At 49.5% G+C, this 286,646-nt stretch overlaps 2 protein-coding genes across 11 annotated transcripts; one reads left to right on the plus strand and one right to left on the minus strand.

The window, feature by feature from the left end:
* The first annotated feature begins 2,682 nt into the window (after positions 1 to 2,682).
* Positions 2,683 to 90,626, plus strand: ASXL1 (ASXL transcriptional regulator 1). 8 transcript variants are annotated; one of them, XM_064275949.1, is made up of 12 exons: positions 2,689 to 2,810; positions 8,965 to 9,047; positions 11,519 to 11,627; positions 80,183 to 80,303; positions 80,383 to 80,480; positions 81,099 to 81,192; positions 81,674 to 81,826; positions 83,115 to 83,278; positions 83,387 to 83,483; positions 85,002 to 85,107; positions 85,623 to 86,256; positions 86,724 to 90,626. In XM_064275949.1, exons 1-12 carry the CDS (start codon positions 2,754 to 2,756, stop codon positions 89,604 to 89,606), a joined length of 4,599 nt encoding a protein of 1,532 aa, XP_064132019.1. In that variant the 5' UTR covers positions 2,689 to 2,753; the 3' UTR covers positions 89,607 to 90,626. The 8 variants fall into 8 exon arrangements, with proteins under 8 accessions (XP_064132025.1, XP_064132019.1, XP_064132022.1 ...); XM_064275950.1 differs by lacking the exon at positions 2,689 to 2,810 and adding an exon at positions 3,191 to 3,226; XM_023550140.2 differs by lacking the exon at positions 2,689 to 2,810 and adding an exon at positions 3,234 to 7,832.
* Positions 90,627 to 97,879: 7,253 nt separating this feature from the next.
* On the minus strand, positions 97,880 to 224,808 carry NOL4L (nucleolar protein 4 like). 3 transcript variants are annotated; one of them, XM_064275961.1, is made up of 11 exons: positions 224,473 to 224,808; positions 173,454 to 173,609; positions 167,459 to 167,570; positions 159,307 to 159,416; positions 125,616 to 125,757; positions 109,055 to 109,332; positions 106,621 to 106,806; positions 106,349 to 106,540; positions 105,946 to 106,068; positions 104,478 to 104,679; positions 97,880 to 100,257 (listed from the first exon to the last, which is right to left on the minus strand). In XM_064275961.1, exons 1-11 carry the CDS (start codon positions 224,791 to 224,793, stop codon positions 100,037 to 100,039), a joined length of 2,043 nt encoding a protein of 680 aa, XP_064132031.1. In that variant the 5' UTR covers positions 224,794 to 224,808; the 3' UTR covers positions 97,880 to 100,036. The 3 variants fall into 3 exon arrangements, with proteins under 3 accessions (XP_064132031.1, XP_064132032.1, XP_064132033.1); XM_064275962.1 differs by lacking the exons at positions 173,454 to 173,609; positions 224,473 to 224,808 and adding an exon at positions 172,851 to 172,948; XM_064275963.1 differs by lacking the exons at positions 159,307 to 159,416; positions 167,459 to 167,570; positions 173,454 to 173,609; positions 224,473 to 224,808 and adding an exon at positions 133,874 to 133,986.
* Positions 224,809 to 286,646: the final 61,838 nt, after the last annotated feature.

Here is a 286,646-nt window from a genome sequence, read left to right on the forward strand (position 1 = left end):
AAAGTAATATGAAAAAAAAAAACACACACCAAAAAATGTATGTTTGTTTTTTGGTGCATCTGACAAGAGAATAAACTCATGAGTTTCATTAAGTTAAAAAAATCACAACTAGGTTTAATGACTAAAACCAACTTTCCAACATAACTTGTGTACTACTCTGAATATAGTCTATTTTCACATTTTATAATGACATTGTCACTTCTGTTTGTTTTCTGCAAGGGAAGAGACCCTGAACTATTCACCTCTGGATTCCCCCACGGCTTGGTCCACATGTGAGAGCCAGTCAGTGCTTGCTGAGAGGATTCAAAAGGCATTTCCACATTGCCTGTGGAATTAGCTTTTCCTTTGCTGCTGTAACAAATTACCACAGACTTAGCGGCTTAAAACAACATCTATTTATCTTTCTCACTTTCTGTAGATCAGAAGTCTGGACACTGTAGCTCAGCTCGTTCTCTGCTTAGAGTCTTCTAAGACTGAAATCAAAGTGTCGGCAGGACCGTTCCTTCCTGGAGGATTTCGGGGGTAATTTTTCCAGTCTCATTCAGGTTGTTGTCAGAATTCAGTTCTATGAGGTTGTAGGACTGAGGTCTTTGTTTCCTTGCTGGCTGTTGGCAGGGCTTGTTCCCAATTTCTTGAGGCTGCCTACAGTTCTTGGCTCGTAGCCCCCTTCAAAGGCAGCAACAGTGGGTAGATTTTCTCTCATGCTTCAAATCTTTTTTCTTCTGCCTCATCTCTTCAAAGGATCTCTTCTGCCTTCCTCTTCCATTTTTAAAGGCCCATGTGATTACACTGGACCCACTCAGATAATTCAGGGTAACCTCCCTGTTTCAAGGTCCTTAACTCCATCTGCAAAGTCCTTTTTACCATGGAATGTGACAAATTCACAAGTTCAAAGAATTCACAGATTCGTTGGGGATGGGAGGACATTATTCTGCCTACTGTGAAACCAAGCCCACTGCCAGTCAATTCTGTCTCATAGCAACTCTATAGGACCCATAATAAACATGTAAATTTTAGAGTGAATCTTGTCTAGTGAATCCTGGTGTGCTAACACCAGGAAGCAGAGAGTGTGTTTCCTCACCCAGAGAAATCCTTTCAAATGTGGCCACAGTGAGCCTGCTTTGTTAGAGTTGTCCATTAATCCATTTCAGCACTGACTCTAGGAGTGTCTTCGGGCATTGATTCAACAAATAGGCACAGAAAACATGCTGTATGCGGGGTGTTCTGAACCTCTTAACATTCTGCAATCAAGGCTCAGAGAAGCTATGTACTTTGCCCATTGCCTCTCAGCTGGTAGTAATCACAGCTACCATTTATTAAACGCTTGCTTTATGCAGGAGTGAAAGTCTGTGAACCTAATGTCAAGGTGCCCCCTTCATACCCTCTTCCAGTCGCTAGGTGTTTATGCTAATTCTAACCTCAGTAATGCCCTGAAGTATTAGACTCATGTTGCAAATTTTCTATTGAGGTTCAGAGAGGTTGAGCCACTAGTTTTAGGCCAAAGGCCAAAGAGTGGCTCAGCCAAGATTCCAGAGCAGGTCCTTTTGACTCCAAGGCTCGTTTTAGTCCGGAGAGTTTACAAGGGCTCGAGTGCATTCTAGTCAGTGGGCCCCAAAGTCCAAGTCTTTTACCCGTTATCATATCACCAAGTCCACCACGTGGTAAGGGCGTTCTAGGCTGCGGGTGCAACCAGTGCAAACACAAGGCGCCAGAAAAGCACAGGAGAAAATGGGGAACTGCCTGGGTCTGTCAATCGTGGAATACCCGTGTTACCGGTATGAGTGTCCTGAGTCATTATTATGCGGTGGCGAGTCATTTTGCGGCGGGCCAAAAGGGAAAGCCCTGCCTCTTGTCATCTACAAGAAGTGTAGGTAATACGCGTTTAGGCGGGGAGAGACACAAAGTGGGTGCTGGTGCTGGGTGCCGAGCTACAAGCTCACGATCCCTACTTACCGACCCGACGGCCCGAGACGCCGAAGGGGTTAAGTATGGCTGGGAGATTCCGGCCACCGCCCCTTCCCAGCATCACCTCCCAGAATTCCTCAGGCGCATATTCAGTTCCCGGACCTCGCGATACTCCATCCAGGCCCTTCCCCGAACGGCGGCCCGTCCTCCTCCTTTACCGAGCTCTGCGAGAAACGGAGGGGGAGAGCGGAAAAAGAGGGATCGCGGAGCACGCCGGGAAGTGTGGTCCAAGCGTTTAGCGCAGCCATATTCTTCCGGAGCGGGGGCGGCCAGAGAGGCAACCGGGACTACGATTCCCAGCTGCCCTTTCGGTTTGTTTTTGTTCAAAAAAAAAAACCCCCACACTCCCCCTCCTCACTCTTCACACACACTCACACACACCCACGGCAGACACGCACACACCCGGGCGCCGAAGGGAAAGCTTTCCTGCCCCGCCGCCCGTCCTGTCTCGGTCCCTCAGCGGAGCGGGAAAGCCGAGGCCGGAGCCGTGACCTCTGACCCCGTGGTAATGCGGAGCCGCCGCATTCCTTAGCGATCGCGGGGCCGCCGCCGCCGTGGGCGACTGACGCAGCGCGGGCGCGTGGAGCCGCCGCCGCCCCTCCCCCACCGCCACCCTCGCGCCGGCTCTCGCTCCCGCCGGTCTCCGTGAGCCCGCCCCCTCTCCCCGGCCGCACCCGAGCTCTTTCGTGCCGCCGCCGCTGCCGCCGCCCCGCGCCGCCGCCCCAGCCCGCCCCGCCCGGAGGTCCCGCGTGGAGCCGCCGCCGCCACCGCCGCCGGGGAGGAGGAGAATGAAGGACAAACAGAAGAAGAAGAAGGAGCGCACGTGGGCTGAGGCCGCGCGCCTGGTGAGGCCGGCCTCCGAGGGGAGCTCCGTGGGGGGACGTGGGGGTAGGCTCGCCGCGCACCCCCACGAGGAGGGGGAGGGGCGGAGCCCTGCCCTCCACCGGAGGGGCGGGGCAACGCTTCCTTTGGGAACCGGACAACCCCCCATAAGCGCGGGGTGGGGAGGGGTCCCCCGCCGGACGGGCTGTGGCGCCCTTTTCTGCACGCCCCCTGTAAATTCCTGCGGAGGGGCGAGCCGGCAGGCCTGCTCCACCCCCTAAGGGCGGCGGGGCCCCAGCCTCCCCTCCCCTCCCCTCCCCTCCCCTCCCCTCCCCTCCCCCACGAATTGGCGGCGTCTGGGGGGCTGGGGAAGCTTCGTTTATTCACCCGGGGGAGCTAGGTTTCCAGGAAGCGTCGAATGCCCCTCTCTCGCTGCCTGGTGGGTACTGGGGTGGTGGGCCTGACTCCAGGGGTGGGAAAACCCCAATTTCAAGGACGCGGTGGCACTTTGAGCTTTTCCAATCTGAACCAGGTGTATGGAAGGAAGCAACTGCTGTCTCCCGGCTTGAACAGTGAGCAGTGGTTATCAAACTTTAGTGTCCTGTAGGGACACCTGGGAGGTTGTCAGAAATGCTCATTTTAGGGCCCCGCATCAGACAGACTCTAAGATTCTGAGGTAGAGGTTCAGAATCTTCAGTTTAACCAGGTAGCCAGGTGATTCCAATGCAGGTGGTTCACGGACCACACTTTGAGAAACGCCGACTGCAGTGTTTTCCTTCCTAAGCTAGAACCGGGACAGGCATTTTGGAGAGAACTCACCACACTTTTCAAAGAATGTGTGTTCTTCACTTCTCAGTGTTCTGGTGTATGTATACATGAAGTGTTGGACAAAGACAAAGTGTCTCAGTTTTGAAGATAACTGCTTAGCAAAGGAGAGAGTAATTTGAGCATTTGAAGCTGCCTGCTGAGGGGGTTGTGAATTTTCTCTTTTAAAGCCTCAGAGGACTTGTAAGTGGAATATATCTGCTTTTGGATTTGCACCCACAAAGCTAAGACGCTTTGAGACATGTTCTTGTAAAATCTTGCTGATGACAATAGTAACAGGTTATGCTTCTCCTAGGGATGTCACTTCCTTAGAATTGTGATGGAGCAAGGTTATGATGCAGATAGCATAGTCGTGTATTGACATGCTGTAGTTTATATATAATTGCTATAATTCACTTTTAATGATGAATGGAGCTCAGCCTTCTAATCTTTCATTTTATGGGGAAGTAAGTGAGGTTCTTGCCTCAAAGGTGTTGTGCAAAGGAAGATGAATACGTGTTGGGAGTTGATAAACCCTACGGTACATCTTTTTATTTCTTGGAGCCTGTAAAACTCGAGTTACTGATTTCCAAGAACTACAGATGTTTTGTCCATAGATGTATTTTCACTGGAGTTCCTGATTTGCTCAAGGAACAGACATAGCAGTTGTCAGTATGTGGAAGTTTTGTGTTTCTGTTTAATTTGGTTGGGCATGTGAAATTTGAAGATTTTGAAGTTCCTAAATATTTTTTTCTGATTCAGTCAAAATCAGACGTTTTTGGCTAACTTTCAGGATATCTTGGAGATTTCAGGACTTCTCCAACGTTGCTTCACCTGGAAACAAATTTAGGCCTGAAAGGGAGTAGGGGAAAGCCAAAAGGATGTATCCTCTTTCTCCTCGAGTTCAAGTCTTGGGTGTTCATTGAAACCCTCTTCTGAGTTCTTGTTATGCAGGTGTTTATGACTCTGGGCACCCAAAGGTAATTTGCTTGCCAGACTTTTACTTGTTAGAGCGAGGTGAAAGTACTTTTAAATCTTGTGTTATTTATGTCCTGACAAAATTCTGAAGTCCATTTGTCTCAAAATTCCCTTGGCTCTTACTAGTAGTTGAAAGCCTCTTTAGGTGTTTGAATTTGCCGTGATCTCAACTCCACCATTCAGGTTGCTATCTCTGTTTTATCATTGAATTACCTTCATGCCAGATTTTCATTAAAAATAGGAATTACTTTATGGTGCATTTTACATGGGAAAGAGGACTCATGAGAATGTGGTGTGTAGTTTCGTGTGTCTTTTTATGTGTCTTGAAGTTTTCTTGCCTTTGAATGGGACTTGTTAAATTAAGGGGAGAGTTTTTAGAGTCCTCTCCCCACTTTCTTACTGGAAAGTTTGTGAGTGCTACACCAGACAGCGAAGCCGAAGCCGGACTGGGAGCAAGTTGTAGGGGTAGGGCGGTTGGGCCACCTGAACACTTCTCTTGGGACAGGGGAATTTGGAGTGCTTGTTATGGCAATCAGATGCATTTGCTTGGGGGCAGTTTCAGATTGCTCCTGGCCTTCTTCAGATTGGCGGCTAGGATAATACTGGTAGCCTTAAAAAAAAAAAATTTTTTTTTTCTCACGCCCTCCAGTAAAGAGGCAAATTCTGAAGAATTTCAGTAGAACAGTGTAGTGTACTCCAGGAGATGGATTTTTGCACATGTTAATTATGTTGTTGAGAAGTACTAGATGTTCTTCTTCCAAACATTTTAGAGTTTTTTCTAGATGTAAGAAGTAGACTTTAGGAGGTTGGGTGGGTATAAATCCTCCTGCTGTTAAGTTAGGAGCAACTTGTTTGGGAGAAGATAGCCAAGGGGATTTCCCTTCAAATTGAGTGCCCTTAAATGGATTCTCTCTGGCTTTGAGAAACTCTGCATTGCATGCTCTATCTTTCACTTTGATTCATGACTGACCATTCTTACATCAAACATTTTTTTCCCTTTGAAGTAGGAGAAGCGATACTTTAAAAAGAAATAGTGTGCTTTTTTTTGTACATTAGAAATAAAACACTGCTGAATTGTTCTTATACTAAAAGTTGGGTGCATACAGAGTTTTAATAAAAGTGAGTACTTTGTATCTTTTGATGTAACTTCCTTTTAGAGATTTTGATTCCCTTGCTTTAGATTCTCAGGGCCTTCCTGACTGCTGCTTAAATAACTGGTAGCTAATTTTTCAGTCATGCTTCTTAAAAAACAAAAACAAACAAAAAAACTCCACCCTACAAAAATTCTCTAGCTCAGCTCACACTTAATTAAGTGTCAAAGAAATGATATCTTGTGGCAGCGAACACTAGTAGCTTACAAAACCACTGCCGTCGAGCCGATTCCGACTCATAGCGACCCTATAGGATGGGTTAGAACTGCCCCGAAGAGTTTCCAAGGAGGATTCGAACTGCCGACCTTTTGGTTAGCAGCCGTAGCACTTAACCACTACACCAGCTTAAAAAAAAGTTTTTTTATACAGGTTTTATTGTGGGTTTGGTTAAGTCAACATTGCATATCTTGGTACTTGTTAGATTCTTGGATTACAAAGATGGCTGAGGCATGCTCCTGAGGAGCTTTTGGTTTTCTAGGGGAGGGGAGGATCCATACACATAAATAGTATTTCATTACAGGCATGATAACTGCCATCAGAGATGTATACAATAGGGTAAACAGACATCCTGGCTCCTGCCTGTTGTCCTTTCACTCTCCATTGTCTTGGTTTGAAAGATAAATTATATGTGTTGTGAAACTGTGGGGACACTGAAAAGAGACATTTAACTCTGCCTGGCAGAAACCAGAGAAGGCTTCCTGGAAGAAGGTGTTTTCTGAGCTGACTTATGAAGAGTGAGTAGGAGTTAGCCTCATCACAGAGGACATGAACAGGAGCTGGTGACAAGAAAGATCACTGGGGTGTGTGCGTGTTTTGTATGTATTTGCAGGGCAGAGAGTGTGAGAGTGGGGTAGAACTACAAGTAGTTATTGGAGCATAAAATTTGTAGGGTGTCATTTTGGCAATCAGGCAGAGACCAGATTTTGAGGGTCTTGTGTGCCATGCCACTGAACACCTACTCTGTGCCAGGCACTGTAGGGATGGGCACTTACATTATCTCTAATCTTGTAAAACAGCTCAGAGGAAGTCTTTAATATCCTTCAAAAGTGAGGTAACCAGGGCTCCAGTTGGGTAGGTAACTTGCCCAAGATTTGAAGGCCAGAATTTGAATCCAGAGCTGTCTGGTTCTAAAGCCTGTGCTTTTCCAGTGTACCATACGGACTCTGGGACCTTCCACTCTGCTGTATGTGATCAGGGAGATGTTAAAGGATTTTAAAGCAGCAAAGCGATAGGACAGGTTTGCTTTGTTGGGGTGACCTCAAGCTGTAGCTCTGTCAGAGCAGAGATTTGGTCTTGTTTAATGATGAATCCCTAGAATCCTGCCTGGCACAGAGTAGGTGCTCCATTTATTTGGTGAATGAAGGATGGTAGCAGAGGAAGAATGTGTTTTGAGGAAGGCAGAGCTGGATACAGGCATAATCAGTGAAGAGTCTCTTGTGTTGGGTCAGGTAAGAGACTGAGTGGGATCCTCGGAGACAGGTGAGAGTGAAGGACGATGCTTTGGTTTCTGATTTAGGTGATGACTGGACACACTGCCAACCAAGGTAGGATAGTAGAAAAAGAGCAGATCTGGAGGTTGGCAATTCGAGTCTACCCAGAGTCCCTGTGAGTTGGAATCGATTCAGCGGCAACTAGTTTTAGAGTCCCTGGGTGGTGCAAGAGCTGGTTTTAGAGCCCCTGGGTGGTGGTGCAGGCAGTTAAGCTCTTGCCCACTAACCGAAAGGTTGGTGGTTCGTGTTCGCCCAGAAGCACCTCGGAAGAAAGTTCTGGTGATCTGTTTCCAGAAACTCAGCCACTGAAAACCCTGTGGAGAAGAGTTCTCCTCCGACACACACGGGATTGCTGGGAGTCAGAACCGGCTCGCTGGCAGCTGGCTTACTGACGACCGAGGGGGCGTGTCCAGAACCGGCTCGATGGCAGCTGGCTTACTGACGATCCAGGGGGCGTGTCCAGCACAGAATTAAACGTTTGGCTCTGAAGCTTGGGGAGAAGTCATGGTAGAGGTTTGAGAGTTAATCAGTATTTACGTGGTAGTTGAAACTGTAAGAGAGTATCATGTTACCCAAGGAGGATATGAAAATTGAGAAGAAGGAAGCTCAGAATGGGACCGTGGTAAATAGAGGTTTTATTTTAGCATCTACTTCTGTGATTGCCAGAAGAACAAACAAATCTGTTTTGGAAGAAGTACAGCCAGAATGCTGCTTAGAAGCAAGGATGATAAGACTTGTCTCAAGTACTTCGCACATGTTATCAGGAAGGATCAGTCCCTGGGAGAGGACATCATGCTTGGTAAAGCAGAGGGTCAGCTAAAAAGAGGAAGACCCTCAATGAGATGGATTGACACAGCAGCTGCAACAGTGGGTTCAAACACCACAGTGATTGTGAGGGTGGCGCAGGACCAGGCAGTGTTCCGTTCTGTTGTATGTAGGGTCGCTATGAGTCAGAACCAAGTTGACGGCACCTACCAACAACACTTCTCGAAACATTGACTTCCTTTAGTGCTAAAAGTTTATGTTCTTCTGTAGAACTGCTGCTGACGATACTCTCTGTGAGGTCTCTTGCTTTACATTTTATTTGTGACAGAGCAGTACTTGGTTGGTATGGTCGTTAAAGACTGCAGGATGTTAGTTTGACTTGGAGTAACCTCAGCAGCTGCACAGGTAGAGAAAATGCAAACATATTGACAGCCTGTCTTTTTCCCCCGCTTAGAAAAATAGCGTTTCTAAAACAACATCTTAAAGTGAGAGAGCTGGTATTGGTCGCTAAGAAAGTATAGCCGTGACTTATAGATGATACTAACATAAATGGGATATTGCATTTCTTGTGGTTCTGTTTGTATCAGTCACGTAGAATTATAGCATCACTTTGCCAAATGGCAAAATGTACTGTGGCAGTAAACACCAGAATTTTCACAACATGGTGGCAGAAGCACCATATAAAGATATGGGCACTAGTCAAGCTTCTTTAGGAAAGAGCATCTGGACACTGTGTATGGTATACATGTTATATATATACGTACATAGCATGTTTGCTAAGAAGATGTGTGCTCTTAGAATTGAGAATTAGCTAATTGTTGTCACTTCTATTAATGATACATATGTTTGTTTGGTCTTTAAGTAATTTTAACTGTGGAAAAACAAAATTAGCACTGCTGGTACCTCCGAGCAGGACTATAGCCCATAATACGGATTGATGGATGTAAATGGAAATTGCCCACTGAATCAGGACATTTATATTTCTTCAGGTATTAGAAAACTACTCGGATGCTCCAATGACACCAAAACAGATTCTGCAGGTCATAGAGACAGAAGGACTAAAGGAAATGAGGTTTGTATTGATCTTGTTGCTTAACGTGAGGGTTTCATGGGACACATCTTTTCTGTAGCTATCCAGTGATATAAGGAAGCGTACATGTATATTTGTATGTGTTCATTTGTCTGGTGGTGGTGTTGAACTGTCTCCCAGGTTGTGTCCTCTGAGTGGTGGGTGGGAGTGGGTGAACATCCATCAGTTTTCCTCGGGGGTGTAGTGGCTCTCCCTATCCTCGCTCCCGCTTGAATCTTGAATGTGGAGCTTGTTTTTTGTGTAAGGTGTCAGGACACATTCTCTCTCATAGTTTGTCCCAGTAATAGAGAAGGGCCAGACCCTCAGACCCTGATGTGCTATAGCGTGTACCCCTCTACACTGCACCTCTGAAGTCCTTTCTTTTATGATCAAGGGTGGCCTTATCAGTACAAAATTCACTAGTTTTATTCCTTACTGGTGCTAGCCATTCATGATATGAAAGTACTAAATTTTGAGGTGTACTTGTTTTTTTTCTTACGTAGTCTTCATAGGGAAGCAACAAGTTAGAAATATAATAGGTATAACAGGAGCTGCAAGCGTGGAAATTGGTGATTGTCTTTAATACTACTTTCTCCTCACCCGAGCCTTTTTTTAATTTAATTGAGGAAGAAGGGGAGCATAACACAGGCCCGGAACAAACAGCATGTGTTTTGCTGGTCAGGCTTTAGTGGCTTGAATTGACCTGTTAGGGTCAAAAGGTCTTTACTTTCCAGTTGTCAGTTTAGATGCTCTCGAGTTGACATTTTGTGGGGAGGGAAGGTCAGGATTGTGTAGATCGTGTACATTTCAATAGTAGCCGTGCACTGTTATAATTGTGCTTTATTTTTGTTTTTATGGGCTATTTCCTATCATGCTGCTGTCTGCACTGCTGTTGGACCACTATGCCTATAGAAGGTAAATTAGTCTCTTCGGGACAGATGGAATTGAGAACCCTAACTTGTCCTGCTTCTTCCTTTTACAGAAATTATGAAGCAGTCATGGTAGCTTGTGATGAGTGAGCAGCTCTGTAATTTGTAGACAGAGGTATGGTGTGTAGGAGTCACGTCGTTTGCAGGAGGACTCTGCCAGCATGTAGTTTCCTCTGTAGCAGAGATGTTAGCACACCCACTTGATACTCCAGATTCTGCACAAGGCTTCTTGTAGAGAGAGTGGTTCTTGATGAACTTTTTTTTAGCATCCAGTGTGTTCCAAAACAGAATAAGTAATAGGTTTTTTTTTTTTTTAAATGGCTTTTTTAGAATTAGAATTTATTTTTAACACTGCATAAATTAGGACCTCTAGTTCTGAAAAATACTAAGAGGCTTTACTTAAAATACTTAGATTTTTTTACCATGCTGGGGAGAGGAAAGAAAAGATGCACAGGTGATGCCCCACCACTAACATGCGAGTGTCCAACTCATTTATGTTAATGATGGGCATTTGTCTATTTTTAATAGCTTTTTTAAGATTTAGTAAGTAGCCTCCGTCTCACCGAGTTATCGTTATTTTGCAACCTACAGTTGCGGCAGGGATCATGAAACAACTTAATACGTCATGTTTTTTGTTTTAATGTTTGAACATTAACCAAACCAAACCCGTTGCCGTCAAGTCAGTTCTGACTCATAGTGACCCTATAGGACAGAGTAGAACTGCTCCATAGGGCCTCCAAGGAGTAGCTGGTGGATTCGAACTGCTGACCTTGTAGTTAGCAGCTGTAACACACAGTAGCTGTTAATCACTGCGCCACCAGGGTTCTGTTTGAACATTACTGGGATTTAAATCCACCTGATTGATTTTTCTTTATATGTTCAAATTTAAATGATTGCTCTTGGGTGGATATAGAGTAAAACCCTCCTCTCCTCTCTCAGAAGAGAAAAAGAAAGTGAGATACTGTTCCTTTTGTATACTTATTAGGAAATACTTAACAGAAAAAGTGTGCTTGTTTTGTTGGGTCAGCATCATTGATTCTGTGGTCTTTGTGCTGATAATGTTATGTGGCCATTTCTGAGCATGATACGCAGGTTAAAATGTAAATGCTAGGAAACTCAGTTTGGCTTCTAATTAATATTAACATTTAATTTTTTAAATTTTACTGAAACTTAATGTTAAAATGTTGGGTAATAATGTTTTTTTCAAAACACCTGAGTAAACTTGAAAAATTACTGTTTTTTTTCCCCTAAATTTCTTAGGAATATGGTTCATATTGTGAAAGGTCACTAAAGAAGTGTTAGGTATGGAGTTGGGGGTATCCTGTAACACGTTTATCCCAGAGCTTGTTGGGTGCGATTTCTGTGAATTTCATTCGGTTACTCTTTTACTGCTTTCACAGCAGAATCATTGTCATGGATCTTTTTTGTATTTCTTGTCCCCTTTTATCTTGATATAAGAGTGAGTTGGGAGGGTGTTAGGACTTGGAGCAAGTGACACATGGATTTGTATGACTCACTCTCGTTCATCCTTTTGTGTTTTTACAGTGGGACGTCCCCTCTGGCATGCCTCAATGCCATGCTACATTCCAATTCAAGAGGAGGAGAGGGGCTGTTTTATAAACTGCCTGGCCGAATCAGCCTTTTCACACTCAAAGTAAGCAATATACACTCTGTTTCAGTGCAGCGGTTCTCAGAATTTTTGTGTGCGTTAGGATCACCTGGAATGCTTGTAAAATACAGATTCTTGGAGCCTACCCCAGAGATTCTGAGTCAGTAGATCTGGAATGGGGCTCATGAATTTGCATTTCTATAAGCAGTCAGGTGATACTGATGCTGTTTGTCCTAAATGACACTTTGAGTGGGATGTCTTAGTGCGAACAGGGTATTAGGAATTACTTAGTCAAGTCAGCTATTATCTGTATAGTCTGCTTTTGCTCGTCTGTGTCTTTGTAGATGGAACAAAATTGGAGGATAAGTATGTGTGGGGGTAATTGTAACTGTGCCTTAATTAGGGTTTTGTCTGTAGTAATATTGTGAAGGATAAATTACTGGGCAGCTGAAGTAAGATCTACTCTCTGGAAAATAACTGAAATGTGAATATTTTTGTGGAAATTCAGAAGTTCCTCAGTGTTTACTAAGTGACACTGATTACAAAGGAAAAGAACTTAAATCAGGTAGACTTTATGGTAAAGCTTAAATAGACCGGAGATGAACAGGCTAATTTTTTTCTACCATTTGTGATGTACGTGGCTATCATTTAGACCAGAGGTCAGCAAATTTAGAGGGCTAGATACAACATGCCTTAAACTTCGTACATCCGCATGGTTGTAACTACTCAAGTCTGCCGTTGTAGCAGGAAAGCAGCCGTAGACAGCTCACAAACAAATGGGCATGTTCTAATAAAACTGTTTACAAAAACAATTGGTGGGCCAGATTTGGCCTCCAGGCTGTAGTTTACCCACCTCTGATTTAGACAGAGGATGACCTGTTGACAGTGGGGACACTAAGAATTTGCTGCTAACCCTCATACTCTCCCATAATACATTTATAAATTGCTGTAATTATGCAGGCCTTCCCCTTTTAGTTTTGTTTTATTGATAGACTATTAATTAAAAATTGATTAAATACTTGAATAAATACCAACTGTATAACTGATGGGCATAAACATTGCTGTTTAAATACACGTCAAATGACTCTTCTGTTGAGATGTTTTTGCTGTTTTCTGTATTGTTTTTATTTCTAATATTTTGGACTTTTTTTCCCTTTTGTCCTTGTCTCCTTTTATTGTTAAGAGGCAGCATAGCCAGGAACTGAGCCTTGAGAGAGACAGAACCCTGAGTTCAAAACCTAGCTTTGTAACCTGAGACCAATTTAGCCCTTTTCATGGTAGGGTGTGCATTCCTGGCACAAGTCAGTCCTTAATAAATGGTGGTCTTTATAGTGTTCTTTTAGCTTCTTTATCCTTAATTGCCTATTAATGGCATTTTTCTGTTTCAGTTGCGGTTAACGGGAAAGAAGAATAACTTTTTCTGTGAGTGCTTTGAGGATAAAAAATAGGAGCTGAGTTTTATTTATTTATTTTTTAAATTTGACTCTGGGCAGAATTTTTGGCGTAGTTCATGCTCAATAATTGAACTGAATTATATTTCTTCATTTTAATTTTAATATATTTTTTCTACCTTATTTATGAGCTTTCGTTTTTCTGTTACAAACCTTTGAAAGCACCACTGTATGAATCTGTTGTACGCCTGGTGGCTGCTTCTCCCAATCTGCAGCCCATGTCTGAGATGCGCTGACTGAAGAAGACATGCTTACTGGCGCATCATTTTCTCTGTCTTCCACTTAGTGTTGCTTATCCTTCATGGTGTCTTGCTCATTGGAGATGTACACCAGCAAGCTTCACTTCTCTGATATTCGTTGTGCTCTCTTTGGATTAATCGTTTGCTTGACTGGTTTCTCCAAGTAGACTGTAAGCCCTTTTAGGGTAGAGTCTATGTCTTATTCATTTCAGTATCCACAGTACTGAATACAAGTAGCTGTCGATAAATGTATATTTAATGAATGAACTAGTGAGTAATGACTTCATTGTGGTACTTCGTTATTATCCTTTTGCTTTGACATGTGATAGTAAATTCTCATAATTGTAATGAAACTGTTTGTGGATCTGCCCCTGGCATCTAGCTCAGATCTCAAAGCCAAAATGAAGGGTGCATACTGCTATAGCTTTGGTAGAATTTTAACTTGGTTAATAGTATCTGTGTGTGTGTATCTTGACGTGTTTGACCTGGTAGAAGAGCAATATACGCTTATATGCAAAATGCAGGTTTCTAACAGAAAGTGAAAGTAACCCGTAAAATTCTGCCACCTGTATCCACTCTTAACAATATATCATTACTCCAAACAAACAGAACAAAACCATCACCACTGAGTCAGTTCCAACTATAGCGACCCTATAGGACAGAGTAGAATGGCTCCATAGGGTTTCCAGGGAGCAGCTGGTGGATTTGAACTGCCAACCTTTTGGTTAGCAGCCAAATTCTTAACCACTGCGCCACCAGGGCTCTGTTACTGTAGCTGTTTTATATTAAATAATAATTTGTATTATTAATAATAATAAATTGGATTATACGCCTTATAGCTTTGTTGCTTCCTTTATTAAGTTAATATATCTTGGATCACCTTCTATTATGGTATGTATAGATAGACCTTAATCTTTTTAAAGACTGTTTTGGATTCCAGGTTATGAATGTGTGGTAATTCATTAGCTTCTGGTTAAATTCCTTATTAATACACTGTCTCCCAGAAGTTTTGCAGGTATTTTCTTTATTGATATTCAGGAATGAGTGAAAAAGGATACCAAAAATCTGAACCAGCTGATTATACCTTGTTCACCTGAGAACCTGGGTCTGTCCAACAAACACCTGAGTCCCTGGTGGTGTTGAGTACATTTTTTTTTTTTCTTTTTTTAGCCTTCAGGTTTTTATTTTGAAGAATTTCAAACCTGTACACAAACTGAAAGAATACTGCAGTGAACATCCCACCCATATAACTTTCACTTGCAATTACTGTTTATTACAGATATGTCACATTTGCATTAATCCCTTGTTACATATGTATGCATTTTTTTCAGAACTATTTAGAGGGGATGATAAGTACAGACATGACACTTTACCCCTAAAAATTTTAGAATGTATGTCTTAAGAATAAGGACATTTTCCTACATAACCACGATGTCATTGTCACTTTCAAGAAACTTAGCATTGATGGAGTAGTATAGAATTATATGGTATTCATGTTTTTCTCTGGTTGCTCCAAAAACGTCCTTTATAGCTTATTTTAAAATCCAGCATCCATTCAATGATCATGCATTGTATTTGATTGTCATGTCCCTTTAACCTCCTTTAATGTAGACATGTGCCCTTGCCTTGTTTTGTTTTCATGACATTGACATTTTTGAAGAGTCCAAATGTGTTGTAGGATTAAATACATTTTTAAATAACTCTTAAGAGTGTAGAAATCTTGGTTTCTACACTAGACTCTCCTAAGTTTGCAAGGCCTAGATGTTGTCTGCTATTCTAGGCTGTGGCCAAAAGCCACTCAGCAGTGAGGGATGGCACGTAATGGAATGTTGCTCATAGTGATCTACCTAGGGTTAGTTTGTTCAGGATCTTGTCTGAAAAAAGGGACAAGACACACACTATTTAGCTCACATTTCTCATTTTTTTTTGAAAATGGTAGTGACACCTTTGAAATCTGGGGACATTTTCTTTGCCTAAGCTTTCCCCCTGTGTTAAGGAAGGGCATGTGCCGAACGATTTGGTAGGTTTTCTCCTCCCTGCCTGGAATTCTCTTCTGGCGGATCATCCAGTTCAGAAGTATGTGTATGTATGTGGCTTTGTTGCTTGTTTGAAAACAGGAATTCTTTCAGTTCTGGATACTTTTGTGAGGCTTTATCCATGAGTAGGCTAGAGTCTTTGGCCATGCCACAGCATGCCTTCTCTGATGAAAGTTGTTCTGGGTGATGTCATGATTAAGTCTGATACTATATATGGATGCTTGCATCAGTCCGTAGAGCTAGCCTTCAGGAATGGATTGGATAGAGGGAACCTATTCTCGCTTTTAATTCTTGATTTGAATTACTTTCCCTAAGCTTTTCCTGATATCATTTGTCAGTGTCGATCATTGCCTAGTTAGAGATGGGATTTATACCGTTCTTTGAACTTGGAATTTCCTATCCTCAAGAAACAACTGTGCACTCATTATAGTGTTCTGCCTTCTTAGGACTTTCATGCTCAACTGCTCTATGCTGTTGTTACTGAGTGATTGTGTCACAGGTGAATTTAGACTGGGTTGGTGGATGGTCATTCCAGCACACACTGTCAGGCATAACTGCAGTCATCTGAATGTTGCTGAGTTTTGTTTTTGCACAAGTTGAGATGTTACTCATGGTTATTTATATCTTACTATACCTCATGTGACAACATAGGTCTCAGCCTTCAGAGTCTGTTTTTATTCCATTAACAGGGCCAGTTGACCTTTCTAATATATGGAAATAAGAAAATGTAAAAAAAATCTTCTCAGTAAAAGGAATAGATGACTACACTCTAGTATCTATCCATTAAATCCACAGTTTGCAAATAAGAGAAAGGAAAAAGCAAATGGGGGAAGAAACGGAGATAGTTACTGCATTCTCACGATGTTGCTTAAGTAACTACAGTTAAAATACTCACGCACGACTTCATGTTGTGTGCGGTGGAGTCAGTTCTGACTCACAGGGACCCTGTGGGACAGAACAGAACTGCCCCTGTAGGATTTGGTTTTTTTTAATTTTTGTTGTGCTTTAAGTGAAAGTTCACAGATCAAGTCAATCTCCCATACAAAAATTTATATACACCTTGCTGTATACTCCTAGTTGCTCTCCTCCTAATGAGACAGTACACTCCTTCCCTCCACTCTCTCTCTTCATGTCCATTTGGCCAGCTTCTGACCCCCTCTGCCCTCTCATCTCTCTTTCAGACGGGAGCTGCCCACATAGTCTCATGTGTCTACTTGATCCAGGAAGCTCGCTCTTCAGCAGTATCATTTTCTATCCCATAGTCCAGTCCAATCCCTGTCTGAAGAGTTGGCTTTGGGAATGGTTCTTGTCTTGGGCTAACAGAAGGTCTGGGAACCATGACCTCCAGGGTTCCTCTAGTCTCAGTCAGACCCTTAAGTCTGGCCTTTTTACGAGAATTTGAGATCAGCATCCCACTGCTCTCCTGTTCCGTCAGGGATTCTTTGTTGGTTCCCTGTCAGGGCAGTGATCCGTTGTAGCCCTGCACCATCTAGCTCTTCTGGTCTCAGGCTAGTGTAGTCTCTGGTTTATGTGGCCCTTTCTGTCTCTTGGGCTCATAATTACTTTGTGTCTTTGGTGTTCTTCATTCTCCTTTGCTCCAGGTCGGTTGAGACCAGTTGATGCATTTTAGATGGCTGCTTGCTAGTGTTAAAGACCCCAGATGCTACTCTCCAAAGTGGGATGCAGAATATTTTCTTAATAGATTTTGCTATGCCAATTGACTTACATGTCCCCTGAAACCATGGTCCCCAAACCTCCACCCCTGCTACGATGGCCTTTGAAGCGTTCAGTTTATTCAGGAAACTTCTTTGCTTTTGGTTTAGTCCAGTTGTGTTGACCTCTCCTGTATTGTGTGTTGTCTTTCCCTTCACCTAAAATAGTTCTTGTCTTTTGTCTAATTAGTGAATACCCCTCTCCTTCCCCCCCCCACTCTTGTTACCATCAAGAATATTTTCTTCTCTGTTTAAACTATTTTTGGAGTTCTTATAATAGTGGTCTTATACAATATTTGTCCTTTTGCAGCTGACTAATTTCATTCAGCATAATGCCTTCCAGATCCCTCAGTGTTATGAAATGTTTCATGGATTCATCATTGTTCTTTATTGATGTGTAGTATTCAATTGTAATGAGTATACCAGAATTTATTTATTTATTGATCCATTGATGGGCACCTTGGTTGCTTCCATCTTTTTGATATTATAAACAGTGCTGCAGTGAACATGGGTGTGCATATATCTGTGTAAAGACTCTTATTTCTCTAGGATATATTCCAAGGAGTGGGATTGCTGGATCATATGGTAGTTCTATTTCTAGCTTTTTAAGGAAGTGCCAAATCAATTTTCACAGTGGTTGTACCATTTTGCATTCCTACCAGCTGTATATAAGTGTTCCAGTCTCTCCACAACCTCTCCAACATTTATTGTTTTGTGTTTTTTTGGATTAATGCCAGCCTTCTTGGAGTGAGATGGAGTCTCATTGCAGTTTTGATTTGCATTTCTCTAGTGGCTAATGATTGTGAGCATTTCCTCATGTATCTGTGAGCTACCTGAACGTCTTCTTTAGTGAAGTGCCTGTTCATATACTTTCCCTGTCTTTTAATTGGGTTATTTGTCTTTTTGTAGTTGAGTTTTTGCTGTATCGTGTAGATTTTAGAGATGAGATGCTGATCCGAAATGTCATAGCTAAAAACTTTCTCAGTCTGTAGGTAATCTTTTTACGCTTTGGGGGAGGTCTTTGGATGAGCATAGATGTTTGATTTTTAGGAGCTCCCGATTGTCTAGTTTCTCTTCTTCATTGTTAGTAGTGTTTTGTATACTGTTTATGCCATGTATTAGGGCTCCTAGTATTGTCCCTATTTTTTATTGCGTGACCTTTATTGTTTTAGATTTTATATTTAGGTCTTTGATCCATTTTGAGTGCATGGAGTGAGGTATGGGTCTTGTTTCATTTTTTGCAGATGGATATCCAGTTATGCCAGCACCATTTGTTAAAAAGACTGTCTTTGCCCTGTTTAACTGACTTTGGGCCCTTGTCAAATATCAGCTGCTCATATGTGGATGGATTTATCTCTGGATTCTCAATTCTGTTCCATTGGTCCATGTATCTGTTGTTGTATCAGTACCAGGCTGTTTCGACTACTGTGGTGATATAATAGATTCTAAAAACAGGTAATGTGAGGCCTCCTACTTTGTTCTTCTTTTTCAATAATGCTTTACTTATCTGGGGCCTCTTTCCGTTCCGTATGAAGTTGATGATTTCTTTCTCCATGTCATTAAAAAATGTCGTTTGAAATTTGGATCGGAATTGCATTGTATCTAGAGATTGCTTTTGGTAGAATAGACATTTTTACAATGTTAGGTCTTCCTATCCACGAGCAAGGTATGTTTTTGTACTTACATAGGTCTCTCTTAGTTTCTTGCAGTAGTGTCTTGTAGTGTTCTTTGTATAGGTATTTTACGTCTCTGGTAAGACCTATTCCTAAGTATTTTATTTTCTTGGAGGCTACTGTAAATGGTATTGATTTGGCGATTTCCTCTTCCATGGTGTTTTTGTTGGTGTAGAGGAATCCAACTGATTTTTGTATGTTTATCCTGTATCCTGATACTCTGCTGAACTGTTAGTTTCAATAGTTTTTTTGAGGATTCTTTAGGGTTTTCTGTGTATAAGATCATGTCATCTACAAATAGAGATACTTTTACTTCTTCCTTACCAATCTGGATGCCCTTTATTTCTTTATCTAGCCTAACTGCTCTGGCTAGGACCTCCAGCCCAATGTTGAATAAGAGTGCTGAAAAAGGGCATCGTTGTCTGGCTCCCAATCTCAAGGGGAATGCTTTCAGAGTCTCTCCATTTAGGATGATGCTGGCTGTTGGCCTTGTATAAATGCCCGTTATTATGTTGAGGAATTTTCCTTCCATTCCTGTTTTGCTGAGAGTTTTTATCATGAATGGGTGTTGAACTTCGTCAAATGCCTTTTCTGCATCAATTGATAAGATCCGGGTGGTTTTTGTCTTTTGCTGTGTTTATATGATGGATTACATTAATTGTTTTTCTAATGCTGAACCATCCCTGCATACCTGGTATAAATCCCACTTGGTCATAGTGAATTTTTTTTTGATATGTTGTTGAATTCTTTTGGCTAGAATTTTGTTGAGGATTTTTGCATTTACGTTCATGAGGGATATTGTAGTTTTATTTTGTGGTGTCTTTACCTGGTTTTGGTATCCAGGATATATGCTGGCTTCATAGAATGAGTTTGGGAGTATTCCGTCCTTTTCTGTGCTCTTAAATACCTTTAGTATAGTAATGGTGTTAACTGTAGTAATGGTGTTAACTGTTCTGGGAAAGTTTGGTAGAACTCGGCAGTGAAGCCTTTCGGGCCAGGGCTTTTTTTTGTTGGGAGTTTTCTGATTACCTTTTCAATCTCTTCTTTTGTTATGGATTTATTTAGTTCTACCTTTGTGTTAGTTTAGGTAGGTAGCGTGTTTCTAGGAATTCATTCATTTCTTCCAGGTTTTCAAATTTGTTAGAGTATAAATTTTCATAGTAATCTGATATGATTCTTTTAATTTCAGTTGGGTCTGTTTTCATATCGCCCATCTCAGTTCTTATTGTGTTATTTGCTTCCTCTCCTGTTTTTCTTTTGTCAGTTTGGCCAGTGGGTTATCAATTTTGTTAATTTTTTCAGAGAACCAGCTTTTGGTCTTACGAACTCTTGCAGTTGTTTTTCTGTTTTTTCAGTTGCTTTCTTCTGGTGCTTGAGATTTTCTTTTGTTGCTCTCTTTCCTTCTATTCAAGTTGTAGGGATAATTTTTTTATTTCGGCCCTTTCTTTATGTTGATACAAATTGACTTCAGAGCACTGCTTTAGCTGTATCCCAAAGGTTCTGGTAGGAAGTGTTTTCATTTTCATTGGATTCTATGAATTTCCTCACTCCATCCTTGATGTCTTCTATAACCCAGTCGGTATTGTTCAGTTTCCATGTGCTTGATTTCTTTTCCCTGCTTTTTCTGTTATCAATTTCTACGTTTATGATCTCAGGGTCAGAGAAGATGCTTTGTAATATTTCGATGCTTTGGGTTCTGCTAAGGCTTGCTTTATGATGTGATATGTGGTCTTTTCTGGAGACTGTTTCATGTGCACTGGAAAAGAAAGTATACTTGGCTGCTGTTGAGTGGAGGGTTCTGTATATGTCTGTGAGGTCAAGTTGGTTGATTGTGGCATATAGATTTTCTGTGTCTTTATTGAGCTTCTTTCTGGATGTCCTGTCCTTTCCCAAAAGTGGTGTGTTGAAGTCTCCTACTATAATTATGGAGCTGTCTCACTTTTCAGTGCTGTTAGAGTTTGTTTTATATACCTTGCATCCCTGTCATTGGGTGCATAAATATTTTATATGCTTATATCTTCTTGGTATATTGTCTCTTTACTTATTATATGGTGTCCTTCCTTATCCTTTGTGGTGAATTTAACTTTAAAGTCTGTTTTGTCAGAAATTAATATTGCCACTCCTCTTTTTTGATTGTTGTTTGCTTGATATATTTTTTTCCATCCTTTGAGTTTTAGTTTGTTTTTGTCTCTAAGGTGTTTCTCTCGTAGGCAGCGTATAGATGGATCATGTTTTTTTATCCATTCTGCCAGTCTCTGTCTCTTTATTGGTGCATTTAGTCCATTTACATTCAGCATCATTATGGACTGGTATGATGTAGTTAGTGCTGTGATTTCTATATCTTTTTTTATGTGTTGTTGATCGTTTCTTTTTCCCACTTAATTTTTTGTGCTGAGTAGTTTATCTTTATATATTGTCTTTTCCTCTTATTGTTGATTTTGTTTCTGCTGAGTCCCTGTTTTTTTCTTGTATTTTATTTTGATGAGTAGGATTGTTAGTTTCCTTTGTGGTTACCTTAATATTTACCCCTATTTTTCTAAGTTTAAACCTAACTTTTATTTTCTTTATATCGCCTTGTCTTCTTTTCCCCATGAAAGACCTATGACTACATTGGAAACCCTGGTGGCGTAGTCGTTAAGTGCTACGGCTGCTAACCAAAAGGTCAGCAGTTCGAATCTACCAGGTGCTCCTTGGAAACTCTATGGGGCAGTTCTGCTCTGTCCTGTAGGGTCGCTATGAGTCGGAATCTACTCACAGCAGTGGGTTATGACTACATTCCTTAGTCCCTCTTTATTTTAATGTTACCTTCTTTTCATAATGACGTCACTGTTTCCCTGTTTTGAGCGTTTTTTTAATCTTGATTTATTTTTGTGATTTCCCTGTTTGGGTTGACATCTGATTGCTCTGTCCAGTGTTCTAGTCTTGGGTTGATATTTGATACTGATTTTTTAACCAAAGTACTCCCTTTAGTATTTCTTGTAGTTTTGGTTTGGTTTTTATGAATTCCTTAAACTTCTCTTTTTCTGGAAAAGTCCTAATTTCACCTTCATATTTGAGAGACAGTTTTGCTGGATGTATGATTTTTGGCTGGCAATTTCTTTCCTTTAATGATTTACGTAAGTCATCCCATTGCCTTCTTGCCTGCATGGTTTTACTGAGTAGTCCAAGCTTATTCTTATTGACACTACTTTGTAGGTGATTTTTTTGTTTATCCCTAGCAGCTCTTAAAATTCTCTCTTTACCTTTGATTTTGGCAGGTTTGATTATAATATGTTTTGGTGGCTTTCTTTTGAGATGTACCTTATGTGGAGTTCGATGAGCATCTTGGGTAGATCTTCTCATCTTTCACGATATCGGGGACATTTTCTGCCAGCAGATCTTCAACAGTTCTCTCTGTGTTTTCTGTTATCTCTTCATATTCTGGTACTTCAATCACTTGTTTATTTCTCTTGATAGAATCTCATATGATTCTTAGGGTTTCTTCTTTTTTTTTTTTAATTCTTTTATTTGATTTTTCTTCAAATATATTGGTGCCAAGTGTTTTATCTTCAGCCTCACCAATTGTGCCTTCCACTTTCTCAGTTCTGCTCCTCTCACTTTCTGTTGAGTTGTCTGCTTTTATAATTTTATTGTTAATCTTCTGACTTTCTGATTGTTGTCTCTCTGTGGATTCTTGCAGCTCATTAAATTTTTCATTATGTTCTTGAATACCCTTTTTAATTTCTTCAACTACTTTATCTGTGTGCTCTTTGGCTTGTTCTGCATATTGCGTGATCTCCTTCCTAATCTTGTTCCTGATGTCTTGAAGAGTTCTGTATATTAATCTTTTGTATTCTGCATCTGGCAGTTCCAGGAAGGCACCTTCATCCAGAAGATTCTCTAATTCTTTGTTTTGAGAGCTTGTTGAAGCAATCATGGTCTGCTTCTTTATGTGACTTGATACTGTCTGTTGTCTCTGAGCCATCTATAAGTTACTGTATTAATTTATTTTATGTTTGCTTCTTACATCCTAGGTTCTTGCTTTGTTTTGTTTTCATATGTCCAAATAGGTTGTTTGAGTGAGTTAGCTTGATTATTTTTGCCTTTGAAGCTCTAATGTCCTGTCACCAGATTGCTAGAGCTGTTACCTAGGAGCCCATTCACTTTTCTTGTATGGATTCAGCTCAGGTGTCCATGTACTTAGTCATCAAGTGTGTGGTACTGGCTCTGTCCTAAAGTCTCAGAGAGGCAGGGGTGATTGGTGTAGGTACTGGTATCTGGTTGCAGCAGGGGGGTCACGCTCTGAAGATGGCAGGGAGCTGACAACCATCCTCCAAGCGTCTGTGAGGAAAGCGCGTCCCTGTTTCCTAGAGCGCACAGGTGGATAAGTTCTACAGACGGACCTTGGCCACCCAGTGCTTTTGGTTGTAAGGATTGGGAGGTACCAGTTATCCTTGGACCCCTGTTGCAGGTAGCTGGATGACTTGAGTGGGGCCACTAGCCCTTATGCTTCTGATATGGGTAGGTGAGGACCCTGTTTAATAGGCAAAGTGGTATCAAACATCAAACACCTTACTCTCTACCACACAGTGGAAACAGTTGCAGTCTGCCAACAAGGGCCTGTTCTCCTGAAATAGGCCCACACAGATCCATGCAGAGGGGAAAGGTATTCAAGATCCATGGACTGTTTATGCCTGGACAGGAGGCTTCTGTCCTGAGCTCCCCAGGTCAGTGAAGCTGGCAAATTATCTTTTTCCCCAGTTGTAAATTTATTCCTTCTCCAAGGCCAGAAGAATGGCTCACGGAGCTCAGTAGGGCCTATCTCAGGCCCAGGGAAATGGACAGCCACTGAAGCCGGCTTGGGGACAGGGGGTGAGGTAAGATATTTGCAAGTACTTAGCTTTTGTCGAGAGTAGTGTTCTTCTCTGCTTCCGGAGGTGTGAGTCGGCTGCATGGCTGTCTGTTTCTCCCTGAAGAAACTGCAGCTGACTGCTACTACCAGCCCACCGCAGTTGCTCCTGGGAATGGCGCCTGGCGGATCTCCGCGATTCAGGTCTAGAAACTCCTCTCTGCTTCTGAACCATCTCTCCCTCTCCCTGCTGTTCAGTGTGTTTTTTAACTTTGCCTTTGGTAGTCAGGGATATAGCTTGTCATAAATATAATTGTTTCACTTGTGTTTTCAGGTCTTTGTTGTAAGAGGGATCACTGGCGGCGTCTGGCTACTCCGCCATCTTGGCCCCGCCTTCCCCTGTGTGGTTTTCTAGGCTGTAATCTTTATGGGAGCAGATCATCAGGTCTTTTTCCCATGGAGCCGCTGGTGGGTTAAAACCACCAACCTTTCAGTTAGCAGCTGAGCGCTTAACTGCTGCACCACCAGGGCTCCTTTGCATAACTCCATACTTATAGTAATTTCAGAACTATTTATGTCACCATTAGATAACAAGAAAACGAATGGGAAAGTCTGGGCTTAGATACAATAAAATCGTGTAGTTTTTACCATTGGAGACACAACATCAGAATCCATTTCGATTTTTGGTAGGCGCACAGGAAGCAGATTCTTCTGTTTAAAAAAAGTGGAAATCAGATCATGTCTGTCTCCTGTTTGGCCCTTGCCTACTTCCCTGGAACTTTCCCTTACTCATCAGACTTCAGTCATTGTAAAATTTGGGTAATAGTAGTAGAAGCATCAGAACCTGTCTAATTTCAGGAGGGATAATGCAAATCAACATCAGCCCAAGGCAGTCAGACATACTTCCACTCTCCAACCTTTTTAGCCATTCTCATACCAGCTGTCCCTCCCACAGCACCCTCTACTATCTTCTAGGTTTGATAATCCATTGCAGTGGCCACACAGAACTCACAGACGTATTTACAGTTAAGTGGCTTTTAAAGGAATAGGGTGCAACTTGGGATCAGGATCAACAGGCTGCAACTCGAATGAGGAAGCATGTAGGCAGAGTCTCCCTTGTTCAGTGCAGGACAGCTTTCTCAGCTTCTCACAGTTGTGCAGGTCTCTTTTTCTCTCAGGACAGGCCTTGTCTTGGCCCCCTCAGAACAGGATCCTCTTGGCCTTACCATCTGTTGCTGCTGATTCTGCCATTTGGCCCCTTCTGGGCCTGTTGCTACCAGTTCTGCCTCTGAACCCCTTCTGAGCCCTCACTGTCTTCAGTATAACAGCCCTTGACCGTGTTACAGCTCTTTTAGGAGGTTCCTTGCCTCCTTTCTCTCTCTCTGCTGCTTCTCTGTTATGCTGCTTCCTGTCTGAAAAACCTCTCTGGGGCTGGCTGCTTAAATTACCAATTCTGTGTCAATTTCAAGGCATGGCACTCCCACCAGGCCACAGACACTTCATTTGTGTAGTAGGCTACAACTCACCTCATTTGTATATAGTCTTATTGACCAATCCCTGCAAGGGGTATACTAATCACAGGGCAAGCTGCTGCTGGGACCAGACAAAAGGTATGAACACTGTGTTGACAGCTTACCCAGGAAATGTCAATCACCTTAGACAAAAGAAACAAATCCTCTAAGGGTAGAAAATTAGGGCAAAGGTGACTTCTCTGGATTTAAGGGAAAGATCTCTCAGGCTGTTTTTCCAGAAAACTGCAGCAAAAGGCCACATAAAGGAATTCATTTCATCACAGCTACCTTGACCTTCACTTAGTTTCTCAAACACCTCGAACTTGTGTCTGTCTGAGATGCTTTGTACTTGCTAGCCTGGAAAATGCTGCTCTTTGGTCTTTGCTCGGAAGTAACTTGTCATTCGGTTCCAGGTCCAATAGTGTTTTCTCAGGGGTGCTTTCTTTAACTACCAATCTAATTCCACATTATTTGGCTGTTGTTTATTTTCAGTAGCCCCATCAGCATCTGAAATTACCTTGTTTATTTGGTGTCTTGGTTATTTTTAGCCTCCCCACTCTAGAATGTAAGTGCTGGTAGAACAGGGACTTTTTTTTCAGTGTCCCCTATGTCTGGCACTCAATTAGCCAAATGAAAAATAGAAAATAGCAACATTAAAATCTTAAGCCAGCTAATTGTTTGTCCTTGTATTTCACCTTGCCTTTATATCAGTTTTTGTTATAAAATATGGAAGTTTTGGGTTATTTTTTCTTCTGCTCAGCAAGATGACTATTAAAATATTTTATTGAGTTTTTGGTGGAAGTTTACATAGCAAGTTAGGTTCCCATCTGATGATTTCCACCCGAATTTTTCAGTGACCTTAGTTATGTTTATCACAGCGTATCAACATTCTCTTTAATTGTGTTCTGTTTGTTGCCATTCCAGTAATGTAATTCCCTGCCCCTTTATCTTCTCATCTTTGCTTTTGAGAAATTGTTGACCTTTTGGTCTCATACTGATGGTTTTTAAGTAGGGAACAGATCTTATGGGTAATATCCTTTACTTTGTGTGCCACTCTGCTGTTTCACTGAAAGGTGATCTCAGGAGATAGGCTTGGTTCTAGGTTTAAAGAATGTCTCGGAGGTCTTCTGTTCTCTGCTGTTGCAGTTTGTCTGGCTATCTTTTTTTTTTTAAATAAGAATTTGAGTTCTCCATATTTTTCTCCCATTCTATCCAGAACCAACTATTGTGACCCTAGTCAGAATGGTCAGTGGTGGTAGCTGGGTACCATCTAGTTTTTGTGGTCTCAGGGTGGAGATAATCCTGGAGCCCTGGTGGCTCATTGATTAAAAGCTTTGGTGAGCTATGATTGCTAACCAAAAGGTCAGCAGTTCAAATCCACCAGCTGATCCTTGGATACCCTATACAAAAAAAAAAAAAAAAAAACCCATTGCTCTCAGGGCATTCTGTTCTATCTTGCACAGTCGCTATGAGTTGGAATTGACTTGACAGCATTGGGTTTTTTTTTTTTTTTTTGGTTTATAGATAGTTCTGAAGCCCTGGAGGCACAGTAGTGGTTAAGAGCTTGGCTGCTGACTAAAAGGTCAGCAGTTCGAATCCTTTTGCTGCTCCTTGGAAATCCAGTGGGGCAGTCCTACTCTGTTCTATAGGGTCACAGTGAGTTGGAATCGACTCGACATTGAGTTCGTGTTTTTTTGGTTTATAGACACTTCTTTCCGTTTTCACCTATGTGCGTATCTGTACCTACCTGTGTTCCAGTTTGCCTATGCCCATCTGTATGTGCTCAAATGCATATTATTACTTTGATTGTGCTGTGTTCACTGCACACACCATCGGTTCCACTTTTCCCATCCCCAAAAATAGCTAGTATAAAACGATTTCCCCCTCCCGCTTTCCTGGTAAGCACCAATGAACATTGATTTCTATTTATTGTTGTTTTCTTATAAAAGAAGGATCATACAATATTTCTCCTTATTTGCTTGACTTACGTCACTAAACATTATGCTCTCCAGGTCCATCCATGTTGTTGTATGTTTTACAGACCCGTCATTGTTCTTTATGGTTGCATAGTATTCCACTGCATGTATATACCACAGTTTGCTTATCCATTCATCCGTTGATGAACACTTCACTTGTTTCCATTTATTTGCTGTGATGAATGAAGGAGAAGTGAACATAGGTGTGCATATGTCTGTGTCATTATTTTAAGTCTCTAGGGTATATACCTAGAATTGGGATTGCTGGATCATAGGGTAGTTCTAGTTTTTGAGAAAGCACTGTATTGTTTTCTATAACCCAAAAAACCCAGTGCCGTCGAGTCGATTCCGACTCATAGCGACCCTATAGGACAGAGTAGAACTGTCCCCTAGAGTTTCCAAGGAGCGCCTGGTGGATTTGAACTGCCAACCCTTTGGTTAGCAGCCGTAGCACTTAACCTCTACACCACCAGGGTTTCCATTGTTTTCTACAGTCCCACCAGCAGTGGATAAGGATTCCAATCTCCCCACATCCTTGCCAATGTTTGTTTGTTTTATCATTGCCATTTTAGCTGGGTTAAGATGGTATCTGGAAACCCTGGTGGTGTAGTGGTTAAGAGCTACTACAGCTGCTAACCATGAGATTGACATTTCAGATCCACCAGGCGCTCCTTGGAAACCCTATGGGGCAGTTCTGCCCTGTCTTTTAGGGTCTCTGTGAGTCGGAATACTGAATGGCAACGGGTTAGGTTTTTGTTTTTAAGATGGTATTTCATTATAGTGTTGATTTGCATCTTTCTAATGGTTAATGATCGTGAAGATGTTTTCATATTTGTTGGTGCTTGGATATCCTCTTTGGTGAAGGTTCTGTTCGTGCCCTTTGCCCATTTTGTGATTGAGTTGTATGTCTTTTTGTTGTTGAGTTGTAGTTTTTTTTATAGATTTTAGAGATCAGACCTTTATCAAATAACTCATTCCTGAAGATTTTTTCCCAGTCTGTAGGTTGTCTATTTACTGTTTTAATAAAATCTTTTGATGAGCATATGTTTTTAATTTTTATGAGATCCCCTTTTTCTATTTTGTCTTCTTCTATTCGTGTGTTTGTTATGTTTGTTATCCAATTTTGCAAAAGATTAGGTCCCATAGTTTTTTCCCTATATTGGTTTCCATGAATTTTATGGTTTTAGATTTAACATATAGGTCTTTGATCCATTTTGAGTTAGTTTTTGTATATAATGTGAGGTGTGGGTCCTGTTTTATTTTCCTGGAGGTGGGATATCCAGTTTTGCCAGCACCGTTTATTAGAGAGACTGTTTCTGCCCAACTTAACGGGCTTTGACCCCTGTCGAAAATCAGTTGTCCATAGATGGCTGAGTTTAATTCTGGGTTCTCCATTCTGTTCCCACTGGTATGTCTATTGAACCAATACTAGGCTGTTTTGATTACAGTGGCTGTGTAGTATGTTTTGATATTGGGGAGAGTGAGGCCTCCTGCTTTGTTCTTTTTCTTCAGTATTGCTTTGGCTATTCAGGGTTTCAGCAACATGACTTTTGAGAGCCATTTTTTTTTTTCTTGCCCTCTTCGGGGCAGTTCTACATAAATCTGAAAGAATCTGCTGACACTAGAAATGTCTTTCTTTCCCAGTCTGTGGCCATAATCTGATTCCTCGTAATTGCTGCGGTGAGAATCTGAGCCATTAGAAATGGTTTAAACATTTTAGGTACTTTTTGATACCATATTATTATTCTTTTTAGAGTTTTGAGCTTATTAGGAAAACAAATTTCTCCTTAAATTTAAAATGGTTTTGATATTTTTAGATTATGTCTTTTGTGTCTGTGTAAGCCTTATCAAATACATGATCTTCTTAATACATGTCGTACCTTAAATGATACTTAAATGATGTATCCAAGTTACTTCGAACTGTACCTACCATGACTGTCTTATTTATTTTTTGGTACATCTTATCGTTAGTAACATGTACTATGTGCAGTGTTGTAGTGCATATTTTGCTGATGTCATCATTCTCAGATGTTCATTTGCAGATGGTCAATGTTATGATTTAGTGTTCAAAGCACTGCCGTATAGCAGGCTGTGGCAATAATAATGAAAAAAAAAAAAAAAGGTATTCGGCTTACGTCAACTTACAACGGAGTTGTCGAAATAAAGCCCCGTCATAAGTCCGGGACTGCCTATACTTAGAATCCTAGAATTTTTGTGTGGGAGGGGATCTCAAATCATTCTGTCCATTCTCATTTTACAGATAAAGAAGTGAGCTTCCAACAGATTAAATGATTTATCTGTGATCACACATCTGTGTGACAAGTGTGTGTGGCTGAGTTGGGACTAGAATCCAGGTCTCCACCTTTGCGTTTGCTTTCTTTACATTATGGCAATGTAGAATAAAGTTTTTCTTCAGGTCTTATGACCTTGGGCCATTTCATCTTTGTGAAGCATCTGGTGAATTCCTTGATATTTCTCAAAATGTTGTTTTTACTCTCTTTATTGAGAACTCTGAAGTTGAGAAGCAAAAGTAACTTTTCACATACTCAGATGTGAGCTCTGGTTATGGCTGGTTGCTTTGAATTTCTGGATCCTGCTTTAGTTAATCTCGACGTTTTTAATCACTGACTTTCTCTTCTGTGCCGGAATGACTGATACATGGTGGTTACAAAAGCCCTGGAATAGGAGTTGGGTCTGGATTCCAGCGTTAATATTTCATGTATTACTGAATATCTTTACATTGCTCCTATAACAGAAATACCCCAAGTGGATGGCTTTAACAAAGAGAAGTTTATTCTCTCACAGTATAAAAAAAATAGTAGGCTAGAAATCCAAGTTCAGGGCTTCAGCTCCAGGGGTAAGGCTTTCTCCCTCTGTCAGCTCTGCAGGAAGGTCTTTGTCATCAATCTTCCACTGGTCTAGGAGCTTCTCAGTGGAGGAGCGCTATGTTCCTGGCATTACTTTCTTGGTGGTATGAAGCCCCCCTCCCCCCTCCACCGTTGCTTCTTTCTTTTATATCTCAAGAGATTGACTTAAAACACAACCTTAATCTTACACATTGAGTCCTGCCTTATTAACATAACTGCCTCTAATCCCACCTCATTAACATCATAGAGGTAGGATTTACAACACATAGAAAAATCACATCAGATGACAAAATGGTAGACAGTCACACAACACTGGGAATCGTGGCCTAGCCAAATTGGTACACATTTTGAAGGGACATAATTTAGTCCATAACAGTACCCTTCCTTGTCTCTGACACTGAGGAATTAAAATAGAAGATAGACTGGTTGTTTAAATGCTTTAGGGGTAAAGTCTTTTTATCTCATGAAATGGAACTGCAGAGTATAGGTGACTGTGAAACTGCTCTTCTCGAAGCAGGCGTGAGGGCCAAATTTCTCCATCTTTTGTGGGTCCCACCAGTCCCGTTACATGCCCTCAGTACCTAAGGCATCTTCCCGAAGATGCTTCCAGTGCTCATGTTCTAGCATTCGGATTATTGTGTGTGAAAAGTAAGTCAGACTGGATATTTTTCTTTCTCATTCTTTGTAATTTATTTGGCATTTATTGGAGGTTGTTTTATTGCAGACCCTGTTCTGCTCTGTACCATAGGAAGTCTGCACAGAAGGCCCAGTTAGTAGAGCAGGACCATTTGCTTTGGTTATTGTAGCAGCAGGTTTTTTTTTTTTAATTGTGGTAAAAATATATATAACAAAACATTTGTCAATTCAATTTTTATAGGTATAATGCTGTGACATTGATTAAGTTCATCATGTGCAACTGTTACCACTATCATTTCCCAAATTATTCCACCATCATTAACAGAAACTCAGTGCCCCTAAGCAAGGACTTCCCCTTCCCTCTCCCTCCTGTCCCTGGTAACTACTACTAAGCTTTGATCTCCATACATTTGCCTGTTTCATATAAGTGGGATCATATATCTTTTGCGACTGACTTATTTTACTCAACGTAAGGTTTTCACAGTTTATCCATGTTGTAGCATGTATTAGGACTTCATTTCTTTTTATGGTTGAGTAATATTTCACTGTATGTATGTACCACGTTTTGTTTGTTCGTTTATCTGTTGATGGACATTGAGGTTGTTTCCATCCTTTGGCTATTGTGAATAGTGCTGCAGTGAACATTGGTATAAAGGCTTCTGTTTTTGTTCTTGTTTTTAACTCTTTTGGGTGTATACCCAGGATTTGGATTGCTGGGTCATATGGTAGCTCTATGTTTACTTTTTCGAGGAATCACAAAACTGTTTTCCACAGTGGCTGTATCATTTTGCGTTCCCATCAGCAGTGGATGAGGGTTTTAGTTTTTCCACATCCTGTCAACACCTGTTATTTTCTTTTTTTTTTTTTATCGTAATTATTCTACTGGTGGTGAAATGGTACCTCATTGTGGTTTTGATGTGCATTTCTCCCATGACTAATGACGTTGAGTGTCTTTTCATGTGCTTGTTGGGCATTTGTATATCCTCTTTGGTGAAATGTCTATTCAAGTTCTCTGCCCATTTTTCGATTGGGTTGTTTGTCTTTTTGTTCTTAAGTTGTAGGAGTTCTTTATATGTTCTGGATATTAAATCCTCACGAGATATACGGTTCCCCCAAATTTTCTCCCAGTCTATAAGTTGTCTCTTCATTTTGTTGATAAAATCCTTTGAGCAGCATTTGGTTTTGATAGAAGCTTTGACCCCTCAGTTGGTAAAAGATTTCTTATTTTTCAAGTAATTCTTTTTTAATTTTTATTGTACTTTAAGTGAAAGTTTACAAATCAAGTCAGTCTCTCACACAAAAACCTATATACACCTTGCTACATACTCCCAGTTGCTCTCCCCCTAATGAGACAGCCCTCTCCCTCCCTCCACTCTCTCTTTTCGTGTCCGTCTCGCCAGCTTCAAACCCCCTCTACCCTCTCATCTCCCCTCCAGGGAGGAGATGCCAACATAGTCTCAAGTGTCCACCTGATCCAAGAAGCTCACTCCTCACCAGCATCCCTCTCCAACCCATTGTCCAGTCCAATCCCTGTCTGAAGAGTTGGCTTCGGGAATGGTTCCTGTCCTGGTCCAACAGAAGGTCTGGGGGCCATGACCACCAAGGTCCTTCTAGTCTCAGTCAGACCATTAAGTCTGGTCTTCTTACAAGAATTTGGGGTCTGCATCCCACTGCTCTCCTGCTCCTTCAAGGGTTCTCTGTTGTGGTCCCTGTCAGGGCAGTCATTGGTTGTAGCTGGGCACCATCTAGCTCTCCTGGTCTCAGGCTGATGTAGTCTCCGGTTTATGTGGCCTTTTCTGTCTCTTGGGCTCGTAATTCCCTTGTGTCCTTGGTGTTCTTCATTCTCCTTTGATCCTGGTGGGTTAAGACCAATTGATGCATCTTAGATGGCCGCCTGCTAGTGTTTAAGACCCTAGACACCTCTCTCCAAGATGGGATGCAGAATATTTTCTTTTTAGATTTTATTATGCCAATTGACTTAGGTGTCCCCAGAAACCATGATCCCCAAACCCCTGCCCCTGCTACACTGGCCTTCAAAGCATTCAGTTTATTCAGGAAACTTCTTTGCTTTTAGTTTAGTCCAGTTGTGCTGACCTTGCCTGTATTGTGTGTTGTCTTTCCCATCGCCTAAAGAAGTTCTTATCTAATGTCTAATTAGTGAATACCCCTCTCCCACCCTCCCTCCCTCCCCCCTCTCGTAACCGTCAAAGAATATTTTCTTCTCTGTTTAAACTATTTCTTGAGTTCTTATAATAGTGGTCTTACACAATATTTGTCCTTTCGCAACTAATTTTACTCAGCATAATGCTTTCCAGATTCCTCCATGTTATGAAATGTTTCACAAATTCGTGAATGTTCTTTATCGATGCGTAGTATTCCATTGTGTGAATATACCACAATTTATTTATCTATGCATCCATTAACGGGCACCTTGGTTGCTTCCATCTTTTTTGCTGTTGTAAACAGTGGTGCAGTGAACATGGGTGTGCATATATCTGTTCATGTAAAGGCTCTTATTTCTCTAGGGTATATTCTAAGGAGTGGGATTGCTGGATCGTATGGTAGTTCTATTTCTAGCTTTTTAAGGAAGTGCCAAATCGATTTCCAAAGTAGTTGTACCATTTTACGTTCCCACCAGCAGTGTATAAGTGTTCCAGTCTCTCGACAACCTCTCTAGCATTTATTATTTTGTGTTTTTTGGATTAATGCCAGCCTTGTTGGAGTGAGATGAAGTCTCATTGTAGTTTTGATCTGCATTTCTCTAATGGCTAATGACTGTGAGCATTTCCTCATGTATCTGTTAGCTACCTGAATGTCTTCTTTAGTGAAGTGTCTATTTGTATCTTTTGCCCATTTTTTAATTGGGTTGTCTTTTTGCAGTATCATGTAGATTTTAGAGATCAGGTGCTGATTGGAAATGTCATAGCTAAAAACTTTTTCCCAGTCTGTAGGTAATGTTTCTACTCTTTTGGTGAAGTCTTTGGGTGAGCATAGGTGTTTGATATTTAGGAGCTCCCAGTTTCTTCTGCATTGTTAGTAATGTTTTGTATACTGTTCATGCCATGTATTAGGGCTCCTAACGTCCCTATTTTTTCTTTGATGATCTTTATCGTTTTAGAGTTTTTATTTAGGTCTTTGATCCATTTTGAGCTCTCTTTTATGCATGGAGTGAGGTATGGGTCTTGTTTGATTTTTTTTTTTTTTTGCAGATGGATATCCAGTTATGCCAGCACCATTTGTTAAAAAGACTGTCTTTTCCCCATTTAACTGTTTTGGGGCCTTTGTCAAATATCAGCTGCTCATATGTGGATGGATTTATGTCTGGATTCTCAATTCTGTTCCATTGGTCCATGTATCTGTTGTCGTACCAGTACCAGGCTGTTTTGACTACTGCGGCGGTATAATAGGTTCTAAAATCAGGTAATGTGAGGCCTCCCACTTTGTTCTTCTTTTTGTTCTTCTTTTTCAATAATGCTTTACTTATCCGGGGCCTCTTTCCCTTCCATATGAAGTTGGTGATTTGTTTCTTCATCTCATTAAAGAATGTCATTGGAATTTGGATCGGAATTGCATTAAATGTACAGATTGCTTTTGGTAGAATAGCCACTTTTATAATGTTAAATTTTCCTAACCATGAGCAAGATACGTTTTTGCACTTAATGTAGGTCTCTTTTGGTTTCTTGCAGGAATGCATTGTAGTTTTCTTTGTATAAGTCTTTTATCTCTCTGGTAAGATTTATTCCTAAGTATTTTATCTTAGTAGGGGCTACTGTAAATGGTATTGATTTGGTGATTTCCTCTTCGATGTTCTTTGGGTAATTCTTAAGGGAGGTCTGAATCAGCCATTAAAAGTGGGGGTATCTCTTTATCGGTATTCCCAGCCAACTCAGGGAGAAGAGAGAACTTGATTGTTTTCAGGACCCTGGTAAACCAGACTTGATGAGAACTGCCTTTTTCCCTTCTACCTCCTGAAGTTCAGAGCCCTGGGAGAATGAAAAGGTAAAGATCAGGTAACAGTGATTTGGACGCATTACCATCAGAATGATTTTGTGGTACCTGGGGGTGGTGGCAGGATGGTAATTTCAGGGTTGGTAAAGTGATGTATATTTTTAAAACAAAAAAGTTATAGTTTGTTGAGTGTGATTTCAGAGTGCTAGGATTGTAGGAAAATGAGATTGTACCTGTTCCGGACTTCCTTGGGACTATGTTTAAAAAAGTGGTTAAGGGCTACAGCTGCTAACCAAAGGGTCGGCAGTTCGAATCCTCCAGGCGCTCCTTGGAAACTCTGTGGGGCAGTTCTCCTCTGTCCTATAGGGTCGCTATGTGTCGGAATCGACTCGATGGCACTGGGTTTTTTTTTTTTTTTGTTGGTTTGGTTTGGTTTAAGAAATGCCAGCTAGTTTTTTTGTTTCAGTTTTCTCTTTTGAGAGACAGATGAATCTTCATGTCAGTTTTTTCTTCAGGAAGTATCTATCTGTCCTGACAATTCTACTTTCAAAACTTACACTTTTTTTTTTTTGGTCTATTTTTATTGCCACCACCCTAGTCTAACTTATCCTCTTATGCTGGGTACTGAAATAACTCCTGTCTGCTCTGCTTGCTTTCACTTTTGCCCTCTAATAACCCAGCTCTTTGCCCCTCTGTAATCACACACATTTCTGTTTGTTACCTGTCAGTGGTTTCCCATTACATGTATCAAAAATGCAAACCTTGCTTCACCAACATTGCCCTTCTTTCATTTCTTTGAATTCCTAAGTTCCTTTGCAGTTGTAGGGTCTGCCGTTGGGAACTCTGCTCCCTCTACTTTTGCCTAGCTATGGGTCTCAACTTGAATATCGGTTGTACCCTGCACTTATCCCTTAGAAGCTTATATAATTATTTGGGTGACTGATATGTCTCTCCTCACTAGACTGGGCAGGGAATCTTTATTTTGTTCCTGGCTATATTTGTAGCACCTGTCTTAGTTAGGTACTCAATAATGTTGACTGAATGCAGTGGAAAAACACATAGGAGATTGTTTTAACTTGCTACGGTAGCAGTTTTCTATGTCAAACAGTCGAATTGTTTCAGAATAGTAATTTTTAGTATCAGAATTGAGATATGTGGTATGGAATGTTTAGCAGTGTCTCTTTTCCAGGAGTGTTTGAAAACCCCCAAACTGTAAGTTTTATTTTCTCAAAAGAAAAAAGTAATATCCTGTGTTGCTTTTGAAATCTAAAATGCTGTTGATTCCTGTGTGCGCTCCCCCTCCACCTTTCGTTTTCCTGTCGTCTCTCCTTTAGAGCTTTTAGGGTCATTCCCATGTTTATGTACCTTGGTGTGAGTCTTTTTCTTTTGATCTGGAGACTCACATCTCTCAGATCTGGAAAATGATTACGTTTTTTTCCGGGTGGTAGGTGTACTTTGGTGTGTTTGTTCTGATACAGGCTGTATTTAACTTTACGTTAGAAACATTCATAATACAGATAAAAAAATTTAAATATATATGTGTAGTATACAGCCCATGCCTTTTCTGTTGGTTGTGGCTCAGAGATTTCACACCTCAGGCTTAACTGAAATGTCTGGTGATCCCTGGTTGAGGGCTTATTCTTCAGAGTCTAGTGTGGAAATGCAGTACACTGTGGTTTTGTGGACTGGTGGTGGCTTGCCTTGTGTCTTGCAGGGGTGGCTATCAGTTAGATGTACACTGATAGAGCAGGGTATCTACTTCCACCTAAAGCAGACTTTAAAACAGTCACCATGTTCCCAACCCCACACCTCATCCCTGCCTGCCATAGTACCTGGCTTATCTATGTTCTGACCCTGTCTGGAGTTTAGGGGAATGAAGTACTTGGTTCTTCTCAGTATCTCCCTCTGCAACACTTAAATTTCATGTTCCTTTGCGTTGCTAACTTGTCTCCGTTGCTTCTCCATCTGTTTCTCCATCAATGACAACTTTCAAATTATACCCTGACCCTGGGTTCCTCCCTGAACATCACATCTCACAATTAACATGTACAAAATTTATCTCCTGATCTATTTTCCTCCCAAGTCTGTTCGACTCTCGATCTACCCTATCGCAATTAATGGAAACTCCATCTTTTAAATTGTATAGGTCAGAAACCTCGGAGCCGTCTTTGACTCCTTTCTTTTGCTTTCACAGCACATGTGATCCATCGTAAATCCTATTGGCTCTACCTTCAGAATATGTCCAATCTTACCAGTCACCTGTTACCCACTGCCACCACCCTGGTTTAAGCCACCGTCTTCTTTCTCTTACATTATTTATTCTAGTAGCTTCCTAACTGGTGTCCTTGCTTCCACTCTTGCTACCCTCCTCAACCCAGGAGCCAGAGACACTTTTTTAAAAATGTAAGTCAGATCATGTTACTCCTTTGCTTAAAACCCTCCAGTGATTTTTTTCACTTAGGGTAAAGGCCCAAATCCTTGTAGTGTCTTTACGCGATCTGTCTCCAACCTCAGTCCCCCTTATCTAATTCTCTCCCCCTAGTTTACTCTAATTGCTAAATGAACTAGCCTCCTTGAACATGCTGACCTGATTCCATTTCAGGGTTTTTGTCCTTGTACCAAATGTCAAAGGTTTTCCCCCTAAATACCTGCATGCTTTGCTCCCATACCTCTTTCAAGTCTTTGTTCAAATTGTACCCTGCCCCCTGCATGCCCCTATAGCCCTCCCAGCCTCTCTGTTCCCTGTCTTGTATTTTTATTCCTGGTATTTATCACTGTCTGATAATACTGTGTTATGTGTCTGTTTTGTTGTTGACTAGAACATAAGCTTCATTTATTAGTGGAGGGATTTTTAATTATAGTCACTGTTGTTTCCTTGGCCTCTAGGAAAAAAGTAGGCACTCAATAAATATTTGTGTGAGTAAAGGAGTTATAGTATCTTTTAATCTGGCAATATCGTAACTTATGTTAATAGATTTTTTTTCCCCCAGTGCTCAAGCAGCCTTGCATTCCTGTGATACATGTCATCTTGACATAGTTTTCTTTTTAAGTGTGCATTGCTGGATTTACATTATGAATAATTTATTTTGGATTTTTGCATCTGTATTCATAAGTGACATGACCTGTGATATTCCAGTTTGAAACTTTGTTCAGTTTTGTTGTCAAAACAATCTATGCTGTTTTCCCTCTCCAGATTTTCCGTGGTAGCATAAGATAGATATTGCTTGTTACTTTTTGGTAGAAGAACATGCCTGTAAAACCTACTGTGCATGGCTTGTTTTTATTGTAGGAGTATTTCGTTTTTCCTTTTTTTTAATTGTGAAATACATAATTTATACAAAAGAGAGTTCATCAGAGTTTGTGTTATTTTAGAGAATAACTAAGGCAAAAAAAAAAAAAAAAAAAAAAGACACATCGTACCCACCGGTCAGCTCAAGAGTAGAACAACCTCAACACTTGAAGGACCCTGATCATATCTTTTTCCCTCCCTGCTGAAAATAACCACTATTCATATTCATTACCCCTCACTTGTATTTAAAGGTTTACCGATGTGTGTGTATTGCTGAAGTTTAAAGTCTAAGGTCTAATTTTCTCTGTTTTTAAATATGTATTTATGTGAATGGAATTATACTGAATTTTTTTTCTCTGACTTGGTACTTCTGCTTATCGTTGTTTCTGAGCTTGATCTGTGTTGCCGCATTCAGTTGGAATTCATCATATTTTCTGCTATATGCTATTTTATGCCTTGACTATATGGTGATTTATCTGTCCATTCAACACTTGACGGGCATTTGAGTTGTTTCTAGTTGTTGCAGTAACGAACAATGGTGTATAGAGTCCTCTTGTCCATGTCACCTGTTGCATGTGCCCAGTAGCTTCTCTAGGGTGTGTATGTTGCACCTGATCAACATTACTTGGTAATTGTAGCTGTTCTACAAAGTGATGGTATGAATTTATATTCCTTGAGGCAGAATATAAGAATTCCTGTTTTTCCACAGCCTGAGTATTGTCTAGTTTTACCAATTTTTACTAATCTGGTTGGTGTCAAATAGTATCTCATTTTTTTTTTCCATTTTTAAATTATGATAATTTACATAGAGTAAAATTTACCCTTTTTAGTGTGCTGCTGTACAGTTCTATGAGTTTTTTTTTTTTTTAATGCCCAAATTCATTTGGTTTTTTTTTTGTAGTTTAGATTTGTTGTGACATATTTGGTATTTTAACAGCGCTATTTAAAGGTATGCCATGTGTGACTTGAATGCAGCAAATGTTGGTGTTAATATGCTTCTATCCTTTTTAAAAACTGAAGTATACATTTATATACAGTAAAATTTGTATAGTCCTGTGAGTTTTGACAGATGTATACAGGTGTGGAGTCACCACTATAATTAAGACACAAATCAGTTCTATCACCCCAGAAAATTCCCTCTGTCCTTTTGTAGTCAGTACACCTTCTCACTCCCAGCTCTGGGCAGCCATTGATCTATTTCCTGTCCCTGAAGTTCTTCCTTTCCCAGAATGCCATATAAATGAAATCTCACAGTATGTAATCTTTTGCTTCTGACTTCCTTCGTGTAGCAGTGGTTTGTTTTCATTGCTGAGTAGTAGTAGTCCATTGTATAAATAGACCACTTTAAAAAAAAAATTTTATGTATCTTGCTTTAGGTAAAAGTTTACAAATCAAGTCAGTCTCTCACACAAAGAGCCATACACACCCTGCTGTGCACTATCAGCGGCCCTCCCCTTAAGGAGACAGCGCCTTCCTCCTCTCCACCCTGTATTCCCTGTGTCCATTCAACCAGCTGCTGCCCCCTCTGCCCGCTCATCTCGCCACCAGACAGGAGTCGCCCACATAGTCTCATGTGTCTACTTGAGCCACAAAGTTCACTCCTCACCAACATCGTTGTCTATCTTATAGTCCAGGCCAATCCCTGTCTGTAGAGTTGGTTTCAGGAATGGTTCCAATCTTGGGCTGTCAAAGGGTCCAGGGACCATGACTGTCAGGGTCCCTCTGGTCTCAGTCAGACGATTAAGCCTGGTCTTTTTACAAGAATGTAAGATCTGCATCCCGCTGTTCTCCTGCTCCATCAGGGACTCTCTGTTGTGTTCCCTGTCAGGGCAGTGATCGGCAGTAGCCGGGCACCATCTAGTTCTTCTGGTCTCAGGCTGATGGAGTCCCTGGTTTATGTGGCCCTTTCTGCCTCTTGGGCTCATATTTACCTTGTGTCTTTGGTGTTCTTCATTCTCCCCTGCTCCAGGTAGGTTGAGACCAATTGATGCATCTTAGATGGCTGCTTGCTAGCGTTTAAGACCCCGGATGCTTCTCACCAAAGTGGGATGCAGAATGTCTTCTTAATACGTTTTGTTATGCCAGTTGACCTAGGTGTCCCCTGAAACCATGGCCCCCAGGACCCTGTGCCCACTACTCTGGCTTTTGAAGCATTTGCTTGTAATTAGGAAACTTCTTTGCTTTTGGTTTAGTCCAGTTGTACTGACTATCCCTGTGTTATGTATTGCCCTTCCCTTCATCAAAAAAAAAAAAATTTTGTCTACTATCTAGTTAGTGAATATCCTTCTCCCTCCCTCCCCACCCTCATAATCATCAAAGAATATTTTCTTCTCTGTTTAATCTTCATCTATGGTTCTTGTAATAGTAGTCTCATACAATATTTGTCTTTTTGCAATTGACTAATTTCACTCACCATAATGCCTTCCAGATTCCTCCATGTTATGAAATGTTCTACAGATTCATTGTTGTTCTTAATCATTGCATAGTATTCCATTGTGTGACTATACCATAATTTATCCATTCATCCATTGGTGGCCACCTTGGGTGCTTCCATCATTTTGCTATTGTAAACAGTGCTGCAGTGAACATGGGTATGCATATATCTGTTCATGTGAAGGCTCATTTCTTCAGGGTATACTTCAAGGATGGAATTGCTGGGTTGTATGGTAGTTCTATTTCTAGCTTTTTAAGGAAGCGCCAAATTGATTTCTGAAGTGGCTGTACCATTTTACATTTCCACCAGCAGTGTAAGTGTTCAGTCTCTCCACAACCTCTCCAACATTTATTATTTTGTGTTTTTTGGATTAATGCCAGCCTTGTTGGGGTGAGGTGGAATCTCATCGTAGTTTTGATTTACATTTCTCTAATAGCTAATGATTGTGAGCATTTCCTCATTTTTCTGTTAGCAGCCTGAACGTCTTCTTTAGTGAAGTGACTGTTAATATCCTTTGCCCATTTTTTAATTGGGTTATTTGTTCTTTTTGTAGTTGAGTTTTTGCAGTATCATGTAGATTTTAGAGATCAGACGCTGATCAGAAATGTCATAGCTAAAAACTTTTGCCCACTCTGTAGTAGGTAATCTGTTTACTCTTTTGGTGAAGTCTTTGGATGAGAACAGGTGTTTGATTTTTAGGAGCTCCCAGTTATCTAGTTTCTTTTCTGGTGTTTGTACATTGTTTAGTAATGTTTTCTATACAGTTTGTCATGTATTAGGGCTCCTAGCATTGTCCCTGTTTTTCTTCCATGATCTTTATCATTTTAGATTTTATATTTAGGTCTTTGATCCATTTTGGGTTAGTTTTTGTGCATGGTGTGAGGTATGGGTCTTGTTGCATTTTTTTGAGATGGACATCCAGTTATACCAGTACCATTTGTTAAAGAGACTGCCTTTTCCCCATTTAACAGACTTTGGGTCTTTGTCAAATATCAGCAGTTCATATGTGGATGGATTTATGTCTGGATTCTCAATTCTGTTCCATTTGTCTATGTATCTGTTGTTGTATCAGTACCAGGCTGTTTTGACTACTGTGGTGGTATAATAGGTTCTAAAATCAGGTAAAGTAAGGCCTCCCACTTTGTTCTTCTTTTTTAGTAATGCTTTACTTATCTGGGGTCTCTTTCCCTTTTATACGAAGTTGGTGATTTGTTTCTCCATCTCATTAAAAAATGTCACTGGTATTTTGATCGGGGTTGCTTTGTATCTATAGACCACTTTTGGCAGAATAGACATTTCTACAAAGTTGAGTCTTCCTATCCACGAGCAAGGTATGTTTTTGCACTTATATAGGTCTCTTTTGGTTTCTTGCAGTGTCTTATAATTTTCTTTGTATAGGTCTTTTATGTCTCTGGTTAGATTTATTCCTAAGTATTTTATCATCTTAGGGGCTATTGTAAATGGTATTGATTTGGTGATTTCTTCTTTGACATTCTCTTTGTTGGTGTAGAGGAATCCAACTGATATATGTATTTCTTGTATCCTGATGGGCTCTGCTAAACTCTTGTTAGTTTTAGTAGTTTTCTTGAGGATTCCTTAGGGTTTTCTGTGTATAAGATCATATCATCTGCAAACAGAGAAACCTTTAGTTCTTTGCCAATTTGGATGCCCGTTATTTCTTTATCTAGCCTAATAACTCTAACTAGGACCTGTAGCACAACACTGAATAAGAGTGGTGATACAGCGCATCCTCATGTGGTTCCTGTTCTCAAGTGGACTGCTTTCAGTCTCTCTCCATTTAGGATGACGTTGGCTGTTGGCTTTGTATAATGCCCCTTACAATGTTTAGGAATTTCTCTTCTATTTCTATTTTGCTGAGAGTTTATATCATGAATGGGTGTTGGACTTTGTCAAATGCCTTTTCTGCATCAGTTGATAAGATCATGTGGTTCTTGTCTTTTGTTTTATTTATGTGATGGATTACATTGATTGTTTTTCTATTGTTGAACCATCCCTGCATACCAAGTATGAATCCCACTTGGTCGTGGTGAATTATTTTTTTGATATGTTGTTGAATTCTATTGGCTAGTATTTTGTTGAGGATTTTTGCATTATAGACCACATTTTGTTTAGTTATTCATCAGTTGATGGTCATTTGAATTGTTTCCTCCTTTTGGCTATTTTGAATAATGCTGCTATGAATACTTGTGTACAGCTTTTGTGTGGGCATGCGTTTTTATTTCTCTTCGTTAAATTCCTAGGAGTGGAACTTCTGGGTTGTGTGGTAGTTTATGTTTAACTTTTTAAGAAACTGTCCAGTTGTTTTCCAAAATGTCTGTACCATCTTACATTCAAGTTTTTTGTTTTTTTATTTTTAGTAAACTTTCTCCTCTTTATCCCTGGCGATATCCTTTTTTCTAACATTTACTTTTATGTGGAGCATGTGGTGGTGCAGCTTGTCTGTTAACCAAAAGGTTGGCAGTTCGAATCCACTAGCTGCTCCTCGGAAACCGTATGGGGACAGTGGTATTCTGTCCTGTAGGGTCACTTTGAGTCACAATGGACCTGACGGCAATGGGCTTGGGTTTTGTTTTTTTTTAAATACTTACAGTTGGGTCTTGCTTTTTTATCAACTCTAATAATTTCTGTCTTTTAACTGGGATGCATGGACCATGTACATTTAATGTAATTATTGATTAGGTTAAATCTGCCATCTAGCTTTTTTTTTTTATTTAATGGTGGTGAAAATACACATAACAAAACACACACCATGTCAAGAATTTCTGCATGTGCAATTCAGTGACATTGCTTCCATTCTTCAAGTTGCGCTCCCATTCTCGCTATCCTTTTCCAAATCATTCCTTTGCATTAACATAAACTCAGTGCCCACTAAGCATAACATCCCCTTTCCCCCTCCCTCCCACCTGGTAACCACTGATCTTTGATTTCTGTATATTTGCTTATTTCATATAAGTGACTCATACAGTGCCCCTTCTATCAACATTCTATTGGATAAAACAATAGACTCAGGATTAGCCCAGATTCAGGACAAATAGTAGGGGGCCATTTTTGGAAACTAATTACCACAGTGTACATTGAGGTTTTTGATGGTTACAGCTTTTTGAAGTACTTCTTTTTTTACTAAATAATATCACTCTTTAGCCCTATTAATGCTTTTTTCTTTAAATTATTTTCTTTTTGGTAATATATGGTTGCCATATCCCTTTCAAGCTATTTACTTTCAACCTTTCTCTGTCGTTTTTTTAGCAGCTATAAAAAACTTACAGTTGGAAATTATTATTTTTTTTAAACACTGACCATAACTTTTTTGTGTTAACTCCTTTCCTGGCTTTTATTGGACTTTTTTTTTTTTTAATTCCTTTTTTTCCCATCTGCTGGTTTAGAAGTTATATATTCTCTTTTCTAGTGGTTGCCCTTGTGTTTTTCAACATGAATACTTAGTCTACAACTAATGTCGATCTTTGAACTAATGTTGAACTTTGACCGTTTCCCCTCTTGTCTTTCATGCTGTTTTCTAGTTTTGGATTTCATCTTACTTTTAAATCTCCCAAAGCTAGGTATTAATCTTTTTTTTTTTTTTAAGTTTTTAAGTCCTCTTCCCCTCTTACTATTTTCTCTATAAGCCCTATTTTTGCCCTTTTTAAAAATAGATTCCTTTTAAATAAAAAAAAAAAATTATTTTCTTGGTGAATATACACAGCAAAACATACATCAGTTCAGGTGACATTGATTACTGTAAAAATGGCATGGTGGCATCAGAAGTTCTCTAACTTCACAAGGGGGGAGAATCACTGTCAGTATCAGCCCAAGGCTTATTTCTATGAAGTAGAGGTCAGACCTGCCTCGTCTCTCCATTCGGTTTACCAGTTCTGATACCACGCATTCCCTCAGCGGCATTCTCTACTTCTCTGCTGGGTTTGATAACTCGTTGCAGTGGCCACACAGAACTCACAGACAATACTCAAGATTATGGGGTTTATTAGGAGAGTAACAGGCTACAACTCGGGATCAGGATCAGGAAGCATGTAGGCAAAGCCTCCCTTCTTCACTGCAGGACAGCTCTCTCAGCTCCTCTAGGCTGTGCAGGCCTCCTCTTGGCACCCTCAGGACAGGCTTCCTCTCTGGGCCCTCAGCCCCCACTTGGACCTAGCTTCTGGCCTGCTTGTTCAAGTGTTATAACGCTCTTCAGCTCTGCCAGTAAGTGCCTAGAGGCACCCCCCTGTGCCAGGAAGCAAGTGCTCAGCTCTCTTGCTCTGTAGGTCGGTATGTACACTGTAGACGCTTTGCCCCATCTCCAGGAAGCCAACCATGTTGTCTCGCACCGGTCTTCTGGTTCTGTTGCCACTACTTCTCATAATCTCGCACTGCTTCCAGTGTTAGAACTCTCTGTCTCCTGGATCTAGGAGGTTCTCAGCGCAGGGGCCCTGGTTCCAAAGTACATGCTCTACTCCTGGCTCTTCTTTCTTGGTGGTAGTGAGGTCCCTTCTCTGCCCTGGGATTGGTTCCCTTTTTAAGCCTAGCGAGGTGGCAAAACTGACCAATACCCTCGTTAGGGTTTAATACACCTTATTTGCATAACCCCCCAACACCCAGGGGCTCCATTCACCATATTTGCATTCTTAGCAAGCTGTCCAGTCCACTTGGCAGGCCACAAACACCTTATTTCCATAGTTGCACCCAGTCATTGTGTGGAAGTTATAAGACCGTATTAAGTAATTCAGTCTCTGCAGTTGTATTCTTCGAGTTGTGCAACCATTCTTACCCTCCTTTTCTGAATTGTTCCTTCCCCTTTAACATAAGCTTACTGCTCCCTAAGGTTCCTATCTAATCTTTCAAGTTGGTTTTGTTGATTTGGTCCCATATAGGTCTTAAAAGAGCATAACACTCAAGGCAGACATTTTTTATTAGTTAAATTATTGCTTGGTTTTAAGAAGACTACGGAGATACTTTTGTTTTAAGGTTTAGAGACTATCTCAAGGTAATAGTTACAGGGGTTCATCCAACCTTCATGGCTCCAGGAGGTATAGAGTCTATGAAAATTTGAAATTATGTTCTGTGTTTTCCTCTTCCCCCTTTTGATCAGAATTCGGAATCTTTGATCAAAATGTTCAGTGATGGTAGCCAGGCACCATCCAGTTCTTCTGGTCTCATGGCAAAGGACGCAGTTGTTCATGGAGGCAGTTAGCCACGCATTCCACACCCTCCTCTTATTCCTGACTCTCTTTCTTCCTCTGTTGCTCCAAGCAAATAGAGATCAATTGCTGTGCCGTAGATGGCCGCTTGCAAGCTTTTAAGACCCTAAGCACTGCTCAGCGAACTACAAGTTAGAATGGAAGCACTAAACACATTATTAGGCCAGTTAACTGGGATGTCCCACGAAACCATGACCCTAAACCTGCAAACCATGGAACAACATTCCATGAAGTTTTGGTTGTATATAAGCAGCCTCAGCAATAGACTATAGAGCAGTTTTAGGTTTACAGAAAAATTGTACAGAAAGTACAGAGAGTTTAAATATTCTCCTCCCCCTACACATTGCTTCTCTTATTAATATCTTGCATTCCTGTGGTACACTTGTTACAGTTGATACATCAATATTATATATTATTAATAACTAAAGTCCATGGTTTACATTAGGGTTCAATCTTTGTGTTGTACAGTTGTGAAATGAGTTCTTTTATGTAGCCTTTTGCTTTGATTCTTTTGAAAAACGGCTTGAGAGATTTTTCCGCTAACTCCTGAGGGGTCACCTTTGCCCTAGTTTTCTACCCCAGTGGGTTTGTTGCTTTTGTCCAGGTTGATGGATATTTCCTGGGCAGTCTTTAAACAGCTTGATTTTCTGTCCATCCCTGGGCTGCAGCCTGCCGTATGATTGGTATGCACCTTGTAAGGATTGGTCTATATACTCATGCAAATGAAGCGACTGTGGACTATGCAAGTGAGGTGACTATGTCTTATTATGCAAATAAAGTGTCTGTGGCCTACTGAGAGGGGATTGGTCAGTTTGTAGCCCTGATGGGAGGGGCCATGCCTTGAAATGGACAAGGAATTGTATATATATTTAGCCAGCCCCACAGAGTTTTTTCAGACAGGAGAAGCCAACAAGCAGAAGAAAGAAGCAGAGAGAAAGGAGGTAAGAAACCTCTTAAAAGAGCTGTAACATGGGTCAAGGGCTGTAATGCTGAAGACAGTGACAGTCCCAGAAGGGGCCCTTTGACAGAGTTGGTGGTGACAGATGCCAGGATCAAGATGAACCTGTGCCGAGAGGGCCTAGGGAAGGCCTGCCCTCAGGGGCGGAGAGGAGGCCTGCATGGGCAAAAGGGGCTGAGAGAGCTTTCCTGCACTGAAGAAGGGAGACTTTGCCTATGTGCTTCCTGATCCTGAGTTGTATAGCCTGTTGATCCTTAATAAACCGCTAAACTATAAATGCAGTTTATAAGTTCTGTGGGATGTTACAGCGAATTGCTGAAACCAAATGGGGGATGGAGCGTGGTTGGTGTCCGAGATGGGGTGGTACAGCAGCTTAGAGAATGTGGAACTCTGGGATATATTTGATCTCCACCTCATAGGAATTGGCTTTGTGCTGATTCTTATATTCAAAGTTATTTGTACAACAGTCCTATGGGTTTTGACAAATGCTTTAATGCCGTGTGTCCACCATTACAGTATAAATTGTTTTAAAAGTTAGTATTTGTTGAGATTTACAAATTCGGAAAAGCGGAAGAACCTTAACGAGATAGATTGATACAGTGGCTGCAGCAATGGGCTCAAGCATAACAATGATTTTAAGGATGGTGCGGAACCAGGCAGTGTTTCGTTCTGTGGTTCTGTGGTACATAGGGTCGCTATGAGTCAGAACCAACACAGCGGCACCTGACAACAACAACAAAAAATTTCTTGGTTTACCATTGCTTTTTGCATCCCGTTTCTTCCTTCTGTGTTTAATTTTTGTTTCATATTAATGTTCATTCTTTATCAAATTCTTTTAGTAAGACTCTGTGAATAATAAATGACTTCTGTGTATCTCAAGGCCTCTGTTGTGCCCTTACTCTTAGATGGTATTTTAGCCATGTAATGATTTGTAGTTTAATTTTATTTTCCCTCATCACTTGGTAGATGTCATTCCCTTGTTTTCTGGCATCTTTTGCTACTTTTGAGAAATCTGCTATCTAATTGTTGTTACTTTATAGTTAGTCACACTTTTCTTCTTGTTTGCCCTTAATATTCCGTGTTTATCTGCATTGTTCTGCAGTTTTACTGCAGTGCATCTTTGAGTAAATATGTTTATATTTACCTTGGCAATCTGAAGAATCATGTCTTTTGGTCCACACGTCTTCTAATAGCAACTTTCCTGAATTTCAGCCTCCTCTTCTGACATTTATATTTAACCATGTTAAACCTTCTCATTCTAGCTTCCATACTTCTGTTTCATATCTTTCACCTCTTTATCTTTCTGTTTTACATCTATAAGATTATTTCAGATCAATATACAGTTCAGCAGTTCTTCAGTTTTGACTGAATATTCAGCTTTTTATCACATTTTTATTTGTAGTTTTTTTTTTTTACCTGATTCTTTTTGAAATCTACCTATTCCTTTTTTCATTCTCTCTGTTTTTGTCTTGTGGTTTTTATTTATCTCTGTATATTTTAAACTCCCATGTGTCTTGTCAGTTTGTCGTACTGTGTGGGCTTGTATGTTGCTGTGATGCTGGAAGCTATGCCACTGGTATTCAGATACCAGCAGGGTCACCCATGGAGGACAGGTTTCAGCTGAGCTTCCAGACTAAGACAGACTAAGAAGAAGGACCTGGCAGTCTACTTCTGAAAAGCATTAGTCAGTGAAAACCTTATGAATAGCAGCTGAACATTGTCTGATATAGTGCTGGAAGATGAGCCCCCCAGGTTGGAAGGCACTCAAAAGATGACTGGGGAAGAGCTGCCTCCTCAAAGTAGAGTCGACCTTAATATGACGTGGATGGAGTAAAGCTTTCGGGACGTTCATGTGCTGATGTGGCATGACTCAAAATGAGAAGAAACAGCTGCAGACATCCATTAATAATTGGAACCTGGAATGTATGAAGTATGAATCTAGGACAGTTGGAAATCGTCATAAATGAAATGGAATGCATAAACATCGATATCCTAGGTATTAGTGAGCTGAAATGTACTGGCATTGGCCATTTTGAATCGGACAATCATATAGTCTACTATGCTGGGAATGACAGCTCAAAGAGGAATGGTGTTGCATTCATCGTCAAAAAGAACATTTCAAGATCTATCCTGAAGTATAGTGCTGTCAGTGATAGGATAGTATCCGTACGCCTACAAGGAAAAGACCAGTTAATACGACTATTATTCAAATTTATGCACCAAGCACTAGGGCCAAAGATGAAGAAATAGATTTTTATCAGCTGCTGCAGTCTGAAATTGATTGGACATGCAATCAAGATGCATTGATCATTACTGGTGATTGGAATGCAAAAGTTGGAAACAAAGAAGAAGGATCAGTAGCTGAAAAATATGGCCTTGGTGATAGAAACAACGCTGGAGATCGAATGATAGAATTTTGCAAGACCAACGACTTCTTCATTGCAAATACCTTCTTTCACCAACATAAGCGGCGACTATACACATGGACCTCGCCAGATGGAACACACAGAAATCAAATTGACTACATCTGTGGAAAGAGACGATGGAAAAGCTCAATATCATCAGTCAGAACAAGGCCAGGGGCCGACTGTGGAACAGACCATCAATTGCTCCTATGCAAGTTCAAGCTGAAACTGAAAAAAATCAGAGCAAGTCCGCGAGAGCCAGAATATGACCTTGAGTGTATCCCACCTGAATTTAGAGACCATCTGAAGAATAGATTTGACGCATTGAACACTAGTGACTGCAGACCAGATGAGTTGTGGAATGACATCAAGGACACCCATGAAGAAAGCAAGAGGTCACTGAAAAAACAGGAAAGGAAGAAAAGACCAAGATGGATGTCAGAGGAGACTCTGAAACTTGCTCTTGAGCGTTCAGTAGCTAAAGCAAAAGGAAGAATTGGTGAAGTAAAAGAACTGAACAGAAGATTTCAAAGGGCCTCTCGAGAAGACAAAGTAAAGTATTATAATGACATGTGCAAAGAGCTGGAGATGGAAAACCAAAAGGGAGGGACACGCTCTGTGTTTCTCAAGCTGAAAGAACTGAAGAAAAAATTCAGGCCTCGAGTTGCAATAGTGAAGGATTCCATGGGGAAAATATTAAATGATGTGGGAAGCATCAAAAGAAGATGGAAAGAATACACAGAGTCATTATACCAAAAAGAATTAGTCGATATTCAACAATTTCAAGAGGTGGTATATGATCAGGAACTGATGGTACTGAAGGAAGAAGTCCAAGCTGCTCTGAAGGCATTGGCAAAAAACAAGGCTCCAGGAATTGATGGAATATCAATTGAGATGTTTGAACAAACAGATTCAGCGCTGGAGGTGCTCACTTGTCTATGCCAAGAAATATGGAAGACAGCTTCCTGGCCAACTGATTGGAAGAGACCCATATTTATGCCTATTCCCAAGAAAAGTGATCCAACCGAATGTGGAAATTAAAGAACAATATTATTAATATCACATGCAAGCAAAATTCTGGTGAAGATCATTCAAAAATGGCTGCATCAGTACATCGATAGGGAACTGCCAGAAATTCAGACCTGTTTCAGAAAAGGATGTGGAACCAGGGATATCATTGCTGATGTTAGATGGATCCTGGCTGAAAGCAGAGAGTACCAGAAGGATGTTTACCTGTGTTTTATTGATTATGCAGAGGCATTCGACTGTGTGGATCATAACAAACTACGGATAACACTGCGAAGAATGGGAATTCCCGAACACTTAATTGTGCCCGTGAGGAACCTTTACATAGATCAAGAGGTAGTTGTTTGGAAAGAACAAGGGGATACTGATGGGTTTAAAGTCAGGAAAGGTGTGTGTTGGGGCTGTATACTTAATCTGTATGCTGAACAAATAATCCGAGAAGCTGGACTGTATGAAGAAGAACGGGGCATCAGGATTGGAGGAAGACTCATTAACAACCTGCGTTATGCAGATGACACAAGCTTGTTTGCTGAAAGTGAAGAGGACTTGAAGCACTTACTAATGAAGATCAAAGACCACAGCCTTCAGTATGGATTTACACCTCAACATAAAGAAAACAAAAATCCTCACAACTGGACCAATGAGCAACGTCATGAGAAACAAAGATTGAAGTTGTCATGGATTTCATTTTACGTGGATCCACAATCAACAGCCATGGAAGCAGCAGTCAAGAAATCAAAAGACTCATTGCATTGGGCAGATCTGCAGAGGACCTCTTCAAAGTGTTGAAGAGCATAGATGTCACCCTGCAAACTAAGGTGCGCCTGACCCAAGCCATGGTATTTTCATTCACATCATATGCATGTGAAAGCTGGACAATGAATAAGGAAGACCAAAGAAGAGTTGACGCCTTTGAGTTGTGGTGTTGGCAAAGAATATTGAATATACCATGGACTGCCAAAAGAACGAACAAATCTGTCTTGGAAGAAGTGTGGCCAGAATGCTCCTCGGAAGCAAGGATGGCAAGACTGCGTCTTACATACTTTGAACATGTTGTCAGGAGGGATCAGTCCCTGGAGAAGGACATCATGCTTGGCAGAGTACAGGGTCAGCGGAAAAGAGGAAGACCCTCAACGAGGTGGATTGACTCAGTTGCTGCAACAGTGAGCTCAAGCATAACAATGGTTGTAAGGATGGCACAGGACTGGGCAGTGTTTCGTTCTGTTGTGCATAGGTCGCTATCAGTCATAACCGACTTGACGGCACCTAACAACAACAACATATTTTAAACATAGTTAAAATCTCTTTATTGATCTCTTGTATCTAGAACCTGAGGTCTAAGTTTACCTGTTTATTGTATCTGTTGAAACACCACTGTTTCCCCCACACTTTGGTGGTTTATTTTTTTATATAGTTTGTAATTTTGACTTATATGCCTATCTTTTGTGGAATTTATTTTCTTTGTGAGCTGGTTGTGGAGGTTATCCCTATAGGGAAGTTTTGACATTCTGCTGGACCCTGCAAGTTTCCTTAGTGACATACTTGTTTTTAAGGAGCCCTGGTGGTGCAATTGTTACGCACTTGGCTACTAACCAGAAGGTTGATGTTTTGAACCTACCAGCAGCTCCACAGGAGAAAAGACCTGGTGATCTGCTCCTATAAAGATTACAGCCTAGGAGACCCTATGGGACAGTTCTACATTGTCATGTAGGGTTGCTTTGAGCCTGGAAGGGACTTGATAGCACACAACAACAACAACATACCTGTTTTTAGGTTAATTTCTTGACTTGGGGTTCCTGGACTACTTGAGTGATTTTGTAACAGCCCATACCTGTGATATGGAGTTTGTTTTTTATAGGGGATTTTTTCACCTCTGACTTCTGGCAGATGGCATACTTTTTTCCATGGACTGGAGGTTGGGGTTTATTTTATTTCTTGTGTTGTTCCTTATGGTTTCTGATATTTCATGCACCTGTCTCATTTTCAATTTGTGTCTTAGCCTTTTGCAGTCATTAAAACACTTGTCCCATCCCTAAGACATATCTAATTTTAGTGGTCTTGTGAGTTTTTGGCTTTAGCTCCTGCTCATCATTCTAGTTTTGAGCAGCTTCTTTGTTTCTAGCAAGAAACCCTGGTAGCACAGTGGTCAGGCACTTGGCTGCTAACTGAAAGGTCAGTAGTTCGAACCTACCAACCAATCTGCAGGAGAAAGATGTGGTTATCTGCTTCTATAAAGATTACAACGTGGGAAGCCCTATGGGGTAGTTCTGCTCTGATCCGTGGGGTCACCATGAGTTGGAATTGACTTGATGGCAACGGGTTTGATTTTTGATATTGTTTCTAGCACCAGGGAATTTTCCTTTATTGCTTTTGGGCTTATGTATGTGTATGTGTTACATTTTGCCAGCTTCTGTATGTATAATGGGAGGCAAGTGCTCCTGTGTCAGGCCTGTGTGCCATATTCGCTGGAAGATGTGCTCAGTTGTAGTTACATTCTATAAAACAGGCGTAGTCCACTAAAACATAAAAACTGCTGAGTTATGTCAGAGCTCATGTATTGCAGTGGGGTAGATGTGTATCGCTAAGATTGTTTCACTTTGACCATAGAGCAATGTGTCACTTTGCAAGGATACCCATTGACATCACTAATGGGCCTTTTGAAGCTTAGTTGATCGCAGTGCCTTTGATTGCCTGTGCTCTAGCATGGTTCACTCTCATCAACCGTTCTTATGGGAAAAAAGGCCACCTTTGAGAATTGGTGCAGTGGCACAGTGCTGTTCCCTGAGCAGTTTGTATATCTTGGGATAGAGAAAAGATTCCTTACCTTTTCTCTTAGTGATCTAATCTTCAGCTATCCCAGCTAAGTGGGCAGGTGTCCAAATCTGTGTCTCTGATTCCCAGAACTCCAGATCTACGTGTCCAGCAGGACATTTCCTCTCAAGGATCCCAGTGGTATCTCAGATCCATCCCTTTTCTTTATCCAGCCTCCTCTCATCACCATTCCAAGTCAGCCTTATTCTCATGCACGCTATTTCTGTCTCTGCCATCACTGACCCAAAACCCGAGTTACCTCCTAGCAATCCTGTCTTCCCATCTCCGATGATACCAAGGTGATGCTCATATTCCAGATAGAAATCTCTTCTTTTTGCTCCTGATATTTTTCTCTGTCAGTCTGTCTCCCTCATCTACTAAGTGCAGACCAGGGTCCCACTTTATTATCCTTCTTCCTCATCTCACAGTTTTGGTGACGTTCCACAAAATGTCATATTTGTGACTGTGTGTTGGTGTTTTTTTCCTTTAGTCATAATAGGACATAACTAGAAAAAGAACCAGAGGTGTTTTCGCATTTTTGTTTCGTTTTAAGCTAGTTAGTTGGCTGTTACGGAATTGTGTGTGTGGTGGTCAGGTGGCATGGGGTGGTGGTGGTAACGATTGGTTCTAGAGACTTAAGTTTTAGTCATTAACTAGCAGGATGACTTTGAATAAATTACTTGCAATTCCTGGACCTTGATTTTGTCATCTCTAAAATGAAGGGTTGAAATAGGTGATATTATAAAACCAAACCAAACCCATTGCTGTGGAGTCAGTTCCGATTGCAAGCAATTTGTTCCAGGAACTGGGCTAACAGCTTTTCATGTATTATTGCTAAAAAAACAAAAAAAAAATTTTTATTTGGAAATAATTCCAAATGTGCAGGAAAGTTGCAAGAATAAAATAAACATTACAGAAACCACTTGTTTTCCATTCACCCAGTTTCATCTCTTGCTAACATTTTAACATTTGTTAGGAGTGAATGTTGGATTTTTCAAATGCTTTTTCTGCATTTTCTGAGATGAACCTAAGGTTTTTCTTTTTTAGTGTGAATGTTAAACCAACTTTGTATTCCCTGGGATAAACCTCACTTGGTTGTGGTATATTATCGTTTTTATGTATTACTGGATTTGATATGCTAAAGTTTATTAGTAGTTTTGCTTTCGTGTTTATGAGATGTACTGTTGTGTAGTTCTCTTATAATGTGTTAGTCTGATTTTCATATCAGTAATGCTCGCCTCATAGAATTGCTTTCAGAATGATTCTAAAACACAGCTCTGATGATAACTCTGAAACACAGCACTGCTTTTCAGTGCCTATGGCAATGGGATTCACATTAAAAAAAAAAAAATTCCCTTAGTGACAATAAAATGTTTTCCAGCTCACATCCTTATAGTGTGTGTGTGTTAACCACACACACACACACACACACACACACGGTGGTTAAAGTGCCCGGCTGCTAACTAAAAGCTCAACGGTTCAAGCCCACCAGCTGCTCCGCGGTAGAAGGATGTGGCAGTCTGCTGCTGTAGAGTTCATAGCTTTGGAAACCCTATGGGGCAGTTCTGCCCTGTCTTACAGGGTTGCTAGGAGTTGGAATCTATTCAGCTGCAATGGGTTTGTTTTATGGGTATATATTTATTTATACATTATATAGCATACTTATACATAAGTTAACATGTTTTTTTATAATATGTTCATCGTGAAATATATTCTAAAACAAATTTAAAAGTATTTGAAAATTGCATTGAATTTTAAAAATAACTAGTTACTACTTGGTTGGTTACCATTTGGGAGAAGTTACTAAATGATGGAGGATGTGTTGTGTTTCTGCTGGCCTTACCTACTTGTGCATGCTTTTGGGCTAACTTCTTTTCAGTCGTGATTTGATCGTTGTTGATTTTACCTTGCAGTATGTCTGATGTAGAGCTTATACTAAATGTAAAAGTGCCAGCTCTGCTGTCGACTTAATGTCCCTTATACCTGCATTACAGATTTTCTCCAAGCCGCCTTTTATTTATGATAATGTGGTTAAGCCCAGTTATAAGTAGATAATAAAACCTGTTAATCCACTAAACTAGACATATGAAACATGATGAAAACAAGTGAATTTCAGGATACTGGATATGACATGGAACTGATGTAGGAATTGCAAAAGGGCTATACGGTGTCAATCCATAAACTAAATGAGTGAAGCTTAATGCTTGTTTTATCTTTAGATTAAAAATATGTGTGTGACAAATCAATGGATAAACAAATGTGGAATACATACAATGGAATATTACTTAGCCATGAAGAGAAATGAAGCCCTGATACATGCTACAGCATGGATGAACCTGAAATCATCATGCGGAGTGAAATAAGTCTGTCACAAAAGGATAAATATTGTATGATTTCACTTAGATGAAAGATCTAGAACAGGCAAATGTAAACAGATGTAAGGTTATTAGTGGTTACCATAGAAAGGTGAGAGGGAGGAGGAAAAGGGGACTCACTGTGCAGGAGACACTGAGCTTTTGTTTTAATGTTAAGGGTGATGGTAAAAGTTGGATGAACACTGGTGATGGTTGCACAACATGATGAATACAACTAATGTCTCTAATTGTACATGTGAAGAATATTGAAATGGCAAATGTCTCATGTGCATATATTTACCACAATTAAAGAAAACTGAACATATGTAATCTTGCTTCATTGATAATACACATGTTAGTCTGATCTTTGAACTTTTTCTAATTATTTTTTGTGGTGGTGAGTGTTTTATGTGTATCATATCAGTTTCTGCTGTATAACAACAAGCCACCCCAAAACTTGATGCCATAAAGCAGTTGTTTAGCTCATAATTGTGTGTGTTGGATGGGCCGTTTTTTGAGTCTGGGCTGCCTCAGATTATCTGACGTTATCTTGATTGGACTCTCACGTGTCTGGTCAGCTGGTGGGTTGACTGGAGGCTCGTGTGGTAGGCAGAATTCTGAGATGATCCCTGTGACCCCCCACATCCTTGTATAATCCCTTTCCTTGGAGTGTAGATGGGACTTGTAACTTGCGTCTAACCAGTAGGATATATGGCAAAGGTGATGGAATGTCACGCATACGAGTATGTTATATGGCAAAAGTGGAGGGACTTTGCAGGTGTAATTAAGGTCCCTAAGCAATTGACTTTAAGTCAATCAAAAGGGAGATTATCCTGAGTGGGTCTGACCTGGTCAGTCAAGCCCTTTAAAAGAGGATCTAGAGGTCAGAGATGGAAGAAGCAAGAAAGTTTCCTGCTGGCTTTGAAGACATAGACTGCTATATTGGGAGAGGACCGCATGGCAAGGAACTGTGGGGACCCCCTAGGGGCTGCATCCAAGGCCTGGCTGACATCCAGCAAGAAAGCGACCTTAGTCCTCCAACTGCAGGGAACTGAATTTTCCCATAAACCACATGATCTTGGAAGAGGATACTGAGTTGCAGAAAGGAACACAGCCCAGTCAGCATCTTGATTTGACCCTTATGAAATCCTGAGCAGAGGACCCAGCCAAACCCTCCCTGGACTCCTGATCCATGGAAACTGAGATAATAAACGCATGTAGTTTTAAGCCACTAAGTTTGTGGTTATAGTTATGTAGCAGTAGAAAAGTAACACTGAATAGTCTCTGGTGGCCTTACATGTCTGGCAGTAGGTTGGGTAGAGTGACTGGGATAACTGCCACAAGGGTCTCATCATCCAGCATACTAACCAAGGCTTCTTCACATGGTGCTGATTGCAGTGATCCAGTAGTAGCAAGAGGGCAAGTTACAATGTATAGGTGCTTTTGTAAAGCCTCTGCTTGTATCATATTGGAGCAGTGGTTCTCAACCAGGGACTATTTTGTCTCCCAGGGGACATTTGCCAGTGTCTAGAGACAATTGTTAGTTGTTACAGCTGTGGGAGAGAACGCTACTGCCATCTAGTAGGTAGAGGCCAGGGGTGCTGCTAAACATCCTGCAATGCACAGGACAGCCCTCTACAACAAAGAATTATCTGGCCCCAAATATTAATACTGCCAAGGTTAGAGCAGGCCCCAAGACCAGTCGATATTCAAGGGAGTGGAGGAAGACTCCATCTCTTTTTGGGAGGAGCTACAAAGGCATACTGGAAAGGGGTGTGTGCTTATGGTAATGGGAGGAATTTGTGACCATCTTACAATCTACCACATACATTAATCTGATTCGTATAAGAAGCCTGAAAAATGGGTGGCATTATTCCAGTTTCTACTGTTAGCAAGTTTCTAGATTAAAAAAAGTTTTGTCAATTAAAGTAGAAAAGTACAGAGAAACGTATATAACAAATGCCTATAAGACCACCACCCAGAATTGAGAATGAACATGTTTCCTCAAGTCTTTAATTCTAATTTAATGAAAATATTAAGGATGTCAAATAGTACTATATGCTTGTAATGAGAAACAGTAGTAGTCTTTGTACCCCTCTTCCTTCACATGATATCTGTTCCCTAGAAGCTATCTCTCTTGACTATTTCCATATTTTGAACTAACATATTTATACTGCCTTTTTTTTTTTTTTTAGACATCAGATACTGACTTCCTACTGGTGTACTTGAAGTCACAATTTTTTCTGGGTCAATATTTGGTGTTTCCATCTTTTCTTTTTTTTTTCCTTCTTTTGATGAGTGTCATACAGTGATATGCCCAGATCTTGAGTGTACAGTTTGGTGAGTTTTTTTCCAACTCTGTGGAGGTATGTGTATATATATATATATATATATATATATATATATATATATATATGTATACGTATACATTTTGGTACTTTAGATGAAAGTTTACGGAGCAAATTAGTTCCCATTTGATAAGTTTGTACATAAAGTGTTTCCTGACCGTGGTTTAAGTCCTCCCCCCATGTCTGCCCTGGTTTCACCATTTTCTTTCGCCCTAGTTATCTAGCCCTTCCTGCCTTCTCATCTTATAATTGATTGTTCTAAGGAGTACCGTCTTCTTGGGTATATGGAAGTATAATTTATATAAAATATACTGTGTATTTAAAGTATTCAGTTTGCTGAGTTTTGACATATGTATACCCCCATGTAACTGCCACTCTAGTCAAGATAGCCTACATTTTGTCACCCTAAAGGCTGCCTTGTGCTCTTTTGCAGTCCATTCTCCCTTCTACTTCCATCCACATGTAACTACTGATTTGCTTTCTGTCACTATGGATTAGCTTGCCTTTTCTAGAATTTCACATAAATGAAACTATATAGTATACACTCTGTGTGTGTATCTTACTTCAGTCAACCTGATTTTAAAAAATTAATATAATTTTATTTTTTGTTGAGAGTATACACAGCAGAACATACACAGATTCAACAATTTCTATATGTACATTTCAGTGACATTGATTACATTCTTTGAGTTGTGTAACCATTCTCACCCTCCTTTTCTGAGTTGTTCTTCCCCCTTTAACATAAACTCACTGTCCCCTAAGTTTCATATCTAATCTTTCAAGTTGCTGTTATCAGTGTGATCCCATATAGATAGTTCTTAAAAGAGCATAATGCTTAAGGCAGACATTTTTTGCTAGTGAAGCTAATCTGTTGTTCGGTTTTAAGAAAACTTCTGGGGATATTTTGGTTTAAGGTTTAAAGATTATCGCAGGGCAATAGTTTCATAGGTTCATCTACCCTCTGTGGCTTCAGAAAGCCTGGAGTCCAAGAGAATTTGAAATTCTCTTCTACATTTTCCCCTTTTTGATCAAGATTCTTCAGTGGAATCTTTGATCAAAATGTTCAGTGATGGTAGCCAGGCACCATCCAGTTCACTTGGTCTCATGGTAGAGAGGCAGTTGTTCATGGAAGCAGTTAGCCACATATTCCACATCCTCCTTCTCTTCCTGACTCTCTGTCATCTGTTGTTCCAGGTGAAGAGAGACCGGTTGTTGTGCCTCACATGGCCACTTGGAAGCTTTCAAGACGCCAGGCACTACGCATCAGACTAGGAGATAGAATGGAAGCACTAAACATGTTGTTAGGCTAGTTAACTGGGATGTCCCGTGAAACCCTGACCGTAAACTTCCAGACCAAGAAACCAATCCCATGAGGTTTTTGGTTATACAGTAAGGAGCTTTAGCAGCTCTTCTTTTTTGTTGTTGTAATATTTCTATCACAACTTTTGCCAATTCAACTTTTTACAGGTGTGCAGCTTACTGACAGCAATTACAGCAGTCAGCTGTGCAGCCGTACCCTTAATCAATGTGATTTTTCCATCACCATTAACCCTCCCCTTTCCCTCCCTCTTGCCCCTGGTAACCACTGACACTGTGCTGTCTGTACATTTGCCTTTTCTTGTCTTTTTATGTAAGTGAGGTCATACAATATTTGTCCTTTTGTGACTGACTTATTTCACTCAGTATAATGTCTTCCAGCTCCATCCATATTGTAGCACGTATCAAGACTTCATTTCTCCTGCTGACTGAGCAGTATCCCGTTGCATTTGTTTATCCATTCATCTGTTAATGGTCATTTGGGTTGTTTCCGCCTTTTGGCTGTTGTAAGTAGTGTCACAGTGAACATTGGTGTGTGGGTCTGAGTCTCTGCTTTTAAGTCTTTTGGGTGTATATACCTAGGAGTAGAATTGCTGGGTCATATGGTAGTTTGTTTTTAGTTTTTTGAGTAAACACCACACTGTTTACCACAATGGTTGTACCATTTTGCATTCATCCCAGCAGTGGGTCAGGGTTTCCTTACCCAACATCTATAATTTTTTCTCTTTTCTCTTTCTCTCTAGAGGGAGTGAAACAGTATCTCATTGTGCTTTTGATGTGCATCTCTGATGGCTAATGGCTAATGATGCTGAGTATCTCTTCATGTGTTTAGTGGCCATTCGAATGTCCCCTTTGGTGAAATGGTGTTCACATCCTTTGCCCATTTTATGATTGGATTATTTGTCTTTTTGTTGTTAAGTTGTTGAAGTTTTGTATGTATTTGGGTTATTAGATTGTTATCGGAGATATGATTTCTGAAGATATTCTCCCATTCCGTAGCTTGTCTTTTTACTTTTTTGATAAAGTTTTTTGATGAACATAAGTTTTTAACTTTTATGAAGTCCCATTTATTTGTCTTTTGCCGTTTGTGCTTTTATTATATATTTGATAATCTGTTGTTTAACGCTAGGCCTGACAGTGTTGCCCTACTTTTTCTTCTAAGAATTTTATGGTTTTAGTTTGTACAAATAGGTTCTTAAATTCATTTTGAATTTGTTTTTGTGTATGGTGTGAGGCATGGACTTAGCACCGTTGTCAAAAATCAGTTGACCAGAGATGTATGGGTTTATTTCTGTACTCTCAGTTCTATTCCATTGGTCTATGTGTCTGTCGTTATTCCAGTACCAGGCTATTTTGATTACTAGTAGCTATATAGTATGTCTTAAAGTCAGGAGGTGTGAGTTCTCCTAGTTTGTTCTTCTCTTTCAACATTGATTTAGCTCTTCAGGGCCTCTTGCCATTCCATATAAAGTTGGGGGTTGATTTTTCTGTTTCTGTAAAGAAGGTTGTTGGAATTTTGATCACGATTGCATTGAGTATATAGATTGCTTTGGGTGGTATTCACATTTTAACAATATTAAGACTTCCAATCCAAGAACATGGGACATCTTTCCATTTATTTGAGTCTTTAATCTCTTTAAGCAGTGTTTCATTGTATAAACCTTTCACGTCCTGGTTAGATTTATTCCTAGGTAAAAAAAAAAAATTTTTTTTTTTAATTCTCTTAGATGCAGTTGTAAATGGAATTACTTGTCTAATTTCCTTTCAGGTTTCTCATTACTAGTGTGTAGAAACCCAGCTGATTTTCGTTTGTTGACCTTGTACCCTGCAACTTGGCTAAATTCCTCTCTTAGCTCTAGAAGTTTCAACGTGCTGATTTTAAGATTGATGTATGCTGTTTTGTGTAACAGTGGGTTTTCCTCCACTGCTTAGTAGTGTTCCGTTACATAGATATACCACATTTTGTTTATTGACTCACCTGTTGAAGGATATTTGGGTTTTCTAGGTTTTGACTGCTACAAATAAAGATGCTATGAGTATACATGCAGACATCTTTGTGTGGACATACGATTTTATGTCTCCTGAGTAAATACTTAGGAGTAGTGGAATAGCTCGTCGTATGGTAGATGTACGTTTAACTTTTTAAAAAAACTTTATTTTACGTTTATAGAAAGTTGTTTTGATAGTACAGCTTCCCCTAATGTTAAAAACTTCCATAATTATGGTACATTTAAAACTTAAGAAATTAACACGGGTATGCTACTATTAATGCTTGGTAAAGTACAGGGTCAGTGGAAAAGAGGAAGACCCTCAACAAGATGGATCGACACAGTGGCTGCAACGATGGGCTCCAGCATAAAGATTGTGAGCATGGTGCAGGACCGGGCAGTGTTAGTTCTGTGGTACATAGGGTTGCTATGAATCGAAACTGTCTCGATGGCACCTAACAACAAAAACACTGCTATTAACTAAACTATAGACTTGTTTCGGATTTCATCAGTTTTTCCACTAATGTCCTTTTTCTTTTAAAAGTCCCAGTGCAGGATATCGCATTGCATTTAGTTGTCATGTCTCTTTAGACGTGAAATAATTTACCAACTGTAGTGTATAGTATTTGTGTGTAGTTTAGTCTCATAGTATCCAGTCAACACATTGTTTTCTAAAGTTATTATTATATAGCCAGCCTGTTTGGATCTGGTTCTCCCCTCCTCCACTTAGAAAAATGCATTTAAAATTTATATGTGTTGTTGGGTGAATCAGGTCTGTTGCATTTTGTATATTATTGAGGTGAAATTGACACAACATAAATGTAACCATTTTTAAATGTACAATTCAGTGTCATTTGGTACATTCACAGCATCGTGCATCCACCACCACGCTCTAGTTCCAAAACGTTTGTCACTCCAAAATAAAACCCTGTATGTACTATCAAATTATTCCAGTTCCCCCTCTCCCTGTGCCCTGGCAACCGCCTAACTCTGTGGATTTACCTTTCCTAAATACTTCATATAAATAGAGCTGTATGATATGTGGCCATTTGTGTCTAGCCTCTTTCACTGTGGCTCATCCACACTGTAGCATGTTCTCATGACCTCATCCCTTTTTATTGTCAAATAGTATTCTATTTTGTGTATATATCACAGTTTGTTTATGGACATATGAATTTTTCTACCTTTTGGCTTTTGTAAATATTACTGCTGTGAACCTTTGTGTACAAGGATTTGAGTACCTATTTTCAGTTCTTTTAGGTCTATACTAAAGAATGAAATTGCTGGATCATATGATAATTCTGTGTTTAATTTTTTTGAGAAACTGCCAAACTGCTTCCCGCAGTGGCTACACTATTTTACATTCCCAGCAGTGATGTAGGAGGGTTTCAGTTTTTCCACATCATCTCTAGCACTTGTTATTTTGTTTTTAATTTTTTTTTTAATTATATAAATTCTAATGGATATGAAATAGTATCTCATTGTGGTTTTGATTTGTATTTCCCTAATGACTAATAATATTGAATATTTTTTCATGTGTTTGTTGGCCATTTGTGTTCTAGTGTCTAAACTAGCCTGATTGACGAGGGGTAAGAATCAGGATCAGCACAAAGCTGGTTCCTGTGAGGTGGAGGTCAGATACACCTCTACTCCAACTTCTTCACCATTTCTGACACCTGCCATCCGTACCCCTTCTCCCTCCCGACAGCGCTCTCTACTTCTCTCCGGGTTTGATAATACATTGCAGTGGTCACACAGAACTTAAAAGCCATACTCATAGTTCTGTAGTTTATTACGGAAGTAACAGGCTGCAATTTGGGATCAGGATCAACTTGGAAGCAACAGGAACAACTTGGGATCAGGAGCAGAAAGCACATAGGCAAGATCTGGAAGGCTGTCCCGAAGCAGAGCACATCCTTTCCTTCTTTAGTGCAGGATGGCTCTCTCAGCTTCTTTTGGCTCTGCATGTCTCCCCTTGGCTGCCTGAGGATAGGCCTCCTTTTGGCCCTCAGTCCTGGCCTCCTCTCAGCCTTAGGGTTACAGCTCTCAGCACAGCCGGGGTATCTGCTGCTGCCAATGGCAGGTCAGCTTGGCCCCCACACTGCCTTCAGCCTCTCCACTGCTAACTGGCCCAGCTCGTACCCAATGTAGTAGCTTTCTGCTGTCACCGCTGACTCTGCTGCAGGGCCCCTTTAGGGCTTCTCACCGTCTCCAGCATTATAGCCCCTTGACCTATTAACAGCTCTTTTAGGAGGTTCATCACTCTCCCACTGCCTATCTAATAAACCTCTGTCAGGTTGGTTGCTTATATAAGCAAGCTGCTTATCAGTTTCAAGGCATGGCCATCCTAGCTGGGCCACAAACCAGCCAGTCCCCTACAAGGGCACTTAATCCTTTCGGGTGGATTTTTGTTTTGTTTTTAAAATGTTTTTATTGTGTTTTAGGTGAAAAGCTTATACAGCAAATTAGATTCCCATTTAACAATTTTTATACAGATTGTTTCATTACATTGGTTATAATTTTCACAATGTGTCAGCATTGTCATTATTTCCATTCTCTTTGTTCTTTTTCCATTGATCTGGCTTCCCTTCCCCTCCATTCCTTCTCATCTTTGCTCTTGGGTAAATGTTGACCATTTGGTCTCATAGTTGATTGTTTAAGGGGATATATTACTCAAGGGCGATACTGTTTATTTTCTAAGCCAGTGTATTATTTGGCTGAAAGGTGATCCCTGGGAGTGACTTCAGTTCCAAATTCAAAAGGTATCTTAGGGTGATAGTCTTAGGGGCTTCTCTAGTCTCTATCAGTCCAGCAAGTCTGGCCTTTTCTAGGAATTTGAATTTTGTTCTACATTTTTCTCCTGTTCGATCCATGACTTTCTGTCTTGTCCCTGGTGAGAACGGTTGGTAGTGGTAGCTGGACACCATCTAGTTCTCTGGGCTCAGGTTAGAAGAGGCCATGGTTCGTGTGGGCTGTTTCTCCTATGGACTAGTTTCTTCTTTGAGTGCTTGGTTTCCTTCATTCTCTTTTTCTCTAGAGACCAATAGTTGCATCTTAGATGGTTGCAAGCTTTTAAGACCCTAGAGTTTACTCACTAAACTAGGGTGTAGAATACTATCTTTATGAACTACGGTACGCCAGTCGACTGAGTTGTCCCACGAGACTGTGGTCCTAAGCCTTTTAACCCAGTAAACCAATCTTATGAGGCATTTGGAACTATTGGATACTTTTTTGCACCCCATTTGCATAGTAATCAACCAATCCCCTGCAAGATTGTGGCCCAGTCAATCATTTTTGCAGAATTATAAACCCAAGGCTAGAAAAGCCATAAAGATATAAAGAGAAGTCCATTGTACTGCACCAGCACCGTTTGTGTATCTTTTTTGGAGAAGTGTCTATTCAGGTCTTTTGCCCGTGTTTTCATTGGGTTGTCTTTTTATCCTTGAGTTATAGAAGTTCTTTACCTATTCTGGATATCAAACCCTTATCAGGTATATCATTTGCAAATATTTTCTCCCATTCTGTAGATTGTCATTTTACTTTCTTGATAATCATGTCTTTTGGTGTACAAAAGGTTTTAGTTTTGAAGCGGTCCAATTAATTTTTTTTTGTTGTTATTTGTCCTTTTGGTGTCATATCTAAGAACCCGTTGCCAAATACAGAGGTCCTTAAGATTTACTCGTATGTTTTCTTCTAGGAATTTTATAGCTTTCTCTCTTATATTGACTCATTTTTAGTTAATTTTTGTGTATTGTGTGAAGTAGGTGTTAAGCTTCACTCTTCTACACGTAGAAATCCAGTTGTCCCATCACCGTTTGTTGAACAGACTGTTCATTTCCCCATGAGTGGACTTGGTATCTTTGTTGAAAGTCAGTTGGTCATAGATAAGAGTTTATTTCTGAACTCTCAACTCTATTCCGGTGGTCTATATGTCTATTCTTATAGCAGTACCACACTGTTTTGATTACTGTAGCTTGTATCTTTTCCTCTTTTTAATAACAAATATTTTATGGGGGAGACTTTGAAGCTATGAGATATTCTATACCCTTTCTAAATTTCAACTTATTTATATCTGTATGATGTCATTTTTTTTTTCTTTTTTTCAGTGTGTTATAATCTACTATTAATAATATCTATTTAGGTGTTCAAATTGTCCCTGATTTGGCTGGTAGGAATTTTGGTAGGCTGGCTTCTATGTTCCTTTGGTATATTTCCATCATTCTTGGAGCGCTATCTGCTTTCTAGCACATGATCTTCTATGCTCACTGTGTACTTTCCCTTCCCCAGCCCTAGTGTTAACTATTTCTTTAAGGAGCCCTGGTACTTTTAATGTAAAATGTATTTAGGAGACAAGATCTAGGTTCTAGATATGCTTGCTGCTGTTGGGGTGTTGCTGGTCCCAATTCTTCTCACTGGGAGGAGGTTAAGGGATATTTGTATATATTTATTTACCTGTATATACATTTTTTTTATATATACATATATGTACTTACATCTGTATTTATATTTAATATTATCTAAATATGTTGAAAACCATGAGTTTACACTGATAACACAGATTCTAATCCAAACCTACAAGGTTCATTATAGTTTTTTTATATTTCGTATTTGTAACTCCCTTTTCCAGCAGTGAGAAATCTGGCTCCGATTTTTCCTGTTATTTCTAATATATTGTTTAATTCACCCCCTCACCAGTATAACTAATCTATCACTGTTGCTGACCCTCCTTCTCACAGATTACTCTTTACCCCTCTGTAAAAATGGCGAGATGGTGTCAGACATCCTCTAACTTCAGGAGTGGGGAGGATAATCACCGTCCGCATCAGCCCAAAGCTGATTGATACCTGTGAGGTGGAGGTTAGATGTACTTTCTCTCTGCAACCTTTTTACCAATTCTGACACCAGCTGTCTTCCTGTGACACTTTCTACTTCTCTCGGGGCTTTGATAATTCATTGCAGTGGCCACACAGAACTCATAGACCATACTTAAGAGTTATGGAGTTTATTAAGGAAGTAACAGGTTACAGTTCAGGATCAGAAATGACTCAGGATACCGTTCTTCAGGATCAGGAGAGCATCTTCTTGGCCACACCTGCAGGCAGGTGTCTCCCTCTGGCCCTTGGTCCTTAGCCTGGCCTCTGCCCTGCTTGGGTAAGTGTTACAAAGCTCTTTAGCTCTGCGAATAAGTGCCTGCAGGGACCCCATTCTGCCAGTAAGCCTCAGCCCACAAAGGCGCTCAGCTCTCTCGGTCCGTGGATCAGGGAGCCTAACCCTGCCAAGTGCTTGGAGGCAACCCACTCTGCCAGTAAGCCTCCTGCCTGAAGGTGCTCAGCTTTCTAGCTCCATGGGTTGTCAGCACACTGGCTGTAGCTGCCTCGCTCTGTGGGCTGGAAAGCTCACCATGCCATCTCGTGCCTACCTCCTGGTTTTGCTGCTGCTCTTTCTCTTCCACTGGGCTCTGCTGTGCTTGCTGCTGCTGCTTGCTGTCTTTGGTGTTACATAGCTCTCTCTGTCTACTATGTCTAGGAGATTCTCCGCACGGGGACACTTGGTCCAAAGGATGTGCCCCACTCCTGGCTCTTCTTCTTGATGGTAGTGAGGTCCCTCTTTTTCCAGCCTAGCAGGATGGCAGAACTGACCAACGCCCTCGTTAGGATTCCATGCACCGTATTTGCATAGTCACATCCCAAGGGTTCCATGCACTTTATTTGCATTATTAGCAGGCTTTGCCGTCCACTTGGTGGACCACAAGCACCTTATTTGCATAGTCTTACCCAGTCATTTTGTGGGAATCACAAGACCATGGCGAGAATGGCCATGTTACAGTGATTCACTGCACCGCACCCTCTTAGACACTGAGCCCTCTGCTGGGCCTGCCCCTCCTTCTCTTCCATGAATGATCGTTTCACTGTACTCAAGCCCTTACCTCCCACAACAGACTATCCTTCCATATATAGGCGCTCTTCACCCCTCTTGGGCTTTGATACGCTGACTCTGTCATCCCTCTTTTTAGGCATTTACCCTTCTTGAGTACTTGACTGAACATCATGCCTGGACACCTTCTTTGCCCCTCTCAGGCTCTGATACCCCAGTCTTGGCCACAGAGACTCCCTCCTCCCTGCCCCCCCCCCCCCACCTTGCTTGTATAGATGCCCACCTTGGTCTGCACCACCTCATGTAAGGGAAGACTAGGGAGAAAATGGCAGCTTTTCCCATTTTAAGAAATAGTTTGGCCTTTTTTTTTTTTTTTTTTCCGTTTGTAGAAGGTTTCTCTTTTTGAAAAAAAAAATATTCTGGATACAGTCTTTTGTCAGATACATGTATTGCAAATATTTTATCCCTATAACTAAAAGGTTGGTAGTTTGAATCCACCAGGCACTCCTTGGAAACACCATGGGGCAATTCTACCCTGTCCTATAGGGTTGACACGAGTTGGAATCGAGTCAACGGCCAGGGTTACTATCGTTATTAACTTCAATGCTCAAATTGTTCCAGAGTTGGCAAGTGAGAATCCTTCAGGGTAGCTTTTGTTTCCTTTTAACAGGTCCCCCTTGTTCTTTTTATTTTTAAACATTTTATTGTGATTTGGGTGAAAGTTTACAGAACAAATTAGTTTTCCATTTAATAGTTTATATGCATTTTGTTCCGTGACGTTAGTTGCAATCCCCTCAATGTGACAAGCACTCTACTCCCTTCTACCCCCTCCCTCCCTGAGTTCCTTGTTTCCATTTGCCCATCTTCCCTGTCCCTTTCTGCCTTCTGAACCTTGTTTTTGGGCAAATGCTGCCCTTTTGATCTCATGGTTGATTGTTGTGAGGAGTGTGTTCCTCACGGGTGTTATTGTTCACTTACAGGCCTGCCTGTTGTTTGGCTGACAGGTGGTCTCCAGGAGTGGGTTCTGTTCCAGATTTGAAGAGTATCTAAGGCCCATAGTCTCAGGGGTTCCACCAGTCTATCAAAGCAGGTCTGGTCTTTTTTTATGGATTTGGATTTTGTCTACATTTCTCTTCCACTCTGTCTAGGACCTTCTGTTGTGATCCCGATCAGAGCAGTTGGTAGTGGTTGCCGGGCACCATCTAGTTCTTCTGGTCTCAGGCTAATGGAGGCTGTGGTTTGTGAGGTCCCTTAGCCGTTTGGACTAATTGTTTCCTTGAGTCTTTGATTATCTTCACTCTTTGGTCTGGATGGAATGAGACTAATAGTTGTATCTTAGATGGCTGCTCACAAGGTTTTTCTTGAACACTTGAACATTTCTTACCTGCTTTCTGGTCCATGAAGATGGTCTGGACTTAGCTTGTATTTTCTCAGCTTGGGTTCTGAAATCAGCCATTTTTCCAGGGTGTTCTGGTTGCTTTTAGTTTAGAGTATATACATGTACACATCTGTCTGTGTAGTTGTTTATCTAAACATAATATGGGTTCTTACTGATAACCTTCAATTCCAGTCTCTTACTACAAGGTTCATTCTAGCTCTGTCCCTTTTTATATTTGTAAGTTGCTGTTCTGACAGCAAGGAACCCGAGTCCTGTTATCCACTTAATACCTACTTATTTGCTCAATTCTAGAATACACATTTAGTAGTTTTGGAATTGCCAGGTCATTCCACTGTGAAAAACAAATCTACTAACTAGAGTTTAGTACTTGTTTAGAGTTCGTCTAGATTTTTAGCCTAAGGGTTGTTGTTGTTCTTCGGTGCCCTCGAGTTGGTTTCAACTCATAGTGACCCTGTGTACAACAAAACAAAACACTGCCTGGTCCTGTGCCATCCTCACAGTCGTAGCTGTGTTTCTGCCCATTGTTGTAGCCGCTTTGTCAATCCATCTTGTCAAGAATCTTCCTCTTGTTTGCTAACCCTCTACCTTACCAAGCATGTTGTCCTTCTCCAGGGACTGGTCCCTCCTGATAACGTGTCCAAAGTAAGTGAGACAAAGTCTCACCATCCTCACTTCCAAGGAGCACTCTGGCTGTACTTCTTCCTAGACAGACTTGTTTATGTTTCTGGCAGGGCATGGTATATTCAATATTTCTTGCCAGCACCATAATTGAAAGGCATCAGTTCTTCTTCATTTTTCCTTGTTCATAGTACAGTTTTCATGTGCGTATGAGGTGATTGAAAATATCAGGGCTTGGGTCAGGTGCACCTTACCCCTCAGAGTGACATCTTTGCTTTTTAATGGAATATGAGGGGGCTTTAAAGAGGCCTTTTGCAGCACATTTGCCCAGTGCAATACTTTGATTTTTTTTTTTTTTTTTTTTTACATCGTTTGATTTCTTGACTGCTGCTTCCATGGGTGTTGATTGTGGATCCAAGTAAAATGAAATCTTTGACAACTTCAATATTCTCTCTGCTTGTCATGATGTTGCTTATTGGTCCAGTTGTGAGAATTTTTGTTTCTTTATGTTGAGGTGTAATCCATACTGAAGGCTGTAGTCTTTGATCTTCCAAAGTGCTCTTCACTTTGAGCAAGCAAGATTCTGTCACCTGCATATTGCAGGTTGTTAATGAGTCTTCTGCTAATCCTGATGTCACATTCTTCTTCATATAGTCAAAATATTGTGTTCAGAAACTACTTGGGCTAGGTTCATACCTGCCACCCTTCAATGTGGTTATGTTACTCATTTGGAATACAGATTAGCAAAAATTTAAAAAGTATCAACACTTTCTCTTTGCAAAGCTGTGGGAAAATAGGCACTCTCATACATGGCTGTTGGGACAACAAATTGCTACTATGTTTTTTTGGAGAGGAATTATCAGTATTAACGAAATTACAGGGCATCTACCTTTTAACTCAGCATTTCCACTTCAAGAACTTGCCCAGAAGATACAAAATGAAAGATCCACGAGGTTACTTGTGGCAGTAGTGTTTCTATTTGCAAGACATTAAAAACTATTTAAATGTCAGTATATAAGGGTGTGGTTACATAAACATTGGTATGACTACATCATGGAGTATTATGCAGCCGAGAAAAGAGTGAGGAGGGTATCTGTGAAATAATACAGGTATTTCCAGGGTATACTGCCAAGTAGAAAAAGCAAAGTGCAAAATAGTATTGACAGCACGCAATTTTTTTGTTTAGGATGAAGGGAAAATAAAATAGATGTGTGTATTATCATCTGTATGAAAAGAAACACAAGAAGAATAAAAAAGAAACTAATAAGATTGGTTATATACAGGGTGGGGGATAGGTAGGAATGGGATGGAAAGTAGAGGGGGTATAGAAGGGAGTGGTGGACAATGCCACTTCTGAGTATAACCTTTTATGTAGTTTTTACTCTTACAACCATGTTACGGTTCAAATACGTAAAACAACAAAGATGGGGAATAAAACAAAATGGGCTACAAACAGAAAAGATGAAGACCATTGCTATCAACAGTTGTAAAGTTCCACTTAATATGGTCAAACACATCAATTCCTTTCTTCTGAAGGTTTAGTTCTAGAGGCATTCTTTCTTCTGTCCAGTATGGACTGTTTGTAGGGTAACCAGTCATCCCGGTTTCCCCAGGACTGAGGGATTTCCTGGGATGGAGGACTGTCAGTGCTAAAACCAAGAAAGTCCTGGGCAAACTGGAGAGCAAGTTGGTCACCCTGTTTGACATGCACATAGTTGTTTTGTGACTTCATCCTCACCTTGGGAATTCTCTTTATCTTTCTCCTGTGTTATATCCTTTCTTTCCTAAATCCCACTGGAGTCTTGTTTGTTGTTGTTGTTCTTTTATTTACGTAGAGCACATTCTGAAGTTGCTTCCTGAGAACAGGTGTAAATTATTTGAGACCTTCTTTGCCTTTATTCTGTGTTCCATACTGTATTATTGGTTTGGCTCAGAATGCTGGAAGATACTACTCTATTACGTTCTCCAAAACTCCTTTTGAGAAGTGTGATGCCATTTTGATTCCCTTGTATATGATGTGTTCTCTCTGACTGGAAGATTTTAGCATCTTTTATTTTCAATTCCATGGCGTGGTGCAATGGAATGGATGTTTTTTCGTTCAGTGTTCTGGCCATTTTGCCTTATTTACTTGGAAGCTCAGTTTCTTTCATTTGTAAAAATTCCTTGTATTTGTTTTCTCTTTCTGAAATTTGTTTGTTGGATGTGGGACTCTCTTGATTGAGTCTCTTTTTCTTTTTTAGTCAGTTCTCTGAGAGAGAGCGTATTTGTTTTGTGTCTTATTTTTAATTTTCAGCAGCTTGCTCACGTTCTCTGATGTTCCTTTATTCTAAAAAATAGCATCCTCTATTTTTTCTTTTGGCAGTCTTAGAACATTTACTATGAAATTTTATACATTATTTCTGTTTCTTCTTAAATCTTTTGTTAGTGTATTTTCATGTTAACAGTTGTGTTCAAATAACTGGTGGTCCTGGATAGGCCCTTCCTGATGAGAGAGCAGGTGGCGTCCGTGCCTGTGGGCGTAGTTTGTTGGCTGTGATAGAGAATGCAGATGCAGATGCTTTTTTTGGATCCCCCAGTGATCTGTTAGCTGAAGGTGCTTTCTCTTGGGTTGGTCACTTTTTCCAAGAGGAGAAATCTTCTCATCTTTTGCCAGCTAGTGGAGAGCAGAGTGGGACTGGGATTGTGGTATTAGGGCTACTACTGTTTGGGACCTTTGGGAGCCAAATCGGGGAAGGTAGCTGGTGGCGTCACCGTTTGTATGTGAGCGCTGAGTTATTGCTCCTGTTCAGAGAGTGTCTCCTCACTCCCCTCTGCCACCTCTTGAGTGATGCCTTGTGTTGTGTCTTCTATCCCAGACTCTGGCTCAGTCTAACCAGAATATAAATCTCCTCTCTTTTCTGCTGGAGCTGGAGAAAGGGTATTGACTGACTGCTTAGGGACAAGGAGGGGACCTGAGGGATCTTCTGCGGGGTGTAGACTTTTAACCAGTTCTATTTTCAGCGCCATACCGTACGTCTCTCTGCAGTGGTTCCTGATCCCCGTCCTGGCCGCTGTGGGGATTTTCAGTACTCATTGGTTCACTTTTTTAATTTTTTTTTATTTTGTGTTTTGGCGAAAGTTTACACAGCAAATTAAGTTCCCATTTGAAAATTTCTACACAAATTGTTCAGTGACAATAGTTACATTTTTCAAAATTTGTCAACACTTTCTTTAATTGCGTCCTGGTTGTTCTGTTTCTGATACTCTAGTTTCCCTGCTCTGTTATGCTCTCATTTTTGCTTTAGACTAATTGTTAACCTTTCCGTGTCATACAGTTTTTTTTAACATTTTATTGTGCTTTAGGTAAAAGTTTACGGAGCAGATTGGTTTTCCATTCAGCGGTTTATGCAGAACTAACTTCGTGACGTTGATTACAGCCCCTGCAATGTATCTGACAGTATGTCAGATGCTAGTGATCTTGAGCATGTTTTCATGTGCGTATTGGCCGTTCGTGTATCTTCTCTGGAGATATGTCTTCAACCCCCTCCCCCTTTTTTAAAAGTATAGTTCATCTAACATGCAGTTCACCCATGTTAAAGTGTACAATTGAGTAGTTCTTAGTATATTTGTAAGATAATGTAGCCATCACCATTAGCTTAATTATAGAACATTTTCATCACCCCTAAAAAAAACCACATACTCATTAGCAGTCATCTTCCTTCTTCCTCTTTAGCCCCTGGCAACCACTAATCTACTGACTTAGTTACTAGAATTTTATAAAAAAGCATAGGTCCTCCCATCTTATTCTTCAAGAGTATCTAAGCTATTTGTGGCCCGTTGATTTTCCGTATACAGTCAAGTTCTACAAAAAATTCTGTTGGGATTTTTGTTGGAATTGCATTGACTCTACAGATCGATTTGGGAAGAATTGACATTTTTACAGTATTGAATCTTTTTAATCAAGAACATGGTATAGCTTTCCATTTATTTAGTTTTTACTTATGTTTTCTCCCTGAACTCAGTTAAAAAAATGGGCAAAAGACAATAAACCCTTCAAAGGAAAATATGAGAATGGACAATAAGCTATAAAAAAAGAGCTCAACATCTTTAGTCATCAGGAAAAAAAAAATTGAAACCATAACGAGGTACCACTACATTTCTACTAGAATAGCTGAAAGAAAACTAATAACACCAAATGTTGGTGAGGATATGGGGCAGCCAGAACTCTCATACAGTGATGGCAGGAGTATAAATCTTTGGAAATCTGTTAGGTAGTTTTTCTTTTAAAGTTAAACATTAATCTGTCCTAATATCCAGCAGTTACATACTTCTAGATACTTACCGAAGAGAAATGGAAACATGTCCAGAAAAAGTCATATACAAGAGTGTTCAAAGTAGCTTTATTCATAATAGCCAAAACTTGAAAATAACCCAAATGTCTTTCAACAGGAGAGTAGATAAGTAAATGGTTTTATATAAATATTACTCTGTAATAACAAAAAACTACTGATAAATACAACAACATGGGTGAACCTCATAAACATCAGGCCGAGGCAAAGAAGCCAGACACCAAAAGAGAGTACATCCTGTATGATTCTATTTATGTGAAGATCAGGAACGGGCAACACTAATTAGGTGATAGACATCGGACATCAGAACAATGGTTGCTTCAGTGGGGACTGACTATGAAGAGGCATAGGGAAGATTTTGGGGATGGTGGAAATATTCTGTATATTCTGTGTATTGATAATATGTATACATCAGCTAGTAAACTTAAGATCTGTGCATTTCACTCTATGTAAATTATGTTGTTGCTGTTAGGTGCCATCGAGTTGATTCTGACTTACAATGACCCTGTGTACAGTGGGACAAATAATGTCCAGTCCTGCACCATCCTCACAATTGTCGTTATGCTTGAGCTCATTATTACAGCCACTGTGTCAGTCCATCTCGTTGAGAGTCTTCCTCTTTTTTGCTGACCCTCTGTTTTACCACGCACGCTGTCCTCCAGGAACTGGTCCACCCTCATAACATGTCCAAAGTACATGAGATGACGTCTTGCCATCCTCGTTTCCAAGGAGCTGTACTTACTCCAAGACAGATTTGTTCATTCTTCTAACAGTCCGTGGTATATTCAGTATTCTTCGCTAACACTACAGTTGAAAGGCATCAATTCGTCTTCAGCTTTCCTTTATTTATTGTCCAGCTTTTGCATGCATATGAGGCAATTGAAAATACCATGGCTTGGGTCAGGCGCACCATAGTCCTCAAAGTGACATCTTTGCTTTTTAACACTTTAAAGAGATCTTTTGCAGCAGAGTTGCCCAGTGTGGTCCATCTTTTGATTTGACTGCTTACATGGCTGTTGATTGTGGATCCAAGTAAAATGAAATCCTTGACAACTTCAGTATTTTCTCTGTTCATGATGTTGCTTATTGGTCCAGTTGTGAGGATTTTTGTTTTCTTTATGCTGAGTGCAATCCATACTGAAGGCTGTAGTCTTTGATCTTCATCAGTAGGGGCTTCAAGTCCTCTTCACTTTCAGCAAGCAAGGTTGTGTCATCTGCATATCGCAGGTTGTTTGAGTCTTCCTCCAATCCTAGTGCCTCGTTCTTCTTCATATAGTCCAGCTTCTCAAATTATTTGCTCAGTGTACAGATTGAACAAGTATAGTGAAGGGATACAACCCTGAAGCACACCTTTCCTGACTCTAAACCATGTAGCATCCCCTTGTTCTGTTCGAACAACTATCTCTTGGTCTACGTACAGGTTCCCCAGGGGCACAACGAAGTGTTCTGTAATACCCGTTCTTCTCACTGGTATGCATAATTTGTTATGATCCACAATTGAATGCCTTTGCATAGTCAATAAAACCCAGGTACACGTCTTTCCAGTATTCCCTGCTTTCAGCCAAGATCTGACATGAGTAGTGATATCCCTTATTGCATGTCCTCTTCTGAGCCTGGCTTGAGTTTCTGGCAATATAGTAATAATATAATTTTTAATTATTCTTCAGATTAAAAAAAGGCAAAGAATACAAGGTTATACATTGGAAAGTAAATATGGTTCCTACTTTCGTCCCCTAGTCCTGTTGATCCAAGGGCATTCTCCTCCATAAGCACAACACAGTTATTACACTCAAGAAATATAACCTTTATGCAGCACTGTCATACAGTATGCAGTTCACACTCACATATCCCAACAACGTCTTTTATAGCATTTCACATATGTCTGTCTGTATGTATATGCTAGATTCACTGAAAGAGCACTTGTTGCCTTTTTTTGTTGTTGTTTTTTAAGCTTATTGATGAAAAATATCCTTGCAGAAAGTTAAAATATTGGGTCCTAGGATATATTTTCTGGCATCTATAGTTTTCAGTAGCACATTTCCTTTTGGGCAGAATTCTAGAGTTAATATATGGAGAGTTAATGGCATTTAACCTTGAAAGATACAGAATTAGAATTGCAGATCTTGCTTTCATTTTCTCAAAAGTTTCATTCTCCTATTTGCTTTTTACAGAAAAGTAAATTTCGCTTTAGAAACTTTGGGTAGTTGTTTGAATTGCAAACAAGTGGGCAGTGTTTCTGTTTATGGTTGCTTAATGAGATTTGTGATTGGTACTAGGTTCCCCCTAGACTCTAGGGCCTAAAAAAAAAAAGTGGAGGGAAATTTTCGCTTCTTTTGGTATAGCATTTAGCACCCTACTTTTTCCTTTTAAATCTTTTTTAAATTTTATTTTCTTGTTGAGAATATATAGAGCAAAACATACACCAGTCCCACAGTTTCTGCTTGATACGATTTAGTGGCACTGATTACATCCTTTGAGTTATGCAGCCATTCTCACCCTCCTTTTCTGAGTTGTTCATGCCCCATTAACATAAACTCAATGCCCCCTAAAGTTTGAATCTTATTTTCTTGATTATAAAAATCAGTACGTTAATTGCTGAATATTCCAGAAATCCAGGCTAAAGCACTCACAACTCCACCACCTAAAGGTGGTGATGGCTGGCACTTCAGAGAATGTTTTTTCGTTTTTTCTATGCAAATGTTCACACAGTTTTCTTTTTTTAAACAGATGGTGAAATCATACTGTATGAAGTTAACCGCTTCACTCTCCTGCTGTATCACCAGCATTTCCCCTAGCATCTATAATAGGTTTTATAGATGATTTTATTTAAAATGGCTATGGCAGTGTTCCTAATGGAAATGCTGAAATTCTTTTTTTTTTTTCGTCTCTAGACTTTTTAATTGTAGAAATAGAACATAGTAAAATGTACAGAACACAAATGTGCAGCTTAATGAACTATTAGAAAATGAACTCCCTTGTAACTGTCACCAAGGTCAAGACATGTAGAACATGGCTGTCAGCCAGGATTCCCTTTCATACCCCTTCCCAGTCACATCTCCTTTCTTTCCACTAAAGGTACCTACTATCCTGACTTTATGGAAGCCGTTTTCTTTATCATTTTCTATCTGCGTTTGCGTTCCTAGCACTGTAATTTAGTTTTGCCTGTTTTGAACTTCTTAACAAATGGGATCATTTCAGTCTTTTGTGTCTAGCTTTCTTCATTCAGCATTTTGCTTTTAAGGTTCACCCATACTGTGAGTACCTTTATTCATTCATTTTTATTACCGCTGTATAATAGTCCATTCATGGATATACTACCAGTTATTTATTTATTATTCTGTTGATGGACACTTGGTTGTTTATAGTTGGGTGCCTCTTAGGAATGATGCTGCCATGAACATTCTTGATAGGCTTTCTAATGTGTATATACATGTATTTCTCTAGGGAATCGAAACCTAGGAATGAAATTACTGGGTCACAGAATGTATCTGCTACTGTACCAGATGGTGCCAGACTATATTCTCAAACGGTTGTTAGGTTAAATACCTTTTCATATGTCTCTTAGCCCATTTGAATATCCTCTTTTGTGTAGCACCTAATTCATATCTTTTATCTATTTTTCTTCTGGGTTGCCTTTTTGTTACTGATTTATGTAGTCTAGGTACAAGCTCCTCCTTGGTTGTATGAGTTGCAAATATCTTCTACTCTGTAGGTAGCTTCCCCTTTTGAAGAAAATTTCTTAATTTTAATGTAGTACAATTGATCAGTTTTTTCCTTTATGAGGGTTAGTGCTTTTTATGTTTTGTGTAAGTCTTAGAAATGGAAGTGTTAGGTTGAAAGGCATTTACATTTTTTAGATTTTGCTAACAGTTTACTCTTCCACTGGCAGCATATGAACTGTTGATACTGTTTTCACTCTTACCACCATTATACTCTTTCAGCATCAGGTTCATGATTTTCCCACATTCTTTCCAGGACTGAAGTTTTTGGGTCAGGTTTGCCAATGTAATAGATTTCTTCTGTTTGCTAATGAGTGCTTTATCTTCGTCTGCCTGTGAGAGTCAGAGATTAAATTTGTTTCATCATTCCAAGAAGATGGGAGTCAGTAAACATGATTGCAGGATTAATACTGAAAATACACTTTACTTTTTTTTTCCTGAGGAGCACTTAAGGCCAATAGGGAAAAAAGACAAGGACCTAAAAACCGTTTTCTTTTTTAAGTCAGTATGGTTTTAGCTTGAATTAATGAAAAAAAAAAAAAAAAAACTAATGAAAACAATATATAGTGATTCAAGGGAGCCTTAAAATTGATGAGTAAGATTTTAAAAGGTAGAAGCATGATTTATCTACTTTTCTTCACACACTTTTATTCTAGAAGACTTACCCCCTCCCCCCCTTATCTCTGCTCTTCCTTCTTCCAACCTCCAATATTCACTCATACTCCTTCCTTGTTTCAAGGCATAAGGCAACTCCTTGGAAATGAATAGGGTTTAATTTTGAGACTGTACAGCAGGGCCTATTGGAAGAAGCTTTTGTTATGTGATGAAATTTGGGTGGAGCTTTGCTCTACACTATAGCCTCATTTGCCAATACCTTAGCTTAGGTCTTCAGCATTTTTTTGTTGGACTTCTGTGGTAGTCTAACTCTTCTCCCTGCCTCCAGGCTTCCCATGGTTGCCAGAATGAAATTCTTAAAACTCAGATCATTCTCCTGGTTAATATCCTTCAGAGATTCCAAAACAACAAAAATCTCTTAGCGTAGTGTCTTATTATTTGCCTTCTTGCTCTGTCTCTCTCGCCTTCTCACTTACCCAGCTCCCCACACCCTTAACAAATTACAGCTTCCCTGAGTTTGAAATGTTCTTTCACATTTGCTCATCCCACTATCTAGAACCCCCTCCTCTCTCCCCACTGCCAACCCATCTGCCTAGTAACTACTTTTAGAACTTAGTTCAAGTAGCACATCCCCTTGGAAGCCTTGGGCTCACACCCCCAACACCGTTTGTACCCCTGCCCTTTTTCTCCCAACTCAGTGAGTCAGGTGCCCTTTCTTCTCAGCTGCTGAAGCTCTGGATATATCTCTAGATAGAAATTGTATTTTCTACTGTATTCATTTTGATTTTCTCACCTTTTTAATTGAGCTCCTTGACAGCAGAGCCCTGATTCCCCCTCTTTGCTCCTCCCCCTCCCCACCCCCAGAACTAGCATGGTATAAAGCTTATAGGAAAACCAAAAAATAAAACCCATTGCTGTTGAGTTGATTCCTATAGGGCAAAGTAGAGGTGCCCAATGTGGTTTCCAAGGCTGTAAATCTTTCACGGAAGCAGACTGCCACTTCTTTCTCCTGCAGAGCAGCTGGTGGGTTCGAACTGCCGACATTTGGGTTAGCAGTAGAGCACTTAACCACTGCAGCACTAGAGCTCCTTGTAGCTTATAGGAGGTACCCCGCAGATAATGAATGAATGAATACAAAATTACATCTTTATAATAATTTTCTAAATTTCGTTGTTGAGAATATACACAGCAGTACACAGCAAAACATACACCAGTCCCACAGTTCCTGCATGTACAGTTTAGTGACACTGACTGCATTCTTCAAGGCCTGCAGCCATTCTCACCCTCCCTCATTAACATAAACTCACTGCCCCCTAAGATTCCTATATAGTCTTCCAAGTTGCTGTTGTCAATTCTATGCCGTATAGCTAGTTTTTAAAAGAGCATAAATGCTCAAGGCAGACCTTTTTTTTTACTAGTTAAGCTAAATTATTGTTTGGCTTTAAGATAACTTCAGGGGGTATTTTTGGTTTGAGGTTTGAAGATTATTTCAGGGGAGTAGTTTGATGGGCCTGTCTACCCTCCGTGGCTCCAGAAAGTCTGTCGTCCATGAGAATATGAAATTCTGTTCTACATTTCCCCCCTTTTGATCAGAATTCTTTTATGGAATCTTTGATCAGAATGTTCAGTAATGGTGGCCAGGCACCATCCAATTCTGATCTGTGACAAAGGAGGCAGTTGTTCATGGAGGCAATTAGCCACACATTCCATTCCCTCCTCCCATTCCTGACTCTCCTTCTTCCTCTGTTGGTCCAGGTGAACAACTGTTAACCCATTAACCTTTTGCCGTAGAGTCGATGCCGACTCACAGCGACCCTATAGGACAGAGTAGAACTGCCTCCATAGGGTTTCTAAGGAGCAGCTGGTGGATTCAAACTGCCAACCTTTTGGTTAGCAGCCATAGCTCTTAACCACTATGCTACCAAGGTTTCCTCCAGGTGAATAGAGACCAATTATTGTGCCTTAGATGGCTGCTCGCAAGCTTTTAAAACCAAACGCACTATCCACAGAATTAGGAGGTAGAACAGAAGCACTAAACATGTTATTAGGCCAGTTAACTGGGATGTCCCACGAAACCATGACCCTAAACCTCCGAATGAAGGAACCAAATTCCATGAGGTGTTTGGTTATACATAAGCAACCTCAGCAGCTACTTTTTTTTTGTGGTCATTATCGTAAATACATCTATCACACAACTTTTGCCAATTCAACTTTTTCCATTACTGTTAACTCCGTTTTTCTCCCTCCCACTCCTGGTAACCACTAATAAACTTTGGTCTCTGTACATGTGACATTTCTTGTGTTTTTATATGAGAGAGGTCATACGACATTTGTCATTTTATGATTGACGTATTTCACTCAGCATGCCCTCCAGCTCCATCCAGATTGTAGCATGTATCAAGACTTCATTTTTCCCGCTGGCCGAACAGTATTCCGTTGTGTGTATATATCACGTTTTATTTATCCATTCATCTGTGGATGGACATTTAGGTTGTTTCCACCATTTGGATTTTGTGAATAGTGAGGCAGTGAACATTGGCGTGCAAGTCTCTTTCTGCTTTCAAGTCTTTTGGGTATATACCTAAGAGTGAAATTATATCTTTCTTAATGATGTGTGTATGAAAAGAACTTGCTGAGAAAAAGGTCAGTTAGAAAGGATATCAACATTCTGAATCCCCCTTCTCTGAAAGTATACAAAATTAAAAATGATAAAGGTGCTTATAGAGGATCCCTAGTGGCACAGTGGTTAAGCACTCGGCTGCTAATTGAAATGTTGATAAGTTTGAACCCATCAGCTTCTTCATGGGAAAAAAGACCAGGGCGATCTTTTCTCGTAAAGGTTTCAACCCAACCCCGGTGCTGTCAAGTCAATTCTGACTCAAAGGTTACAACCTAGGAAATCAGTGGAGCAGTTCTGCTCTGCTGTGTCAGGTCGCCGTGAGTCAGAATCTACTCGACTGCATACATCAACAGTGTGCGTATAGGATTGATGGGTTTGTTCACCTGGGTTGTGCCTTGCTGTCACAGAAGGATGCCCTGCAGTGGTCTCGCAGTCCAGCTGCGGTGGAGGCAGAGGAGCCAGAGGACACAGCTGACGTGGAGAGCTGTGGGTCTAATGAAGCTAGCACTGTGAGTGGTGAAAATGATGGTAAGTACCCTTGACAGTATGGGTGAGGAGCCACCAGCATTCCCTAGGGACTCACCTTTATTATTTTCCTCTCTTCCAGTGTCTCTCGATGAAACATCTTCAAATGCTTCCTGTTCTACAGAATCTCAGAGTCGGCCTCTTTCCAATCCCAGGGATATCTACAGAGTGTCCTCTCAGGTGGGGAGGAGAGTTGGTGACTAGGCAGGGAGGACGAATGAGGGCAGGCACGAGGCAGGATTCTTCCTCCTCCCCCAGTTAACTGGACATGTTTGAAGAATGGAGAAAATAAGTTTGGTCTCCACCTGTTAATACCATTTAAAAGAGGGCCATAGGAAAAGGTGGATGGTAGAACAGAACAATTTGTTTTTTGTCTCTGCTGTGGCTGGATGACTTTGTTCATCCCTGTAATAAACACTGGGACACCTAAGGGAGGAGTATAGTACAGTGCAGAGTGGTGAGAACATGAGCTCGGAAGTCAGAGAGACCTCAGTTTGAGTTACGGCCCTGTCGCTTACTAGCTTTGGGACCTTGGGCAAATTACCTATCTGTAAAATGTGAGACAGTATGTTCTTTTCAGCTTGAGATGAAGATGGGAAGAAGAGATGTTGCATGTAAAGTGCTTGGCACAGCGGCCAGCGTGTTAGCCTGGGCTGCTGTTAGCATTACCTGCTGGTCTGTTTGAAGGCAAACTCTTTTTCACAAGAGACTGGGAGAGGTATATATATTCAAGAAGGAGTCCTGTTGTGGCCCTGCAGATGACTTCAGGCTCTTTTGTCATTCCCTCTTGGAATATAGGCAAACAAGCAAAAGAAAAAGACTGGGGTGATGTTGCCTCGAGTTGTCCTGACTCCTCTGAAGGTAAACGGGGCCCACGTGGAATCTGCATCAGGTATGTATAAACTTAGGATTATGCTGCCTCTTCCTCAGGTCTTGTACCTTCCTCCCTCTGTGAGCGATTTCTGGCCTAGGTAGTGAGATGCCAGTAGAGCTATTTAGCCACAGAGTCAGGAGACCTATCCTCTGGAAGGCAGCATGCTGTGGTGGTGAGACCTGACTTAGATCCTAGTAATGGGCTCTGCTGTTTGTCCCTCTTTGCCTCTCAGGGTGGTCGTGAGGATCTGATGAAGGAGTGTGCAAATGCTTTGTAAACAGTGGAGTGCTGTACAAATGTAAGATGGTGGTTTGACATTCTTAAGGTGATACTTTAAAGCCAGACCATAAAGTGGTGATTTCTGATAGCCCAAGGCTGGGATATAGAAGCACCCAGTATTGCTAGCAGCATCTCAGGAAGAACTGGGAGAAGTAAGCTTATCTGAGAGCTATGGGTGTGGCGTGTGATACTTTTGACCAGTGGAATGCTGTGCCTTCAGGGTTCTCAGGCCGCCATGCTGATGGCGAGAGCGGCAGCCCATCCAGCAGCAGCAGCGGCTCTCTGGCCCTGGGCAGCGCTGCTATTCGTGGCCAGGCCGAGGTCACCCGGGACCCTGCCCCGCTCCTGAGAGGCTTCCGGAAGCCGGCCACAGGTGAGTGGCTTGGCACTCATTTCTCTACCTGTAAAGGGGGACTCTGCAGGCCTAGCCTAGTGGGATGATGATATCTTCTGTTCTAGTTCCTTTACCAATTTACTTTCACTTCTTGGGTGGCCCTCTATTTTTTTGTTTTACCTTGTGTTTTGCTTATTTTATGTATAGATGTTTTCTGCTAGACTGAGAGTGCTCCTTGTGGACAGAGATGGTGCCACATTAGTCCTTGTATATCCCTCTAAGGGCCTAGCCTGGTACCTGGCTTGGTACTGCTTAGTAAGTGTTTGAGTGAGGGAAAATCACTTGTGAGCTTCTCAGCCAAGAATTCCAGCATCCGTTTTCTTTCTTTGATAGTGTCCTGCCACATTTGTTCTCAACATCTGTAGTTTCTTTCAGAATTTCCTATTTTTCAACCTAGTTAGTATGCTGAGTGGAAACATAGGTTGAATTTTGGGGATGCATACAAATTGAGTAGTGCTATATAGCCGCTTCCCCCCCACCAAAGTAGGACTAATGCAAGGCAAGTATCCTCTTCGCTCTTCAGGATTTATTTCTTACAGGCCATACACGGGTTTGTTCTGTTTTTGTAGATAATCCACATTAAGAGTAGCTTAATATTAGACTTGGCTTCTGAAAATTAGAATAAACTATTATCCAAGTGAGAACTAAGTTTGCTTTTGTGCTGCTTTTCCAACTAATCAGCAGTGCTCAGGGTAGGGTCTGATGGGTCTCTAGTCTTAGTGGTATCAAGTCAGAGTAACACTTGCTTAGGCTTCTGTGAAAGGTATTGACATTTCAGTTGGCTTTGAACAACCCTTAGTCATTTCTGCATGTAGAGCATGTATCTTCAGCCCTTTCACAGAAGGCTTCTGTAGATTTTTCTGTAGTATACTAACTAGATTTGCTTTTAGACAACTTCCATCATTTCTCCATTTGAGCTTTGTGGAGACTGTTCTCCAGCTTCAAAGGGAAGCTGAGAGCCTGTCCCAGCCTGGTTTTTCATGGGAAGAGAGTCCTCTTCAGGCTGTGACACAGCCTGGTACAGTTTTTGAGAGAATACAAGCCCAGTTGTGTCCTAGGTTTGATGGTAATGTCAATAACCTGGAAAGAAAGATGATAAAATACAAATGAGGGTGAACTGGAAGATTGAGTAGACGATATGCAGATAAACCTGGGTAACATGGTGCCGGCACCAGAGTTTTTCTCAGTTGGCATTTGCTTTTTTTTTTTTTTTGCTTTAAGGAGATGAAAACCTATATCTTGCTTCTTACTGCTTCAAAAATCACAGGTCAAATGAAACGCAACAGAGGGGAGGAGATAGATTTTGAAACACCTGGGTCAATTCTTGTCAACACCAACCTCCGTGCCCTGATCAATACTCGGACTTTCCATGCCCTGCCGTCTCACTTCCAGCAGCAGCTCCTCTTCCTCCTACCTGAAGTGGACAGACAGGTACAGACGGGCGGCCTCTTCTTTGTCTCTCTGGGTGGGCTTCTGTTCTCTTTCTAAGTTTCATTTTCTTCTTCTTTTTTTTTTTTTTTTTTGCCTTGCTCCCTCTAGGTGGGGACAGATGGCCTATTGCGTCTCAGTAGCAGTGCACTGAATAATGAGTTTTTCACCCATGCAGCTCAGAGCTGGCGGGAACGCCTGGCTGACGGTAGGTAGACTTCATCATCTCAGGGAGCTCGCGATGCACCTGCCATGTGTGGTGTTACGTGCCTCTGCTACTGAAAAACCAAGCAGTCGTTCTTCACTGATCTCCTTCTTGTCTCTAAGGGATATTTAGTACAAGGTAGGCTGTCCTCACAATACTGGTGAATGTGGGGAGTGCTAATGTACCACATAGCTCTGATCCTAAAGAAGGTGTAGCGTATTTGATTAGTGACTGTTCCTCTGAATAGATTGTGTGTGTATCTCCATCCTGTGTCCTCTCCATCATGAAAACTCTGCATTATCATGTCTGCATGGGGGAAGACGGTGCACTGTGGCAGCGACTTGTTGTGCTTCATCATGCTCTTTTTAAAGCATTGCCACCTGGTGTGATTGTTAGCTTCTCGTAGTTTTGTGGGGGTCCCAAGACCACCCCCCAGGGTCAGTGATTTGCTAGGAGGACTCACAGAACCCAGCATATAGTTGTACTCAAAGCTATGATTTATTACAGAAAAAAGGATACAAAGCAAAATCAGCCAAGGGGAAAAGGCACATGGGGCAAAATCTGGGGGTGGTTGTTGTTAGATGCCGTCGAGCCAGTTCCAACTCATAGTGACCCTGCATACAACAGAATGAAACACTGCCTGGTTCTACGCCATCCTTACAATCGTTGCTGTGTTTGAGCTCATTGGTGCAGCCACTGTGTCAGTCCACCTTGTTGAGGCTTTTCCTCTTGTTCACTGACCTTCCACTTTACCAAGCATGATGTCCTTCTCCAGGGACTGGTCCTTCCTGATAACATGCCCAAAGTACATGAGATGAAGTCTCGCCATCCTTGCTTCTAAGGAGACCTGCATAAATTTCCAGTGAAGTCACACATGGCACACTCAATTCCCCCAGCAACGAGTTGTGACAACATGTGAAGTGTTAACCTACCAGGGAAATTTATTAGGGTCTTTACTGGGGGGAGGACCATGCAGGTAACCTGCCTGGCATGTAACCAAATTCCAGGCTTTCGAAAGCAGGTATTTGGCATAAACCATACTGTTTGCATAAACAGTTTAGGCACAGTGAACCACTCTTGTCAGTTGCAGATGGAAGGGAACCCTCCCAAAACCCAGGTTCCGGAGTGGCAGCCAAGAACCAACCTTGTAAGCAGGCCTTCTTTCTGAAGATAAGCAGTTAAGCCTGCTGTGTTGAGTAACTTCTTTTCTGCATAGGGAGTAAGAATGTTTTTAAAAAAACAAAATGTTACTTGCTATTGAATGACTGGCTGATTATTCTAGGGAAGAGTAACTCTTTCATATAGTAGGCATGTTAGCTCTGTCCTGAGTACAAGCATGCTGTGAGAGGGCCCCTAGAGGAGACAGGGGCAAGCATGAAGAAGATAGAGTTTAAAAAATAGTTCCAAAGTCACAGGTACTTTGAAAACTCCTGATGTGGTAGAATCAGAAGGTTCAGTTGTTCATCAGGTGGATGTTAATATCATGAATGCACTCACTACGAAAGGTTTATTGCTCTCTAGGTGAATTCACTCATGAGATGCAAGTCAGGATACGACAGGAAATGGAGAAGGAAAAGAAGGTGGAGCAATGGAAAGAAAAATTCTTCGAAGACTATTACGGACAGAAGTAAGGCACTTGGTGCTGAGTCCTGGTGGGCTTTTGGGGGCGTTGAGGCAGCTGGTCTTAAAGTAGTGCATACTTACGTGTTGGACAGTAAGGTGGAGATTTCAGTCACTCAGATCATTTTGATTAATGCCATTTGTAGTGAAGCTAACATACATTTTTCTGTGCAGTTTTATTTTGTGTTTGTTGTGTTCTAGAGATACCTACCTGAGTGCATATTATTCATAGAAATAAAATACTGTATTTTACACAGATAACACACGACTTCAATATTTGTTTGCCAACCGCTCCCTGCCCCCGCGAGGTATTTTCAGAAGCACTGCTATGCCAATTTTTTTTTTTTTTTAACATATTGTTGTTAAAAAAAAAAAAAAAATTTAGCATAGTGAGCTTTGAAAATACCGCATGGGCGGAGGGAGTAGTTGGCAAACAAAAGTAGAAGGTGAACATTATTTGCGTAAAAATGTGGTAGACATGCCTCCTCTGGTCTGTAACTGATGGTGTGGGTTTGGTTTCAGGTTGGGTTTGACCAAAGAAGAGTCACTGCAGCAGAACTTGGGCCAGGAGGAGGCTGAAATCAAGAGTAACTTACGTGTCCCAGGAGAATCGGCAAGGCCACAGCGCAGTCTGGCTACCCGGCAGCGCGATGGGCATTTCAAGAAACGATCTCGGCCAGATCTCCGAACCAGAGCCAGACGGAACCTATACAAAAAACAGGAGCCGGAACCAGCAGGGGCTGCTAAGGACGTGAAATCTGTGGCGCCAGACATGCCACTCTACAAGGATGGAGAGGCTAAGGCCGACTCGGCGGGGGTGAGCAATCCCCACCTGCCAGGCATGTCCTCTCCAGCACCCGGCCCAGAGGGTCCCGAATTCCCAGCTGAATCTGCGGCTTCTCGAATCCAGACCGAGCCAGATGACTTGGCATGTGCCTCTTCAGCTCCAGACAGAATTCCCAGCTTGCCTCAGGAGACTGTGGATCAGGAGCCCAAGGACCAGAAGAGGAAATCCTTTGAGCAGGCGGCCTCTGCGTCCTTTCCCGAAAAGAAGCCCCGGCTTGAAGATCGTCAGTCCTTTCGTAACACAATTGAAAGTGTTCACCCCGAAAAGCCACAGCCCACTAAAGAGGAGCCCAGAGTCCCGCCCATCCGGGTAGGCAGCTGCTGGTTTCCAGGTTGCCCTGCAGCTAGGTTCTCTTTGAGGGTCATGGGGTTCCTCAAGCCCCTTTGTAGGCCTTTGTGTTAATTATATGGGAGCAGATAGCTGTCTGCGACAGAGAGCTTTCCTTGAAGTTCTCTCTAGAGGTCAAATCCTTTCGGATTTTTAATCTTTTATTAGGTAGTGTTAGATTATTTGCTATAGTGACTCACATAGTTCCACCAGAACTTAGAACTTAAATTTAGAAGTGTGGCATGTAATAGCCCCTGAGCAGACTCTTCTCGGAAGGGTGTGGTATTATGGACAACCGTTTTACCATGGTTGTTTCAGGTTTTAGGAAAACTGTTTGATTCCCTAGGCCATGATCCCGAAGCTACTTAAATCCCAGTTTTGCTTTACAGTTCTTAATCCTCAGTCAGATCACCCAATTTAAAACTGTTTTCCAATTTTTTTTCTTGCAGATTCAACTTTCACGTATCAAACCACCCTGGGTGGTTAAAGGTCAGCCCGCTTACCAAATATGCCCCCGCATCGTCCCCATCACGGATCCCTCCAGTCGGGGCCGGGCTGGTGCCAGGACCCTCGCAGACATTAAAGCCCGTGCTCTGCAGGCCCGAGCCCAGCGAGAGGCGGCCACCACTGCCATCGGAGGGGGGGGTGGCCCGGGTGGAGGTGGCAGCGGGGCCACCGATGAGGGAGGTGGCAGAGGCAGCGGCAGTGGTGATGGTGGTGAGGCCTGTGGCCACCCTGAGCCCAGGGGAACCCCGAGCACCCCTGGAGAGTGTGCGTCAGATCTACAGCGAACACAACTACTGCCGTCTTGTTCTCTAAATGGAGAGCATTCCCAGGCTGGGACTACTGCATCTGGAGCCGGAAGAGAGGACCTGGTTTCTCTCAGAAGGGTTGAAAGCTGCCTCCGACAGCCGATTCTGGATGTCCTCACAAGCGAGCTGGACATTATCTCCCAACTCCCTGTTGCTCCTACTGGGGTCCAGCCGTGCCAGGCCTTGCCCCAACTGTCCTCCAAAACCCTAGTATCTGAGAGACTGGTCGAGCAGCCTGTGTTGCATCTAGATGTTAGAACTGAATGTGGGTCTAATGCCACTTCCTGGGAAAGGGATCCTGAGGAGCGAGGATCCACTCTTCTCTCAGAGAATGGTCCTGTCCAGTCTCTATTAGGGGATAGTGTATTGCAAGAAGGCACTGGCCAGGCTCTAGACGGTAATCCCACTGTGAAGGATCCTGTAAATGTGACCCCTGTTTCCACCCCTGGATCGTCATTGGCTGATAGCCTGCAGGACAGACCATTCGATGACGAATTAGGACTTGGTAACTCATGCCCACCCATGAGGGAAAGTAATACTAGGCAAGAAGACTTGAAAACTGAGGCTCTTGTTTCTGACAGTGTAACTCCTTGGATGCCCAACCTTTTGAATGACAAGGGAGTGGTGAAACAACCTGACCCCAGCTCTAGAGAAAATACATCATCTGCTGAGCAACAGGTTGGAGAAGAGTGGGAGACAGCTGCTCCCCACATACCTGCCCTGCCTGGGAGGTTGACAACCGAGGAGGGTCTAGATCCTCCTGACAACCTTCCTGTACTCTGGGCAGTGCCATCTCGAGGCAGCATCTACAAACAAGTCCCAGTTGAAAAGCTTAAAATCAATGGTGAGTCTGAAGCACCGAGTCCTCACAGTGAAACCACAGATACAGCTTCTGACTTTGAAGGCAGCCTCACTGAGGACAGCAGTGAGGCAGACCCTGGGGAAGCCACAGTGAACAAGAGACCCTCAGTTGTGGACAAGGATGAAAAACATAGTTGGAACCAGTCCAGCTCACTCTCCAAAATGAATGGTGGTCCGGGTCTGGTTACAAGGACAGATGGGATGGTTGCTCCTCAGAGCTGGGTGTCTCGTGTATGTGCGGGCCCCCAAAAGATCCCAGAGTCCCTGCTGCTGGCCAGTACCGAGTACCAGCCGAGGCCCGTGTGCCTGGACAGGCCCAGATCCTTGGTGGAGGCCACTAACCCACTTGTGATGCAGTTGCTGCAGGGTAATTTGCCACTAGAGAAGGTTCTTCCTCCAGCCCATGGTGGCAGCAAACCAGAATCCCTTCAACTACCACTTAAAAAAGAGCAGAGCCCTGGTGGCCCCTTGGGGATGGGATCTTTGCCTGGTCCTGGAGAAGACAGCCTCACAGTTGGTAAAAGTGGCCCCAGTTCTTTGAGAGCTTTGAAGGAGCCTCTTCTGCATGAGATTCATGAAGCCAGCACTGGTCTTACCAGGCTAGAGGCCACCCAGGCTCCTGGAGCACCCCAAAAGATTTCCAAGATAGTCCCAAGTTCAGACTCCCTACGTCCAGTGACAAGTCCGGTGGCTTCCTCTGGGAAACTGGAAGAAATGGATTCCAAAGAGCCATTCTCTTCCTTTAGTTTTGAGGATCAGAAGGAAACCCAGGACCTGTCCCAGTGCAGTAACTCCAGTGCTGCTCCAGGCAGAAGTCCAGGGACACTCACTACCTCGAGAGCCCCGAGCTTCTCATTTCCAAATGCCATCTCCTTTGGTTCAGACCAAGCAAGTCGGTCTTTGGGGGAGCAGAACAGTGTGGGAGGCCAAGGGAAGAAGCTCTTTGGCTCTAGGAATGTGGCTGCAACCCTTCAGTGCCCCAGGCCTGTGGACCCAGAACCGTTACCTGCCGATGCCCCTTCTGTTGTTCCCAGTAGGAAGTTGGGGCCAAGCAAAAGCTCTGTGTCTGGCGGGGTGCAGACTGCAAGGGAAGACTGGGCTCCAAAGCCGACTTCTGCCTCCACTGGCAGCATCAAGACTGAGAAGACTTTTGCAGGGGGCCCACTCAAGATAAATGCAGAGAACAGAAAAACTGTTGGCCATAGTCCTCTAGAGCTGATGGATCATTTGCAAGGGATGCCCTTTGTCATGGACCTACCCTTCTGGAAGTTACCCCGAGAGCCTGGGAAAGGGCTCAGTCAGCCTCTGGAGCCTTCTTCCATCCCCTCCCAACTCAGCATCAAGCAGGCATTTTATGGGAAGCTTTCTAAACTCCAGCTAAGTTCCACCAGCTTTAATTATTCCTCTAGCTCTCCCGGCTTTCCCAAAGGCCTTGCTGGAAGCGTGGTGCAGCTGAGCCACAAAGCAAACTTTGGTGCGAGCCACAGCGCATCACTCTCCTTGCAGATGTTCACTGACAGCAGCACAGTGGAAAGCATCTCGCTCCAGTGTGCGTGCAGCCTGAAAGCCATGATCATGTGCCAAGGCTGTGGTGCGTTCTGTCACGATGACTGTATTGGACCCTCAAAGCTCTGTGTATTGTGCCTTGTGGTAAGATAATAAATTATGGCCATGGGAAAAGTTGTATATTTAGTGTGTGTATTTTGATAATGATTGATCTAAAATCTGTATACAGAATATCATTGATATAATGATCTCTGTCTCTAGGCAAGAGCACCCTTGCCTCACCTTAAAATTTACAGTGCTAAAGCCCCTCACTTAATCGACCCTGTGGGGTGACCCATTGGGCTGCCCAAGGCCAGCCAATCCAAACTTTTACACAGACATCTGAGCCTGATTTAGCACGGCAGCCTGCCTGACACCCAGAGGGACTTGAAACAGAAGCAAGAAGGTTGTGCCCTCCCCCAAAGGACCCAGCCAACCTGAACTGAGCAGAAATGTCAGTCTTCCACTGCCCACTCCCTGCCACCTTCTGCTGCTTCATTTGGGAAAGTGGCCAGGACAGGGTTAAAGTAACTCCCAGCATTGCCCACCAGGGGGCTGGAGCAGCTGCTGACCTCTGGGTCACAGTTCAGTCATTTACCCGTTGTTGGAGCCAGTTTGAGCTTTGGTTCCGCTTCAGAAGCCAACTTGGAGCTTCACTATGATCTGCTAACCCGCAGGATGTTTTGGAGCCTTGAATAGACCTTCCTGGACAATGGGGCTGGGGAACGGTGGTGTCTTTCCTCTGGCAATGTCATCTGTAGACCTTGAAGTCAGATGTCCAGAAGTTTGGCAGGGGAATTCCTTCACCTGATACCCTCACCCTCCCTGTCACTTTGGACTTGATGGGAGTGGGCATCTCCACACACCTGTGTACGTGAAAGTCATTTTACATTTCAAAGCAGTGTGTGTTTCTTATTTTTATATTTTTAACTCTATTCTTGGATGTATAAAGTGAACTTTTTGGCTTCTGTAAGTATGCTCTATGCACCTCTAATGTTTTATCATGTATTTATATGTTGTACACAGTACTGGCCAATTCTGTAAATGGATGTATTGTACAGAGAACATGAACGTCTCTTCCTTATTTTACGTCTTCAGCAACGTTGCATTAAAGTGGTGTCATTTACTTATCTACACCTGTTGTCAGAGCCACTGAATGCTGTGCTGCCCAACCGGGACGGTAGTGATTGACTTGTGGTCTGCCAGGTTGGCCTGGCTCCCCAGCCCGGGTCACTGTGTGGACCCACCATAGCCTGCAGGGCCAAGGTCAGCTGTCCACACTCTACTGAGCAAATTCATTTTGCTTCTCACATCTTTTTTTCCTGCCTCCAACCATTAATGACTGCTTGCTGCCATATGTGAGAAATGACTGCCACCACCAGCCGTTAAGTGCTTCTGGATTCATGGGTGAGTTCCCTGGGCAGCCCCTGGGCAGCCCCCAGGCAAGCCTTCCAGACCATCTCCAGGGTCGCCATCTGTCAGCAGTACCTGGGACCATGTTCTCCAGGGGCCACATGGCTCTTTTTGATTTACTCCTTACAGCAGGTGTGGGAAGGAAGAGCAATGCCTGCTGCCTCTCTCCTCCCTTCCCCTCCCTCTCAACACCCTTTTTGGAAGTAGACACCCCAGCACTTGTCTTCCCTCACCCTGCTTCCTTACTACTACTATTTCTACTTGGCAGAGTTGACAGTCCTTGTTTAATTTAGGCCTCCGTGTGTGAGTGCTCCTGTATGAAGTATAAAATTGTGTGACTCCAGCAAGCCTCATTTCATCTGAAAGGTCGTTTTTGTTTTTTTTTTTTTTCCTTCTTCTTTTTTCATCTACTCCTATGTGGCACTTCTGTTGTCTGAAACATGAGAAGTTGGCAATGAAGTGGTGATTTAAAATGCAGTATCAGCCAGTTGCAAATTGTCAACTTCAGAAGTCTGTTTACCAAAGACAGGGAGCAGAGGCCTAAGCCTGTTTGAACCTCTTCTTCCTTCTGTGACTCTTGGGGCCACTAGGGTATGGTTTGAAACAGCCTTGTCCACGGGGCTGCCCAGAAAAAGCACTGCTCTTGTATGTCTCTTGTGGTATTGGAAAAATAAACCTGTACAACCTGCATTTATGGTCTTAAGTCATCTTCTGTTGCCTCCCTCCAGGTGTTGGAGGTCAGGTTGGAGTTGGAAACTGGATTGGCGGGAGTAAACAATGGCTCACTTCACCTGATTCCGGCTAATTTTCTTGTCTCTGTGAGCCACAGCTCTTCTTTTGTGAGGTTAATCCAAAAGCATTGACTTCACAACTTTACTGGTCTTTAGGCTCTGCTCTTGACTTGGTGGACTTTTCCACTGTGTGTATTGAGAGCAGGAATCCTGTAATGAAAACAGAGTTCTTTCCCCTTGTAAATCAAAGCTAGCAGCCGTCCACAGGGCTCAGCCTAACTACCTAACGGAGACGAGGTTATTGAATGTATTTCTAATGGCTGATTATCTTCTTTGGGGAGGGTGACCAGTTGCTGACCTTGAGAAGCTGTAAGCACGAGCTCACACCTCACATCTCTTTCCATAGCATCAGGCAGCAGTGAAGGAGGTGCTGGCAGAAGGTGGGGCACGTGTTAGCTGAGTAAGCCTTAGATTAAGATCCAAAAAAAAAAAAACCCACTGCCCTCGAGTTGATTCCGACTCATATGGAGTGCAATATAAGCCAAAAGCAAAAAAAAGTGTGTATACACACACACACCCCAAAAACCAAACCCAGTACCGTCGAGTTGATTCCGACTCACAGTGACCCTATAGGACAGAGTCGAACTGCCGCATAGAATTTCCAAGGAGTGCTTGGCGGATTCGAAGTGCTGACCCTTTGGTTAGCAGCTGTAGCACTTAACCACTATGCCACCAGGGTTTCCATATATATATATTAACTAAATCTGTCAGGTTTTTTTGAAGCTTTATTTGTGGTATAACACTGTTTGGAGCAGCAGTGCTGCTGTTTGGGAATTGATGGTTAGGTGGTTGTGATGACTGCGTAACTGCCTAGAGGGTTGATATACCATTGTTGGTTCATGTGACAGAGAACCCATTTGCCCACTTGTGGCTAGAGGAGCTTAGGCTGCTTTATGATCCAGGATCAGGACCTTATGTTGACAACTGAATTTCACTTGAAATTGATGTTTGGCCTAATTGCATCTCATCAAAGAACAGAATAATGTAGGGAGTGAGAGTGTAGGCTCTGTCAGATACTAGCTCTGTGATCCTGAGCTCTCTGCCAATTTTCCCATCTATGAATGGGGATAATAGTTCCTTTCTGCTTTGTAAGATGGTTAGTGCCCGGCACAGGGGATGTACTCAACTGCTAGCTTGGACCAAGCCAGGACGGTAATAGCTACGTGAAATCACAGTCAAAGTCTACAGCCACTGCCACCTGTTTCCTTCTGTCCCCAGAGGGGAGCTGTCAAGATGTGGCTGGTGTGACTGCACTGAGGAGGTGCTATGGGGTCTGCATTGAGATCTGGATTTTGCCCTCACTGCAGTTGTTGAGTCCTGAATTTAGAGAATGAGCACTTGGCAGAAGAGGCAAATTTTACTCATGGTCTGAAGGATGGGGACATGATGCTTCAAAATATGGAGAGAATATCCTCTTAACTGGCCTGGTGAGGTATCAATTTATTTTATATCCAACCTGCTTTTGAGGAAGCAAGTCCCTGAGAGGAGCATGTGTATGTACACGTGTGCACTAGATAAATCAGCCCACGCACATCCATCAGGGGCCTGGGTAGACCAAAGCATCTGCTGGCCCTGGCCGCCATATGAAGTGATGGACAGTGGGATTTGTGGCCTTAGAGGATCCTACATGAAAACCAAAAATTGACGGTGCCTGATGCTTTCTCATCTCTGTGCATCAATTTGACAGCTTGGAATAAACATCTGTAAAGGTACCAAAAGATGTAGATGAAAGCTCTAGAAGAAAAGTAACAGTGGTTGTCAGTGCTGCTTTACCTAGTATCGGTGGGTCTTAACCTTCCTGGGATTGTGGACTCCTTTGAAAACCTGGTGGAAGCTGTGGACCCTCTCCCCCAAGAAAGCAGACAATTGTGCATGCTCTTTTCAAGGGTTCCTGGGCCGTGTAGGCAGCTGGGGCTCTTCATTTAAGAACCCCTGACGTAAGTGTGGAAACCCTGGTGGCGTAGTGGTTAAGAGCAATGGCTGCTAACCAAAAGGTCAGCAGTTTGAATCCACCAAGGCGCTCCTTGGACACCCCATGGGGCAGTTCTCCTCTGTCTTATAGGTCACTATGAGTCAGAATCGACTTCGATGGCAACGCATTTGTTTTTTTTTTTTTTTTTGACTTAACATGTTACTGAATTTATACAAAAGATCAATCAAGGAGGGGAGAGATGACTTTGTGAAGAAATCTTGGGTTTCCTCTTACTTGTTAAGCTTCCCTAGTGCGTTTTCAATTATTTTAAAAGTGCAGTCTGTGTGTGCTCTCACCTTTCCCTCGTTGAATAAGGTGGTTTTGCCTGTTCTGTCATAGCAAATTTCGGCTGACTGTTCTAAGGCGGCGTTCCCATTTGCTACTGTCCTGTGCACACTGTTAACAGCAGTGTTCTGGAGCCCCAGTTAAAGAAGCCAGACTGGGCCACACCAGAGCTGTGCTGTTTGCGATTTCTCTGCTCCGGATCTTGGCTTGTGGAGCTGCAGCATTTTCTTTGGAGGTGAGTGCCAGCTGGCTGGCTAGCATGGTCTGCATGAGGTGGGTATAACGTCCTCCATATGTTGGTCCAGGTTGTGAGGTTTTGATGGTCCCTTAGTCGGTGATTCTCACAGTAGTAGTTTGGGTTGGACAAGGAATTTCTGTGGCTATTACCGAGAATTTGCTTCCCCTTGATAACTGTACACACATGAAAGGCTGAGGTGATGTGCCATCTCCTGCTGTTACCTTCACTGCTAATATCTTCATTAATCTTAGCCCCAGGCACACTACCTCGGTGCAGTGGTGTTCACACTATTGGCCCTCTCCTTTATTTATCTTACATATCTGGCTACTGCACATTTTAATTAAAAAAATTCTTATGCCATCACAAAAATTAAAGGTTTAAAAACAGCTACCATATTACACACTATACAGCAGTTTTTCAAACCCTTGTGTGTGTGTGTATGTATGTGTGTGTGTATATGTACATGTATGCGTGTGTGTGTATACACATGTATGTAGTTATAAGGTAGGTACTCATCCTTTTTTACAGATGAGGAACCAGAGGCTCACAGGGTATGTGCCTGGCCTTCAGTTCACAGTGACCAGGCAAGGCCTTAAACCCAGCCCTGTTGGACTGTACCCTTTCCACTGCTCCTCTGCCTGGGGTATATGTACACACACAATTGTAATGGTAAAATTTATACTTTAATTTTTAACTCAGAAGCAGAACTGTTTGTTTTTAGCTGTGACAGTCAGGCTTGTTCCTAGCCATATTCCTTCTGTTTTTTTCAAGGTGGGATCCAGGATTTTGTATAGAATGGAATGTCTACCACTGAACATTCAGAGCTGGGGAGCAGGCTTCCCCAGTTTTCCAAATTAGTTTCTAGGAATAATTGCAAGAATTTTGTTTCAGTCAGCTGAATTGAAGAGCCTGCACTAGGGAGAAGGCAGTGGAAAGGCTACACGTTTTATAGTCAGACAGCTGGCCTTAAGGCCTTGCACGGTCCCTGTGTTGAGGCCAGGCACATGCCCCTGCGAGCCTCTTCTATGAATGGGGTTTGGAAGTCTAAGGGAGCTGCACGGAAAGCTCTCCCCTAGCGTTGGGTGCCATCTAAGCACCCAGTCCAGGCTCGTTTCCTTCTGCCAAAGGAGCTACGTGCCGAAACCGCATCACAGATGTGTTTGTTAAAGAAAATTGACCAAGGACTTTCTGTGTGCCCAGCACTGACTAGAGAAAGGTGGAGTCTACCAGTAGAAAGGAATTTCACTCGAAAACTAGATTTGAAAGGAAGAGAACTGTAATACTTGGCAGTCCTCTGTTGATAGGACACAGTGGAATTAAAACATCCAGTTTGTTATTCAGTGTTTATTAAGTAGATTCAGTCTTATATATGATATACAGATTCAAAAGAAAAAGGGTTCCACATACTTAGGAAATCAGTGCATTTAGCAAGTAATACCATGGAGATAACAGCTCGATTAACAGCTCATTGGTCTTTGTTAAGTGATGGGGAGGGGGGTTGGCCTGTGCTAGTCATTCCGCAAACAAAACAGAATCCAGTTGCATCACATAGAGGAGACACATTCTAAGAATTAAAATATTAAGCCACATTTACTGGAAAAACTCACTATACAGAACACAAATAATTTCTATAGAGCGCATGAGGAGGAAGTCCTCACCTGCTTAGAAGAGCCACGTTAAGTTGCATAGGTGCATATCTGTAAAAATAGAATTGAGAGGTGAAGCCATTGATTAAGTAATAAAGGGTCACCTTTAAAAGTTGGTGCCATCCACGGTTTGCTTTAAGTGCCATATGCTTCCTGTGTTGAGCCCCTGCCCCTCCCCAGAAGAGATGCCTGATGACCAGGCTGACTCCAGGGAGCCCTGAAGAAGTGCTTGTGCCACCTGCCCTGGGAAGTCTTAACCTCTCTCAGGTGTGGGACTCGTGCTTTTCCAGAAATGTCTAAATTATACCAGAGGACTAAAGACCTCTTGGGTTGTCCCTAAATCCCAGGTGACTTGACCCCGAAGGCCACATGAGCATTTTGACTTACCCAGGCTGCCCGGAGAACTATATATTCATCACCTAGTTCTGCAGCTAAGTCCTGCCTGCACTTTTCATCTCTCCGTGTGATTACCCACCAGAGACCAACAGGAGGTCTTTTCTGACCCCTGCTCCTACACGGACCACATGATAGAGGCATAGGGTCATCTGACATGCAGAAAGGATTTTCTGAGCTTAGAAAAGTGTTCTTCAGCAAATCTGAGTTCTGTATTCTGTAGGTTTTTTGTTTTAGGTGGAAACAGGTAAAAAGTGAGAGGTTTTTGTGGCTTTGCTAAGCAGGTGAGCTTCGTGAGGTGCGTCTTCCTCCTCGAGAGCAAGGCTTGCAGAACACACAGGGACGGGGCATCTGTACATGTAAACAGTACACTTTCACTGAGTCCAAAATTAGGAGCAAAAATACAAAGGTTCACATTGGTCTTAGGTAGATACAGGCGAAAAAGGATTGAGCTGTTTAGCTCAGAAACAACAAAAACAAAGTTTCTAAAGCACCACTAAATTATATAAAAATCAGACCATGGACGGATTGAAACTGGTATTCTGGTGAAATACTTTACTATTTTGTAAAAAGTTTTACAAAAAATTACAAATTAAAAGTATCAACCCTCTGAGTTCAAAGCAGCATTTTGAAAATGAACTGGTAGTTAATCCTGTAACCACCCCTGGAGTCGTTAAGTGGCCCTTGGGAATAGGGATGGGTGGGTTCTACCTGTTTGAAATCCTCTACAGCCCTCCCACCCCTGCCTATCCCCATTTCCCCCCATACTGTCCGTTTGTACAAGTGGCAATGGTAAAATGATTTTCAGATGGATTACACACGCTATCACTGGTTTACTAGATGAACCACCACGAAGACCAAATTCCCACTCTTCTAATTTAACCTTCTCCCGGGATGACCCTCCTGCAAAGACTGGAATTGGTGGATTCTGGTCCTGCATTTCCCTTTTAATTTAGGATCCCAAATAGTGGATTCCTGCCCTGAAGTCTTCCATAAAGATTTAAAATGGCTGTGGGACAGGGCTCTGGAAGCTCCCTGTGGGAGAAGGCAGTCCTGGAGGAGGGTGGAACAGCAGCGAGCAGGCGAGCTTCAGCAGAACCAGCCTGTCGGTACTCTCCAGTCGGGAGTGGGAAGGGGCTGCATTTTTACAACAGAAGCAAAACAAGTTCCCTGACTGAACCAATGAATGGAGTCCTGTTTCCACGCAACAACTTGCTCCCGATTCCAACATCCAGGGCTCCCAGGTGGAGCTTCCCTGGGAGGGAGCCCACCGGAGGGGTGGGGCCGACATGAAGATCCAATGTCCTGGGGTGGCTGCTGGGAGTCCTGAGGGGCTGTTCCCACAGGCATCTGTTTCCTTTCTCTTTACAAAACCTGGAACCTACGCTCTTCCGCTCATAGTGCAGTACTGAGGCAGGCTGGAGGTGTCGGTTACAACAGCTTGAACTCAGAATAACGGGACTTCAAACTGTCTGTAGCTTATGCTGATCTGTAAATACAATCCCTTGCATGGGGCAGGGGTAGCCCCTCCCCAGTCCTTCTCACTCCTGTCTGCCAAGAAATGCAAACCCGTTTGTGTCTTGCTTGGGTACTGCCTCCGGGAGAAGAAATGACATGTGAAGCAGTTGGTAAGAATTCTAAGGCGGCGATTGTCTCTGCCATTTTTTAACATTAAGATTTTCACAAATTGCCGGGGGTAACATTTTGCAGAAGATCTACTGATTACTTTGTAGTATTGTCCACACACAAAAATAAATATTTACACAAATTCAAATGTCTGGGAGTAGTATGGAGATGGAGTGGGTCTCGACAGGTGGGTGGCTGGGCTGTGGGAGAGGCTGTGGGCACTGAAGTTTTGTGCTGTGCTGAGGGTGTGTGTCTGGTTAAGGGTGCGTGTCTGGTGTCCTGGCCCTGATGGGAGGCCTGGGAACTGGTCAGATGGAAGGAAGGCAAGAGGTGTGCCTAGGTGAGGTGTTGGAGGCCACTTGAGAAAAGACCACCCCAGCCTCTAGGGGTGGAAGCAAGCATGGGGTGAGGGCACCCTACCTTTCTAAGGCCCACAGCTCAGTCATGAATCCGAGGCAGCGTGGGGGCATACGTGCTGGAGTCCCCTCCCTTGTCCTCCTGAGGGGTGGTCTGCCACGGTGCCAGGAGGCAGTGGCCTTTGCTGCAACAGGCAGTTGGCTGCAGAAGAGCTGGTTTGGGAAGGGGATCCTGCCCCGGGATCAAGTGGCTCTCTGTGGCTGTCTTGGCAGTCCATGGCCCTGGCTCCCCAGGGGCCCCTTTGCTCGGAGGAAGGAAAGGCAACAGAGGGGTTCTGCCATCTGGGCAGGGACGGGCAGGAGCGCGCCTGTGCACGGGGGCAGCGGGGCTGCGGTCATGGCTACAGAACATGGTGCGTGGAGAGGCCCCAGGGGCCTTCTGAGGTCCGGGCGAGTCCCTGGTTTTAGCAGCACTGGTAGGTATTGCACTGAGCAAGAGGAAGTGCCTATCAGGGAGGAAGGAAACCAGGCCAGCCTTTCGTTTTGCCCTTTTTCACACTCCAGGGATTATGGGTTTGTTCCAGGACTGGCACCTCTGGAAGAAGGGCTGATCCTAGGCACACCCAAGTGGCTTCTCTGCTTCTGCTGCTGATCTCTATATTCCAACCACAGGGCCAGAAGAGAGCATTACAGTCCACCCCGGGCCACAAAGGCGGCTACCTTCCCTAGTCTGGGCTGCCTGACAGCAGTTGCTCACCCTGAAGAGACAGGCCCTTTGCGGCAGGAGTCCAAGGACCCCTGACGCGGGAGCAGGGTGAGGGCAAGGGCCCTGCTGTCCAGCTCATCCCCCGCCACTCTGTCCCCTAGAACAGCTGAGAGGGCAGGGCCAGGGGCTGCAGGTGGCTGGTTATGAGAGCAAGGGGCCCCCTGGGCTCAGCTTCTGGACCACTGGTCTGGACTTACCTCCCAGGCAGGCAGACACTGTGCAGGGGAGTGGGGTGACAGCCATTCGGAACAGGCTCAGGGCACATCCTGGAAAAAGCCCACGCTGGAGTGTGAGGTAGAATACGGGTGAACGTGGGACTGGGGCTTCTGGAGCATGGGGTGGGGATGCCTTGTTTGTTTTTGCTTTGTAAGGGGTGTGAGAGGCCCTCCCCCGTGGCAGGTCCTGTGGAGGTGCCCACAGCGCCCCTGTAGCAGTGCTGGGATCGGCTGCAGGGCGGCCTGGCTGGGCGGCTGCCTGTTGAGGGTGCGCTGTGCGCTCCGAGGGCTGCCTACCAGCCGCCCACCCTGCCCTGGCAGCCCAGCCCACGTCAGTGTAGTGCTATGGAATGTTAGGTCACAGGGACACACCCTTCTGATCAGACAGACACAGACTGGCAATCTGTACAAACACAAAAGAATCCATTTTCAGAAAAATAAATTACTAAGGGTAGAGGAAGAGAGGGTCCACTTTGCTTTTCTCAATAAATATGCAATTCTGCTCACCTAAGACTTGAAAGGTAATTATCTGGGGCAGGATTCTAACATCAGGGTCCACAAAAGTTACTCTCGACAGAGCTGCAGCCCAGTGCTGGGTTAAAGCACCCCAGCCCTTCCAAAGCTGCCCATGGCCTCTTCCAAGCAGGTCAGAGCACCCGTGTGGCGAGATTCCAAAAAAAAAGTGTCCTTGTGCCCAAAGTCTCAGGTGCTTGGAGTGTGGCTAGAAACAGCTTTTTGGGATCCCACCTCTCTCAAGAACAAAGTGTACCAGCTGCCGAGGCAGGACGCTGGGCCCGCGCGGGCGGCCTCCTTCCCGAGGGCTGCGCGCTCCGGGTGCGGCGGTCAGTTTTGCTGTAAAATGAGGTTCTCCAGTTCATCTGCCGAGCGCAGGAGGAAGGCAGCTGACTCTCGGTAGCCGGCGATGAGCTGCCGCACAGCACTGATCTCTGTGGGGCTGAGCTGGGCAGCGGGCACGGTCCTGCTGGTGCTGTTGCTGGAGGGGGTGGGGGTGGGCGTGGTGGAGGTGGTGGAGGCCCCGCCTTTCATGCTGAGGTCCGTGGGCCCTGTGGAGGGAGAGAGGGTAAGGCGGACACCTCATCGTAGCGCCACGTCCTGGCGGTGCCTGCCGGGGGGCTGGGCGCATGTCCGAGGACCTTGTCTCACTGATAGTTGTAGCCCTAGTGCCTGGAAGTGGCCCAGGGGCAGCAAGTGAAGTCCCTGGAGGTTCTCATTTAATTCTCAGGGTGATCTTGCGAAGAGGGGAACCTTATCGTCGCTGGGCTGGGAGGCTGGAGTTCACCCAAGATCACACGGTGCGCATGTGCACCGTGGCTCTGCATTTGGAGCAGGTGACCCATGACAAGGGACAAGCTCTCTGGCGCTGAGCACGCCCTTTCCTTTCTGAGACCCATCAGATGATGCTCCCCGATACCAGGTGAGGCAGCAGCAGCCTGGGCCAAGGAATGCCCTTCCCCACCTGGCCTGGCCTCATCCCTGACTTTCCTCACTGTGATGAGCAGAACCACCAGGGATCAAAGAGCAATGGCGCAGGCTGTCAGTACTTCTGCATAACCTGCCCAGGCCTGTGTGCTGTTGCTCCCCACAAGGGGAAGCTGTGAGGGGAGAGGGGACCCAACACCTCAGAGAGGCACATGTGTGCGGAAAACCCTGGACTCCCCAGAGTGGAGCCACTAAAGACCAGGAATAGAAATCACCTGTGTGTGCGCAGACACAGAAGGGCTCCGTCCAGCTGCAGAGCAGCAAGAGAGAGGCCACCTGCCCTGGCTGGCTGTGGGAAAGGGGCACCCCAGGAGGAAGGGCTGGGTGTGTCAAACCTCTCTCTGATGAGCCTCAGCATCTCGAATCCCCCTTCCTTTGAGCATTCATTGTGCCCTTCAACAACTTACTTGGTGGAAGGTAGCAGCTCCAGTGGGGACGGTTACTATTGCTGTGACAGGAGAGAGGTGTGTGTGAGGGGTTGGGACAGCCAGGACAGGTCCCAGAGATACCTGGAGAATCGCCTCCCTTTCCCTGCGACAGTGGCAATAGAGGAAACTTGAAGGTTTCTGGAGCATACTTGGTGGGGGGCGGGGGGTGAGGGGATCATCAGACCCCGTCTCCTCAGCCTTTCAGGGTGGGGCCGCAGCTGTGGAATCAAGTGAGCTTGGATTCAAGTCCTGCCTCTTCCTCCACACAGGCAGTTCTTGAACTGCTGCAAAACGAGGAGTCTGCTGTGAGGACCAGCGGAGAGGGTGCCTGAGCAATACTCTGCACCGGGTAGGGTGCCCAAGGAGAGAGGCTTCTCAGCTTTGGGGAGGCCTGGCTGCCCATACCCAACCCCCTAGGAAAGGGCTTCCGGGGCTTTCTGACTGGGCCGCAGGAAACAAGGAGGCTCCTGGAGTTTGAAAAGCATTCTTGCAAGGTGTTCGGCAAGAAACCAGCCAGTTGGAGGATCATGGGGGTGTGGGTGCTGGGGCTTCTATCAGGAAGCCTTCCCTGCCCAACCCCAGCAGCCTCCCTGGGCCACGCCCTCCCCATCGAGACCCTCCCCCACAGCCTCACCCGGCTGTCTTTCTTGAGCACATGAGGTGGTTCTTGGCTAATGGCCACCCCTCACCCTGTGGGTTCTGATGACCGTTGGGCTCCTTACTGCAGCTACAGTGGCTGCGTGGTGCTGCTACAGGGAGAGATGGACAAGCTCCTGTCCCTGAAGGCATCTAGACCAGAGGTACACCTGGGAGAAATGATGAAAACTCGATAGCTGCTAAAGAGGCCGCTGCAGCTCCCGCATGGGGAAGGAAGTTGGTGTTTGAGATAGGATGGTTTGTCACACAGGGTTCTTTCCTCTCTAGCCAAAGACTGGACATCAATGAGGAGGCCCTAGGAACTGATTCCCTAAGGAATGTCCTTGATAGCGAGACCAAGGAAGCAGCTAAGTCTGTGAAATCAAATGCAGAAGGAAGGAGCAGGGCTGGGCTTGAGAACAGCAGCCTAGCTGGCGGTGGACTCCAATATTAGGAAACCCTGGAACTAGGGCTGCCCCTGCCAGCTTGGGGATGGTGAGGGAAGGGTCTGTTCCTTCTGGGGTGGCTTGGTGTGGCTGCGGCCCGTGGCTCCTTGCTCCCCAAGCTTTGCCCTGTTCACCACTTGGGAGTGTCTCCTTCCTTCCGGGCTGTAGCTAAAGCCCAGGAAGGGAACTGTCCCTGTTTCCTACTGCCAATCTGGTCTGGAGACATCCCCACAGCAGGCTGTGGTGACAGCTGGATGCTTGGGTTTCAGTGACTTGGAGCCACCTCTGCTGGTGGGGTAGGAGAGGCTCAAGTAGCTCAGCACCTCAGGCAAGACTAGCAGAGCTGATTGCATCTAGACTGATCGCATCTCCAGCTGACACCGTATTCATAAAGCGAGGTGCTCTGAGCCAGCGGGACGGCTGCCCAAGCAAGGTCCCTACTGAGGAGACTCACACATTGAGTCGCGCAGGAGGCCATGGGGCTGGGAGCTGCTTTCCCTCCAACCCCTGGACTCAAATCCAGGCTTAAAAATGTTTTCTGAGTGAGGTACCAGTGCTCTCACGGGACACAAGCCGCCTCAGGGACCTCGCCACCCACCTCTAAGGAACTCGGGTGCTCACAGATGGGAAACTGAGGCCCTGGAAGTGCAGGGGCACAGCCTCTCTGTGGACACCTCTCTGGGCCATGGGGAGTCTGGTGCCCGGGGGGCCTGGGCAGCTGGAGCGCTGAGTCAGGCCAGGCCACAGGCACCAGGTAGAGGCAAGGCCTGCTGCCTGGGAGGGCCCGGGCCCCAGACTCCCCATGTATAAGGGAGAATGTAGACCCCCTCGGCCTTTCTGCAGACAGTTTCATGGGGACCCTGCTCGGCAGCACTGTCACAGGCGACAGCCTTCTTCCTGGAAGGAAAGCACCTCCCTGGGACAGCTGCATCCCTTGCTTCTGTGGGCCCTTCTCGCCTCAGCTTCAGGGATTAGGGCCAGGCAGCCTCTTCTTTTAGGTTAAGAGGCATTAGGGAGGGATGAGAAGTTAAGCCCAGGCAGGACACTCCAGGAACTTGGCCCTACTTCCTGGTTCTGGGGGCAGGAGCCAGCCCCCTTCCTCCCCACCCAGAATAGGAACAGTTAAGGGCTCCTTGCAGCCCAGGGCAAAGGGCTTGAGAGGGACACAGGTGTGTTCATCAAGACCTACTTCCAGGGTCCCAGGCAGGGGCAGCACCTCCCTCCAACCTCAAGCAGCACCTTGGTGTCATCCTCAATTCTCTCCCTCGCACCCTCACCGACCCCAAGTCCACAGCTTCCACCCCTGCCTCCATATTCCAATTCTTAGCACTGCACAGAGTGGTGTTTCCAGAGCACAAGTCACAATCCCTCTGCTTAACGCCCATCAGAGGCACCCACTGCACACACAACAAAATCAAGTGCCTGGCCCAAGAGGCCATGTGCCCCCTGCCCCCAGCCTTGCTCTGGAGCCGCCCGCACACAGCCCAGTCAACTCCCATCCAGGCCAGGGGAGAATGGCCCCAAGTCCCCTTCTAGCTCCTGCTCAGCACAGCACCCAACACAACAAGGACGTTTCTATCCCTTTGGTGACTGTTTCTCCAATCATGGTCCCATCTGCATCAGTTACCTGGGAAGCACCTGCTGCTATGGAAGTGGAAGACAGGGACCTGGCTTTGGCCATTGCCCCAGGGGACTCAATGGTGGGCGCCAGGGTGCAGGGCCAGGGCAGAGGTCCAGCACCCAAGGGAAGAACCAGTTTATCTCACAAATGACGGCTTGGACGGAGGCCTGGAAAGGGCTATCACCTGCCCAGAGCTGGTCACAGGCAGCTGGGCCACAGCTGGACTGGGTCAGGTCTGGGCCAAGTCATGTCTCTGCCACCAACTGAACATGACCCAAGGCCAGTGGCTGTCTCACTGCACCTCAGTCATTACAGGCAAATGGGGGGTCCCAGCCCCTCCTCTGCAGGGGTGTGGAGAGGACCAGTGCAGGTGAACTCACTGTCCACAGTGGCCCCAACTGTGGCACGAAGGCCGTAGGGGAGCAGAACCCGGGAGAGGCAGCCCACAGTGCAATGAGAGAGATGATGGAGTAAGGGTCATTGGAGGTAAGAGGGAGATGTCGTTTTGACCTTACTTTCCAAATCTGAGGACTAGCTAGGATTCCAGAACAGGGGAGGGGTCCCTTCCCTCCCTGGCCTTTGATCTCCCCATCGATAAAGTGGGGGTCTCCCGCCTGCTGCTGCAGCTGAGTGCATCCAGAATGCCCACTCACCATTACTGTGATTTCCTGTTTGGAGGGAAGCAGGGGGCTGCAGGTTGCTGCCCAAGGCCCCATAACTGCGGTAACTGTAGTTGAGGCCACCATTGACGTACACAGGGTCCTGGGAGTAGGAGGAGGCTGGCAGTGAGTAGGTGGAGTGGGTGATGGCTGCGGAGTCCCGGGAGTGCTGCTTGTCCAGGGCTATGGGCTCGTCCTGCGGAGGGGACAGGGTGGCACTGGATATGTGGCAGACGAAGGCTGCAGCCCCAGGGTCCCTGGGACCCAAGGCCATGGGACTCCTCCTACTCACTCTGCCTGGCCGCCTTGCCCCAGGGCCTTCCCCGACCCTGATCATCTCTTGGGCAGATCTGATCTATCACTGCCCAGGTGCAAACCATTCCAGGCCCTGAAGCCTTGGAAAGAAGGCTGGAGCCCGTTTCTCCATCTGCAGGGCTCGTGGTGACCTGACTCCCACCTCCCCCTTCCCCTGGTGTCGCCCTCCCCTGTCTGGGGTCACGTGGGGGCCCCCATCCCACCCATCCCATCATAGCTTCTGCCCCCTCTGCACCAGGGGGGCCGAGCACATAACAGGCACTGCTGCACAATACAGGAGAAGTCAGCACAACTGGACTAAACCAAAAGCAAAGAAATGTCCTGAATAAACTGAACGCTTTGAAGGCCAGAGTAGCAGGGGCTGAGGTCTGGGGACCATGGTTTCAGGGGACATCTAAGTCAATTGGCATAATAAAATCTATTAAGAAAACATTCTGCATCCCACTTTGGTGAGTGGCGTCTGGGGTCTTAAACGCTAGCAAGCGGCCATCTAAGATGCATCAGTTGGTCTCAACCCACCTGGGACAAAGGAGAATGAGGAACACGAAGGACACAAGGTAATTATGAGCCCAAGAGACATAAAGGGCCACATAAATCAGAGGCTACATCAGCCAGAAGAACTAGATGGTGCCTGGCTACAACTCATGACTGTCCTGACAGGGAACTCAACAGAGAATCCCTGATGGAGCAAGACAGCAGTAGGATGCAGACCCCAAATTCTTGTAAAAAGACCAGATAACGAGACTAGAAAGACCCTGGAGGTCATGGTCCCCAGACCTTCTTTTAGCTCAAGATAGGAACCATTCCCAAAGTCAACTCTTTAGACAGGGATTGGACTGGACTACAAGATAGAAAATGATAGTGGTGAGGAGTGAGCTCCTTGGCTCAAGTAGACACATGAGACTATGTGGGCAGCTCCTGTCTGGAGGGGAGATGAGAAGACGGATGGGGAGAGAAGCTGGCTGAATGGACACGGGGAATACAGGGTGGAGAGGAGGAGTGTGCTGTCTCATTAGGGGGAGAGCAACTAGGAGTAGATGGCAAGGTGTATATAAATTTTTGTGTGAGAGACTGACATGATTTGTAAACTTTCACTTAAAGCACAATAAAAATTAAAAAAGAGAGGCGGTGCTGGCCGAGTCGATACCTGTGAGGACTGGTAGATCTCCAGACGCATCCTTTTGGCTGCTTTCCTTGTCTCGCTCTCACAGGCAGCTGCCAGGATGTTCTCTGCCATGGCGGAGGTCAGGTGGGGAGGAGTGGGTCTAGTCTGGGGGCAGAAGGGAAGGAGCCAGTGCCAGGGCTCTCAGTGGCCCTGGGCTTGCTCAGAGGCCCCACCCCAAAGGTGGGCGAGGTGGGCAGCATGGGGCTTGGGCTCCGGCTCGGCGCTAATCTGCAGAGCTGTGCCATCTTTCTGAGCCTCGGTTCCCACCTCTTCACAACAGGGATCATCAAACATGCTCCCAGGCTCTTGTCAGGCCTGTGGGGAAAATGTCGGGCCGTGGCACGCCCAGGAACCCCAGGGGCGTGGCCGGGGAGGGCAGGCTCACCATCTCCATGCCGTTCTTCTTCATGCGCCGGCAGGACTTGAGGTACGTGCGAATGCGCTTGCGGGCGCGCTCCTGGAACTCGGGGAACTGCCGGCTGCATGACTCGATGATGGCCTGGATCTTCTCCTTGGGCTGCTTGGAGATGGGCACCATGCGGTCCAGGTTCTCGTCCACAAAGAGACGCACAAACATCTGCAGGGACACAAGTGTGAGGGCTGGCCTGGCTGTGCCTGCCTGCCCACTCACATGTCCCCACCCCTTCCCACGCTCACATTGAAGGCCTTGAGGCGCTCCGGGTCCATCCCCTCCGAGTCATTCATCTTGTCATTGTCCTCGTGGTCGTCGTGGTCGTCGTCGTCCTCATCTGCAGTGGGCACCCGGCCCACCGTCAGGTCCTCAGGGCAGCCGCTGACCTCCGTCTTGATGGAATCGTAGCTCCCAGAGCTGTAGGGGGGGGACTGGAGAGAGGGAGAGGGGCCCCCAGAGGTCAGGCCAGGTGCCGCCAGGGCCCCATCATGGTCTCCTCCAGGTGGCGGGGTTAGGGACTGTGTGGCTGCGAGGCCCTGAGCAAGTCACTCCTCACTCACTTCCTTCACCTGTGGGGCAGGCTGCCAGCCCTCCTGGTGGCATGAACCAGCCCTGCAGAAGGCCCAGCACCCTGGAGAGGGGCAGCATTTTACTCAGTGGCAGCGCCCACCCTGGGACCTGCCACTCTGTGTGAGGGCAAGACAGACAGGGAAAGGATTCCCACCACCAGCTAGCCAAGATGTGTTTGGCTTCAGGGTTTTCCTCCCCGATCCCCAGGGGCCGTAACCCTGAGCTGACAACTGAGCTGTCACCAAGGCACCAAGTGTACAGTCTGTCAGGGAGAAGGAACAGATGGGCCGGTTGACAGGACACCAAGGAGGCAGGCGCATTATGCGAAACATGTTCTAGCAGGTCTCAGGCCAGGGCTCCTGTCTGCCCCACTGGCTCTGCCCAGTGAGCCGCAGTGCAGTGTGCGGCCAGAAAGGAGAGAGGGAACCGGGCAGGTCCCTGGCCTACAGGGAGAAGGACCAGCCCTCCACTCCCGCACCAGCTCGTCTGGGACAAGTGCCGGCTCAGGCCCCTCTGCCCCATCTCCCTGGAAGGCATTTCCTTACTGGCCTCTCTGCTTTCTCACCCTCACACCTCTGTTCCCATGTCACCTGTCCCCTGCCCCTGTCCTCTGGCTCACACCACTCTGGGATGGCTCTCTGAGGACCATGGTCATTTGCCTTCTAGGAAGCCTGCATCTCTGGTGTGTCCTGACTTCACTTATTCGGATGCTGACTGGCAGTGTCCTGGGGACACTGTCCCTCCCTCCAGGAGGTCAGCATCCAGCAGTTAAGAGGGGCCCACAGCATTTCCCGGACCAGCAAATCAATGACACCTGACCACCTGCTGGGTGCCCCAGTCCGCACAGCAGCTGCTGCACTCCCAGGCTTCCCCTGCATCTTGGCCTCTGGCCTCTCTCCCCATGACCACACCCCCAGGTGGGGCTCAGCCATCCATCTGTGTCTGGCCATGCCGGATTCCAGTGGAGTTTCCTGGGTGAAGTACTGCCTGTGTGGCCCTGGGCATGTCACGGTCCCCAGCTGATCCTTAGCCAAATCCTTCCCCAGGGCAGAGGAAACGAGGGCTGAGAGAATCAGAAGATATGAGCTGTCGGTGGCACCCATGCTCCGGTCTCACTCATTGTCCCAGAGCCCTGGGTTCGCACGTGAGGCGAGTGGCCGAGGTGGCGATGGCTAGAGGGCCTCGCCAAGCAAGCTCCCCTCCAGCTCTTTGCTCACTGAGGACAAGCAGCTATGGCTGCTCCTTGGCTGGGTCAAAGGTGAGGGCCAGGGCTGCTCCAGCCTGGTTTCCGTGGCCCTGAGTACACAGACACAACAACAACTGAACCCCCGGCCTGTGAGGCCAGGTGAGCACTGGCACCCACCCCCACCCCCTCTGCCAGAGAGAAGACAGGCCCAGGGAGGGGAAGGGCCAGTGCAGGGTGCAGGGCCTACACGTGTGCTTCCGCAGCAGGAGATGACGCCCCAGGGAGCTCACGAGCTTCTGGCCACCACTGCCCGCAGGAGGACGCCTCAGAGATGGAGGCAGGCTTACGGAGGATCCCAGGAAGCAGGTGGGGCCTCTGCCTGCCCTGCCTACCCATCCATCAGCCTTGTCTAGTGGGGAGTCCTGCCCACCCAGATCCCTGGATCCTCACCCAAAGGCCTTGCTCTTTTTCTGTACCATCTGTAAAGTAGAAACAAAGAGCACTGGCCTGACCCTCCTCTGGCCTCTCCCTGCAGGTAAACAGGAAAGGTGAGGCCTTGCGCTGCTTAGCGAGGAATGCAGCCACTTGTGGTTATTCACAGCACACTGCTCCTGGTCCAGTCGAGGCAGGCGCAGGCCATGAGCCCAGCCACCCACTCCTTCTATTAAGGCTGGGACCACCAAGCCCACTTCACAGGTAGGGAACCAGCTCAGAGAAGTGGGGGCCTGGCTCTAGGTGAGGAAAATGAGGCCATAGCAGCCAGGACCACCACCGTGGCTTGTCATACCCTGGGCTGGCTCCTACTAAACTCTGGGCATGTACACTTTTATTTCAGCCTTTCAATAGCCCTGCCATTCACAGGAGAAGCAGAGGCCCAGCTCTGTGGGTGCAGTGCCCGCTGGCCCGCCCACAGCCCCACACACCTCGGGAGTGGTCTTCACCCCGTACTTGACGCGACTCCGCAGTCCATCGGCACTACATCCATCTGAGGGGAAGGAGGGTGTGCCTAGTGCTGTGCCCGGCGGGAGCTTGTCGCACAGATTGATGGGCTGGTCCTCAGCGGTGGCAGTGAAGTCCATGGGGGCCACGGCACCGTTGCCATTCATCTCAGGGAAGGCAGGGTCGCCCTGCGTGCTGCTCGATGTGGACGGGTTCAAGGTGGAGGAGCCATTGCCACTGCCGCTCTCGGAGGAGGAATCATCTGGAATGAGAGGCCTGGGCATGAGGTCCCGCAGGCACCCACCAGCTGCTGGCCCCCAGGGCGTCATGGTTGTGTTGTCCACCTGAGTGTTGCCGGGCAGGAGGTGAGCACCGCCGCTCCACGTTAGAGGCCCTGAGAGGCTGAGGCCCAGCCTGGATGCCCAGTCTCGCTGAGGGCTGCCGGCTTCACTGCCAGAACAGGAGTGTGCAGGCATGAGGGTCTCCCTTCTGCACTCCAAACCCACAAAGGCCACATCCAGCCTCAGAGGAAGCCCAGTCTGGAGGGCTGGGAAAGAGTCGCTGAAGCCTCAAGTCTGACCAGCCTCTGCCTGCCAGAGGTCCCGGGGCACCTGACGCTGCTCCCTCCTCCGCAGCTGCCAGGATTGCACCTACCCACCCACCCACCCACCCACCCACCAACCAGGGCCCAGCGGGCCTCCTCTTCCTTCTGCTTAGCACTACCTTGCCCCTTTGCACCCTCCCCCTTACCCCCCCCCCCCCGCTGAGCCCTAGAATTTCTCCTGCCTGGAGGAAGCAATGGCTCAACTGTGACCCTCCCATAGCCACCCCCCAGGCCGCCTGCGCACAAACACAGCAACTCTTAGACCCGCAGGCTTTGCGTGGCCACGTAGCCTTGGACACCCTACGTCAGGGCTGCAGGGTCTGGGGTCTACATCCTCTGCTCCTCAATGGGCCGTCCCCTGCTTTCTTGAGGTGGGCAGCTTTAACAAGGCTCTGCAGAGCTCGCCCCCTGCTGGCAGAATCCAGCATTGCCGGTGGACCTGAGGGAACAAACTTTAACAGGGAGCTAGACATTTTCAGATAAAATTCCAGACCCTCTTTCCTCCTGCCTCAGCCTCTCGAGTCTGCACGCCTGCGTGATCAGCTGAGGCAGCGGCGGAGGAAGCTACCCCGAGCTCCAGGGTCGCTGTCAGGTGAGCACCCCGTGGTTCTGGTGGCGCCCAGATGCCAGGACTGCCCTGCACCTGCACACACTATTGGTGGGGGAGGGTGGCCACAATGAGCTCTGACCGCATCCCAGGCTGCCCCTTTACCCAGGCCAGGGTCGCACAGGGCGCCACCCCCACCCACCCAGCCATAACATTACGAAGATTTAGTCGGTGGTGCTGGGTACTGGGCACGCGCGCCTCCTGAGCGTCCCCATGGCGACTGAGCAGCTCTAGGACTCCAACCAATCCCTGACCTGCCTGCTGCCTGGGGGGCGGGGCCGGGCTGCCCATCAAGCTGCCAAGGCCCTGGGCAGAGGGGGATGGGAAAGGCTGCGGCGCAGGGCACCCCTCCCCCTCAGCTGCCGCAGGTCCCCTGGGCTAGGCTGCCCTTCTCCTCCCTCTCTCCTCCTCCTGTGGGCAGCCTGCCTCCACCGCATCCTCCTTCAGGACAGCTCCAGGCTCTGCTCACCCCGTCCCCGCTGCCCCTCAGCCCCAAACCCCGAGTCCGTCCCGGGGCCAGGTGGCCCTGCTACCACCCAGACCTCCCTGACACCCCCTCCTCCTCGCTCACAGACGGGTCTGGCTGTCTTCTAGCAGTATCTGCAGCACACCGTCTAGACGTTTGTTGAATGAACAAACTACCCAGCAGCATTTACTGAGCACCTACTGTGTGCTGTGTGCCGGTCCTGTCCCAGGCTGGGAAACAAAGTAGCTACTACAATGGAGGCTCCGGCCCTATTGGGGAGGCCACATGCCCACTACTGAACCACACTGGGGACTCACAAAGTGAATTATAGAAATGCTGGTGCCGCCGGCCCCACAACTTTTCAAACCACACCCCTACTACCCCTTGCTCAAGCTTGCCATCTGCCTGCCCTGTTGCTTCTAGCTCTGTCTGTTTCAGTCAGCCTTCAAGGCCTAGCTGATGCTGCCTCCTCAGGGTGGGCCTCCTTCCTCTGCTCTCCTGAGGACGGAATCACAGCCTAGGACCCATCTCTCCTTAGACACTTCATGCCTCCTTCACCTTGACCATGGCCGGTCCAGAGAGCTGCCCACTCCTCAGCAGGGCAGGGTCTGTCGCCAGAGAAGCCCCACAGCAGAGGTTCCTGGGTCTCTGCTAGGGCTGGGCTGAGGAGATGGAGGGCAAGGAGGGACACCCACACCGGCTGATGGTCTGGAGCACCTATGAGCTCTGGGGGTGCCCATTTTTAGTCCACCATGCTGGCACAGTGGCCAAGGCACATATCCAGGTCTGCCTGCCTCAAAAGCCTGCACTGGGGGGCGGGGGCAGGGGTGAGGGGAAGGTGGCCAAGCAGGTGGGACTTCACACCTGGCATCACCACCCATAAGCCACTTGCTTCACCACAGAGGGCCTCATGTACCTCCTCTGAAAGAAAGGTGGCTAGGAGGGTTGATGGGCACCAAGCCTGCCTGGCACATGGTGGGTACTCACTACAGACGACTGTCACTACACTCACCAGTAGGCCCAAGGCCTCCTGCAGTGCCACACCCTGCCCAGGACCCAGAGGCGGCACCCCAACCACCACCTCCCTGACCGGGCTTTCCCTGGGAGGGACCCTTGCCTGTGCCTCCCCAAGGTGAGCAGAGCAAACACGAGGGGCAGGTGTTAGTGACAGTGCACAGGCCACTCCAGACCTGGTGTTCAGGCCCAAAGCCCCAACACAGGTCAGAAGCCGTGCACGGTGGCTCAGGCTTCCCAGCTGCCAACGCTCTTCCCCAAGGCTGTGTACCCCAGGTTGCCTGGCCTGGGAACAACAGGTGCTGGGCCAATGGTGGCACCCCCTCTCCACCCTTGGCTGCCACCCCAGGTTGGTAAGGGATGGGGCTGGGCAGGTGGGCCCCAGGAGGCCGATAGGCCCCATGAGGCACTAGGCCCTGAAACCCTGGCCTTTTTTCTTTTTCAGAAAAAAATGGAGAATCTGCACCATTATGTAAATACCTGATTTTAAAATATTGGTGACTGATCCACATTGTAAAAAGTAAGCCTGCCTATGGGCCAGTCTTTCACAAGATCCACCTGCTGACACCTCACTGACCCACTGGCCAGGCCTCTCCCACCCCCATGCCACACCTAGCGGGGCAGGGAAGGCCAGCCACACATGAGGGCCCACCTCCAAGGGATGGGGAGTCACAAAAGCCATGTTCCCCCATAACGCCAAGGTCCTGCACCTCCTGAGGCCATGCTCAGGCAGCGCCTAGCCTGGTGTGCCCACCGCCTCCCCACCTAGGCTTCCCCAGCTTGACACACTCATGGAGATATCTGCACTGGGAAGGGACAAGATTCAGAGGGGCTTTGGAACAGGCCTCCTTGAGCCTCAGTTTCCTTTTCAAATGGGTGATAGTATCTGACATAGAAAGTAGGTGCTCAAAAAAAAAAAAAAAAAAAGGGCAGTTCCCTACACCCCATGCTTTCTCGTTTCATACGTTTTCAGCTTCCTACATGTCTGCCCTCCCTGGACTGGAATATGGGCTTCTGGGGACACTGCAAGCCCAGCACGGTGCCAAATCTGAGGTGGGCCCACTGAGGGATGGAGGGAGAAGACACAGGGCCTGTGTCTCTTCCTTTCCTGAACACCTACCGAGTGTCAGGCCCCTGTGCTGGGCACCAACACAGTGGTGACAAGCCAGGCATGGCCCCTGCCCTTGGGGATTCTGGAGAAGCTTGGGCTCCTCTCGTGCTGGGGGCTTGCTCACACCACCCTCAGGAAAGGCCCCTCCCACAGTCTCCCAGCTCTGCACCACACCTCTGCAGAGCTCCCAGGGAAGGTGGGACTAGGGTTGGCACGTGAGGCAGGAGGTGGGGGAAAGAGCCTTAAAGGGCAGAGCTGGGAGGGCCCTGGCGCAAAGCCCAAAGCTGCCCAACCCCAGCTGGGGCAGAAGGGCTGTTCAGGGGCAGGTAGATCACATCTGTGGTTGCAATCATGGCTGCAGTCCCACGGACTGAGGTCAAACCCCCATGTGGAAGCCAAGCTCCCTCTCTAGGGCCCACCAGGCCCTCCTAGCACACACACCCCACCCACACCTGTGTGCACGGGGCCTTTGCCACTCCTCCTTTCCCAGCGATCTCCTTGGCTCACCCCCTCACTTCCTGGGCTTTGCCGAAATGTCACCTTCTCAAAAAGACCTGCCCTGACCAGCTCCCTGACCTGCTCTGACACTCTGACCCCTTTATCTATTTTTCCAGAGCATTTATGATCTCACAGTACCATTAGGTTTAATGTGCTTTGGTCTGTGCCCAGCCCCCACGTGAGCTGCCCCAGCCCTGGAGACCCACGGTTGGCAGGGCTCTGCTGGGCAGGTTCGTCATTCCTGCCTTCCCAGACCACACTCCTTCCTCTGGTGAGGGCACCCTGATTCTTTCAGGGTTGGGGAGGTGCACATGTGCCCCAGGCTGGCCAATCAGCACAGTCCCTCACAGGACTGGTTGGTGGGCATCTGATCCGAGCTGGACCAATGAGAGCTATCCAGGTCTTTGCTGCAGTGATTGGGGACAGAAGCCCTCTCTGGCCTGGGGCTGCTGATCTCCCTTAGGAGGGATGCCCACGCCCAGGAAAGCAGGGCTGTGAAGCTGGCCTGGACAAAAGCGCTGGTGGCCTTGTTGGAGCCCCTAGATTAGTTCATGCCTGAGAGCAAAGAAGGCCCTAGACAGTTGGTTATGGGATCCAATCACTTCCTCATTGCTGGGGCCGGTGGGAGGCAGGTCTGCATCACATGGGTCTGGCTCAATCTCTGAGTAATCCGCGAGCTGGAAGCAGGGCTCTCTGCTCAGCGTGGGCACCACCCCCCCCCGCCCCCACTCTCAGTCCTGGTGCCCACGGGAGGGGCTGGCACAGGGCTTGGGCCAGAGAGCATGCCTATCATTGTTTGGGAAAGAAGGAACGAAAAGGGAAACGCCAGACAGGGGCAAGCTGGGTGCTGATCTGTTCCGAATGCTTTTCTCCTTCACCACCCTCCAAAAAATGTGATTTGAATGAGACACAAACACACACTCCAACCCATACCCTAATGGAGCATGGTGGGGCGGGCAAGCCAGGGCCTGGCTGTCTGCACGACCTTGGGCATGGCCACCTCCTTGGGTGCTCTTATCTGCAGTCCAGGGAGTTGCCTCTGACGCCCTTTTGGGCACCAATACTTTATGACTCTGAAAAAACCCAGCTGGCCCCATGGGCACCCAGGGCCCGGCCTGATGGGTGGGGTAGGAGATGGTGCTCCCTTCCAGGTACAGCCGTGTGCGGGCTCCTGCCAAACCAACCCCACACCTGGAGCTGGCCGTGGACTCTCAGGGTGCCCAGGCGTAGTGGCCCTCGAGCCCCGACCTGGTCCTCATCTGTGCTGCTATGCAGGCAGCCTGCCTGCCAGGCTTAGACAGCACCAGCAGGGCAAGAGGGCCCATCATGGGCCTGGAGAGCCCCCACCTCCCACCATGTGAACGAGAGAAGCCAGGGCACCGAGGGGCCCAGGGAAGCAGCCAGAAAGCACCCCTCCTGAACCTTTCCAAGCCGCCCAGCTCTGCAGAGGACAACTCCCAAGATGGGTAGGACTGGTGCCCACCACCTGTGCCGGAATGCCCACAGGCAGGGAAAGACTGCCGTGCGGCTATTTTAACGTGGGGCAATGTGCTGCTATTCAAATGGGGGAATTAGTGATGAATGGGGGAAATTGTTCCTCCCTCTGTCCCGTCTCCAGAAGGAGACAAAAACCCCTTTTACCTCGCCAAACAATGCCCTTATGTGGGCGCCAGCGCGCCCCGCAGCCCGCACAAGCCTGGCTCTGTGCAAGCCACCAATCTCCACACCGGACTGTGGGGCCATGGCCAGAGGCACCGTCTCATAGCAGCGGCCATGCAGCTCCGGGCAGGCAGGGGAGGCAGGAAGGTAACGCTGGCCGGGGGCCTCCCTCGCCAGAGGTGCAGCTGCTGGAGGCTGGCTGCCTCCTCGCCTGGCTCTGTCACAGCAGCAGCCAAGCAGGGAAGAGGAGGGGGCATTAATAATTCACACAGAAAAGAGTAGGGCGGAAGGAGGAGGGGAGAGTAGAGCTCCGAGCAGCCACCCTACTGTGGGCCCCCGGGGGACACAGACCCCAGGGCAGCCTGTGGAATTTGTGGAGCTGCTCCACTGCCTCCTGGGCTGTAGGCTGGGGGATGACTCTGTCTTGACTTGGGGGTATGCACCTCCCCAGGGCTGGCTCTCCTGCCGGCAGTGCTGACAAAGGCCAGCGGTGAGCCTGTTTACATGACGCATAGTTCCGGGGAGCGCCAGGCTCCTCGTGGGCTGCCCAGCGCTTCCACCAGGGATGCGGGAGGGGCCGGGGGGCAGAGGGGGACACTGAGGCAGCACCACTGGGGTTCAGGTCCTACCCTGGATGCTAGGCCACGCTTGGCCCTACCAGGTGCTCTCTTCCAGGCCCCCTGCCCAGCTGCTCTCCCCTTCCCCCGGGGTTCACAGAGCCTGGCTGGGCCTCCTTGCGTCACTGCTCTGCCGTCCAGGCTCCGCTACCACCTTCTTTCACCAGCCCAGTGACGCTGGCATGTCTGTTCCACAGAGCCTGCCTTCTCTGCCCCGATGGCCGGGTGCCCTGGCAGTGGGCATTCTTGCCCTAACCTTTGGTGACTCATTTCTTAAGCAGGTGCCAACACCTAGGGCCCTCGGAGTCTAGGGCAGCGCTGTCCAATAGGAACAGAATGCATGCCAGCCACATGTGCAATTTTCAATTTCCTAGTAGCCACATTAGACAAAGGGAAAGGAAACAGCTGAAATTCATTTTAATAACATGTTTTATTTAACTGAGTACGTCCAAAATATTGCTCATTTCAACATGAAATCCATCCTGGATAAAGAATTATTACGGTATTTCATTCTTTTTTTCACGCCATGTCTTTGAAATCCAGTGTAGAGCTGGCACGCACGGCACACCTCAGTTGGCACCAGCCCTTTTCAAGGGTTCAACAGCCACACGTGGCTGCTAGTGGCTACTTTATTAGACAGCGCAGGCCTAGATTGTCTTTATTTTCCCCCCAAAATTGAAATCCTCTCTCTCAGTGTGGGACCCTGGGGTCCTGGCCCTGAGACAGGTGTCCAAGCAGCAGATGAGAGTTCTGGGGTTGGGTAGGCGGCCTCGAGGGCGGCGGCTGCTCTGCAGGGACCGCCTAATGGTGGCATGAGCTGACAGCAGGACTGGCTGTGGGCACTGGGGACAGGCACCACGTCTGGTGGACCTTTGGTGGACACCAAGCATGTGCCAGGCTCCAGGCACATGCCTCATGCCTGCCTTTCACAGCTACCCCTAGCAGCAGGCGTCAGTGAGGACCTAGAGGCTCCCAGAGGGCCCTTTCCTGCCCCAGACACACAGCAATGAGCGGCAGCACCCATGTGGGCCCAGTTCAAAGCACCACCCAACCCCTGGTGCTCTCAGGCTTCTTGGGAAATTTAGTCTCCATGGCCAGCTCCTCTCTAGGCCTCGGTTTGCCCATCTGTACCACAGGGCAGCCCCCCCCAGCCCATCCACTTCCTGGAGCCCCTCCCCCAACACACAGTGTGGCCAGTTGTTCCCAGGGGAGGCACCACCCCCAATATGGATGGCTTGGATCTGTGTCTTCCCAGGCCTGACCTTCTCCTTGGCTGTACCACCCCACCCCCCGCCCGAGGCCAAATATAAGCAGTGGGAAATGCTAATTCAGTGTGCAAAGCACTGGAGGAGATGCCCACCAGCCCCACCCCCGTCGTGTGTTCTGCGATCAAACAGAGCTACTTTGGCCACCTTGTGTGCGTAATTCACAGGGCAGGGCCCAGGCCCCAGAGCCTGTGTGCGTGCGTGTGGCATTGCAGGGGCCCCTGGCAGGCCCTCCGCCAGGCCTCCCGGAAGTCGGTCTGGGTTCGGTGCATCCCAGTCATTAGGTCAGGGTGATGACGCCAACGTGGCCCCAGTTACTTCCTGGTTCCTGGGAAAGTCTCCCTTGGACAGGCTCGGGGTGGCAATGCCCTCTCCTACACGCACCCCCACCTCCTCACCGGGGTCTGCAGGAGTTGGGGTCTACATGTATCCCAGGCTGAGGAGGGAGGCAGGGAGAGCCCAGGGAAGGGGGCGTCAATAGCACCCCAGCTAATCTTCCAGGGGTGTATGTGAGTGGGCCTCCTCCTCTCCCTTTGTCAGCAGGTGAACCTCTCCTCCTTAAGCCCCCAAAGCTTGTCCTGCCCTTGTGTCCTCACCAGGCATCTGGGGGCCCATGGGAGCTGAAGACCTGGCAGCCTGCACAAGGCGGGGGCTGTGCAGGCCCTGCCTGCTCCCAGGATAAAGGGATCACTCGGTGCTGTCTCCCAGCCTCTCGCCCTGTGGTGGGCCGGGGACAGCACAGCCCAGCATTGTCTGTGCTGCCTGCAGCCCAGCTGACGATGGACACTTTCCTGTGACCTGGGACTGCCAGGGGGCCCCGGCCAATCCCAGCAAGGGCTCAGGGCCCAGCTCTCTTGCTCTGGGGGCAGCGAGAGGAGGTGGGCAGGAGCCTACTCTCCATCCGGAGTGGTCATCTGGAGCCTTGACTAGAGGCCAACAGCTTTTGCTCTAGAAGGAGGGGGTACTGGACCTGTAGCCAGAGGAGGTGGCCCGGACCCAGGTTCCAGCCTCACTTCAGAGAAGTCAGGTCAGTGGGGTGAACAGGACCAAGATCAGCAGGGGAGAGAAGGCTTGGTTTAAAATGGCCAGTAAGCATGTGAAAATCTGTTCAACAGCATTAGCCATTAGGGAATTGCAAATCAAAACCACAATGAGATACCACTTTACGCCCACTGGAACAGCTAAAATTAAAAAACAGATAATAACAAGTGTTGATAAAGATATGGAGAAACTGGAACCCTCATACATTGCTGGTAGGAATGTAAAATGGTACAGCCGCTGTGGAAAACAGCTTGGCAGTGCCTCAAAAAGTTAAACAGAGTTAGCATATGACCCAGCAATTCCACGCTTAGGTATACACCCAAGCGATTTGAAAGTAGGGGCTTAAACAGAGACTTGTATACCAGTGTCCACTGCAGCACTATTTACAATAGCCAAAAGGTGGAAACAACCCAAATGTCCATCAAGAGGTGAGTGGATAAACAAAAAGTGGTACATTCATACCATGGAATATTATTCAGCCAGAAAAAGCAATGAAGTTCTGATATGTGTGACAACATGGATGAACCTTGAACACATTATTTTAAGTGAAAGAAGCCAGACACGAGGGGACAAATACTGTTATGATCCCACTTACACGAAATATCCAGGAGAGGCAAATTCAGAGTCAGAAAGTAGATTAGCGGTTACCAGGGGCTGGGGCAGGGGGTGCGGCGTGACTGCTCGGGGGTACAGGGTTTCTGTCTGGGGTGATGAACAACTTTTGGGACTACAAAGTGGTGACATTCACAACACTGGGAATGTAACCAATGCTGACGAATTACAAACATAACCCACTGCCATCTAGTCAATTCCGACTCACAGTGACCCTACAGGACGGAGTGGAACTGCCTCATAGGGTTTCCGAGGCTGTAAATCTTTACGGGAGCAGACTGCCACATCTTCCTCCTGTGATGAATTACGCACTTAAAAATGGTTAAAATGCAACTTTTACGTTATGTCTGTTTTACTTCATTGGCCATCCCAGGGAGGTCAGGGTAAAGGGGCCATAATTCCCACCTACGTGACAGTAACCGGGACTGATGTCCAACTAGGACTGTGGGGGCAATGCCCCTGGAGTGGGGAGAGCTGCTGGAGCCCCAGGATGGGCCCAGGGTGGGGCAGCACACACAGGAGAACACGAGAAGTAGCCAAGGCACAGGTCGGGGAGGAAGGTGGCTGCTCTGAGCCTGCACGGCTGGGCCCTAACTCCTACTCGCCCCTTCTCCGCTAGCCAGACGGCCTGTCTCTTGCTCGAGTTGCTTCCACCCCTTGCCTAGAACACTCCTCCATGTCCAGCACAGAACCTGGGAGAGGTGATGGAGGAAGACCCTTCAGGGCTTCAAGGGTGGCCCTTGCCAACCCAACCCCTCACTCTGCCTGTGTGCGCTGCCTGGCCATGACCCCTGGTGCCCAGCCTCAGCATAGCCCCTGCACCAGCGTGGTCACACAACAACCCCGACAACTCCGTTAACTGAGCCCCCCACCACTGTGTGCGGAGCACGTCCATGGATCCCCTGACCCTCCAGTAGTCCGGGGAGGCGGGTGCACTATTCTTATCCCACCATCCAGGCCTGGGGCGGGGACCGACCCGCGGCCACATAGCAGAGGAGGGAGCTGAGGCAGGACCTGTGCCTGGGCTGGGCGGCTCTCCGGTAGCAGCAGACCCACCCTGAGGAGACTGGGAGGAGGGCACACAGGGTAGAGGTGCTGTTAGTCACACGCCTGCTCCCCAGTTGGCTTCGCTGCTTCCCCGTTTGCATTTCTGGGAGGTGGAGGGCCCCACCCGAAGGTGGCAAGAGCCAGGAGGCAGGAAGTCTCCTGTGCTTACAAAGAGCTCCTGAGGGCACACCAAGACTAATGCTCCAGGTCATCCACGCCATGCTACAGACAGAAGCCTGGTCTCAGAGACAGCGAGCAACTTGTGTAAGACCACACTGCAGGGAAGGGCAGGCCACCATAGACAGGGCCAAGTCCCCTGCAGGGAGCCATGTTCAGTCGAGACTCCAGGCCCACAAAGGTGGTCCTGGCCTCTCCCCATACCCTGCTGCCACACCATGCCAGACCCTCGCCAGGCGGCTTGACTCTGGCCCCCCGACCCCTCTCCTGGTCGAAGCTTGAGATCATAGGGAGCTTCTGGAAACACGGGACCCAGAAAACCCCCAGCCCTGGCACTCAGCACCTTTCCCCTGCCCAGGCTCCCCCTGACATGCTGCCCTGGGCCTCGCAGCCATGCTTCAGCCCCTTCCACCTGTCTACCTCCTACCTGTTCTCAACACCCCCGCCCACTGTCTCCTGTCCGAGGTGCTTTCCCTGTCCTTCTCTGCCCCTAGTCACTCATTAGCCTTTTGCTGAGCACCTACCCCATAGGAGGGACCTGGCCCGCCAAAGCCTCAGCCATGAGGATGCTCTCTGCGGCCAGGGTTTGTAATCACAAAAAGCAGGGACCAAAATGTCCTCCACAGGAGGGGACTCGATGCTGGCTCTGGGTTAGAGGAGCCACTCCCTGTGTGGTCTAGGCAAGCGATGTCCCCTCAGAGACGTCTCCTCCTCCCCAGGGATGGGGACAGTCATAGGTCCGAGCCCACTGGGTCATAGCCAATGGTTGCTAGCTTGGGGCTGGCCTTTCAGAGGGCTCAGGAATGGGGGCCTCTGATCACCAGTGCCAGGGCAGGGGGTGGATGGTCTTCTCTGTGGGCAAAAAGGTGGCTGTAATACTACATGATGCCTGCCGTTATGCTTTCTAAGAAAACAAAGCTTTGATTACATGCATAGAAAAGTCTGAGTAAAATACACCCCCAAATACTGGTATTTTAAGTTTTCTTCAATTTTTTGATTCTGTATTTTTCTTCTAGATTTTCTGCAATGAACACAATACTTGTGACATTAGGGGGAAATAAGATACATTTCTACACAGACACAGCTCCTGCCCTCTCAGGGCAGCTTGCAGCCTGGCAGGGATCCATTTTCCATGTGCCTGTCCCTCTCCAACCAAACCGCAGGCCCCTCAAGGCAGGGACAGCCTTATCTTACTCTGTTCCCCCCAGGCTGAGCAGGGAACCTTGCATGCCAGAGGCACTCAGTGTTTGCAAGACTGAACTGAATGAGGCACTCTGGGGTGCTGAAGGCCTAAGTCAGGGCCCTCAGTGCCTTTGTCCCACCTGGCACGGGGTAATAGGCACTGGAGGTGGGCACCAGGCAGCAGCCACCAAATCTTCTGGCTGCAGGCAGGAAGTGCCAGCATCATGTCCCTGGAGGAAGGGATCTCCAAGGGCCAGTGGGGCCAGAGTCTAGGCCGGAGGTCCAGGCAGGAGGAGCCTCCTCATCCGAGAGGCAGGAATAAGGGCCTCCAAGTTCCTTAGGACTCATTCAGCTCCAATCCAGCACCCCCCAGGGACAGGACAGGGGTTCGAGCAGGACCCTCAGCTCTTCCCCAGTGTCGGCTTCCTGTCTGGCCCCCTGTCTGCCAGGGAAGTGAGTAACGTCCGCTCCCCGCCCCCAGCATCCCTTCTGGAGGCCAGGCCTCACACTTTCCGTTCAGGAAGGGGCAGAGGAAGAGGCCTGGGGAAGCACATCGAGGGGAAATGGAAGGAGTGGGTGCTCACCCGCCCCACCTACCACCCCTTCTGCAGTCAGGGCCTTGGCTGGCCGGCCAGGGATCTAACATTCAGGAAGCCCACCACTCACTGGCTTGTGAGCACACACAGCCACTTCATTCATTCATTCATCTGTTCATTCATTCAACAAACATTTCCCAGGCCCTGTGCTGGGTCCTGTGCTGGCTTCTAGCTCTCAGGGAGCTTATGGTAATCCGGGGGAAGGGGCGGGCGTTAAATAGATGACCCCACGGATGAGGGCGCAATCACAGGCTGACTTGGTGCTCAATCAGTTCTAAGTCAAGCCCAGACCACGCTGTCTCCGGACAAAGTCTCAACAGTTGGCTTCTCCCAGGCATCTTCTCTCCACCCCCAAAAGGCAGCCCCTGGGCCAAAGAGTGTTCTTCCAGACACCAACACCGTGTACAGAGCTCTGTCTGGACCCAAAAGGGAGTCTCAAGCCTCAGCCTGGGCTCAGCTGGGGTCCAGAGGAGGCCTGGCCCGTGCAGTGGCAGAAAAAGTGGGCAGGAGCCTCTGGCCAGATCACCCAGATTCTCTCCCTGATCCCCACGTTTCCCTGTGAGACAGGCCAAGAGCAACGTCCTCTCACATGTGACAGCTACAACCCAAGCGAGAGAGCAGCCACCACAGTGCTATTAATGCAGTGTGTGCTGCTGTGACTTAGGGGTCAGGAACGGGGCTAGTGCACTGGGTGCAGCAAGCTGCCATAAAGGACACCTGTGAAGTGACTCATGGCAGTTCCAAGACTGGGGGCAAAAGCATGGTTGTGTTTTGGGGCAAACACACACCCGCTCATGCTAATAACTTGGGACAAGTCCCCCCCAGCTGGGGTGCTGGTATCTCACTTAGGTTCAGCCGCTTCAGCCATGGGACCAAACAGCCCATCCTGTCCCCAACAAGGAGTAGACTGTAACCCCCCCTTCACCAGATGGTGTGCTCAGGGGTGCATCTCAATAAATGTTCACTGGTTCTTTCAGGCACAGGTCTCTGGGTTGTACCAATGCTTTATGCTCAACTACTAACCAAAAGGTTAGCGGTTTGAATCCACCCAGCAGTTCCATGGAAGAAAAGCCTGACAATCTACTTCCATAACATCACAGCCATTGAAAACACTGTGGAGTGCAGTTCTACTCTGAAACACGTGGGGTTGCCATGGGTTAGAATCGACTTGATGACAATGGGTTTGGTTTGGTTCATTCGTTCAGGCAACAACGACTCAGCAGGCACCTATACTGAGCTAGGCACCCAGCTAGAGTCTCTGGAGACAGGGAGGAGACCAAGACAGACATGGCCCAGGCCCCACTGGGCTCACAGACTGGTGGGGGCTAAGGCATCCAATTCCAACTTTCCGCTTCCATGCATGCCGGAGGCCCAGAGGCTGACAAGGTCAACCTGGAGGGCAGGGACATGGAAGGCTGCTGCAATGAAGGCACCGAGTAGGGAGCTGAGAAGGCGGAAGGCTGCGGCAGGGTGTGGAGGAATGCAGGGCTTTCATCAATGACAAGGGATATGAGAGCACCCTGAAGCTTCTCCCATCAACTCACTCATGGGAGCAGGGTCTCAGCTCACGTCTGCATCATAAGCACTTTCAGAGTCGGGGAGCTGGCTGTGTGGCATTATGGGGACGCTATGACTCCAAGCCGGGTCTGTGCCCAGCCTAAACCCTCTGGGTAGACACAGTAGTTGTCAACAGACCAGAGGGACCAGAGGGACCCCAGAGACCAGGGGAGCTGGCTGGGCCTTCTCAAGGCCCGTGACCCCCTGTGCTGGGTGTGGGGCGGCCTCTGGCTACCACATCAGCCCACAGCCTCCAGTCACAGCCTCTGATTTAATAATTAAATTGATGGTATCATGGCCGAAACCATCCTTCCTGTCTCCAGCTCTGGCTGCCCACCCTGCCCTGATAAATACTCTGTCCTGTAGGCAGGCTAGCCTGCCTCAGCTCCATCACCTCCGCCCCCAGGCTCCTATAGGACCAGCTATAGGATATACCAATTCCACTAGCCTCTTTGCTTCATGACCAGCCAACCTCCAGGCAGCTGGGCAACTGATGCTGAGGAAGCCCTGTGACCCCCATGGAAACAATGCCTTCTGCTGCCTGATTCTGAAGGTCCTTGAAATCCCTAAATCCCTCCAAGAAGTATCTCTGACAGATAGCCAACCCCCAAAGAGTAGTTGTGAGGAATAATACTGCCACAGACTTTTTAGGATTGAAAACCCTAAAAACGGCTCCCCAAAGAAGCCCTAGTGGCACAGTGGTTAAAGTGCTTGGCTGCTAACTGAAAGGTCGGCGGTTCAAACCCACCAGCTGGCTCTGTGCGAGAAACGTGGCAGTCTGCTTCTGTAAACATTAAAAAAAAAAAAAAAACCATTGCTGGCGAGTCGATTCCGACTCATAGCAACCTTAAAGGACAGAGTAGAACTGCCCCATAGAGTTTCCAGGGAGCACCTGGTAGATTTGAACTGCCGACCTTTTGGTTAGCAGCCGTAGTACTTAACTACTACGCCAAGATGACAGCCTCGGAAACCCTATGGGGCAGTTCTACTCTGTCCTATGGGGTTGCTATGAGTCAGAATCAACTCGAAAGCAACGGGTTCAGCCCTACTACTCTGGTTTTTGTTTAGCTTTCTGGCTCCTTCTTGGGAAGGTATAACTGATAGCTTTGGCTGAGCTTTGCTGGCACGGCCCTTGGTGTGGCCTTTGGGTGTGGCCCTCACTCAATCAGCTCAAATGAGGCGGGAGGTCGGCTGCTGGGCACTTCCTAGCCCCAGACCCCAAGTAGCATGTGGCCACCCCTGGCCAGAGCCCCATCCCATGGGAACGCTGGGAGAAGTACTGGTCCTGGAGGCTTGCAGCACGAGGGGGTTGCACTGACCTCACGAGGTATCCAGGCACAAAAGCCTTTTCTTCCTAGCAGCTGAGTACCCCACTCCTCCTAGAGCCACTCCCTGGGCTCCCCAGCCCCAGCCGGCCACCTCCAGCTGCCTCTGGGCTGGGTCTCCTCCCAGACAAAGCCGGATTCAGGCCTGAGAGGGCAGTCGGGAGGCAGGCGCCGGGTTCTGCCATGGAGACGAACTTTGACCCAAACAGCGAGGCTCCTACCCCTTATTTACTCTAACCCGTTTCACAGAGTTAACTTTACACCCCTTTTTAACCCTGCACCTCCCTCCCGCATTCCTGGCTCTGACCTTCAACCTCTCCCAATTGCTGGCTCTACACCCCAGTTCTCCCCGGCTGGCTCCAGCTGGTCCCCCACCCCCAATCCTCTCCCCCTAGAAATCAGCACCCTCCCAGGGGCACTGTGAGCACAGGTGCCACTCCTTGCCCACAACCACATCAAATCAAACTGAGGTGGACACAAGAGCCCAAGAGCTGAGCCCTGGGCGCTCCACCGAGGAGCCCCCAGTGGCCCCCGGCAGCCTCAGACCTGACTTCTGAACCCAGCAGCTCTCCCACCCCCTAGGAGGAAGCTCTGTCCCAAGGCAGGCCAGAGGAGACTGGCTGGCTGCACCCCTACCCTACATTCCAGGGTCCTGGAGGGCCATGGGGCGGGGCTAGGGCAGAATCCTCAGCTGGACCACATCCCCTCCCGAGGGAGTGGAGGCACGTGTGGCCAACTGTATCTGCTGGTCAGCGGCCAGGGGACAGGCAGGACCCCCGTCCTGTGGCCTCTTATCCGAGTTTCAGAAACACAGCTCTTGTTCTCATTGCTGGGCAGCTGAACCAATCTGGGTCAGGCCCTTTTTTAACCTTCCTAAGCCTGAATCATGATAACTTGGAAATCCATATCCCATAAGCATCAGGGCAGACAAACAAGCATGGTGACCCTGTCAGGCGACCTGTCCCAGTGAGCTCCATCCATCGTCCTGGGATGGAACCAGAGGTGGGGCAGTGGGCCCACCCAGACTCTGAGTACCCCTGGGGGGGCGGCTGTCAGCCCCAGGCCTGGACCACCCACTAGAGGCCTCACCCCCAGCTTCTCTCCTCAGGACTCCTAGGCCTGGAGGCTGGGCGCAGCGCCTCCCCAGTGTCCCCAAGGGGCACTCACCGTCCTCTTGGCTGTGGAGGTTCTGCGGGCTCCGCATCCTTGTGTCCTGGCTGGGACTCAGGCTGGAGGCCAGGTGTGGGTCAGCTGACATCCATGTGGAGTCATTCATATCAAAATCTTCACTGCTCACTGAAGTCTCATCCTGAGCAGGGACAAAGAAAGGAGGCGTTCAACAGGGACAGGTGCTCACCAGACCCCTGACTGCCTTTTGGGTGAACCCCAGAGCCCATGGGCATTTGGATGCATCCCAGAGGCCCAAAACCTGCAGCGAGGGCTGGGTGGTGTTCCCCTGCCCCCCATGGAAATGGTTTGGGTCTGGTTCCTGTCAGAAGCCAGGGCTGCGGCCCGGCACTGTCTGTAATTGAAGACAATTACGAGGTCTCGCATCCTGTAGGGGCGGATAGCAAGGCCTGGCTCTTACCCTGGTGAGCTAAGGTTGAAAGGAGCACTGTAAACAAGGGCCACTGCTCCCTGCTCACAGCCAGGGGCGAGGACTCCCTCCACACTGGCCAGCCGGCCAGAAGCAGGTAACAGAATATGGTGGGCACTGGCGAGGCCACGCCGACTGCCCCCACCGGGCCTGGCGCCCCAACTCCTGTGGGGCATGCATGGAATTCCTTTCTCCCACTCCCCCGGCCCAGAGGACTTTTCTGTCTTCCTCCTTCCTAACCTTTGCTGTGCTTCAAAGATAGGCTCTTGGGCGGCTTCCAGAGCTGGAAAGGCCAGCCCCAGGAGTGCAGAGAAGGAAGGGGGTGGGGCGGGCGTGGGTTCGGATCAGACCGCAAAGGGGGTTCGGCTTAAGGGCCTGGGGGGCCGCCAGGGCCTTCGAAACAGCCGGACAGCCTGCTGGAGAGGACCACGCCTGCCTCCCTAGCCAGTCATCCGGGAACCCCCAGGGTGGGGCCCCTTCTATCCAGCCCTTCAGCGGGAAGGGACCCCACCTCCTTCTGGCCTGGCCTCTTTCAGGAGCAGCAAGCAACTGTGTTTGGGAGCTGGCTGTAAAACGCCAGAAAGATGACCCTGCAGCTCCCACATCCCAGAGCCCTGGTCTCGCCCCTCCCCTCTCCCCTCAGCAAGATACAATCGCCTCGGTGGGGCCCCAGTCAGGCTCTGGCAGACCCCCCCACCACCAGCCTCCCCTCCGGGGCTCCCTGTTTTATAGTGAGCAAACACACTTTGGTTTGAACTTTCTTCTGTTGCTGTCCCTGAGGCAGACACATCTGCTCTCCAAGTGCTGCGGAGGAACCAGCCTAGATTAGCCTGCCTCCCTCCCTCCCCCACCGCAGGGCTGGTAGGGAGTTTCCTGGAATTTACGGCTTCTGTGCAAGCGCCAGAGTGCACCCTCTGAATTCTGAGGGCAGGAGCCGAGCCTTGACAGCAGACTTGCCCAGCTCAGGGGTCCCCAGGCAGCGCCAGTGCCTCAGGGACGAGCCCGTGTCCTCTCCCTGTCTCCTTCCCACAGGCCGCCCTGCTTCCTTTGGTGAAAACGCGATCACATTCACTCAGATTGTGTTCTAGCACCCTGAGGGTGACACTCAAGTCCAAAAGGCTCTCTGTGCACAAAGGGTACAAAGGGACAACAAAACTCCTGTGCGAACTCCACAGAGCCAAAGAGAAAAGGGAGGAGGCTGGCAGGTGGGGGTAAGGATCCTTGGAGGAGCTGGGCAAGGCCACACAGGGCAAGCTACTCACTCTCCTGGCAGCTAACCCTGTCCCTCTAGGCTCTGTCCTCGCCTGGGCCCTTGGGTCCTCCTTGGCAGCCCAGAGGATGCTGTGCTCAGGTATGACCTGAAATCATGGCTGAAGTCAGAGGCCTCTTCTGGCTTTGGGTATTGATGAAACACTCATGATTGAAGAGACCTGGCATTATCTTAACCTTTGGAGGTACCGCCTACTCCGGACACACCATCCATTCATTCAACAAGTATTTATTAAACACCTACTATGTGCCAAGCACGCTTCTGGGTGCTGGGAAATTCAGCGGTAAGCAGGACAAACTCCTGGCCCTAGAGGCGCTCACTGTGCAGTGGAGGAGATGGACCATCAGCAGAAAAACACCATGCCTGGTGGCGATGAGAGCCATAAAGCAAAAGGAAGGTGGCCTGGCCTGCAGGACTGCACGCACCAGGCAATCAAGGACTGCCTCACTGGCCCACAGACACTTGAGCAGAGGCGGCAGGAAGTGAGGAAGCGGTGCGCGGTGTCTTTACAGGAGCAGTAGAGGCCCATGCTGACGGGCTTGGGGGCAGCAAGGAGACCACTGTGGCTAGAGGTGGTTGAGCCAGGGACCATGAAGGGAGCAGTCTGAGCCATATAGGACTGTCCTCTCCCAAGGTACACATAACCTGGGCAAGGCTGTCCCTGCCACCTCTGGTTCAGACAAAGGCCATGGAGTCTTCCACTAAGCACATCCAGGCTCACTGAGAAGCAGAAAAAGTCAGACCCGCAGGGTGTGGCACTGAGGGCTCCCACACTCTGGCATCCCTCAGCCAGGTTTAAAACAATAACAGCAGAGGCCAAAGTTTCCCAGGTGCCAAGCACCCCACTTGGATCACCTCCTTTCACTCTCCTCAGAAGCCATGAGGTAGATAAAATTAACAGCCAACCCATTCTGCAGGTGAGGAAACAGGTTCCGAGAGGTTAAGGCACTTGCCTGAGGTCACAAACAAATGGCAAAGCCTGATCTGAGCAACCCTGAAGGCCCAAACCCACCCTGACACTGCCCCCTCACCTGGAATGTCCATGCTGCTGGCACAAGCCACACCCCAAATTGCAAACACAAATCTCTTTCTCCATCCATCCAGCTCATTCTCCCTATTTCCTTTACTTAAACAATCTGTCTGCCCGTACCACGATCCCTGGCAGCTCCTCACTTAGCTGTAGCATGTCAACGTACATGGGCCGATGCCCTATCTTTCTCCAGAAAACCTTATTAGGTCCTTCCAAGAGTGGGGGCCAGACAGGGTGTTCTCTGAATCCCCTACAAGGCCAGCGAGACTTGTTGAATTGACAGAGTTAGCTGGCATGCTGTTGGCATTTAATGAGGATGCTGCATTAATTTGCCAATTAAAGGCTCTGGTCCCATTGCGCACAGTTCTTGAATGGAGGCCATGTGAAAACCTGGACCCTGGCTGCCGGTGGGCAGGCGGGTGGGCGGCAGAGGCCTGCTTCACAATGCCTCCCTCCCGCAGCTGTGAGCCACCCTGCAAGATCGCTGAACTGTCCCCCAAAATGACCGCCCTCCAACCCATATCCCCCAAGTTCTATTTCACACTGACATCACCATACCTGGTAATGAAGAGTATCTAGTGCCCGAATGCACGGGGCTTCAGGGTAAGGGTTTATGAGATTTCCTTGCAACGGCCCCATAAGGCACACACCCACTTCAGGCTTGATACCTTGCCCTGCATCAGCTGCCCACAGCCACGCAGGCAGCGGTGGAGCTGGGATCTGAACCCAGGCGGTCTGCGCCCAGCACTTTCACCGCAGGCCACCTCACCACACTTTCTCCCTTCAATCAAAGGAGCTGGATTCCTTAAAAGCAAAGTATCTCAGAATAGAGCCAAAGGGAAATCACGGGTGATAGAGCTTATTTACACACACACATACACATACACGCTCAAGCTCCCTCTCTCTTTGCAACGGCCTGACACATTTATTGAGCATCTACTATATGCTGGGGCTGTGCTAGGGACAGACGACTAGGGCAGGGCCCTTCCCTCCAGGACCTCGTTATCTAGGGAAAGGTACCAGCTAAACATTCTGATCCACTTGTAACAGCCAAGAGAGGGCCTGTGGGGTCCCTCCCGTTATCTAGTAACTATGGCTCCCGCCCCAGTGAGCTTCCCCACTGCCTCCAGCTTTATGCCACACGAACCCCAGTTTTGTGAGAGAAAGGTAGTTCTATTCAGGATTTTTACACCTTGACTGCCTAAGCGATTTTTTAAAAATAAGAAATGAAGTCTATTAAACCTAACTTAAACTAGTAAGTTTTAATCAAACTTACACAGACCCTTTCAACACTACACCTTCACGGCTGTCCTGGGAAAGAAGCCTTCCCAAGACCCCTTTGCACAGTCACCTGCTGAAGTGGAGCGCCCAACTCTTGAGGGGAGCAAAACCCCCCAGCTGCAGAAGGGCAGACTGTAACTCAGTCACCCCCTACACACCCTAAGCCAAGTGCTGCAGAAGCGGGCTAATAACACAGGCAATTATCGGCAAACAGTTCGGACCCATCAGTGACTACAGAGGGGGAAACACACCCCAGTCCTGAGGGACCTGCGAGAGGCTGCTGTGCAGGCTGGAGAGCGAGCGGCTGGGTCTCAAGCCTGTGTGTAGACCCGAGGCGCTCCCCTGCTTGCCCAGGGGCCACGGGTTGGCAGGTCAGGCACATCCCGATTTTTCCCTTCTGGAATCTCAAGGAAACTGGAACACTAATTTCTCCCTTTATGTAAACAAACTTGAATAAAACTTTCATTAGAAAACAGAAGCATGTGCTTCTTGGTCCCCCACCCCCACCCCAGATGCCATGTGACTAGACAGCCACCTGCCCCAGGCCCCTCTCGCCTCTGCCCTCAGACATGCTGAAGCCTATGTCCTTGCCACCTGGTGGTAAAAGTCCATCATTTGTTCAACACTAAAGAGCCTGAGTGTCGTGGGTCAGAGGGCAATAGGGCCGAGTGCCCAGAAGGGAATGCACTGTTGGGCAGGCAGGTGGGCAGCACAGTTAGCCCTGGGACACACCCCGACCTGGGAGCCCTGACTCTGGGCAGTGAGGGAGAGGAGCCACCAAACCCTCCCTGCTCTTATCTTCAGTCCAAAATTCAGGGGCAGGTTCAGTTTCTCTCCACCCAGGTTCTGAGGCCCTTCCTCCTCTGCGGGCAAACCAGCACCAAGCACTGCCTGGCCTGGGAGGAGGAGAAAACGGGAGACCAGAGGGGAAATGGTGGAAATGTGCCTGTCTGCCTGTATCCACGGCTTGTAACTATGGGCAGGTGCTATCAGTAACCTGATTATTTTACAACTGGGGTCAATTTCTCTGGAACTGCGTTCCTGGTACCTCTGAAGCTGAGCCATTTGCATCCTCCAGGACTGCGGGGTCCTAGGGCGTGCCTCACACAGTATTTTCCAGGCCTTTCCTGAGAGCTGTAACTCTATCTCTACCGCTCGCCTTGAGAAAGAAGAGGAGGAGGATTTGCTGAGAATTTAGTGACACTGTAAGCCCTAAGCTCTGACCAGGAGCCCTGGGTGTGTGTTTCAGAGGAGGGTGGGGGCAGGGATGCACAGGAGGTGTTTCTGGGCCTGGCAGGAAACAGACCCCTCTCTGGACAGCCTCCCTTCTCCCGGGTCTGTTTCACGGGAGGGTCCTTCTGGAAAGGACCCCAGCAGCAGCTCTTTCCCGAGCAGGCGGGCATCAAAATGAAGAAGGTGGAGCAGCTTCTCATCCCGCTTGGCCAGCACCTCCTTCTGGTGCACCTGCCGGCCCCTTCCAGGCCCTGAAAATTCTTCAGTACCAGGCGATTCTTCCCCTGGTCTCCATGTCAGTGAGCATTATACACACGGCCTTCTGAGCTTGCCAAGAAGGTACTGAACCGCATTTGACCTCAACTTAACCACTTCGGCTCATCAGACGGCTTATTAATGCAAGAAGAAAAGCCCCCAGGAGCTACAGTAACAAGGGTGCAAATCCCTGTTAGGAAGGGGTTGCACAAATGGAATCTTACAGTGGTTTGAGCCACAGTTCCTTGAGGCTGAGGAGTCCCAGGCTGCTGCTTCATGCTATCCCCCAGCTACCTGGCCGCCAGAAGGCCAGCCTTCTGGGGAGACACTCGCCACACAGTTCCACTCCTTCCTGCTAACAGACCTCTCCTGCTTACTAGTCATACACACACAAGCTCTTCTGGGAAATATGGAGCAGGGAGGGCTGAGACACAGCCAATCATCTACCACATTTTAGGTATTTTCTCTCTCTCTCTCTCTCATACACACACGCACACCCATGCACATACCCTCACACACAGAGTGTCAGAAACACAGTCACATATACATGTGGGTGCTCAGCTGTCCCTGCGGTAATGGACCTGGATACTGGGAGTGAGCATTTTCAACACCTTCCCACTGGAGTACTGAGTGTAAAACGGGCTTTTGTTTCCTAGGCAAAGGCAACTGGCCGTTTTCCCGGCACTCCTCAGCACGAGGGCCTCACTGATACCCCAGCCCCTGCCGTTAATGGAGAGTCTCTTTAAAAGGGAGGCTGGGAAGATGAGCCTCAGCAGATAGGGTTCTTCCAGCCAAAGGAAGGGCGGGAGGGGAACCATTCTGAGCTAATCCCCTGCAAGACTTTCCTTCCAAGAGAAGGACCGAGACAAGACAAAAAATTTCTTGAGCAACTCCGGGGCATTCCAGCTCCAATTGGCTCCAGGGCAGCTGAGGCCACAGGGGGAGTTCCCCGATGTCAGCTCTGCAGCTGGGAGGAAGGCCTTTGGGTGCTCCGCTCCCGCTGTTCAGCAAGAGGGTGCTGAATGGGGTTGAGGGCACCCAGCCACAGGGCAGTGGGTGTGGGAGGAGGTGCTGTCTTAAAACCGTTCTCACACAAGCCCAGACTGAGCTGGGATTAGACAGAAGCTTGGTATCCTTCAAGGACACATTTAGGCCCTAATGGCTTCCCAATGAGGGGGTGATTTACTACCTGGGGGCTAAACGACCGCTGGGGCCCTGGCCATAAATGGGCCATTCCCCTGACCAACCCACAACTCAGAGCTGGTGCTTCCGGGGTCAGGCCAGGGGCCCTATCACACCCCATAGATAGCTCATTGAGTGAGGGTCCCAAACATCTCTTCCCACACCCTACCTGGTAGGCCAGGGGCCTAGGCTGGGGTTTCCAGCTGATTCTGGGATAAGTAGGGCTTTACCTCAAGGGAGAAGCTATTTCAAGCCACAATCCTTCTCAGAAAGAGGAGGAAATCAGAGTCCAAACACCATTTCAGGTGAAATCAGGAGGTTATTAATCTCCCCTCAGAGCAGACAGAAAGAAAAATCAATGTTTTAGAGGGGGGAAAAAAAGGTTCCATTTGAATTAATGGGTTTGTGGCTTCTCCATTGATCTGCGCCTCTTCACACTTTCTTTTTGTGTTTTCGTGCTTGGGGAGGAGGGAGGGAGTGGGGAATGGGGAGGAGGGGGTGGGCCTCCCGATAAGGAAAAGGACGGGCTAACCTTAACCTTTCTCCAGGAATAATGCTAATTAGCGAGGCTTAATGAGAACTTCCCCCAGGAAGCGCGGCCCGGTAGGGGCGACCGGACTCGGGCAAATGCAGCTGCGGGTGGGGGTAGGGAGGGGGGTCGCTTCGGAACCCGAGCAGCTGCAATAAAAACGCGGATTGCACCCCGCCCCCCTAGGTGTCCGGCCCTAGAGGACCTGGTGGAGGGCGGAGAGTAGCAGGCTGAGGTGTAAATCCAACTTAACCCCGACGCGCGCCCTCACTCCGGCGAGCTTCCCCCCGCCCGGTGTGTCTCCTTCATTAAGGAATGCCCCTTCGCTAGCCGGCCGCCGACGTCCGCGGCTTCCGGGCGGACCTTACACCTGAACTGGGCACCCGGTCCCTTCAGGGAGGGACAAGGGCCAGCCGAAGTGGGTTCAACTCTGCAAACCGCGTCTCAACTCCCCTCGCCGCGGCAGTGAGCCCCTCCCTGCCGCTCAAAGCTTCCCGTCCTCACATCCCCAAACACAGTCCACTTCCCTTCTCCTGGCGGCTGCGGTGGCGGCAACTCGGAGCCCGGCCCCCACCCCGCCGCCTGCGAACGCCGTCCTCCTCGGGACGCGGAGCCGAGCCCGCGGCAAACGGTGTGGCCGCCGCACAATACCGCTGCGCGGCACACACAGTCACCGCCCCCCACGACCGGCGGCGCGCACGGCCCGGGAGTGGGGTGCGCCTGGCGGCCCCCGGCACTCACAACCGGGCACACCTCTCGGGCGCCCCGCGGCCCTCGGCGTGCAGCCTCCCCACCCCACTCACACTCGGTCACACTCACCCGCCCCCCGCCCGGCGCCCCAGCCCACTCCGAGGGCGCAGCCGCTCCCCCGTGTCCCCCTCCTCGGCCCGGGCGCAGGAAGCTCTCCCCACATCCCCCTCCCCGAACCCCTCCAGTCCCCCGCCCCCCTAACCGCAGCTCAACGGCCGGCGGCGGCGGCGGGAGGAGGGGGCGGCGGCTGGGGGCCCGGAAACGGCCCGATCCCGGGGATCCGGGCCGGACTCCGTACCTGGGCGGGCGGCGAGGCGGAGACCGGCGGTCAGGCTTGGCGAGTGAGCGGGCGGGCGGCAGTGACAGCCCCACAGCTCCAGCTGCTGCCGCTGCTGCTGCCGCCGCCGAGGCCGCCCGGGGAGAGGGGCTGGCACCGCCGCGGCGCGTCACTGCCCGGCCCGGGGGCGGGGGTGGCCAGGGGGAGGGCCCAGGAGAGCGGCGGCGGCAGCGGCGGCGGTGGCGCCGCGGCCGGGAGGGAGGAAGGGAGAGGGGGGCACCGGGCACGGGGAGGCGGGGGAGGGGGGCGGGACCGGGCACGGGGCGGGGGCCGGGGGGAGGGGAGCGAAGAGAGGGCGCAAGCTGGGGGAGTAGGAGGAGCGGCAAGAGGGGGAGGTGGAGGGGCGGGCGAGAGGGAGGAGTGGGCGCCGGGGGAGGGGGAGAGAGGGAAAGGAGGCACCCAGGGAGAGGAGAAAAGAGGGGGAGGGGGAGGGGGCGCTGGGCCAGGTAGGGGGGGATGAAGGCGCGCAGGACGCGCTGCCTGGCGGTCCAGGGGGAGAGCAGTCTTAAGGGGGAAGCGCTTCGAGTCAGAGCCGTGCGGGGGGCTGTGCCCGGGAAAGGAAGCGGTGGGGTCCGTGCCCAGCCCTCGCTTTCGGTGGCCGAGATCTTCAGGTCTGGGGCCGAGGAAGGGCACCAGGCTGGCCCTCTGTGTTCAGGCCAGGAGAGGGAGACTTGGCCCAAAGAAAGTGACTCAGGCACCATCAGGAACTCTCAGCGCCCTCGGGCCTCTGGGCAGCTCTCGTCCCCCGCGCTTCTCCCGGTTCCCCGGGTGCGGGTCCTAACTGGGCGGGGTCGCCGGGGTAGGGGGGCTCGGCCCACGGGCGGTCGGAGCGACACCCTGGGCTGGGAAAGCCAGGCACGTGGCCGGCTCTGTGCGGGCTCCCCCCACCCCCACCTCAGGGCCCCCCTTTTCTTGATCAAGTTCAAGCTCGGGCTCCTCGGCGCACTGCCCACCCGTTGCCCGCTCCCCTCCCCCTCACTCCATTCCGCACTGTCTCGCCTCTTCACTCTTCCTTTGTCTCTTTCCCACCACTTAGTTTACACCCTCCCCTGCTCCCCTCCTCCCCCGCGGCGGGCGCCTAAGCGTCCGGGCTGCGCTCACCTGTTCAACCCAAACATTTCGGAGGTCCCGAGCGCATGTCGGCTCCCGGCTCCTGTCCCACCTCCCTCCCCTCCCCCCACCCCGGTCGCCGGTCATTGTGCTCCTCCAGACCACACCGTTTGCCGGCTGCCGACGGCGCGCAAGCCGCAGTTGTACAGTAATGGGATAATATCAGGAATGATGCTCCATTCCAGACTCGGCGCGCACTGTCCGCGGAGACAGCATCTGGGGAGGGGGCCGACCCACGCGAATCAGAACGCCGTCCTTGAGACAAACAGCTTTCGATAGTCCGCCCGGGTTGCAGTAGAGGACAGGATGGGGCGTTGAGGGGTGGGGAACGCTGGACCTCAGACTCAGCCTGAAACGTAACACGCTTGTCGCCAAACAGCAAATGAGTCCCCTACAGGGAAAATAGGTCTGAAGAAGGGGCCACATGCCCCCGCCCCAGCCCACACCCTCTGTTACAACAGATCAGCCTCAGAAAAAGCTCATGCTCTAACAGGGATTGGAGGCTACCCTCGTGGAATTCTGTGGGGAGATGGCCAAAATAAAAACAATAACGATTCCACCTCTTGGTTCCTCTGGTCGCATGAGAAGAGGAAAGCAGTTTCTGCCGACTTCACTACGCTACAACTCATTCACAGTGGACAGCAGAGAAGGGAAGACGAGACAGCCACCGCGATTGTTCGCAATTTTGAAACTGACTGCCTTTAACCCTCCAACTTTTTTTTCTGTAAAAAGCCTTTTTCTTTCTTCCTCTGAAAGCTTGGCATTGTGAACAATCCGAGGTAAACAAGGCTCCCTCTAGAGGTGCGAGTTGGAAATACACCAGCAAAGGCTCAGCGCTCAGTATTCATCCATTGGAAAAATAAAAACACAACACATCAACTTAACCACACAGACTTCCTTCAGCACATGTTAAAGAATTTACCGTCAGTATTAAACTCACACTTTCCTTATAAAAGAAGGTTTAAACACGTGACTCATTAGCACCTTTTATTCCTGAAATCAAATGCGTCTTCAAACCTCTGCTTCTCCCCAGCTTTCTCTCAGAGCTTTACTTCCTTCCTATCCTCAGCGCAGCGGGACAGTCCTGAGACTTCATTACTTGAAATCCACACACGCTGGTGCCCAACCAGGATTTTTAACACAAATAAGTAGCCTTGACTCTTCAGTTCTTGGGGGAGGAGAAGGCGAATGTGGGCCTTTCCAACAGGAGAACTGTCCGTCCTCACTCTGAAAATGAGATCATCCACTCCCAGGGTTTCCCATTTCTTTCCACCACATTTCGAGAGACCTTTGGCTCCTCCTGGCCTGAGTCACTATTTCACAGTGGTGGTGGACATCTGGGCTTGAAATATAAAGCCAAAGCCAACTGAAGTTCAAAGGTGCAATTGAACCCAGATAACCCACCGCCTCTCTGGCTAATAAAAGAGAGCTAGTACCGCCCAGAAGGGCAGAGCAGTGATTTTCTGTAGGCATGAAATGTGAACTCATTTACCATGCCTGAGATAAAACAGACCCAGCCCCACACAACCCACAGCAAGCAGTTGGGGGCCGTGGGGAAAACTGGCTGCTTAGCAGCACTGCTGAAGCCCGCAGAAATCTCCCAGATCCTTATCCCTGCAGGAGCTGCCACTCCTGAGTAACCTTGGGCAGGTTGCTTTCAGTGTCCTTGTGCCTCTGGACCAGTCCCTTGATCCTTAAAGCGGCTACAACACAGGTCCCAACAAGGAATCCGGTGACCTAGTTTCTTGCCCGCTAATTCTTCCATTGATGCATCCCCTCTCCTGGCCCCAGTCTGGGGGGACAGCATAGCAGAGCAAGCTACCCTTGTCTGCTAATGGGGATAGAACTACCTAATGTCACCTCCAGGCTCTGTAGGCAGTGCTGCTTTTGCAAACAGACCACCAGCAAGACATAAGCGTGTTTCACAAGTGGGGTGGCTCTTCGTCACAGGAATCGGGAATTGGCTATGATTAGGAATAACAGGATCTAAGGGAGGCCAGAGCAGATGCCGTCCAAGCATCCCAAAGCATTTAAAAACTCATTTACCCCTACAAATGACTTATTAATGACAGAGGGGAACATGTACCTGTACAATGGAGAGGTCTGGCAGACACCCCCAACCAAGCCATCAAATGCAGCAGCCCCCAAAGTGGTGCCACCTGATTTAACGGGCCCAGGAAGGCAAAGGGGAAACGCTTCAGCACCTGTGTCATGTCCTCCCCCATGCCATGCTCTCCCCCAAAATGCTTATCCTGAATCTGACGGTGAGGAAACAGCCTGAGAAGAAATCCAGCCCGAGGGACTTTCACAATTGTCCTGGACTCTTCAAAAAACTCATTGCCATACATTTGACTGTATTAAATTATGAGATAAAGAGAAATAGCAACTCAGTGCAGGAGATGGGGGCTGGAGGTGAAGACAGGGGCTGGGGGTGGAGATAAGGGCAGATTCTGAGCTGCGTGTTTATAGAACGGGCTCTCCCAGGAGGAAGCCAACACGTGTCCTGACCCTGAGATGGTGGAAGCTGACAGACAGGTAGAAGCTGACAGACCTAGGGCACAATCTTCCAGGCAGAGGGAGCAGCTGGTGCAAAGGCCCTGAGGAACTGAAAGGTGACCCGCGTGGCTAGGGCACAGTGGGCCAAGGGAGGATTGGAGAAGGTGAGGGTGGAAGGACGTGCGGGGCCAAATAGGCAGAGCCAGGTGGACCATGAGGAAGTATGTGGATTTCAGTCTATTTTCAGATTCAGGCAGGAGATTTTATAAAGGAGCAAGAGTGGCAGTGAGGAGACCAGTGAGGAGGTCGGATAGAAACAGTATCGTCAAATCAAACCTGGTTCAAATTTTGGCTCTGACATTAGCCAAGTGGCCTCGGGCACAATACTTAAACCTCTCTAAGCCTCGGTTTCCTCCTCTATAAAATAGTGTTTTAACATCATAGTTGGCACCACATTTCCCCCCTTTGAAATTAGAAACTGTGGTAGCTAGCCTTCAAGGTGGCCCTTGAAGGGCCACCTCAATGACACCTCCTGGTATCACACCCTAGTCTTCTCCCATCACAATGAATAGGGATATGTAACCAACAGGATATTGTAAACCAGTAGGATAATTGCATAGCCAATGGAATATTGTGGAAATGAGGGTGTGTGACTTCTGAAGCTAGGTCATAAAAGATAGCTTAATCTTTCCCCCAGAGGGAGTGCTTGGTAAGTGGTAGCTTTTATCATCATTATCAAGCCTAAATTCTCACAAAATTTCCCTCTCTACAAACGCTCTCCACCAGTTTATTCTGCCACCGGCAATATCTGGCAGTTCTCGTTTCATTGCACACTTGCCAGGGCTTAGTATTAGCAATCTTGTTTTAATCTTTATCGGAGAGGTAAAAAATGGTGTCTGTCTTCATCTGGGAATGTGAGCACATATTTATGTGGGTCATGTGTTTATTGAGCACTTGTTTTTTTTTTTTTTTGGAACAGCCCATTCTATTCGGATTTTTTGTGGGGGGAGGAATGCTTTGGAAATTAATCTTTTGTCATATATTTTCCAAATAGGTTTTCCTTTTGTTGCCTTTTAATTTTGCTTGTGGTGGGACTTTTTTGCCATATGGAATTTTTATGTTTTTATATCAGCTAATTGATTTTTTTTTCCTTTAGGGCTTTAGGGTTTTAGGTTAAAACAAAGTAATTTACCTATATTTTCTTCTAGAACATTTATAGCTTCATTTATTTAAATCTTTAGTCCTTCTGTAATTTATCTCCATATAAGTAGTGAGGTGGAGGTCTAGCTTATTTTTTTCCAAATGTCTACACAAGTTGGCCCAATATCATCTTTTAAATAACTTGTCTTTGTCCACCAATATGAAATGTCATTTTGTAATTACACTAATTTCTCATTATTTTTGGAGCTGTCTATTGTGCTCCATTGATCTGTTTATTCTTGTCCCAATATATCTTTAAAAATATGCTTTAATATCTGATAGGGCTAGTACCCACCCCTGCCCCCCCCGCAGTGATCTCTGCCCCTACCACTGTATGAAGACAATTAAACTGGTACCACAGCAGAGGTGTGCTCTGGGTGCAGCACAATTACGGAGGAAGGAGCGATGTTTCTGCCTGAGAGGCCGGGGGAGGGCTTCCTGGAAGAGATGACACCTAATCTGAACCAAAGAAGGTAAGGAGGGATGTACCAGGTGGACAGTGGGGAGGGCATCCTGGCAGAAGGAAGGCCATACATGGAAGCACTAAGGGTTTCATGCATGCATGAATTCAGAATACTCGCTCTTGGCTTACCCATTTATTCTTTGTGATTTTTTTCTAATTGTGGCAAAATATATGTAACATAAAATTTGACATTTTTACCATTTTAAGTGTTCAATTCAGCAGCATTAAGTACATTCACAGTGTTGTGTAACCTTCACCACTACCTATTTCCAAAATTTTGTCATCACTCTAAACAGAAACTCTGGATCCATTGAGCAATAACTTCCCATTTCTCCCTCCCCCCGGCCCTCGCTAACCTCTACTGGCTTATTCTTTTATTTTTTTGCATTAGCTGATTTTTGCAGAGCTGGCTGCAAAAATCATAGTCAGTCTGACACCTTTGCTGAAACCGATGAGAAACTGTCCAATATTGTTTCCTCATTTTAGATAAATTTCTATTTCGATAAATTTCCCAGTTTGACTACAACCAAAAGAACACGACTTGTTGAAAATATGTTTTCCTGACAACCACCACGAAAGGTAAAAACTACAATTTCATTTGTCTCCTTTCCAGAAATGTAGCAGATCCCAGAGGGCTCCACTGAGGAGGTGACATTTAAGTTGAGCACTGAAAGATGCATGGAAAGTGGAAAGGTGCCTTGCACTGTCAATGAAGGCGCTCTCCACCCCACCAAATGTAGGCCTCACTAAACTCAGAGCACCAAGCTCAAAGATTACCCAGCTGGTCCTTAACTGACACCCCTGTCCGGTGGCAGGTCTGTCAGTCTTCTGCCATTTAATGCTCTTGTCGAGGTCTCTGGGTAGCAGTTTGCACTCCACTACTAACCTAAAGGTTGGCGGTTCGAACTCACCCAGCAGCACTGCAGCAGAAAGGCGTGGTGATCTGCTTCTGTAAAGATTACAGCCAAGAAAACCCTATGGAGCAAGATCTACTCTGTAACATGTGGGGTCACCATGAGTCGAAACCGACTTGATGGTAACAGGTTTGGTTCTGTTTGGTTTTTTAGCACTTCCTGTTTCCTGCATTATACCTCATTTCCCCAATTGGATGGTGAGTTCCCAGGGACTGGGACAGGTTCGGAGGCTGCAGAGTCCCCCACGTCATCCTATACGTAGTAAAAAAAAAAAAAAAAAAAAAAATTTTTTTTTTTTTTTTAGTAGGGACTTACAATTGTACCACCCAGGACCCCACCCTGCCCATTGCCCAATGCAGCCCTGAGACAGCTCTGAATTAGGCCCACCACCCTGCACATACGCCACACTGTGTAATACTGAGCCCAAAAGCCAAGGCCAGCCACCACCCAGCAATTCCACTCCTAAGTGTAAAAAAAAGTACACACAACAAAAATCAGTACAGCCGTTAGCAACACTGTTCACAATAACCCCAAACTGGAAACTACCCAAATGTCCACGAATGGAGGATGGACAAATCGTGGTCCATCGATCAATATAATCGAATTAAAACCAAAAAAAACCCTTTGCCATTGAGTGGATGCCAACTCCTAGGGACCCTACAGAACAGAGTAGAACTGCTCCACAAGGTTCCCAAGGAGTGGCTGTGCGGATCTTTTGGTTAGCAGCCGAACTCTTAACCCCTGCACCACCAGGGCTCGTGCAATGGAATACTACTTCGCAATGGAACAAACGACCCATACACACAACGCAGACGACACCAGACACAAAAGAGCATGCGCTGTACAATTCCACTTCTATAAGGTTCTACAGCGGGCAACGCCAATCTGTGCTATTAGAAGTCAGGGGAGTGCTCACCCTGCCTGGGGCTGATGATTGCAAGGGGGCACCAGGGGGTCTTTGGGATGCTGGCAATGTTTGGTTTCTTAATCTGGGTGCTGATCACAGGAGGTACCTTCAGTTTGTGAAAATTTACTGAGCTGTCTACTTAATGATAGGTGTTCTTTTCTGTATGTGGTTATACTTCAATAAAAACTTTAAAAAACAAAAACAAACAAAAAGCCAGGGCTAGTTTTTTTTTAGTTACCACGGCTGAGCAGCCTGGAGCTCGTAATCAAGTACTACAACTCACTCTCTGCCCGGCGCCCATGCTGGGTGGTATGTGTATGTTATCTTATTTAATCAGCCACACAAGGTTGATATTAATCACCATTTTCCACATGAAGACTAGGAGCTCTGGGAGTCACTTTAGTGACTCACCCAGTCACCCAGGAGCAAGGAAACTAGTGCTCAGAAAGGCCGGGGACATGCCCAGGTTCGCTGAGCTAGGAGCTAGTGGCCGGGCTGGAGCGCACAGTGTGCCTGGCTGAGGTGGTGGGCCCACTGAGCCAGACCGCATGGCGGTGGGCTCCAGGATCTACAGCAGAGCCAGCCAGCTCAGGGTGCAGCCGGAGGTTTCCCTTGGACTGTGACCTGGGAATAGGCTGTGGCTGGACCCCAGGGCTCCTCGATGCCACCCCTGACGGAGGCTAGGCTGGGGAAGTCACAAGGGATAAAACTCTAGCTGGCTCCCTGGCAGGTGACCGGAGCGGGGTGGGGAAGGGCGCTGTGAAGGCCTGGGTGAGGGCCTTTTTGCAGGCTGCCGGACACTGACTTGCCCTTGGGGGCAGATTAGCAAGAGAAGAGGGCAGGCAGCGTTTCTCATTTCAGGCCTAAGTCCCTTCATGGCAGAGCCTGGCGGGCAGAGTGGGCAGGAATAGCCAAAAGTTCTGGGGCCATTGCGGCTGCAAGGAGAGCTTTCTTGAAGCTGGATTCATGTGTCTGAAGGTCAGTATCCAAGGTGGGACAGAGGCAGAGCAGGGAGCCAGGCGACTTAACCTTTCCGAGCCTTAGTTTTCAAATCTCTAAAATGGCCAAGACAACAGGGACTTGTTTCTGAAAGCTGCCATGAAGCTTAAATGAGGCTTAAATGAAGAGGGCTGGACCGGTGCCCAGCAGAGAACAACTGCCCAAACCTTAATTACAGTTAAGAATAATGACAGCAATATGAATGAATAAGTAATTGATAATACAGTCATCAGTCAACATTTACTGCGCCCCAGCTATGTGCCAGGGACTGACCCAGGTGCAAGGACTATGGTGGTAAATTAAATAGACCAGACCTGCCCTTGGGAAGCTGGTGGCCACTGCTGGCCTTGGCCTCTCCCTACCCTCGCTGTCATATTCTTTGTCCCTTCTGTCCCCTTGGGAAATAGACAGCATTAATGTTGGAGGGACCAAGGCTTTCCTTCTCACTGTATTTTTCGGGCAAGTTACTTAAGGGTTCTGAGCCTCAGTTTCCCCAAGTTTTGAGGAATTAAATTCCATGTCTTTGGGGTATCTGGCACATGGAAGCCCTCAACAGAAGTTAGTTCCTACTCTCCTCCTTGCCTCTTCTTTCTTCTTCCAACCCGCTTTCCCTCTTTTTCTTTTCTGTACTATTATTTTCCCCTGCCCAAGCCTCTGGCATCTTAACATCCAAAGGCATTGCCAAGGTCAGCTGATGGCACCCAGACTATGGCAGATACTGTGAACTAGCTTACCTGATTCTCAAACTCAACATTTCTCCCTTGCCTTTTTCAACTACGGAGGGTAGAAAAACAAAATTCTTTCTTTCCCAGCCTCCCTTGCAGCTGGGGGTGCCACATGACCCTGTCCTGGTCAATGAGATGTCAACAAAGGTCTGTTGGCAACTTTTTTTAGGAATCCTTTTGCTTTGCTAGACCAGGCTAGGCTAGCACCACCTGCTCTAATCATCTTCTTGTATATGAGAGGGGTGGAGCAATAACAGCCAACTTGTAACCACGAGGAAAAGGTCAAGAACATCACAGGTACACCAGATGTTAACATCAGACACTGCAGATATTAGCATCAATAGCAGCTCCTACGCTCTTGTTGTTTCAGGAGTAAAATAACCCTTATGTTTTGTTATACGGTCGTCTCGGTTTTTTGTGCTTATAGTCAAAAGCATTTCTGACTGATTCACAGGGTTCCTGCTTGCGGATGGCCCAGATACCAAGGAACCACACTCCCACGTGGCGACTCCTTCAAGAGATGTGAAGCAGGGGGCTGTGTCCAGGCACCTGCTGCGCATACTGTGGTGCTTGGGGAGGGGCAGATGAGCATTTATTTCCCGGCTGATGGACTCTGCAGTGGGGGGAAAGTGTCAAGTCTACTGCATGGATGTGCCTGGGTACTTCCAGAGCTACAAAAGTGCCCCAGTTAGAGACTACCTTCTGTTTTTAGCCTACTTTTTCTTGAGGGGCTCGGAGCCATTCCAAACATCTCCTTCAAGTCTTCAAGTGACCAGGGGGGCTGACAAGGCATGGAATCTGTTACTCATTCCTATCAAGGAGGAAACTGCAGCCGGAGGCCAGGCTGCCTGTGGTCACGCTGGGCTGAGCCCCACCCCTGACAGTCTTCAGCACCCCAGCCCAAAGCTCAGGAGGGTAGCAGGGGGTTCTCTGGAGGCGGGGGGCGGGGGGGACGGGCAGGTGAGCAGAGCTCTGGCCCCCTCCCCAGCTTTGCCAGCAACACGCCTGTCTGCTGCTGAACCTTGACACATCTGACTTCCTCCTCAGGGGAGTTTCCCTTGAAGGAAGGGGTTCCTCTGTCAAAAAGCAAACTCCGCTGCTCCAGTCACAGGGAAGCTGCAGCATGGAGAATTGAAAGTTGGACGGCTGGTCAGGGGCAGGGCTGTACCTAGCACCAAAGTTGCTGGACTCCCTGTCCAGTGCTCCTCTTCACTGGCCATCACCCCCAGTTAAACCACTGCTCTCCTCTGGCAGAGGGAGGGGTACCATGAGATTCCACACTGCACATGACAAACTCCTGTCTTCTGCAGACTGCTCAGGCTTAGCCCCAGCCTCACTCCCTCTGCTCTGGGCCTTCTGCTGCTCCCACCATAGTGTCTTTGCACTCGCTGTCTCTTCTCCCTGGACAATCCTTCCTCTTCATCTCCACAGGACAGGTTGGTCCCTTCTCATCATTCAGGTCTCAGCTCAGATGCCACCTCTTCACAGAGGCCTTCGCATCTACAGGCACAGTCTGTCCTCTTCCCCTGCGTTATTTTTCTGTCCCAAACTTCTTCCTTTAGAATGTTTTTTTCTGGCCAACTTGTTTACTATCTCCCCCACAAGCCTGTGAGCTCCCCGGGGGGTGGACACCTTGTCTGTTTTGTTTGGTGTTGTGTCCTCAGTGTTCAGGAATAGCATCCAGCACGTAGTAGGAACTTAACAAATGACTTTTGAATGAATGAATGAGGAAATTTCTTAAACAAATGCAGGGTCACAGGGAGGGCAAGGTCTGCTGGGCCATGAGCAGAAGCTGTGAGCCTCTGCTTTCTTGGTCTGAATGGGAGTGGGGGCGGTGCCGGCCTGCCAGGGGCCCACGCCCAGTCACCCTGAGCAAAACAAAGCCGCCAGCACAAATTCACAGTGCGGTACTGTGCCCGCCCACCAGCCAAAAAAAAAAAAAAAAAAAAAGCCCGTTAATGAGGTAAACACAATCACAACCAGGAAAAAGCTTGGCCATGCTTCTTCATGTCCACCCAGAGCCATTATCTCTAATTGATCTTCAGACATCAGCTGCTAAAATGTCTGAAACCCTCCTGCATCCTTCAGGTCTGGTTACAAAGCTGGACCCACCCCGCCCCGAGTGGAGTCAGGTCTCCCAGAGCTGCTCCTGGCTACAGTGGGGGCTCAGGCCTGCTCCTCACAAAATCTAAGGGCTGCAGGGGCCTCTGATACCTGAGCGAGGCCGGCAGGATGGGAAAGACTGCAGCCAAGGCCTGGGCCCCACGTAAGAAGGGTCCATCAGGCCAACAACAGGCTGCGTGGGTCAAGAACCTGCGTAAAAGCCCCAGGACTACGTGCCCAGCACTGGCCCAATGGCCTGTATTTCAGCGCTTTAAGGGGAATGCTCCATGAAGCCATAAGGGGTCCTGCCCTCAAAAAAATGAACTGAATAATGAGAGCTAAAGAAAGGGCCCTGCCCAGAAGATCCCACTCACTCTGGATGACAGAGACACTAGGAAAACTAGAGTTTGAAGTTCAGCTGCAAAAAAAGAGAGAAAAACCTAGGACAAAGCCACAAAACAAGTCCACTCTGGGTCTCACTTAGACAGGGCCGGAGCTGGGGTCACGAGATCAGCTGCCGGTTCAGGGACCATCTGGGTATTGGGAGCAGCTTCTTCCTGGCCCAGCCCAGGAAAGACACCTCCTTTCCTGTTGGATTTCTCTCGTCCTCAGAGACAGCCGGGAGGGCGGCTACCCAGGGTGCTTTGCAGGGGTGGTTTACAGCCAGGCTGCGAGGAGACAGAGCTGCTGCTGCCACCCCCCTCGTTTATGGAGGTCCAGGTAGTGGCTCCTGACCCTGCTCCGGTTTTTCCCTCGGCACCGATAAAGCACCCCCCGGCCCGCCACCGCACACAGGACTTCTCCTCGAGGTACCAGGCAGTGCTCCTGCGCCTGCACCAGTAAATTATGGGCGCTGCGTGCATTTTTTCCTGGATAATGAAGTTGAAAGGCCACCTTCACTTGTGGGGGGTGGGCATCTGCATGCAAAACGAGACTGAGCCTTTAGGAGCTGCCGGGGACAATGAGCCATTTAGGTTCGGGTATCTACCACCCCATCAGGGAGCTGCTCCCCAGACAGAGACAGGATGTTGCTTGTTTTCTGTTCCTCACATACACAGCTTCAGGGAACCGGGAGGGAAGAAAAGAAGCCGACCTCTCTGAACCCAGGCTGCCCTGGCAGAACAGTGGAAATGCTCCCTTTTTTTGAGTTTCTGAAACTGCAGTGAGTTTCTAGAAAGCACCCGAGGGTGCCCAATAATATGTATTGATCACCAAAATAGTACCCTCTAACAAAGTGGTCTGACACTGAACTCTTCAATGCCCTTTTCGCCCCTGCAAGAAAGAGGTTTCCAAGGACACTTTCCTTCTCAAATTTAGAAATGCCCCACTTTGCTTGACACTGTCTTTAGGGGGATGGGAAAAGCTGGGCTATCGATGACTAAACCCACTGCCGCCGTCATGTCGATTCCAACTCATAGCGACCCCATAGGGTTTCTAAGGCTATAAAATCTCTACGGAAGCAGACTGCCACATCTTTCTCCAGTGGTGCCGCTGCTGGTTTCAAACTACTGACCTTTCTGGTTAACAGTCAGTTGTTTTAACCACTGTGCCACCAGGGCTGCCTACAGCCCCCAGATTCCAACCTTGGGATCCTGATGCTGCTGGCTCACGGTCCACTCCCATTTGTCTGATGAACAGAAAGGCCTGAAGTAAAGTGTCCAAGCTTCACGTTTACATGGTCAGATCAAGAGTGCCTCTACTGTATTTTTCCCCCAACAAAGCCTGCAAGAACTTTTAAGCATGAAGGAAACAAAAAAATTTTTTTTTCAAAGTAACTATTTTTCCAAACCAGGAAAACTTAAAAAAATTTAAAAAGTGGTTAAAATGATGCATAACATAAAATTTGCCATTTTCACCACTTTAAGTGTACAATTTGGTGGCATTAAAACACTCACAATGTTGTGCAACCATCGCCACTATTTCCAAAACTTTTTCATCACCCCAAACAGAAACTCTGTACCCATTAAGCAATAACTCCCCACTCCCCCTTCCTCCCAGTCCATGGTAACCTCTAATACACCTTATGTCTGTGTGAATTTGCCTATTGAAGATACTTCATGTAAGTGGAATTTATAATATTCGTCCTTTCCACTTAGCATAATATTTTCAGGGTTCATCCATATTGTAGCATGTATCAGAACTTCATTCCTTTTTATGGCTGGAGAGTGTTCTATTGCATGTATATACTATATTTTGTTTATAGGAGAACTTTTAAAATGAAGGCCAACAAGGGGGGACCATTCGACTAGATATTAAAGCATAGAAAGTCTTAATACATAAAACAAGTTAGTACTGGTACATGAACAGTCACAGAGACCAATGAACTGAACAGAAGTAGATGCCATTTCATATGGAAATTTAGTAGATTAGAAAGGTGGCATCTCAAATCAATGGGAAAAAATAGATTACTTAATAAATGATGTTGAGGCAAAAGAGTTAAGTAGGATCCATAGCTCTGACCATATACCAGAGTAAGCCCCAAATGGATCAAAGGTTAAATGTAAAATATAAAAACATGCACATATTTTTCTTCTGTTAGCTGGGAGGACCTAAAGGAAAAGACACCCTGGTAGCGTCCAGAACACTCAGCACCCAGATCTGGGTTTCTAATTTGTTGTTAGCTGCCATTGAGTTAATTCTGACGCATGGTGACCCCATGTGTGCAGAGTAGACTGCTCCATGGAGGTTTTCAAGCCTATGACCGATTGGAAGCAGATCACCAGGGCCTGTCTTCTGAGGTGCCTCTAGGTGGGTTCGAACAGCTAACCTTTTGTCTAGTAGTGGAGCCCCTAACGGTTTGTACCACCCAGGGACTCCTTTGGTTTCTAATACTATTCTCCGAAAAACAAATCAGAACTCCTCGGAGAAATGGCTGATTCTAGGTCTGGGGCAGGAAATATATACAAGGAGCCTGGAGTATCTTGCAGTGCCACAGAGTAAGGAAGTTCTGGACAAAACAAAACAAAACAGAGCACATTGATGGGAGTATATCAAAGAAGCACAGGTGACAAACGAAATAGCTCCCACTGGCCAAAGCTGGAACAATCTGAGTGACAAAATAAAGTAGTAATGAACTATAACCCAAAGTATAAAACAAATATCCACAAGTCTATAGTGATAGAAACGATAAAACAGATTAATAAATAGAGGGGGAGAGACAAATCTCCCATGCGGAATTTCAAATAATTCACATAGACACTCCGCCCTCAAGGAAGGCAGGCGCAGAGCTCCCTATTCCTTAGGTGTGGGCTGCAGAGTGGCTTCCTTCCAAAGTACAGTATGGGAAGGGCAGGGCAGATAACTTTACAGTGGAGAAACCTGACAAACACTACCTCTGCCAGGTGATCAAGGCCAACACCAACAGTCATAAGTCATGTTGACAGTATGCACCCTTGATATGATATGATGAAAGTGGCACTTTAACTCTGGTCTTCCTCCCAATAACCCATAACCCCAGCCCTCCCATGAGAAACATCGGACAAATCCCAATAGTGGGGCATCTTACAAAATATTTGACCAGTACTCCTCAAAGCTGTCAAGGTCATCAAAAAACAAGCAAGGTCTGAGAAACTGCCACAAGAGGCGCCTAAGGAGACTCGAAGACTAAATGTTATACGGTATCCTGGGTGGGATCATGGAAGAGAACAAGGACATGAGGTAAAAACTAAGGAAATTTAAACCAGCTATGAACTGTAGTTAATAATAGTGTATCAATATTGATTGAGTTGTAACAAATGTATCATAAGATGTTCATAACAGGGAAAACTAGGTGCAGCGTATGTGTATGGGAACTTGGTGCTATCTTCTCAATTTTTCTGTAAATCTAAAACTACTAAAGAGTGAACACAGGAAAATATCACAGGCAAACATGGGAGTGGACTGGAGTTAGTTTTTTAAAACTCGAAAGGCAGAAGCCATTAGAGAAAAAAATTGATACATCTGAGAGCATAAAAATAAAAAACGGTCAGCCACAACCACACCATAAGCAAGGGGCTAAGGATGGAAAAAAGAGGCAATGGCTAACGCCAGGGGATCAAAGGAAAGGAAAAGTAATCACAGCATGCTAACTGGCTCAGCTATGAATAATATGTACGCAGTCATACAAACATAAATAAGGATAATGATTTATCTAAATAGGGGGATATAGATATATTGAAGGATGAAGGAAGGAGAAATAAGTGTGTTTATGAGAGGGTATAAGAGTGTAAATATTTATCTCCTACAGCAAGAAATTGAAAAAAAATAAAAAAGCCCAAACTAAAAAATCAGGAACTGGCAGTAAGAGCACATTATTTAGACATACAAGGTAAATGCCATAAGAGAGAAATAAAAGATAAGAAAGCTGTCTCTAAGGGTAGGCGCTGCATCTGCGGAGGCTGGGGCAGGGTTTGCTGTTTTTCTAAATCATTTTTTTTTTAATGTAGTCTATTGATAAAAATGGGAATAAATATAAATAAAACAAAGACAAAGGCGCATCTGAGAAGCTGCTTCTGGGGTGAGCCGCCCCCATGGCTGTCGGGGAGGGCTGGCCTGCACAGGGCAGAGCCTGACAGCAGCTACCTCAACCGCCCACCGTCTCACAGCAGAAATACTACAAGGATCATCCTCTGCCTGGAGAAATCCAAACAGCGCCTTGGTCAAGGTCAGAATTTCAGTTGTTTTTGCTTTTCTTGCCACAGCACAAACCTTCCATGGTGCCAGGGATTTATTGAGACAGGAAAAGGTTTGGGCTATAGGTCCTCAGATCTTGAAAATATGACCAGTGGCGTGTCAGGCCTTTCTCATGCTCTCACGGAGGCAGGCAGGGCCCTCTTGGCTCAGCTATGTAACGAGTAACAGGCGGGCTGAGCCCAGAGGTCTGTGGAGGGTGTTTGAGGGCAGACAGAGGTGGAATAAGAGACGGAAGCCAGCAGCAGACCAGCAAGGTCAGGAATCTCCCTGGGTCCCTTAGGGAGCCACAAGGCAGTTGAGAAGAAGGGAAGGGGCTGAGAACTGAGAAAGGGGCCCGAGCATACCTCAGTGGGTGAGCTCAAGGGGAGAGGCTAAGAAGGTCTAAAACCCAGGTGGCCATTGCTTAAGGGGCGCTGAGTTTCTGTTTGAGGTGATGAAATGCATTTGGAAACGGATAGTGGTGACGGTGGTACCACGTGGTGAACATAATTAGTGTCACTGAAGTATACACTTAAAAATGGTTAAAATGGCAAATGCTTTGTCATACGTATATTTTACCACAATAAAATTAAAAAATAAAAGCCAGGCAGCTAAGGCAGCAGACCCCATATTCTCACCCATTTCACAGGCTCCATGCATATTTCCACAGAGCAGACACAGATGCTTAAAGTTTGAAAAGACTGGTCTATAGAAAAAAAAAAACAAACCTGTTGCCATCAAGTCGATTCTGACTCATATAGCGACTCTATAGGACAGAGTAGAACCACCCCATAGGGTTTCCAAGGAGTGGCTGGTGGATTTGAACTGCCAAATGCTTAACCACTGCACGGCCAGGGCCCTGGTCTATAGAAGTGGCTACAACAACTGTAAAGAGTGAATGTGCTGAGGGCTACAAACCTGCTGTTGCCACCAGTCCAGAAAGAAAGGTGCCGACTCTCACGGTGAAGCCTGAGGTGCTCTTTATATTCAACAGGACTGACTGACTGATTTCTGACTGACTGACCAACAAGGCAACTGAGGACCTCCTCAACCTCTCCCAAGGGCAGACCTCTAAGGTCAAGATGCTCTGAAGCCTTACTGGGAAACCACGCCTTTGATGATTACAAAATATCCTACTTTGCCCTTCTTGATGAGTTTTCACCTTGAACATTAACTTGTCTGGCATTAAGAGCACTGCCCCCTCTCTTTCTTTTGTTTTTGTTCTCCCTTTCGTGTCCTTAAAAATATGTATGTTTTGTAAATGCCAGAATGTTGGATTTTGCCATTTTGAAAAACCTGTCTTAGCCTTTTTTGACTTTTGGTAGTGGAATTTAACCCATCCATATTTTTACGATTTACTGAAGTTTGGTCTCGTTCCTGTTAGCTTACTTTATGTTTTCCATTTATTGTATCTCTTTTTGGTTGTTTCTCTTTTATTCCCCATTTGTTCACTCTTGCTGGACTGATCAAGCTTTAGTTTTATTTTATTTTTCCTCTAGTGGTGTAATTCTACATTCTATTTGAATTCCCTGGAGATTATTCTACAATTTTAAAGAAACATGTCAGAATCTCTGCTTCTTTAAGAAACCATCAAAGGTCACACACACTGAGCCACAGCAGGAGACATGGCCAAGTTTCCATTCTATTTCTCCTCTGAGCTTACACCTAGCCTGGGCTGTAGGGCAGCCTGAGGAAGAGGAAGGAGGAAATCAGCATTGCTGTCAAGCTCTTATAAGCCTGAGTGTCAAAGTCAGTACTCATGGGTTCTCCATAGGGTAAGAACCCCATGAGTGAAGTACTGTACAGTTATGGCTCTCACTTTAATCCACTGTGTTTCTCCTTTGGGTCTGTCCATTTTCTTGGGGTCCTTCTGAGCAGGGGGCAGCTTAGGAGGGTTCATGAGAGAAGAAAGCAACAAAGAGGGGGAAGACCTCAGAGAGAGAAGGGATAGACCTCTGCTGTAAACCCTCCCCAGGTCTACAACCTGGTCCAAAAGATAATGATTAAAGAGTGAATGTGGTTAGCCAAAAAGGTGGAAACAACCCAACTAAGTGTCCATTTTTATTCAGCCATAAAAAGGAATGAAATTCTGAGAGATGCTATACAACATAGATGAACCTTGAAAACATTATGCTGAATGAAATAAGCCAGACACAAAAGGCCAGATGTTGTTTGATTCCATTTATATGAAATATCTAGAACAGGAAAATTCATAGAGACAGAAAATAGATTAGAGGTTACCATGGACTGGGGGACAAGGGGGAATCGGGAGTTATTGCCTAACGGGCACAGTTTCTGTTCGGGGTGATGAAAAAATTTTGGAAATAGGCAGTGGTGACGGTTACACAACATCGTGAATGAATTAATGCCACTGAATTATACTTAAAAAATGGTTAAAATGGTAAATTTTGTTATATATATTTTACTGTAATTTTTTTTTTTTTTAAGTGAATATGGGGAGTTTTGCAGGGTGAGCCATTTCCTTCTCCACTAAGGGAGGTAGGGGCCTGAGAAAGTTCCACACTCAGAACTGTGCTTCCTCCCTGCTCACTCCTGGCCTGGCTCCCCTCCCTCAGCCTCCCATCCCCTCCCCGGCTCTGCACTGCCTCCTCCTCCTCCTCCTCCGGCCATCACCCTGAGCCTCTGAGCCATCCCTCAAACTGGCTCTGGCCTTCCCTAGCCCAGGGTCTGCGTGAGCTGATAGAGGTGGGCCTGCCCTCACCCAGGCCCTCTTTGCAGGCCCAAGCCCCATTTTAAAATGTGCTGTTTTTTATGGAACATAAATCAAAAATTCTACCCAGTGTTCCAGGGCTGGTGCACAGACCCCTCCGCACGCACCTTCCGACATGTGGACTCCCACCAACATCTTTTGCTGTCCCCTGAACTGCCTGGCAGGTTTCTGGGCCTTCTCGTTTCTTGTTTTCTGTCCCGGGTTACAGCTCTGTGGCTGCTGTCTTGCCCTGTCTACTAGGAAGAGCTACATGAGAGCAGCTACACTGTCTTATCCATCTCTATGGTCCTGGTCTCTTACACAAGATCATTCAACACATCTGTTAAACAAAAGGTGCATAATAATATTACCATCGATAGCAGTAGTGGTCACTGAGATTTCCTCAGTGCCTCTAATGTGCCCAGCACTGTGCTAAGCACTTCATGCCATTTAATTCTCAGGAACTCTATGTTGCTGTCAGGTGCCAACAAGTTGACTCCAACTCATAGTGACCTCATGTGGCAGAGCAGAATTGCCCCATAGGGATTTCTAGGCTGTAATCTTTACGGGAGGAGATTGCCAGGTCTTTCTCCTGCTGAACTGCTGGGTGGGTTCAAACTGCCAACCTTTTCGTTAGCAGCCAAGCGGTTAACCTCTGCACCACTAGGGCTCCTTAACTCTGTTGCTGTTGTTGCTGGGTGCCGTCAAGTCGATTCCAATTCATAACAACTCTATATGACAGAGTAGAACTGCCCCATAGGGTTTCCAAGGCTGTAAATCTTTACGGAAGCGGACTGCCACATCTTTCTCCCATGGAGAGGCTAGTGGGTTTGAGGCTGGTGGTTAGCAGCCCAGTGCTTAACCACTGTACCACCAGGGCTCCTTAACTCTGTGAGGCAGGTGTATTTTTATTACCCTCAAATAATTGAAAAGGAAAAAGAAGCACAGAGAGGTGAAGCGCTTGCCCAAAGTCACACAGCTCGTGGGTGGTGGAGCTGGTATTGACTGTCAGCCTGACGTCAGAGTCTCTAGCTAACAGTTAAGTAAGTGTGAATGGGTTGGAATCCTGGCAGACAACAGCGCCAGGCCAGTCGCTGCTCCACATTAGCCCGCTGAGAGGAGCAAGAGGGCCAGTAATTAGGAGACCCCAGGGGCCTTGGACAGGGGCTACCCACCCTGCAGGCCCCATGCATGTGCCCTCCCAGAAAAGGTCTGCCCCTCCTCCCCCACCCTCCAGGACCCAGGAAAACTCGGAGCCAGGAGAGAACAGCAGAGAGGGAAGCAAGTGAGAACTTCCACCACGCGGCTCAAGCACACTGGTTCGTGCACTGCTGTTAGAGCCATTAAAACCATTAGTGGGACATTAGCGCTGCTCCAAGAATTGGACAGAGGGGAGGTGTGAAGGTGCTGACAGCCTTCCCGGCTACAGACAGGGCAGGAGCTGGAGGGCGTGGAAACAGAAAAGGAGCCAAGTGGGGTGACCTTGGGGAAGCCCTGACTCTCCCTGGGTTTCAACCTCTACCTCCGTAACATAAAACTGTGTACTGGCAACTAGATGGTGCCCGGCTACCGTCACTGTCTGCTCTGACGGGGCACATAAGGGAGGGTCCTGGACAGAGCTGGATAAAAATGGAGAACAAAATTCTAACTTACGAAAAAAAAAAAGACTTACTGGACTGACATGGACTGGAGAAACCCTGAGAGTATGGCCCCCAAACACCCTTTAACTCAGTACTGAAGTCATTCCTAAGGTTCACCCTTCAGCCAAAGATTAGACAGGCCCATAAAACAAACAATAATACACATAGCTCAACCACGTATACAAGACTAAATGGGCACACCAGCCCAGGAACAAGAAGGCAGGAGGGGACAGAAAAGCTGGATGAATAGAAACGGGGAACCCAAGGTCTGGAAGGGGAGAGTGTTGACCTTTCGTGGGGTTAGCAACGAACATCGCAAAACAGTATGTGTATTAGTTGTTTAATGAGAAACTAATTTACTCCGAAAACCTTCATCTAAAGCACAATTAAAAAAAAAAAAAAGTGTGTGCTGGGGGAAGAACACCCACGATTTGCCCCTCTCCTTCCAGATCTGATTTCTACAACAGCGTCTTGGCCCAAACACTGAGATCGAAGGAAAGATCAGGATAACGTTCTTCAAATTATATACGTATTCCTGCAGACAGCTTAGCATTCACCGCCAAACTTCTCTTTTGATGCCTCCTTAAGCATCCGTATTCTTAAGGCTTCTGGCCAGATTCCCCTTGACCTGCACTTGGCTTTCTCTGGTCCCTCTGCCAGCACCTCTGCCAAGGATGTTTTCCCTCTAGAAGCCAGCAGGTGCAACTCACACCGGGCTTCCCCTCACAGGTGGCACACATCCCTATCCAGTAGGTGCTGACGGAGAAACGGGGCACATCAGGGATGAAAGGGCTTGGGGTTTAAATCATGTGAGTGGGCGTGTGGCCGTGAGTGTGTGCTGACTCTTCAGGGGCCTCAGCTGTTGAATCTGTAAAATGCAGACAATAACTGAACCCTGCTGAGTTGCAAGGGCTGGAGGTTAAGTGTGTGGCACAAAACAGGTGCCCAGTTAGTAGTCCATCTGTCTGCAACAGCACCCACCCTGGGTGCTCCCTCCCCGCTGCTCCTCTACCCTCCTCTGAGCTCTTGGTACAGCCCCTTCCCACTGGCTGCTCTTTTCCTTGTCTCTTTCTGTAGATGGTAGGCGGTGGGTGCCAGGCAGGCAGGGGCTCAGCTTTGTGCACCTGTTTTCTTGGCACCTGGCACAGTTCCAGGCTCAGAGTGGACACACAAATGAATGAACGAACGAATGAAGGAAGAAGAAAAATCATAGAGTCAGCTTATTTGGTGGGTGGAAATCCCGAGGCCCACAGGGTGATAAAACTCAGAATAGTGTGGAAAATCGGCGGCAGAAAAACAAAGCAGGGTCTCCGTGATCCCCTTTTATTAAACAGTCTGGAAGGGTAGGCAGCAAAATACTAGCAGTGGCCTGAGCGGTGGGATGGGGGTGATTTTTATCATCATGTTTTTTATTTTTGGCTACTGATTTGTCTGCTGAGGCTGTGTATTTAGGAAAAAAAAAAAGTATGTAAGAAAACCGAATGAAGCAGAAAACAAAACCAGTGGCCACATGAAGAGGGGGCTCCCACAGCCTCCTGGTGCATCCTGCCCACCACCCTTGAAGGAGATTTGAAAGATCAGCTGGGGACGGGGTGTGCTGGTGGCCTCTGCCCTGTGAGCCTGGCCTGCACCCCTCTCAGGACCTCATCTTATCACCGAGTGTGATGGAGCATTCTCTAAGACAGTCCAGATTTCAGGAAATCTTCCTACTCTCCTCCCTCTCCAAGAAAATATGTTTATGATCTGCACAACTACATATGATTTTGGTTTTATATCTTTATGAGATTTTTCCCGAGTAAGAAAACACACTCCCCCACTTTCAGTCCCCCTTGCCCTGGGATGACAGCTTCCTGTGTCTGTGTCTCAAGACGGAGACTCTGGGAGGTGGCGTCTGACCCCCTTGGTACCTATGTTGAGGCCACTCCGTAAATATTTGCTGCACTGACTTAGACCTCGAGAATAGTTTCTTTCTGCGCATGAATAATGGTATTAGGTTTTCATATTACCTGATACCCTCTGTGGAGAAGGGTGATTTTCCAGTATCTTAATCTGACGCAGGTAATGTGATCCTGTCTGGCCCTCAAGAAAATCTCACCACCTGTACATTGTCTAAGCAAAGCAAAGTGAGGGAAAATGGTTCTACCTGCCTTCCTATTTGTCTCCTGGGTGTGTAATGTTAGAAAAAAGTAAATTATTGGGATTTTTCCCCATCCAAAGTTTCAGTGATGGAGAGCTTTGTTTAGCATTAATAAAATACCCGGTGACGTTAGAACTGGTTTTACATTCCAGGCAGCCTGCATTAGTGATTTACAAATGCTGCTGGTGTCCTGGTTGACTTTTGGTGGCCAGAGTGATGTGTAAGGAACTAAACCACTTTCAGAACCTGGTCTTGGGACAGAGGGTTTGACAGCTGCCAGGCCTGTCCCATGACCTTGTTTTGAGGGGGCCATTCACTCACCCCCAGGTGAGCCTTGCTCTGACTTTGTAGGAAAGAAGCTGCTAATTCAAGTGTACATATTTTTTAGTTCCAACTCAAGGTGAAGAATCAAAGGCTCTTGGGCTCTTGGCCCTTCCTTGCCGCTATAGATGAATAGCCTGGTGAGCAATGTGATTTCTTGCTTCACCATGTGCCCGGCTATAAAACAGGGTTAACAGTGCTGCCTGAAAGGCTGAGGCCTTGAAAGCTCAGTATTGTGTATGGGGCGCAGGAGATTGCCAGATGAAAGGTCCTAGGCCTGAGGTAGGGTGCACCTGCCAGGTGTTGTGAGGAGGGCCTGCACCTTTGATCTCCTGCAGCACACTGGGGAAGCCTGCAGAAGGCCCGCATCTGGGAAACTGCCAATGAAGGTCAGGCAGATGCAGTCCACCCACGCTGCAAGCAGAGGCCACCCCAACCTCAGCCTCTGCCTTGGCCACAGCGGGATTTCACAGGGCACCCTGGGAGCAAACACCTTCCCACAATCCTCCCTTCCTTTGGGAGTAGCTCGAACTTGCCAGGGCAATTTATCCATCTTATTCCGCGTGTTTCAGTTCATTCGCAAGGTCATTCACAGACATCTACCAGGTGTTTGTATGCTCAGCACTGTGCATCTTCCTTTTTTCCTCACCAGTACAAGTTCTCACACTCTGCACCAGACACACCAGCCACGCAATCTCTCGAAGGCTCTGTCCTCTCTTGAGCCACAGGGCCTTTGCACAGGGTGTTGCCTCAGCCTGGAACTCTCTTCTCTTCAGACCTCGATCCCAGCTCCAGCATCCCCTTCTGAGGCAAACATTCCCTGACCCCTGGCTCAGTCAACTCCCCACTCTTAAGTACTCACAGCACTGCATTCTCTCCTGTAGAGCCCTTGTCAGCATTCACTATGAGGCTTCATTAAGCTATTCCTCTGCCATTTATCAGTGTTCACTATGAGCTAGGCACCTGGATGAGATTTTTCACTTAGTGTCCGTCTCCCCCTGCATCATAAGAAGATCTAGGAATGGTGCTATCTTTGTTCATCTTCAGGGCCTGACTCATGGAGTAAAAAAACAAACCAGTTGCCCTCGAACTGATTTCAACTCACGGCGACCCTACGTGTGTCAAGTTAGCACTGTGCTCCACAGGGTCTTCAATGGCTGATTTTTTGGAAGCAGATCACCAAGGCCTTTCTTCTGAGGTGCCTCTGGGTGGGTTCAAACCACGAACCTTCCGGTTAGAGGCTGCACGCTTAACCGTTTGCACCACCTAGGGACTTCAGGCTCACAGAGTCGGGCTTCATAAATATTTGTTGAATGATCGAATCCTTGCACCTCGCCAATAGTTTGAATCCCTCTCTGTCTACTGACACACATGAAAACACCAAGTATTTGGGGATTTGATTTTGTATTTATATAATCTATTTCTACATTTTATATATTTATTTCCATTTGGCTGTATAACCAAATCAGAGAGAACCGCCTCCATTCCTGAGAGAACACACTTGTGTTACAGGGACCACTGCTGGTCCTCACGGCGATCCAACCTAGCGCTCACATGTAGTAAAGAAAAGGCCGTGACCCTGTACCTCCCTGCCGTGTGCTCGTGTGGCTTTGGGCTTCATTTTTCCTAGCGATGGATGAGCACGGTGCTGAGACTGTGTAAGAAGCCTGGTGCCTGTGACAGCGTGGGTGATTACAGGAGAAGAAAAGCCGTTAAGCGCTCTACAGCAGTAGTCAGGATCGCTCTACTGCTGAACCGGCACAGTCATATGGTTGGTTATAACTACCAACAAAAGCAACACCCTTATCACTGACATGCCTGTCGGAAAAATAACTTTGTCACCGTGAGTTGGAAACCTAACCCCAACACCATTTTCCCACTGAAATTATTTTTGCTTATGTGAGGTTTCTCAGGGATGCAGCTATCACAGAAGAGAAGCGCAGGTGAGAGTAAGTGGGAGACACAGAGACGCAGACAAAGCTTACTTCACTCAACCTTTGAGGGATAAGGGGTGGGGATGGGAGGCAGCACCCCCCCTTCTCCTCAGGGGAGTAGTGCCAACCAGTGTAAATTCTCAGACTGGGTCACAGCTCAGATGCTACCTGAACACTTCCTGATAGCCCATAACGAAGCTGCTAGCCGAGCCACTACCCCCCATGACGGGTGGGCGCGCACACACTCAGGTTGTCAAGACAACCGACGGCGCAGGAAGGACAGCAGGCACCCTTGGCTTAAGTCAGACCCGAGTTCTGATTCATCTCTCAATGCGGGAGAAAGAACCCATTCCCCTCGTCAGCCCCAAGGATATGGTGGGTCAGATGTCACAGCAGATGAGAACACTCGAAGCTGGATGTGAGAAATAATTACCCTGGCCAGTGGCAGCAGAGGGAGAGGGGACGGCACTCACCTAGTCCTTCTTTGAAAGACAGTCAGGAGACTTACTTTGCAAAGGACTAGGAGGTGGCCTGTGTGGGGAGGCAGGCAGGAGTGACTTTCTTTTCATAGCCTGTTTCCATGGTGCCTGATGGCCCTTAGCTAACCACAGCTGGGGAGTCATGGACAGCCAAGGGGCCCTGGGGTCTTATCTCGCCTTGGCCACCCTCCAACGCCCATCCTCCTGGCCAGCCTGGGCCCCAAGAGTGACAGAGGCCACAGGCAGGAGGCCAGGGCCTCTCTCTCGCCTCCGAATGACGCAGCAGACAAAGGGCACAGCAGAGAGACAAACAACCCAGAGTCAAGGTCTGTAGTTCCCACCCACCCCCTCAGTTGCCCCAGCTTTGAGGGGGGAAGGTTTTGCTGTCTGCCCAGCAGACCCTCTAACTAGGAACACATTCTTTCCCTTCCTCCCCTCCCCTCTCAGCCTGGGCTGCACAGCCCAGATAGCCTGATAAGGGCCTCTTTGATTTTCAGCATGTTTACACAGGCGGTGGCCCCAAGTCTCAACCAAGAATCAACCATCAACCGAGTCTGGGCAAGTTAGGATGGCTCTGGGTGGGGGGAAGGGAGGCAGGTCACTTACCTGCTCCTGGGAATTCATCACACGCAACTTCATCTGTTTCAGGTACGTGGAGGTGAGGGGCATGTTGTAATCAATAATCCCAGAGACCAGAGGAGATGGTGGCTCATTTTCTGGGAGAAAGAACAAAAAGAAACCCTTGTCAGTCTGTGCCTGCAGTGGGGAGGAGGTAGCCACTTCTGGGAAAGAATAGGCCAGAGGCCACAAAATGGTGGCTCATGGCCCATATCTGGCTGTAGATATGTTTTACATGGTGTTGGGAATATTTTTCAATTAGATGCCCGTGTCTGAGAGATTTTGAGTTTTTATAAATATGTGTTTTTGAGTTCTTTGTAAAAGGGAAGGCCAGGCTACACTGGGCCTGCACACCCATGTGGCAGACAACCGCTGGAGCTAAGCAGCAGCCACCTCATTTAGACAGGAGCCTGTGCTCCATTTTGCCATAGTCCCCACCACTCTCTAATATCTGCATGCCTTCACTCAGTTATGATACTTGCCAGGCCTTTGAAGGCATTTAAGTTTGCAACCCTGGTCTAAGCCAGCTCTTCTCCTGGTGAACACATCACCATCACGCCCAGCCCCACTGCCTCAGCAGTCCCCCAGAGCACTCCCAGGTATCATGTGGCTCACAGGTCTGAGCCGGTCTGCCAGTACCCAAAAGAAATCCTGGCTCCTCCTCACTCACACAGACAGGTACATTGTTCCTCCCACGAATTATTTGTTGCCCTAAAGATCAAAGGAATGCATGTTATTCTTGTAGGAAATTTACAAAGCGCAGAAAGATGTAAAGAAGAAAAAAAACCCAAACCCATAACTGCACCAAGCAGTGGGGCTTATGCCTCTGTTTATTCTTTCCCTTTGGTTTTTTTCTTTACATACTTGATATCATAATCCATACAGAGAATTTAAAAAGTTTTTTTTAATTTGCTTAACAATTGTCATAGATAATTGCCTCACCATCAGAAGTCTTGTTTTGATTTGCAAATACCATTTTCATAGCCATAGACGACTTTATCATAACTTATTTAAGTCATTCATTCCCTTATGATTGGCTATTAAGGTTGTTTCTGATTGGGTGTTATTTTAAACAACACTGCAGGGAACATCTTTGGGCGTGAATATTGGTCCATATTTCTGATCATTTCCTTTTTAGAACAGATTCTCAGAAGTGAAATTCATGGGTCAAAGGGCAGGAATGATTGATAACTCTTGAAATCTCTGGCCTAGATGCCGTCTGCAAATGCTGCTACAGTGGACACTGTCCAGCCATTCTGTTCTGCATCTGAGGTGCCGCTGTGGGTGCCATATTGGACGGGCTAAGATGGCACGAGGACAAGTCATGGAAGAGGGGGGAGCATGACTAACATGTTGCTCACCATTCCCTTCTCCAACCAGGTTCCCCTTCAGAGGTCTCCTGCTATGACAAGAGACATCTGCCCAAACTCAAAACCCTGGAGTCAACTGCTGGGACCAGTCATGTCAAGCTGAGTCTCCTTTAGTCACTAGGTCATTTGGGCTGCTCTTCCTTTACCCCACTGTACCCTCTGCCCAGGAACAGTCTTGGTTGCCTGTTCTCTGGTCTTCTCCTGCCTCTGAGGACTTCAGGCCAGGTTCATTTCACCCCAGGCCTTTGACTGAAAGTTCCCTCTGGTGTCTAATTCCATTTATGGACTGGGATGTGAGTTGTGTGAGGAAGAGAAGCAGGAACGGCTTCCAGACTAGGCAAAGCCTGCCCTCCACCATCACCACCATGCCCAAGGGAGGCAAGTGACAGGGCCAAGGTGGAAGACACAGAGAATATCCACAAAGCGATTTGCTAAACAGGTCCCTCCAAAGTCAGAGCCCAGGCCTGCCCAGAACCCAAGAAAAAAGGTCCCCGGAAACTTGAAAACTTCATGCTGAGTGAAATAAAACAGATACAAAAGGACAAATTTTAGATGATTCCACTTATATGAAATATCTAGAACAGGCAAAGTTGTAGAGGCAGAAAGTAGATTAAAGCTTATGGGGGCAGAGGGGAAGGAGAATGGGGAGTGCCAATGGACACTGAATTTTTATCTGAGGTGATGAAAAAGTTTGAGAAACAGACAGTGGTGACAGGTGCACAGACACGGTGAATATAATTAATGCCACTGAACTGCGCACTTAAAAATGGTTAAGATGAAAAAGAAAAAAGGTTAAAATGGCAAATTTTGTTATATATATTCTACCACAATAAAAAAATAAAAAGTCCCCGCAAACAAGAGAGGAAGTTCCCCAAAGTGGGCAAGGGAAGTTCCCGCCGGCCAAGACCTGGAACAGCCGTGCAGAAAATGAGGACTGAAAACAGGCTGGGTACAGAACTGGGGGTGCAAAGGGGAAGGGTGCAATTTTGATGGCTGTATCCTTCTGGTGATTGTATAGGCTGAAACAGCATCTCTCATCAGGTTTTATACAAAAACAAAAATTGGTCTCGCTTTGTAAAGCTATGTTGGTACACACAGAATCTTTCATTTTTGTTCATTGAGGAAGAGGCAAATGTCACTCACAGAATATCTTAGAAGTGTCCTGAAATGGACTTTTTTCTTTTTAAATGAGAATCCCTCTAGGTCTGTGGTGGAAGGATACTGACACCCACACACATCGCCTGTTGGTACCAACTCCACGTGGTGTGGGGAAATGAAAACGCCCTCCATGTCCTCGTGGCCTCTTCTCGCTGCCTGCCACCATCAACCTAGACTTGACCCCCTTAAGCCCAGGGCCTGTTAGGACCAGGCAGCCCCCAAACCAGCTGGGGTGGTTGTAACATGTCAGGCAGACGCTCCAGGGACGACATTGAGATGGTGTCACTCTAAAGAGCTAAGCTTCCTTTTTTCCAATTGTGGAGCTTCAGGTCTAGAGTTCTGCAGTTTCTGTTTCGTTTCTTCACAGGCGGGGTTGGCTGGTGAAAAGGTATTCAACAACACGAACAAGTAAAGGGTAGCCCTCATGCTAACGGCCCAGGTCAGAGCCGCGAATGAAGACCGCGTAGGGTGTTACGGTGACTCCCTACAGTGACTCCCTAGGGTGTCTGGTAGTTCATGGAAGTAGGGAATTGTATTCTTTTACTGATGGCTGCCTGTCTTCTGCCTGAATGCCATAACTGTTGATGAGAAAGTCTCTTTAAAAAGGCCAGATACAGTTTGGCTTAGGGGGAAAAAAACCCAAAAACACAGCAAGGATGGTGCTCTTGGGAGGTGGGAGAAGGTGTCTTCCGTGGCTTGTTCCCTCTAAAGGATCCCCACAGACCAGAGACCACTTCTGGTGCCCAGAGGCGAGCCAGTAAACCTCCTGCAGAGGAAGGCAGGATGCTTTGTCTTGGGGAAGCTGGGCTGTCCTGAGCAAACACACACAAATCCACTAGAGAACACCTTCATTTGGTGCGTCATGAAATGTTCTACTCTTCATTCTTGGGGACCAACGGTCTTAGCAAGTAGGGACCCGCCAGGTGGGGGGATGAGGGATGGGGCTGGCTGTGGGGGCCAGAGTACGGCCAGGCCACAGTGAGCAGAAAGGGCGCTCTGAAGACGAGAGTGGGCACATATGGACAGCATCAGTTCTGCAGGAAAGAGGGGCTGGTGGGAGCTCTGCTGAGTCAGGTACTCACAGGTAAGACAAATACCAAGGTGGCGGGCCAGCTGGGATGGGAACGTGAATGAGGAAGAAGTGGCCTCCCTGGGCTCTGCTGAGGCAGGCTGGGCTCCAGCTATGGTCAACACACACAGTGGCCACAGCTCTAGCCACTATAAATAACCTGATACCACTATACTCTTGGATATTGTTACCCGTGGAAAGTGGTGAATTCGGAGCTGGCAAGGGTCGTGGAGCCTAAATAATCCAGCAGGTTGTGGGCGAGAAGGTAGAGGAAGCTCCCAGAGAAATGTTTCAATACCTCTTTGCCAAAGAAAATTGAAACCAGCCCAAGCCTAGACCCAGTTTTACGCAGCCTTGGAAATAATCGATGCCGTAGAGATTTTATCCAGCCCAAGCCAAGTGCCGACCTCCGTAGCCAGCCTACACTGGCATTCACCAATCAGTGCAAATCTCAGTCGAGAAACTGGCTCTCCTTGTCTTCAGGGGTAACCCAAGGCGGCAGTTTTCATGAGATCTTGCTTATAGAATGGAGGAAATCCTTGGTCTGGGGAAAGCAGTGTCTCGTGGGTGCCCGTGGCAAGGGTGTGAGAGGTCTCCTAGGCAGGGCTGGTGTGTCAAAGGATGTGCAATGATGAAAGGCTGGACACAGACAGGCCACGAGGCTGGCCAGCCAGGCTGTTGTGGGTTCAGATTTAGAAGCAGGGATGCCAGGCCCTGGGGCAACTGAAAAGGTGACAGAAAATCTCCTTCCCGGGGAAGTGAATCAATCGACAGGCAGGTCTTCCAGAAGCATGGATGTGTGCTCAGGGTGGGGTGGGCGTTCAGGGTGGGAAAGAAGAACTGTGTAAGACACAGTCCCTGCTCTCAGGGAACAAGCAGGGTGTGACTGATACTGAGCCCATCAGATCTCGGAGGAAGAGCTAAGAGGGTTCCAGAGAATCTCAAGAAAGCTTAGTGTCGAGGAGATCTGAACGGAACTTGTGTTTGTCACTCAGCTGACAACTACCGACTGACTCACTCACTGCTCCCAAGGACCTCCCCCCCGCCCCAGGTGGGTGCTGGTAGAAATGCCTCCATTTTACAGATAAGGCAACAGTGCTGCAGAGAGGCTTTGTAAGCTTTCCACAGACACAGCAAGTGAGCCTGGAGCCTGGAGCTGGAAGAGGACAGAGTCGGAAGAGGTCATGCCGGGGAAGGTGGGAAGGAGGAATTGGAGGGCCAGGCCTGGAGGGCCTTGAAACCACGTGGAGGAGACAGCTGGTTCTGAAGAAGCCACCAGCTGAGGGGACTGGACTTGGCTGCTGAGGTGGGGCCTCTTCTGTATGTCCTGTTGTGCCCCCACGGCTCATTCCTAGACTGCAACCATCTAAATATTTTGTCACATCCAAGGGCACAGAAAGGTGCCCCCAGAGGCCCCTCTCCCCAAGAGCCAGGCCGTTCTCATTCTCTGTCCTCTCTCCTCCGGGGTTGGCGGAAGAGGAGCGTGGAGTCGGGAGGCCCTGGAATTTCCCATCCTCAGACTTCCTGATCCACCGCAGCCTCTTTGCTTCTTTGTTTATGCTCCTGGAGCTGGGGGAGGGCACGGGCTGTCCAGGCCCCACACTCGGCTGGGGACAAACCGCTGAGTAAGGGCGGCCGCTTTGCTTCCTTTCTTTCTTTTTAACATAAGGCCAGGAAGTGAGACGTTCTCCCAGCTGCCTCTCGAGAAGTCTCCATCCTGTTCCCTGTCCCCTCTTTGCCCGCCTTCCTGGGACAGGAACACTGGGCCTGCCTCTGGGGCCAGGAGCCGGCTCCGATTACCCGGCAGGAGAGGGAGGAGGGAGGGCCAGCGAGGCAGGAATGCCAGTGATAGGGCTGAGCTGGCCACATGCAGAGCACCCAGGATGGTGGGCGGAGACCTGATCTCCAGGTCCTTGGCTGGGTCAGGAGAAGGGGGACCTGCCAGCTGGCGAGGATGGTCCAGGTGGCTAATGCCTCTGGCCATGTAGCAGGCAGGGGAGCCTTTCAGATTCTCAGGCTCTCCTCTGGCAGCTCCAGAAACCAAACCTTCCCTTTCACCCAGGGTCTGGGGTGTAGACCCAGGCTGCTCGCCTCAGTGGGGCGGGGGTGTATCTGAGCCTCCCTTGGCAGAGGCTGACTGTGTGTCTCTCCGTGGGGCCACCTGCATGGTGACTATCTTGTGCCTGGTCACCATGGTGCAGCAATGTAGGTGGGAGACAGGGGTCCCCAGGCACCTGCTGTGCACTGGGCGCCTTTAATTCAACAGCAGCTATGTGACAATGCAGAGTAGACGGCATCATTCCATTCTGCTGATGAGAACAAAAGTTCTCTTGCCTTCTCCCCTTATCTCCTGGGAGACCTTGGACAAGTGACTTCACCTCAATGTCTCCCTGTGCCTCAGTCTCCCCAGCTGTAATCAGGGTCTAATACTTCACAGGGCTGTAGTGGGCTGTGAGTAGGCAATACTCAGAGAGGTTTGCTAACTGGCCAAGGGACACAAGCAAGGAACAGGGCTGCACGCCCAGGCTGCCTAATTCCACGCCCTGCCCTTCCACGGGCCACACTGTCTCCTGTGCCTTTTGGGTCCCCTCCTCTGCTGGGACAGAGAAGTGGCGTCTGTCCCAGGATGGGTATAGCATGGCGCCTCTGTGCCCACCCTCTATCCTCTGCTGGAACAAGACATTCTCGGAGGCTCCTGCGTGTGTGCCCTCTCTGGTCCCTCTCCCTCCTCCCTTCAGAGAGTGGGGGCAGTGGGGGAAGGGAGGAGAGGAAACGGGCATCACACTCTCAGCCATGCAGATGCCTTCAGACCTGGAGCTGCCACTGAGGGTGGGGGCAGGGAGGTGAGGATGTCCTCCCGGCGGCGCCTCCATCAATGTGCGTGTGTGTGTGTGTGTGCGCGTATGTGTCTCCGGGAGCAGAGTACCCAGAGCCTGCAGATGTCCCAGAGCAGCCAGCAAGTGCGACACCTCCAGCCTTGCCTCTGCTCCCGCAGGCCAGTGGTTCTGTGTCTGGCTCTGCCAGTTGCTGTGGAAACCACTAGGATGGGTGGATGGGTGGGCCAGACCCTGGTTGTGGGGGACAGCAGGAACAGGCCGCCTGGCCCATCTGCAGGTACCAAAGGGTGTCTTGGGGCGGGGGTTGCAGCCGTCAGCCAGGGCCAGGCCACGTGGGGCAGAAAGTGCCCTCCTCAGGCATTCTGTGTTACCGCAGTAACTGTAACAGCGCAGCTCACTCTTCCTGCCCTGTTGCTCCATGCCAGGCACATGGCTCAACTCTCCAATCTCATCAGCCTCCTGAGAAAGGTAACGTATCTAATCTCACTTCATGTGGTGGAGCTGGGATTCGAACCTACACAGTCCAGCCTGGAGCCCCTGCTCTTAACACCAGAACCCAGACCTTAGGAGGACTAATAGGTTCCCTCCTGTCCCTCATGCCCGATGGAGCTCTGCAGCCTAGTGGCTCCCACAGGCAGAAAAGCCTCTGGATTCGGTGTCAACTGGCATCAGAACAACCAAAATGAGGGGAAACCCCACTGGACACCTGCACCCAATTTCTCTGCTGCTGTCCACCCCCCCTTAACCATTGCTGTCCCTCCCCCAGGTTTCATGGACATCACTTGGGCACCACCCAAGTAAACAGCTCACTCCTCACTCTGAGTCTGTTCCCACACTCAGGCAAAACCCCATGACTTTAGTAACTTCCTCAGCCCAATGCCAGGACAGGCTGGCACAGTGTACCAGGAGGGCCCAGAGGCCTGGATAAATGGGCCACCTGGGCACCATTTCTCAGTGACAAGTTACAATCACACTAGCCAACATGCTGGCCCAAAGCTACCTGTGAGGAGATGGGCAATGAGATTTACTGCAGGTCTCCAAGGATGCTCAGGGTGAGGTCGTGGGGACACAGGGATGGGGGCCTTTGTCACTGGGCGGGGCAGAGCTTCCGAGTGCGGACATGGTCCGCGTGACCTATGACCTACGACAGCCTAGTCCAAAGTGCTCTGGGCATTTTAAATGCCTTTAATCAAACTGCATAGGTTTACTGACCAGAGACCACGTGGGTGGGTGTGCCTGGGGAGGGGACAGCCACCTAGGAGGGACCTGCTACAGGGTAGACAGAGGAGGCCCATGGCAAGGGGTGTGCTGTCCTCTGAGAGCTGACAGTCCAGCTGGCAAGACCAGATCCTCAAGGCTAGTGCGCAGAGAAACACTGCTGAGTGAGAGACCTGCATGGCAAGAATTCCAGAGCTTAGAGAATGGGGCAGGGTGGCATTCCCAGCTAGAACCCTGGCAGAAGAAGAGGGTCTGGCCTGAACCTTGAAGGGCAGTAGGAATGTTCTGTTGGTTTTTACGTAAAACTAGTGCTTTAAAAATAAAAAAAGGAAAAACAAAACAAGAAAACCCGAGGCTCTCTGGGCAGCCCCAGGCATCCACAGCAGCCTCTGGGAACTGCGACAACTGCTGTCTGTGTCTGCAAAGGGCAGGCCCTTGGATGGGACAGCCTGCTTCCTGGCAGCCCTCCCGCAGACAGCCTCCCCTACCTTTGGGCTCCAGGCCATTGGAATTAAAGTGCATCCTCTTCTGACACTCAGTGCAGCTCATCAAGAAGCGGGTCACAGCCTCCCGAGGGAGGAAGGCGTACGTCTCCGCGATCTGAGAGAGATGAAGTTCACACATTAGATAGCTCCATGGGGAGGTGGCTTGGCCGCGGGGTCACCGAGATCCCAGCTTGGGTACTTGGCCCTTGCCAGGAAGGGCAGGGATTTAAGGAGCAAGGGGCAGGTGTCCTCAATCCTTAGCCATGGAAATGAGTCAGTACTGATGCCGAAAACCATTTGTTTTTGAAACGGGAATAAAGGAGCTTAATTGAAAAAGCAAAACATTTAAATAATATTTAGTCTTTCATCTATGTTCTACTAAGTAATATTCCTCTCAAAACATTTTTTGGCCTAATGTATAAACTGATAAATGTTGCTTTAGGGTAGGATGAACAATTTCCCTTCTTACAGATGGGTAAACTGAGGCCCAAATAAATCCCCGGGCTCTAGGCCTATACACAGAACCCAAGGTTCTACGAGCTATTTCCTGCGATAGCTCGCACATCAGGAGACTTTTGGGGGACAGCTGTGAAAGGCTGGTGACAGAAGACCAGAGCTTTCAAACTAGACACGCCCTTAGGCACCCTCATGTTCCAGGTGAGGTCACTGAGGCCCAGAGAGGTGAAGTGACTTGCCCAAGGTCACACAGCTCTGCAGGGGCAGTGTCAGACTAGTGCCCAAGCTCCAGGTCACACCACCCCAGGGCTGCCTGCTGGGCCTCCCCTAATGAGGGAGAAGAAGAAAGGCAGTGGGGGAGGGAAGGCAGAGAAAGAGGGGGAGGAGAAGAGGCTGGGTGGGACGTGGGGAGTGGAGAATAGGTGGGTGTGGAGCCAGAAGCCCAGCCCTCTCCTCCTGCTTCAGGTTTAGGGAAGCCCACTGCTAGTTTCACTGCCTGAGGGGCTAGAGAGCCCACTAAGCCCCAGACTCCGGGGCTGAGGCTGGCAGCAGCCCCGTTGCTGGTTTCCAGCACGTTTCCCAGAGCTAGGCCTTCCCTCCCACTCTTCGCCACTAAGGGGCAGCATCACCCCAGTGTTGCGCTGCCCTCGCCGCAGCCCAGCCCAGAAAGTTGGCCGAGGGCACTGGTCAGCCGCATGGGGAGGGGGCGCTCTGGACTGCAGCAGCCTGGGCCCTGCCTCCCTCAGTGACAGTCCATGCCTCACCCTCCAGGGGTGCTTGAGCGTCCCGCTCCATCTCTGCTGTGGCTGCAGCGGGGTGGGTGGGGTTGAGGGATGCAGAAGACATGGGGTGCCCCAGCTGTGGCCAGGCCTCTAGGGCTGGCTCAGGCACTGCTCCCAGCTCAGCTGGTCTTCAGAGTTCCAGGGGCCACTCCTGCCCGGTGGTTGGCTGTAAGCTCAGAGCTAATTTTGGTGACACCATTGTTATTTCTCAGCTGATTTGATGCTCTGTGGAGCAGGCAGGCTCCTTGATGAGTTATCTCCCTTCCAAATTCCCTTTCTGATTGCCTTCCTCTGGAGGTCAGGGACAAGGGCAAACTCCAGTGTCTGTCTGGTTGGAGCTGGGGGACAGAGGGCAGCATCAGTGGTACGGCCGGTCCACTCGGGTGCTAAGGCCACAGGAAAGGGGCTTTCTGCCGCCGCATACATCCACATCCTCACCCTCAGCAGGGAGCTGCCCGATAGTCCTGCAGGCAACGCATCCTGAAGGGTTGGGAAGGAAAGGGCTGATGGCAGCGGGAGCAGCCGGGGGAAGGGGGCGCCCTGGGCAGAGTGGAGGGCTGTGGCTGATCTGGGCCAGCAGATGACCCACTCGGAGCGGAAGGGAAGACTTGGGGGAGGAGAGCCGCGCAGTCTGCTGGGAGAAGGAGGGAAAGGTTCATACCATACGGGCAGCCCTACTTAATTACACGGAGCTCGCCTGCCACTGGGCAGAGAAACATTTTTTAAAAGGCTTAGGGAGGGCCCTTCTGGCCTGGCTGAGGGCTGCATACAGCATGGGCAGCAGCCCTTCTTGCCACCTGGCCCTCTGAGGGCATGGGGATCCTTCCCAGAGAGGGCCCTCCCCAGGGCCCTGGCAATGTGCAAAGCTGGTTGTCTTGCGTGGGGTGGGGGGAGAGGGGGAAGCATGGGGCTCACACCTTCTGGCACTGGGTCCCACAGAAGGGCAGGAGGGGTGGACCAGGGCAGGTGGGTGAGAGTCCTTGGAGCTGGGCAGGCCCGCCCTGCTCACTGGGAACATCTGCAGCCTTGCTAAGAGCTCCCTGGGGAATCAGGAGATTGCAGAGTAAGAGCCAGTAAGGAGGAGGACGCCAACCCCCGGGGAGGGGGGGGCCTCCAGCCTTCTGGTTCCCCCACAGGAGAAGCAAGCCTCTGTTTCTCTTGGAGTGCATGGATGCCAAGGCCACAGGGGGGAGTTGAAACCAAAAGGACAATCCCAGAGGATGCCCCAGTCAGTGGAATGGTGGTTTTCGAATAGTTTGAGCCACAGGACTTGTCCTGGAAATAGGCTCTTAGCTGAGTCCCAAAACATGAAGCACAAAGGTGGAGCTGCTGTGTGCAACGAGGGGCAGCTCCAGGTCCCCCAGCTGCCCTCAGCCACCCTCGGCTGCCTGCTTCCTTGCTCTCGGGGCCTCATGTCTGGACCTTGAGACCTGTACCTACATGAATTTGTCTTCTACGCTTTTCCTAGCAGTAAAAACTGGGAGAGATTTGGCTGGCAGGAGCCAGGAGCTATGTGCAGAGTCGCTGACTTGCAAGGCTCCATTTTCGCTCCCCAACTCCGAAGCCGACAAAGACAGATGAGGCCAATTGGGGGGATTTGCACCACTTTACAAGATCCTCCTTCTGCCCTGTGGGTGGATTAGCACATGGTGGGCCCAGAGCAGCTGCTGACCACATCTGGCCCCAACCCCAAAGTGGCCTGGGAAGCTAGATCCAGGCTCCGGAATCTGACCTGGCCACCACCACCCTGAGAGTGAGGAAGGAAGCAAAGGGGCTCACTCCCACCCAGGCTGGTGCAGAAACCAGAAGGCAGGAAAGCCCTTTAAGAAGAGGGTCAGGTTCTCTATGTAAGTTCAGGGACTTTGTAGAACCACCTGGAATCTTCCCAAGATCCTGCCACGTGGGAGACCCCATGGCATCCTTTGGACTTCAGGTCACACTGCCTCAGAGGCTAAGTAAGGCGGGGGCTTCCCACCCAAAATGGGAATCCCCCTGTATTATCCGCCACAAATGGGCCTCTACCCCATGGCTCAAGTACTTCTGAGTTTCAGAAAGTTCAGTACCTGCTGTCTGATTACCAGACAGCTATAGGTACTAAAGAGTTCCTTTTCCTAATGAAGAATTTGCCTCCTTTAATGCGTAACCCGAACAAGTCCACCCATATCCCTACCAGTCCCCTGCCTCCTTACAGACACCCCAGGCCTCTAATAATCCAGAACACCCCAGGGGCCCTAGCAACTGTGAGGAGGTACCAGGATTCAGATTTGGCAAAACAACACAGAGACAGGTCCAAATACTCCTCAGCCAAGGGCTTGACTCAAACCTATCAGTGCCAGGCTGTGCCTTTCTGCAGCCACCAGCATGGTGTTTCCTTGGGGGTCTTCTCTCCATGGGCATGGATGGGGTGGGGGCCTCATGTCTGCACTGTGAGGCTAGAGTGCTGGGTTGTAGAAAATGGGAGGAGATAAAAAGGGAGAGACTAAGCATCCTGGCAGCATCCCTACCCCCAAAAAGGAAAAGAGTGGCATGAGCAGGGTGACAGATGAGGAAGAGGAGGGGAAGGGAGACAAGGCACAGGGAGAGAAGGGAGGTGCGCCAGCCCCCTTGGCCTCACACCCGATGCAGGAAGGCCTGGCCTGCTCCGCTCAGCCTTGGCCCTGCTGCTGAAATTCCAGCTCTGTGTGCAACCCAGCTGGCTTGAAGCCAGTCATGTGCCAGCTCCAGGCTGGGCAGCGGGAAGTGGGGCACGCGGCGGGCATATGGACAAGAAGCCGGGGGTACAGAGCAAAGGGCTGGACATCCGCTTGGCCCGGGGACACAAGCACTGGCAGCACTGGCCCAGCGCTGCCCTCCCCACAGCATGGAGGCTGTAGACCCCAGGCTTCACAAATGACTGGGGCGTGACTGTGGGTGAGGCTTGATGCTGGGCACTCAGAGGGGCAAGGAGATCACATGGCTCAGGTGGCTCAAGCTTACTAGCTCACCACAGGAGGTATGTAAAGAGGCAGAATATGTAGTGATCAGGGCGTGGGCGCTGAGGCCAGCTGCCTGGCTCTGAAGGTCAGCTGAGTGATCTCGGGGCAGGTTACCTTCCTCTTTGAGCCTCAATTTCCTCATCTGTAAAATGGGATGACAGTAGCACCTGTTTCCTACATACAATCTTCATTCCTAGGAAGGCTCAGAGACTTGATGCACACAAGTGTACACAAAGTGGCTCAATTGTAAGTGCCCAGTAAAACAGCCACTTTAATGCTCAGAAGACATGCTGGGCCTTGTTCATACCACGTGGCTCAGGTTGGCCCCTGCCTGGGCATCTCTCCCTTCTTCTATGACCCTCTGCTGGAAATACCCGCAGAGCTTCCATCCCAAAGCACGCGCACTCAGAAGCAGGGAGGGGCCGGGGAATTGTATAACCCTCTTCCATCCGCCTTGGCCTGACTCCTCACCTCTCTGAGGCTCTTGGCGTGTGGGCCCGCCCTTAAGACCCATTTAGGGTAAAGACCATCTTCTGAGGACAAGGAAAAACCACGTTGTTAGATTTTTCTAAACAATCAGGTCATTATGGGGAAATTAGGGGTCTATTCAAACCACCTCCACTGCATCCAAGGCTATTTATACAAAGAACTTGGGGTGTGGAGGTTCACACCTGCCTGGTCACAGAAGTATGTAGAGATAGAAAGGTCAGAGAGAGAGAGTCAACAAGAGGTAGGGGGTGTGAGGGTGAGGGCTGACTGCCAGGAAGGCCCTGTGTGATCTTGGGCATGTTGCTCAACAATCTGGGCCTCCGTTTTCTTAACTGTGAAACGGGCCCACAGTGCCTCCTTTCCAGCACTGCTGTAAGACTGGACTGAAATGACAGTGTGGAGCACTTGGTGCCTTGGGGGTGGGCACTGGACAGACGAGCCACAGGCACAACCTCTCAGAGGCGGGGGTAACCACAGGACAGAACCAGACCACAGGCAAGTCCCTCCTGCTGGTCAGAGTAGAGTTGCTGCTCAGACCACCATCTCCTCCCGGCCACTGGGACACTTTCCACCTCTGGGCTGCCCTTCTGCTCCCTTCTGCCTAACCAAAGCTTAGAATGACAGCTTACATGCCACCTCTTCAACGCAGCGCCCTAGCTTAGCACTCAACAGCAGTGTCTGACACCCGGGTACCTGGGTTCCTGCAGCTTGTCTTGGAGCCGCTTCTGTGTCCCCTGTGTCTTGGTCTTGCCCTCAGCCTCCCCCACCCTGAGCTGAACTGTGGTGTCCTTGAGGGTAGGGGCCAGGCCCTCCGACTTCCCCTGGGGAGTTTCCAGTGCTGACGTCACAGGTTTGTGGGGGATCAAATGAGCTCACACATAGGATGCACTGAGGACAGGTCTGGCACACAGCAAACGCCTGGGCATCATTGCTCCAATGGTGATTCCTATCTGGGCCCCACGTGGCAACCCCAGAGGAGGCTGCAATGGGCTGAGGGGTGGCAAGTGGAGCAGAAACTGGCGCTAGGAGGGCTTTCCTCCCTGCCCTTGTCCCTCTCCTTCCCTCCCTCTCACTCCCTTCAACCTGCTTCTCCTTTGTGTTCAGACCACAGAGCCCGCCCCTCACCCCCCGGTGAGCTTCAGTGGCTGTCATGCCCTTGCCCTGTGCCCCCCATCCCCAAAGGCCGTTTCATCAAGTCTCAGCTCCCGGCCCCACCCCTGCCTAACATGTGCGGAGCCCATGGCCTCCTGCCAAGGCCTGGGGCTGCCAGCAGAGGCAAAGAGACAGAAATCTCACCGCTCGGTAGGTTTTCTTCTGCCCAGCGTGCTTGGGGGCTTTGCCTGGCTCTGCTGAGCTCTCCACATGCATCGAGTAGATGATGTCAAAGAAATCTTCCACCACAGCGACCCGCTTCAGAGACAGGCCCTCCGGCTCCGACAGGCCATCTGCCCCCTGCAACAGGGTGGACAAGCTGTGTTAGTGTCAGGGATGATGGCGGGGAGGGAGCTGGGCCCTGGGGCCACGGCGGCTGCGGGTCCAGGAAGGGACGTCGCTGCCCCCTGACCCCACGATGCCTCCCATGGTGGGGTCTTGGTGCGTGCAGGGAAGGGGTCTCCGGGGAGGGACATCCCTGGGTCAGGGTGGCTGCTGCTTCTAAAGCCACCAGCAACAATGGGCAGAGAACCACGACAACAAAAACACAAATGTAAAACCCGACAGGCTCCATGTTCACAATTCCAGACAGATTGTGCCAGACTCAGGCGGGGCGCTCTCGAATCACACGCTGTGCCAAGGCCATCCCAGAGTCTCAGCAGGGGGCGGGGGGGGTGCTAAATAGATGCAGCCACATCAGGAGCTCGCCAATTAGCAGTAACCTTTCACTGTGGTCCTGGGCTGAGGTCCCAGGGGACTGTCTCCGGTCACCTGGGTGACTCCTTCCTCCGCCCTGGCCTTTCTGAAAAGCTTTTCACTACCACCCGCCCTCCCTACCCCGCAGCTGAGCACCAGCACCAGCACCCAGGCTCTTGGGCTCTTTGTGTGTGGAGGCGGACAGAATGGCAGTCTACGAGGCCACGTGGAGGTGGCAGGGCCACGTGAGCAGGATGGCCTCTTGTCAGGCTGGCCTGAGTGCTGTCAGCTGGCCCCACAAGGTGTGCTAGGGTCAAGATGGGGCTTTTCCATAGCAAACAGCTGCTGGGCCAACACCCGCCCTCCACCATGAGCAGAGCTGGGAGGGTGCAGGGGAAACGGCAGGGCCTGAGGCTTGGGGAGGGAGGCCAGGACCATCAGGGAACAGATTGTTCAGTGGACACACACAGTCCTTTATTCACAGGGCACGGGGTACACACAGACTCGGGGACACCAGGTTCCCCCCTCACCATCAACTCTGCATAAGGGGGGACCCTGGAGGGCTTCAAAGATGAAGGACATGCAGAGTGGAGAGAATTTGGGAAAAAGGAGGAGGCTTTTCTCTGCATGTGCCGAAAAGACAAACCTCCAAAGACAATTCTCCCCCCAAGGAGCCCTGCTGGAGAACATCAGCTCCATGAGGGTGTGGGCTTGGTCTGTTTGCTCACGCTTGTTTCCCCAGCACATAGCACAAGGCCTGACACATAGTAGACACTCAATACGTAACTACAGAATGACTGGTTGGCTGTAAGTGGCAGTGTGGCCGGTCCTTTAGACTCGCTCTTCCCTGGTGTGAATAGTGGCCCTAGCACTTAAGTGGATGAGTGACTCTGAGGCTTCCCTGAACCTCAGGCTCTTCATCTATAAAATGGGGATAGCAAAGGCACCTTTTTCATGAGCTGCTGAGAGGAATAAGCAAGATCTGTGTGGCGTACTTAGCACCAAGTCTGGCACATAGAACTGCTCAGTAAATACTGTTGCAGAGGTGTGCTTTGCAGTTTGCCAAGGTTTTTCCTAGGTATGATGGAGCTGAGCACCGAAACAGCCTGGGGAGGGTGTTAGGCTTGGGGCCTGCCTGTGGTACAGTGGCTGGTAAGTGGCAGAACTGGCTTAAGATCTAGGTCTTAATAGTTGGAGTGGAGTATCGGCAGTGCCACCTAGATAAAACAAACAGGCTTTGGTTTTATCCAGCAACTCTCCTGCATCCCGTGATGGTGGGCAGGGGAGTCTCTTTGCCAGTGGCCCCCTTGAGAACAGACAGCAAATAGGGAAGGAAGGGCAGTTGGGCATCTGGGATATAGGGTGCCAAGCCCTAGGACTGGCAGGCAGCATCCCTGAGTGGTGACCTTGGGGGGTGGCCTCACAGGCTGTGGCTACAGGCTCTCTTGCCAATGGCTTCCTTCCTGGTCAGGATCCATTTCAATGAGGACTTCTTGGATGCCACATATCTGGGGTGTGTGTGCATGCAAGGACTAGATGCAGTAGCGGCCCTGGGGACAAGGCAGGAGTAGGAGGAGCCACCTGCTGGTCCTGCTTCCTTACTGTGAGACGGTGGACAAACTCTTCAACCTCTCTGAGCTTCACTTAGGAGGCGGACCCCTAAGTACCATGACTCTTTCTTTTTTAAACTCTCTCAGGAGTTACCGTTACTGCTTTCTCAGGGGTATCCCACTCCCTTCGAAGTCCTGGGCCATCTGTGAAGGCTCATCAATGACAATGAATAACTCCCTCATTAACTGACTTCTAACTACTCTGCATTCTGGGGATCTTCAAACACAGCGGTGACAGAGACAGGATGGGACAAAAATTATAATAGGTCAGTTATAACATACTTCCAACCAGAAGTTTGCCTTGCCCGAAACAAACAAAAGAACGTTAAGAATGAGAATATAACTGGGTTTCTATTTCTTGATCTGGAGGGTGTGTTCAGTTTATAAAAAGTCATTAACATGAACACTTACCACAGATGCCCTTTTCTGTATGTCTCTTAAACTTTAGCTTTAAAAAATATATATATATGAAATGGGTGGTTCCATGGCACTTTGATAATCTGAATCCAGAGGCATAATGATGAATTCAGCTGCTTAAAAGCAAATATGACCTCCCTGCTTGTAAAACTGTTTCAGTTCAGGACACAGATATTTCTGGAAAAAGAAGGAGATATAATTTGGCAGGAAGAAACAGAGAAAGAAAACAATCTGATGATAAGAGACGGCATTTTAGAGAGATGACAGGGAAAGAGGTCCCTAACCAGCTCAGTGACCTTGAACAGGTCATTTCACCTCTTGAGACTCAGTTTCCTCACCTGTAAAATGGGTCTAAAAAGTCCTACTCTGATGTTTCAAGAATAAGAATATGTGTCAGGTATCTGGCACACACAGGCTTGGTAAACATTCATCTCTTTCCCTTAGACCTGTGGAGTCTGGACCGCCTGTGTTTACAAATCTGCTCTTATTATCTCTTGCATCTCAGATCCATTCAGGTTACGGCATGGGTCCCCCTATGATAATACCCACCGTCAGAACAGATACATAGTCTTATATAATTCCTAAGTAATATGCCAAAGGCATCACACAAACTGGGAATGAGCTTTTCTAAAGCCAAAGTATAACCAACCGACGCAGAATAACAGAGAAACGCAGTGCCCAGGGCCTGGGCCATCTCTGTCCCAGTCCCCCTTCTCCACTCTTAGGCAGACACCGTAACCATTATCTTTGTACCTGGTCCCAATGGGATCGTACAATCATCCCAGAAAAACTCTTCAGGGAAGCAATTTTCAATAGCCCCCTCTTTAAAAATTGATAACTAACTCTCTGATGCTCAAATATGGGGCCTGGTATTAACTGCGGAGATGGTAGACAGGAAAGGAGAGGACCTGAAGGGACCAAAATGCAAACCTTACAAGGTCTGCAGAGCCACACCTTGAACTCTCCTCTGGTGAATCATGGCCACCTGGATACCACGTGTGCTACACCCTAAGGGAAGAACAGCAGGTTATCTGTGAGGTCTTCAAGGAGAAGCCTGGGAGGGGAGTAACAAATGGACCTGACGGCACAGACGTCTCTGCCATGCCCTGCATCCAGAGAGGTAATAACCTTCATCTAAATGCTGCAGAGGAGGCATGCCTACTCCTGGCTGAGAATTCAGACACTGCGCTACAAGGCAAGAGCTGCTAATTAAGGGAGCAAAAAGCACTTTCCCCATAGCCTTGGGATGCTGCTGTCAACCCACTTCTGCCGTGTGCCCAAACTGGCTTAATCTGATCTACTGCCTGAAGCAAGCTGGGCTCTAGATTGACCGAGGAAGCTCAACTCATGTATGGGCTGGTTGGAGAGGAGGCCTGGAGCTTCCCGGCAATGCCAAGCAGGAGTGACTAGATGGAATCCCACAGCACCCATAGGAAAAGCCATGAAAAACACACGGTCAGTTGTGCAGGATCAACTTCTGGGGCCTTCTTGCATGGGAAAGAACATTGCCATGGTAACACCGTCCAGCCATTTAAGCCAGTCAACTCCAAAACAGCCGGCCAGAACCAGGCCAACAAAACCAGACATGACAGCAGTTTTAAGAATTCATGGAGTTACTAACCAGCCCACTCAGGTTCTATGCTAAAGGCTAAGTTGTTAAGTCATTAAGGAAATCATGCAACGGCTACTTTAATACTGCTACTCTTACAAAATACTGAGAATGGTGTTCTCAAAGGTTTCCCGAGACCCCGACCACCAGGAGTAGCAGCAGCAGCAGCTGAGAACTTATTAAAAATGCAAATTCTCAGGCCCCACCCAGACCTACTGAATCAGACACCTTAGAGTTCTGGGGATGGGGCCCAGCCATCTCTGGTTTAACTGGCCTTCCAGGTGATTCTGATGCAGCTAACTAGCAGGTGAAGTGGCATTAGCTCATTGAGTATAGACATTTGTGTGCTTCCAGGCCTAATATTATTTTCATATCCCATGAAGGCCAATTTTCCTAAAAGTGGGAACAAAAGAATCTTATTGGGCAACATTAGTATACATTCAACGACACCTGTCCAGAGGCTTAATGTGGATTACGGATACAATGGGCAGGAGTCCCCAGCGTCCTGACATGGTATGTTTAAATCCTCCCTGGCAAAGTTTATTAATACTTAAGCACTTTATGCCTTGGTAGGTCTTTTCTGGGTTCCTCAGTTTCCTCAAATGATCCAGATGCTTGGCCTGAGGAGCACTGCTATGTCCAAGGCTGCAGACCTATGCAGGGGGGTAGGGGGAAGGATCAGTATGACTCACCAGACCAATCAGGGTGGCCGGAGCCACCTCATCAACTGTCTGGAGTCATCCCTCAGGTGAGGCCCTGAATCAGACTGAATCTGGCCCATGTCCTTGCAGAAGCTGATTTAAACAGACCCCTGCCCTTGATTGCAGGTGAGGCCCACTTGCTAATGGATTGCAGTTCTGTCATCTCCACTGGAACCTCCAAGTCACTGCTGTAATGAGTTACACACCAATCAAGGTGGGCTCACCGTTTCAGGCCACCAGGGTGCCATTGAGCACACCGCCCGCCCGCCATCACTATGTTAGGCCCCTATGCCTTCCAGCAACACGGAAGCCATGGTTGAGGGGATGTGGGTGGAAAGTGAGGACATCTCTCACTGGGTTCCTCCTACAGTAGAGGTAGAAACCACAGACAAAGGCCCTAGGATGTGACGCCTTAGTGCCTTTCAGACCCAGCTCTCAACAAGATGGAAAATTCAAAAGAGATTGCCATCAGAGGCGAAAGTCAGCAGCGCCTACTCCAGAGGAAACAAACCTCTGGCTACGGCTTGTGCTGAAGCCCAGGCCTTCAGGGGGTTGATTGCAAAGGCAAATGTAAGCATACATGTGCTGCTCCAACCCACCGGGCCAGGGCGCAGAAAAGCTGAGATTACAGGCAAAGCTACTGTGCATATTATCAGCATTGTCCTCCCCGCTTCTGGAACCCTGGCTGCTCCTCCTATCTCCTAAACTACATTTTAATAAACTCAAGTGGGACTGGGGTTTTAGAAGTTGCTACACTAGAGAAACTGGGGTATCAGCTTTTTAGGGGTTCTTACAAAGTCTTATTCCAACTCCTGGCTAGGTTGAACCAAGAGCTAAAGGCAAGGAGGAGGAGCCAGCCCCCTGCAAAGGGGCCCCAGAGGGAAAGGAAAGAGGTAGGGAGGAAACTAAAAAACCACACTAAACCCAGAGAACGAAAGAAAAAAACAGAATGAAGACCATCACCCAAACATCCAGAAATTCTCTCCTCAGAATCCCCAAGAGAAGCCCGCCATAATCTGTGAAGGGCAGTGAGATGGTCGAGGTGGAGGGTTTACTCAAACGGGGCAAAGACGGTATATTTGAATTTCTCTTGGTTATGAATTCTACCTACTCTGGACTGGAGACCAAAAAATTCACACCAGAATTTTAGGACCCATAATTCCAAAGAGCTCCATAGGGCCAGAGGGGGCAGAGGGATGAGACCACCTCCCTATAAATAAATAAATACATAAACGAGGCGCTGAGGGCTCAGTGTGGCACCTGCCTCTTCACCGCCCTCCAATCTCCAACTGTTAGTGTGGAGCCGCCGCCGCCGCCGCCACCGCGTCGCACCTGCCATCTGGAACAGGCCTCACATATTCCAAGACCTCCTTTCTGCTTCGCTGAACCTCCATCTTCTTCCAAATCACGCCGGGACAAAATGCACTCCCCTGACCACAGAAAAAGGTGCCTGGGATCAGCCCCCGCCCCCCAACAACAGCACTGCCTTTGAAGGATGCCACATCCTTCAAGTGGCTCCAAATATTTGTGGCATTTTTTGGTTTTATTAACGCTGGGATGTCTGCAAAGGGTGTAGGGGAAGGAGGTAGGGAGAGGAAGGACTGTGGTGGGCCCAAGTGCCCTCCTCTTGGAAAGAGAGGTGCTGTGGAAATGTAAACCCTACGGACAAGGACCCAACTTCACCGATGGAGGGAGGGAGCAGCTATCGCACTCTCAGCCAGGCAGACAGGGCTGGGACCTGACTTCGGGATTCTGGCCTGGGGGTGCCAGGATAGCCGGCAGACGCTCTAGAGATGAAGTCATAGGCCTGGGGACCTTCCAGCCCTGATCCCGGCTGCCTGGGCCTCAGTTTCCTCCTGTGTGAGGTGACACAATATGCACATGGCTTTTACTACCTCACAGCGCGGCTGGGAGAATCCAAATGATGGACAAATAGCGCCTACCCTCGGGAAACACCCATAAATGACCGCTCTGAGCGGACGCGCTCCCAGACTCTGGGGGACCCGCCTCCCCCGAGCGCCGCGGTCATGGACAGGGAATCAGGGGTCTCTGGGGAAGGGGTTTAGGCGGGAGGGGGGTGGCCCTGAGCCAGGCAGGCCCCGCCGGCGGCTCCCTCCGGGACTCAGGCGGGCGGCCGGGGCGCGCTAACGAGCGGGGGCCCCAGGTGCGGGCCCCACCCGGGCTGGGGAGGGGAGGGGCCAGAGGGGGAGGGGAGCGGCCCGCGCGCTAATGACTGTTGACAGCGCGCGCCGGGGCTGGCCGGGCCGCGCGCGCCGCTGACAGCTGCTCGAACGGGGGGCGGGGCGCCGCGGGGCGGGGGAGAGCGGCCTGCGCTCCCCCACAACTGCGCACGCGCGTGCGCCCTGGCGGGGAGGGGCAGGGAGGCGCGCGCGCGCCGGGCCGGGTTCGGAGGGACTGCTGGAGCGGCTCGCGCGGGCTCCTCGCGGGCAGGCAGGTAATGAGAGTAACCATGGCAACCCACCAGAGGAAGTGTATTCTGCAGTAGACGTTAATCCCCTCTCCCCGGAGCTGGGACAGCCTGACTTTCCATTCTCACACAGTAATTAGATACCAGCTGTCAGTGCAGGGGGGACGGCTCCGCGGCTGCAGCCCCGCTCGGGGGGGCGCACAAAGGGGGCGAGGGGGTGGGACGCGGGGAGGAGGGCGTTAAAGACACAGGGATGCTTTCCGGTGGCGGGCCGGGGTGGCGCGCCTCCCCCAGGCCCCGGCCTCCCGGCGCGCGCCCGCCTCACCTGGAGACCCCGCCCGCGCAGCGCCCCGCCCACCGCACGCGCACCTGCTGCGCGCGCGCACGCACGCCCTCGCGCTCTCCCTCTCACCCCGCCTCTCCACTCCCAGCGCCCCTGCCCTGCGCCTGCCCCCCGGGACGCTGCCCACCTGTCCTTTGTGCGGGGCGGTACCATTCGATCTTGCCAGCTCCCATTCAGGGAGCGCCCGCTATGTGCCAGGCGCTGTGCCAAGCCTGATCTCGTGTAATCCTCACACACCCTCTCCAGTAGGCGTCTCTGCTACGCCCTGCCCAGGGTCACGAAGATTCGAATCCCCATCTCCATACCCATTTAACCACCAAGTTACAGCGCCTCCCCGTCGTGTCCACATTCGTTATAGCTCCAGGGGCTGCCAACCACTCAGGGTGACAAAATGCATCTACCGTATGGAGCATTCATTCACTGCTTCATTTCGCTTTCCCCACAGCCCTGGGAGTTTATTACCCCCATCTTGCAGGTGAGGAAACTGAGGCAGAGAAAGTTGAAGTGACTTGCCCACAGTCACACAGCACAGACTGGCAGAGCTGTGATTCGAACCCAGGCAGTCAGATCCCAGGATCCATGCTCCCAACTACCAGGCACTGTTAACCCCACTCCGGGGTTCAGTGTGGCTGGAATCCGGCCCAGGCCTTCTCACTCTTTCTATTGATCAGCCCACCGTGTCCTGTCCAAGCAAAGACCTCTCCACATCTGAGGAGAGGAGCTGCCTCTCCTACCCATACCCAAACAATCTAAGACGTTTCTAGGCCTACAGACACTGCCATGTCCTTATTTTCTGCCAGGCCTCCCAGAAACCCCTGTTCTCCATGTGGGCAGATGCTTGGAAATCATTCTAGGCCAGCTTCCCCACTTCACAGGTAGGGGAACAGAGACCACCATGGCAATGAAGCTGGCCCAAGGAGCTGCCTGCCTGGTGGAAACTTCTGAGGGGAGTTGAGGTGCCCCCAGGACCAGCTGACCCCCCAGTCAGGCCTGGGGGTCAGGCCAAGGAGGGGCAGGAAGTGTGGAGAAGCAGAGTCGGCTTGTGTCCCCAGTGGCGGCTGGTGTCTGGGGCAGGAGGAGGCTATCTGATCCCTTCCCCACTGCCCCGGCCATGACCTCTTCCCTCCCTCCATGCCTCTCTCCCTCCTCCCTCATGGCAGGGGTAGCCAGCACCCTGGGCTGCATCTGAGAACCCAGCATTCCCCAACCCAGGGCCCCGCATTCCTGTGGGAGGAGGGGGGTGAGGGAGGCCAGGCAGAGGGCTTTAGGGATGGGGGCACCCTCAGGGCCGCCTTGTGTGCGCAGGCCAAGGCCGGGCCACCTCCAGCCTCACGGTTTCCTGCCTCTGCTCTCCCCATCTCTCAGTGGCAGAGCTGTCTAAATTTGGCTCAAGGAGGGGATGGGGGAGGCAGCGGTGGGCGGGTGCTGTCAGAGGCCAAGGCAGAGTTCCCGTCTAGCCGGCTGGCATTTCTGCTGTCTGGAGGAGGGCAGGGGCCCGGCAGCCCTCTCTGGGAAAGGGGGATGTTGTACCTTCTGACATGCACTGAGCAATGTGCAAACTACATGCAAACCGGGCTTCAAATCAGTCTGTCGGCCAGGGAACAGCTTGGTGCTGCTTTGGGGAAGAGAACAGAAGGACCAGGGGCCCACGCTGGTGGGGGCTGGAGGTGTCATGGGCTGGGAGCTGGGAGACTGGGTTTCTCACCAGGTGTGGCTGTGGGGCTTCAGACAGCAGCTGGACCCTCTGGGCCCCAGCCTGAGGGCAGGGCCATGGCTTTCTCTGCCTGCTCTGGCATACTGCTTGGCTCACTGTGTCCCGTGGTTAAGCATGTGAGTTCTGCAGCTATCCTGCCTGGGCTTGAACCCTGGGTCTCCACTGGCCAGCTGGGTAGATTCTCAGCAGAGCACCCAGGCAAACAGCTGGTGGGACTGGGTGTTCCTTTTAGGTAGGCACAGAGGCATGACTTGAAAGAACCTAGATCCCAGACCTGGCCTAGCCAGCGAGATTCTGTGGGTTTCACTCCCCTCATCTGGGAAATGTCCATGTGGGGCCCTGGCTCACAGTGGTCACACCAAGTCTTCCCACGAGTCTGTTCCCTGATTCTCTCCATTCATTCAACTACTGTCTCTACCCTGTTCCTCTCTCCTCGTCTCTGCTCTTCTGTCATGGCTTTTCCTTTGTCTCTAGAAATAGTTGTAAATTTCTTTCTCCTCTCCTCCCTTTCTCTCCACTGATCTTGATGGCCTTGGGCAAGTCGCTGCCTCTCAGAGTCTCAGTCTGCTCATCTGTTCATGGACGATGAGCCCTGTGCCCCACACCTGGCGCCCAGCAGGCTCTTCTTTACAAGGCCTCCCCGCCCCGCCTGCCGCCCCAAACGGCCAAGAGGGGTGGCTTTGTCCTCAGCTCTATTTAGTATGGGGCGCTGGGGCCCCGCTTCTCAGTAACTCTGTTTAACACCAGATAACTGTGCTCTCCTGCCCCACGGCTGGGGCTGATAGGAGCTGAATCCAACTTCCTGCCACCCAAAAGCCACTTCCTGCCAAACTCGAGTTGATACGAGAAGAACTTGTTTTCTGTCCACAGAGCAGTCCCTGGTGGCGCGGCTACCCGCCCACCCCTGGTGTGAACATTTTTTCCATTTGCCTGGCTGTGGGGTGGGGCGGGACAGGGGAGGATGGGGACTCTGCCCTCCTCACCTCTGCACTCCGGTAGCCTCCAGGCCTGCCAGCTGTCCCAGGAAGGGTGCCAAGCGCCCCTTTCAGCCCAGACAGACACATGTAGGCAGTCACACACAGTCTGACACAGTCACCCCAGCCACTGGGCATTTGGGCGAGGACTCAGGGAGACGATGTGTGTGACACATGCTCACAGTCACACACACAGTTACAGACACACATAATCATACAGAGTCACACTCAGAATCCCACACAATTTACAGTCTCACAAAGTCACTCACACACAGCCAGCGTCACACAGACGCATACACACACACACAGAGATAGGAGGAATCTTCCACTCAGCTCCCCACACTGACCCAGCAGTCTCCTTCCAGACGTACTCGCTGATTCAACAAACACTCTTTGAGGGTTTGCACTGTGCCAGGCCTTGGGCTGGTACATAATAAGAACTAATGGAATGGTAACAAATAATTAGCTGACCAGAGCTGTTCCCTAGGTTTTCTCATCTGTGAAGTGGGGATACCAGCCCTGTCCCATGGGGCTATTGGGAGGATTAACAAGTTAATTTGGTAAAGCCCCTGGTCAGTGTCTGGCCCTTAGAGAGTGCCATCTATGTTAGGCTCTCTCTGCCAGGAATGTTCTGGGCCCTGCTCTGTGTTGAGCATCTTACACTGTCTTCCTGAGTCCTTGCCCAAACCCCCAGCAGTTGGGATTGTCATCCCCATTTTACAGATGATGAAACTGAGGCTCAGAGAAGAAATCCACAGACCCCTCAGGGGGCCCCCACGGACCTCACTTGGACCACACTCTCTACCGCTGCAACCGCAGCAGCCACCTGCCTCACCCCCTACCTCAGCCTGCCCTGTCCCTCTGCCTGGAATGCCCTCCCATTAGAATGCCCTCCCATTTGGTTTAGCCATGCCTGACTCCTTTGCGCTGCCGAAGCTTCCCTCCCCTGACTATTCCATGTGCCCCCACCTGCACCCTGTTATTTTCTATGTCGGCCCATTTATTTGTAATTTATTTGCAGAGCAGTGGATCCCTCACTGGACTTTGAGGGTCAAGAGTAAGGACCATTTTGTCCTGTTCTCTTGGACATAGTAGGTGTTCAATAACTGTTTCAGAGCTAAATAAATGAATAAGCCAGGTGGCGTGCTCGTCTTGGCTGCTGAAGACAGAGCCTGAAGTTGAATCCAGGGCCCTCTGAAACTGGAGCTTATTTTTATGCTATCGTGCTTCTTACATTCAATAACATTTGAATGAATGAATGAAACTAAGATCTTGGGACCCCAGTCCAGTGGTGCTGGGGCCAAGCCACCTTCATTTCCTGGCAGCGTGGACAGGGACTAAGCCCCAGCCGCCACGCATGCTGTCAGGGCTGACAGGCCACCTGAAGCCGGCTGTTAGGAGCTCGTCTGGCCACAGCAGCCAGCAGGGGAGACCAGCTGGCGGTGCAGGGTCCATCAGCCCAGGCCTGGAATCTGAGCTGCCCTGAGAGGCCTGGCTCCTCTTTGGGCCCCCACAAACTGGCCTTTGTTCCCCAGGCCGGCCAAGACCCAGCAGCTTGGGCTTTCTCTCCGCCCCGCCCCGCGGCACCCTGTGCGGAGCCAGCGGGGGTAAATGGGCCGGCCTCCCCTGTCCATGCCCAGGACGTCGCTTGAGGACTAAATGGAGATGTAATTTTCTATACAAATCCATGACAATTTAGATGGAGTGATTGTAATTGGCTTTTCAATGGGGGTTTTGTCCGGTGCTGGTGGCTAGAACTGGGTGGCCTGTTTGAGGCAGGCTCCATTTAAATGACAATAAAGTAATAATATTGAGGACTTGTACAGTGCCCAGCATCCCTCCTGGGCTGCATGGAGCCTCATGTTTATGGATCTGGTCCTTCCCCGGGGCTTTCTGGACAACAGGGTTGGGGGGCTGAGTCCAGGAGAGGGTCTGCAGCGTCCATCTCTGGGCATCGGGACACAAGGCAGAGTGACAGCTGGGTCATGGTCCCATGTCCACTCGCGTACCTGCTCCTTCAGTCATTACACACTAGCGCCTCTTGAGGGCTGTGCTAGCCCAGGTGTTAGGGGTGCTGAGACAGACAGCCTCACTGGGGAGGAGGGGGTAAGAAAGAAACCAGGCCAGTCAGAGGAAGCAGGCTACAATGGCTAGCACAGCGTGGTGACTGAAAGCAATAGCAGAGCCCGACAGCTTAGGGTCAGCTCCTACTCCACCCCTTACTAGCTTCGTGAACTTCAGCAAGTTACGTAACTTCTCTGTGCCTCAGTTTCCCCAGCCATAAAACGGAGTTGCAATAAGAATGACTGACAGTTAAATACCTTAATAGGCTTAGCACAGTGCCCGGCTCGTGGAAGGTGCTATATGTTATTGCTGTTATTACTTAAAAGATCCAGCTTTGGTGTCAGACTGGCTTGATGACGTTGAATCCACAACTTCACCTGTTTAAACCTCCACTTGCTTCTCTTTAAAACGGGACTTTTAGGAGAACCAACCAAAGAGGGTTGTGAGGATTTCACAAGAATATATGTGCAAAGCACTTAGCACAGAGTCAGCGCTCCCTCAGCATTCGCTCCTGTTGCTGTGACAGCCCTTGGCCTTGAGAAGCTTATCATCCAGTGATGGCTATGATGTTGAGTGCAGGAAACAGAAAGGCAAGAGAATGAAGATCACAGAAAGCCACCATAGAGGTCATCTCTGCCATCAGGGGATGAGTGGGAGGGAATGATCTGGAGGGGCTTAGGGAATGGGGTGGGTGTGGGCTGTGTTAAGGAAGGCTTCACAGAGGAGGCGACCTTGGGCTGGGCCTTGAAGGATGAATGGCATTTTTGCCAACAGAAAGAGCAGATACCAGTGTCCAGCACTGTGGCTAGCAGCGAACAAGCAGACTCCGTGGTCCTGCCTCCTGAACAAGGGTCTTGTGCCATGAGATGGGGAGAGGTGGACAGGTGCTTAGGGAGGCTCTCCTGAGGAAGAAGGTGAACAAGCCTACGCAAAGGCCCTGGGATGGGAAGCCAGCCAATGTGTCCGGCAGTGGGAGTGTGGGCGGTTGGGCAGGAGGGACGGGACAGGGCTGTGGCTGTATTCGGAGCCAAAGAGGCAGCCATGGAGGGATTCAGTCAGGAAGGTGACACTATCCAAATTCCATCTTTAAAAGATCTCCTGGTTGCTTGTGGAAAATGGACAGTGGAGAGCAGGGTGTAAGACAGAAAGCAGGGAGGCCACTAGGAGGCTGAATCACTGAGGGGTGGGGAGTGGTTGGATCCAAGAAAAAGCAGGGACTCAACTGCTGGACAGACATGGGTGAGCAGGGCCAAGGAACACGGAGCCTTGGTGGCATGAGGAGGGGCTGGGTGCAGCTGTACATAAGCAGGGTTGGTGGAAGGAGACTCATCAGAGAGGTGAGGGCCACCTCCCACCTTGCCACACCAGGCTAAGGCTCTTGGGCTTTTTTCCCACCAAAGGCGGCAGGGAGCCAACAACGTTTTTTTCCAGGCAGGGAAAGACCATGCTGAGATTTGTGCTTTTGAAAGATCACTCTGGCTGCAGGGTGGAGGGGTGGGAGTTGGCTGGTGGGCGAGGCTGGAAGCAGGGAAGCAGAGAGGTAGGGTGTTTGGAGGGGGCTCAGAGGCTGTAACAGACATCAAGGTCATCTCCCAACTCTAAGAGGAACAAACTGCTTCCTCGGAGAGTCTGAAAACCAAGCTAAGGTCACACAGCTTGTTAATGGCCAAGCTGGGATCTCACCCCAGGGGGAACTCAAAATCCAGCCTTTTCTCCTTTGATCTGATCTGCCTCGGTTGCTAATAAAACCCATCATAAATAGTTTTTTCATTGTAACTGGCAGCTATAGAACCCCTTCTCTGTACCAAGGAGGTGGGTACTGTTAGTGTTCCCATTTTATAGATGAGGAAACCAAGGCTCCCAGGGAATCAATGACTTGCCTAAGGGTAAACAGCTGGGACCCACGCAGTCTGACTCCAGACTAGCATTCTTAACACGTACACCAGAGGTCCTACGAATGTATTATTAATATTTAAAAGTTGGGAAATTTCATGAAAAAAGAAAATCTGAACTTTGGACGATCCTTGGACCTGACCGCCTTGAGGCCATCCACACACGGACAACCCCAAGGCTCACATCTCCAACCCAGGCCTTCCTCTGCCACCAGATGCCAGCTGGACATCTCTGAAAGCAAGTGAGTGCCCCGGGCCCCTGGGAATGCATCCATCTGCTCATCCGAGTGGGTAACTTACTTTCAGCAAGGAAGGGGCTAGGCGATGGGGACAGTGGAGAACAAGGCAGCCTTGGGCCTGGTCCTTCAGCGCTCGCAGCTCAGTTCCAGAGTGCTGGGAGTCAGAAATCCCAAGCCCTCCTCCAGGGCATCTCAAACTTAATATTGTCAGACCTAACCTACTGATCCTACCCTCCCCACTCCACCACCAAATCCCCCCTCCCCCCTGCCACACCACCAAATTCCCGTCCCCACTGTACCACCAAAACCCCCCTCCCCCCTGCCACACCACCAAATCCCCCTCCCCACTGCACCACCAAATCCCCCCTCCCCCCTGCCACACCACCAAATCCCCCTCCCTGCTGCACCACCAAATCCCCCCTCCCCCCTGCCACACCACCAAATCCCCCCTTACCCCTGCCACACCACCAAATCCCCCTCCCCACTGCACCACCAAATCCCCCTCCCCGCTGCACCACCAAATCTCCCCCACCGGAAGCTTTCCAAACACCCTGGAGTCACCATCAACTCCAATCTCTCTCTCTCTCTCACACACACACACACCCCACATCCTCTTTTAAACAATATCCAGAATCCTACTGTTCACCACTTCCACTGCTCCCACCCTCCTGAGCCAGGGCTGGGGACTCTGGGGAGAGACGTGTGCCAGCAGTCAGGAGCCCTGGAGTCCAGCTCCAACCCTCCCTCTCTGGGCCTCGATTTTCTCATCCGTAAGAAGAGTAGGATAGAGTGGGTCATTTCGACTTCCATTATCTTCTTGTCCATATTTGGGAGCTGGAAAGAGCCTGGTTCACAAGATACCTCATGTTAAAATTCTACTTCCCTTCCGGCCTGGGAGAAGGGTATAGGTGTCCAAGCAATGATGATCTTGACTTTCAGCACCCTGGGGGTGGGGTGGGAGTGCCCTAGGGTGGAAGTTGTCCTGTTCTCCACCATATCCCCGACATCTACCTGAGCATAGCACACAATACCAGAAAACGTTTGTTAAATAAATGGATGAATGAATAATCCTCCTAGCCCTGGGGATTCACTCTTTTTAGGGGCCCTTGTTTTTTCCATCTGTGAAAGAGGTGGAGAATTGAATGCCATTGCCGCTTTCTCTGTAACCAGGAACATTTACTGAGCACTTACATGGGTCAGGCACTGGTTTATATGTATTAACTCACTCACTCTTCCCTATAACCCTGGAGGTAGCAATAACCCCCTTTTATGGTCAAGGAAACTGAGGCCCAGAGAGGTTAAAGTGGTATGCTCAAGGTTACACAGCTTGAGACCAATCCCGGCAGCTTGGCCCCAGAACTCTTATTCTTAAACACTGTTCCAGGTTGAGCCTCAAGAAGAAATGAGACTTGGGAAACCTGCCCAAAGGAGGTAGCCCAAGTTGTAGATGGGGAGACGCTGGGCAGGGCTGGCAGTTCAACAATCCTTCCACAGCTCCGCACGGCCTGTCCAATAACACCCGAACATCCACACCCAGACCCAGGCTTCAGAAGCCAGTTCCAGCCACCTCTTCTCCCCCTGCAGACCCCAGCGCAAACCCAATGCCCTGGCTGCTTCTCTTCCCCACCAGCCTGGGAGCCCCCTGCCTCTGTGCCTGAGCACGTGCTGTTACCTCCACCTGGAATGTCTTGTCTGGCTCCTGAGCCATCCCTCTCCAAGTTTCATTCACATGCCACCCCCCTCCCCCCACTCCCCTGTGAAGCGTTCCCTGACCCCCTGGCCAACAGGCATATATTCCCTGCCTTTGATTTCCTACAGCACTTTGCCAAAAGGCTAGTAATAATTCATGTGTATTAAGCCCTCTCAGTAGGCCAGCTTACCAGTTGCCATGGTGTCAACCCAAACTCATGGTGATCCCATGTGTGTCAGAGTAAAACTGTGCTCCATGGGGCCTTCAGTGGCTGATTTTGGGGAAGGAGATCACAAAGTCTTTCTTCTGAGGCACCTCTGGGTGGACTTGAACCTCCAAACTTTCAGTTAGCAGCAAGTGTGTTAGCTATTTGCACCACCCAGGGACTTCCCCATATGCCAGTAATTACTATTAACAGTGCCATTTTACAGATGAGGAAACTGAAGCACTGAGAAGGGAAGTGACTTGCCCAAAAGGACATGGGGTGGAGTCAGGATTGAACCCACAGTTGTCTGACCCAAAGCTGGACCTCTGAGCCCGAGACAACCTACCTCTCCCCAAAGTCTGTATGTGAGTTTTACCTGCCTTACCCAGAGTGATGCAACTTGAGGACAGGGGCCACTTCTCACCCATCTTGGTACCCCCCCTCCAACTCCTCTTGCACTGCCAGGCATACAGTCGGTGCTTATTAAATATTCCCTAGTGATTGAACAGCATTTGCATTTTGTGTGGTCTTAGAAAGAGCTCCCCAGGTACCAGAAAGGGTTCGAGGCACTCTGAGGTATGGGGGCTAGACAGGATGATGGGAAGTGAACAGAGTTAGGAGCAGACAGACATGTGACCCTGGACCATTATAAAGTGGATGTTTTAATTTAGAATTGTCGTGGGGATTAAAGGAGACAGGGATATACAGTGCCAGTATACAGTGAGTGCTCAATACACAGTTGTTAGTTGCCATTAAGTTGATTCTGACTCATGGCAACCCCATGCGTCTCAGAGTAGAACTGCTCCATAGGGTTTTTAAGGCTGTGACCTTTTGGAAGCAGATTGCCAGACCTGTCTTCCAAGGCATCTCTGAGTGGGTTTGAACCGCAAACCTTTTAGCTAGTAGTCAAGCATTTAACATTTTGTGCCACTCAGGGACTCCCTAATACACAGTAACCATGGTTATTAATTAATGGCTCACATTCTAGACATTGCTCCTGGGAGTGAAAATTGGTACCTCCTCCATGAAGGACAATCTGACTTCATCTATTAAAAGACCAAAAGTGCGTGCCCTTGGGCCCAGCAGTTCCACTCCTTGGTATAAACTCACGTGTGTGTGTAAGGGCCATCTATGTTCAAAGATGTTCACTGACATCTTCACTGTAAGAGCAAAATATTGGAAACAAACTAAAGGACCAGGTAAATAAATTATGGTATAGTCATAAAACAGAATACTACACAGCTGTAAAAAAGGAGAAAGCTCTTTACGTTCTGACATTCTTATGTACTGATAGCACACAGATTTATCGTTTAGTGGAAAAAGCAGCCTGCAGAATGTAAGAACTAAAACCATAAACCTCTTAGAAGAAAACATAGGGGTAAATCTTTGTAACCTTGGATTAGGCAATGGTTTCTTAGCTATGACACTGAAAGCACAGTAACAAAAGGAGAAAAAAAAAAAGAACAGGTAACTTGGACTTCATCAAAATTAAAAAATTTTGTGCTTCAGTGGACACCATCAAGAAAATTAAAAGACAACCCACAGAATGGGAAAAAAAATTTCTGCAAATCATATATCCAATAAGAGACTTGTAACTAGAATACATAGAGAATTCTACAACTCCATAATAAAAAAAAAATAATAACCTAATAAAAAATGGGCAAGGGACACGAATAGACATTTCTCCAAAGAAGATATACAAATGGCCCGTAGGCACATGAAAAGATGCTCGACATTATTAGCCATCAGGGAAATGCAAATCAAAACCACAATGAGATACAACTTCGCACATACCAGGATGGCTAGACTCAAAAAGATGGATAATAATAAGTGTTGATGAGAATGCAGAGAAATTAGAACACTCATTCATTGCTGGTGAGAATATAAATTATGCGGCCGCGCTGGAGCAAAGTCTGACAGTTCCTCAAAAGGTTAAACACAGACCGAGCAATTAACGCGGCCCAGTCATTCCACTCCTAGGTATATACCCAGAGAAATGAAATCCTGTGTCCACACAAAATCTTGGACATGGATGTTTGGGCAATATTATTCGTAATAACCAAAAAATAGAAACAACCTAAATATGTCTATCGACAGATGAATGGATAAACAAAATGTGGTATACACATACACACACACACACACACACATAAAATGGAATGTTATTTGGCTATAAAAAGGAGTTCAGTTCTGATATATACTATGACATGTATGAACCTTGAAAACATTATGCTAAGGAAGCCAGATAAAAGAGACCACATATTCTCTGATTCCATTATATGAAATGTCCGGAATAGGCAAATCTATAGAGACAGTAGATGAGGGGTTGCCAGGGGGAAGGGGCTGGTGGGTGGGTCCAGAGAGGAAATGGGGAGTGACTGCTAATGGGTACAGGGTTTCTTTTTGGGGCGATGAAAGTGTTATAAAGGTGACTGCGGTGATGGCTGCACAATTCTGTGAATATATTGAAAACCATTGACTTGTACCTTAAATGGGTGAATTGTTTGGTATGTGGTTTCTATCTCGATAAATATATATAGATATAACACCCTGGTGATGCAGTGATTAAGAGCTTGGCTGCTAACCAAAAGGTCAGCAGTTGGAATCCACCAGCTGCTCCTTGGAAACCCTATGGGGCAGTTCTACTCTGTCCTGTAGGGCTGCTATAACCGACTCGATGGCAGTGGGTTTGGTTTTTGGTTTATATATATGTGACTGTTATATCTATATTTATATAAAAAATATTTATATACATATATGTAACATATATATATGTAAAAATAGAAAAAAAAAACAGGAATATGTGCTTATATGTGTATAATATATGGATACCCATGAAATAACAGGGGAAGGGAGCTAGAAGCCTGGTAGACAGGGTAGGATGGAGACTTATTTTGCACGCTAAACACAGTTTGTACCCCATGAATTTTTTTTTTTAATAATGAGATTCTATTACCTTTTTGAAATGTTACAATTAAAAAATAAACCAATGGTTTATTACTCACTGGTCCTTGGCTAAGGATGGGCTGGGCTCATCGGCTCTGAAAATGCAGGCGATTGACAGAGGAACCCCACTTTATAACTGGCCAAGCCTTGTTAACATTTATCCTCCCTTATTCCTCACACAAGCCCTGCCAGAAGGTTCCAGCACCAGTCCTGCTTCTACCAGCAAATCCTATGGCTCTTCACTCAACACAGGCCTAGAATCACCGCCACCACTGCTGGCCCAGGCCGCCATCCTCTCTCACTCGGACTATTGCACCTGCTTCCTCCCTGCTTCCACACTCATCCCCCCTAGTCCATGTTCCACATGCAGCCAAAGGGATACTGTGGAAACACAATCGAGGTCATGTCCTTCCTCTGCTCCCAGCTCACTGACCAACGTCCTCACCATAGCCTACCAGGTCCAATGCAATCAGCGCCCACTAGCCTGTGACCTCTGTCACCCACACCTACCCCACACCCTGGGCTCCAGCTCCAGTGGCCTCCTCAGACTCGCTAGGCACCTCCTGCCTCAGGGCCTTTGCACTTGCCCTTCTCTCTGCCTGGAACACTCTCCCACCACATACCACACGGTGGCTCCCTCACGTCCAACATGTCTGCTACAATGTCCCCTCACAAGGAGGCCTTCCCAGACCTCCTTACCTAAAACAGCAGCTTCCAGCCTTATCCCCCATTCCGATCTGCTTTATTTTTCCATATAGCACCTGCCATATTTACATTGACTTGTCTGTAGCCTGTCTCCTCACAGGACGTAATTTCATGGAAGGCAGGACTGTTTTCTTTGCCCAGCACTGAGGGCAATGCACAACGTAGGTGCTCAAAAATATCTGTCAAAATAAAATTGGGTCCTAAGAAACTGTCACAGACCAGAGGAGGTTAAGGAGACATGATAACTAAATGTATGTGGTACCCTAGATGGGATCCTGAAATAGTAAACAGCCGTTAGGGAAAAACCAGTGAAACCAGAAACAAGTATGAGTCTGGTTAATAGAGATGTACCCATGTTGGTTCACTAGTTGTGACAAATACACTATGGATGTCAACAGCAGGGAAATTCGGTGAGGGTATATGGGAACTCTCTGTACTATCTTTCCAACTTCTCTGCAAATCTAAAACTATTCTAAAATAAACCATTGATTCAAATTTTAAAATGTGAGATGAAAGCACAAATGAGCAAATTGAGGCTCAGTAGTGAAGGCACTTGCCAAAGGCCAATGAGAGCAGGAGATCCCAGGTCACTGGAGACCCCCTCCTTCTGCAATGCAGGAAGGGCACGTTGCACTGGGGGAGGGCAGAGTGTTTTTTCCCAAGCATCACAGGTGGCTAAGACATTTTGTGGAGACTCCACGCCTGGCCCCATAGAACTCAGAGGCCAGGCCCACTCTCCTAGACGTCTCCCCAGGAAATGGTCCTTTTCTCCTTGGCTCCCAGGAGGCCTAATAACCTCTCCAAGTTTCTGGCCCCTTTGCTCAGGATCTCAGGTGGGGTCATATAAGTCAGGGGGAGTGCAGGGAGGGAGCTTTGACCAAGGAGGGGTCCAGGAAGGGAGGAGAAACTCTGTCTTGAGCACCAACTAGAGGCCGGCATGGGGCAAGCCATTTTAGAACTATGTGACCTCAGTCCAGCCTCCCAGTCCCATAAGGATGGTTTGGTTCCTCCCATTTCACAGATGAGGAAACTGACGTGGGGAAAGGATGCAGTTACAGGGCCATGCAGCAGCCTAGTAGGGATTCGGTCTCCTCAATCTCACCTTGAACCCCTCTCTCCACTCTCCCTGCCCACTAACCACACTGGCTTCTCTTAGAACCACACCTGTGCCACGTGCTTCTTCCTGCCACATGGCCTTTGTCCATGCTGTGCCCTCTGCCTGGAGCACCTTTCCTTCCCTATTGCTAAGTTAGCTTCCACTTGTCCCACAGGTCTCCTGTGTTACCACCTCAGAGAACCCTCCCTGACCCTAACACCAGCTTGGGATCTTGTTAGCACCGTTTTCTTCATGGGTGCATCTCATGATCCCAATACTCTGTTTATTTGTGTGACTATTTGATTGATGAGGGCAGTGGTGGTCCACAGGTAGCATTATCATCATCCATGCAGGAGACCTGGCTTGGGTTCCCAGCCAATGCACTTCAAGCCCAGACACCACCCATCTGCCACTGGAGGCTTGCGTGTTGCTGTGATGCTGAACAGATTTCAGCAGAGCTTCCAGACTAAGAGAGACTAGGAAGAAAGGCCTGGTGATCTACTTCTGGAAAGTAACCAGTGAAAACCCTAAGGACCACAATGGTCCGATCTCGCTTGTGCCTGGGGTCTCCATGAGTCACAGACCTGCGCCATGGAGGCTAACCACATCAGATTGATGGCTGACGGCCCCCGCCCCCAGCAGACCGTGAGCTTCCTGAGGGCACAGATGGGTCTGCCCTGGTCTCTGCCAGGGCCAAGTACGGTGCCTGGCATATAGTAGGTGCTCGGTAAATATGTGTTGAATGAAGAGATGAAGGACTGAAGGACAGCAAAGCCTGGTGGCTTGGGGGAACTTTCTTGCCTTCCTTTGTGCCTGTTTCCCTGTCCACAAAACAGGAAGTTCAAGGCTCCTGGAACTTTGAAACTTCATCCCTCTTCTTAAGAAAAATTTCTTCTTGGGCGTTTTCCTGGGGCCCCTCAGCTCGCTTTTGCCCAGCAACTTTAAATCAAACCCTTGCTCCCCAGTTTCAGCCCCTGCCCAAATCCTGCCAACTCCCTGGGGGCTACTCCCCCAGGATCCTGCAGACAGGAACTGGAGGCTCAGAAATGGAAAGATGGTGGCCCAAAGTCACATAGCCAAGCACAGGCAGATGCGTCTGTAGAGTTCAGCCCGACCCTCTGTCCCTTCGGGCATCAGCTGTGGCTTCTGATGACAGAAGTGCCCTCAGCCCTGGGGTAACTACCCCACACCCTTCCTCCACCCCTCCCTGGCAGGTCGGCTCTGGACTGACGAAGGACTAGCAGGAAGCAGACATCAGGCACAGCAGAGGTCCCAAGGCAGAGAGCCTGCCCAAGGCCACATGGCTGGTGAACAGTGAAGCCAGACTGCTGACCACATGGCCACCCTGCCCCTCCTTCAGCGGCTGCTCCACGCTGCAGGAGCTGGGCTACATAATACTATCAAGCCCCCATTGCAGGGCTAGATGAGAAATCTCCAGTGTCATGTTGACCCGAGTTCAAATCCCAGCCAAGGGACTCCATCTCTCTTGGACTGTTTCCTCACCTGTGAAACAGGGTGATTGGGCTCTACCTCCTGGAGATAAACCAGACAACCCAAACCTATTGCCCTTGAGTCAATTCTGACTTACAGTGACCCTACAGCAGAGTAGAACTGGCCCATAGAATTTCCAAGGCTGTGAATCTTTACGAAAGCAGACTGCCCCATCTTTCTCCCTTGGAGAAGTTGGTGGATTCGAACCGCAGACCTTTCAGTTAGTAGCCAGGTGCTTTAACCACTGCACCACCAGGGCTCCTTTCTGGGGATACGGTGAGGGTTAAATGCAACACATGGGGTCACCATGAGTCAGAACTGACTGGGTGGCAACTAATAACAAATGCAAAAATGTTTGTGGGGCTCTTAATGCAGAGCCTGGTAAACAATCCATGCAAAATAAACGTGGGCTACATATAGCTGAAATCAAGAGGGAAACCTGATCCATTAACATATGAATTTTAAGGAATCTGTCTACTACAGAAACCGAGTTCCACCTGCCCAGCCCATTCCATAAAGCGGGGTCCACCCGCCCACCCATCCACCCACCCATCCACCCATCCACCCACCCATCCACCCACCCACACACACCCACACCCGTTTATAGATCAGTCTCCTTCTGGCAGCGCTCGTCTGTGGTCCCATCTGCTGAGTCATGGCACCAACTCTCCTTATCACTTGCTTTGCTGATGGTGCTGAAGGTGCTCCATGTAGCTAATTAAACTTTCTCAGTATCTCCCTGGTCTGGTCTCTCTTTGGCCTCAGGGAACTTGGGAGCAACACTAGCTAGCTTCCCAGAATCTCAGGCTGGGTATGCCCAGTGGCTACGGCAGGGAGAGGATGGGGGGCTCCACCCCCTACCTCAGCTGTGAGATCTCAACAAGCCTTTACCTGTTCTGAGCTCAGGCTAAGGGAGAGCATGGGGCAAACTCGGACACTGATGAATCCCTTCCCAGCTCTGAATTGTGCAGAAGGTAATGGTCGAGTCCACCTAGAGGTACCTTGGAAGAAAGGCCTGACAAGCTACTGAAAAATTAGCCATTGAAAACTCTTTGGAGCAGAGTCCTATTCTGACACTTGAGTCAATTTCAACTCATGGCAACTGGTTTTTATACGTGCATCAAATATCTCTGGAAGGACAGACAAGAAAGACTGGTCATAGTGGTGTCTCCTTGGAGAGGAACCCAGTGGCTAGGGGAAAGGAAAGGAGTGGGAAGGAGCTTTTTTTTTTAACTGTATCTTTTCAACTTCCAAATTTTAAATCATATTAATGAAAAGAAAATTAAATTTTAAAATATTAACAAAATCTAGGATTCTGGGTAAGATTAAAACCGCAACTTCCCGAGTTCGCGTGATGGGTTATCCAGGATTCCTCATGTCTCTTCGCCCGCCATTACTGCAGATAGCTGACAACTGGCCACACAATGGGGCTTGGCTAATAGAGAAGGGGCGGAATAAGGGTCACTGCACCTTATGGGCCCCGGCTTCTCCTCAGGAGTAAGAAAGCTGTGGAAGCCCACGTGGTAATCTAAGCCTCATCTACTTTTCTATTCTTTAGATCAGAACTGGGTAGGGCATGAAATATTCCATCACAGGAGCTGTGGGTGGGGAGGGGGGTGAGCAGTGAGCCCAAAGAGTCCCAGCACTTTGAAAGAGAGAATATGGAGGGCATCACCCAGGCAGCCCCTTTGTTTAACTGATGGGGAAACTGAGGCACAGAGCAAAAAAGGACTGTGTGCCGAGAGGTCACACAGCTAAGCAGAGTACACCGCTGCCCATCGCCCTGACAGCCACAGTCGGGGGCTTCGTCTGCACTGAGTTCATCCCCACACCTGTGAGAGGCTGCACTGGAGGTGGTGGCTCTTGCCCGGACACGGCCCCTTTCTCGGCCTGGCTGGTCAGTGCAGGCTGCAGTATGGAGTCTTGTCTTTGTCCTAAGAGCCCCTGGGGAGCCACTGAAGGGTTTTAGGCTAGGAACGGATGCTGTCTGATTTATGCTTTAGAAGACTGCTCTGGCTTCTGGGTGGAGATGAGCAGAGGGGTGAGAGTGGGAGCAGGGAGGGTGGGGCGGGGCGGCTGCAGCCCAGACCCGAGTTGGGGCAGTGGACTGACAGCCTGTGGGTCCAGGGGGACGGCAGATGACTGCAAATGGAAACTGTGTATTCCTCCTTGGGTAGTGAGACCCTCGTCCCTGGAACAGTTTAAGCAGAGGTCAGGTCACAACATGACAGAGCTGTTTTAGCAGGGAGTTGGTAAGTTGAACCAGAATGCGAAGACTCCTGGACATCTGCTCCGGGAAGCCTTCCCGGACCCCAGGCTGGGTAGGCAGCCACTGATTATGCTGGGTCATAATCCTTGGTTTCCATCTGCGCTGGGAGGGCAGGACCACTTCTCTTCTCTCTGTATTCCCAGGTCTCAGGAAAGGGCCTGGCCCACAGCAAGGCCTCACCATATATCCCCTCCCCTCCTCTCCCTTCCTTTCCCTTCTGTCCCCAGCACCCTGTCCCCCAGGTCATTCATCTGGATACCCACCCCGAACCGCCAGCTGGCAGACAGTAAGAGCTCAGTAAAGGTTTCTTGAATTGAATTATCTCAGTGTCTCCCACATGGGGGTCTAACACACAGTAGGAGCTCGCAAAGGTTCAGTCCCTTGTTAAGGGCAAAATCGACAACAATAACAATAGCAGGTAATGCTTATTGGGAGCTTTCTTTGTTCCCAGCACAGCTCTGAGCACTTGAGATAGGACCATTATTATGTTTATCTTGCAAATGAGCAAGTGGAGGCCTAGAAAGATGTGGGGTTTTGCTTCGTCCACAGAGCTGTCTAACAGTGGAGCAGGGATTTGAGCCCTGGCTACCAGGCCCCAGGACTGGACTGAGGGCCCAGCAGCTGCCACTGTTCCTGGCACTTAGTAGGTGCTGACACAGGTCTGAAGTGGATCCCAGAAGGACACAGTCACCCCCATGCCAGGCCTGGAAAGCCCAGCCTGATCCTACTCGAATCCCAGGCTTCAGCCTTCCTCCCACCAGGAATGGGCCAGGCCGTCCTGGGGGGCCGCTGCCAGCCCAGGCCTGCCCAGGCCCTGCCGCCCACGCGGCCCTCCCTGGAGCCACCAGCAGGCCAGCAATGTGGCCTGCCCCTGGGGACCAAGCCTCAGCCACTGGGCAGCCCAGACAAAGGCCGGCGGCGTGCCCGGCTGCCTGGCTCCTCCTCCTCTCCCTCCAGGGCCTGGGGTTGGGGGCACTCTCAGAGGTTGTTTTCAAAAAGGAGGTGGAGGGAAGGATGAGGGACAAGGCTGGGCAGCCCCAAGGGCAGAAGGCTCGAGCAATTAGCATGACTGGGCAAGTTAATGGGGGGCGGGGCGCAGGGCTACCCTGCAGTGCCAAGCAACGGAAATCAGGCGGGCAGGGGGCTGGCAGGGCACAGCCTGGCAGCTCTGACTCCTCTCCCAGCCCCCACACTGGCACACTGCAGGTGCCACCAAGGGCTGCTGAATAATGACCACTTGGGTACTGAGTGCTATCAGGGCAGGACCTGGGCACAGGGCATCACTAATCCTCCCAACAATACTTAAGCCGGGGAGGGCAGGGTATCGAGACAGCTATTGATTATCTCTCCTATTTAATCAAGAGGAAGCGGAGGCTCAGAGAGGCAAAGCGACTTGCCTAAGGTCACACAGCTAAAAGTGGAGCAAACAACTCCCTCCACCAAGTCTATGTGATTGCAATAGATCTTGTGCTTCCCACTGCTTTGGCTGTCTCTCTCTCTCTCTTTTTTTTTTTTTCTCTTTACAGATAAAGATAATTCTCTTTACAGATAATTAATTTTTCTCTTTACAGATAATTAGTAATAATAAAAGAAACAACAACTGGTATTTATTGAGCGTTTAATGTGTGCCACCCATTGTGCCTAGGACATTACCTGTATTAAGCCATTTAATGCTCACAACAACCCTAAGAGATAAGAACTATTATAAGGCCCATTTTACAGATGAAGAAACTGAGGCTTAGCAAGGTAGAGTAATATGCCCAAGGACAAACGGTACGTGGTGGAGTGGGATTTCAACTGAGCCACCCGAATCCTGCACGCTAAACCACTCTTCTATGCTGGCTGGCTGGATAGATGGATGGATGGATAGATGGACGGACAGCCAGATGGATGGACTAATGAATAGGAAGGCTGCTCTGTGTGCATTGGGCCCAGGGCTGGGCACCCAGTGGGTGCTTGGCCAGCAGTAACCATGCCATTGCTGTGCTTTCTCGCACCACTGCTGCTGCTGCCAGAGGGGCCTCATGTCCCCAGCAGGGCTGGAGCTTGGGGGCCGTGGGCCGTATGCCCGGCCGCTGGGGCGGCCTGAGCTCCCTTGCCGTGCTCAGCAGCGGCATGACGGATGTGCCCGCCGCCGCGGGGAGCCCAGGGTAGAGCAGTTGCCTGGAAACAGGCTGCTCTTGCGGCCCACACTCAGACCTTTGTCACCATCTCAAGGACCTTTTTTTCCTCTTCCTCCTTTCTTGCTGGAGCCAGACCCGCCACACAGGTGAGAAGCTGCAGCCACCGCCAGCAGCAGCCCCCTCTCACCAGGGACCTGCAGGGGGGCCGTGTCCCCCGGTGGGGGAGAGGGAGGCGGGTGCTAGAGAGGCAGGGGAGCAGAGCGCATAGCAGGGAGACAAGCTCCGCGGGCGGCCCGGCCGAGGCTTGGAAAAATCCTGACGCCAGCCAGGATGCTTCTCTCTGGCTTTATTTTTTCCCAGCTTCCCTAACAAAACATAAGCCTTAGCCCTTTTGCTTAATGGTGCTATATTGGGAGCATCAGCTTCTCAAGCAGAGGGTCAAGCCCCTCTGAGTAGGGCTGGGCCTCTGAGGGGCCTAGAACAGAGAGACAGGTGTGGTGCCCCCAGCACAGCAGGCACTAATTGGCTCTTGGGCTGGTGGCCCTGCCAGGGGATTAACTGGGCTCTGGGGAATTTGCCGGGGACTGGGCTACCCTCCAGCCACGGCCAGGCTTGGGGACAGGGGTGTGGAGGAGTTAACAGCAAGGGCTCTGGGGTCTGACCCTCAAATCCCAGCTCTGCCACTTGGGTGAGTCAATTTCTTCAAGGAAATGGGGGGAGGTCCTGCCTAAAAGGGTATCGTGAGAATAGAATGATATGATCTGCATACACCTGGAATGTTCTGCAGTGAAAGATCATGGGTGCTTTTTTGCTTCGTGCCACACAGTCCCAGCCCCAGGCATGTCATAAGACGATTTCCTTCTCGCCCCTAGCACTCAAGGGGGCAGGGGGTCCCACTGCCCATTCACTGAACACACGCAGGAACTGAGGTTCCAAGAGGGAGGGGTTTGCCCAGGTTGGACACCCTAGGCTGACTTCCACCCCCTCTGACAGGTTTCTGGTTTGCATAACGACTTTCTCAACCTCCCCCACCCCACTGGGCTACACTTTGACCCTGAACAGCAACTTCAATGCCATCTGCCCCAAACCTTCTTTGGCTCCCCAGTGTTCCCCCCTCCCCCGCCCCTGCCAGATAAAACCCAGGCTTGTTTGTCTGGCACAAGACCCTGCACACCTCCAGCTCTGAAGCACACTTCTGTGCCTTTGCCAGGCCTCTCCTCTGCCCCGGACACCCGCCTTCCACTCAGCCCCGTGGTGAGCCTCAGCCCTAACGTTCACTCTTCCAGAAAGCCTTCCCAGCCGAGTGCTCCCATGGCCAGCCAGGAACCCCTTCTCCAGTGCTCATGGGACAGCCAGGAACCCCTTCCGGAGTGCTCCCGGGACAGCCAGGAACCCCTTCTCCAGCACTCCCAGAATAGCCAGGAACTCCTTCTCCAATACTCCCTGGGACAGCCAGGAACTTAATGCTCCAGGGATAGCCAGGAACTCCTTCTTCAATGCTCCTCGGACCAGCCAGGAACTCCTTCTCCAGTGCTCCCAGGATAAGCAGGAACTCTTTCTTCAGGACTCCTTGAACCAGCCAGGAACTCCTTCTCCATTGCTCCCCAGGACAGCCAGGAACTCCTTCTCCAGTGCTCTCCAGGACAGCCAGGAACCCCTTCCACAGTGTTCCCTGGGACAGCCAGGAACTCCTTCTTCAGTGCTCCCCGGGACAGCGAGGAACTCCTTCTGCAGTGCTCCACAACACTCTGTTCGTACCCCCTCTTCCTCCCTGGAAAAGCTCCCTGGAGTCACCGGCTAGCGAGGTCCTGCAGTCTGATCCAGCTCCCCAATCTCTCCCTCCCTTTGACCAGCCATAGCATCCTGGGACAACCAGCCTCATATGACCTAGTGGCCCCTGAGCACAGCCTTCCACTCCTGCCTCCTCTTGGCCCACACGGTGCCCCTACCCACACTGCCCTCACCACACATCTCAGCACCCTCCATGCCCCACCCACCCTACTTCAGATCCCCCACCTCCAGGAGTCTTCCCCTGACCACCCAAGCCACAGCACCTCTCCAACTCTGCTTTTGGCCCTGCTTTTCCTGCAGGGGAGTTCTTGGGTCGTATGAACGGTTAACATGCTTGGCTGCTAACTGAAAGGCTGGAGGTTCAAGTCCACCCAGAGGTACCACAGAAGAATGGCCTGGTAATCTACTTCCAAAAAAATAGCCACTAAAAACCTATGAAGCACAGTTTTACTCCAGCACACATGTTTTTTTTTTTTTTTTCTGCAGGAGTTGCTGCTGCCCAACTCCTGTGTGTTCAAAGTTCCTGAGGCCTGGGGAAGGTTAGAGGGAGGAAGCAAGCGAAGGAGGGAGGGAGCCCTTTATTGAGCACCTACTCTGGGTGAGGCCTGATTCTGGGCACATAGTATCTCAATTATTCCATTCCTTTATAGAGGGGCAAATTGAGGATCAGGTTCAGGGAGATTATGCCTCCTCTTGCCTAAGGGCCTAAGTTTCTCCCACTGCCTGTGATGCTAACACAGCACTACAGGGTCCCCAAGCGCTGGCCCTGGGCTTGCATTCCTTGTGCTCCCTACCTCAGCCAGCACAGGCCCAGAGCAGAGGCAGCAGAGCCAGTCACAGCAGTGGTAATAACACCTGCTGATTATAGGCGCTGTTTAGATGCCAGGCTCCAAATCCCACACAAACCCACAGTTACACATGAGGACACCGACGCCAGAGTGGTAAAGTGACTTACCCAAGGTCACACAGCTAAAAGGCCACAGACCCAGGATTTGAACCCCATGATCAAAAGGCCATGATGTCCCAGAGCCCGGTACACTGCCTGGTCTCCCAGCCAAGCTGACCCCAGCCTCAGGCAGCTGTGGCCCCAATTTTGGCCACCAGGCCCTAAGCCTGTCCCTAGTGGCCACCTACTAATTAGCCAGGTGGCTTCTGCTTGCTCAGTGGCTGCTTCGGAGCAATTCTCCCAGGAAGGGCCAAGCTCGAAGAAACAGGAAAGGTAATTGCTAATTTGCACAAGAGGAGACAAAGGGGACGAAGGCACCCATGGCTGTCCTGGTACAGCCTGAGCTGAGCCTCACGTCCCAGAACTACCCACCACTTGTCACCCGCCAGAGCAGGCTCCCTAGACATCTGTCTGTCCATACAACACAGCCATTACAGGTCACAGGGCCACGCCCCAGGAAGAGCAAAGGAAAGCATGAGTACAGCCTGTCATCCTTTAGAGGTCTCTGGGTGGCACAATGGTTTGTGCTCAACTAGTAGCCTAAAGGTTGGTGGTTTGAACCCACCCAGCAGTGCCAGGGAAGAAAGGCCTAGAAATCGACTTCCATAAAGATTACAGCCAAGAAAACTCTACGAAGCGGTTCTACTCTGTAACACATGGGGTCGCCATGAGTCGGAATCAGCTTGATGGCAATTCTTTTTTTTCTTCATCCTTTCAAGCACTGCTGAGGGGGTGGATAAGGAGGTCGACAATTTCAAAAGCAGGAATGACCCCTGTAAGTTGGTCATGAGTTGAAACTGCTTGCAGCTCTATTTACAGGTGAAAAAATCCAGCCACAGAGAGATTGGAGTGACTTACCCAAGGTCACACGCTGGAAGTAAAGGGGCAGGATTTGAATTCAGCCCACCCGGCCCCGGAGCTTGTGCTGTTTCCATTGTGTTCTAGGTTGAGACTGACCAGTTCAAGGCTCCCATTTTGCAGCTAAAGAAACTGAGGACGGAAGGCAACATAGCAATAAAAGCATGGGCTTTGGAGTCACAGCTCTACCTCCTAGGAGCTGTGTGTTTGAGGAAAACTAACCTCTCTTTCAGTGCCTCAGTTTCTTCATATGTAAAATGGACCTAGAAAGCCCTCAGTTGTGTGGGCTTTGGGCAAAGGATGTGTGACACCTTAAAGGAGCTGAAGAAGGGGGTCAAATGGTCAGTCCAGTGACCCACAGTGGGCTGGTGGTGGGCAGGGCTGGAACCTGAGGCCAGGACCCCCGTGAGAAGAAGCTGAGGCTGCAGCGACCAAGGAGCAGAGGCTGGCCACAGGGCCTTCCGTCCAGGACTGGGAGGTCAGTCCGTGGCCAGGAAGGGGGCTTCCAGCACAAAGTCCATCTGCCAGGACCTGCTTGAGCCATGACCTCCCTCGGAGGGGAATGGCCAGTGCTGGGGCTTAGGGTCAGGCCGACTTGGGTTCAGATCGTGGCCTTCACGCACTGACCATGCCTGCCCCTCTCTGAATCTCACCTTCCTTGTTGGTAATGCTACCCGCACAGGGCTGTTCTGAGGCTCAGGGGAGCTGACAGGGATGGGGCACCCAGATAGCAAGGCACTGGGGGCTGGGTTCCAGGGGGACATTCTGGAAACCCAGCCCACCCTGCCCCAAGGCCAGACACTGGATAGACAAGCAGGCCAAGTGGACGATCACATGAGCCTGGAACGCTTCCTCCTCTCGCCAGGACCTTCCCTGACTCTGCCTGCCTGTGGCCTGAGCATCCCCAAGCTCTGGCCCTTTCGACATCCTTACAACAGACCTCCTGAGCTGCCAAGCCACGCCTTACAAAACCTGCTTGGGACCACAAGTTTGAAAGTCATTACCACTGCATAGTGTGCACGTGCCTGTGGTGTGCGTGCACGTGTGTGCACATACATGCTCATGAGGAGGAGGGTGGGCACTGGACAATCTCCACTAACCCTCAACCCTCTTGGGCTCCCCGAGACAGGAGACCCAAGCCTTAGCCTTTCATCAGCCCTGCCTGACTGTGACCTGGGCAAGTCACTCCCCCTCTCTGGGCCTCAGTTTACCCCTCTATAAGTTGGGGGCTATTACTGCCTGCCCCACCTTCCTCATGGGGTCCTTAGAAGATGCAAGTGATGAGATAAACTCCCAACAGCTACGGAAATGATTCAAAGCTGCACAAATGTGAGGTTCTGGTTTTAAACATTTATTGAGCACCTCCTGCAGGCCAGGCACAGTGCTGGGCACTTAGGCACATGCTTCCTGGCACGTTTTCTCTAAGTCCCATCACAACCCTGACCTACAGGAATGTTATCTCCAGGTTATAGATGCGGACACTGAGGCTCAGAGAATGACGTGCCTAAAGTCACAGGGCTGGAAAATATTGAACCCAGGAGCTTCTGAGAGTCAGCCACTCAGAGTGAGGAGTCAGGGTGATAGTGTTCTCATGGTGGATTGGCTTCCAAGCCCCCATGGGTCTTAAAACCCACCCTATGGATTGAAGAAATGGCCCTTGCTCCACTCAGGGAGCTGGCCTCATCAGCTCTCAATTGGATGGGCTGAGACGGCTCAGAAATAATTTTGTTCTGAGGGGTAAAATATGCTCTTTGGATTTTAAAATACAAGGGATCGGGGGAGCTGGGGACACTGGCCTTCTCATTGTTCCTCAAACCCACCAGGCACATTCCTGTCCCAGGGCCTTTGCATCTGCTGTTCCCTCTGCCTAGAATGCTTGTCCACCAGATCCTTGCATAACTCACTCCCATACCTCCTTCAGGTCACCTTTAATGTCCTTCAAACATCACCTTCTCAGTGAGGCCCTCCCTGACACCCTGCTTAAAATTCCAACATCCCCACCCCAGCACCCCTGATCCCCTCAATCTGCTTTATTTTCTCTTTTTTTTTTTATTTTTTATTCACTACCATCTGATGGACTGAGTTTTTCCCTTGTTTACTGGATGGTGTCACAGGGATTCCATGTGTCCATGGCTGTGTGTCCAGACCACGGCACAGTACCTGGCCAGAGCAGGTGCTCAGTCAATACTAGTACAGATTAATCAGACTGAGGCTCAGAGAGGTAAAGTGGTGGGTCCCAGGCCACACAGAGAAAACAGAGGCAGCATGTGGGGCCAGGCTTTGTGCCCCCAGCCCCTGCCTTCTGTCCCCCATCTCCACTGGCATGGGATACGCCTGAGTTTGGTAGAACTGGGAGACCAGGAGCCTGGGTCCTGCCTCCCTCCCCTCCTGACAGGCTAAGGGTATGGGAGTCAGCATGGGTAGGAGAAGAACAGCCCTTCCCTGGGGCCTACGCAGGAGAAGCAGCAACAGGGAGGGTGTATAGTATATCCATACAGAAGACCCTGGTGCCCATCCTATATCCCAGAGACAGGTTGAAGAGGAGAATCTTCTTTTAGGCTATCGTGATTTGTTATTGTTAGGTGCCATCGAATCAGTTCCGACTCATAGCGACCCCATGTACCAAAGAACGAAACTGTTGCCCTGCCCTGAACTACCCTTACAACTGTTGGTATGTTTGAGCCCACTGTCGCAGCCACTGTGTCAATCCATCTCCTTATGGGTCTTCCTATTTTTCACTGACCCTCTACTTTACCAACCATGATGTCCTTCTCCAGGGATTGGTCCATCCTGATAACATGTCCAAAGTATGTGAGATGAAGTCTAGACACCCTTGTTTCTAAGGAGCATTCTGGCTGTACTTTCAAGACAGATTTGTTTGTTCTTCTGGCAGTCCATGGTATATTCAATATTCTTCACCAACACGATAATTCAAAGGCGTCAATTCTTCTTTGGTCTTCCTTTCGCATGCATAGGAGGTGACTGAAAATACTATGGCTTGGGTCAGGTGGTGGAGATGTCCCCTGGAAATATCAACAGCCAAGGGTGGCAGTCCTTTACCTTTCAGGTGGCCTTCCTGGAGGACTGTGCTCCCCATTTCACAGATGAGGTGCTGAGGGCAGAGGAGCAAGGGCACCATTTGCCCAAGCTTGCTGGAGTGAAGCCAGGGCTCTCATCCTGCCTGGCAAGCCAGGCTCATGCACTTGCCCCTGCGCCAGGCCCTACATTGGTGCTGGGTCCAGGAAGTAAGGAGGGGACCTGCCTGTGGCTGAGGGTGGGAACTTCTAGCTGGAAGTAACAGGAGGCTGTAGCTGGCAGCAGCTGCTGGTCAGCCAGCCTGCCTGGCCTCACATCCAGGCACCCCCCTTTGCTCACAGGGGCCTCGAGCAAGTTGTGTAAGATCTCAGTGCCTCACAGGCTGGTTGCAGGAGCCCAATGTACAAACAAGCAGGAGGCACATAGAACAGGAAAAAAAAAAAAAAAAACCTAATGAGCGCTCAATAAATGTAAGCTGACACACTATCATCATCACCATCACCACCATTATTTCCATTACTACCATCATCGCCACCATCATCACTACCACCGCCATCATCACCATTACCACCATCATCACCACCATTACCACCATCATCACTGCCATTACCACCATCATCACCATTCCCACCACCATCACCATTTACCACCAACATCATCACCATTACCACCATCAACATCATTGCCACCATCATCATCACCACTACCACCAGCATCACGATTACCACCCTCTCCTCAGCAATAGTACTCATCTTCCTTCCTCCTACTTCCTCTCCTCTTCACACAGCCATGTTCACATTGACTGTGTTCCTCCTTTACCATCATCACCATTACCACCGCCATCATCACCATTACCACCATATCACCATTACCACCAACATCATCACCACTACCACCAGCATCACGATTACCACCAACATCATCACCACTACCACCAGCATCACGATTACCACCAACATCATCACCATTACCACCATCATCACCATTACCATCACCATTACCACCATATCACCATTACCACCATCATCACTACCACCACCATCAACACCAATACCATAATTACCACCATCATCATCCTCACCACCACCATCACTGTATTGTGTAGCATCTGTCCCCCACAGTGTGCCCTGATAGCCACCATGCACCCCAGGAGGCCCTCTCCAAGTTGCTGAATGAATAAACAAATGGGTGGATGAATGAATGATGAAGAGGCCTTTATGGAGAGCAAAGCAGCTGATACAAGGAGAAGGAGAAGACTCCTGGGTCTACTCCTTCAGTCCCAGCCCCTCCCGACCTCATTCGTGTAGCTTCTGCTCCCATTTGGGCAATTGTCCCCTAGAAGCAGAGCCTCCCTGTGCCTCAGACTCCACTCTGCACACACTGGGCCAGACGCAGCTCTTCGCACATCACCCCTGCTCTACGACACTCAGTGGCTCCCATTGCCTGAGATCTGACTCTGGGGCCCCCATCATGGGACTATCCAGCCGCATCTCCCCAGCACTGGGCCTCCCTTCGAGCCATATTCTCTTCCTGCTTCCAACAGCTTGTGCCCCTGCCTACCTTGGCTTCCCAGCACTGCCAGGAGCAGGTCCAAATGCCTCCACATGGGGTTTGAGGCCCTCCATGACCCAGCCCTGCCGGCCCTGTCAGCCTCCTGACTCAGCCGGTGGTCTGGATGAGCCTGCTTACCGAATAGGTCAGACAGGCCCTCGGCAGGACTGCAGGCTACTTGACTACAGGACCCTGGCTATTATGCCAGCCCTCATGTCAGACCCATAACAGCCCTGGCGCTCTATTTTGCAGACGCAGAAACTCAGGCACAAAAAGGAGAACTAAAAGGCTTGAGACATTGATTTAACAAATATTTATTGAGTGTCTACTCTACACCAGGTTCTGGGGACACAGCAAGGAGCAAGACAGCAAATCCCCTGTTCTCATGGAGTCCAAGAGCAAAGCACAAACAAATAGAGCATTTGTCAGCTAGTGGTAAGGGCTCTAAAGTTAGAGGAAGGGGCTTGAGAGCCATCGGAGACAAAGGGTGTTTTGAGAAGGCAGTCAGGGTAGGTCTCCCTGTAGAGGTGACATTTTAGCAGAGCCCTGGTGAGGGTCGGAGAAACAGCCAGGAGGCCAATGTGGCTGCAAGGCAGTGTGCTGGGGCTGAGAAAGTGGAGCAAGGGGCCAGAGCTGGGCCTTGTGCATCATGGTGGCTTTTGCTTGGAGGGCAATGGGGGGCCACAGGAGGGTTTTGAGCAGAGGAGGAACACGGTCAATGTGAACATGGCTGTGTGAAGAGGAGAGGAAGTAGAGGAAGGAAGATGAGTACTATTGCTGAGGAGAGAGTGATAAGAACTGGGGTGGGGAAGAGCCCCTGGGTGGCACAAAAGGTTAAGCACTTTACTACTAGCCAAAAGGTTGGCAGTTCGAATCCTCTTAGAGGTACCTCGGAAGACAGACCTGGCAATCTGCTTCCAAAATGTCACAGCTTTGAAAACCCTACAGAGCACAGTTCTACTCTGCACACCTGGGATCACCACGAATCAGAATTGACTCAACTGCAACTAACAGCTGCAACTTTAAAGGAAACAAAGAAAAAAAAAAAAAAAAACTGGGGTGGGGGATGATGGACAAGGGCCTGCACACCATCCCCAAAACTCTACTTTCCTGGGAAAAAGTGGTTCAGAAGAGTCAGACATGGGGGCAGCAGGGCTGGCACTGGGGACTCTGGACTGGGTGGCCTTCCTGAGCTCAGCAAGCCTAACACTGTGGGGCAAGGACCGGCTGTCTAGGCCAACCAGCTGGATGACACTCCAAGTCCCACACTGCCCTCCAACCCCTAGCCAGTACTCAGCAGCTGGCTTTCCTAGCTCTGCGAGGGCTGAGACTAAATCTGTGCTATTTACCACCAACCACTGGGGCAGCACCTAGAACAGCTCCTGGCATATAGTAGCCGCTCAGTAAATCTTTGTGGCATGCACAGGGCCTGGGAGATAGTAAGTGCCAGTCAAAGTTTGCTGAATGAATCAGTGAACGGATTGCCTGCGACTCTGTACTGTTTGCCGGTGGTTTCTTGTGTTAAGCTGAGTTCCTTAAAATAAACACACCTGCTGCTTGACCTCAGAGCCTTCCCGGGAGCCAGGCCCCAGGCAAGTGTCTTAGCTGCACCCAACAACCCTACATAGCAGGCTCTATTGCTATGCCCATTTCACAGAGGAGGAAACTGGGGTCCAAAAAGGCTAATTAATTTCCCCCATGGTCACTCAGCTACTAAGCAGCACAGCTAGAATTCAAACCCAGAGCTGGGTTCTTCTCAGCTACACTTTAATACCTTCCAAATTGGGATCTTATCAATGACACCATCATCCCCAACTCAATTGTAAATTCCCAGAGGGCAGGGACCCAAAGGTGAGGTTGCTGACAAGCAACCCAATGCTTCATCATGTCTGAGCAACTTGCCTTGGTTCCTGCCAGCAGCCTGGCACCACCTTCATGGCGAGGAAACCAAGGCTCAGAACTTGGCGATTTCTCCAAGATCATCAGGGCCAAGAAGTGGCAGAGGTAGACCTTGAATCCTGGTCTCCTGGGGCCTGGTCGAGGGCTCTTTCCACAGTCCCCGTCCCCTCCTGTACCTACGCTACTCCATGTACCCAGTACAGGGGCAAGAGACTGAGTCTCCAAACCGTGAGCCCTGGATGAGGCAGCAGCTAGTTCCTGTGGCCCAGCGAGGTATATGGAAAACCCACTCCGTGCCAGAGGCCTTTCTCAAGATTTAGGGCTGCTGGGCTGACCCCCGGGCTGACCTCTCACCTCTACCTCCTGTCTGAAAGGGCAGAAGCCACAGAACCTGAGCGTCAGGACCTGCAGGGGGCCGAGCAAGGAGAGCTGGGCATTTAAAATCGCCTCCACAGTGTGCACAACCACACAGCACAGCGAAAACAGCAGCGACTGCCAACACTCACCAAGCACTCAGCCATAACCCTGCATTCTGCTAGGCCTTTCAAACTAAACCCATTGCCGTCAAGTCAGTCTGACTCATAGAGACCCTATCAACCCTATAGGACAGAGTAGAACTGCCCCATATAGTTTCCAAGGCTGTAACCTCTCCCCATAGGCCCCACCCGGCTGAGGGTAGAGCCTTGGCTCATAGGGGTTGACACAGCCCTACCCTGCCCCAGGGGATGTGCAACGTGCTGGCTGACTGACTGGCCATCGGGCTCCATGCCGCTCCCTTGCCCTCTGTGAGCTTCCACATCCCTTGGTGACTCCTACAGACCAGCCATATCTGTGCTAAGCAAACTGCCACATCTTTCTCCTGTGGAGCAGCTGGTGGATTCAAACCACTGAACTTTTGTTCAGTTAGCAGTCGAGTGCTTAACCACTGTTCCACCAGGGCTCCTTTTACTAAACTTTTAAACCAAAAACACCAAACCCATTGCCATCAAGTCAATTCTGACTCATAGTGACCCTCTAGATGCCCTGAATTTTCATAACAGCCCAGTGAAGCAGTTCCTATTATTACCCTCACTTTTTAGATGTAGAAACTGAGACACAGAGAGGTTGAGTAAGTTGCCAGAGTCACACAGCGAGTATATGGTAGATTCAGGATTCAAACCCAGGCAGCTGAGCTTCAGAACCAAGTATCTGGGGAGGACACATAAGGGACTGGATGCCTCTGGGCCTGGCTGGAGAACTGGGTGGAGGGGATGGGCCGGCCAAGCACTTACTTCTCACTGCAGCCCCTTTGGGAACTGCTGATACCTTTTATCATGTGTGTGCGTTACCTTTAAAGCAAACTTTCTTCTGCACCTTCGTCCACAGCACCCCTTCCTCTCTCCTGGGATGCTCTATGCCATTCTCACCCATTTCCTGGCTTGTCTGAGCACAAAAGCCCTCCCCGGCTCCTCCCCGGCCTCTGCAGCACACTCTCCCTGCCCTGACCCCCACCTCAGTGTCACCCAGACCCTGCACTGCCCACCTCTCCTCTTGAAGCAGCTGCCTGGGTGTGGGCTGCACCTCTCCCTGCAGGCCCCGCCCCACTGAGGGCAGAGCCTTGGCTCACAGGGGTTGGCACAGCCCTGCCCTGCCCCATTGGATGTGGAGCACGCTGGCTGGCTGACTGGCTGTGGGGCTCCACGCCACTCCCTTGCCACCCTCCCCCCACCCCGAGTCGCAGCAACCCTTGGTGACTCCCTACTTGTGCTAAGCGGTGTGTCCCAGCGTCAGCACACACTGCCTGACAGACACACACCTGCCTCTCCATTCTGGGAAGAAGCACCCTCCGAGCCCGTGTAAGAACCACAGTGGACCCAGCATCTGGGCCTTGCTGCCAAGAGGATGGCGCTACAGGAATGGAGAGCGGAGGACAAGACGCTTTGTGACAGCTCCAATGCCTGCTCTGCCTCTCACCAGCTGTGTGGCCTCAGGCAGGCATGCTCCTTAACATCTCTGATCTCAGAATCCTCACTGGCAAAAGGAGGATCATAAGGGTTCCTACAGGGTCATACACATCAAGTGTGCAGCTCAGCACCTGGTACTTCATAAAACCAAAAAAACCAAACCCACTGCCATCAAGTCGATTCCGACTCATAGTGGCCCTATAGGACTGAGTAGAACTGCCCCACAGAGTTTCCAAGGAGCACCTGGTGGACTCGAACTGCCGACCTATTGGTTAAAAGCCGTAGCACTTAACCACTACACCACCAGGGTTTCCCGGTACTTCACAAGCACTCGATAAATACCAGCAATGTCATGACTAGCATTGTTTTGAACTCTGTAGCGGGCACTGACTGAGCACTTTATGTGAGTATCTCAAATTTTCCCCACAACAGTCCAGAGGGAGCTGATATTACACTTGCCATTTTACAGATGTGGAAGTGGAAGCTCAGAGAGGCTCAAGGTTGCACAGCTGGTTGGGAAGCCAGAACTCGAGCCCAGGGCTCTCGGACCCCGGGGAGCACACCAGCTCTTAGCTCCACAATGGGCAACCTGGACACTGTCCTTCTTTCCGTCCTTCCCTCAACAGTCAGTTTGTGACTGGACAGATGGGACTGCTGGCCTCTACTTTCCACCTCTGTCCCCTGGCTTCCACCAAAGCTTCCTCTCATTCAGATCCAGGGGGCCTGTCAATCCTCTGGGCAGACCCAGCAGGCCACCTCCTCCTCCAGGACACCCTCCCCTCCAGTGTCCCTGCCCACACTTCCTACCTGCTTCTTTGCCTCTATGTCCACTGCCCCTTCTGCAACATCACGCTCCAATGTCCTTCACCCCAGCCCCAGAATCCACAACCTGAGATACCATTGCCACTGGCCATGGCATGGGAGCGGCAGAGAACAGCTCCCACCTCCCGCGCTGAGCATGTGACACGGAGTCTGTCTTCACCTTCCCGCAGCAACCCCATGAGGTAGGGAACACTACTGGACCCATATTACAGATGAGGGAACTGAAGGTCAGAGAGGAACGGTGACTTGTTTGAAGGATACCCATTTAAGAGTCAAAAAAAAAAAAAGAGTAGCAGCACGTAATTCATACCAGGGCGGTCTCATCGCCAAAGCCCAAATCGGCAGCACTGTCTCACATGCCTAGTCAGAGTCCAGGGTTATTGATTCAATCACAGTCATAATCCTGATTGTGGCTCCCTTTTACGGAAGGCTTGGCTATTTCCACGTCCTGGTATCGACACTTTACACATAACTGCATCCACAGCGATTATCACCCCCATTTTACAGATGAGGAAACTGAGGCTGAGAGAAATAACTTGCCCAAGGTTGCAGAGCAGTAAACAGAAGAGCCTGGGCCAAAGTCCCTGACTCCATGCTCTGTTGACTATGGGTCCTCAAATTCAACATATGCAAAGCCTCCTCTCCCCCAACCTGCTCCTGCCCCAGCCTCCAGATCTCGGAGAGGGGGCTCCATTCACCACGGGTTTCCCAGCCTGAACTCTCTGAGCTGCCTCCCCTCCTTTTTCCCCTTGGCCCAGACTCTTGGGGCACACCACGAAGAGCCTCCTAACCACCCTTGGAGGGCTAACAGCTGTCTGGCTTTGGGATTTTCGTAGTGGGGAAAGGCCCTCCAAGGAGCCCTGAGGTGGGGCAGTGGCCCCTACTGTGTGACCTGCCCAGCTGCCTTGGAGGGTTATTCGCTGCTTATACAGACAAGGTCGGGGGAGTCAGAGTCAGTAAGCAATTTGTCCAGAACCACATAGCTGGTGGGTGGCAGAGACAGGGTCCAAATACAGGCCTGTCATTTGTCCTGTTACTCCCTGGCCCTCCCTGTAGTTGCTCTGCTCAGTGCCCAGACCCAGTCAAGAGTCCCTGCTGCCTGGGCAGACCCCTCTTCACATCCTCCTCCCGACAGTGATAATCGCACCATCAAAGCACTTCACGTGGACTCTTGCCTTTAATTTCCCCAACAACCCTATAAAGGCAATATAATCATCAGGCTCATTTTTCAGATGAAGAAACTGAGGCACCAAGTGGTTACTTAGCTGGATGCCCAGCAGAGACAATGCCTTGGGTTGCTAACCTGTAGAATGGGGTCATAATGGCCTCTATTTCCAAGGGTGGTTGAGGACTGAGCAAGATTGTGGAAGCCAGGGACCCTTGGAGACGCACCTTTAGGGTACTCTCAGACAAGACTGAAGGCCTGAGTGTATTTTTCTCAACCCTCCAGCATCCAAGGGCCCCATGTCTTCACGAACATTTCCTCAGCCCGGGATACCGAGAAAACGATGAGTCATCCACCCAAGCATAGGCCTTCCAGAAGCCTGTGTCGGGTCCTAGCCAGGGCGGGGAGGGTTCCAGGCTGGAAAGGGGGCCCCATGGACATGATGACTCCCTATCTGGCCCCAAGGAGGCCTGAGTCACCAGGTCTCCGCCAAGGCCTCCCACTGTCACACGAGTCAGCCTTGGGGATGGCTCTCCGATTTCGCCCACCGGACCTTGCCCTCCCAACCTTCCACCCCAAGTCTGCATCTGCCTGCATTTCCTGGTTTCCTAAATGCCTCCTCTTTCCACTCAAGATTCCAGGGATCAACCCTGACCCTTGAGCCTTCCTCACCTCCCACCTCCCATGTCACCAGATCCCGCCTTTCCACCTCTTGTCTTTAGAGGGAAGCAGCCCCCTCTTCACCCCAGGCCTTGTCTCTCCTCGCCACACCATTTCCCAGCCTGTTTTTCCCTCTCTAGAACAAATCCCCCCTCTCAGCACAGATTCTGAGGGCTCGTTCTGACACCCAAATCTGACCTCCTCTCCCTCTACTTAAAAACTCTCCCGGGAGCTCCCTCCCCTCCTTGCTGCTCATGCACTAGCTCTTTGGACTGGCTTTCCAGATCCTTCTCTTCAATCTGGCCCCAGCCAATTCCACCAGCTCATCCCCTCAAGACCCCAAAGCCTCCCTCAAGCGCTCCATTCCTGGCCCAGCGGTCCTCAAGCAGATATGACCGTTTACCCATCTCCGCCCATGTGGAATGTTCTGCAGAACACTCTTCTCCAGGAAAGTTGGCCCCTGATGCCATCAGACACAGCTTGCATCAACCCCACTGAACGCTGGCACACCCCCCTCGCCTTTTGCCCACCATTCCTACTCCCTGGAATGAGCTTCCCCTTGTTCTGCTCTTGCTTAAGAATTCTTTTTGGGCCTCAAGGTGTAGTTTAAATGTTGCCTCCCTGAGGACTTCCCAGAAACCCTCAGGCAGGAGGGCCAGACCTCAAGTTCCTGAGGCCTTCTGAGGGCAGAACTGGATGAGACCACAGCTCTCCAATTCTTGCTCTGAGGCATCTGCTACCCGCCAGGGGGGAACCCCTTAGAAGAAGGGGCTATTCTGGGCCCTGGGGATACAGGAGTGAACAAAATAGACGAAGTCTGTCCTAGTGATGCACGTGGCCTTGTGGAAGACAGATGCTAAACATATAAACAAGTAAAAAATATATATATATTGTCAGGGGGTGCTAACAGCTATGGAGAAAAATTAAGTAGAAAAGGAGAGCGGGAGTAGAGGGCGACATGGGAAAAGGGCCCAAGGGACCTACAGTGGTTCTGACTGTGTGAGCGGGGAAGGGCTCTCTGAGGCGAAGACATTTGAGCAAAGACCTGAAGGAGGAGAGGGAGCCAGCCAGGCAGACGTACCAGGCAGACAACAGCAAATACAAGGGTCCTGAGGCAGGAGTGCGCTTGGTGTTGGCAGAATAGCAAGAAGCCCAGCCTGGCTGAGGCTGAATGAATGAGGCGAGGGTGGAGGGAGGTGAGGTCAGTAGGTAGCAGGTCATTCAAGGCCTGTGGCCCAAGGGGAAGACCCCGGCTCCTGCCCTGAGAGAGACGGGGAATGTGGAGGGCCCCGAGCAGGCAATCTGATTTGGTTTTTGCAGTTTCTTCCAGCTGTTTGTGTGAAGAAGGGATGGGGGGGGGCAAGCATGGACACAGGGAGCCCAGTGTGGGAGGGGAGGCTGACATACCTCCAGGCTTGGACCAGGGTGGAGCAGCGGAGGTGGTGAGAAGTGGTGGCATCTGAGGTGTATTTTGGAGGTAGAGCAAACAGAATTTGCAGATGGCTTGGATATGTGTGTGTTTGGGAGGGTAAAGAAAAAAAAAAGCAGGGTCAAAATGACTCCCAGGTATGTGGCCTGAGCCACCAGAAGTCAGGAGCTATCCTGATGGGGACGACCAGGACAGGAGCAAATGAGTGAGTGATGGGCTTTGGACCCAGGCAAACTTCAGCTCACCCAGCTCTGGTGCTGTGTGGGACCCTGAGGGAGTTCCCTCCACTCTTGGCCCAGTTTCCTCATCTGCAGCTGAGAAGCCCATGCCCAAGGGATACTGAGGGGGTGGACGACCTTGTGGGCTCCAGGATGGGTCCAGCCTCCCAACCCCCCTCTCTCCCATCTCCTCCCACCACACCCTGTCCAGGCCCTGCTGGGTCTCAGCTGCAGTGGAGGTGGGAGGAGAGGGGTGGGTAAGGGGGAGAGGTGCCATCTGCCTCCCCACCAGGCTGTTCTGGGCAGGTGGGAGGGCAGCCTCCAGCCCTGGGAAGCTGTTGTGAAGTGCCCTCTGGCGGAGGGGGTGGGGGCCTCTGAACCTGGGGGGAGCTAGGACCCCCCTCCTGCCATTCCCTCCAAAGTTCCTCCCTGGATCCTTGCCTCCACACCCCAGGGCTTAGAGGGTCATGCATAGCCTGGGCGCTTGCTCCCTGTGGGACTCAGAAGGTCCACTTGGCCTCTCTGATCTTAGGGTCTCATCTGCCTCACGAAAGCCAGGGGAGACTAAATGAAATACAAAGTGTCTGGCACAGGGCAGGGGCTTAACAAATTGGGAGACATGCTCAGGACCCTGCCTGAGGGAAGGAGGGAGGAAGTTGCCAGCCATTATGCAGAGCTCACTGTGCTCTCTGTAGGAGTGCAGAGTCCAGTAACTCAGGCTCCCCGGCCTGGGATGGGGGCCTCTGGGAGGCTTGTCTTTCTACCTGGTGGGCACGTACCAGGCCTTGGCAAGACCCCCACCCTCGCCCCTCCAGCACCCTTCCTTGACCTCTGCGAACTAGTACCCCCAGCACCAGGGAGGGATTCCAAGACAGGAGGGATCACTGGAGCCTTCTTTGTGTAGTAACTAGGGAAACTGAGGTTCAGAGCAGGGCAGCAGCCCACCAGGGCAGGGAGAGACCCTGGGCCTTCACGTTCCTGACTCTGGGGGGTCATGCTGCACCTATGCCCCTTGTCAAGACTTTTCTGGTGTTTTGTTCTATTTAATGCAACATTTCCCAGGCCCCCGATGGCACTGAGGACACAGAAATGACTCAGACACAATCTCTAGGGAACTAAAATTTGCTGCCCACCCACTACATGCCAGGAACTTCAATGGGTGCTTCATCTTCACCGTGCCACAACATCTTTCGTCACCCTCCCCATTTTCCAGATGAGGAAACTGAGGCTCAGCAAGAATACATAGCAGCTAACGTTTACAAAGACCTGCTTCCTTCTGGTTAATGCATTAATCTTTATACCAGTCCTGAAGGAGATGTTATTATCAGTTCAATTTTATATGATAAAACTAAGGCCAAATTGGTAAAAATGCAAAACTGGGATTTGAATTCATGGCCCTATGACTCGAAACCCCAATCCTTTCACCTCACCTCTATGTCAGCGTGGGCCGGGGGCAGAAAACGGGAGTCTCTAGAAGCTTGTTCTAGTAAGCCGTGCCTTGGCCAGACCTCACCTAGCTTCCTTCTGCCCCCTTACCTGCTTAGAGGCCCAGGGACCTGGCCAGGCTTTGGTACTAGTTAGCAGAGTGACTTTGGGCATGTTACTTAGCCACCACCCTCAAATGACAACAGAGTCTTTCCCTGTTTGCCAAACTTAACTAGGAGAAGGGATTAGGAGCACATTTTCCAGACGAGGAAACTGAGACTCAGAGAGAGGTCAGGCAGGCTACACAGCAAGGGAGTGGTTGAGTTGGGACCCTATAATACACACATAGGTCTCAGCCCCCTTGCTTCAGTTCAGAGCCCTCTGTCCCAGATGGATCTACGCCCCGCCCCCGCCTTAGTTTTGGGCTCAGCAAGTGGCAGCATGGCGAAGGTCACAAGCTTTGCCCTGCTGCCCACATAGGACAGGAAGTGGGATGAGGAGGAAGACTGGAAGCAAGAAGGTGCTTGGCCACTGTCATGGGCATGGGGACATGTCGTGACCTCTTATGATCACGCCCTCCCTCACACTTGGCTCAGCTGGCTGCTGAGACCCAATGGACAGAAGCGCCAGGGCAGCAGCTCGGGCCACCTCCTTTGTGATGGAGGACACCCCTGTCATACCCACGGCTAGACAAAACAGATTTGTTCAATCAGGACCCTGCACATGTGTGCACACACACACGCTCACACTGTGGTCTGCCAATGCCCACACCCCAGGTGCTTGCACATCTGTTGACATAGACGCTCACCACCACGTGCATTCACAAATGCAGTCTCCCCTCTACCTGTCCACACTCACTGCCCCAGGCACACATGTCCACAGAAGCACGCCCCTCCTGCACACAGAGAGGCACGTGCATGCTCACACTCACACTGCCACACCTCTACACACACGTGCACATGGCCTCATGAGCACGCATGTACGAGCACACACTCGCAGACACTCCCTCCAAGGTAAGGGCTGGGCTGGAGAATCCCAGGTCTGCTGGAAGCTGGGACAGGCCCTCAACCTTCGTCCCTGGGCAGCCCCAGTGGCAGCCTCCCCAGCCCCCAGTCTTTCCAGCAGTATTTCAGGGGTCTAGATGGACCTCCTGGTTCCCAGACATTCAGCGACAGGAAAGCAGCCTGTAGGGGCCGTGAAGGTGAGGCAGTTCACACCAGGCCTTTCCCAAGGAAGAAGGCCACATGCTGTCCCCACCCCCCAGTAGAGAACGACTCCAGGGCCCAAGAGGAGACCCAGGAAGGCAGAGTCTGACCCTCCAAAATGCAGCCCCCAGAGTACCTGGGACCACATTCAGCCCACTCATGCAGGCTTAATTAACAAAATGGCCCACTTCTGCCACTCATGAGAAATCCAAACGGGGCCGAGGCCAGATGTCACTGTCAGCCTCCTCCCCAAAGTCCCCAAGGCCCAGGACAGCTAAGGCTCCTCCTCCCACCCATACCCATCCCTAGTGCCAGGAAAGCCCCCCAAATATCTCATAGGTCACAGACCCTGCCCCAGGCATCCACCTATGATTAGAGACATCCTGACCAGAAAAAAGAGTCTTCTAAACCAAGGTGTAACAGGCTGAAAGTTTGTCATGAAGGATCTATGCTTTTCAGATTGGATCTGGTTGCAGGACGCTTCGAGGTTGGAATGGAAATGTATACAGGGCAGTACCTGAGCTCAGGGTCTGCGCCCGTCAGCAGTGTGACCTTGGGGGGTTCCCAGCCTCCCTGAGCCTCAGTTTGCTCATCTGAAGGATGGCAATAACAACAGCATTGACCTCTGGGTGAGAATCAACAAGCCGATGCATATCAGCCTCTTGGCACTGTGACGGCCACTCAGTAGATGACTCAGAAAGGGTCGCTGTGGTAATAATTTGAAGAAAACCAGGAAATACTGAGATACTCAACCAAAGGTCATCGCATATATTACACTGTGCTAAGTTAGAGGCCATTTCTCGCCCAGACCAGCGGCCGCAGGTGCCAAAGGTTTATGCAAAAGCTCCAGGGACAAAGACTTAAGGCTGTGAAAATGCTCTCCACTAAATGAATGCCGTCTGCAAACTGGGAAAAGACCACCATTAGTCAATTTGGCCAGCGCAACACCTGGGGTCCAGCTCGCAAAAGCCTGGTGTCAAGGGTGGAGTTTGGCAGTCGCGACATTTCCCCTTGGGGAAGGGACTCTAATGGTGGGATTCTTGGCATCTGTGATGGGCCCAGGGAGAAGCCATGGTGGAGCACAGGGAACTGAGTCCCAAGCCTAGTCCCCCCGCCACCTCAAAAGAAACAGACTTGTTTCTTTTTCTTGAGGCCTCAGTTTTCCCATCTGGAAGATGGTGCAGTTGGGCTAAGAATGTCTATCTCCAAGCAGCCTTGGGGCTCTCAGACCCTGGGAGTTGACAGACAGCCCGGGGCCTCACCCCAGCTGTAACCTGTGGCCTTCACAGGCCCAAAGGACAGCCCTGCTCTGCGAGGCCAGAGGAAAAGGAAAGGGGTTGGTTCATTTTGTAGCTGACTCGAACAAAATCGGAGGGTCCTGTCTCTAAGGAGCTAGCTTCCCCTGTTCAGCAGCCTGTGGAGTCCCGAGCAGGCCAAACATAAGAAATAATAAATCCTAACCAGACTTGGCCAGGCCAAGAGGCCCCAGCTCTTGTCATAAAAAGATCTTATCCCCATGAGCACCCCGTGCCTGCCCGTGGAGGACACTGCCCTCCCCTCCTCAGCCCTCTGCCTCCACCTTCTATTTCCTGTGACAACCTGCAAACTGAAGACCAACTTGCCTCCCCCAACACCCAGGCTTCTGCTCGACCCCTGCCCCGCCCCCTGCCGGGCCCCAGCTGCAGGAGGCCCCGGCAGAGTGTAATTCCCCTCGCCCTCCTCTCTGCCCCGGCCCGTCCGGACAGATTAAGCCTTTGTCACACACACCCAGAAAAGCTCAGGGCCAGATGGGACAGGACAAGTGGTGTCAGATCATCGACCCGAGGCCAGCCAGGACAAGGGCAGGGCCCCGACCACAGCACCGCATATGGAGGTGGCTGGAGGAGGAAGGGGGGCCGGGGTGGGGGCAGCCAGGGAGCAACATGGAAGACAGAGGACACACCATGGCCACCCCTGGGTCCCGCCACTACGCCGGGGCGCTTGCTCAGCTGCTGGGGTGACCCACCTCCCATGTCCCCTCTTCCCTGAAGTCTAGCTGCTTGCCGGCCCTCCCATGGAGCTCCTATGGATTTCTTTATCATGCACTCAGCTATACCCATGTCACCCACCAGCTGGGCACCCCTGGAGCAAGCACAGGGTCCAGCCCACTCTGATCGCCCAGCGCCCATCACAAGGCAATCATGTGCCAAACAAATGCTGTGGACAAAGGTTTCTGCCCCAGTGACCTTCACACAAACCCACCCAGGATAAAACTGCAGGATCTCTCCCAACTGCCACCTGGGACAATGACTGACTTCAATCGTGTGTGTGTGTGCACGCACGCACATATGCCAGCACATGCGTGCGCAAGTGAAGTCCAGTGAAGGTAGGGGACTTCCTTTGCACCTTTCAAAGAAGGTCCCATTCAGCCCCCCTCCAGAAAGAGGCCATGGATGCCCCAGCAATTCCCAACAGAATCTGTTCTTCTTAGGTCAGTGAAATGAAAATATAAAAATAATAACTGAGCCCCAGGAAGGTGCTTGGAGAAGGGGGTGGCAGGACTCCGGGCATCTTCGCGGCTGGCTCCAGTTGGCTGGGCGAGTGGCAGGTAACTAACGGGTTCTCTGGGGACCGGCAGGCCAGGCAGGCGGGGAGGAGGGTGGGTAGCTTGAGGGGCGGGCTGTCGCAAGAGGGCATGTCTGTTGTGTTTGTCATCCTCCTGGCAGCTTGGGCTGGGAGGCCTGGGTCCCCTTTCTCTGCCTCCCAGGCAGCCAGTCCCTTGGGCAGGGTTTATTATTGGTCTGTGAGAGCCAGGGAGGTGGCTTGTGAGGCCCCTGCTGCTAGGGGCCAGCAGGGCGGGTCAGCGGGGCCTCAACAAGAGCCTGAAGCTCTGGGCTGGGCTGGCCGCACCTGGTCAGTGCCCAAGCCTGGATGCTGCCTGGGGAGAAGGGGATGCCTCGCCTTGTCAGCTGTGTGGCTAAGGGGTGGGGGTGCTGTCCCATGCTGCCCACTCCCTCGGGGAGAGGTTGACCCACACAGACAGCCAGTGAGCCATGGCCAGGTGTGAGGCAGGTGGTCACTGTCCCTCAACTCCAGGAGTGGGCAGAGTGGGGGCTCCCGCCTCAGACTAGGAAGGAGGTTGGACGAAGACTTCCAGCTCTCTGGGAGAGATCACCAGAAGAGGGAGGACACTGATCTGGGATGCCCGCATGGCTGGGGGCACTGACCCAGGGTGGGCGCACAGACCCAGACAACCATTTGGTGGGTTGCTGACCTCGAAACCCTGCACTCAGGCAGGGGAGAACTGAGGACAGTACCGAATGGCAGGGTGGTGAGGGCGATCCTAGCTGGGGAGTGGCAATGAATGACTCCCCAGTGGAAAACTGGGCAGTGATTTGGGCTAGGGGAGAGACTCCCTACTCCGTCGGGGTGGGGACAATGACCCAGACTCCCCGGGCTGATTTAGGCTGGGGGGTCCGTGACTCCCGCGGGAAGGGCACTGCCCCGGCCTCTCCCTCTGGGAATCCGGCCCCGGCGCGCCTCTCGGCCCGGCCCTTCGCCGCCGGTCCGGCCCGAGGCAGCAACGGCGCAGATGGGCTGCTGGCGGCCGTAGCGGCAGCGGCGCGGTTATCAGCGCTCCTCGCAGATGGGCCGCCCGCCCTCCGCGCTCACGGCTCCCCACTCCCGGCGGCCTGCAGCCCCGTCCCCTGGGCGCGGGAGGAGGCGCCTCTGGATCGGCTCCCTAGCTCCCGCCTCCCTCCCTCGCGGCCCCCTCACCCCGCGGGCCCGGCCCGGGCGGCCGCCGGAGGGGGAGGGGGAGGGGACAAGTGCACTTTTCGTAACGACCGAATCAATTGTGTGTGAAGAGCCCGCTCCGGCCGGGGACAGGGTTGCGCGCGGGGCGGGCGAGCGGCCGGGACGGGGGAGGAGCGGAGGGGGGGCCGGGGGAGCGAGGGAGGGAGGGAGGCCGGCGCGGGGCCGCCCCGCTCGCTCGCTCGGGCCGGGCGAGGCCGGGGAGGGAGCGAGGGGGCAGGGAGGGAGGCCGGCGGGCCCGGCCGGGCCGAGGGCGGAACGCACTAATGGAGGGTCTCGGCGACGGAAAGTTCAAAGCTCAGCGGCGCCCCGGGAGCAGCCGCCCCCCAGCCCCCACCCGCCACAGAACAATGAGGTCCCGGCGGGGGAGCCGCGGGGCCCGCGCCGCACGCCCCTTCCAGGGCGCCCCGGGCCGGAGGGGACGCCCCCGCCCGGCCGTCCGCCTCCTCCCTCTCGGCGGCTGCGGTTCCCCGCCCCCTCCCCCACGCCACCCCGCCCGAACCGGGGCGGCCCGGGGGACGGGGGAGGGGAGGGGATGGATAGGTCAGGCCGCCCCCGCCCCAAGGAGGGGGGGAGCAAGGGGCCCGGGGGGCGGAGAGGGCGCCCCACCCACCCGCGGAGGCTGCTCCTGCGCCAGGCTGCGGCTCGGGCCGCCCCTCCCCGGGCCAGCCCCGGGTGGGGTCGGGGCGGCAGTGCCCGGGCGGGCCCCCTCCCCTGGAGCCGTGAGGCCAAGCGGACTCCGCGTCCCATGGCTGTCCCTGCCCCCCCTCCGCGGCACCACCCCCCACACACACCGCCCAGCCCGCCCGGGGGCGGGAGCGCGAGGCGCCCGGGACAGGCAGCCCCGGGGCGGGCGGGGGGGGGGGGAGGCTCGGGCTTCGGAGCAGCCGCCTGCTGGCTGGGGGAGGGGACGAGAGGACGGAACATGCTGGGGTGAGGAGCCCGGGACAGCCCGCCCGGCACCGCCACAGCCCGGGCAGCCGCACGGAGGGGGGCAGGGACGCCCCGAACCCAGAGCGCTGCCGGGGCGGGCCAGGGAGCGTTGGTGGGCAGGGACGCGTGCGCCCCGAGCGGGCCAGACACCCGGACAGCCTCAGGGACACACGTTCGGACACACATCCACACCCCCACCCCGCCCTACACCCTCCCCGCCCCCGCCCGCCCCAAGCCCCGCCGCGGGACCGGCCGGCGGCCGCGGCGCGCGCACTCACCGAGCCCGTCTTGACCGGCACATACACCACTTGGCCCATCTTGGGTTCCCGGCCGCTGCCCAGGCGGAAGCCCTTGGAGCGCACCCAGAACTGGAACTTGCCTTTCTCGCCGGCCGCCGGGCCGCTGCCCGCGCCGGTCCCGCCGCCGCCCTGCAGGACCTCGGCGATCCGCTGGTATTTGCTGCGTGTCACCGTCTTGGTTTTGGCCGAGTCGCCGTAGGTGCGCAGGCACCAGTCCCGGAACTGGCGGCCCAGCTCTGAGTCCCCGGGGCTGCGCTCGCGCTCCCAGCCCCCGCGCAGCAGCAGCGTCGGCTTCGGCATCCTCCCGCCGCGCCCGGCGCCCTCGGGGGCGGGCCGGCCGCCGGGCCACCGGGGGCCGGGGCTGGGCTGGGCTGGGCCGGGCCGGGGCGCGCCGCCGCCGGGGCCGTCCCGCGGTGTGGCTTCGGCGCGGCTGCTTGCTGGGCGCGGGCGGCGGCCGGACGCGCGGGGCTGCGGCGCGCTCTGTCCTGCTCGGGCGGCGGCGGCGGCGGCAGCGTTGGCGGCGGCGGCTCCCGCTCGCCTCCTGCTCCGCCTCCTCCTCCCCCCGGCCGGGATGCAGGAGCGATGGAGGCAGCTCCGGGCCCGGAGGTGCAGAGGGGGCGGGCCGCCCCGCGGGCGGCCGGGGGAGGCGGGAGGCGGGGAGCGGCCCCCGGCGCGGGGAGCGAGACCGAGCCTGGGCGCGGGCGGCGGCGGCTGTCAGCTCGCGCGGCTCGTCCTGCTCCTGCTCCGGCTCCCGCTGCCGCTGCTCTTCCTCCTCCTCCTCCTCCCGCGCCCGCCTCCTCCACGCCGCGGGATCCCACCTGTTAGAGCGGCGCAGCCTTTGCCACCGCCTCCCCTCCCTCCCGCGCCCGCCCGCGGGGCCCAGCCTCCGCCCCGTCCCGGCCCCTGGGGGCGCGGGGGCCGTCGCGCCTGCAGCGCCGAGAGGGCAAGAGCTGCTGGCGCGCAATGCCCAGCCCAGGAACCGAGTTCCCTCCGGCCCGGCCCGGCCCCGAGCCTCGCAGGCCGCGCTACGCCGGGACGCGGCGGTCCGGCCAGGAGCAGGGTGCAGACCCCGGCCGGGCCACTGGCGCCGCAGCCTCCCTGGCTGCCCCACCCGACTTAGCCTGGCCCTGACCGTACAGGGCAGGCCTCCCTCCCTCCCGCAGGGCCCGACCCGCGCCAGGGCCACTCGCCTGACCTCTCCGGTGCGCGCAGGGTTCCAGAGGGCCCCTGCAGGGAGGCAGAAGAGAAGTGTTCCCCTGGGGAACCCCAAACCGCCGCCCTCTGGGACCCTAAACTTCCCCTTCTCTGGATTCACCCCGAATTCCCCGAAATTTAGCCAGCCTTCCCTTGCCGGCTCCACTGGTGGGGGCAGCCCCAGGACCCAAGGAAGTGGTCACCTTGGCCTGTGGCCTCGCTCAGGTCGACCCACTACAGCTTCAGGTGACCCTCAGCACATCCGCAAATTCATCCCGGAGACACTCTGGCTTCTTGGGTGCCCCTTAGCCTGGAAACTCAGGTGGCCCCACCATCCCCTAGCTCCGTGGCCCGCAGGACTGACCTTGGATTGAGCCAGCCCCCTCCCCCTTAATGAAATTGCCAACATAAATAAAGGCTCAGGCCAATTCCCCAGGATTTTAGCCCTCCTTTCGGAATCCACTTGATGGCACTGGGTGGTGGTTTTGGGTTTCTTAACGGTGGCAGAGTGGTTAAGCGCTACAGCTGCTAACCAAAAAGTCCCCAGTTCAAACCCACCAGGTGCTCCTTGGAAACTCTATGGGGCAGTTCTGCTCTATCCTGTAGGGTTGCTATGATGCGACAGCAACAACAGCAACGGGTTCTTAATGGTCATGAGGAATTACCAAGATTCTCTCCAAGCTTTTTCCGCTTCCCTGGGGTCCACCCCATATCCCTAGTCACTCCTGCAGGCAAGTCACAACCACAGGCCTGAGGCCCAGATTTTGGCCAGTGCAGAACCATTTTCTGCCTGGGAACTACTGGCTACCTCCATCCCAAGTCCTCCATCCTGGGACCTACTGTATGCCATGTCCTAGCAACCCTTAGAGGCAGAGGACTGCCCCAATTTTATAGACGAAGGCCTGAGACTTGGAGAGGTGACATGACCTGCTCAAGGTCATGCAGGGTTTCAGCTCAGATCTGCTTGGCTCCTGCTACCACATCACACAGGAAGTCTCCCCCTGTCACCTTGCTGGGAGGGATCCCCACACGGTGTGTGCCGGCTCACCTCCCCCTCTAGACAGGGAGCTCCAGATACTCCAGGCCCATGTCTGAGTCATCCTGATATGCCAGGCCCTACCTAGCACAGCACCTGCCACACAGTAGGTGCTGATAAATGCTGAAAGAACCCAAGAGGTATCCCAAACCCTAACCTCCTCTGCATTTCACATAGGGGATTTATTTTTAGATAATTTAGCATTCCCATGTTACTTGATATACATCAACAACTCCACAGTCATTTTTCTTCTTTAACTCCCCAAGAGCTTTTATTGGTTCCATGCCGATATGCCCATTTTTCAGAGGTGACCACTGGGATCCAGAGAGGGGAAGGCACTACCCAAAGGCCACCAAGTTCTGGGGGCACGGGGCCAGAAGCACGGATCGGAAGCCTATGCCCTGACTTTTCCAACGTGCCCCTTGAACCTCGAGCTCACCTGAGAGCAGAGATGCCCGAGCCCAGCAATGCTAATGATCACTTTCAGCAAGAGTGCCCTGCTGCCAAGGTGCTGGGGCCTCCCACTTGAGCCTGGGTCTCTGCCCAGTTCTAGGACCCGCCTCTATAGCCACTAAGCCAGACCACCTCTCCATCCAATCAGATCTCAGCCTGCCTTTCAGAGCCAAAAACCAATCTTGGGCTGAGTTCCGGCATGGCAGAAGGTGTAGCGTAGAGAAAAGAACACAGGTTGCAGGTAGCATCAGACAGCCCTGGGATGGAATCCTGACTACTATTTGCCATGGCATTCTTCATGCCCACAGGTCCCAGCTGGCTGCTCCCCATCTAAATGAACCCATCAATCCACCCTTTGCTGAGTGACCTCAGGCAGGTCGTTGAACCCCAGTGTCCTGATCTGTATACTGTAATGGGCTGGATGTCACGGATTTAAAGGTTTGCCAGGGTAATATATGTGAGAGTGCCTGGCATATAGCAGGTGCCAATAAATGCCATTTTCTCTTGCAAAGGGGCTGCAAAGTATTCAAGGAGGAAGCTGAGCACTGTTAATGCTGTCTTTCATTCATTTAACAAGCATTTCTTGAGCAGTCACTATGCCCTGGGTTCTGGGGATATGGCCTTGGGATTCCTAAGGTCCCTGCTCTCCTGAAGCTCACAGATGGGCGAGGAAGACAGCCATTAAACAAACCAACTCTCAATGATTATAGCTTGGGAAAGAGCCAGGATGGAAACAGGAGCTAGATAGCAAATAATGGACAGGAGGATCTGCTTTTCTTAGGGAGTCAGGAAAGACCCCTCTGAGATGGCATTTGAGCAGAGACTTGAATAACAGATCTAGAGGAGCCAGCTGTGCTAAGACCTGGGGGAAGAGCATTCCAGATAGAGGGAACAGCAAGGACAAAGGTCCTGAGGTGGGAAAGAGATGGGCATTTTCCCGAAGCTAAGAGGAGGCCAGTGAGACTAGAGTGGAGAGAGTGAGGGGTAGTTGGCAGGCAAGAGGCTTGAAGACCATGGAAAAACTTGGGGTAACATTCTAGATGCAATGGGAAGCCATCAGTGAGTTTTAAACAGTTGGCTGCTTTATTATCAGAAGTGAGGAACAGAGGGGAAGGACGTGAGGCACCAAGGGCAGCTACAGTGGTCCAGGAGTCTACGGTCAAAGGTCTTTGAGGTCAGAGGCCTGGGTTTCTCCTCCCATATGTCAGCTCCCTCTACACTCCGCACGGTTCAGCCTCTTGCCCCAAGGGGCACTGGGAAAGGGGTGGAGGTGGCTGAGCCTAGGAGTGAGAATGGCTCCTGCAGCCTATTCCCAGGTAACAACTCCCTGGACTTCTGGCTTCTTCATGTCAGTGGCATCCCCTAGGAGAGATTCTGCCCCAGAGCATACTGGGTAGGGAGTAAGTTTCCCACAATGCCTAGCTGGAGGGGGGGCGGAGGTGAGCAATCATGGTCCCAGGGGGCAATTGCTTCTCCTTTCTTCCCATTTCAAACACCTGCCAAAGGACAAAGTAAGCTGCCCTATTAATCAGAGGGCATCAGATTCCCTAGATTTTTTTTTTTTTTTTTACCCTTAATCCAGATGTCCAAGTTTGGGATTGACAGGGAGACCAAGCCTCAAGGGCACACATCCAGTTCCAACGCTGATGTAATCCACTGGAGCACAGAGCTCTCTGGAGGGTCCTCAGAGAGCACACAGTCCAGGCTCTGCCATTTACAGATGGGGAAACTGAGTCCCACAGAAGGGAAGAGGCTCAGGGCCACAGGGCAGAGTCAGATACTTGGCCTTTGCCTGGTTCAGCCCAGATCACCAGCCTTTGGCAGAGTTCTAACACTGGGCCTGGACAAGTGAAAACGCCTGTAACTCAGAGGTGAGTGGCCCCATTCCTGCCCTCCGGAAGTTCCGGGCCGGCGGGTGGGGCAGAGTGACTCAGGACTCCACAGAGACTTGTCCACTGAAGGTCTGGGAGGCTGGGAGGAACAGGGAGGCCCAGGAGGCTGGGGGAGGAGTGGTTTCCACTGCCAGGTGGGGATGCCCCTTCCATCAAGGGCTTACACAGCCACTTGCCATCCCCCATTCCAAAGCACGCCCTCTGCAGTCTGTCCAGTCATGCCCACCTGCAGCCAAGGCCATGCCCACCTCACCCAGGAAGTCTTCCTGACCTCTCCAGTTGGTTCAGGGCTTCTTCTGGTTATTCCCAGACCCCTGGGCCTGCCCCATCATGTCTCTGACCAAATATTATTATTGCTGCCTGGTTACCTGTAGCCACCATGCCCAGCACAGGGGCTGAGATAGTTAAATAAATGAAGAAACAAGCAACAAATGAATGAATGAATGAACGAACGAATAGGCTGGGTCTCAAAACACAAGTCTCAATGGTGTCTCCATTTGCCACTGCACTACTTGCCTCCCCCATCATCAATCAATCAATCCATCAGCATTTATGGGGCTCCTCCTAACAGGTGTTCCTATAAGGGTGATGACCTTACATGAGTTTCTTAACCTCCCTAAGCTTCAGTTTCCTATGCCAGTAAAATGGGGATAATAATTATACTTAACTCACAGGGCTGCTGTGAGAATAAGCACTCAGTAAATGTTAGCTCCTATTATCATATTCTGCCTCTAGGTACGGCTGGTATGTGCCTCTCCTAACCCCACAGCACCTTCACCTTCCTACAGAATCAAAGCCTCCTCAAATTTACAGTCCCTGACAGGGACGGACTACCCAGTAAGCAAGGTAAGCATGGTTTACTTGTGTTTTTATTTACTAATCTGTAGTGAACAATTTCACATGGTTTCATCATATCATGAATTAGTAAGTGAGCACAAGTAAGCCCGTGCTTACCTAGCTTATTGGTAATCTGCCCCAGTCCTGGAGGATGCTGAGGCATCCCGTAAACCTATTGCCATCAAGTCAATTCCAACTCATAGCAACCCTCTAGAACCGAGTAGAACCAACCCCACAGGCTTTCCAAGGAGTGCCTGGTGGATTTGAACTACTCACCTTTTGGTTAGCAGCCGTAGCTTTTCACCACTGCACCGCCAGGGCGCTAACCAAAAGGTAGGCAGTTCGAATCCACGAGGAGCTCCTTGGGAACCCTATGGGGCAGTTCTACTCTGTCCTATAGGGTCGCTAGGAGTCAGAATTGACTCAACAGCAATGGGTTGGTTTTTGGTTGGTTATTATCATATGTCCATCTGCCATTCATTCAGACATTTGTTTGAGCACCTACTGTGTGCCAGCTGCCATGCCTGGTATTGGGAATACAGCAGTCAACAAGACAGACCCGGCCCTAACCCCCAGGAAGATCAGGGACCAGCTGAGTTTTAAAAGATCTCAACAAATGGGTTGAGAATTAGAAAGCAAAAAGTCGCCATGAGAACACACAGGGGGCTCAGATGAGCTTCTCTGAGGAGCCCTGTCCTAAGGGTTCCTTGGACAAGAAGATGCAGGCTCTCGGGATAAAGAGAAGGGGAAGGAGAAACATGTCTCCATGCCTACAGTGGCCAGTGCCCATGGAACCACAACCAAGTGGGAAAAGATCTCACTCACCTTGCAGAGTTTAAGAACTAGGATCCACCCCTTAAGTCCAGCATCCTCTTTTCCAGAAACTAAAGCATAAAGAGATAAAGTAAATTGTTGAGGGCATTGTTCAAAAGTCACCTCCTCAGAGGAGCCTTCCCTGATTGCTTTTACAAACAGCCCCCCCCCCGGTGACTCTGTCTCCCCTTGCCCACCTTCATTCATCTTTGCATCACCCTCCATTGTCACATAGATTTATTTGTTTCCTTGTTTACTGTTCATTTCACCCACTGGATGGAGGGCAGGGACTGTCTTGTTCACTGCCCTGTTGTATCCCCAACACCCAGAACAGTGCCTGGCACATAACAGGTGCTCAGAATTAATGAATGAAAAAACCCTAAGTGTGTGTGTGTGTGTATGCATGTATGTGTGTGTGTGTGTGTGCATGTTATAACTATAAACTGCAATGAGACCCAGGAAGATTCATGCTGATTGGAGGGAGGGTCTCTCTTTTTTTTAACATTAATTTTGCCTGTTAGAAGTCATTTCCTTTCCGTGAGCCTCAGTTTTCTCATCTGTGAAATGGAGCTGGTACTGCTTGGCACAATCACTGTGAGGTATCAATCAAATATGGTACAAAGTGCCCCAGTGGGGCCTGGCACATAGTAGGTGCCCTGTGAGCAACTGTTGCCATTCTGACAGAGCCTTTCGTAGGGGAGGTGCCTGGAGGGGGAGCCCCTGGGCCTGAGCCTTCCTGCAGGACACAGACGGAGCTGACACTGGATCTGTCCCGTCACCTGAACTTGCCAGTAATTTATTGATGCTGGATGCTGGCACCCAGCAGCTTGCCGGGTCAGCCTCAGGGAGCAGGTATGGGACTGTGGGGGCCTAGTAGCCCCAGACTGTCCCAGGTGGGGCGAAGGTGGAGAGAGGCGGTCTGCATGGCCCACGAAAACTGATAGGTCAGCCCCTACAAAGTCCCTACTAGGTGCCAGGCACTGGGGGACTGGGAAAAACCGGGTGTGGCCCTTGTCTGGCATCAGCTATAGAGGGAGAGGTGAACATAATTTGAATAACAACAGAAATAAAAAGCGCTGCATGAGGGCCACTATGTGCCAGGAGCTTGGTGTGCATGACCAAATTTCAGCCTCAGACAAGGCCTCGGACTTTTAGATCAGAAATGTCATCAAGGAGAGGTTAAATGACTTGCTCAAGATCCCACAACTAATGAGTAGCAGAGACAGAATTCAAACCCATTTCCCTGGCTCCAAAGCCCAGGTTTATGTCGTTGCCATGTTGGCCACCATCAGGGCTGTGGGGCTCAAATGTGAGATGAGGCCCTTCCATGGAAGGCTACGTGGAGGCTGAGACCCTTCAGAGGCCTTCAGAGGGTGGGCAGAAGAGAAATAGCTAGAGCAAATGTTTGGAGGAGAGAAAGGAATGGTGGGTTTGGAGTATGGTGGACCTGCCCACTTGGGTGAACAGAGGAGGGCACCCCACTGTAAAGGGGCAGTGGATATGCTGCAGCCTCAAATGCCTGGCCAGGGACTTTGGGTCTCACTGGGAGGGCCATGGGGAGCGCTGGAAGGTTGTTGAGCAATGAAGCCCAGTTTCCCCATGACCTGTGTGTTCTAAGAGGCCAACCAGTTAGGCAAGAGAGGGCCTGGCATTCAAGGTCCTCTGACACCTAGTTCCAGCCTCACTTTCCTCCATTCCTCTTCATCAGCCCTCTAGGCCTGACGTGCTCACTGGCACGAAACACACCCTGCTCCTTCTTGCCTCTCCACCTTTGCACTACAGCTCCCTCTTCCTGGTGTGTCCACTGCATCTACTCAGGTCCTATCTGTGGCTCAGCTCCTGGCCCGTTTCCTCCATGAAGCCTGCTGCGACCACACCAGCCCTCAGAATTGCCAGGGCCTGGTCTAGACAAGGGCCTGCCCGCCACCACAATCCCCTGCACACACACGCAGCAGCCAACTGCTGGTCTCACCTGCCCAGCAACTTTCCCCACCTGGGAACAGCAGCACCTGAAGGAGAAACTGCTTCTTCCCCATATTCAGAGCATGTAGCTGGAACAGAACTGGCCTGATACCTGGCCATTGAAAACATCCTGTCCCCTTGATCACTGTGATTATAGTCAGATTTTGACAACACTGTTCGAGCCCCTGGATCAAGCCATGCCTGAAGGTCCGTTTTATTTTCACTTAGGCCTTCCTGTTCTGAATTTCTTACAACCAAACGATCTTTGTCAGATGTGCCATCTCTTCCATGCAGTTCAGACCTCCTCAGGTCTGCCCTAGACCACTGTGTCAGCCTCCTCACTGGACTCCTGGCCTCTGGGATTTCCCCTGCACCTCAACCTAAAGGGTTTCTTCTCTCAATTATGGCCTCCGTTACTCCCCAGTGCCCCAGAATAAAGTCCAAACTCCTTGGCATGGCATTCAAGGCCTTTCACTGTCCTGTTCCAGCCAAGCCCTTTCTGCATGAGCCGTGCTGAACTTCTCTACATTCCTCTGAACAACAACCCCTTTACATGACTGTGAGTTTGTATATGCTGTTCCCTGTGCTGGGACTACCCTTCTCCCTACCCCCATTCTCTTCCTGGAAAACTCCTACTCATTCTTCAAGATCCCATTTAACTGTTACCCCACCCTCCCTTTGACCCCCCAGGCAGAGTAAGATGTTTCCTCCACCTGGTACCCCGAGCCCCAGCCAGCCTCCTTCAGAGCAATGACTACAGGTGTGGCTATTATCTTCGACTTGGCTACCTTTTCCCCAGAGAAGGAGTTCCTCCAAGGTAGGGTCATTCTTGTTCATTTCTTATCTCCCAAAGGGCCTGTTTATAAGTAGTTGAGTAAGGGGTGCTCATTCTGAGCTGCCTTTAGAACTCCTGAGCCATTGAAATTAACCACTGGATTTTCATGGCTTCAGGACTTCTCAGAGACTTTAATGTGCTAATGGGCACTGTGAAGCTCCCTGAAAGGGAGAAAATACCAGAGCTGGCCTAGGAACCGGCCTGAGATCGTTTTAACCAACCATGCCACTTCACAGATGGGGAAACTGAGGCCCAGAGAGGGCAAGGACTCATCCAGGCAGTTGACAGCTGAACTAAGCCTGGGGTCCAGCCTCCTACACCCTCAGCCAGGGCCCTCCCCACCCTACCCCACACCTCAGGGCCCCTGTAGGCACAAGTCATCTCTGTAGCAAAATGTTAAGAATGAGGGCTCTGGAACCAGACTGCCTGCATTGGGGTCTCCTGCCCCCCTCATCAGCTGCATGACTGCAGCCCAGTGACTTAACCTCTCTGAGTTTCAGTTTCCTCATCCCTAAGGTGTTGATAATAACAGCACCTACCTCATGAGGTTCTTGTGAAGGTTCAAGTGAAGTAGTCTGCGTAGAAGCAGCTAGCACAGTGCCCAGGACACAGGAGGTCCTTGATAAACTGCCACCTCCTCTCTAACCTCAGCATTCCGGAGAAGCGCTGGGCAGGCTAAGCCCCACCTGGCCTCCTGACAGTGCTGGGGAGCTGTGGGTATCTCTGGAGAACAAAACCAACTCAATGCTAGGTCCAGGCCGGGCTTCCTTCCACAGGGTTTGAATTTAGATCTTAGCTCGAGGCCGGTTGTCAGGACTTCCTCCCTCCTAACTTGAAAAGAGGCTTTTTTTGTTTGGAGTGATTTTCCCCCCATTTTCATCCTGGCTCTATAAATTGGATTTTTTTAAGTGGTTTCTGACAAGTAAGTCAAATGGGTGTGTGTGTGAAGGGAATGCAAGGCCGCCTCTGGCCACGGGGGTGGATCTAAGGCCTTGGGTTTGGCCAGCTGCCGGGCGCAAGCTCAGGCCCTGGGCAACTCCATCCTAGCAAGAGAGTATCTGTCCTTGGGGTGTTCCGGAAGGACTTCTTCCTCAGAGTGCTTTCCAGAGGTTTCCCAGAACCTCCTCTTAGAGGAAAGACCCCATGGGCAAATGGTCTGACCACCTCCTACCCTCACCCCAGCAAACCTGCACCCTGGGTTCAGACTGGGAGAAGGGGGTCCCCGAGTCTCCTGCCTCCAGCTCAGTCCCCTCCAGGATGGATAATCAAGGAGCCATGAGGGGCTCACAGTGCTTTTCCAATTCTTCAGGCACCCAAACAGGAGGAAGTGGGCATATTAAAGCACGAGAGGTTTTAGTCGGACAGGAAGAAGGACTTCTATGCTGCCAGATGGCTGAAATGGGGGCTATGCATGGCCTAGAAAGAGCAGTAAACTAGGAGCTAAGAAAGCTTCAGCTGGTAATTACTGTAGGACTTTAGATCAATACCTCAATCTCTCCCTCCTTCGGTTTGCTCATCCACAAAATGGGGGTTTTAATTCCTATGCCACAGAGGATTTCGAATGAGACAGTAAGGTGAGGCCTTGGTATCCGGTGGCATGGGGCTGGGCCTACTGACCTCCCCAGGTTCCTTGTTCTCTCTCTCTGAGAGGAATTCCTGGGGCCAATGCCCTGGTCTCAGACCGAGAGACTCCAGGTGAAGCACATGTATGTGTGCTCGGGACTCTGGGTCACACCAAAAAAAAAAAAAAACCAGACCCATTGCCGTTGAGTCAATTCTGACTCATAGCAACCCTAAGAGTAGAACTGCTCCATAGAGCTTCCAAGGAGCACAGTAGATGCTAAATTAATGTTTGGTTTTCTCCCTTCTCTCAGGCCACTGGCCAGATGCAGAAGGAGCCCCAAGTGAGAGTCAGGAAGCCCTGGTTCTAACAGTGGGTCTGGCCCCAACCCACTCTGACCTTGGCCTAGTTCCTTGCTCGACTGAGTCTTGGTTTCCTCATCTGTGCCCTGAGGAGTTAGGATGGCTTCCAACGGTCCCTCCTCCCCTGATAACTGTAAAACCTGTGACTGCCCTGTGAGGCCTGACCCATGCTCACCTTCTCAGCGATCACTGGAGGCTCCAGAGGCACTGACCACTTCAGTTCCTTGAATTTGACAGCTCCTTCCCACCCAAGGCCTTTGCACAAGTTTACCTACTTACCTCCAGCTCATCCTTATCGCTCTCAGCCCAGGCATCAGCTCCTGAACACTCCCCTCCACTGCCATGATCAGGCCCTTGGCAATCCACTCCTATGGTGGCCCCATCCTTCCTTTGTATACTTAACCACCTGTGCCTTTTATGTGTATGTGGTCTCTTGATTGATGTCTGCCACCCACCAGACTGAATTCTTTGAGGGCAGGGACTGGCCGAATAGGTCTTGGTCCCAGCTGTGTCCCCAGTGCCCAGTGCAGGGCCTGGCACAGAGTAGGTGCTCAACAAATAGCTGTTGAAAGAATGGATGGTTGACTTTTCCATTCTTCAGGGGCAGAAAAGGGCCACTCTGGCTCACAAAACTCCTCTCTCCAGGCATTCTCCCAGGGGTGCCTCCGTACCACCCATTTGTTAGTTTGTCACACTGTGGTAGCTTACATGTTGCTGTGATGCTGGAAGCTATGGCACTGGTATTTCAAACACCAGCAAGGTCATCATGGTTGTCAGGCTTCAGGGGGGAGCTTCCAGACTAAGACAGACTAGAAAGAAAGGCCTGGCAATTTACATCCAAAAATTAGCCAGTGAAAACCCTATGGATCACAACAGAATATTGCCCCATATAGCACTGAAAGATGAGTCCCCTAGGTTGGAAGGCACTCAAAATGCACAGTGGCTGCCACAGTGGGCTCCAGCATACGCACGATCATAGGATGGTGCAAGACCCGGCTCAACGACAACTATGGAAACAACCAGGCACCCATGTGGAGAGGAGTCACACTTGGAGAGATGAGGAGAAGCTGCTGAGGACCCAAGGTACTCCCACCCTTCCTGGAAGCTGAGCTGGTGACAGGCCTTACTTTCAGAGGGCAGGCTGGTGGGCACATCGTGAGCCCCTGGTGGGTGTGTGCTGTTTGCCACCCACATCCATACCCGTGTTCTTGCAAGACCCTCCCAGCCATCCTGACAGCTCCAGAAAAGAGGGTAGCATCCACTCCATTTTTCCAGACAATGAAATCAGCCCCAAAAGGCGTGCTGGCCAGAGGAAGTTCACACAACAAATACGTGATAGGGCTGGGGTAGGATGCCAGGGTTGACAAAGCTGGAAGGGTTTCCTCCTCTCCATTTGACAGAGGAGGAATCTGAGGTGCAGAGGGGGAAGGAATTGGCCAAAGGTCAGTCACCAGCAAGGTGGGGATGAGAGTCTGTGGTTCTTGAATTCTTAGACCTTCCTCCTGCTGGCTGAGGGAGAAGACCGCTGGGTTTGACCATGGGATATTCCTGTGACGTTGTATGACAGATAACACCAAGGGCAACCTCTGGGAGTGGATAATGGGGTGGGGCGCACTCCAGGGATTTGGGTAGCTGGCGGGATAGTGCCAGGCTGGCTGGGTTCGAAGCCCAGCTCTGCTATTCACCAGCTGTGTGATCTTGGCTGTGTTACTTTACCTCCCTGTGCCTCAGTTTCCTCATCTGTAAAATGGAGAAAATCTGGGTGATGAGTAAATAGAACAAAGCACTTAGAGCAGGGAGTGAGCTGGGACAACCTCCGGATAAATGTGAGCTATAAAGCTGAGCTGGCCAGAAGCAGGAGGAAGGCATAGATTCCTCTCTCGGCACCAAGGGGCTGGGGCTAAGGAGAATCAGCTCCCTGCTTCCCACTGTTGGGCCCAGAGAGAAAATGTATGAGAAGGGCTTCAATAATCATTGTTGTTATTAGTGCTCTTGAGTCGGCCCCAACTCATGGCAGCCCCAAGCACAATGGGACGAAACACTGCCTGGTCCTGCACCATCCCCATGATTGGTTTAGAATGGAACCGTTGTGATCCATAGGGTTTTCGTTAGCTGATTTTCAGCAGTAGATCATCAGGCCTTTCTCCCTAGTCTGCCTAAGTCTGGAAGTGCCACTGAAACCTGCTGAGCATCACAGCAACACACAAGCCTCCACTGATAGGCGGTGGCTGCACAGAGGTTCACTGGCTGGAAATTGCGCCCAGCTCTCCCACACGGAAGGGGAGAATTCTAACACTGAACCACCACTGCCCCTCAATAATCATAGAGGCCGTTTTTTGAAGCCTCTGGTACTTTACAACCTCCTGAATCCTCATAACCATCCTATAACCAAGCATTATTATTGTGCCGTCTTACAGATGTGAAAACCCAAGGCCTAGCAAATGACTTACCCAAGTCCCATAACTTGCAAGCAGCAGAAGGGGGCTCACACCCAGAGCCTGCTCTGGAGATCACTTGGCTCTAAAGGACCAAGGGACCAAGGGGCAAAAAGAGATGTGTCAGCCCAAGGAGTGGTATCTGGAAGGACCTCCTGAGAGGGAGGAGAACCAGACAGTGGGTGCTGGGGGAAGATGCAGCCGGGGTCTGTCTCCTCTGGGATCTTGGGCCCTGAAGCGTGCCTAGTTTGGTAGTCACACCCTCTGCCTACTGCCTGCTCAGGCAAGCTTTGTGAGGCAGGGCTGGGTCTCTCAGTTACCCTCACCTGGCAAATGCTCAGTGAATGCTCCTTGAACAAGTGGGTGTCCCAGGCACCCTCCTCTGTGGTTACCAGTCCCTCAACATTTATGAGCTCCATCCTATGGGTGAGGAAACTGAGGCTCAGAGCAGAACCACCCAGGCCTGTTCAAATCTTTACTCTCTTCCAGAGACGTGACCCCAGGGACTGCGTCTCCCCCACCCACGGTCAGCACCTGTACAGACCTCAGAAGGCAGGTAAGACGGAAGGGAGTGGAGAACATGAGGCATAGACAGAGCAGAGAAGGGCAGCAACTCCGCTTTCCCAAAGTCCCAAAGCATGGAGTCTCAAGGACCCTCTTTCGGGGTCTAGGAACCCAAGTTCCCCCTTTTACAGATGGAGGAAATGAGGCCCAGGAAAAGGATGAGCCGTGTCTGGGACCAGCAAAGGGGTGAGGGGCAGCCTGCAGCCCAGGCCTCCACAGTCCTGGTCCGGTGCCCACATCCCAAAACTGTGGCACATTTGGGTTCCACATGCACCATGACCTCCCCAAGGGCAAGGACACAGCTGGCCTGCAGTGGGGGCTGATGTTCAGTTCCTGAGGGTCTACCCACGTGCCATACCCTGAAATATTCAGTGAGCTGATAGCTGATGGCACCATTCTTGGCGCTGGGCACCCAGGGGTGATTAGACAGACGTGGTCCTTGCCCCTTACCGAGCCCACCCTTAGGGGGAAAGACAGAAGGTAAACATGTAACATCTCTATGAAGACGACCACAGCAGGCTGTGACAAATGCTGCCAGGAAGCTGAGACGGGGAGCTGGGATAAGATGGGTCAGTCTAGGAGGGCCACTCTGGGGAGGTAGCCTCTGACTGGTAAGGAGAAGCCAGCCAGGTAGGGCCTGGAAGAAGAGAGGACCTCAGCAAGTTCAAAGGCCTTGAGACTGAAGAGTGAGACGAGGCTGGAGAGGGGTCTAGGGCAGGCCAGGCAGGGCTTCAGGGACCCAGGCAAGGGGTTTGGACTCTGGGCCACAGCAATGGGGAACCACTGGGTTGGAGAGGTCTAGACATAATCTGGCTTAGGCTCTTAAGAGACCCCTCTGGCTGCCAGGGGCTGATGGGCCTGCAGGAGGTGGGGGTGGAATCAGGGGGAGCCACGAAGGGGCCGACACCTTGGGCCCCAGCCTGGCCCTCCCCCCTGGCCTCCAGACCCACTGACCCAGCTGCTGACTGGACCTCACCACTCAGAGGGCTGATGGGTAGATATCTCAACAGGACATGTCCACACCCTAGGTCCTGATTTCCACCCCAAACCTGCTCCTCGGCTGCCTTCCCCATCTCAGTAAATGCAAGCCATCCTCCCATTGCCCAGGCCCCGACCCTGGAGTCATCCTTACCACCCTTTCTCTCCCCCGTCCCACCACCACCTGCTCCACCAGCAACTCCCCGTGGCTCCACCTTCAGGATATAACAAGAATCTGACCACTTCTCACCAGTCCTGTTGCTACCCCCAGTTCCAAGCCACCACCAGGACTATTGCACCAGCCCACTCCCTGCTTTCCCTGCCACCACCCTGGCCCTGACTGCCTATGCTCCACAAGGCAGCCAGAGGGATCCTGCTACAACACAACCCAGGCCACGGTCCTCCCCTCCCAAAGCCTCCCATGGCTCCCACCACCCTCGGAGTAAAGTCCTGACCACAGCCCTCATGGCCCTGGGGCTCTGGCCTCCCTGTCCCTGTCTGGCCCTTTGTCCCCAGCCTTGTGCCTTTGCTCCTCTGCTGCGGTACACTCGCCTTGCTGTCCCTACCTCCGGGCCTTTGCGTGTGCTGTTCCCTCTGCCAGGAATGCCCTTCCCCAGATGTCTGCAGGGCGGCTCCATCACCTTCTTCATATCAGCAGTGATCACCCCCTCTGAGTGCCCTATTTACAAATGGCAAACCCTTCCTCCCATCACACACACATCCTTTCTAAGCTTCGTTTTCTCCAGAACTTGAAACACTTTCTAGTAGTCTGTTTAACCGACTTATTTATGTTGCTTATTCTCAGCTCCCTTCTCCTCCCCACCTCCCACAGCGTTTCAGCTTCCTGAGGGCAGCATACGCTACACAGTAGACATAACTCTGTGCTTCTAAATTTGATGGAAACTCTGTGTGACTCTCATAACAACTATAGGTGAGAGGCCGCCTTGGTCTCCTGTCACAGAGAAGGAAATGGAGACTTTGCTGAAGGTCACGGGGCCAGGGTACAGTGAGCCCTCCCACTCTGTCCGGCTGAGCCTGAGTGTGGGCTGGAGCAGGACCTCTGAGCAGGCGCCTGGTGGGGGAGGTGGGAGGGGGCAGGCAGGGCAGCAGCTTCTGCCATCCCCACTGCAGCCAGTTCCCTCCCCAGGCAGCCACGGTGGGCTAGGCTTGGCAGCAGAAGGCAGTGGCCACCCAGCAGTTGCACCTGCTCAGGGTGCTGGTATAAGCGGGGCACTGGGAAAAGCCCAGGGGCACTGGGTCCATTCTATGGTCGCCTAGTCCTCAGAGGCCAAACGGCCACGGGTGAGAAAGGAAGTCAGCGGGATCCAAAATAGGCCTGTGTTTTGGGAAGTGAAACTGGGTGCTGAGGACACTCTGCAGGAGGAAGACCCGGGCCTCTGGGGTTGAGGCTGTCAGGGTGGAGGGTCTTTGCCTGCTTTCTTGGCCTTGGCACAGTTGGAATGGGCTTTGCAGGGTCTTGGAATGGGCTCAGGTTCATCTCACAAGCCGTGTGACCCTGGATAAGTCATTTTAGCTCTCTGACCCTCAGACTCCTCCTCTGTAAAATGGGACTAAGGGTAGTGTGAACCTCATCAGAGCCTGGGAAGATGAGCTGAGGCAATGCCCCAAAGCCTGTGGCTGTCATTCACAAGGTGGTAGCAGTTACTACTGGTGTTCCAGGTTCATCTTAGGTGCCTCCTCCTCCAGGTAGCCTCCTCAGTTCCTTAGGTCACAATGAATCTCTCCCTCCTATTATATAGTCCCCAACTCCTCTCAACTTCTCTTTGGTTCTGTTCACATCTGTCTCCTTCACTAGAGGAATCTGGGATCCCATCTGAAACTTCTCAGCATCCCCAGTGCCCAAGTCAGGGCCTGACATGTGGGAGGTGCCACACACTGGAGCTGAAGTGGGGGCCAAGGGTGGGGGCTGATATATACCCTTGAGGGTGTCTGAACCCTGAAAGCCAGCTCCTCAGGAGAGGCCTGGAGTTGCGGTGAGAGGAGGGGTCTGAGGATACGAGAGTTATGGTTCCTCTGAGCCTCAGTTTGCTCATCTGTAAAATGGGGACACTCAAAAAAAGGGACCCATAGCTTCTGTGTCCCAGGCCAATGAAACATGGGTCACCGGAGATACTACCCCAGGCCAGGGTATGTCTGGGGCAGGGGTGCTCCAAGGTGGGATCCCTTGGACCTGGGAGGCCCCACATACTACTTGCTCTAGAGCCTGTCCTGCCCTGGTGAGAAACAGGCTTTGAAGTAGGAAACTTCCCAGGGATAGCTGAGGACTTGCTGTCCAATGAAATCAGGAAGCTCCAAATAATAATGGAGTCAACAATCTGCACAGGCATTACCTTTCTGGATTTTACAGAAAAAGCCCAGAGAGGTTAGGGTACTTGTCCATGGTTATACAGCAAATAAGGGCAGGGCTAGTAGAATGCCTGACCTTCCTGATTTTCAGTCCAGGGCTCACTCATACCATACATCCTGGGCTGCCAGTCACTCATGAAGTGAGAATCAGACACCCATCTTACAGACGAAGACCTCAGGCCCAGAGAAGGGAGGGGTCTTGCCCAGGGCCTTTCTCAACTCCCAGAGGCCCCACCCTTGGCTGGGCCTTCAACCTTGGGAACTAAACTCAGGGCTGAGGTCCTTCCAGGAAGAACCCCAAGGGCCCGTGTTCTGAGCTTCCTGTCCACCCCTGGTCCTCACCCAAGAGCCAACCGCTGGGCACACGGCTGCATGGAAGTCCCACTGCGCATCCCATTAGACAGACTCAGGATAATGAGAACAGACACCCAACGTAGTGTTCACTGGACACAGGACCCTATTGCAGGCTTAACCTATGACAACACATGAGTCTCACAGTAACTCCACGAGGCTGTGATTAGCCCTGTTTTACAGATGGCAAAACTCATGCACATCCCGGACTAAGCTCCACATCTTCGTGAAAACCGCTCCTCCTCCCGGTTCCCAGTCCAGGGAGTGGCACCCCCAGCCCCTAGGCAATGGTTCTTGACACCTGCCACTGCCTCTCCCTGCCATCCAAGCCCTTCCTGTCAAACCCACCTCCAAACTCAGCCACTAACTTGCTGTGTGAACCGAGTCTACTGAACTTCTCTGAGACTTATCTGTCACGCAGCATGATAGCCCAGGCCTTGAGGAATATGCAGTAGAATTGCTGGATTCACCATCATTGCCCAGCTGTGTGTCCTTGGGCAGAAGAGCCAACCTCTCTGGGCTGCAGTTTCCATGTCTGTCCAGTGGGGATGATGATATCACTCACCTCCAAGAGTGAGGGACTCAGTGGTCACTTTCCCTCTCACATTCTCTAAGACATTGCTCCAAAAGTGTCCTTAGAGCTCATCAGTGTTTCCCTCTTTATAGGTCTCTCTCTCTCTCTCTGACTCTCTCTCTCTCTCTCTGATTCTGTCTCTCTCTCTCTCCGACTCTGTCTCTGTCTGTGCCTCTCTGTCTCTCTATGTATCTCTCTTTCTCTGCCTCTCTGTCTTTGTCCCTCTCCCACATCCCACCTCTGATCCATCTGCAAATCCTGTCAGCTCTAACTTCCAAATGCATCTCAAATCCCACTGCCCCCCACCACCCTCAGCTTCCCCCAAACCAGGCTCCATCATCTCACACCTGGATCTTCCCTTGCTGTCTTCTATTCTCTCGCCTCTGCCCTTGCCCCGCAGTCTATTCTCCACACAACAGTACCCAGTACCCAGTGCCATCGAGCCGATTCCTACTCATAGCGACGCTATAGGACAGAGTAGAACCGCCCCATAGAGTTTCCAAGGAGCGCCCACACAACAGTAGAGGGAGCCTATTAAAGAAGAGTCAGACCACGTCCTCCTCTGTGCACAGCCACAATGGCTCCCGTGTCACTCAGAGAAGCCAAAATCCTTACAAAGATCTTCCAGGCCCTGCATGCCCCCCACCCCATGGCCTCCTCTGTTGGTCTCCCGCCCTTCCCAGAGTTCACTTCACACCAAACTTCCTCGGATTCCTCACCTGCTTCAGGGTGTTTGCTTTCTGGAATGTTCTTTCCCTGGCATCTGCATAGACACCTGCTCCCCCGTTTCTTTTAGATCTTTACACAAAAGTCTCCTTCTGGTTACCCTATCCAAAATTTCAACCTAGTGCCTGCTACTTCACGCCCCTCCCCCAATTTATATTTTTCTCCTTAGCACTTAAAACTCTCACAAACCATAGATTTTCCTTATGTATCATGTTTACTGTTGGTCCCTCCCACAAGGGCAGGGATTTCTGCCCTGTATTTGTGCTCAAAAAAATAAAAAAAATTTTTTTTTTTTTATTTGTGCTCAACACGCATTTGGCGAATGAGTGGATGAACGAGGTAACGTGTGGACGGCTCCGTGCAAGTGCTCATAAGACCTGAGCTCTGCTTGTGACACTCAGCTGCTCCCACCTCCAGAGTCACTAGGCAGTCCTGCTCCCGCCTGGGCCCTTCCTCCTGTCCCTCCCCCAGACACCATTCAGATCCACTTTGTTCTCATCGGTGGTCACCGAACGCCAAACCAAACCCATTGCCGTTGACTTGATTCCGACTCATAGCGACCCTATAGACAGAGTAGCACTGCCCCAGAGCATTTCCAAGGCTGTGATCTTTACAGAAGCAGACTGCCACATCCTTCTCCCGCAGAGCAGCTGGTAGATTCAAACCACTGACCTTTAGGTTAGCAGCCAAGTGCTTAACCATTGCAGCACCAGAGCTCCTCAGTGGCTGCCAGGAGGGTCTTAAAAAGCCAAATCTGATATGTCATCCCCTCCCCCACATCCTCATTCTCTCCCCTGCCCTGGAGGCCTGGAAGACCTGGCCCAACCCAGGTCTGGCCTCTTCTTTTTCTGCCCCTCTTGTCCCTTCTGCCTGTCTCCTGTGATGCCCTGGCTACAGGGCTTCCACAGGTACAGTGAGTGTATTTCCTGAGAGCCTACTGCGTGCAGGCCCCACTCAAGGAGCCCATAAGCCTCAACGACCCACCACAACGACAGTGCCAGACCTTTATCAAGCACCTGCTATGTGCTGGGTGCCCAGAAAGTAACAAAACACAGACCAGCCTCGACCTCCCTGACATGCTGGGGTACCTTCTTCAAGGGAAGGCTCAGCTCCCCTGATTGCTGCCTCTCTGGTCTCAGGTCCCTTCTCAAACGTCAGTCCTCTGTGCAGCCTCCCCTGACCACCGAACATAAACCTGCCATAGCTGCCTCCCCGTGCTCCCCCCGCACCCCACTTTATTTGGTTTTTGTCTGTGTCACCCATAGAATGTGCCCTCTGAGAAGGGAGAGCAGGAGTTGTCTGTTCTGCTCCCTGCCCCATTCCCAGCACCTAGGACAGTGCCAGACACAGAGTTAAAAAAAAAAAAAAAATTTTTTTTTTTTTGTGTGTGTTAAATAAATGAATGGACTTTGCAAGAACCGTGACTACAGAAAAAGCACCATAAGGAGACAGAATGATGGGAGTGGCTTTGTTTTAACTGGGGTAGTCCCGGAGGCCTCTCCGAGGAGGTGGCTTTTGAGCAAAGACTGATCTGATCGTGTGGAGGGAGAGGGTTCTGGGTGGAGGGAGCAGTAAGTGCTAAGGCCCTGGGCAGGGCTGAACTTGGGGTGTTTAGAAAACAGCAAGTGAGGCCAGGTTGAGTCAACCAGGGTGAGCGGGTGTGCAGGGGGAGGGAGGAGGAGACGTCTTGCTAAGCCCTTTCCAGGAGGGTAAACTGAGGCTTACAAAGGCTAAGTGACTTGTCCAAGGCCACAAAACAAGGAAGTTGCAGAGGTGGGTCTGGACCCAGGGCCTGCTAGATTTTGGGTCCAGACACTCGGGGCTCCCCTCCCCAGGTGGGGCCCCCTTTATGCCGCGGGGTACAGGGCTTGTCCCTTCTCTGCTCATTAATAGCTAACCCAGGTGGGGCCCTGCCCAGTCAGAAACCTCTGGATATTGGCTCAGCCCCGTGGCCTCTGGGGCAAAGCCCATTGAGTGAGTAAGGGAGCAGGAAGCAGAGTGGGGGCAGCTGGACTTGTTGTTCTGGACCCCCTTGGCCTGAGCCATTGGCCATTCAGAGGAGGCTCTATTTGCTGGAGTTGGGGCTGGCTGGTTGGCCAGGAGGCATCACCGACCATACCAGCCAAGGGCCTAGAGACCAGGTGAAAGTCAGACCAGGCTACCCCTGCTCAGAACCTTTCCAAACTCAAAACCAAACCCAGTACTGATTCCGACTCGTAGTGAACCTATAGGACAGAGTACTGTAATCTTTCCGGAAGCAGACTGCCACATCTTTCTCCCGAGGAACAGCTGGTGGGTTCAAACAGCTGACCTTTCAGTTAGCAGCTGAGTGCTTAACCATTGCACCACCAGGGCTCCTTAGAATCTACCCACACAGGGAGAACAAAACCCAAACTTTTTGGGGGCCCACAGGGCACTGTGTGACTGATTGCCAAAGTTGGTCTCCAACTTTCTCCCCTCCGGTACCTCTGCACCACCTCTGTGGGCCGCACGGGCTTCCTTGCTCTCCCTGAGACAGCCATGCTCCTTCGTTCCCTCCATGAGGTTCTCGCCCTTGCCGGTACCTCTGCCAGGACGCTCTGCCCTATTCCTTGCATGGCTGGCCTTCAGGCCTCAGCTTGAGCATCCCCTCCTCAGAGGCCTTCCCTAACCACTGTCTAACCCAGGCCTGTCCCTGCCCCACCTCTTACGCTCCCGAAGAAGGCCCTTTCTGGTCCTCCATGGCACTTAACAAAAATGACAGTCATCCTGTGTGTTTGTTTTCCAGTCTATTGTCAGCTGGCCCCGTGGGGTGTGAGCACCCCATGCATCTTCTCCCTCGAGTCACCTCAGGGCCTCCCACAGGGTCTAGCACACAGTAGGTGATCGATAAATATCTGTGAAATGAGAGTCTGACCCTCTCATTGTACAGAGGCAGCAAGTGAGGTTCCGAAAGGGCAAGTCACTTGCCTAAGGTCACACAGCAAACTAGAGGCAGAGCCAAGGCTGGAGCCCAGGATGGCTCACCTGACTCCCTGTCCAGTGCTGTTCAGGCTGCTCTGTAACTGGCACTCGGGGCTCAGCCAGTCCCACCTCCAGCCTTTCAGACACTGCCTCTACTTCTCACTCATTTCCGTTCTGGAGAGAAGGGAGACGTGAGTAGAAAAGGCAGAAGGTGACAAGCAGAGGAGAGAGAATATCAGAGATGAAGGATCTTCAGGGGTCACCCAGTACTGCCTGATGGCCCAGTGAGGTTGGGCACTTGGCCTGGGGCCTCTGGGCCCACCGCCCAGCCTCGCCCTTGCCTGCCTGAGTTAGAAGGGTTAAAGTTTGTGCTTGGCTCCTGGCTCACTGCGGACCTGGCTGGGACAGAACATCTGTCTGTTGCTATGGTTGCCGTACACTTGAAGGGGATGGCTGGATAATTATGGCAAACGCCAGCGAGCGAGTCAGCAGGATGCCCGGAAACAGCTCAGGACCCTTGCCCAGCACTGCAGTGGTGGCCGTTGGCCCCTCGCCTGGTGGGTTCATTGGGCGCCCTGTCCCCAGGCTGTGGCTCCTGGGCCAGGCGGAGGCAAGTCTGCCACCTTGGCCTTGGTCTAATGAATGGGACTGGCCACGAGCTCCTGGGGGACCGTGGGGCAGAGCAGATACTGGCAGCCTGGGGCACCAGAGCCTACCAGGGGTGGGCTCTGGCAATGCCCCAGTGTGTCCGTGTCCTCCCCCTGGGAAAAAATCCTGTCATCTACCCCTGGCCCCATGGGTCCCCCAGAGCCCAAGAGGTGGCAGGCAGAGGCTTCCAGTCCGTTCATGGGCAATGCTGGCAGCTCTTGGGGCACCCAAGCCTCAGTTTCCTCATCTGCTTGTGCTTCCTGGCAGAGCTGAAGGAGGTGTACCTGGGATGAGGCCCGGGACAGAAGTGGCTCTGGGGCAGGAAATGGCTGCCCCAACCTCACACATCAAGCAGACTTGGAGATTTATAACCTGCAGAGTGTGGTCCGTGGAAGGGCTGCAGGTTGCTCAACAAAGCAGCCAATGGCTTTATTTGTCCTTGGATCCAACCCCTGCCTAGCCAAGCTGGCTGCAGGGTAGAAGGCCCTGCAACAGGGCACACCACACCCTTCCTCCCAAAGCCGGGAGTTCACTATCCTGCAGGCTCAGGACTCAGACCAGCAGCAAGAGGCCCCCAGAGATGCTGGTTCCCACCCATCTGTAACCGCCCTGCACAGAGGCCTTCCCCAAGGTCACCCCACAGGTTCCTGGCTCTTCCCACGATGCTGCCCCTCCCTCCTGGCAACGTCTCTCCTCTCCTCCCTCCCACCTCCCTCTCATAACAATCCCAGTGATAATAGTAACTGACACTGTGCCAGGCCTGAGCTCTGTGGGTTAGCTTACTTCTTTCAACTACCTGTGAGGGAGGTGCTGTTTTGAATGTTGTTTTTCAAATGGGGAAACCAAGGCATGGAGCAGTAAAGTGAGTGTCCTAAGTTCACCTGGCTGGTAAGTACAACAGCCCAGAAGCTCAAAACGGGGCCATTCAGGGACACCAGCTCCTTTTCTGTCTAATTCTCCCTCCCCCGCAGAGGGGCCTCTTTGAGGGCTGAGACAGGTCTGGTTCTTGTTTCCCAGCTCTGTGCATACAGGAGGCACCCATACAAGTTTAACTCTTCATTCATTCATTCATTCAGTATGCATTGAGCACCTATAATGTGCCAGACTCTGCGCTGGGTGAATCAATGAATCTCCCCTCCCCCACTTCGGCCAACCTAGGGGCCCCTGGGGATACCTGACCACAGTGGACAGAGCTGACTCAAATGAAGGAGGTCACTCTGGCACGGTTATTTCCCTGGGCTCCCCTGCTAAAAAAAAAAAAAAAATTTTTTTCTTTTTTTCCCCTGCTGGTCTGAGGGTGCCCACACATTACAGGTGAGGAAATGGAAGCTAAGAGTGGTTAAGTGCCCTGCCCAAGGTCACAGAGCTGTTGCAGGTAGGGCAGGCCCTGAAACCCAGAGCTCAGGCAGCCCAGAAGTCTGCCTGCCCTGGCCTGCTGTAACAGCGCAGTCATAATTGAGTGTCCCCTGCAGTCCAGCAAACTGGACAGTTGTTTGCCCTAGCTCATAACCTCTTAGGTGCCACAAACCAGGCTCTGGAGTCTACTGCCTGGTCTGGGATCAGGAGTACGATCCTGAACAAGAACGGCCTCTCAGAGCCCTGGTTCCTCCCTGCCCTGCCCAGGGAACTGTGGGCCCCTCCCAGGCCGCCTGAACAGGTTGGAGTCAGTAGGCCTCTGCCAAGGGAGCCACCAGGCCTGCCCTCTTCCGTTTCCCTGGGGAACAGGACGCTGGCTGGGCAGGGAGGCCCAAGCCCTCCTTAAAGAGACAGGCACCGGCCACAGCCAGCTCTGCATATTGCATAGGCAGCTCCTGTGAGCTATGAATCAGCATCCCAGGGGCCCTCTGGGCAGTCACAGAGCTTTTTCCCAGCCAGGTCCCTCCTGCAGCCACTAGGGTGGGAGGACAAGAAGGTCTGCAAGAAGGGCCCTGTGGGCCCAAGATGGCTGCTCCCTTTCTCGGGATCAATGGAGCCCAGGCAGGGCTTCCAGGAGACCAGCAGAAGAGCTGCAGTGGGACGTGTGGGGGCCCTGGGTTCCAGCCCCGAGCCTCCTGCTGCATGGTCATGTGACCTCACACAGGCCCTGAGCTTCTCTGGGTCTCAGTATCTCCAGAGCAATTATGCCTGGCCTCTATGACCTCTAAGGCTCCTTCCAGCCCAACGCTGAGACTTCTGGATTCTCAGTGAGAATTGGCTGAATCTGGGCCTTTCTGGGTCCTGGATCTCAAAACACAGTAGGTGCTAAGGAACACAGACTAGAGAGACAGATGGATGGATGGATGTTTGGAGGGTTGGCTGGATGAATGAATGGATAGGCGGAGTGGATGAACAGGAGGATGAATGGATGAGTGGGAGAATGAATGGGAGAATAGGAGGGAGGGATGATGGATGGACGGACGGATGGACGGACGGACAGATGGACGGACAGACGGATGGATGGATGGGTGGGTGGGTGGGTGGATGGATGGGTGGATGAATGGGTGGATGAATGGATAGGAGGAGTAGATGGATGGATGGATGAGTGGATAGGTAGGTAGGTAGATAGGTAGATAGATAGATAGGTAGATAGATGGATAGATAGACAGACAGACAGATAAAGAGAGAGAGAGAGAGATGGTTGGGCTGGTAGGCCCCTCGGTGCCCAGCACAAGGCCTACCTTGCTCCACTTGTGAAAGGGACAACTGAGTGGCAAATGAGTCCCCCTCTTCCCTTGCTCTCAGCTCTCACATCCATTCCACCTCTAGGGCCCATCTATTCTGCCTCTAATTCTCTCCATCTCCCCTGCTACGTCCCCTGCTAAGGCCACTACCCTCTCTAGCCTGGACAACCACATCGGCCTTTTCCCTGGGCTCCCTACTGCCTCCCTCACCTCACTTCAGGTCATTCTCCAAGGGCAGGAAGAGTTAGGATGTAAATAAGCATACACTCCCTCCCCGTTCCCCTGCCTCAAATCTTCCCCTGGGCCTCCTAGAGCCCCACACGAGTGAGCCCTCAGTTCCTGCTGGACCCCCTGTCCCACCACAACCCCACCTCCCTCCACTCTCTCCATGCCCCACCACTCTGCTCTCCTTGCTATTCTCCACACACCAAGCTTCTGCCTAGCTCAGAGGCTTGGCAATTGCTGTTCCTTCTGCCTGGAACATTCTCCTACCACCACCCTCTTGCCCCATAACCAACGCACCCACACTTTACCACTTACCTCTTTCCCTCCTTCAGGTCTCAACTCCACTGTCACTTCCTCGGGGAAGCCTTCCTTGACCCCAACCTGTGCCAGGTGCCTGTCGTATGCACTCACAGCACCCAGACCTTAATCTTCTAGCTCTTTCTGCAGCTGCAGGCATGTGGCTGTGTGATTAATGACATCTGTCCCCCTAGCTTCGTGGATCTATGTGTAACCCAACTTTGAGAAAGGGATTTCCCCCTATGTGGACTCGGGCTGTGTCTGTCTCGTTCCTCACCGGGTCCCCTGCACCCAGCACAGGGTCTGACACATAGTGGGGCTCATTGACATTTATTGAATGACCAAGAGAATATCTGGGAGGATGGATGGGTAGATGAAGGATGCTGGATGGGCGGATGGAAGCAGAGTAAGAAACCAGAAGGTAAAGGATGAGGTAAGGCTGTTTAGATGGGGTGGCTGGGAGCAGAGGGAGCCACCCTGGGGAGGTGACATTTGACATTTGAGAAGAGTCATGAAGGGTGGGAGGGTAGGGGAGGGGCCTTGTGGCTATCCAGGCAAAGAGAAGAGCCTTGCAGTGACCCAGCCCGAGGTCAGGATCAGCACAGGCCTGGCATGTCCAAGGACACAGGAGGCCACTGCAGCTGCCCCAGAGGGCTCAAGGAGGAGTGTGGGGCCAGAGCTCGGAGAGCGGGCGGGAACAGGCAACTAAGGTGGCCTTCGCAATGTAGGATGTTCAGCTGCATCCCTGGGCTCTCTGCCTTCTAGATGCCCATGGCACCCCCTCTCCAGACATGGCAGAGCTTGTGGGCTGTGGGAAGGGCATCAGAGTCTATTCCAAGTGAGATGGGAGCCATTCAAAGACTTTGAGCAGAGCGGTGGCTTCCTCTACGCCCCCCCCACCACCCCGTAGAATATGAGCTCAGGGAGGACAGCCCGTGGTCTCTCTGTCACAGCTGTGTGCACAGCCTCTCATGTCTGGCTCATCAGAGGGCAAAGGAGAGGGACTTGCACAGGCTGACAGACCCAACATCCAGGACCTCTGCCATCCCTATTCCCTGATAGAGCCCATTCCCCACCCAGCAGGCACGGGGATTCTCTTACAGCCTCAGCCAAGTCATATCCTCTGCTTAAAGCCCTCCATGGCTCCTGGGTCACTCGGCATAAAAGCCAAAGAACTGCAATGGCCCAGCAGGCCCAGCAGTGGCTGCCCAACCTGGGTGCTAGTGCCACTGGGCTGGGTGATTCTTTCGGGGTGGGAGGGGCACTGTCCTGTGCACTGTAGGATGTTTTGCAGGATCCCTGCACTCTGCCTACTGCATACCAGATGTACCACCCTCCGGATGTGACAACCAAAAATCCCCAGACATTGCCAAATGTCCCCTAGGAGGTACAGTCGTTCTGTGTGTGGGGAGGGGACTACTGCCCTACCTGATCTGCACCATTTCCCCAGCCCACCTCCTGTCTGACTCAGCCCCCATCCACACGGTTTGCTTCTCGACCTTCTTCAGGCCTCTGCTCAAATGTGACCTTCTCAGGGAGGCCTTGAACCCCCTACTGAAAATGTCCCCTGGTACTCGCCACCCCTGCCCCCAGCTCTATTTTCCCCATAGCTCTTGCTAGCATCTGACATGCCTTTAGCCTACTCGTGTATTTGTCTGGTCTGCCTCCCCACCTGGGATGAGCCCCATGAGGGCAGGCACTGATTGGACCCCCAATGCCCAGCCTAGGGTGCTCTCTCCGTATTTGTTTAATGAAGGCCTGAATCTCCCTGAACCTGGGTCATCACCCCTTGTTTTATGAATGAGAAGACTGTGTCAGAGAGGCTCAGTGACTTACCCAAGGTCACTCAGCAGAGTTCATGACAATGCCAAGACTCAAATCCAAGGCCTCTGCTGTGACATCTGGGCTCATTTGACCCTGTCTATGCCTCTGTCTGTGCTTGGGACACTGTGGTCCAAGCAGGGACCAGGGTGCCCAGCTCCCAGAAAGCAAAGCATCCCACTGTGGCTTGAACCCAGGCATCTCTGGACAGGAAGCAGACATGTGATCTCTCTCCCCGGCGTCACAGTGTGGGGCTGGTGGAAAGAGGGTATGGCTGGGGGCTTTGAGCGGGAATCTTGCGATGATTAATTCATCCTAATTGACAAGATTTTATTGAATTCCTGAAAAGCCTTAGGCTGGGCATTTCGGAAAACACAGCTGCAGTGCCTCCTTGGGAAATGTCTTCCAATATCAGGCGAGAGAGCAGGCGCTCTTTCAAGATAAAAGTTTGTTGAGTTTGCCCAGTAAACATTCCAGTTTGGGGGGAGGTGGTGCTAAGGAGAAGGGGGTGTGATTTCCTGAAGAAGAGAACACACTTTTCATAAATTATCGGGAGGAAAACTGTATGTGTTGGTATAAACTCTGTCAAGAAATGTAACAGGGCTGCTGGATAATTAATAATTCAGAGCTGTTCCCCAGCATGACATGGAATTTAAAAAATATTTCCTTGGGACCATTGTTTGAAAATATTGTTAATGGCTGGGAGCCTTCTGATCTCATTGGATGGCCATTAACGGACCAGCCTGGGTGGGGCTCCTGGTAGGAGGCAAGGGACAGGGACATGATGACCCACATGGTGTGTAGTTGAAGCTTAGCTCCCCAGGAAAGCACCATGGACACCCAACTCATTTTCTTTACAGTCCCCGGGATAGGAGGAGAGGACTGTGAGGCTCTGAGAGGGCCATTGCCCAGCCCCAGAACACACAGCTAGGAAACGGAGGGCAGGGCTCACATGAAAACCCAGGTTGGGGTGTTTGAATTTCAGTGACTCCACCCTGACTTTCTGGGGTCATTTGTGGTTCAGTGGTAGGATTCTTGATTTCCATGAGGGAAACCTGAGTTCAATTCCTGGCCAGTGCACCTCACACACAGCACCCGTCTGTCAGCGAAGGCCCACGTGTTGCTCTGATGCTGAACAGGTTTCAGCGGAGCTTCCAAGCTATGACAGACTAGGAAAAAAGGCCTGGCAACCTACGGACAAAAATCAGTCAATGAAAATTCTATGAATCACAATGGTCGTTTTATTCCGTTGTACATGGGGTCACGGTGAGCCAGGGGCCGACTTGATAGCAGCTAACAACCACCACCACCCTCACTGTGAGCAAGGGGTCCCCTCTCTGTGCTTCAGTTTCCTCACCTGTAAAATGGGATCCATTTATTCTCTCAGCCAACAAATATTTACAGAGTACTCATTAAAATCCAGGTATCGGGATTGAGTGTGACCAAGACAGACCCAGGGTTTGCTTTCGTGGAGCTCACAGTTGGGTAGGAGAGTCAGACAATGAACAAATACATCCCATCAGAAATGGTAATCAGTGCTTTCAAGATAAATAAAGAATAAAAGAATCTGGGGGTAATCGACAACAATTTATTAATCACATATACTCACAGCTCTGGAGAGGAGGACACAACACACCATGCAGGTCCACATAGGAGATGCACTTGAGTGAACTAGCAGGGGCTTGGGAGACAGGCTTTGTAGTATCAAGACAGTGGGGTGACCCCTGGGTTTGCACAAGAGGATGTAATTGGCTTGTTTGAATGATTCCACCGGCTAGCAGGGAACTGAGACCCACGACTCAGGGATAAGCAGGAGCTTCACCTGGTCCTCTTGATTAGGAGGGTTGTTTGGCCAGGAGACCTCATCCACAGACAGAGTGTAGTGAGGTAAATCAAGGACAGTGTCTCTGGGCAGGGGACTGTTGAATACAGGCCTCCCCCAAAAGAGAGAAGGCACCGAGAGAATTTCTGGAAGGAGAGGGAAAAGGGACAGCAAGGGCAAAGGCCATGAGGCAGGGATGTGCCTGCTGCATGGAGGAACAAGGAGGCCAGTGTGGCTGGAGCAGAGAAACGGGAGGTGAGGTCAGGGGTGACGGCAGTGACCACATCCCACAGGGCTCTGTAGCAGGCTAGCTTTTATTCTAAGTGTGAATGGGAGCCACCAGAGGGCTGGTAGGTGGGGCAGTGACCAGTTATGTTACATGTTTTAAAAAGACCCCCTGGAAGGTTTCCAGAAGAGATTGTCAAGTGAAAAGAAAAAAAAAAGCACGCGGCAGAACCACGTGCGCGATATGTTACCGTCTGTTTTAAAAAAAAAAAAAAAAAAGAGGATATAAAGGTGTGAACTGACTGGTATACGCATAAATTTTCTATGGAATGGTAGATGTTTAAAAATCTTGCCTACCTCTGGGGAACAGACCTGGCTGGCTGGGACAGGGTGAGAGGAAGACTTTCTTTTCTCTATTTCTCTTTCGAATTTTGAGCCACGCAAATTTGTTATCAATCCAAAAAATAAATAAATACTTTTTTTGGAAGGCCAAGAAGGAAAAAGAAAGGCCTCTCTGGCTGCTGTGTGGATAATGGGGTCATGGATGATGGGTGCCTGGCTGGCAGCCAGGAGGTGGGAGAGGCTGGCCAGTGGTTCTGGTGGGAGATGATAGGGGGAGGGGGCTTGGTCAGTATTTTTAGCTCCACTTTATAGGTGAGGACTGTGGGGCTCAGAGAGGGCAAGTGTCCTGCTCCAGATCACACAGCAAGGAATTAGGGGATGGGGCTTACATGAGAACCTAGGCCTGTGGGGCTCCTCAGGCCTCCCTTCCATTCTCTGCTCTGTGTCCTGATCATCTGCCTGGCAGTGGCCTCAAGGCCTGGGGAAGGGGTATTTGGTTCGCTGGTCCCTGTGCTGATGGCAGGGTCTTGCCCACAGTAACCCATAAACGTCTGCTGAATGATAAATGCACACATTCATTCGTTCAACAAATGCACTGAGTCCCTTGTCTGTACCAGGTACTTCTAGGCCCTGTGAACAAGACCTTGATGGAGCTCATATTCTCAGAGTGGGTGGGCAGACAATGAAGACATGAATGAATATAAGAAAATAAAGCAAAGTAGAAGGATATTTCTAGTCATTATCTACACCTCCACGCCAGGGGCCTCTCTCCACTGGCCTCACGTCTGCCTTCCTGCCTCCTCAAATCCGGGAGCTAATTTTCTCCTTCCCCAATGAGAAGGGAGGTGCCTTTAGACAGTCTGAAAGGGCTTCTCTGAAGAGAGGACATTTGAGCAGAGACTTCACGGAAGGGCAGAGTGAGCCCTGTGGATATCTGGGGAAGAGCATTCCAGCCCAAGGGAATAGCATGTGCAAAGGCCCTGAGGTGGATGGTGCTTGGGTGTTTGAGAGACAGCAAAGAGAGTGGAGTGGAGTGAGCATTGGGGAGTCTGTCAGGAGACAAGGTAAGAGAGGCAGCCAGGCTGGGCCATCCAGGGCCTATGGGTGCTGGTTTGCTCCAGGGACAACGAGAAGCCTTTGGAGGGCTCTGGGCAAGGGCCTGACATGTTTTGAATTCCGTTAAAACTGGACAAAGCTGTCCCCTCTGTATTGTTTGTGGCATGCGGACAGTGGAGGCCTAAACTGCATAGGCTACCTTGCAAAGGATTCAAGGAGAAGAAAATTCCAGAGTGACCAGGCCAGAAAGGACTGGCCCATGCCTGCGGGGAGCCCTGCGTGTGCTGGAGAGGACCTGACTCTGCAGGCAGAAGCCTGTGTTGATGTCTGAGCTGCCTCCTCCAAGATGTGGGAGCTCAAGCCCATGCACCTGGAGCCTCAGCTGTCTGCCTTGTCACAGGGGAACGAGGTCAAGGTCACAGGTGGAGAAGGGCTCCTGAAGGCTGGCAGAGCTTAGCACCAGGACCAGCAGTGAAAAGGCCGCTGGTGGAGACTGAGTGGGCAGCTGAGGCCCAACAGGAGGATGTGAGGGCCTCCTCGCCCATCCACTGCGGGCCCAGCTAGGGCTTCGGAGATCTGGGCTTGGCCTCTGGTGCTTCGCCATCTGTGCCCTGCAGCCAGCCAGGCAAGCCCTGGGCTGGGGTGCCCATCTGGATGGCAGGCTGACAGCACATCCGGCTGGAGCAGGGCATCTTACCAGCAATCGCTAACAGACTCCGCGGGCCTCCAGCAATCTGGTTCTGCTTTGTTTTGGTCGTGGGCCTTCTCTCCCAGTTGCACTGGCAGGGAAAGAGATGGGCGAGAGAAAGGGACGCACACTTCCTGGGTGCCTCCTCGGTGCAGGAACCCAGCAGGCCTGGATGCTCGACATCTGCCATGGTACTCTGTCCTCATGCCCACACCTATTTAACAGGGGACAGAATTGAGGCTCAAAGAAAATGTGACTTGCCCAAGGCCACCAAAATGTGAAGCAGCAAAACCAGGACTTAAAGCCAGGATGGTTGGATTCCAGACCTGTGCTTTCCACCCAGTCCCAATTGCCACTGGCATCAGATCCCTGGAAGGGACCTGGGGGTGGGGTGACAGGGCAACACCCCTGTCCCAGGTTCTGGGCCAGCAAAGGCCCTGGGCCAGGTTCCTCCCTGGCACCGAGTATGTGAGCTGGCCAGCAGGCTGTGGTGGGAGCATGGCTCCTCCCCCTCCTCTCCGGCTCCCTCCGCCCTGTGCAGCGGCCATGACCCCGGCTCAGGTGACACAGCACCTGCAGCTCGAGCCACCGCCTGCCTGGCCTGCTGGCTGCAATAGTCCCAGAGCAGTGGGCAGGCCAGGGGCCTCAGTTCACTGGCCCAGTCCTGGGAACCACAGAGAAAGGCTTAGGAATGCCACTACCAGGCTTCCAGAAGCTTCTCCAATTTCTCCAGCCCCAGCAGCTTCTGGAATGGACCCAGGATAGCCTGACCCCTGCCCAGACCCCTTCACAAATGCCCACATGCACTCAAGGGCCGTTGCCACCAAAAATGATGACTTCTGCCCTTGACTTGTCGCAGGCCTTGGAAACTCTGGGGAAAACCACCAGCAGTCAGGCGTCACTGTGCCTGAAATTCCACCGTCAGTTAGACATCATCTAGTGTTAAGCATTGCTCTGTCCCAGCTACCTTTTTTTTTTTTTTTGAATGCTGTAATCTCAGTCCCTGGGTGCTGTAAATTGTTAAGTGCACAACTACTAGCCAAAAGATTGGTGGTTTGAAACCAACCAGAGGAGCCTCAGAAGACAGGCCTGGCAATCTGCTTTCAAAAGATCACAGCCTTGAAAATCCTATGGAGCAGTTCCACTCCGCACACATGGGGTCACCATGAGTCGGAATCTACTCGATGACAACGTACAACAACAAAAACATGTTGTAATCTCTCAAGGGAGAAAATGTGAAGTCTTGAACGTTATCAGGTGAAATAGTAACTGGCGGGAGGAGGAAGGAGCATCAACTTCCTGTTGGACTCACTGGTTATGAACTCTAATCACTACCTACCCCTCCAGGCCAGGGGCCTCTCTCCACTGCCACTGGCTGCTTATCTGCCTGCTTGCCTCCGCAAATTCTGGAGCTAACCCTCTTCTGCCCCAAGCTCCCCCAACCTTGAGGCCAAGCCCTCATCATTCCTCACCTGGACTACTGCAGTAGCCTCCAAGCTGGTCTTGGCCATGCCATCTACCCTCCACAGAAGCCACCAGAATCTTCTCTCAAACACAACTTTGACCCACTCCAAACCCTACAGTGGCTCTCCAGCAGCCTTAAGATGAAGTCCTGACACCTTTAGTGCCCTTTATGGTGCAGCTCGGCCTGTTTGTCTAATCTCACCCCTGACCCTGGGTGATTCAGAGCATGGGCTTTGAGGCCGCTGTGTGATCTTGGGCAAGTTACTTAACTTCTCTGAACCTTCAATTCTTCATCCATAAAACTGAAATAGTATGCCTGTCTCTACCGAAAAGAGAGCAGAGTTTCAATTGTATGGTTTCAATGAGCTCATGTCTATAGGACTGGGGTGGGCGTACAGTCAGTGCTCAATAAAGGTCAACCCGACCTGACCCACTGCCATCAAGTCAATTCCAACTCATAGCGACCCTATAAGACAAAGTAGAACTGCCCATAGGGTTACCTAGGAGTGGCTGGTGGATTCAAACTGCTGACCTTTTGGTTAGCAGCTGAATTCTTGACTGCTGTGCCACCAGAGCTCCTCAACAAATTTATCTGTCCTTATTTATTACCACCCCTATGAAACTACTAAAAACTTCCCCCAACGTGCTGTGCAGTTTCCTGTCTCTGAGCCTATGCAGGTGCTGTGTCTTCCGCAGCCTATTGAACTCCTACTGATCCTTCAACACCCTTCTCAGGCAGTGCCCTGACTAACTCAGTGTCAGCTCTCCTTCCTTGGAAAACACCTCCATATTGTCCGGGATGCTAATTTTTCCACTTACTTGTCAATCTCTGGAAATTTTACTGGACTTTTTCCATTTACTTCTCAATCTCTCACCACAGGATTACCGGCTCCCAAGGGCAGGAGCTGATAGATGGCTACAGTGACCAGCCAGGAAGGGCTGGGTGATGGGACAGGGGGGTGACTTAGGAAAGGTGAAGAGATTCATTCATTCATTCAAAAATACATATTGCACTCCTTCTATACTTGAAACCACTCTCCAGCTTTTCGCGGCTTTTAGAATCATACCCCAAAACTCCACCATGGCCCATGAGGCCTGGGGGATCCAACCCCAGGTGACCACACACTGACCTCAGTCTCTTGTTCCCCTCTTTGCTCCAGAACTCTGGCCTTCCTTCGGTTCCTCAAACACTGCCATTCTAGAACATCCTTCTGCTGACCACCCCAGGCCAGCCCCTTGGAGAGCCCTCTCAGGTCTCATCTCGGCCCCGATGCTTGTCCCATCTCAGCCCCCTCTGTGTCTCTTCCTCAAGCTCAGCCAGCCCACACTCAGACACAGTCATGGGATTAGGTGATTACATCCACCTCCTCACGAGGCTGTGAACTCCCCACTTCCCTACATGCCCAGCTGACTGGAGCCCCAGAGACCACGCCTTCAGAAGGTCGCCCACCCAGAGACTCCAGAAGGCTGGAACCAAAAGAGGCCTTGACGAGTATCTAGGTCCACCTCCTCGAGTTATAACTCCAATAAAAAAAAACTGCTAACATTTTACTGAACGCTTCACATGTGCCAGGCCACACTCTCCCACCACAACCCCACAAGTGGAGATCCAATTACCATGCCCATTCTACAGAGGAGAAAACTGAGGCTCTGAGAGGTTGGCCTGACCCCCCAAGGCCACAGAGCCTGCACTCTTCACTATACCCTGGGCTGCCCTGCCAGCCAACCTAGAGGGGTGAGTGGGGGTCTGGAACAGCTACACAGAGCATACGACAATGGCAGGGTAGTGACAAGACTGAGCTGGGTTAAGGCTCCACCTTTTTTAGCTGAGTGACCTAAGATGGGTCACATAACCTCTCTGGCCTCAATTTCCCCCATCTGGAAAGATAAACACAGTCCCCTTCATTGGATTGAATACTGACATGAAGAGGGCTGACGAGGCCTCCTACTACAGAGTGAGGGAGGAAAGCAGGTACCATACGGTGAAGGACTCTGGGGTCCCTGAACACTACCCCTGCAGGCCTCTCCCACAGGTGGACATCACCCAGAGCCAGTTCTGCCCAAGGCTGCTCTGTGCCGGGCTCTAAGAAGACCCCAACAGGGCGGGGTGAGATGAGTCATCAACACCCTCCTGGGAAGAGACCACACCGTTCTCCCCTCTGAAGAGGGAGGGTGGCTTTGTGGGCGATTACACCAGGTCCCAGGAGTGTGTGAGGGGCAGCCAGTGGGGGCACCAGCATGCCCCAAGTCAAGCCCTGAGCCACAGGGACCCTGGGCACCCCGCCCTCGCGGCACCTGCTCCCCCTCACCCCTTAGGGCCTGGCAGTGGAATGGGCTTCTGCGTAGCCTCCCCTGGGCTGTGCCAACCTCCCTGTGCCCAGACAAAGCCCACCTCCCCTCCCCCGGCCTCTGGGGAGGGGCGGGTGGTGAGGGAGCCGACAAAGGGAGCCAGTGGGGCTGGGCCTGGCGCTTTTGCCACCCCCCCCACTCCGACCTGCCCAGAGTGCCCACATCCCCCTCCTGCCACTTGGCCGCTCGGCTGGGGCGCCCGGCACCGTTGCTATGGCGGCAGCTCTGGGGAGGCTGCAGCTGGGTAATTATTGCGAACATCCATCCTGCCTCCTGCCCGCCCTGAGAGTGGGGTAGCGAGCAGCCAGGGCCAGGGCAGCCCCTCCTCACCCCGCTGGGGTGGCCGCACCCTGGCCTGGCAAGACGCCCACCGAGGTACGGAGGGAGGAAAGCCACTCGGGCAGCAGGGGCAGATGAGCAGGCCAGCTCCAGCAGAGCGACTCACAGGGGCTGCCTGGGACACCCCCACTTTCACCCGTGCCCCCACCTCTGGCCCACCCTTGGAGCTGACCAGCGAGACCGGGACACATTTTTTCTAGCTATGAACACACGATCCACACACAACCAGCCAGAGCCTCCTTTGTTCAAACAGAGTCTTTCCTCGGCCCTTTTTGGGACAGTGGGAACCAACAGCAACGTCCGACTCTGGCCCCTCAGGCAGAGCCTGTCCCCCCAGAGGAGAAGGTCCTGGACCCTGCTGTGGGCCCCATCACCTCCTCAGCCCCAGAAGCGTGCCCTGGCCCTGGTGTCTAAATATAGCTCAGCCTGGCTGAGCATGAGGTCACACACACTCCCCACTGCCGGGCCGGCCACACGGAGGGCGGAGCAGCCTCCATTCATTCCGGTGTCCGGCAAGCTTTCAGGGAGCCCATCCACTTCTGCCTTCCGGGGGCTGGTGGACCACTTGGACATGCCGTTATGTGTGAGGGGACAGTGAGGAGAGGCCCCTCACCCAGGCTGGAGCAGCATAGGAAGAGGGAGGCCTGAGTGAGGCTTGATGGGGGTAAGGGTGCATTACGCGACAAGGTGAAGGACGAAGTCCGGGCAGAGAGGAGGGGGGCAAGGGGAGAGGGGAACACATCCCGTGACCTGGGGACAGTGTCATGTGGGTAAGAGCATGGGGTGCCCCTCAGGCCAGAAACGGGGCTTGTGGGCAGTGGGGGGCTGCTCCAGAAGGCCAGGGGTCAGCAGGCTGCAGGGCTCAAGGACCCCTTTCCTCTGCTCTGGCCCCTGCCCCCTGCCCCCTGCAGGGCCCCACCCAGGCTGAGACACTCAGGAGAAATCTGCCCAGATCCCTGACTGCCAAAGATTCCTGGTGGCAAGGGTGGAGATGGAGGGGATACAGAGGGGGAGGGGAGTTGACTGGGTGGGGGCCGAGGGTGGAGAGGAAAATAAAGGGAAGAGCAGAAAGGGCTTGGGAGAGGAGCTTGAGGCAGAGGCCAGGGTTGCCTCCCAGATTTAAGTCCCTGCCTGTGCCCCCTTCCTAGACCTTGGTCATCTAGGTGCTGACCGAGGCCCTGTGTGGGGGACGGACATGCTGAAAAAGCAAGAGGAAGCGTTTGTTGAAAGCAAGCCCAGCCCCGGCTTGCGGCCCAGACGGCAGGGCCTAGGGAGAGGCCGGCTGCTCAGCGAGCCCCCGGGGGAGTGAGGCTGGGCGTAGCAGCGCCTTCTGGGTAGGGGCCGTCTGGGCCCTGATGGCCTTTGGACCTCACACTTACAGTCCCAGCAGTAAATCTTCCCACGGGTCAGGGTTTTCCACCTGCAAAGCTCTTTCCCATCCAGCATCTTAAGCTAGCTTCAAACCGCGCTGGCGCTAGGCCGCGCAGGGACGAGCAGCCATTTCAGAGGTGGGGAGACTGAGGCCCTAGGGTTGGGGGTGGGGGGGGTCAAGGAAAGGGAGGAGGGGGGCGAATGATATCGAGCGCCCTCTAGTGGTGAGAAGGAGCCCTGCACGCGTCACCCAGGAAAGCAGACAGAAGTTGTCACAAGTAGAACCCAACCTCAGGGCTAACTGAGAACAGAGGTTAACAGGCACCACTACCTTTAGCAGCGTGTTTTCTGAGGACAGAGGCCAGAGAGGCAGGGGCCAAGACATACATATCTTTTGAAACAGAAATGCCCTTAGGAATGATCCAGTCTGACTACAACCACCTCTGTCCTACAGATAGGGAAATTGAGGCTCTGGCCAGGTCCGAGCCAAAACAGCCTGCTGCTTCCCAGATAGTGGAATAGCTGAGACTGGGCACTAAGTTCCATAGATCCCAAGCTCTTGTCCGGCGCAGCTGTCTGTTCATGCACCACGTGGAGTTTTCATTTGGAACATGGGGGAAGGAATCTGGATGCATATTCGGGGGGAAGGTTCTGGCCCGGCTCTGCAGCTGACCCAAAGGATTGTTGCCAGGCTCAGGACTCACAGGTCACCAGGTTAAAACAACTTGGATCGGGAGGGCTGAGGAGGGGTGCCCCACGGTCTCTGTCCCAGGTTTTCTGTGTTATTCTCACTTCATCCTCAGAATGACTCTGGGAGGGAAGCTCTGCTTTTATCCCCATTTTAGAGACCAAGAAACTGAGGCACAGAGACAAGAGGTCACCTGTACAAGGTCACACAGCCGGTAAGCAGCAGAAGTGAAAGCCACCACTACATTGTTGACCTCTGGCCTCCACGACCCACTACCTGCCTCTCACCTGAGGCCAAATTAAACATCCTGCAGTGCCCCTCCTCCCCTGTCAGTGACCCTCTCCTTTCTCTCTCCCAAGCCCGCCACAGGCCCCTCTGTGCTCTGTCCACCTGGGTCGCCTTTCAAGCTCCATCTAATGCCTTCCCAATCCCTTCCAAAATATAGTCATGCCGTCTTCTCTCACCACCACCCCTAGGGGCTCCACGAGCCTGGTTGCAAGCTGGGTGCCCTCTTTGACCTTTGCTTTCCTTCACCCTGAAGGGCCAGCAGGACTTCAGGCCAGGTGCCTTAAAACATCTCTGGCATCTACCTGTCCTCTCTGCTCCGTCTTCAGAAGGACCTGTTTCCCTGTTATTGATCATTTGTCCATCAGTCCACTAGCCCATCCTTCTTTCCTTCCTCTTGGTTCTTCTTTCCATCTTCCTTCATCCATCCATCAACCGTCCCTCCCCCTCCTACCTCCCCTTTCTTCCCTTCTTCCCTTTCTCCCTCCCTTCTTTCCATCTCTCCCTTCCCCCTATAGGGCAGACCCAGTGTTGGGCATGGAGCTCACAGAGATGAGTCAGCACCCCTGTGGAGCTCCCAGTCTATTAGTTTGCTCATCTGTAAAATGGTCATCATTGTGACCCTCTCCTGGAATTGCTAGGACTGTGAGTCCCCGTGTGTAGAAAGCCAGAGCGACAGCAGCTGTCTTGGTAATGGAGATGTCAATGACTGTGGGTAATAATGAGGATGGTGATGAGTTGGAAGACAACCCCTCCTCCGGGACATTCAAGGCCCACAGTGCAGACCTGTCTCGCACATTTTCCAACTCAACACACTGCACAATATCCAGACCAGACTTTTCTACCATCAACAGGCCGGGGTCACTCCCACCTTGGGCTTGGTGTAGTGGTTAAGTGCTACAGCTGCTAACCCAAGGGTCGGCAGTTTGAAACTGCCAGGCGCTCCTTGGAAACTCTATGGGGCAGTTCTATTCTGTCCTATACGGTTGCTATGAGTCGGAATCAACTTGACAGCACTGGGTTTGGTTTTGTTTTTTTTTTTTGTTCCTCCCAGCTGGAGGCCCTTATCCTCTTCCCCCAATCTCAAGCTTTCCAGAACATAGTCAACACCACCTTGTCATGCACGTCTTAGTTCCTCACTATTACACAGCCTGAACTAAGGTAGTAGAGGCTGAGTTCCAATGCTGGCTGCCCTGCCTTTGAGCCTCCTCCCCTTAGGGGTGGGGGGGTAATTCAGACTACCCACCATGGGATATGTGCCTGGCTTGGTGTGGTACCTGGCACACAGGAGGCATTTGGCAAAGAATGGGCCATTGTTACGCTTCTGTTTCTTTTGGTCCCCCGCTCTATTTTCAACCTCTGTGAAATGGGGGTGGTAGTAGTGTCAGACCTGTCTAACTTCAGGGATAATGACCAGGATCAGCCCAAAGCCGGTCCCTATGAGGTGGCGATCAGACGTACTTCCACTCTCCAACCCTAAAAAGATTCTGACACCAGCTATCCCTCCCACGACTCTCTACTTTTCTTCAGGGTTCAAATAATCTGTTGCAATGGCCACACAGAAATCACAGATTACACAGAACTCACTCACATAAGTGGCTTATTAAGGAAGTAATAGTCTACAACTCACGGTCAGGAAACACGCAAGCAAAGTCTCCCTTCTTCAGGGCAGGACAGCTCTCTTCACCATGCAGATCTCTCTCTCCAAACAGACCTCCTCTAGGTCCCCTGAGGACAGGCTCCTCTCAGCCCCCTAGGACAGGCTTCTCCTGACCCTGCTGTCTGTGGCTGCCGGCTCTGTTACTGGGCCCCTTCTTTGGTGTTAACCATCCTTAACCAGATTTTGCCTGCGTGCTTCCATGCTACCGCTTTTTTAGGAGGTTCATTGCCTTGTCTCTCTCTGTTTCTTCTTTCTTCGCTCTTCTTTCTTTCTTTCTTCTGCTTCTTCCTACTGCTTCTCTTTTTGTTTCTTTCTGTCTCAAAAACCTTTGTGGGATAGACTGCATATATACACCATTCCTTGTTAATTTCAAGGCATGGCCCCTGGGGGGTCCACAAACTGACCAATTCCCCTCTCAGTAGGCCATAGGCACTTCATTTGCATAGTAGGCTACAGTCACCTCATTTGCATAATCTATTGAACATTCTCTGCAAGGTGCATGCTAATCACAGGGCAGGCTGCAGCCCAGGACCAGACAAAAAGTATCAAACCACAAGTTGTTTACAGCTTACCCAGGAAATGTTGGTCAACCCGGACAAAAAATAATAAACCCTTTGGGGTAGAAAACTAGGACAAAGGTAACTCTTTGGGGCTTAGAGGAAAAAATCTCTCAAGCTGTTTGTCCAAAGAATCAAGGGGAAAGGCCACATAGAGGAACTCATTTCACCACAACCTGCCGAGCCTTCCCTTCTCTGCCCCATGCTGCCTGTGTAGCAGAAAGCTGGGCACATAGGCTTTCAGTGAAAGGACTCCCAAAGAGGGCAGGGCTGTGACCAAAACAACACCCTTCATGGAGGAATTTCAGAACAGGTGGCATTTAGGTGGGAGGCAGAGGATTTGGGGACTGAGGGAGTTCCTTCCCTTCTCCCTGAAATCACTCCAGGTAAGAGGCCACCTCCTTCACTCAACAGTGGAGCAAGCCAAGATGGCTGGGAAGTTAAAAGCCAATTCAACGGACTGACCGGAAGCCCAGGGCGAAGGATGTGCTGGGAAGAGATGGTCTAATAAAAAAGTGTAGCCCACTGGCTGCTCAGTGCTGGTGATGTGAGTGGGAATTAGGCATCTCATGCCCTTCAGGGGAGGGTGGCTCGGCTCAGATCTGCTGGAGGACATTGTGTTAGGACTGTCACAAACCTGATGCTCGTCCCCTTCAGCAGTGCCAGGGGTTTAGCTAGGTACCCACCCTGCTGAGAGGGCTCAAGGGCAATGAGGCCTCACAGGGCTGTTAGTGGAATAAAACAATGGAAACAATTTGAATGTTTAATAGAGGCCTGGACAGAGGGAGGCTGGGACAGCTCACGTTAGGGACTACTATGCAGCTACCAAAAAGAAGGGTCTCTACGTACTGACCTGAAGAAATGTCCATGGTGTGTGGTTAAGTGAAAAATAAGGCACCGTGCAGAATCAAACGTACAGAATGTTACCATTTATGTGAGAAGCAAGCCTAAACACTGGACATACGTCTAAACACACAGATATAGACGTTGTTGTTAGGTGCTGTCGAATCGCTTCTGACCCATAGCGACACCATGTACAACGGAACAAAACACTGCCCGGTCCTGCACCATCCTCATAATCATTGTCATGCTTGAGCCCATTGTTGCAGCCACTGTGTCAATTCATCTCGTTGGGAGACTTCCTCTTTTTCACTTTCTACTTTACCAAGCATGATGTCTTTCTCCAGGAACGGTCCCTCCTTATAACATGTCCAAAGTATGTGAGACCAAGATTTGCCATCCTTGCTTCTAATGAGTATTCTGGCTGTACGTCTTCCAAGACAGATTTGTTTGGCAGTCCGCGGTATATTCAATATGCTTTGCCAACACCATAATTCAAAAAGGCATCGATTCTTCTTCGGTTTTTCTTATTCACTGTCCAGCTTTCACATGCATGTGAGGTGATTGAAAACACCACGGCCTGGGTCCAGCTTACCTTAGTCCTTAAAGTGACAACTTTACTTTTTAACACTTTAAAGAGATCTTTTGCAGCAGATTTGCCCAGTGCAATGCATTGTTTGATTTCTTGGCTGCTGCTTCCATGGGTGTTGATTGTGGATTTGAGTAAAATGAAATCCTTGACAACTTCAGTCTTTTCTCTGTTTATTGTGATGTTGCTTATTGGTCCAGTTGTGAGGATTTTTGTTTTCTTTATGTTGAGGTGTAATCCATACTGGAGGCTTCGATCTTCATCAGCAAGTACCTCAAGTCCTCTTCACTTTTAGCAAGCAAGCTTGTGCGTCTGCATTTCACAGGTTGTCAATGAGTCTTCCTCCAATCTTGATGCCCTGTTCTTTTTCATACAGTCCAGCTTCTTGGATTATTTGTTTAGCATGCAGATTGAATAAGTATGGTGAAAGGAGACAACCTTGACGCACACCTTTCCTGACTTTACACCGTACAGTATCTCCTTGTTCTGTTCAAACAACTGCCTCTTGGTCAAGTACAGGTTCCTCAAGAGCACGATTAAGTGTTCTGAAATTTCCATTCTTTGCAATGTTATTCATAATTTGTTATGACCCACACAGTTGAATGCCTTTGCATAGTCAATAAAACATAGGTAAATGTCTCTTTGGTATTCTCTGCTTTCAGCCAGGATCCATCTGACATCAGCAATGATACCCTTGTCCCACGTCCTCTTCTGAATCCGGCCTGAATTTCTGGCAGTTCCCTGTTGATGTACTGCTGCCCCGGCTTTTGAATGATCTTCAGCAGAATTTTGCTTGCCTGTGATGTTAATGATATTGTTTGATAATTTCCACATTCTGTTGGATCACCTTTCTTTAGACGAAGCATAAATATGGATCTCTTCTAGTTGGTTGGCCAGGTAGCTGTCTTCCAAATTTCTTGGCGTAGGCGAGTAAGCACCCCCACCACTGCATCCGTTCGTTGAAACGTCTCAATGGTATTCCGTCAATACCGGGAGCCTTGTTTTTCACCTTTCCCTTCAGAGCAGCTTGGACCTCTTCCTTCAGTACTGTCGGTTCTTGATCATATGCTGCCTCCTGAAATGGTTGAAAGTCAACCAATTCTTTTTGGTATAGTGACCCTTGTGTTGTTGTTGTTGTTGTTGTTAGGTGCCGTGGAGTCGGTTCCGACTCATAGCGACCCCATGCACAACAGAACGAAACACTGCCCGGTCCTGCGCCATCCTTACGATCGTTGTTATGCTTGAGCTCATCGTTGCAGCCACTGTGTCAATCCACCTTGTTGAGGGTCTTCCTCTTTTCCGCTGACTCTGTACTCTGCCAAGCATGATGTCCTTCTCCAGGGACTGATCCCTCCTGACAACATGTCCAAGACGCAGTTTCGCCATCCTTGCCTCTAAGGAATGTTCTGGCTGTACTTCTTCCAAGACAGATTTGTTCGTTCTTTTGGCAGTCCATGGTATATTCAATATTCTGCACCAACACCACAATTCAAAGGCATCAACTCTTCTTCGGTCTTCCTTATTCATTGTCCAGCTTTCACATGCATATGATGTGTCTGAAAATACCATGGCTTGGGTCAGGCGCACCTTAGTCTTCAAGGTGACATCTTTGCTCTTCAACACTTTGAAGAGGTCCTTTGCAGCAGTGACCCTTGTATTCCTTCCATTTCTTTTGATGCTTCCTGCATCGTTTAGTATTTTTCCTATAGAATCCTTCAGTATTGCAACTTGAGACTTGAATTTTTTCTTCAGTTCTTTCAGCTTGAGAAATGGCCAGTGTGTTCTTCCCTTTTGGTTTTCCATCTCCAGGTCTTTGCTTTGTCTTCTCGAGCCACCCTTTGTAATCTTTTAGGTAAGATATACTCAAGGTCGTACTTTGGCTGTCATAGACTTGTTTTAATTTTCTTCAGCGTCAGCTTGAACTTGCTTATGAGCAATTGGCAGTCTGTTCCACTGTCAGCCCCTGGCCTTGTTCTGACTGATGATGCGTAGGGTAGACAGCGATAGATACAGATAAATAGATATAGTTGGAGCCCTTGGGTTGTACAAACTATTAATGTGCTTGGCTGCTAACCAAAAGGTTGAAGGTGTGAGTCCACCCAGAGATGCCTAGAAAGAAAAGCCTGGTGCTCTACCTCTGAAACATTACCCATTGAAACTCTGTGGAGCACAGTTATACCCTGACACGCGTGGGGTCACAATGGGTCAGTGACTCAAGGGCAACTGTTTTTTTTGTAGATATCAATACACGCACACACAGTAAAACATTTGGAATGATACCTACCAAATGACAATGAGGGCTTGGGAGGAATAGGGTTCAGATGGTGCGGGGGAATTACTTGAGCTTTTATTCACCACACTTTGCTAATGTTTGAGATTTCACAGTAAGAATATTTTCCTGTAATGTGTGTGGAGCTAAAAAATGAGAAGAGAAAAGAGCCCGGCATGTGGCTGGGAGCTAGCGGCAGGGGAAGCTACTGGTGGGAGGCACGTTCTGTGGAGATCATTCCTGCCTTGTGGTCTCAGGCTGTGCCCGGAGCCCCTTCCTAAATCACCTCGTGGCTCCCTCTCCCCAAGGCCAGAGCCAGAGAGAGCTGGTTTCCACTGCAACTGCGTATGTGGTGCCCAGGGCCCAGCAGTCTGGAGCTGTGTGAGACCTGGACCATTTGCCCTATGAGGCAGGCTCTCCACCACCGGGTCTGTAAGGCAGAGGGCAGCCCTGGACCTTCACACAGAGAGGTGGGTGAGTGCCCTCCAGGCCTCTAGGTCTGTGGCAGGGTGCTGCATGAAGCCCACAGCTGTGTCTTCCCAGCTCAAATTTGCACCTGAGCCTGACCAAAGGCTACGCTGGGAGATGTAGCAGCCCATCTGTGCCGCTGACCACCCTGTGGGCTCACCAGGCCGCAGGAGAGGGGAGAAGGCCGCTACAAAGCACCTCCTGAGTGCTGGGCCCCAGCAAGGCACTTCGCCTATGCTGTTACTTTGGCCTTTTCATTTTGCTATGGTGTTTGCTTCTGTTTTTATTTATTTATTTTTTACTGTGGTAAATATATAGGTAACAAAACCTTTGGCATTTCCACGATCTTCACCTGTATAGTTTAGTGACACTAGATATGTTGTTCAACCATCACCGTTAACCGCTTGCTCAGGGTGTTTTTCGACACAGAAGTTTGGGAGGTTTTTTTGTTTGTTTTTTTCCTGGCTAGGTAATAAAAACAAAGGAGCCCTGGTGGCACAATGGTTAAGTGCTCAGCTGCTAACCGAAAGATTGACATTTCAAACCCACCTAGCGGATCCATGGTGGAAAGGCCTGGAGATCTGCTCCCGTGATAATCACAGCCTAGGAAACCATATGGGGCCATTCTACTCTGTCGCATGGGGTTGCTGTGAGTCAAAAATCAACTCCACCACCCGCCAACAACCAATGAAAACAAAGGGTTAAAATAATTCAAACAATGCAAAAAGGTATGTAGTGAAAAGCACATCTCTTCCTCCCCCCACCGCCCCCGGCACCCGGCTCACTCTCCCGAGGTAACGGTATTAGCAGTTTCTGTGACTCCCTCTGGAGTCTCCACACCCACAAGCAGTGTGTGTATTCATACCCCTCCAGTGCTAACAGAAGCCCATCAGGTAGAGTACCTTGCTTTTTCCACTAAAAACATGTGTCTTCGAGTTTCTTCCAGAACAGTCCATGCGAGCTGGCTCATTCTCTTCAATGCCTGGAATTCTATGGCATACAACAGCCTTTAATAGTCATATAACCAAATCTAGGGCTTGGGCCCTGGACAAGCATCCAGTCCAGGTGAACAAAGAGGGACCCAGCAGGGCCCCTAAGCCAGGAGGGGAGAGGCAGGGAGGACAAGACTTTGGTAAAAGAAGGCCGGGGCCCAGCCGGGTCAGGCAGTGCAGTGTGGATGATGGATGGGAGCTAGGTGGTTGACTGCTTCCAGAGCTTTACACCTTTCCTGTATGCTTACCCCTGCCCTGCTCGACAGCTCTGGGAGGCAGGGAGTGCTGTCCCCATTTTACAGATGAGCAAAGTAGGGTGACGAACCATACTGGTTTGCCCAGAACTGTCTGGTTTTAGCACTGAAAGTCCCACATCCTGAGAAACGCTTCAGTCACCCTAAGGGAAACCGAGGCTCAAAGGGTCAAGGACGTTCTCCAAGACTTAGTGGTTGGTCAGCGCAGGCCTGGGATTGCAATGGTGACAGTAGCTGCTGCTTGTTAAGTATGTCCTCTGTCCCAGCCCTTCATTTAATCCTCTCAACGACCCCATGAGGTGAGCAACAGGGTACCATGAGCGGAACTCCTTGATCTCAGCTGCAGGGCTTGCTGGATGTGTGGCCATGGTGGCCCGCTTGCTCTCAGCCTCCAGTCCTGGGCCCACAGCAGACACTCAATAAGTGTTTGCTGGGTGCAAGAATGAATGAATGAATGAATGAAGACAGAATACTTTTATCTCCATTTTATAGATGAGGAAACTGAGGCTCAGGGTCACACAGCTCATAAGCAGCAGGGTCAGATTTGAACCCAAACAAGGGCTCCAAAGCCCATGAGATTTTCCCTTTTCTAGAGAGTTCTTGTCTACATCACCCACTGGTGCCCCCTGCCACTGACTCCTCAGGCCAGTCAACCAGCTAGCCCCCATCCCTTACCAGCACTGCACTGCCTGACCCAGCTGGGCCCCTACCTTTTTGCCCCCAAATCTTATCTTCCCTGCCTCTCCCCTCCTGGCTTGGGGGCCCTCCTGGATCCCCCTCTGTCCTCCTGGACTGGATGCTTGTCCAGGGCCCAGTGTCTGAGCCTCAGCTTTCCCCTTGGACTTGGTTTCTCTTATTTATCCATTTGTCCAACTCTTCATTCCTTACTGAAACCTAAATGAGCCAGCTCTACCCTTGGAGCTAGAAATTCAAAGATGACTCCAGCCTGGACCCTGGCCTCAGGGACAGGACAGAGGCAAAGAAAGGGCACTCGTAATCCAGAGATGGAGGCAGCACAGTCTGCTGAAGGACTGGAGGGTGGGGTGTGCCCCACCTAGGGGCTCTAGGAAAGCTTCCTGGAGGAGATAATGGCAGGATGAGTTAGCCAGGCAGAAAGAAAGAGGGAAGAAGAGAGGGAGAGAGAGAGAGAGAGAGTGTGTGTGTGTGTGTGTGTGTGTGTGTGGTGGCGGGAGGTGCCTAACACCATGGACAAAGGCCTGGAGGTGGGAGACAGCATGAGATATCCAGAAATTAGAAGTAGTTCCCGATAGCTGGGGACTCAGTTGGGGACACATGGTCCCAGAAAACCCAGCCCCTCCCCTGGCTACTCAGCCAGCCCTGGGCCGAGCAGGGCTTCCAAGAACCTCAGTTCTAGGAACTTCTTAGTGAAAACAAAAACACAGTCAGCAATGTGGACACGAAACTATGTATGTATGGAGGATGTTTATTGTGACTATTTATTATAGCAAACAAGTGGAAACAACCTGGGTGACCAGTCACAAGAAATGGCCATATTAGGGAGGGAACCACCACCGGCTGGAGTCCTCCGCAATGCTCAGGAGTCAGGGTTTCAGGGACCATTTAATGGCACTGGAAAATGCGTCTGATATAATTTTTAAGTAAAAATAGAAAGATGAGAACTATCTTATTCTAAAATAGTAAATAAATAAAATATGTATGTGTATGTGTGTGTCTGTGTGTGTGTGTGTTTGTAAACACACATTAAAAAAAAATTGCCGTGGAGTTGATTCCAACTTGTGGCGACCCCATGTATGTCAGGGAAGAACTATGCTCCATAGGGTTTTTCACTGGCTGATTTTTTAGAAGTAATTGCCAGGCCTTTCTTTCGAGACACCTCTGGGTGGACTTGAACCTTCAACCTTTCAGTTAGAAGCCAAGTGTGTTACCTGTTTGCCCCATCCAGGGACTCCATATACATACATAGACACACACACACATATTTAGATACACACATACACCTATACACACACACACATACACATACTCACACATATAAATACTTGGATATACACCTAGAAAGATATTACAAAGACATGGATCAAACACTTCACAGTGGGTACCTCTGGCGATGGGGTAACTTGGAGCTTGAATTTCCATTTTAGAAACAATTTCTGGTGTTCTCTGATTTTGCAACAGTGGGCCAGGCTTGTTTTTATTTTCCATGACTGATTCTAAGAGATGTGCTCCTCAAGGCCACTGCTGCCCTTTCCAGCCCCTACTGAGCTGCCTGGCCGGTCTGCCAGGAGGCCTCTCTAAGCCACGTGGAAGGACCTGCTGTCCCACATCCCATGTCCGCTCAGCCTCTGTGCTTACTGTACTTTGGCCCTGCTGCTCCTCTGGCTGGGATGCCCTTCCCTTTCTCTCTCCAACTGGCCAATTCCACCCAGCCCCCAAGCCAGCCTCAGCATCCTACCTGAAGATCCCATACCCACCTCCCTCATCCGCGCCATTTAATGTCTTGGGTTTTCACAGAGCTGCAGGAGGGAAGGACGATTCTTGTCTCCATCCTCCCCAGATGCTTCCTTCGAGGCCCAGAACTTATTTATCCACCCACCCCCCCCGCAACATTTTATTTTGGAAATATGCAAACCCACAAAAAATAGTACAACACACACCCATCCACCCTTTGCTTAGGTTCTCCACTTAACGGTTTGCCACATTTGCTTTTTCTCTCCCGCACTATGTCCTACTGACCAGTGCAGACATCTTGACACTTGACTGGGGCTAGGCATCTGGAAGGTGCTGGAAAGAACAGAAGCAAGAACAAGGGAGGGCATTGTCCCCTCCCTGCCCTTGGCCCGAATGTGGAACCCTGTGCAGCAAAGCATTGGTCCATGGAAAACTCAAACCCAGTGAGTCACTCACCTGCTTGGAGGCTGACACCCAAGGCTCTGTCATCCCTTCCCACCCCACAGCTCTCTCATCCCCGGGAGGCAGCCCCCGCGCCCACTGTACCCCTCATGTGCTGTCCTAGTTGGGCCTGCGAGCTTCTCCAGCCTTGCTCACCTGACAAGCACACATGGCCACTCTCATCCATGTTCCCCACATGTGACACAGCCTTAGAGAAGCCGAGGCCTCCACTGACCTCTCCTATGCCTCTTGCCCCTGAGGGCAGCCTCTGTTAGGGAGACCAACTCCTCCATGTTTCTGACTTTCCTGGTTGTAGCAGTGAAAGTCCCACGTCCTGCGACCCCACTCAGTCCTTGGTCACTCTAGCCCCATTGACTCGTACTGGTTGGGTGGGATGTCGGAGACAGCAACCTGTGAGCAACTCAGGAAGGGGCTGGGGTCTCTACCTCCCCACTCCCTGCCAATCTCAGGGTACAGAACAGGCCCAAAGAAACGTGTGCTGGCGAGTCCCTAGGTGTGCAAACAGTTATGTGCCCAACTACTAGCCAAAAGGTTGGCAGTTTGAACCCACCCAGAAGCGAAGCCTGGCAATCTGTTTCCAAAAGGTCACAGCCTCGAAAACCCTATGGATCAGTTCTACTCTGCGCACATGGGGTCACCATGAGTTGGAAATGACTCGACGGCAACTAACAACAACAACAAGGTCACTGAACTGTACACGTGAAGAAGTGCGTGCCAGCGCTGGCTGACTGCCAGAAGGAATGAACGAACGAATGAATGAACACACGAACATTAACCTCACCTCCTTTGAATCTATGCTCAGATGTCACCTTCGCAGTGGGGCCTTCCCTAGCCACCCTGTCTCAAATGGCAGCCCCCAGCACCCTGCTGCCCTCCCTGCTTTACCTTCTTCCCTAGCATTTCTCACCAGCAGACATTCTCTACAGTTGATTTCATTACTTTTTTAAGGGTCTTGGGGTCTGTGGCAGTGCTGAAAGGGCAGCGGGTTTTGTCTCTCTGTCCACTGCTGTATTTGCAGCACCTAGAATGGTAAGTGCTCAGGAAATATTAGCCGAATGAATGAATGAATGAGCCCTAGCAAAAGGTGGAGCCTGGTGGCCTTCTTCTGACACATCTGACCTTTTGTTTAATTCCTTCAACAGGCAACGGTACTCCCTGTGTCTCTTGGGGCTGAGGACAAAGCAGAGCGCCCAGTCTGATGGCGTGAGAGGCAGAGGCCAGGAGAAGGACTGCAGGCGCCATCGTGCCTAGTCATCTGTGAGGTGAGGGACCTGGCATTTGGGAGCAGGATCTCTATGCTCTTTACAACAGCCCTAAAAGGCCAGGATCGTAGTAACTGGCGCCATATATGCTGAACACTAGCTGTTTTCCAAGGGTGCTTCTGCACACTTTGAGTATTTTCTCAGTTAATTCTCACAAATCTCTGACATGTAATTGTCATCCCCATTTGCAGATAAGAAGACTGAGGCTGGGGAGGCTGAGTAATTTTCTCAGGAGGCCACAGCTTATCAGTGGGGGGAGTCAAGATGAGACTCTGGAGCCCACTGTTAATCCCATGCTGGAAAATCCCTTGGCTAGGAAGGAGCCAGGCTCAGAGAGCTGGCCATAGGCAGGGCTGGGATTCAAACCTGAGGTCCCACTAGGTGGCCAGCCTGGAGGAGGTGCTGTGGGTGACCAACGGGAGGAGGGGAGGAGCACTGAGTCCTCAGGGTGGGGGGTGGGGGGTGGGGGGGCTGGGGTGTGGGTAGGGCAGAGGGCGTGCCTCCAACCCCACTGCTGTCATCTCAGGAGATCTGCAGTACCCTGCAGCCTTGCCCCAGCACAGCAGCTGGAGAAGGGATCCTGGCTGGGACTCCCCACCCCTGCAGGTGCCCAAAGAGTGTCTATGGATGGACAGACCGACAAACAGCTCTATCTCTGGGAGCTGGTGAGCCAAAAGGGAAGAAAGAGCACACAGATCAAAAATTCCATACCCCTAAAATAAGTGCACCCCAGAAGGAGGAAATGGCTGAGGCCCTTGTTTCAGGAGGTACAGATAAAGTCCTGAGAGGACTGAGAGGCCATCATGGCAACTGCTTCTTGTGTCATTGGCAGTGGCGACCTCTTCGGCCAGTTTGTACGCCGCTGTCTGTTGCTCATCTGAGGCTGGGCAGGGGGGATGGGGAGGCCAGGGAGATGAGCAGGGAGCTGACAGCCTATCTGTCTAGAGTGGGGTCTGTCATGCTGGCCTGCAGGGGAGGTGCAGGTCAGAGGGGAGCAGGGGCCTGGTGGCCTGTAGTTGTGCCCCTGCCCTACCCCCAGACACTTGCAGCTTCCTGTTCCCAGGGCACATCCTGACTATGTTCAAAGAACATCCAGCTCTAAGGTCCACTTCCTGGGTTCAAATCCCAGAGCCTTACTGCGTGACTCTGGGCAAGTTACTTGCCCTCTCTGAGCCTCCGTTCCCCTCTGAGCCTCACCTGTAGACTGGAGATAATCAAGGTGAGGGGGAAATGAGACCCCAGTGTGACCTCTTGGTGGGGCCAGGCTGCTGAGGTGAAGATGCAGACAGCAGAGCAGACAGGGCTCTCCAAGGGGTGTCCCTAGGCCTTGGACTCAGAGCTGGAGGACTGTCACCTTGTGAAATGGAAGCCACAGGCTCTTTCACGAACACTTGAGACCAGCTACTTGCAGGAAGGTTCACCCTCTGACAGCAGCTGCATGTGTGGCTGCTGAGCCGAGGCAGCTTCCTGAGCCTCCTTCCTGAAGACAGGTCATGTGGTGCCCCAAGTGCAACCTCTCACTCAGGCGGCCAGGGTTCAAATCCCAGCTCTACCGCTTACTAGCTGGGGACCTTAGGCAACGACTTAGTCTTTCTGTGCCTCAGTTTATCCTTTGGAAAAGAGAGATGATGACAGTGCTTACTTCACAGGGTGGTTGTGAAGATGAAACAGGTTAACACAGTAAAATGCCAGTTAAATTTTTAGCTTTAAAATAAATGCTAGAGCATCTCCCCAGACCTTCTAAATCCTTTGGACCCCAGACCGACCCCCCAGGCTCCCCTAGCTGTGATGATGCAAAAGAGGGGCAGGTTTTAGACTAGTCTGGCATTTCCCAAAATGGGTTCCACTTACCTCCAAACTCACAAGCTGCTCTAGGACAATGAAAAAGGATGCCATTATCAAACAGTCTCGGGGCTGGTGTGGATTGCGCCCCATCTTGGAACTTCATGATGCAGATTAAAACTCTAAGAGCCCTGCAGTGAAGAGGTCTGATGGCTAAGTTGGTGTTTCCCAAATTTATTTGACTGTGAGCCCCTTTTTCTGCCCAACATCAATTTAACTTCCTCCTGGCAAAATACAGATGGTCAATATCATTTCTAGCTTGTAACTTCTGTGACTCACAGAACAAACTAGGTTTTCTAAAAGTCATCATCTCTACATTTAAGAAACACCTTCCATATGAGACCAGAAGAACTGGATGGTGCCCGACTAGCATTACCGAACATTTTGATTAAAGAGTCCATGGAAGAATCCTAATCAAAAGGGGAAAAACGCAGAACAGAATTTCAAATTCTCATGGACTCCAGACTTTCTGGAGCCACGGAAGGTGGATGAACCCCTGAAACTATTGCCCTGAGATAATCTGTAAGCCTTAAATCAAAAATATCCCCTGAAGTTATCTTAAAACCAAACAATAGTTTAGCTTAACTAGTAAAAAAAGGTCTGCCTTGAGCCTTGTGCTTTTTTAAGAGCCATCTATATGGGATCAGATACACAACAGCAACTTGAAAGATTAGATAGAAACTTCAGGGGGCAGTGAGTTTATGTTAATGAGGGAGAAACAACTCAGAAAAGGAGGGTGAGAATGGTTGCACAACTCAGAGAATGTGATCAGTGTCACTGAATTGTACATGTAGAAACTGTTGGATTGGTGTATGTTTTGCCATGTATATTCTCAACAACAACAACAAAATAAAACTTAAAAGAAAAAAAAGAAACACCTTCCAGTTTTTGAAACACTCCACATTCACCAACCCATGAAATCGTCATGCCCCTGTGAGGTACTCTCATCCCTGCTCCACAGGTCGGAGAGGATCAGAGAGGGCAACGCCTCCTCAGGGACACCCATCATCCATGCCCATCCAGCTGGGACTGGCCCAATTCCCTTCCCACACCCAGCCGCCTCGGGCACTCACAGGCCAGACGGAACACCCAGAATGTTGTCAGGACAGAAAGTGGCGTCTGTAATGAGTGTTCTAGAAAAAGGAGCTGCCAAAAAGAAGCTGTTGAGGGTTAAGCCAGCCCAGCCTCGGGAGAGGGGAGGTCTAGAGGCCCTAGGACCACCAGGCCCAATTTGTAGGTTCAGTACTCATTTCAAATAGCCTCTCCCTGAAAGTGTCTCAACAATTCTAACATTCAGCAACCAAATTACATCTCCCAGATGACCTCTGAACGTAGCCCAAGTGTCGACGTTCTTCTCTAGGCTTGTGGGGTTTGAAAAATGAGATTAACCAGCTAGTCAGTGGAGAAGGGTGACATTTATTGAGCATCTGCTACGTGCCATGCGTTGTGTAAGAAGCTCTATCTATATAATGAGATCTCATTTCATTCTAATAATAGCCCCATTTTACAGATGAGGAAACAGAGGCTCAGCGTGTCTAGTTAACGTGCCCAGACCTGAGATTGGAACCTCAGACTGGTCTTGCCTCCTCAGTCCTGGCACTTCCTGCTCCACTGTGCTGGTCTGCCAGCCAACACACACTCCAACACCGCTGGCCATACCATGCTCCCCCCAGCCCTCTTCTCGTGACTGAACCCGGTTCTCAGGCCCAGGACATGAAGAAGGGGGTCAGATGGAGTTACCGCTACCCGAAATTGTATTTTTTAATAAGCTTTTGATTTTGGAATAATTATAGATTTACAAAAAGCTGCAAAGGTAGTCCAGCATGCCGGCATGCCCCCATCCCGTTTCTCCTAATGTGTTAACCCACTGCCCAACCGTGAACACTGGTCAGAGCCAAGGCCTTGGTATGTTACCATTAACAAAGCTACAGACTTATTTGGATGAAATTGTATTTTTCGTGTATTTCCGTGCTCGTTCTCAGCTGCCTCCCTCACTGGAAAGAAGATCTGAAAAGTGGGGAAGTCGTCTCTCTTTTTCACTCTCGAATCCCTCGTACCTGGCCATTGGCGTCACGAGAGGGGTGCTGGCCCCACAGGGTGACACTGTCAGAGGGGCTGGCCGACACCAAAATGACTGTCCATAAAAATATCCCTACAGTTGCCGTAACAACAAAAACGTTTTTTGTAAGCCCAGCTTACGTGTAGCAATACTCTATGTTAATTTACTTTTTGAACCTTCTAACGTGCTCCGCTCAGAGCTGTCACTGTTACCCAGTTACAATGACGCTTCCAATCGCGTGGTTTTGTCTGCACAAGCTGCAAGCACAGTGTTGTTTTGTCGCTGCCAGTGTTGTTACAGTTGCTGATTTTGCCAAATTTTCTGGTGTTTTAGCTACAATATTGTGGTAATTAGTATTTGTGAACCTATATCAATAACTTTTTTGAGAATGAAGTAGTAATTAAAGGAAAAGAAGGAGCAATACACAGGAATTGCGATTTACTAGTAACGTGAGTACAAAAAGCTCAGTAAAAATTCTGTACGGTCTGGTATGGGAGGAGGTCCACAGGTGGGGGCTGACGCCAACCCTAGTGACACCTCTGTACCTGGCGACAAATTCTGATTGGATTAAAGGAGGACAAATAATGGCAAGAATCGCCAGTGGTTACCAAAGACTCCTCTGCCAGGGACCGTTCTATGTGCTTTAGACATTGGAAGTCCTGGTGGCATAGTGGTTAAGAGCTAAGGCTGCTAACAAAAAGTTGGCCTTTCAGATTCACCAGGCACCCCTTGGAAACCCTATGGGGCAATTCTACTCTGTCCTACAGGGTCGTTATGAGTTGGCATCAACTTGACGGCAATGGTATGGGTATGGTATGGTAACCACCCGTGAGTCAGATGGGGAGACTGGGGCAGGCACAGTTCACCCAGATGGTGAGTGCCAGAGTGGGTGGGCTCTACCAGCCATGATGTCCCCACAACCAATGTGTCCTTCCGTGTCCTTGGTTCACATCACCCATTAAACCCACCTTGAGGTGGGCAGACCAGGTGGGACAGCCCCTTCTATGAAAGGGAAACCAAGGCTGCAGCGCCAGTGGGATTTGCCTGAAGCCACCATGTAGATGGGGTAAGCACAGCACGGGGCGCTGGAGCTTTCTGCCTCCAGCGACCTGCCCCGAGACTGCCCTGGCTCTGCCCAGACGATTGGGGGGGATCTACTTCCAGGGCTACCAGCCCCTCTCCTTCAAGGAGACAGAGGCGAGTTCAGCCACAGTTGGTGGGATCCCTCCAGTGCCCCTGACTCCCCAGAAGCCCTGAGGTCACAAAGTGGAGCTGAGATCCTCATGGACTCCCTTTGCCCATAGTCTGGGCCTGCAGGATCCGGCTGCTGGGGAGGGGCTCTGAGGGTGGGCCCCCTCCTACTGACATGCAGCTTTCAGGGGAACCTCAGACAGGAAGAAGGAAGAAATGGTCGTCCGTTTCCAGATGTGGGGTGGGAGCCACATGGAAGGTTACTGCAGTCTTCTCCCAACACCCAGGGACCAGGCCAGTGAGATGGCCCAGCACCTCCCAAAGAGAAAAGCCATTCCTGAGCAGCTTGACAGGGCCGAGGCCGGCCGCCCCATCCAGCCCAGTTCCTCCCAGTGCCAGCTGGGCAGAGCAAGGCCCCAGTGATGTGTGCTGAATGCCTAGAACTCCAGCGTTAGTGCCCAGAATCTCATTGAGGCTTCAGCCAGGCGTGTCCCCCTCCACCCCCCATTCTGGGGAGCAAAATAATATGGGGATGACAGGGGACACCATGAGGTGGTGGCAGCCTGATGAGAGCGGCAGGCGGCTCAGCTGAGAACGAGAACTGGGGGGCAGGGGCGCCTCGTGCGCAGCTAATTAACCAGTGACTGTGATGAATCGGGGAGAGGCTGCTGCTTGCTAATTAAATGTGCGGGCGCCTGCCTGGCGAGGCAGGAGGCAGGGAAGCTCTGGAGCCATGTCCATGTCCAGCGGCCAGGCCAGGGCAGATGTGGCTAAGACAGAGCCCCCACCCGGCTGGTCTGGGCAGCCCTCCCGGCGGGGCCCCGCGGCCCCCTCCCCACTTCCCTATCTCTCCTGCCCACCTTGACTGAGCCTGGGGCCTCTGACTTCCCCTGGCCTGCCTCCCCACCAACCCAAATCGCTTTTCTGATAAGGGCAGGGCGTTGGGAGGAGGAGTCTGCTGGTGCCCAGTGCCTGAGCGGCTGGGTGGGTAACGTTTGGAGCCTTTGAGGTACTCCTTCCCACCCTCACCCCCAAGGCCCCAAAGTTGGGTGGGTGAGTCCAACTAAGGTGAGGGCTGATTGGTAGGAAAGGGACTCCACGACCACTTCCAGAATCTTAGATTCTGCATCTGGCAGGGTCCTTAGGCATTGCCCAGTTCCCCTCCCTTCCTGCCCACTATCTGGCTTTAGCCTGAGTCCTGCTCTGCCCCAAGTGCCCTGGTGTGTGGGGCTGGGCGGAGAGAGCGAGATGGAGAGACAGCCCTCCTCGCTGGCCTGTGTGGCAGGCGTGAAAATGGAGGATGGCCTCTGATCTTTCATGAGTCCTATCCACCGCCACCCGCTGCTGCTGAGTCAGTTCCAGCCCGAGGTGACCCCACTGTGTCGGGGTGGAATGGTGCTCCATAGGGTTTCCAATGGTGGATTTTCAGACGTTGATTGCCAGGCCTTTCTTCGGAAGCACCTCCGGATGGACTCGCATCTCCAGCCTTTCAGCTAGCACCTGAGCATGTTAATTGTTTGTACCACCCAGGGACTCTGATGACTCCTACTCAGTAGACAAAATGTCCCCAAAGCTGCCCGTCCCTGCCCATTCAAAGCAGTGATGCAGGTCGGTGATTAAGAGGCCAGGCCCCTGGATTCAGGTCCCAGACCCACCGTTTGCCAACTGTGTGACCTCAGTTAGCAAGGCAGCTAATTGATCCAGGCCTGGGGGTGGGGGCGGAGGTAAGGCTCCCTGCCCGGAAGGGTCCCTGAGAGGATCCAGAAGATAATACAGACGAAGTACTTAGCATTGGGCCTGGTCATTAGAACAGGCCCAGTCAATATCCATCGTATTCTCTAAAAACTACAGGGATGCATGTGGCCTGGCACCCAGCCACCCCTCCATCAGGACCTCGTGTGCACCCAACAGCTATAGCTTGGTGCTCTGAGGAGGCCAAGGAGGACAACTACAGGTTTTCACATCCTGTTTGATGTTGACATCCTTTGGAGGAAAGTAGAACAAGAATTATTACTTCCCATCCTAGAAAGGAAAACTAACAAACAATTAAATGGAAGCTCAGAGAGGCTAAGTGACTTGCCCTGAGTCACACAACCAAGTAGGGGGCAGCATCAGCCCTGGAGCCCCTGAGTGGGAGGTGAGGATGGGACTTGGGAGTCACAAGCTGCACACCATTGAGCTTCTACTGGACACAGAGTCCCGAAGCAGCCACCACGGAGGGGGCCGAGACAAACTGGAGGCTCACTCTGCCTTCAAGGCTGAAAAGGGAGAGCGAACATATACAAATTAAGAGGGCGCGGGGCAAACGCACCAGGCATGGGGGTGTCCAGTGTCCCCCCTGTGATAGGCTGAGTGCACAGGCTGGGGGAGAGGGGATGCCTTGTCTTGGAGCTCCATTTGCGAAGCCAACATTCTGCTTTTCCTTTAAGGGGAGAAGTTGCATTGGGGGAACAGGGCAGTGCTGGCGGAGCCAACTCCGTGTTCCCAGAGGGGATCCACCACACATGCAGGCAGGACACTCTGTGTTTGGAGGTTCCAGGTGGTTCCCGGCTCTCTATTATGCCTGCTTCTGTGGCTTGGAGGGTCTGTGACTCAGGAGCCTGGGAATCCCCCATGCCACGGTCTCAGACACTACACTGTTCCAGGAGCCCCAGCACGAAGCCGACTTCATTGTCCCCTTGTCCAGGCTTCCCTCCCCGCAGATGGGGTTTCCATTGAAGGCAATGTGGTAGAGGAGGATGCAGCTCCTTGAGAGACCCAGAGACCATGGAAACAATCTAGGCTGAGAAACTCAAGGCTGGTGGCCTGACACTGGGAAGTCTGGGCATTGGGCAGCCAACCTGATGCAGAAAGGGATGAATGCAAGGTCGCTGGCTTTGTTGGCTATGATTCCATCTCTCCTTCCTGGGAAATCAGGCCTCAGCCAAAGGAATGGGGCAGAGAGGCTGGGCAGGTCCAGCCACAAGGAAGCCTGTGCAAGCAAAGCTAGCAGCTCCTGGAAAACACGCCCTGCCTCTCAGCCTCCCTAGGGCCCCTTGCACCCCAGCTGGGCCAAATACTGGTCTGGAGCGCCCTCTGGTGGTCACTCTTTGCATAGCGGTGACAGAAGCCGGCTGTGCATTTAAGGGCCCCTTTTTTTGGGCCCAGCGCTGATGGGGAGAACTGGAGAACTCCATTGTAGACTACCCCTTCCACTGCACAGATGGGAAAACTCAGGCCCAGAGGGAGGAAGTGACTTGTCGAAGGTCACACAGCAAGGCAGTGGCCAAGCCAAGAAAGAACCCAGGCCTCCCTCTGCACCAGCAGCTTCCTTTGGTGGCTCTCAAAGCAGCCCCACCAGAGGAGGGAGGGAAGGCTGGGGGTCAGGAAGGACCTGAGCTCATTCCTCAAGGAATGTGGACATCTGGACTGTAGGCACCCGAGCAGCTGTGTGAGGAGGCACACAGCAACTCCCCTCCCTGAGCCTTGGGTTCCTCACCTCTAAATCACCTCCGAAACCTGGAGTTACCATGTTGGTGAGGGGTGGGGAAAATGGGATCCCTCTAGTACAGTAGGTGGTACAAATGGCTAACATGCTCAGCTGCTAACCGAAAGGTTGGAGGTTTGAGTCCACCCAGAGGTGCCTTGGAAGAAAGGCCTGGCGATCAGCTTCTGAAAACTCAGCCTTGAAAACTCCATAGAGCCAGTTCTGTTCTGACACACTAGGGTCTCCACGTGTCAGAGCTGACTCGATGACAACTGGCTTTGGCTCATATGCTACCAGCAGTGAGAATGTAAGCTGGACAATCTTTCAGGAAGTATTAAAAGAGCCTGTCCTACAGCTTGAAAACCCTGGTGGCATAGTGGTTGAATACTACAGCTGCTAACCAAGAGGTTGGCAGTTCGAATCTACCATGCGCTCCTTGGAAACTCTATGGGGCGGTTCTACTCTGTCCTATAGTGTTGCTGTGAGTCAGAATTGACTCAACGGCAGTGGGTTTTTGGTTTGGGTCCTACAGCTTAATGGTGAAAGACTGGGTGCTTTCTTCCTGAGATTAGGAACAAAACAACGATTCCATTCTTGCCATTTTTATTCAATATTGTACTGAAGGTTCTAGCCAGGGTAATTAGGCAGGGAAGTAAAACGCAAGTAATCCAGATTGGAAAGGAAGAAACAAAACTATCTCTACTTTCAGATGACATGATCTTGTAATAGAAAATCCTAAGGAATCCACTAAAAAGTTATTAGAACTAATAAGTGAGTTCAGCAAGGTTGCAGATACAAGATCAATATACAAAAAATCAGTTTTATTTCTATACAACTGAAATGAACAGCTCAAAAACTGAAATTAAGAAAACAATTCTATTTACAACAGCATCGAAAAGAAAAAAAATGCTTAGGAATAAATTTAACAGAGGAAGTTCGAGACGTAATCTGAAAGGTACAAAACATTGTTGAAAGAAATAAAAGAAGATTTAAATAAGTGGAAAAATTTTATGTTCATGGATCAAAAGACAATATAGTTATGATAGAAGTTGATCTACAGGTTCAGCAAAATCTCCATTAAAATTCCAACTTGCTTTTTCACAGAAATTGACAAGATAATCCTAAAATTTATGCCGAGATTCAAAGGCCAAAATAATCTTTAAAAAATAGCAAAATAGCCAAAATAATTTAAAAAAAAAAAAAAAAACCAAGAGTTGAAGGACTCACATTTCTCAATTTCAAAACCAACTACAAAGCTACAATAATCAAGACAGTGTGATACTGGCATAAGGATAGACATATAGACCAACGAACCAGAATTGAGACTCCAGAAATAAACCCTCACATTTAAAGTCAATTGATTTTTTTAATGAGAGTGCCAAGACAATTCAGTGGGGAAAGAATAGTTTTTTCAACAAATAGTGCTTGGACAACTGGATAGCCACATGCAAAAAAAATAAAGTTGGACCTTTGCCTCATACCGTATAAAAAATAACTCAAAATGTATCAAACGCCTAAGTGTAAGAGCTAAAACTACAAAATTCTCAGGAGAAAACACACATGTAAATCTGAAGATTAGGCAATGGTTTCTTAGCTATGACATTAACTGCACAGCAACAGAAGAAAAAACAGGTAAGTTGGACTTCTTCAAAATTAAAACCTTTTGTGTGTCAATGGACACCATCAAGAAAGTGAAAAGACAACCCACCAAATGAGAAAAAAAAATCTTCTCAGATTATATATAAGGGACTTGTATCTAGAATATATAAAGAACTCTTACAACTCAATAATAAGAAAAAAATAACTCAAATTAAAATTGGGCAAAGGATATGAATAGACATTTTTCCAAAGAAGGTATACAAATAGTCAATAAGCACATTGTTATGGATTGAATTGTGTCCCCCCAAAATATGTGTCAACTTGGCTGGGCCATGATTTCCAGTATTGTGTGACTGTCCTCCATTTTGTCATCTGATGTGATTTTCCTATGCGTTGTAAATCCTTACCTCTATGATGTTAATCAGGGAGGATTAGAGATGGTTATGTTAATGAGGCAGGACTCGATCTACAGGTTTAGGTTGTTTCTTGAGTCAATCTCTTTTGAGGTACAAAAGAGAGAATTGAGCAGAGGAAAGGGACCTCATACCACCAAGAAAGAAGAGCCAGGAGAAGAGTGCGTCCTTTGGACCCAGGGTCTCTGCACTGAGAAACTCCTAGACCCAAGGGAAGATTGAGGGCAAGGACCTTCCCCCAAAGCTGACAGAGAGAGAAAGCCTTCCTCTAGAGCTACTACCCTGAATGTGGACTTCTAGCCTCCTAGACTGTGAGAGAATAAATTTCTCTTTGTAAAAGCCATCCACGTGTGGTATTTCTGTTATAGCAGCACTAGATGACTAAGACACACATGAAAGGATGCTCATCGTCACCAGTCATGAGGGAAAAGAGAATTAAAACCACAAGATACCACTTCACGTCCATTAGGATGGCTATAATAAAAAAAACATAGATAATAACAAGTGTTGGAGAGGCCGTGGAGAAACTGGAACCTTCACACACTGCTGGTGGAAATGTAAAATGGTACAGCCTCTGTGGAACAGTTTGGTGCTCCCTCAAATAGTTAAACACAGAGTTACCGTATGACCCAGCAATCCCATTCCTAGGTAGAAGAGAATTGAGAACACATCCATACAAAATTTTGTCCATGAATGTTCATAGCACTATTCACAACAGCCAAAAAGTGAAAACAACCAAATGTCTATCAACTGAGGAAAGGATAAATAAAACATGGTGTATCTATACAGTGGAGTGTTATATGGCAATACAAAAAATAAAGTACCGATGCACACTACACCGTGAACAAACCTTGGAAACATTATGCTGAGTGAAAGAAGTCAGTCACAAAAGGCCACATATTGCACAATTCCATTTTTATGAAATATCCAGAATGCGCAAATCTGTAAAGATAGAAAGTAGGTTAGTGGTTGCCTAGAGCTGGGAGAGGGAGCTGAGGAAAGTGGGGAGCGACTGATTATAGGTAAGGACTTTCCTTTTGGGATATTGAAGGTGCGCTCAGAGTGACGTGGCGATGGCTGCACAACTCGAAAGGTAATAAAAACCACTGAATTATATACTTTAAATAAGGAAATTGTGTGGTACGCAAATTATATCTTAATACAGGTCCTCTGGACCCACAACTATGTTTTTAAAATTTTCTTCCAGGAATCATTCAAGTGCAAAAGGGAGATATATATATATGAAAATCTTTTTTAAAAAATTATATAGAAAACAATTTTCATCACAGTACTGTTTGTAACAGCAAAAGGGTGAAAATAACCTAAGTGTCCATCAGTAGGGCAATGGCCAGTTACGTTCATCCCTGTGATAGAATACTGAAGTCATTAAAAGAGTCACATTTACTAATATGGATGAGGCCCGCAGGGATACTGCCAAGAAAAAAGTGGCTTAAAAAAATAAACCAGAGACTTAAAACAGACATTTTTTTTTAAGACAAAAATTATAACACCTAGTGAAGCACACTTAGGTGATAAGCAAGAAAGGGATTACCTTAAAAGTCAAGACTGCTGTTGTGTTTAGCTGCCGGCAACCCCACGCACGACGGAACGAAACACTGCCCAGTCCTGTGCCATCT

The sequence above is a fragment of the Loxodonta africana genome, chromosome 24 (assembly GCF_030014295.1).
Source record: "Loxodonta africana isolate mLoxAfr1 chromosome 24, mLoxAfr1.hap2, whole genome shotgun sequence".
In the NCBI taxonomy this organism is placed as follows: domain Eukaryota; kingdom Metazoa; phylum Chordata; class Mammalia; order Proboscidea; family Elephantidae; genus Loxodonta; species Loxodonta africana.

Excerpts from the sequence above, each read along its gene's own strand:
- ASXL1 (XM_064275949.1), top strand. The coding sequence starts at position 2,754 with ATGAAGGACAAACAGAAGAAGAAGAAGGAGCGCACGTGGGCTGAGGCC. Across the intron at positions 81,827-83,114 it reads CTTCCGGAAGCCGGCCACAG|GTCAAATGAAACGCAACAGA; the intron begins GTGAGTGGCTTG and ends CAAAAATCACAG. Across the intron at positions 85,108-85,622 it reads GAAGACTATTACGGACAGAA|GTTGGGTTTGACCAAAGAAG; the intron begins GTAAGGCACTTG and ends GTTTGGTTTCAG.
- NOL4L (XM_064275961.1), bottom strand. The coding sequence starts at position 224,793 with ATGCCGAAGCCGACGCTGCTGCTGCGCGGGGGCTGGGAGCGCGAGCGC. Across the intron at positions 173,610-224,472 it reads TGCCGGTCAAGACGGGCTCG|GGGGCAGATGGCCTGTCGGA; the intron begins GTGAGTGCGCGC and ends ACCCTGTTGCAG. Across the intron at positions 159,417-167,458 it reads CAATGGCCTGGAGCCCAAAG|AAAATGAGCCACCATCTCCT; the intron begins GTAGGGGAGGCT and ends TCTTTCTCCCAG.